Source organism: Labeo rohita, chromosome 8 (genome assembly GCF_022985175.1).
Source record: "Labeo rohita strain BAU-BD-2019 chromosome 8, IGBB_LRoh.1.0, whole genome shotgun sequence".
In the NCBI taxonomy this organism is placed as follows: domain Eukaryota; kingdom Metazoa; phylum Chordata; class Actinopteri; order Cypriniformes; family Cyprinidae; genus Labeo; species Labeo rohita.
The window spans coordinates 29,413,547-29,701,904 of NC_066876.1; the positions used below are offsets into that span (position 1 = coordinate 29,413,547).

Consider the following 288,358-nt stretch of genomic DNA (forward strand, 5'->3'; position numbering starts at 1 on the left):
CGCGAGTTGTGCATTACATAACACCCTCCAAATCGCAGAGCCTCAGAGACTTCTGGAGATATGAGATCTGCTGAGTTATGGGGCAAACATTACTTTATTTTGATTCATAACACTTCTAATCATCACTCACACGAGTCTCAAAGGTGACTGCTGCATTAAACGGGTGGGTGGAGGCATTTAGATCAATATGGAAAGTCATATCCACCAACATTTCTTGTGTAAACAGACTTTTGACCTTATATTTAATGCTGTTTCAGAGTTTTGGGTCAGTAAGTTTAAATATTTTTAAAAGACGTCTCTTATGCTCACCAAGGCTGCACTTATTTGATCAAAAATACGGTAATAATGGTGAAAAATATCACCATTCGAAATAACTGTTTTCTATTTGAATATATTTCAAAATGCAATTTAGAAGCTGAATTTTTAGCAGCCATTATTCTAGTCTTCAAATGATCCTTCAGAAATCATTCTAATTTAATGATCTGGTGTGCAAGAAACATTTCTTATTGCAATAAATATTGAAAACAGTTGTTAAATATATTTTTTCAGGAAACCGTGATGCATTTTTTTCAGGTTTCTTTGATGAACGGAAAGTTCAAAAGAACAGCATTTATTTGAAATGCAATTTTTTCCTTTACAAATACTGGCCATGGTCCGTCTGATGCAAATTAAGTGCAACAATGGCAAGAGCAGACTGAAATAGCCAGTTCCAAGGTATCAGGTTGATACACCAAAAACATTTGACCAAGATCTAATGACTGCAATGTGAAATGCTCAGTTACCAAAAAGTAAACTCAATATTCATGACCAGATTTTGCAAATACAGTTGTGTAATCTGAGTAACTTTATGGTACATTATATGTACTTCTTGTTATTAGATGATCAACAGAAAAGTCCTCATTTTACTTCTAAATCAAAAAGTGATGCTTTAAAAACCCATGGGAATTTCCAGAGGGACCCCATTGTGTGGAAATGCTAATTTCTAGGATTCTAGGATTAAAAACCGGACTGTACAATTATCATATTGGGATATCTTTGTGTACTGCAAATATTGTTGGCTCTTATAATAAATTGCCTCTTATATGCCTCATTTGTAATTTGCTCTGGATAAAAGCATCTGCTAAATGTATAAATGTAAATGGGATGCATTGCATCATACACTAGCAGTTTGGAATAATTAAAATGTTTAATGTTTTTGAAAGAAGGCTCTAACTATTATTTAATCAAAAATAAATTACTGTTCAAAAACAGTAATATTGTGGAATATTATTACAACATAGTGTTTTCTATTTTAATATATTTTAAAATCTTAATTTTCAGCACCATTAATCCAGTCTTCAGTGTTACATGATCCTTCAGAAATCATTCTAATATTTTTTCCTGCTCAAGAATATATGTGTTACTTAATTGATCAAAAGTGACAGTAAAGACATTTACAATATAATTTTAAAAAATGCTGTTCTTTTAAACTTTCTATTCATCAAAGAATCCTGTTTCCACAAAAGTATTAAAGAAAGAAAAAGTTCACCAAAAATGTAACATTTTGTCATTAATTACTCACCCTCATGTTGTTCCAAACCTGTAAGACCTTCGTTCATCTTTGGAACACAAATTAAGATATTTCTGATGAAATCCGACAGCTTTCTTACCCTGTATAGACAGAAACACAACTGAACCGTTCAAAGCCCAGAAAGGTACACTATAAAAAAGGCTGTAAAAATGCTATAGTAAAAACTTTTTAATTGGTTAACTCCTACTACATACGATGAAAAACTGTATTGGACATTACATCTAATTTTACCGTAGTATACCATTTTTTGGAAGTAGGAAAAGAATGATTAATTTACAGTGAATAACCATAAACTTACATTTCCAGAATTCACTGTGTTACATTTCATATTTGATGTTTTTTTGTTAAAATAGCTATTTATTCTTAATATTCTCTTATCAGTTGTGTACATTAAGGGTGTATGTTACATCTAACATACACCCTGTATATGTTAATATTTAAAAGCTGCTCGTAATGAATTTGCAATGATTTCAGTAGGTCCATAGGTTGGTATATTAGTATTATATAGTATATTAGTGTTATATCAGTTAATGAAATTACGGTATTTAAATGTAAATTTTAGTTAAATCTGTAAAACCTAAAATTTGGTACCACAGCTGCCAGATTTCTTACCATAAATGTTACGTTTTTTGTTTTGTTTTGTTTTGTTTTATTTGTTTGTTTGTTTGTTTTGTTTTTAACAATGTGAAGGACATCGCTAAAATGTTTCAAACATAATTTTAAGAAGCTACGGAAATTTTGAGCTACTTTTTGTGCTCCAAAAAAGCAAAAATAATGACTTTATTTAACTATTTCTTCTCTTCCATGTCAGTTTTTGATGCATGCATTGAAGTAGGGCTGTGCAATACGCAGTGTTGGGGAAAGTTACTTTTAAAAGTAATGCATTACAATATTGAGGTACTCCCTAAAAAAGTAACTAATTATGTTACTTAGTTACTTTTTATGGAAAGTAATGCGTTACTTTACTTTTGCGTTACTTTTTAAATCTGGGCAGGGCTTGATTCTTTGTTTTCAATATAAAAAGTTCTGTTTTTGGCAAATGTAAAAGCCTTTTCACACCAAAAGCCTCAGGCTTTGAGTTACACTCACAGGACACTGCACTTATTCACAATCACAAAAGTACATTGTTTGCTTTAAAGTCTTGCCGGTTAAACACTTCATACGCGTGCTGTTCCGACATGCGCATTTCCAGTGCGTACCCCTGAAACGCGTGCATACTAAAATCCTGTCAAATAGCGCCTAACAACTGAATAACTGAAGTTATGTATCACGTCTGATTGCGCTAATACTCAAAACACACATGGTTTACATATAAACACAGTCGCTTATGTCTAAAGTGTAAGTAAACGGATGCGTGGCTGTATATGAGATGCAGATCTTAGAGTGCCAGTACTAAACGTGCTGCTGCTTGTCATTCAATTTCTTAATGCTACTGGTAAATACACCTACTGTACCTGAAAATTAAAGCACTGTTTGTTTTATTTGTATTATGTTTATTTATAATGTGTATCTTATGTGTATGTGTTCTTAATTTTTAATAACAAAGATGAAATAATGACAAAACATTTTTTCATCTTCGCTCACTTTGGCCTAAATATCTGCCATTCTTTTTTATTTTATAGTTTGTTACCTTGAAAGTCTTTGTTTTTAAAATTGGGAAATTAGTTTGGGTGTACTGCAAAATAGTAAAACCAAAAGAATCCTGATAAAATCATCAGCAAAAAGTCGTGATATAATATTTTTGCCATATCGCCCACCCCCACATTGAAGACTGATACAGAAGAGAAGAAACTGTTGAATAAAGTCGTTATTTTTGTTTTCTTAGTGCACACAAATTAAGGTTGAACTACTGATGTCACATGGATTATTTTAATGATGTCCTTAGTACCCTTTCTTGCATTTGAACGTGGTAGCTGTGTCTACGCAGGGTCAGAAAGCTCTTAGATTTCATCAAAAACATCTTAATTTGTTCAAAGACGAATGAAGGTATTACGGGTATAAAATGTCATGAGGGTGAGTACTTAATGACAGAATTTTCATTTTTCGGTGAACTCTCTCTTCATGCAGCCCAAATGGTTTTCAAAATATTTCCCAGTTATAATACTACAATTTTCATAATAATTTTGAATGACTGTTTAAATGCATTTTTGATCACATAAAATTCAGCCTTTGAACCTCCTTCTAATAATCGGTTTATGCATCGCAATGCATATAGTCATGTTGTTATATTGCGAGACAGGATACCCAGCGCTACTACTTTCCGAAAGTTTGCATGTGTCAACCAATCAGAATGTACCTGCAAATTTCAGCCAGCTCTTGTCAAAAACCAGGACTCCACCCTTAAACTCCCGTACGTTCCCAAGCGCGAGCGAGAACACGGTCACGTGGAACAGGACGACTCTGACTTTTTGACCTTCTGTTCGGGCTGTGCAAAGAACAGAGGATGTTATTCTGTTAATGGTCCAGCTTCTTAATGTTCTGTTCCTTCAGACATGTTCGGTGACTACTCAAAGGCAACAATCAAACCATTATCCCTCCATCTGCAGATAAGAGACAAACAGAGCGAGACACACACACAGGTGGAGAGTGAGAGAGAACGTGGGTTGAGCTGTCAGTCACTGATTAGCTACTGGATGGGAACCGGGAGGAAATAAGGACAGAGAGACCGGGAGAGAGAGAGAGAAGCATCAATGACCTTTCAGCGGCAGCTTTTACTCTTCCACTGAGAAAGAGAGAGCTCACTCCATCCATTATTGAATTCCTGAATCAGCTTCCCTGAATAATGGCACTCCGGTTGAAAGGATCTAGAAGTAGGTTCACTTCTTCTGTCTCTCCCTCGCTCTTTTTTATCCCCCCGGCGCGCTTCCTTTCCATCCCTCTCAGCACGCTTGAGACTGAAAATGCCACGAGTGCCTCTGGCTATTCCTAATCACAGAAAATCACTCACCTCTGTCTTTGTCACCGTGACCCGAGCGCTGTCACGGGCTTTGGGTGGCAGCTCTTCCGTGAGCCGCTGTGATCAATATTTCAGCCGCAGACCGAGGCCTTCTGCATGGGAGAGCCGTTCCTGCCTCCTGACGGATGGGAGCTCCGGGGGCCGTGGAGCGCGGGGGATGCGGGAGAGGTAATATTTAGACAGATCACAATGGTCCACCTGCAAATAGGGTTGTGGATGGGAGCAAACCAAGCGGAAAGACAGAGAGATGGAGAGTGACAGGAAGTAGAAACGAGGCTTGGGGGGGAAAAAGTAGGACTGGAATCTAAAATCAAGCAGCTGTGTTATGTTGTTAACATGGTCACAAATAAAGGATGCACAGAGTGCCTTATTGTGATTATCAAACGGAATAAATGATGACATACCACACTCTAAAAAATGCTGGGTTCAGCTCATTGGGTCATTTTATTGGGTTGTTTTTTAATATTTTTTACCCAGGTGCTGGGTTGTTTTTCTGTAACTAAGCTGCTGGTCATTTTTATTGATGGGTTATTTTTTTTCCTACCCAACCACTGTGTAAAGCCCGTCTCTGATGAAACAACCCAGCTGCTGAGTTACAGCCAGAGTGCAGGCATTTTGAGTCCTCTACAGGAGAGAGCGGTTCTCAACGCCGCTGATTTAGTGCACTTCTTCAGCCAAATAAAGGTTTGTACACATTTTATTTCATTTATAAATTCTTTACTGGGCTTAAATTTGTATTATTTTACACATAAGGACGAGATGTCAGTCAGCTGCATCACTTCGCATGATGGAAATGCCTTTTGCCTTCCATAAAATAAATGAATTTTATTCGTTATAGTACTGAGTTTAATTTAATTTGATGTTAAAATATGTTCTCTAATGTCAGTACTGTTTGTTTATGGGCAGGTTTTGGAGTCAGCCATGGCATTTTTCAACTAATGTTATGAAATGCGAACAGCAGCCCTTCACCGGTGAGAATTAGCGCTATTTCTGTAAAAAGTGATTACAGATAACGGTTGAATACACTAAAATTAAAATGCTACTTTTAAATGTTACATTTTTAATGTCTAAAATGCTTGTTAAACAAGTTTAAATGTATGTAATATTGTAAAATATGCTGTATTCACCCAAATAAATTCATTTGTCTTGCATTTTGTCCATGTGTTCTTGCTTAATAATAAATGTTCAACTTTTGATTATTGCTGTTGCCTGTAGTAATTCTGTGTTTTTTTTTTTTTTTTATAAGATCCAGTCCAATGTCCAATGTAAGAAGTTTCACCGGAAAAAATATGAACAAGTAACATGTCTGCCAGTTTTGTTCTGCCCAATTAAAAAAAAGGGTTTACAATAAATTGTTCTACCAGTGGTGATTAAATCTAAGGATTGTAAAGTTAGCTCAGATCACATCAATAAAAATTTGTCGATAAATATTTTTAGTCGTAAGAGCCTACAATAATGTGGTTTGACCAGTGTGGCACTGTAGTGCAAGACTGTAATTCAGCCATCCTGGATGAGAAGGAAAAGACGGCGACACAGCGCTTCAGAGCAGTGTTGCCAAGTCTGCGGTTTCTCCACAGAACTGGGCTACTTTAGCACTGTTGCTGTGGGTTGTTTTTCATGTCCGTGGATTAAAGCAACCCCAATAATGTGACATTTAGCCCCTGAAATGCAAATTTTACCAGGAGAACCCTGCCAAAAATGTGTATTTTACCCCCTGGAAGGCGATTTTTACCGGGGGACCCCCTCTAAAACTAGCATGTTTTGGGCTAGTTTTTAGTGGCAATTGGGCGGGTTTTGTTGTGAAAACCTGGCAACCCTGCTTCAGAGCAAACACAGCTAAACCTGAAGCTGCATGTTTGGATGAATATGTAAATATATACTACGCACTTACTCTCAATAATGAAATAAACACAGCAAAAACTGACAGCGGAATGAAAGTACAGAACAAACATTTACAGATAATTTACTCATCCTTTTGTCATCCAAGATGTTAATATCTTTCTTTCTTCAGTCTTACAGAAATTGGTTTTTGAGGCAAACATTTCAGGATTTTTCAATTTTTCAGGATACTTCAATGATTTTTCAGGATACTTCAATGGTGCCTGCAAGTTTGAACTTCCAAAATGCAGTTTAAATGCAGCTTCAAATGACTCTAAATGATCCCAGCAGAGGAAGAAGGGTCTTATCTAGAGAAATCATTGGTTATTTTCTAAAGACATTGATAATTTATATACTTTTTAACCTCAAATGCTCGTCTCGTATAGCTCTGCGCGAATGCTGTGTATTCCGGTGCAAGACAGTTAGGGTATGTCGGAAAAATCTCACATCTCATTTTCTCCTCCAACTTCAAAAATCGTCCTACATCACTGCAGAAGTACCGACTCAGAGTTTACAAAGTGAACATGCAAGGAGGGTCAAACACCCTTTACAAAAAAAAAAAAAAAAAGGACCATTTTGAATTTAAAAACAAAGCATGTCACATTTAATTATATATTACTTTATGCAATAGATAGCCTTAAATCAAGCAGCTTTACAGTATTAAACATAAAAAACCAGAGTCAGTGTCGCTTTCAGTTAGAATTACAACTTGATTTTCTGTTATAAAGCAGCTCTTTAGTGTGGAGCTAGCTAATGATAAAATCTCTTTATTTGTGATGAAGAAAATTATTTCATTAAAGTGATAGTTTGGTTTGCAGAGATCAAAAGTTAATCTAGCTCAGGACTGTTTTGATTATCATAACTCTTTAAGGTATTATAAGAGAGATTATGTTGTGAATAAAATAAACAAAAAATAAAACATCTTATCACTTACCTTTATTTTGTTTTTATCCATATGACTTACAAAAAGAGATGTTAGGCAGAATATGTCATTCAGTTGCTTTTTCATATAGCTCATTCTCTGTCTGTCATCTCATTGTGTGTGTCAAATATTTGTATATTAATTGTATAATAACTGTAACTGCATAATAGGATTTCCAAAAGCACCTTTATTTATTGGTTAGAATATACATAACTCAATATTTTAACTAGTTTCAAAAGTTGAATAATCAAAGTCTACTGTTTAATCGAATTGATTAAGTGTTCTAGTAATCATTAGATATAATTGATTATGAAAATAATTATTTGTTGCAGCAGCACTCTACAGTCTTATCTCTAATTGTCATACCACTCAAATGTCATTGAAATAAATTCTTTTAGCCTTAAAAGCAATTTAATGTTTCTTATAACTCGTTCTCTTTGAAATACAAATCTTTTGTAAGTAGAGTGTAATCCCACATATCTGTAACCAGATGCACTTTTAAAACTGAAATGTAATCTAATTTCAGTCACTTACATGTGTTTTTTTTTACCATCATGTCATTTTTAAGACTCTCTTCTCAAAATGGCAAGTTTAATTAATCCAGCAGCTGTAAGACGCTACAAATGATCTGACACCTGTCTGGGGCTGTATCCGAAATCGCATAGTTCCTTACTATACAGTAGGTGAAAAAAAGTATGTGACAAAAGCAGTAAGGCCGAATTCAAAGTACCTGAATGACCTACTACTGTACTTCAGGTTTGACAATTACAACATGGAGTATGTAGTATGTCTAGATTACATTAATACTACAAACATTCATACTACATAGACTCTTTTTGCCGTCACTTACTTAAAAAAAAGCACCTACTCGTAAGAGTATGTGATTGCGGATGCAGCCGAGTGATGACTTAGCAACCAAAAAACTACAATATTAATTAGATATTTATTACACTCTACCAAAATGCTGGGTTAAAAACAACCCAGTGCTCTGTCAAATATGGACAAACCCAGCAATTGGGTTGTTTTGACCCAACCCAACTCAACTATTGCTTAAAAATGACTATTTCTGGCATAAAATTAACCCAAAATTAACATGTATTAATATGTTCAATAAATTAATATGTATTAATTAGCTGAATAAATAATAATTTTATATGTAATAATACTGTAATAAAAATGCTTATTAATAAATGTTCACCTTTTGAATATTGCTGATGCCTCTAGTAATTGTGTGTCTGAATTTTAATTTGTAAACTATTTTGGGTTTATTTTAACTCGTATAGTAATTTAAGCAACATTATATTTAAATCATTAAATCAATCATTTAACCCAACTGCTGGGTCAAAATAACCAATCGCTGGGTTTGTTCATACTTTTTCTAAAGGTCTGACTAATCTGTAAAAGTTACTGAAAAAGAAAAATATTTTTTCTCTTTAGTATCTAGCTCTTTGTGTGTTTTATCATGTTCTTGTTCTTTGTGATGTAAGAGACATAAAAGTAGCAACACTATATAGGACTTCAAATTTTCAGAACTTCTATTTTATTTTATTTTATTTTATTTTATTTTATTTATTTTATATTTTCTACTACCCCAGTACACTATAAAGAAAAAAAGAAAATAATTTCTTAATTAAATAATTATATTTCAGGCCCTTTATATATATATATATATATATATATATATATATATTTATTCGGTACTCATGCCATAGGATAGGTCATAAGTCAGCTGGTTAATATCAAACACAAACACACACACACACACACACACACACATAAAAAAAAGCCCATCAGGGTGATCAAGTATCATCCTGAAGAAGTTTATTTAAAAAAAAAAAAAAAAAAAAAAATATTATCCTGTCCTGCATACAAAATACATAAATTATAAATTCCTTGATATACATCTCCTAAAATAACTATACGTTACTGCACTGAGAAAAATTGGCGCAGCAACAAAATTAAATATTTAGACTGTATTATAAATCTGAAAAGGTTTTTTCTTTCTCTCATTCAAATATGTTGGAAAATCTTATGTTGTTGTAAATAGCAGTGAGGGTAATGATGCACATTAATAATAAATGCAATTATTTATTGAGCATGTGTGTTTTTTTTTCTTTTATTCTACCCTTTTATAAAATGAATAAACCATTCAAGGCTGTGCACAGAGTGTTTTTACCACAGCTAAACGGTTAACGCCTAAAAATCACAGCCTTAGCCGTAGCTTGTTGCGTTATTCAGTGAGTGTGTGCGTTTGGTTGCGTGCCGTTACCTTCGATACTCTCCAACACAGAGCCCCCTAAAGCAGAAAGCTGCTGACATGTAAAGGCCAAACATTTCACATAATTCAAAATGACTCATTTAAAAATCTTCCCTCGTCATTTCTCACGAGGACAGCGTACCGCAGAGGCCCAAAACACTTTCCCTGTCAGTCCGTCAGGGGACTCTCTCTCAGTTCACTCTCTCCACGGACCGACTTGTCACCCAATATCGGAGTGTCTGTGAAATCACCTTTTGTCCTTCGGTTTCTTTCCCGCGCAAGCGTCCTGACGTTTGACAGGGCGGCTAAAAATAAGCACCGAGTTGCACAATTAGCCGGTGCAGCGTCTCGTAATTCCCTCCGAAATTCGCAGCATCCAGGAGTGCCCGTCAACACCTTGGACGTAGCGGTCAAATTGAATAATAAATGTTTAATGGCGGTCCGGTCGCAGTCAGTCAACAGTCAACAGACTGTGGCTGTGGGCAGGGAGACGACGAGGTCATTAACCCTGCCATTTGCTTAACAAGCGCTAATTACAGCTGACATTTCCACAGGGCGCTTCCGAGCGTCAGCTGCCTGGACTCATCAAGAGGACACGGTCATTCTTCACATGCACACTCGTCTCGCACACACAATAATGCAATTAAAACGGAGTACCAACAGTTTAATAGAATCCAAAAATCAAATATACAGCAGAAAAACTCCCACGTTTCCTCTTCTCTTTAAGGCTAGAAGCAGCGTGGACTACAAAAGCACTGATTAAGCAAGAAGAAACCAATGACTCGAGGAATTTGGCATTTTAGGCAGAGAGGAAAACACTAATAAAAGAGGTCTGGCAACAGGACGCACCGTGAAGCTGCTACAGAGACTCATTTGCATTGCAAACCGTGAGCACAATCATGACGCTATGAGCCGCATAAACCACAGCACTGTTCTTTCACATCGACATTATCATAAAACTGCAAAAAATTACTCTCTCCACAAGTAGAATGACCAATACAGGGAGAAGCACCATTTCTATTTGCAGACCCCAGGCAAATATTTGATCCTAAAATTATAGAGAACATTTTGAATAAATCAAAAAAACAACCAAAGCATATCTTTCAAACACAGGCCCAAAGGATGGAGCGGATAAACGAGAGGAGAAACGATGCCAAGCGGGGAGCCCAAAATGAGAGAAAGCAGGAAATCCCAGGACAAGTCACTGGAAGGAGACAAATAACTTGAGACGTAGAGGACGTGTCTATAAATAGACATGGCGGCCGTACCGGCAGGGCGCTCACTTTTTCTTTTCTTTCTTTAAAAAAAAAAAAAAAAAAAAACAAAAACAAAGGAAAAAACATCAACCACAGCTGACTCGCTCAAAATCAAAAGGGCAGAACAGAGTAAAAAACAAAACAACATGAATAAGATTCACAATATGATAATACTCATTGTTTGTACCATATGCAGATCAAAAACCTGTGGTTTAATGTGCATTTGCGAAAACAAGGTACGTATGCACACGTAGGCAATACAATCAGATGCGTTTGAGAAATCAAGACTTTTTAAAACATTCAGGATGAAAGATGCCCAGAAGAGTTCAAGTCAACATGAAACGGCATTTGCAACCAGTTTAAGCGGAACAGAAGATTCCAGAACAAAATTCAAGGTTGGACTTTTATTTCATCGATTAGGAATTGAGAGAGAATGAATGGATTGTAAAGGACTGTTCTCCTGAAACACCATCGGATCTGACACTCCTGCAGAATCTTATCCTCCTTCCTCAAAGACATTCTGCTGGCTGAGACTGATTTATGGGTGTTCTAATAGAAACGATTGAAATTGCTTTTATGGTGTACTCGTCCATTCAAAAACTTTTTTTTTTAGGAAATTAATACTTTTATGCAGCTAGAAGGCAATAAATTGATCAAAAGTCACAGTAAAGACTTTATGATGTATATAAAAAAAATCTATATTGAATAAATGCTGTTCTTTCTATTCATTACGTTTCCATTTTTTAAAAAAAAATAAGGAATGTTTCTTGAGCAAATCAGAATATTAGAATGATTTCTGAAGGATCATGTGACACTGATGACTGGAGTAATGATGCTGAAAATTCAGCTTTGCATCACAGGAATAAATTACATTTTTAAATATATTCAAATAGAAAACAGTCATTTTAAATTGTAATAATATTTCACAATTTTACTATATTTTGGATCAAATAAATGCAGCCTTGATAAGAATAAGAGAGCTATTTCAAAAACGTTTAAAAAAAAAAATCTTACCCAGCCCAAGCTTTTGAATTGTAGTATATTTGAGGAGTTTATATGAAAAAAACTCTTAAACAGTTCCAAAAAATACGTTTTTGTGTTTTTATTGTGTTTTACTGTGTTAGCAGTATTTCTTATTTTTGTTATTTTTAAAAATAAAAATAACCCAACAGCAGTTTGACACATTAATTGGAATGCACAATAAACACATTACCTGTTTTTTCAAATTCACTCTTTATTTATTCTTAAACTTTTTTTCTATTTTAAATTAAATATCACATTAAATTGCTCAATCTGAAAATGGTTTAACTAATTATCTCCCTTCCAATTAGGCTTTGGTTAAGAAATTAACAGCTTGGCACAGCATTAGAGCAGACATTGGATGTTTGCATATAAATATGTTTTCACAGTGTGTGAACACAACCACCCTACAATGATAAAAATCCATTCACTCATTTTTCTTTTATTCTACCAGTCTCAATTATCAAGCCGTTTTGATTTTCAGAGCAGTATGATGAGATATTGCTCAAGCTCCACCCACGACCGTTGACTGACCGTCCTGTATTAGCATATTCCCGCCCTCAACAAGTTGTATGCCGTCCAACATTTTCTCGTGCTCGAGTAGCTATAGTGACAACAGTGTCTCATAAGCAATGCAGGTGTTTTGTAGTTGGATGTAAAAACAAATAGATTATTTTAATTTTCACTAAAACACCAAAAACAGAAGAGAGGGGGCGGGGTGAGCAGAGCTCATTATCATTTAAAGAGACATGCACCGAAACAGGCCGCTGTGAACAGAGCCGTTTTTTGACAAGATAAAATGGGTGAGGGATTTCAACCAAAGTATGTTACAGACTTTTCACGAAGACCCTAAAGAATCTTACGAACTTGTGGAAAATGGACATTGGATGTGCACTTTAACTGATTATAAAACACTAATGCAAGATATAACGTTACGCTTTTGATCAGGCGTTGAGAAAGGGGGATAAGTCTGCACAAAACCCACATTTTAAGAGGTTGACATTGAGAATGAAGGTCAAGTTCATTCTCAAGAGCAATTTACTGGTTAACATGATCTATTAGACTAAGCGACATCAGCAAAAAAGTTGTTTCAGAGACAGATTACGAAAGCCAACTGTGACTCTGGACCACAAAACCAGTCATAAGGGTCAGTTTTTTGAAACTGAGATTTATACATCGATCCCATCGATGTATGGTTTAGGATATGACAATATTTGGCCGGGCTGCAACTATTTGAATATTGGGAATCTGAAGGTGCAAAAAATTCATAATATTGAGAAAATCACCTTTAAAGTTGTCTAAATGAAGTTCTTAGCAATGCATATTACCTATCAAAAATTATGGTGGGAAATCTACAAAATATCTTCATGTAACATGATCTTTACTTAATATCCTAATGATTTTTGGCATAAAAGATAAATTGATAATTTTGACCCATACAATGTATTGTTGGCTATTGCTACAAATATACCCGTACTACTTAAGACTGGTTTTGTGGTCCAGGGTCAATCTCTTGCACATAATAAAACCAGCAATGTGCATTTATAAAGCAAATGCCGCCTATTTTGATTTCATGTCGACTTGAACAAGATTCATTAATACAATCAATTCAGACATTCACAACATTCAAAAGACTAAAACTGTGTGCTAATCTGTAAGTTCACTCGACGCGTCTCATGAATAATTACTGCTCCGTCACCTCACCAGGGTCAGCCATATCAACCCTCGACAATAAGTCAACCCTTCATTAGCGCACGTTAAAAAGGTGACGAGCAAACTAATTATCTCTGGAGTGAATATGAGCTCATTAAATTATGCAAAGACATAAAGACATACACCGACAGGAAAAAAAAAATACATTCCAGTCCACTTCAAAAAAAAAAAAGAGTGCAGCACCGCAAACACTTCATCAAAAATAGATTTGTAACAGCGAGACCGTATGGCGCAGGTGGTTTCAAATGTCACTGACGGATGAATAAGGACAGCGAGCTGACAAAACGTACATTATTCAAGCGTTTAACATCAGCAAACTCCACAGCGCTGAACTTGAAGTTCAACGGCGTCACTTTTAACTGATTCTGACACCTCCGTCTAATCAATACACTCCGCTTGCTTCAATAATTAAAGCAGAAAGACACTTATTTAATTTATTATTCAGATTATCCATGCAGGGTTTTGGTCCAAGTTATACGAAATGATTAGAGGCTTTAATGAAAACATTCGCTTTACACGCCGATTTAGAAAGATCACGTTCGGGAAGATTCAGAAGGTGAACAATTAATCACCAATCAAAACGTATCAGCCTGCAGTTAACCCTCTTGTTGTGTTTGGGTCAAATTGACCCGGTGAAGGTTTTCTTTTTCACGAAAATACTAGTTAATGTTATCACATTGGACTCAAAGTTGCTGACTTTGTTCACACAGGGTATAAGTACTTCTTTTAATTTTTTTTTGCATTTTTGTTATTTTTTGCGGGTTTTATTTCACCTAGTCACACTTGTAGTGTTCCGGTCAAAAATGACCAGACTTCAAACAACTGTTTATAAATCTCTCATTATGCTATATTATCACCAAATATTTGATTAATTCTTTTTGTCAACTTGTTTTTTTCATTTAGGACTGGTTTTGTGTTTCTATTTGCATCTGATTAATCGTAGGCCTCTTTTGAGTGAAAACAGTGCAAAACTGTATTAAAATTAAATAATTTGCTTAAAGTTTTTATTTAATAATGTGAAAATTATTCATAATATTTTTTTTATTTCAGTCAAAAGACGAGGTACCTACTTTTCGATAAATGAGACCTACGATTAATCAGATGCAAATAATAACACAAAACCAGTCCTAAATGAAAGAAAACAAGTTGACAAAAAGAATGAATCCAATATTTAGTGCTAATTTAGCATAATGAGAGATTTATAAGCAATTGTTTGGAGTCTGGTCATTTTTGACCGGGAACATCAGAGGTGTGACAGGAATCCGAACACAACCAGAGGGTTAATAAATACACCGAAAGGTGAAACGAGGGTTCAAAGGGAAAAGGGAGATAATCAGATCATCTACATCTGATTAGCATAAACATCTGCATAATTCGGTTGCCCTGGGAGATCCGACGGATGTGCGAATGCCTTTTCACAGTGGTTTGAGATTTCATCTGCCGTTCTCCGGCAGTATTTAAGATTATGATTTGCGCCGCGTCGGTCCACGCTCCAGTGAAAACCAAAACCCTTCAGTCCGTCTCTAAGTCAGTAGTTTGCTTTCAACAGGACTCCAGTCTCACAGGCTGACCTCATATCACTCTGATTCATTCTCTATAATGTCACACTAATATTTCACCGCAGTTTTTGCTGAAACGACACCTCAGTAGTAGTCGAACGCTAATACTAAAGCTCTAAAAGTACTCATTTTCTAAGAAACAATTGTGCAAGAGCTTTATAATTATGCATACAAAGCCACTGTTTAAGAACTGTTAAAATTCACAGTCTAATGATTCTAAAAAACATAAAAACCCCAAAACGCAACGCTCAGGCGGTTGCATATTGATTCTTCGAATCCGTAACGCTCTTAAGAAAAGACCCTTTACGGCTGCCGTAGTTTCATGTATTGCAAGGCTTCAATAACGCAGAGTGATTACGGATGGGAATCGACCCGTGTACCTGCGTGCGGTACAATCGATGTGGCAATGAGCAAAGGGGCCGAGGAGATCACATTATGGTCTAATAACAAAACACGAGAACGTCGGCGAGGGAGAACACAAAAAATGAAGATCTGCCACATGATGGTTTCTCCACATCTGAGGTAACAAATAAAGGGAAGTCTAGAATGCCACGTCCTTCTGTTTTTAGTTTGATACGCTCACATAAGAGCTTTCTTTTCCTCGGCATCTCACTGTCAGATATCTTCTGAAGTCATCTGCAGGCAAATTGAACTGTCAGCCATCAAGATCTCTGGGAGGTTTTTTCCGAAATATCCGTTTTGTCTGCGGTTGCCTACGCCGTCTCGTTCTTGATCGTGAATTGTAACAGACGATGACACAAATTTGACGTCACTGGAGAAAATTAGCGCGCTCTATCGTCGCCGTGTCAGATTAAACCGAGCGAAGAAGTGCCGTTTGGACTGATCCCGTTGTTAGGTCAGATCATCGTCTGGCTTTCGCAGGGTCCGTTTGCGGGTTCTCATCTCTTGTAGTGGCTTGGAGCGTCAGCGAACATGTATTTGAGTCTGTAGGCCTCTGCCAGGAGTAAACCCACCTCTTCGTTGCCCCAGTGTATTGTGGGAAGGTTCTGCAGGAGCATTAGCAGGCTCTGGAAAGACATAAAAACAAATTTCATCAAACTGGATCTTTTATAGAGCTCCGCCAATATGCTACTACCAACTTTCCATCTCCAAAAAACTGACTATTATCTGTTCTGTGAAATGCATTTTTACTATTCGCAACTGGAAATGCTTGTAATCATGGTATGATTACAATGTTAGGATAATGTGATTCATGATTGGAGCTGCTCTTAGAGCTCTGCGTGTGTAAGTGTGTGGGTTTTCCACCACCTACAGATGCTATAAGTGCACGAGAGCAGATCTATCATAATCAGCTTCACTCTGTGTAAGATCAGATCTCGGGTTCTTCGGTCTGGGAGTTTTAGTGCAGTTGCATGAAGCTGAAAATCATTGATTTTCAAGCTGCTAACCAAAGCGCCTTTGAGCTTCGGGTTAAAAAAATGGTGCTCATCATCAGCCTTTATATGTAATATATATATATATATATATATATATATATATATATATATATATATAGACTGAACAGTCTGCCATTATATCACATGCGTGTGCATGAATACAAACTAACTAGACTAATTAAAGACGTTGAATGCTATTAAAATTTTGTTAAAACCATTACAGTATTAACCTAATTTTACATGACAATGGTTTGTGTGATTTATAAGCACTGTCTGAATTGTGAAAAGCACAGGTGTCTTTGTTCAGTTCTCAAGAACAACAATCCTGTAAACAGAAGCTCATTTATCAGTAAATAATGGAGAAACACATCGGTAGTGGCTAATTTATTTATAAATCGATTCCAGATGGGACATTTGCACACTTTGATAGTAATTAATTTACAGCATACAAAGCTCAACCAGTCTGAATTATAAACTACAAATAAAACCCTCTGTCAACATGCTCTCTTATCAACGGTTAAAGCAGCAGAAGACTGTAGCAACCAACAAAATTAGGAAATTAATTAAGAAATTATAGAAATTAATACTTTTATTTAGCTAGGATGCTTTAAATGATCAAAAGTGATGATAAAGACACATTTACACTAATCAAAGAAACCTAAAAAAAATTCTACCCTACTGTTTTCAACAAAATAATAATAATAATAATAATAATACATGTTTTTTGAGCAGCAAATCAGATTTTTAGATTATAGATTTAGATTTCTGAAAGATCTCATGACTGGAGTAATAATGCTAAATATTCAGCTTTGAAATCACAGAAATAAGTTACATTTTCAAATATATTCAAATTGAAAACAGTTATTTTAAATAGTAAAATTATTTCAGCATTTTACTGTTTTTGCTGTACGTTGAATCATTTAAAATGCAGGCTTGGTGAGAAGAAAGAAAAAAATGTTTAAAAAAAAAAAAAACTAAAATTCTTACTGTTCAAAAACTTTTGACTGGTAGTGTTGAAAATTACAATATTACAATAAGTATATTAAGTATATTAATAATAATATAATAATAAAATACTATGAATTTGTTACTTATATAATATTATTTAAAATCAAATAAGAAAATCTGTGATCATGTAAAAACTACATAATAGTACTATAAGACTAAAAATATTTATTTTCTAACAGAAATAGAAGTTCTTATTGGTGTTGTTATCATTACTGTTATATAGTTTATAATATAATATATAATAAAATAAAAGTAAATTTTTATAAGTGATCATGTGAATGAGATTACCAGTTCGTAGATGTTTCGTAATGTTTCGTAAATGTTTAAAGAGTTAGTTCACCCTAAAATGAAATTCTGTTATTAATTAGTCACCCTCATGTTGTTTCAAACCTGTAAGACCTTCGTTCAAATTGTAACACAAATTAAGATATTTCTGATGAAATCTGAGAGCTTTCTAACCCTGCATAGACAACAATGCAACTACCACATTCGAGGCCCAGAAAGGTAGTAAGAACAAGGTTAAAATAGTCCATGTGACATCAGTGGTTCAACTGTAATGTTATGAAGCTACAAGAAAACTTTGTGTGTGCAAACAAAACAAAAATAACTTTCTTCAACAATTTTTTTCTTTTCAGTGTCAGTTTCTGGGCCTTGCACGTGTCAGTTACATTGCTGTCTATGCAGGGTCAGAAAGCTCTTGGATTCCATGAAAAATATCTTAAATTGTGTTCAGAAGATGAACGAAGGTGTCACGGGTTTGGAACGACATGAGGGTGAGTAACTAACGACAAAATTTTCATTTTTGGGTGAACCATCACTTTAAATGCGATTATTTTTAACCCATTGACAGCCCGAGTATAAACACATGCTCAAATGGCTGTTCATCATACCCATCTCTACTCGACTTGACAAAGAGGCAAATAATAAACGAGAGAATCAGAGATGGAGCGAGGCATGGAGATCCTTCGAAAGAGTGTGAAAGAGCCAGAATGAGGGGCAAATAACAGAACGTTCTCGTTTCGCGGGCGCTGAGGTGTGGTGAATCCACTGGCCTGTGAAATTCGGTTACAGCAGAGGCTGCTCCACTGGAGGGCCAATTACTCCGATAGACTCGGGGTAAGTGACGGACGGGACGCTTTCCAGTGATGCATGCATGTGTGGGAAGCGCAGACGGTCACATGTAAACGACACACGCTTCTTCACGGAGCCCGGCGGCCGTGACACACGAGACACGCGGGAGATTGTCGGTACCTGAAAGTCCACCATGGAGAGGATCTCTTTGCGCCATTTGATGAGGAAGGCGGCGCACACGTAGAGGTGGAAATGGGAGAATCCCTCTGACTCCGCCTGAAGATCAAGAGCAGACACAGAGCAGAACACACATGCTTGCATTAGTAAGTAGTCATTAAGCAGATGATTATCCAAAGTGACATACAGCACACTTATTAGAGACTCAACCCCTGGGTTAAGTGCCTTTCTCAAAGGGCAAAATAATGATCGCTTCAGGTTTGCTCCTTGCAGGGATTGAACCAGCAACCTTCCAAATACCAGTTTTAAGCTTTAAAGCAATAGTTTGCCCAAAATGAAAAATTCTGCCATCATTTATTCACTCCTGTGTTGCTCTAAACCCATAGAAGCATATGTGACCCTGGACCATAAAACCAGTCATAAGTAACACAGGTATATTTGTAGCAATAGCCAACAATACATTGTATGGGTTGAAATCATTAGGATATTAAAGGAGAAGTCCACTTTCAGAACAACAATTTACAAATAATTTACTGACCCCCTTGTCTTCCACGATGTTCATGTCTTTATTTCTTCAGTCGTAAAGAAATTGTTTTTTGAGGGAAACATTTCAGCATTTTTCTCCATATAATGGACTGATATGGTGCCCCGATTTTGAACTTCCAAAATGCAGTTTAAATGCGGCTTCAAACGATCCTAAATGCGGTTGTAAACGATCCCAGCCGAGAAAGAAGGGTCTTATCTAGCATAACGATCGGTTATTTTAATAAAAATAACACAATTTATTAGGGGTGTGACGAGATGAGACACAAGACTGGGTTCATGAGAACGAGATTTTTTTTCTTAAGAAATCCTCAATGATGAAATGTATAGGGAAAATAGTCTTTAATTCAACTGAAAAAGACAAAATGCAAAAAATGTAAGTGCATTTTAAACATTATGAAATTAAACTTCCATTTTAATGAATTATATACAGTAATAAACAACATTTAAACAAGAGCTTCACGATTCTGGATAAATTGAGAATCCCAGTTATTTTTAATAAATTGGAGACCATGATTCTCTCACGATTCTGCAGAAAAAAAGATTAGAAAACTAAATTAAATAACGTAATTTACTACTGGTCCTGACAAAATGGTCATTGCTTAAGTTTTTTAAAAACATATATTAATTTAAACAACAACAACAAAAAACATTCAATGAAGGAGTCAGTGTCTCATTTCCAGTGTTGGGAAGTGACTAGTTAGATGTAATGGAATTATGTAATTTAATTACAAAATAAATGTAACTGTAATTAGTTACAGTTACTGAGAAAAATGTGTAATTAAATTACAGTTACTTTTGAAAATGTTAATGATTACAAAGAGGGTTACATCAGAATTTTTTTTTTTTACACACACCCACATACAGATTTAATTGACTTCTTTCATAAATTGCATTGACTGCTCTAAAATGAGACACCAATGTTTCAGGAGTTTAGGAAACAGAATAGAACACATGCTTGTTTTGATAACTGTTTTATTTTGGTTTATGCATATACTTTATTTTTTAGGATTAATTGGTTTTTCCAAGGCATTGTTAGATGCCAGTGTTTCCTATCATAACTATGCAAACATTTGATTTTTAAACCAGTATCATAGCTATTAAACTTTCTTGTTATGATTTTAAATCTGTATTTAACCTCAGTATAATCTCAAAGTATATAAGAGGTGTTAAGTCTGGATTTGTGGTGTCAGCTCTGTGGAATGCTTGATTCTGATTGGTCAGTCGTGATATTCTGGTAAAAGCTAATAACACAGACTCATCCATGCACTTAAGTCGGCGCTATACGCTTGATAGCTTTTCTTGGTAGAAGCTTTGCGTTTGGTTAGCTAATAAAATACTAAAACTCCTTGTTTTGGAAGTGGACTTCTTTAAGTAAAGATCATGTTCTATAAAGATATTTTGTTCCATAAATATATCAAAACTTAATTTCTGATTAGTAATATGCATTGCTAAGAACTTAGATTCACCCTCAGATTCCAGATATTCAAATATTTGTATTTCTGCCAAATATTGTCCTATCCTAACAAATCATACAACAATGGAAAGCTTATTTATTCAGATTTCAGATGATGTATGAATCTAAATTTAAATATATATATATATATATCTCGACCCATATGACTGGATTTGTGGTCCAGGATCACATATATGGTTGGGCTCCTTTTAAGGCTTCATAACTGAACTAACTCTCTTCATAAGTTAACATTTCTTCCCCTCACCATAGACATCTTTGGCTTGCTGATAATTAAGGCCAGATTTATTTATTTATTTATTTATTTTATTTATTTATTTTTATTTATTTTTTTTTTACATTTTCACACATTTGTTTTCCTTACAATAGCAGTTAATGAAAAAAAAGACAAAGTGTTATAAAAGTATGTACCATATGTTCATATGTGCTATATTTGTATTATCTTCAATTAATACCATAACTTAATGGACTTTTAGAGAAAAAGACTGAAATGTAAGTCATTATTAACCATGTTTTGAGAACCAATATCATCAAATCTGGTCATTTTTGAATGCTGACATGAACATAAAACAGATTTGAGAGCTACAAAAGAAAGAAATGAGATATATATATATAATATATATATATATATATATATATATATATATATATATATATGCAAATACAATAAATACAATACAATACAATACAATACAATATCTCTCTCTCTCTCTACATATATATATCTCGAAGTACTGAAATAAAAATAGAAATATATATATTTTTAAACAAAATTTACAAATTACTAAATATTAAAAGGAAACTTTACATCTTAAAAATATTTAGCAATAAGATTAATAATAATAATAGTAAAATACTATTAACTTTTCTTTAAAATGATTAGCAATAATAAGAAGAAGAATAATAAAATACTATGAATTTGCTACCTATATATGATTATTATTATTTAAAATAAGAAATTCTGTGATCATGTGAAAAATCTTACAATATCAGAATAAAAATATTTCTCCTATATATATTTCTTAAAACAAATAAAAGTACATTTCTAAAAGTGGTGTGTGTTTATGTATAGGTGAAGTCACAGTACTTAAATTACTAAAAGTGAAAAGAAAAAAAAATAATAATAAAGCTAAATAAAAATATTTAAACTGATAAAAATGACAAAAGCACATAAAATTACTAAAACTTAATATAAAATTTTTATGAAAATATGAAACAATATAAAAAGATAAAACAAAGCCAATACAGAATAGCTCCTTTTTTTAACATAATTCTTGTTTGCAACATCTTACAGATATTGTTTTTCCATTATGTGGCAAAATATTTATTGTATTTGCATCTTTCTTTATATATTTTTTTAGTTCGAAATATAAAGAAAGAAAGAAAAAGAATGAATGAATATTAATAAACACTATAATATTACATAAATAATACTAAAAGAACACTGTTTCTGCCACAAAGGTGACACATGACTTCAAAAGAACTGACATATAGCACATGAGTCATATCAGCCACTTATGATGCTTTTTTTTTTTTTTTGCCTTTTTGGACAATGATAAACATTGTCAATATGAATGGCTGCTGTATAGCCATAATCTTCAAGAAGATTTTTTTTTGCCTTTATTGGTTAGAAAAGCAGAGCGAGCACAAAGACATTATGAGGGAGGGGATCAAAGGTATCAGGTCACGACGCGGGCTGGATTTGAACCCATCTTCGAATAAAAGCTGGGATATATATTTTGATTTTGTGGGCTTTGCCATGGCTCCGACGACTGCACATTTCTATAGCCAGAAATAAAAACAAAGGTTTGCTTCTATCATGAGTAATAAGAGTTTAAAAACAACACATATTATTCGTTAAATTATTCAGCTACAGTCGAGCGCCTCCACACAGAGCTCCTAATGTAGTTTTACCATCTATCTAATTTATTGGATTGGGAATTAGGTCGTGTTAGTTATTCCCAACGTATCTACAGAAGACACCACCCAATCCGCCTCTCCGCTCCTCATTCGTCCTCCGCTCTCTCCCTCTACTTGTGTTGAGTGTGTACAGTGTGGTACATTCAGCCACTTGAGAGGCAGCGAGCGGTTATAAATAGCTTTGTTTACTTTGTTTCTGTTGGTCCCTCTTGAAGTGAGAAAAGAGAGGGGAAAGGAGGAGAATGAGGAAGGAGGAAAAAGTTGGATTTTATGAAATCACAAAGAAATTGCAGCAAGCTAGAAGTTCAGTTTAGCGCTTCTCAAATGATGAGATGTGTTGGTCCAGAAGTGTTTCTTGCTTAAAGTGTAACGAGTCGCCGGGTTCAAATTTCACTCTTGACAATTAATCTTTCTGAAAGTAGCAACTTAATTAAAAATGCCAGTAGATATACTGTGCATCAGGAACTAGAGCTCCTTTATACTGTGTGAAAATAGTGACATCGTTAATATGTTTCTAGAAGGCAAAAATTAAAATCTTATCTGGAAAATAATTACGTAGTGGTTAACTGTGCATCTTATCTTAGATATAAGTTGTACACATACACATTAAAGGTCCTTGCAGACTGAGTCCCAAATTTTCATCTGTGTTTTTCCATATTCACTATGAGAGTCACTGTGGCCCAGAACCGTCAAAACACCTCTCAAAATGCTTGCTACGAATGCGAACAACAACGTGAGGTTGCATTTATTTTTGCAAAAATTTCAGGTGAGAATTTCGGAATTTTGTGAGCCAGCAAGATTAAAAAAAAAAAAATAAAATACAGTAATATATTTATCATATATTACAAATTTAATGTAAATACAAGAAAATATTGTAAAATATATTTTTATATTTCAAAATGCTTACTACGAACGCAAAAAAAACAGAAAATTGAAACCCGATCTGAATTTTTATATGACAGACAAAGTTTCAGAGGCAGTGTGTAAACGTGAATAACACAACGTGAGGTCGTATTTATTTTTTAACGTGTGAAAATTTCAGATGAGAATTTCTGACTCGGCGTGCAAGGACCTTAACATTTAATAGTCTGCAGACAGAAAGATTTTAAAAAAATACAGTTAAATATACAGTAATATATTTATTATATATATATATATATATATATATATATATATATATATATAAAAACTTACTGTAAACACAAGAAAATATTGTAAAATATATTTTTATATCTCAAAATGCTTGCTACGAATGCGAAGAAAATAGAACCCGATCTGAATTTTTATATGACGGACGAACTTTCTGAGGCAGTGTGTAAACGTGAATGACGTAACGCGAGGTCGTATTTTTTATTTTTTTTTACGTGAAAATTTCGGACAAGAATTTCAGACTCCGTGTTCAAGGTCCTTAAATATTTAACAGTTTACAGTCAGCAAAATGTAAAAATAAAAACCAAAATTGACACAGAAAATTGAACCCGATTAAAAAAAATTTATGATGGACGAAAGTTTTGGAGGAAGTGTGTAAATGTGAATGACACAACGTGAGATTGTATTCAATGTTTAACGCTCGAAAATTTCGGACGAGAATTTACAAATGTACTGTAAATACAAGAAAATATTGTAAAATATATTTTTTATATTTCAAAATGCTTGTTATGAATGTGAAAAACTGAGAAAATAGAACCTGATCTGAATTTTTATATGTGGGACGAACTTTCAAGGGGGCAGTGAGGAAACGTGATTGACACAATGTGAGGTTGTATTCGTGTGAAAATGTCAGACTACAGATGCGAAAAACAGAAAATTGAACCCGATCTGAATTTGAATCTGAAAGGACCTTGACATTCAACATATATATATATATATATATATATATATATATATAGATATATATATATATATATATATAGATATATATATATATATATATAAATTGACCGTATATACAAAAAATATTGTAAAATATTTTTATATTTATTATATTTAAAACAAGTTTTCTATTTGAACATATTTTAAAATATAATTTTTCTTCTGATGCAAATTTGAATTTTCAGCATCATTACTCCCATCTTTAATGTCACATGACCCTTCAGAAATTATTTTAATATATTGATTTGCTGCTCAAGAAACATTTCTTATTACTATTAATGTTGAAAATGTCATTTTTTTTTGTTATCAAATTTTTTCAGGATTTTTTGATAAATAGAAAGTTTGTAAATAGCATTTATTTGAAATCTTTTTTACATTATAAATGTATTTTGTCATTTGTGATTTAATGTATCTTTGCGGAATAAAGCTATTCATTCTTTCAATTAATCATTAAATCAATCAAAAAAAATGATCAAATATATATATATATATAAAAAAAAAATCTTACGGAATAACTGAACTGAATGACACTTTGCTGGTTAGTATAAAGTTTCTTCCTTTTCAGTCTAACAGTGGACCAAGTATCCTACAAGTACCGTAGTACTGACATGTATGACATTATCACTGCACTATAGTACTGAGAGAGTACTTGTTGGTAAGGAATAAGAAAAAGACAGAAAGGACTGCTAAAGAGACAGAGAGAAGACATAAGGAGCCTTAGGAGGTTTGAAAACTAAGCAAACAAAAGCAGAAGAAAGAAGCGTTCATGATTAAGTCCTCTTTGCAAGGAACGCATCCGACGCGGGGTTATTCACAGCCAAGCGTTTCCTCCTCCACCTCTCGACAGAGCCCATCTCACTAATGGAGGAGACGTGAGATGCAGATGCTTCAGAACATCAGTCAGACATTAACATGACTTTCCTTTTTGTCTTCACAGCTCTTCCTCTCTCTCCTTCTTCATTTCTTTCAGCCACATCTCTTTCTTTCTGGCCTGGACTCTTTGTGCACCTCTAATTGATCTTGAGGAGCGAGTCTTTGTGCCAAACGTGCAATTACAGGAGGGACCTGATAAAGGAGCCCAGGAGAAGTTGAGGCTCTTTTCTCTGCCTTTTTTGGACAAAACGCCCTCATCTAATCAACTCGCTCTGGTCCGCCGAACATGCAACATGTGTCTGCTCACTGGATAATGCCAATGAATGTATTCATTAACAATTAATCAGGAACATATTATTCAGTGCTATCAGAAAAGCCCAAAGTGTCATTTGAACAATGGAAGTTTAATACAAAACGACAATAATAAGGGCTGTAATTAATGCTAGATGGCAACATGAAATCAAATCACGCTTCATCAGTCCATGTTAACATAATGGAAGCTTGTTATGACATCATAATGGCTGAGCTCATGAATATTAATTGCATCATGCAGATGTTGATACATAACCTGGACTGCCCACTCATGGAATCTCATTAATATTCATGAGCCAGTTCTGTGCAGATACTCTCAAGTTTTACTGTATAGGCACTCCTTGCCAATGCAGCGTCGAGCTACTTTATATTATTCATGACCTTTTACCATCTGGTTTAACATTTTAAAAACAAATCTATTCTAAGACAAAACTCCAAGGTATATTGATATGGAGATCAGGTTTATAGTATTTGGTCTTCTAGGAGTCAAACTGTAAAGTCAAAAATTTAACACCACATAAAATATGAAAAACTGAAGCATGCAAGAACACGTAGGTAGTGAAAAAGATAATATACACTACTGGTAAAAAGTACGGAATAATTAAGATGTAATGTTTTTGAATTAATCCTCTTACGTTCACCAAGGCTGCATTTATTCAATCTAAAGTACAGTAAAACAGACTCAAAAAACTAAAAAAAAAAAAAAAAAAAAAAAAAGTTTTAATATCCTATGATAGCAAAGCTGCATTTTTAGTAGCAATAATCAAGTAATAATACAGTTCTTTAAATACACATTTAATTGAGCAAGTGTGATATAAATGTAAAAAATATAAATATAAGAAAATTTTTTTTATAAAAGGTACAAAAAGATTCCTATAACAGTAATATTGTGAAATATTATTGCAATTTCTAATATTGGTTTCCTATTTTAATATACTTTAAAATAGAATTTATTTCTGTGATGCAAAGCTGAATTTTTAGCATCATTACTCCTGTCTTCAGTGTCACATGATCCTTCAGAAATCAGTCTAAAATGCTGATTTCTTCTCAGCGTTGAAACAGTTGTGCTGCTTAATATTTTATGGGAACATGTGATACTTTTTTCAGGATTGTCTTATAAATAAAAAGTGAAAAAGAACAGCATTTATTCAAAATAGAAGTCTTTACTATCACTTTTTATCAATTTAACACATCCTTTTTACTGACCCCAAACTTTTAAATATTGATAATAAATCAGCATATTAAAATGACGATCATGTGACACTGAAGACTGCAATAATGATGCTGAAAATTCGCTTTAATCACAAGAATAAATTACATTATAAAATATATTTAAATAGACAACCACTATTTTAAATTGCAATAATATTTCACAATATTAATATTTTTTTTCAGTATTTTTAAATCAAATAATTGCAGCTTTGATGAGCACGAGAAACTTCTTTAAAAAACACTAAAAATCATACTGACCCTAAACTTTTGAACAGCAGTCTAATTATATGTGTAATTTCCCAATGAGTTTAAATGTATTTTGAATGTCCAGGATTCAGGCCCTTTCTAAGGACTTGTTCTGAAGTCTAATTTTTTTATTAAAAAATTTATCTGCATGTCTCACTTTGATTTATCATTAAATTTGCATACACTAGTGTGTTGAGGAGGCAGGGCAGGTCACAAGAGACAGTTTAAGCTTGGTTTAACCTTGAAAACATACAACATGGCTCAGTTTCTCTGTGTGTGTGAAGCTGGCCTCACTGACACACTTCCCGCCTCTACCTCAGCGAGGTGGGCGAATGCCACCTTTCCTGCTCGCCCTGACCCTGACCCTGCTGTGAAAAACGCCTGAGGAAATAAAGAGCAAAAAAAAAAGCTGGAACTGAGGAAGAAAAACAGATGGAAAATAACTGGAGGAAAACTGTGCTTGTCAAGCAGAGCCTTAAGGTACATTCAGTAATTTTTTTCTTTAAGAAAAATGTGTTAAAATATAGTAAATGTGTTTTATATGTTGCTTATGAAAGGCTGATGATCCAAAATGGCCATCGATGATGTCTGGCAACATCACTGGTTCAAAACGAACAGAAGCAAATGTGTGCGTGCATAATGGTTCACCGCTCGCCATTTCCCTTCTCGGATTGCACTTGTCACCTGACAGCTATTCCCCTTCATCCAATAAAACCCACTTTGTGGGAACGGATCCACGTCAAAACGCCACGCATGAGAGATGGAGCGTTAGATAGACGGAGGCAGATGTAAAGGACAAAGAAATGAGCAAGGAGATATATCAAAAGGAAGTCTGAGAGAGGACATGCAGACGGGACACGAAAGGAAATCAGTGGAAGGAAACTCTTCAAAAGAATATTAATGAATGACAGGAATACGAGCACCTTTTGCCATTTTAACAAGGAAAAAAATGTGTGAGCAGCACCGTCTTCAAGGACGTGTCACCCATAACCTCTCAAGTGTTTCAACAATTATTCAAACATCAGCTGTCGTTCATGGGAGTCTGCATTCTTACTGTAAACCATGTGATGGGAGATGACACAGGGGTGTAAAAAAGGCATCAGTTATGGCATTTAATAATCAATTATAATTACCATAACAAAATTAAAATATACTAAATAAAATAAATAATAAATAAATAAATAAGGCCTTACTGAAAATTATTTTCTAACAACATTATGATTATGATTATTATTATTATTATTAATAATAATAATATTACTATTATTATTACTACTACTGTTTTTATTCATGTACTAATAAACTATTTCAACCCTTATAAACATTATACGTTTTTTTAATTGAAACTTTTTTTTTAATAAAAAAAAAAATTGCAATGGTTCATCCAATGCGACAATACTCTGAATGTAAAATGTGGTATAAATATTTTAATGTGCATAAAATTATATATATAACATCAACATGATATATAGAAGGATAATTAAACAAATAAATATTATTATTAAAATAATAAAAATAAACAGTATTAATAGTATTAATAAAAAAAACAGTATTAATAATTTCATTGTTATTATTATTATTATTATTATTATTATTATTATTATTATTATTATTATTGTTGTTGTTGTTGATAAAATCACATTTCTCTATATATGTAATATACATTATTTTTATAATATGATTATTATTATTATTATTATTATTAATCAGAAGCTACAGAATAACAACATCAATAATAATATAATAATCACAAAATATAGAATAATTACAATATGATAATAGTATTCATAATTTTATTAATATTATAATTTGTATTACTATTTTATTATTATTGTTGTTGTTGATATTAAATCACATTTCTATGTATTTTATAAATATTTACATATAAAATATATATAATAGTATAGCATAAATATGAATAAAAATAATAATCATATCTTTCTTCTTTTTAATTCACAGTTAATCAACTCAAGTATGTATTGTAATAATAATTAACATTCATTAGGTGGTATAATGATTGTTTTCCAAAAAGTTGGGGGAAAGCAAACTAACAAGATTTTTTATTTTTTATTTTTTTTTTTTTTGTAGCAACAACAATTACTACATCCCTGCTTCATTACAGCCAAACAGTGTAGTCAGCATATTTTTAAAAATGATTATGAAGTGTAGCAAAGTCACCGAATTGAAAAACAAATTATAAGCACAATTAATTACACTCCCACTAGAGGTTTAAGTTCTGGGCTGGTGACCAAAAGGTTGCAGGTTTAAACATTTCAATGAACCAGCACCAGTGTTCTGGATCAAGACACTCAACCCCAGGCCACTCTGAATAAAATTATCAGATAAACGACACAGCAGCACATGTGAAGGCTTTTGTTTTGCTGGTGTCGGTGCAGCAGTACCTGGTAGGTGTCCCACAGGCGAATGGTACAGCGCAGCGGCAGCTCCCGCATCAGCAGATTATTCATCCAGCGGAAAGCAAACTGCAGATACTCCACCTCACACTTCTGAAAGTGCACGTGGACATCCTCTGTGGGCGTAGAGAAGAAAGCGCAGGGGGGTTATATCTATTTGCTGGTAGTTACAGCAAAGCGCTGCACTGGGAGTAGCTTTTGTAAACCATGTACGGACCCCCATTGTTTAAAGAAGCACTCCGGCCCTGAACTAAGATCACTGGCTATTGTTGAATTCTCCCCACACCTGTTTCACTGAATTAACATTATAGACCCCTAACGTGTGTGTAATTATATTCGATTGAATGGATAGAGAGGGGGGGGGGAGAGGTTGGGGTGAAAAAGGAAAGTAGGCCTGGTGCTTAGCTCATTGAGAGAGGGATTTTTCTGATAAGCTCTCGTTCGGCCTTTGAACAGAATAAGAATGGCTTTCGAAGCGGCTGTATTGACTAGACTCCTGATAGATATTGATGGAGAAAATGTGACGGGTCTCTGAAAGTACTGAGAAGCGAAGGCGGACCTATCAGAAGGCAAATGGAAACTCTTACTGTCACGAATAAAAGCAAAAATATCATTTAAAAAAAAAAAGCGTTTCAATAATGAATGATCTTCAAGATGTTACATAAGGGTTGCATCATAATGGATTCAACTAATGGCGTGAGTCATTGGTGTGAGAATTGAACATTATCAGAAATTCACTTCTTTCGCAATTCCGCTTCTTTAAAAAAAAAAAAAGCAACAAAAAGAGGTTTGTTCATGATGGTTCTGATTGCAGTATACAAAATAAAGTATAAAATATTTGCAAACAATTTCGTGCATCACAAAATGGAAAGCACTGTCATTTTTTATGAAAAATACCTTTTTTGTTTGGTCCGACAAGAAAAAAAAAATTACATGTTGCTCTTTGTGAATGAGGACAGACATGTACCACTTATTAATTGTGTTTTTTATTTATACAATTAAAATGTATTTAAAATTAAAAGTAAATAAAACATGTAAATAATGTTATATATAATTGTATATTCTACTTACTGATTTTCACTTAACATTTAAGATGACCAAGGCTGCATTTAATTGATTAAAAATACAGAAAAAAAAATGTAATATTGTGAAATTCAAATTAGCTGTTTTATATTTTAATATTCGTTAAAATAGAATTTATTCCTCTGATACAAAGCTGAATTTTCAGTGTCATTACTCCAGTTTCCAGTGTCAAATAACCCCTTAGAAATCATTCTAATATGCTGATTTATTATCAGTGTTGGAAACAGTTGCGTTGCTTTTCAGGATTTCTTGATGAATAAAACTTTAAACAATGTACACAACATTCAAAGTTTGGGGTCAGTAACCTTTTTTTTCTTTCTTTCTTTGAAATAAATTAATACTTTTATTTAGCAAGGATGTGTTAAAGTGATAGCAAAAACTTAAATTTTGAATAAAGGCTGTTCTTTTTAACTTTTTATTCATCAAAGAATCCTGAAAAAAAGTATCACATTACAAAAAAATATTAAGCAGCACAACTTTTTCCAACATTAATTATAAATCAGCATATTAGAATGATTTAAGGATCATGTGACACTGAAGGCTGGAGTAATGATCCTGAAAATTCAGCTTTGCATCACAGTAATAAATTATATTTTAAAGTATATTAAAATAGAACAATGTTATTTTTAATTGCAATAATATTTCACAATATTACTGTTTATTTCTCTGTTTTTGATCAAATAAGTGGAACTCTGATGAGCACAAGATACTCCTTTAAAAAACATTAAAAATCACACTGATCCCAAACTCTGAACAGCACTGTAAATAATTTTATTGCATTTTATTATATTTAAATAAAATAATCTGAGAAAGAAATTATAATCTGTGCAGTAGGGAAAAAAAAATTCGGACAGCATCACAATTATCTTAGTCTTATTATTTTAGTTAATGGTTTATAAATAGAAGCATAAATGAATAGTATTAGCTCTACTGTTAATTTCCTTAACAAATAATTTTCGTCAGAATTTTAGTCAACAACTTATTTTTTTTTACCAAAGAAAATGAGATGATAAAGAAACAAAAACTTGTTTTGAATGACAAAAACTATGACAAAATTCTATTGACATTTTCATCAACAAATAAAAACGAGAAGAAAATGTTATGGAGGGACGATTTGGGAAGAGATTCAGAACGAATCTTCTGCATGGTTAGGAAGTTGGATGCATACACTTGAACTGTATCATAGCCTATTGATCTATCCGGCTGCATATATTTGCTGCACATCTCATGAAACTTCCCAAAATGACAATATCTGGGAGTAAGAGAAGAGCAAATATATGGATAAATTTGATGACGCAAAAAAGAGAACTCAACTCGGTCCAGTTTTCTGAACGCACACACCAAAGCAGCACCTCTCACACAGCACACAAGTACTCTTTTGCATCATAGGTACAAATAAATACATACAAAATGATGTTGAATTGACTGTGTTGGACAAGTATTCATTTAAACACAATTGGTTACTTCTTAGGTGAACGTAAACAGTTGGGAGAACATCAGACGTGTATCAGTATACTGCATCCATGCATTTCATTTTAAAGGGACAGCAGCCTAATTTAGCTGCTACTGTCTGTGGCATTGATGTTAATCAAGCAACAAAAGAAAGACAGCAAATAACTCACTGCTCTTGACTGAATCACTTTAGTAGACCTAATAAAGATTAATCTAATGTATTTATTTAAATAAATATGTCCGCTTTAAAGAATGATGAATGTGGTAAACATGTTATTAAAAATAATGCATAATTAGCCTATAACCATTGGCATTTCATTCCAAAGAAGACCATGTTCTTGTTTCTTTATGAGAAGTGTTTTTTGTTTTTTTTTAACCTAAATGCTGGGTTCAGCCTGTTGGGTCATTTTATTGGGTTATTTTTAATATTTTTTACACAAGTGCTGGGTTATTATTATTATTATTATTTTTTTTTTTTAACCAAAATGCAGGGTTCAACTTGTTGGGTCATTTTATTGGGTTATTTTTAATATTTTTTACCCAGGTGCTGGGTAGTTTTTCTGTCTTTTTTAATGCTTGGTTATTTTTTCCTACCCAACTGCTGGGTTGAGCCCATCTCTGACAATACAACCTAGCTGCTGAGTTATAGAGCGTGGGCTTTTTTGAGTCCTCTATAGGAGAGACTGGTTCTCAGCACTGCCGATTTGCAGATTTGTATACATTTTATTTCATTTAGGAAGTCTTTGCTTTGCTGTAAATTGTATTATTTTACACAATGCAACATAAGGACAAGATATCTGGCAGCTGCGTCAACAGCGGTTGTTTCGCAGAATGGAAACGCCTTTTGCTTTGCATAAAATAAATAGATTTTATTCGTTAAAGTACTGAGTTTAATCTTAAAATATGTTCTCTAATGTCAGTACTGTTTGTTTATGGACAGTTTTTTGAGTCAGTCACGGCATTTTTCAGCTACGAGTCTGAAGTTCGCAGTTAACCCGGCAAACAGCAGCCCTTCTCCGGCTCAGATTTCGGCAACACAGCGGCATGAGAATTATCGCTAAAAAGTGATAACAGAGAACGGTTGAATACACAACAATTAAAAATCTACTTTTAAATGCTACATTTTTATGTCTAATATGCTTAAACGAGTTTAAACGCATATAATATTGTAAACTATGTTGTATTCACCCAAATTAATTCAATTTGTCTTGTGTTTGTCCATGTGTTTTTGCTTAATAATGAATGTTCATCTTTTGATTATTGCTGTTGCTGTAATTCTGTGTGTTTTTTATAAGTTCCAGTCCCATTTAAACCAGCAATATAATAACTTTAAACAATAATTGACTTAAATAAAATAACCCAGCATGTAAAAACATTTAACCCGGCTGCGTCAAAATAACCCAGCATGTGTTCTGTCCAATATTTACCCAGCGCTGGTTTGCCAAATAACCCAAGTTGGGTTGTTTTTAAAGGGGTCATCGGATGCCCATTTTCCACAAGTTGATATGATTCTTTAGGGTCTTAATGAAAAGTCTCTAATATACTTTGATTAAAAATTCTCAATGGTTGTGTAAAACAACACCCTTTTTACCTTGTCAAAATCAGCTCTGCAAAAATCATTATACTCACTTCAGCTGTAGATGAAGCTGGATCACGAATGATTTGCGCGAACATAGACGCGTTTATGTAGATCGGGAGGTGTATTCCCTTTACAAACAAACGTAATCCACTGCATCTTCAGCGGCTCAGATGTCGGGAGTAAATGACGACCACTACGTTCATTATTACATCCAGCAACACAACACCTTAAATCGCTCAATCTGAGATATTCTTGTCTAACTTACATCCCTGCTCCGGCATCGAAACAATGGAGGTCTGACTGTGACAGCTGATCTGAGGTAAAACGCTCATGTCAATCAACTATCGTGGGAGTGGCCTCTGTCGGTGTGACGCCAAAACAACAGGCATCTGAGAATGGCTCGAATTAAAAAAGGGCATATTATTTTTACAGATTAATTAAAAACCACTGCATGGATTTTTATCATTATAGGGTAGATTTGTACATACACTGCCAACACACATTAATGTTTAAACAACATGTAAAAGTGAAGTTTGCATCCGATGACCCCTTTAACCCAGCATTTTATAGAGTGCATGTTATGTCTCACATCAGTTAAATCAGTGTCTCTCATGATAAAACCTTAATACCAAACTTATACTGTATAATGAGAGTCAAAACTTTTCATCAAAGTACCTAAAACTAAAACAGTACCCGTTCTTGTCTTAGGAAATTTGAGAACTTTTTTTTTTTTTTCCAAAATGTTGACTAATAAATGCATTAAATCTACTATAGATATTTTTTTATTTATATTTGATATATCGAAATTTGCTGTCAAAATTAGCACGGATTCATTCTTGAAATTCAGCTTTGCATCACAGCAATACATTACTTCTTAAAATATATTAAAATAGTTTGTTAAAATACTTGTCATATTATTAACCCATAACCGTCACTTTATTATATTATAATTAAATCTAATCATGACAAACTATATATATATACATAGTTGAAAAGGTCTAAGATTCCCAAATAGATATTTTACTACTGTTTTTTGTTACATTACATTATTACATTATTTAATTACATGTTTAATTATTTATCTAATGTGCACCTTAAAAAAAAATCTACATCATAACAGGAGGCTTTAATTTGATAGCAATTTTGGATTAAAAACTATTTTGTAAAATATTTATTTTATATAAAAAGAAAAAAAAAAAAATAGTACACCACATTTTTTTAACAGTAAAATCAAACTTCCATAACTTCATTTTTTAAATGATTTCACTCAATCTGCTGATTGTCTCCGTTAAAAAGAGACCAACTTTAGGCCTGTATTCAAAAGCGTTGATGAATTATAACAATTTAAGTTTGGACAGTGCACTTTCACGTCCACGTTCAAAAATGGGGGGTGACAGTTAAGGGGTTAAAATAGCAGTCATAATATTTCATAATATTGCTGTTTGTATTGTATTTTTCATTAAATAAATTCATCCTTTGCAAGCATAAAAGACTTCATGCAAAAAAAAAAAAAAAAAAAAAAAAAAGTATATATATATTTTTGGATATCTTTGTAATCATTTTTGCAATAAGTGTATCATTTTACAGTTATTTTTCTACTAATTTTTATGGTTTATTAAAATAACTAATAGCCATCAAGCACATTCAATATCAGCCTTAAGGACTGCTAAATATACTCAGTAACGTGATAAATTATGTTGCATAACATGTTAAACAGAGAAGGCGAACGGTTAACATCGATTTAGAACCAGTGTGTTATTATTCACACATGACTACTTAAGCATAGCTGAGCTTATTTATCAAGCTAAATGGCGGTCATTTTTAAGTCGTTTCAACATAAAAAGAAAAAAAAGGCACCATTTAGTACATCAACAAGATGCTCGGCAGTGTATTTTTCTGACTAGTCTTCTGAAAGTGCGATTTGTTTTCCCTTTCGCTCAGTCCACTCCATTCGTCTCTCCTCTCAGCTCACTTCCATTTGCCTTCACACCCTAATCGCAGGGGCTTATGGGGAATTGATTTCTCTCCCATGCTCCCCGGTGAGACTGTGGGGTCTGCTATTGCTCACGGTGCTCGCGGATGCTGATGGATGGGAAAAGAGGCGCGCGGCGGCTCTCACCGAGAGTTTCAGTGTGGGCTGTTCAGCTTATCACACCAAACACTCCAAACAGGGGAGAAGGCGTCCAGATGGTATAAACACTCTCAAGGAAGGGAAAAAGAAAAAAAACAGAGGCGTACTAGTGGCATAATGGAAACGTGTGATTCCAAGAAACCGAAACGGCCAACACCATGGGAAAACAAGTCTTTTCCGAGGCGACGAAGAAGATCGCACCCTGGCAGAAAAACAACTCCTTGTTGTTTTGAACATTTCGCACTGCTATTTATGGCTCGTGACAACTAGTTCACATCATTCTGGAGGGCAAAGGGCAAAATAGATGGGATCGTTTGTGGGACTCCACACTCTGCCATTTCGTTCTGGCAGTTATGACGTGTTATTTGTGCTGAAGCTTCTGAGGGTATTAAAAAAAACCTGACTTGTCGCAAAAAGCGGCACACGGTCGGGCCCAAAGTAGCTTTGACGACTGCGTTTGAACTATTCATAGAAACCTGTCAAAACTTTTATGCTCCTCAATAGAGCAACAGCCACAACAACTGACAAAAGAAATAAATATATCTATGAGTAAGGCTTTGTTAAAACGTCAAAAACAAAGCACAAAAACAATGTAAGCCCTCATGCAGCTTCAGAGGTAACCTGCTTAGGGATCAGGACCAAGTACCCCACTTTTTAAATAACCGTTTCACTCAAATTTGATAATTATTTACTCATTCTGATTGGAGCTCAAAATGAGAAAATTGAAAGAATGTTCATGCTGCTCTTTTCTCAGAATGAAAGCATACAGTGACCAGGAGCTGTTCAATTCCAAATGGGAATTTAATTTTTTATTTTTATTAACATTTGAAATTTTAAATATTTAAATTTAAATCTAATTTAGTTTCCCAGTATTTAGTATTTCTGAGATTGAGAGTAAGCAAATTATTAAAATTCTTATTTTCCCACATTAGATTTTTTTTTTAACATTTACATGAATTTTTTTTTTACATTCGAAAAATTAAATATTTTAATTTTAAATCTTTAAATTTAAATCTAATTTAGTAGTTCTGAGATTTTTTGACAGTGAGAAAATTATCAAAATTCTTATTTTCCCACATCAGATTTTTTTTTCATTTAAATTTTAACATTTGAAAATAAATATTGTAATTTTAAATATTTACATTTAAATCTTATTTAGTCTGCCAATATTTAGTAGTTCTGAGATTTTTTGACAGTGAGCAAATTATCAAAATTCTTATTTTCCCACATTTAATTTTTTTTTTACATTTACATTTTAATTTTTTTACATTTGAAATTAAATATTTTAATTTATTTTATTTTTTTTACGTTTACATTTTTAAAATTTGAAATTTAATATTTTAATTTTAAATATTTACATTTAAATCTAATTTAGTTTCTTAGTATTTAGTAGTTCTGAGATTTTTTGACAGTGAGGAAATGATCAAAATTCTTATTACCCCACATCTGATTTTTTTCTTTTAAATTTTAACATTTGAAATTAAATATTTTAATTTTCAATATTTCAATTTAAATCTAATTTAGTTTTCAGTATTTAGTAGTTCTGAGATTTTTTGACAGTGAGCAAATTATCAAGATTCTTATTTTCCCACATTTAATTTTTTTTTTACATTTACATTTTTTTAATTTTTTTACATTTTAAATTAAATATTTTAATTTTAAATATTTAAAATTTAATCTAATTTAATTTGTCAGTATTTAGTAGTTCTGAGATTTTTTTGAGTGAGCAAATCATCAAAATTCTTATTTTCCCACATTTTATTTTATTTTTTTTACATTAACTTTACATTTACATTTTATTTTTACATTTTAAATTAAATATTTTAATTATAAATATTTAAATTTCAACCTAATTTAGTCTGTCAGTATTTAGTAGTTCACAGATTTTCTGAGATTCAGAATTCTTATTTTCCCACAAACAATTTCTTTAATCCTATGCAGCGTGAATGGAATCTTACCATCTATTCTGCTAACAAGTTCTTCCAGCGCCTTCACTTTAATCTGAATCCCAGGCTGGGCAAATGTGTAGTTGTCCTGATAGAGAAAAACAAAGGCAGAATTTAGAACATGGAATAATTATTGTGTCAACTCACTATAGCTCTTTCACGTGACTTACGTAAGAGTTGAAATCGCTCAATACAAGCATTACACGCCACTTTGAGCTACACATGAAAAGTACTGCAATTAGGGCAATTTGTATTTATTTTTTATGTGGTAATTGTTAAAACTAAACCTGTAAAAATGCTTTTAAGAGCCATCAAATATATAAATAAATAAAAACAAACAAAAAAGACTACTTGCAAAAAAACAAAAAGAAAAAAAAACGTTGGCTGCATGTTGAAAGGTTAAAAAAAACAGATGAAAAATCAAATAAAATATCATAAACTAAAAACAACAAGAAGGGTAAAATTAAATAGTCAGGATTCATAAACTGCTTGTGCAAAAATAAAAAATAAAAATTAAAAATTAAGGAAGAGGTCAAATTAAATAGTTAGGATTTATAAACTGCTTGTGCAAAAAAATAAAAAATAAAAAAAATAAAATAAAATAAAATAAAATAAAATAAAATGGTAACGACAAAAGTGAAATATCTTAGAAAAGGGTTTAGAAACTGCTTGTGCTAAAAACGTGAAAATACAAATAAAAGAAGACAAAGTAAGGGTAATATAAAATAAAATAAAATAAAAAACAGTAATAACAAGAGTGAAATTAAATAGTTAGGATTCATAACTTTGTGCAAAAAAAAAAAAATAAATAAATTAATTAAATTAATAAAATAAATAAAATAAAACAGTAATGACAAGGGTAAAATAAAATAAAGAAGAAAATAGTAACAAGTGTAAAAGTAAATTAGTAAATTAGGATTTATAAGCTTGTCAAAACAAAAATAAAATAAAATAAAATAAGAAGCTGCTGAACGACACACCTAATACATGGCTTGGTAGCAGGTGATTAACTCTAGCAACTGTAGGAGCAACAGCATCACATTTATCGCTATTTGGTAACTAATGTTCTTCCATCTCTCTATCTGTGTTCTCATCCCTTGTGGGTCATTAAGGGCCAGTGGCCGTCTGCTGTGCCACGGCTCGTGTTTTAGCCCAGGGGGACGACTTGCATGGGAAGACACATTCTGTGTTCTGATCCGTGTGCGTGTTCTGCCCTTCAGCTCAGCTCCACTCAGCCCAGCCAATGAGCACAACGCAGAGCGGCCCACGGGACAACCTGACTGCGGCCTGCATCTGACCCTTGCTCCCGCCTGCAGATGAGTGCCCTCACACGCTCGCCTCACTCTAACAGAGGGCCGTTCTCAAGGGAACACAGCCGAGGATCTGAATCCCCCTAGCTTAAACGTCCTAGCTTCAACTTCCTCTCCAAGTTTTAATGTCTCTCTCCCCTAGGCGGCTAAGTGTCTTATCCCCTGGGGCTTAAGAAAACAAATGACGGTGCCTTTTTTCTGTCTGTCAGAGAGTCTTTTTTTCATTTCATTGTATTCAACTTGTCTCTGGCTTTTGGAGAAGAACAAAAGGACAGGATGACCACTCCAAGGTTTGGTTTTAATAAAAAGACACTCAGGGAACTGCAGGTGGACCAAGAAGGTCTATAATGCCTGGAGAAAGGTATTACCATTATTGTCTTAAAGGTATTTTAACTGAATTTTGTGATGTATAGGATTTGCATTTTGCCCCACCAAAACAAGGCACAAAACAATTATTAAGAAATAAAAATAAGAATTAAAAATAAGAAAAGGTTAGTTCTGGGCAACGATTAATTGTGATTAAACGCATCCAAAATAAAAGTTTTTGTGTCCTGACATAATATATGTGTGTGTGTGTACTGTGTGTATATATGTATATGTATATGTATATATATATATATATATATATATATATATAAATAAATAAATACACACACATACAGTCATGGCACCCTTTCAACTCTCTCAGAAAATTGTTCCAATTCCAAATGTTTTGGTATTCTCGTGCTTATTGCTTTTTACACACACACAAAAAAAAAAAAAAAAAAAAAAAAGAAGAGAAGTCAAGCTTGATAAAATTTCACACAGAACTCAAAAATGGACTTGACATAATTATTAGCACCTTGACAAAACTGTAAGAAATAATTGCTTTTCAAGCATGTAATGCTCCTGTAATTTGTACTTAGACACACCTGTGGCAAGTAAAAAGGGAGAAAAGTTGACTCAACCTTTGTGTTGTGTGTCACACTGAGCATGGAAAAAAGAAAGAAGTGTAAAGAGTTGTCTGTGGATTTGAGAGAAAAAATTGTGGAAAAACATGGACAATCCCATAAGAAGCAAAACTAATGAAAAATTACAACGAAGGATTGTTCGAATGGTGGATAAAAAACGCAGATTAACTTCCAAACAATTCAAGCTGATCTGCAGACACAGGGTACAACAGTGTCAGCTCGCACTGTCCGTCGCCATCTGAATGAAAAGGGACGCTATGATAGGAGACCCAGGAGGACACCACTGCTGACACAAAGGCATAAAAAAAAACAAGACTGGAGTTTGCCAAAACATGGTGGAGGTTCAAAGATGTTTTGTGGTTGCTTTGCTGCCTCTGGCACTGGATGTCTTGACTGTGTGAACGGTATGATGAAATCTGATGATCACCAAAGAATTTTGGGGCGCAACATAGTGGCCAGTGTCAGAAAGCTGCGTCTCCATCAGTAGTCATGGGTCTTCCAACAAGACAATGACCCAAAACACTTCAAAAAGCACTTAGAAATGGTTACAAACAAAGCGCTGGAGAGTTCTGAAAAGGCCAGCAATGAATCCAGATCTGAATCCCATAGAACACCTGTGGAGAGATCTCAAAACAGCAGTTGGGAGAAGGCATCCTTCAAATTTGAATGACCTGGAGCAGTTTGCAAAAGAAGAGTGGTCCAAAATTCCAGTAGAGAGGTGTAAGAAACTCATTCATGGTTACAGGAAGCGATTCAGTTCCGTTATTTTTTCCAAAGGGGGTGCTACCAAATATTAAGTTACAAGTGCCAATAATTTTGTCCAGTGCATTTTTTGGGCTCTTTGTGGAATTGTATCAGATTTGACTTTTCTTTTTAAGTTGAACATAATTTATTATTATTACTATTATTAGAAATGTTTTTAAGGAATAAAAAGGGATAAGAACAAAAGATAGAAAGAAATAAGAAAAATGATGACGCATTCATTTAAAATTTAATTTTACATTTATTTACATAAAATCTATGTATGTTTGTTATACATGTTCATAAAAATAAAAAATTATTATTACTATTATTATTATTATTATTATTATTATGAAAATACTTTTTTTAACTAAAATAAAAACAGTAACAACAATAAAAAAGACTATTATTATTATTATTATTATTAGAAATGTTATTAAGAAATAAAGAGGCATATGAATAAAAGGTAGAAAGAAAAAAAAAGATGATGGCATGAATTAAATTTAATTATACATTTATTTATATATAAATGTATGTATGTTTACATAATTATTTACATTTATACAAAAGTAATAAAAACATAAAATAAAAAAAAAAAGAAAAAAAAAAAAAAAATTTTTTTAAATAAAATAAAATAAGAGAAAGAGACCTGAAAAGAAGAAAAAAATTTGCCAACTTTGAATAAAATAAAAAACAATAACAACAATAAATATTAGTAGTATTAGTAGTAGATGTAGTTAAGAAATAAAAAAGGGATTAAAAAAGATATAAAGAAAGAAAAAAAAACTATGAAGGCATGAATTAAATTTAATTATATATTTACATATATAAATTTATGTATGTTTATATGAAAATTTTCAATAAATATTGAAAGTAACAATAAATAGTTTATTGTTATGAAAAAGAGCAAGAAACAGAAAACATTACCAACAAGGGTGAAATCAAATAGATTTATAAACTGCTTGTGCAATACATAAATAAAACAAATAAAGACAAAATTATTAGAAGAACGGCTACTTTTGAATGCAAATAACTGAAGAGAGCTGTTTATGACATCTCCCTCCCATCTGACCAGTCAAACCTCAAGTGGATAAAATACCTGTATCCCATCCAGCAATTTGCTCATGCACCAAAAGCTGTCGGCTTCGATGTTCCGTTGCGAATCCAGGGGCAAGCTTGCCATTTCGAAATTCTCCACGTCTTCCTCTACAAAAAAGAAGACACACACACACACACACACACATTAAAGTTCGGTCACCAGCAGATCAAACCAACAAAACTCATGCTGCAGGTGTTCTCAGCAGTCTTTGTTTTCTCGCAGGCGACAGCAGCTCTGGTGTGTGACGCGCGTCGTATGCGCAGACACCACAAAGCCATTAGATCATTAGCCAGCAAACTGCATTCTTTATTTAACACATTCATCAACTCACTTTCTCACCCCGCTCCCTCCCTCACAATCGCAGGCTTCCCCTCGCAGCCATGACCTTTTCCGACTCTTAAACAGTATGTGCTAAATGATGCTGATACACACATTATGCCCCAGAGAGCCAGACCTGGCTGGAAGAGACTTCTGTGTGCCACTCCACAACTAATGTAGTCCTCCATCTCTTGATCTCTCTCTCTCGCTCTTTTCTTAATAAGGATGGAGGGATTGGGGAGGGGAAGGAAGGACAAGGAGCTATTTTGATGAAGCACTGAGTAAAGAGAAAAAGGAGGAGAGAGAGAGAGCGCTCTAGGCGTGTTTGCATGCAGCTTGCGCATCGCCAAAGCAATTCAGTCAATCACGCGACTGTTACTGCGGTACATGAGAGCTGAAATATAGATAAGAAGAAGGTCAGATCCAAGGTCGAAGACACAATGAAGAATACATGCTCTCGAACGATCGTAGATACTCAACTGAAGACCACGTGCTGAAGACCAATCGCTGCTGAGTTTGTCTGTGGTTAGAGACAAAATCAAACTGACTGTAAACAGTAAACTACTAAATGTTTAAAAGTTTTTCTGAAATACTCACTCAACATTTGACCAAATATCCAAGGCATTTCAACAAAAACTTTTATTTTAAAAACACAGTTAAAGCTGGTGGCAATATGACTATAACTGGATATTGGCATGTAGATGTCTTCAAGCCAGGACTTCGGTCAAACATATGAAGTTTGGTGCAGACTGAACATGGTATGTTTGAGTTAGTGTAAAACATACCTGTTATATCATGTTGCCAACAGGTGGCGCTATGATTATAACTGAATATTGGCCTTTAGATGTGCTCAGGCCAGGACTCTAACCAAACATGTGAAGTTTGGTGCAGATTGGACATTGAATGTTTAAGTTAGTGTAAAACAAGTCACTTCCTGTTGCCAGCAGGTGACGCTATGATTATGACAGAAGATTAAGTATTTAGGCCGCCATGGACACGCCCTTCAACGAAAACTCCAGATCTTTGCAATTTAACATCGCAAAGGCCTTTAGATTAGACTGACTAAATATAATGTTGATGCCATTAAATCTCTGAGGAGTTTGCCAGAATTATACAACTTCCTGTTTCGTGGCGAAACATCAAAGTTTGACAGGCCACCACGGACATTCCCTTCGACAAAGACTCAAGATCTTTGCAATTTAACGTCACAAAGAGCTTTAGATTACACTGGCCAAATTTGGTGTTCATCTGTTTAAATCTCTAGGAGGAGTTCGTTTAAATACAACACCTGAAAATGGCAAAAAATGTCACAAAACTTGCAGAGAAAATTCAAAATAACACCCTTCCTGTTGAGTTTCGAACTTCGTACCAAGGTATTGGTGTGTTACATGTGTCTACCGAATTTCGTATGTGTACGTGAAACATAGCTCAAGGGGCTCATGGGGCTATCGAGCCATTGTGCCACACCCACTTCTGAAACCCATATCAATTTAATGTAATTTTTCACCACTTTTGGCTTGTATGAAAATTATAGCATAATTTAGGCCCTCAGAAATGCGATTCATTTTGGAGAAGAAGAAGAAACTGAGCAATTACAATAGGGATCTTGCACCATCGGTGCTCAGACCCTAATTTTGGAGGGTTACGGCCGAAATTAGAAATTAGCAGGAGGTGTAGAGGCCCTTGCTTTGAATGATTTCAGCGGCCGTAGGACATCACTAGCTTCTCAGACTCTAGTTTCTTCCAGTCTCTTTCATAGTTCGGTGACTGTAGTGGGTTTCTTTGCCATAACTTTGTCACCAAGTATTTTAGATCAGGACTCAGGCCCGGCATTTCATTGTTTCAGTGTTTTTAGCTTCAAGGAACTGCTTTACCTGTTTTGCGGTGTGACGGGTGCATTATCTTGGCTGATTTGGAGATGCTTGGAGGGAAGGAACTGCATGTTGCTGAAGGAGGTTCTAATAAACATTTGCATTCACCTCCCATGTATCTGTATAAGAGACCCAATCCTGCTGCAGAAAACATCCCCCAAATCATGACACTTCCTCCTCCACCTTTCACTGACTTCTTCACACACATAGGATTCAGTCTGACGCCGAACAAAATGTTTCCCATCAGACCCAAATAAATTAAACTAAAGTAAACTTTGGAGCAGTTCTCTTCTCTCCACACAGCGTGCTCCTTAGCAAAGGTGAGCTTAGCCTTTTGACTCTTTCTGCTGATGAGAGGCTTGGTCACTGCAGAGTGTGCTTTGAGTCTGTCTTCTCTTAAACATCCTGAGACAGATCCAGACCCTGTTCAGCACTGAACTGGCAAGCAATTCCAGCTGCAATGCTGAACCGATTCCCCTCTGAGAGTCTCAGCATTATCCTGGCTTCGCGTACATTTGTCTTAACCTTCTCTTGCAGCGCCTGAAAGGGTCATCCCTTTGGCTTTTATCTGGACAACAGTCATGGGCTTTCTATCATCACTATCTTGCAATCTCAGTAAAAATTGGAGGAATGCTGCCAGCTAAATAGGGTTTGTCATATAATTAAGGAAATTTGCACCAGGTATCAGATTAACACCAATAACTTGTAATAAACTTAAATAAACTGCCCTTCTACTCCTCTTAGGATAAAACTGGACTAAGCTGTGACTTTGAAATTTGGGAAATTATAGGTTGTTCTCTAATTTTAATCTTCGCTATATGTATGCTACGATTCAAAATTTGGGGGCAGTACGTTTAAACAAATTAATACTTTTATTTTGCAAGGATGCATTAAATTGGTCAAAAGTGACTGAAAAAAAATGTTTCAAAAGATTTATATTTGAAATTAATGCTGTTCACGGTTTCCACAAAAGTATCAAGCAGCATAGCTGTTTACAACATTGCTAAAAATAAGAAATGTTTCTTGAGCAGTAAATAAGCATATAATGAGGACTTCTGAAAGATGTGACACTGAATAATGAATACTACATGTTTGCTGAAAATTCAGCTTTGCATCACTTTGGAATAAATTACATTTTAAATATATTAAAATAAAAAAAATTAAATTATAATAATACTTCATAATATTAATGCTTAACTATAGTTTTGATCAAATAAATTATGGTGAGCATAAGAAACTTCAAAAACACCTCATAAATCTTACCTAGTAATTTTTGAATGGTAGCATACTTTTGGGATTTTTTTTTTTTTTCAGAAAAAAGTAAGTCATACAGGTTTGGAATAGCATTAAGTTGAATGTTTGCTGATTTTTTTTTTTTTTTTTAATTTGTAATTTATCTCTTTATATATATGTATATTTTTTAATGTAAGTGTGTAATTTTAGTAGCATCACCAAATGAAACAGCAAGACAACATTAACTAGCTGGATAACAAAGATAAGGATGCAAATTAAAAATAATTTGTTGCAACCTGTTTTAATACCCAAAAACACCTTGAATAGATTGTAAAAACCAATTATTATAAAAATTAAATATATTATTTGGGACAAAACAACATGCTGTTAAAAATGTTAAATTAAATCCAGAAGTTAATCACAAAGTCTGTTAATTAAGAAAACCTTCAATTAATTTTTACAAACAATTTACACAGGAATTTGTATTTAATAAATGCATTCCACAAAAGTTAATCTGACTGGTAGCAGGTAAAAACCGGCAAAAACCTCTCTGCTCAAACTCTGAGCAAACTGTCAGTAAACCTCTGCATTGCAGCAGGAAGAACAGCTGATGTGGGGCCGAGTGAGAGCCCGGATGGGATTCAAGTAAAAAAAGACGGATGGAGAACGACAGGAAAGAGCTGGCAGGGGGAAAAAAGCTGGAAAAGCAAAGTAAATAGCCCTCTTTGACCACAAATGAAGCATGCAGTGCCCTGCCGGTCATGGGCCGGGCCATATGTCACTGGCCGCAGCACTGGAGAGATTCCTGATCCATTTAGCTCTCCACATTTCCACATCACTCCAAAGCTTCGGACACACACACACACACAGAGCTGCTGCATAAAGCGGCTTTACAGAATGCAGGAGAAATCCTGTTTGTGGCACAAAGGAAGGCTTTGCCACCCTGTTCTCTGACCCTGTGGAGAAAAAGGAGGTTATTGTGCCTTGTGTGACTATGAGCGACCTGAGAGATCGTTCAATAATCATGAGTGAAGTCTGCAAGTCGTGAAACAAATCACTACTCATTCAGGTCGCTCCTCCGCGTCTCAGGTTGAGCATTAAATGATCCGTATTATAGAGCTTAGACTCTAAAAGTGGATTGGATGAGCCATGTTCAAAGCCGTTTATAAAATATGCCGACAAGCGCACACCTGGTGACCGCACATCAATTGAATTCTTTATGAAAGGAATAGTTCACCAAAAAACACATGATTTTCGCATTCCAGACTCGTATGACTTTGTTTCTTTGGTGAAAAACAACAAGAGTAATTTGAGTTGAACTGGTTGCTACGTTCCTTGCAATTGCAATAAATAGGGACTGGAGCTTTCAAGCTTCAAAAAGTGATGTTAATATGACTCATGCACTTTATTTAAAAATCTTTCAAGCCATATAACATTTTTGTTTGACAAATAGACCGTAATAATGAACTGAATCTTGGCATTCGCCCTACAGTAGCTCTACTTGGCATGTTCATTAGGAGAAGTAGCCATGTCTGATTCGTAAGCAATTAGATTGATGAATCAGTTGATTCAGTTCACAAAACTGGTCTGAGTGAGTCATTCTCACATCACAAATTCAGACCAATCAGGTTTTTGCGCTCAACCCAATGATTTAATGATCCGGTCGCAACCACTGGAGGAAAAGATCTCATGAAGCTATCAAACGATTTGGAATATACTGCACAAGCCGCATGGACTACTTTATGGAGTATGGAGTAAGTAATAATATGGTTCTAATCTATGGATCTAATCTCTGTTTGATATTGGCTAAACAACATTTAATTCAAATGTCTACTTACTCTTTAATATATGGCCACTTCTTTATCATAAAAATGCTATTGTGAATTCACAATAACACTATGCTTTATTATAATTTTTAAATGGTTTTAATAAGTCGTGTAGACTTAGAAAACAGTCTTATAATGCTTTTTATGGATTCTCATCCTTGGAATGCACCACTTCCGGTATTTTGCTGGTTAATCGACACAGGCAGAATGCAAGCAAGGATTTTTTTTTTTTTTATAATGGAGTACTCAAATTTAATCGAGGAATCGTTACAGCCCTATATGAGTTTTTTTTTTTTTTTTTAAATCAATCTATTTTTTTGTTGAAAATTTTCAAGTCACAAAAGCTGTGCATTAGTGATTATACCCTCTTGCAGCTTATTGCTCAGATTCAACACTGAGTCAGTTCATTTAAGTTAAAAAAAATTAGTTTAAAAAAAAATGGAACCACAATCACAAAATCAAAAATGCTCATCTTGCACTAGTTCTGCGATGCGCATGTTCATGCATTACGTAATCATGTTGGAAAAGTTACACGCAGTTACTTCTTTGTCTATGTACTCTGAACTCATCTCATTTTCTCCTTCAACTTCAAAAACGTCCAACAATGTTGTTTTATCTTTTTTTGTAAAGGGCGTTTGACTTTCTTTGCACATTTGTTTTGTGAGTGTAGGCTGTCACTAACGATTATTTTGATCATCGAGTAATCAGTAAATTATTCTGACAATTAATCTAATAATTTGATAATTTAGGTAGGGTTGTTTTTTTTTTTTTTGGAAAGGGCATTTGAATTTCTTCGCACATTTGCTTTGTTAATTCAGGGCTGTTTTTTTTTTTTTTTTGGTAATCGAGTAATCGGTCAATTATTCTAACGATTAATCGAGTAATTGGATAATTTAGGTAGGGCATGGTTAAAAACTACATCCCATTTTCTCATCCAACTTCAAAATCGTCCAACATCATTTTATCTTTTTTTTGTAAAGGGCGTTTGACTTTCTTTGCATGTTCGCTTTGAGTTTATGGCTGTCACTAACAAGATTTTTGGTAACTGAGTAATTGGTTGATCATTCTGACGATTAATTGAGTAATTGGATAATTTAGGTAGGGTAGGGTAAAAAATGCATCCCATTTTCTCTTCCAACTTCAAAATCGCCCAACATCAGGGCGTTTGACTTTTTGCACATTTGTTTTGTGAGTTTAGGCTGTCACTAACGATTATTTGATAATCAAGTAATCGGTCAATTATTCTGACGATTAATCAAGTAATTTGATAATTTAGGTAGGACTGTTGTACCTTTTCTTTTTTGCAAAGGGCATTTGAATTCCTTTGCACGTTCGCTTTGTGAGTTTATGGCTGTCACTAACGATTTTTTTGGTAATCAAGTAATCGGTCAATTATTCTGACGATTAATCGAGTAATTGGATAATTTAGGTAGGGTATGGTTAAAAACTCCATCCCATTTTCTCTTCCAACTTCAAAACCTTTTTTTGTAAAGGGTGTTTGACTTCCCTTGCACGTTCGCTTTGTGAGTTTATGGCTGTCACTAACGATTTTTTTTTTTTTTTTGGGTAACTGAGTAATCGGTTGATTATTCTGACGATTAATCAGATAATTTAGGTATAGTAGGGTGAAAAACTCCATCCCATTTTCTCTTCCAACTTCAAAACTGTTCAACATCGTTGTTTTACCTTTTTTTGAAAAGGGCATTTGACTTTCTTTGCACGTTCGTTTTGTTAGTTTAGGACTGTCACTAATGATTATTATGGTAATCGAGTAATTGGATAATTTTTTGTGCTAATAAAATGTAAATGATAACACTTTTTCTGACTAAACACTGGGTCACTACTTCCTCCCACATTCTGATCTTTCCAACATGATTACGAAATGTGTGAGGTCGAGCTAATGCAAAACGATCATTTGCGGTTAAAAATTATAGAAATTGTAATTGAATTTTTTTTTTTTTTGCCAGACAAGACCCTTATTCCTCGACTGTTATCACTTAGAGCCCTTTGAAGCTACACTGAAATTGCAATTTGGCCCTTCAACCCATTGGCTCCCATTGAAGTCCCATGGAAGACTTCAATGGAAGTTTTCAACTGAAGAAAGAAAGACATGAACATCTTGGATGGCATAGGGGTGAGCAAATTATCAGGAAATTTTTACTCTGGAAGCGAACTAATCCTTTAACACACTGATTTAATGATCCAGTCGCAACCACTAAATGATTCAGTTAATAACATTGAAAGTTCAGCCTCACAAAGCTATTAAATGACTTGGAATATAGTGCACAAGCCGTATGGACTACTTCTATGATGCTTTTTTTTAACTTAAAAAGCTCCAGACACCAATTGCATGGAAAAGAGCTACTGATTCGTTTTTCACTCATTCAGTGACAGAAGACAGTAATTCATACAGGTTTGAACTGAGTAAATTACATATTCATTTTTGAATGAACAATTCCTTTACATAGTCATGTTGTTTGACAACTATAAACAGCCCAGTGTAAAAAATAAACTATATTACTGTTATTTTATAAATAATTAAAATTTTTGTTGAACACTTTCAAGCCAAAAAAAGCTGTGCATTTAGAATTTTATCCTTTTGCCGCTTATTGCTCAACAACACCGGCACCAAACCACAAACTGTTCTCCCCCAGACCATCCATCTAATACTAAAACTGCACCACGACGGCGCAAATAACAGTCCATAAAACCAGGAAGGCAATAAATAATAAGGTGAGAATATCACACACCCTCTTCAGTAATAAAAAACCAACGTGTGTGTGAGGGAGACTTGAGAGACGGAGACAGGGCATTGATGCTTTACAGAGGAGATTTCCCCGCTGTCCTCTTTGTCTGTCAGGGTAAATGTGATGATTTACCCTTTGAGAATATTCTCTCTCTCTCTCGGCCACGTCTCTCTCTCCACTTCAAATTCTTCAGCGCATCAATACCAACACTTTAAACCGAAGGGCGCCGTGACTCTCCTTCCTGCCGGCTACTCTTTAAAACGCTACTCGCTGATATTGAGCTAAATGCGAAGCGCCAATAGTCTCCTATGCCGTCTCTCTCGGAGGACGGTCTCAGCAGAAAGTTAAAAAGCTCGCAGAGGAGCCCTAGAAAGCCAGTGAGGCGTGCTGGCCAAGAGAAACAGCGCAGCGAAAGTTGGCAAAACGCTGCGTATGAGAGCAGGCGAAGACGTTAGAGCCCGTGTTCGCCCCACGGCCTCGACGACGGGGGTGAAACCCGCATCAGAGGGAGGGCGCTAACCTCGCTCTTTTATCTCCCGCTGGCAGCATGTTGGGATCATGAAGTTCGTTCAGATGTATCGATTGGCGGGTCGAGCCCCCCACCGTGTGCTCGGCACCCTCGCAAGCCTCTGTAAACACTTAAATCCAGCCGATCAATGCGGCTCATTCAACCTGCGGCATTGAGTCGCCCGCGCACACACGCGGTGAATCCCAAACGCGCACACACACACACGTATTCACACAGCCCGCAAACAAATTAGAGATAGAAAGGCCCTGCAGAATGACACGAAAGCCCCGGTATGAAAAATCTGCTTTTTGCTAAATGAGCTTTGTGAAGAAACAGAGGGATGAGGAAAAGACAGAGAGAGTGGTGGGCGAGGTAGACAGCCAGGGAGAGAGAGACAGACAGGAGAGAAAAAGAGAAATCGATTGGTGATCCAGGTAATCTGTGGGTATGTCCTGGTGTTTGCACTGGTGACATTGCAGCAGCGGCACACCGGAGAGATCAATGAGCCTCCTATTGTTCTTCTGTAATCCTTAACTATCCATAAGTAATTAACCTTCACATGAGAGGACAGGAAATAAATAAGGAAGGGAGGGGAAGGCTGCAGGGTGGAGGGAGAATAGCAATGAGGACGAGAGCTGGAGAGTCCATTTCCCTCCCTGTCTGTCTCTCTCTGTCTGTCTTCATCTCTCCCTCTACCTATCTGTCTATCTATCTATCTATAGACTAAGAGATAGAACGTCAGAGCGATAGATGATAGAACGAGTGACAGAATCGATAGAACGATGCATAGAACAATAGAACAATATGATAGATAGAACGATATATTGACAGAATGATAAAATGACAGAATGATTAATAGATAGACAGATAGATAGACAGACAGATAGATAGATAGATAGATAGATAGACAGACAGATAGATAGAGTGAACAACAGATAAGAATAATAATGATAGATCGATAAAAGCTAGATAGAACGATAGATAGACAGAATTATATAGAATGACAGAACGATAGATAGAACAATAGAATGTCAGACAGATAGAACTATAGATAGAAGGAAAGACAGAACGATAGATAGAATGATAGATAGATAGATAGGACGAAAGATAGACAGACAGGCAGATGGACAGAATGATAGAAAGAACAACAGAATGTCAGACGGATAGAACGATAGATAGAATTAATGACAGAATGATAGCTAGATAGATAGATAGATAGATAGACAGACAAACAGACAGAACGACAGATGGACAGAACGATAGAAAGAACGATAGAATGTCAGACAGATAGAACGATAGATAGAATGAATGACAGAACGATAGAACGACAGAACAATAGAACGATAGATAGAACGATAGATAGATAGATAGATAGATAGATAGATAGACAGACAGACAGACAGATAGAAAGATAGATAGATGGACAGAACGATAGAAAGAACGATAGAATGTCAGACAGATAGAACGTTAGATAGAATGAATGACAGAACGATAGAACGATAGATAGATAGATAGATAGATAGACAGACAGACAGACAGACAGATAGATGGACAAAACGATAGAAAGAACGATAGGTAAAATGACAGACAGAGAGAACGATAGATAAAATGATAGACAGAACGACAGATAGAACAATAGATAGAACGATAGAACGATAGATAGAATGAATGACAGAACAATAGAACGATAGAACGACAGACAGACAGACAGATGGACAGAACGATAGAAAGAACGATAGATAAAATGACAGACAGAGAGAACGATAGATAAAATAATAGAATGATAGACAGAACGACAGATAGAACAATAGATAGAACGACAGAACGATAGATAGAATGACAGAACGATAAATAGAACAACAAATAGAATGATAGAGAGAATGATAGAATGACCAACAGAATGACAGAACGATAGATAGAACAGAACGATAGATAGAACGATAGACAGAATGACAGAACGATAGAACGATAGAATGACAGACAGATAGAACAATAGAATGATAGACAGACAGAGAGAACGATAGATATAATGATAAAATGATAGACAGAGCCACAGATAGAACAACAGATAGATAGAACGATAGATAGAGAATGATACGATAGAATGACAGAGAGAGAGAGAGGGAGAATGATGAGACAAAGATAGAGAAAACAATATAATGATAGAGAGAACAATAAATAAAGAAAATGACAGATACATAGACAGTACCACAAAACAACAGAAAGACAGACAGAAATACAGATAGATGATATAACAATAGAAAGAACAAAACATCTATAAACAGCGAGATAGAACTAGATAGAATGATGTAACAATATCTTTCTGTCTCCCTCTCTCTCCATCTGTCTCCTCCATCTCTCCCTCCATCCATCACACTATCCGTCTCTCTTTCTGACCGTCTGCCCGTCTTCTTCCCATCTCCCTTTGTTTCTGTCTGTCACTCTTTCCATCTGTCTCCCTCTTTCACCATTTGTCTCTCACTCTCCCACTGTCTATCTTTCAGAGTTTCTTTCGAAGATAATTGATATTCTGTATTTTTGTGTCTGACATTTTCACAGGATATTGTCAGTTTGTTTACATTTACACAACCATTTTCCAGCATCATCTGTCAGATACGGGCCTGTCTGCCTCTGACTCTTTGGCATATCATACACGTCAATGCGCTATTAGCAGAGCAAACACAACTGATGTGCTCAACCAAAAGGACATATTCAAAAAGGTGAAAAATCATTCAAGCGGACCTGCTGATCCATGTGGAAAGTTATTAGACACTCACCCACGAATTCAGAGAGGAAGACCACAAAAAAGGGAGTGACCAGGTCATTAATGCCCTGCACGTATCCACTAGCGGGATGACGGATGGCCCAGATGAACAGAATACGCTCAAACACCTGAAAAACAAGACAGTCCCTCTTACTGATGAACAAAAATGATTCATTTCTCATAACAACTGTGATTGCTGTGCAGACTTTTGGTAAATGCTGTAGTTGAATTCACTCTTGACAGACCAACAGGTCCACTCATTCGGATGCTTGGATTTCCAAACGCAGCTGCATTTCAAGTGCTCTGTTCCTTGTGGTTTATAGGTTACAATGTTGCACGCTCCTCTATAAGTTAAAAACACCACAGCACCCCCTGCTGGTAAACATTCAATGACACAAAGCTCAGTTAAACTAACGCATGCTGATTGCAAGACCTGAACACTGGTAAAATAAAATAAAATAATAAAATAATAAAACAAAAAAATGGAATAAAATAAAATAATTAAAATAGAATGAAATAAAATAAAATAAAAAAAATAAAATAAAATAAAATAAAACAAAACAACAAAAGAGAACAGAATAGAATAGAATAAAACAAAATAATTACAATAAAATAAATTACAATAAAATAGTAAACTGCTACACAAATAAAATAAAATTACAATAAATTAAATTAAAATAGAATAGAATAGAATAGAATAGAATAAAATAAGGAAAATAAAATAGAATAAAATAATAAATAAAAAAATAATAGAATAAAATTAAATTAAAATAGAATAAAATAAAATAATTAAAATAAAATAATTACAATAAAATTAATTAAAATAAAATAGTAAACTGCTTCACAAATAAAATAAAATTACAATAAATTAAATTAAAATAGAATAGAATAAAATAATAGAATAAAATAAAATTAAAATAGAATAAAATAAAATAAATAAAATAAAATAAAATAATTACAATAAAATAAAATAGAATCAAATAAAATAAAATAATTACAATAAAATAAAATAGAATCAAATAAAATAATTACAATAAAATAAATTCAAATAAAATAGCAAACTGCTTCACAATAAAATAGAACACAATAAAATAAAACACAATAAAATAAAATAAATAAAATAAAATAATAAAACAAAATAAAATAAAATAAAATAAAATAAAATAATCTGCAAACACTTGAAAACAATAAAACATTAATTTTGTTAAATAAAATTATATGACATTTTATTAGGTAAAACAGAATATAATACTGCTCCTACTTCACTCCAAAATAAAAGAAATACAAATAACATTTTGCATCAAGTTATTATTTCCATGAGAACTGGAAGAAAAATGTGCTTAAAAGTTATTGTTTAAATGCACTGCAACAATGACATTTTTTGCATTACGGTAATGGTTTATTGTCATTTATGTCAGTTTAGAAAAAAAACTAACATTATATTACACTAATTAGAATCTATTTAGTAAGAAAAAGACACTGAGGAAAATGGAAATGGAAACTCAAAACACTCTGATGTATAATGTTAATGATAATTTGGGGCAAAATGTGCTCATCCCTAAAAGCAAAGACTATGAATATAAACAAAAAGAATACTAAGCTCTTTTCTTGCAATATTTCAAGAATATGTCTCAATCATATTTCACCCCAAAGTTAAAAGAAAGACAAATTATTATATATTTATATTTTAAAGTATATTTACTGAATAACCACTGGGAAAAACCTGAAGTTCAAAAAGAATGGCAATGATAATTTGTGACAAAATTTGCTTGTCTTGCAAATAACTGTCACAATGCAAAAAAATAAATGAAAATAAAAAATAATAATGACAATAATGACAATAATATGATAAATTATTTAAAAATTATAAATAATACATTTATAAAAAATAATAATAATAAAAACTAAATAATAAAATAAAATATAATAAAAATTCAAAATGAATGGTAATGAAAATTTGTGACAAAATGTGTTTGTCTTGCAAACAACTGTCACGATGCAAAAAAAATGAAATAAAAAAATAATATTTCAAAATGCTAAATAATACATTTATAAAAAATAATAAAAAATTAAAATAAAAATATATAATAAAAAATGTGTTTGGTAATGATAATTTGCAACAAAATGTGTTTGTCTTGCAAACAACTGTCACAAAGTCAATGTAAAAAAACAATTTAAAATAAAATTATAAAAAGAAAAATTTTAAAATATATAATAAAAATTCAAAATGAATGGTACTGATAATTTGTGACAAATGTGCTTTTCTAGCAAACAACTGTCACAATGCAAAAAAAAAAATCTAAAAATAAAAATAACAATTTTAAACAAATAATAAAATTATAAAACAAAATAAAATAAAATATACAATAAAAATTCTAAATGAATGGTAATAATTTGTGACAAAATGTGCTTGTCTTGCAAACAACTGACACAATGTAAAAAAATAAAAAAATTATATAAAATAAATAATAAAATGATTAAAAATGTAATAATAATAAAATAAAATAAAGTATATAATAATAACTGTATATATAAAATAGTCCTAAAAGTCACCTTTTTTTATTTTCTTTTGATTTCAGGGTGGAAAGTGACCTGGATATGATTGTGTGTGTGATTCACTCTCTTATCTGTTAGATTACATTAAGTGTGTAGTGCCTGCTGTGTGAGATCAGACGTCTGTATGACGCCGGTGGGTCTGTCACAGGTGCGCTGTGCAACGAGTCTCAGGTGTTTGTGCCTCAGAACATCACCTACCTCCTGCACCAGCGGCTGCTGGAACAAAGGAATCAAAGGATTCGTCCTCGGGATATCGATGTGAATCTATGGAAAAAGACACACAGGTGTATACAGGTAAGCTCAGCCGCACACCCACACAAACACAAACCAGTTACCAAATCAGTGTGTCAGGAAACACAGGTGACCGGGGGAAAAAAAAATAAGAGATTAAATCAATACAGCCCAAGAGCACTAAATTGAGTTACATGTGCCTTTTCCCTTCCAGTAAATGGAGGAAACCCATCAGGGCCCGAACTGCACACGCTATCGATCTAATTTCGTAACAAGCCACACACAAAACCTGCATGAATTCGCTTGGAAAGCGGACAGCGCAGCGTCCAGCCGCACATGCAGGTGGCGACCCTTCTGTTTCATCCGGTTCTCTTTTATTTTCTTCCCTCTCTCTATTCCTACTTCCATCATATGTTTGACAAAATGGCTTTATAGTAATGCGGGTCACTGGAAGGCCACCGAAGTGTGGTTCGCTCGTATTCACCACCATTCCTCGCCCTCTCAGACTGTGACCACACTAAAAGGTCATTTAGTGTTTCTGCCCAGACAGCCAGGGGCCAGTCCGACGGTTCTGTATGACCATATAAATCCTTTTAAAGGTCTGTGTCCGATTTGTATTGCAGTAGACGAAATGAGGGGCCGGGAGCCAGCAAGCCCCGAGGAACCGGACAAGAGAGGAAAGAAGGCAGCGCATAGCAATCGACTACCAGTCCTGCACCATTAACCTGAGTTTTACAGCCCATAAGAATATTGATCCCGGCCCCCTTTTTCCACATTAATAACACTCTGGACAAAATCTGGGTGTATTACTACTATAGCCTTCTAGAAGCAGGTGTAACCTTGACTGACTCACTGCAGAGATGATGAGGTTCCTTCAACGGAGTGGCGTCTGGTGTAGCCTAGTGGTTAAGAGGGACGGTTCATCGAAAAATCATCCTTAAATCAAAAATCTAAAACTTTCAAAGAAAAGATGCAGATAACTTGTGAACTACATGACAGGTCTTCTGAGGTCATAAGATAAGTCTCTGTATCACTGATTCACTTGAACTACAGGTGTCTTTGCAGTGATGCCATAAAAGAAGATCCCCAAAAGAACCATTTTGAAGAACATTCTAAAAATCTACAGAACCTTTTTCAACTATAAAGAACCTTTTCTGCATTTGAAAGGTTCCATGGATGTTCAAGGTTCTTCATAGAACCATTAATACCAATAAAGAACCTTTATTTTTAAGAGTGTAGAGAATCACGTCAGTTAGATTCATCAAAGAATCATCCTCTAGGATGAAATCTATTAAAGTATTATACACAAGACCCATGGGCTTGTATGTTTAAAGGTTGTTGGTTCAAACTCCACAAGAATTGATATATGATTTATAACCATTGTTCCTCTGAGCAAAACACTTAACCTCAGGTTGCTCCAGAGGGATTGTTCTTAATGAATTGAAGCGTCTGCTAAATCACAAATTAGAAGTAATTATCAGTAGATATGTGACAGTCTAGACAACTGTTTAAATGTTTTTTTTCTGTAATGAATACTTTTATTTAGCAAGGATGCATTAAATTGATCAAAAGTCGCATTTTTAATGTTGAATTTATAAATGCTGTTCTTTTGAATTTCTATTCAGAGATACAATGGCATCCTAGTGGCAAAAAAACTAAACTAAAATTACAAGAATAAAGTCAAAATGTTTCGATAATAAAGTTGAAATGGTTGCGATAATAAAGTCAAAATGTTTGCGATAATAAAGACGAAATGTTTTAAGAATAAAGTTAAAAATGTTTCAAGAATAAAGTCAAAATGTTCTGAGAATAAAGTAGAAATGTTTTGAGAATGAAGTCGAAATTATAAGAATTACATCGCAGCAATTAATGTTATAATATTTTGAGAGTATAGCCTGTGCATGCAAATGGCCCGGACTGGGAGCACTGGGAGAAGTTGCCAGGAAATCCAAATGTATTAAAATGTGTGTGGGATTATTAGCAGAAATCATACCATGTGTTATACTCGTAGAGACAGTATTTGAGGAAATAATATGTCACGTCTTCAATTGCATTCATTAGGTCTATTTGTAGTGCGCCAGCCACCCAATAATAGCAATAAGCTTTGTGCTTTTGGTAGTTTTTTTTTATATAAAACATATATCAAAATATGTCAGTTTTATAACAAAATATAAATCATGTGTCTTGCAATAATGTGTTTTTCACGCTCATGGCATGACAGATCAAGTAAATCATGTGCAGGACAGTATTCATGTGAATCAATCATCTTTTTAAGAACAATGAGACAATCGTTCCATTAAATTATACTGTTTTCTTTGTTAAAATTCCACCACCTACTTGGCAAAAACGTCTGTGGTGTCCAATATTTCATTCCTCACATGAATTTATTTAAAAACAACAAAACGTTCTAACAGTTGAAGTGGACTCCAACTCGTTAACAAGTTATATTTTTCTATATTTTCTGAGGTATATACGTGACTATTCACAAGCTGTTTTATACACAGTATAATACAGTAAATGATTAGAAATAATATTTAACGTCTTCCATTCATTGTTTGTAGTGTGCCAGCCACCCAGTAATCACAATAATTGTGTGCTTTGTTGCTTTTAATATAACACAGCTCAGCTTTCAAATTCTGTCAGTTTTATTACAAAATACAAATAGTGTTTTGCCTCTTTATTTTACGTTTATAGCACAATATAAACATGAAGGAACATCAGAAGGAATGAATATATATATCTCAAATATACTCTCAAAATATTATAACTTTAATCTCGTAATGCTATGAATTAATTCTCATAATTTTTACTTTATTCCTGAAATATTTGTACTTTTTCTCGAAGCACATTTTGACTTTATTCTCGAAACACATTTCGACTTTAACATGGCACTAAAACGACATCATACAAAAAACAAAAATAAAACAAAACAAAAAAAAAAAAAAAAAAAAAAAAAAAAAAACACAAAAATGTTTTCAACACTGATAATTATAAGAAATGTTTTTGATGACCAAAATGATTAGAATGATTTCTGAAGGATAAAGTGACACTGAACACTGGAGTAATGATGCTGAAAATTTAGCTTTGCATCACAGTAATAAAAAATTACAAATATATTGAAACAGAAAACTTGTTTTAAACTGTAATAATATAATCACAGTATTTTACCAATTAAATGCAGCCTTGGTAAGCATAAGAAATGTACAAACCACAAACTTTTAACTTAATTTTTTTTTTGCTTTTTGTTGTTGTTGTTTTTACAGGGTTTTTCAAAATTAACCAGTCTGTCTTAAAGTTAAGCATGTTTACTAGGATGCATGAACACTGTAGTGCAGCCCTTTAATAGCAAAACAGACAGATATGCAACAAATAATACTTGGAAAGACAATCTCTAATCTTGCAAACAATCTTATGAGATCCTTTCCACTGAAATTCCCCCATGCACTATCTGTTTTCATGCCATAACAGACAGCAGATTTGCATATTATGATCTTATCCAAGTAACTCAACCTGGATTTAAACAAATATCCTGGGTTGCTTGCAACAATGTCTACTGGTGGCATGTGTGACATGCTGTCCATTCCCAGGTGAAAAAAGAGCACTATTTTCTCACACTCATTTTGTACTTTAATATGCTAAAAATGATCCTTTAGTACTTTTTAAGATAATCGTAAGAACTTTTAACTGTACTTAAATGTGCTATTTTGGGACACCATGAATATGAACTAAAATGTGCTTTTAACATACTATCTCTGTATTAAAAAAAATTTACTTAGTTACCACTTGAACCCACTAGTGTATGAAAGATGGGTTCAGGTATACTACAGGTGATAACTAAACACATGAGATATTTATATAACACATTACATATAATGTACACAATAAACTCTAAAACCTAACATTACCTAACATTACCTAACATTACGAAATATTTAAATCACTGAATGCTTTGAATATTTAAACACTCTTCAAACAACTGTAATGGAAAACTGTTAAATATTTGAATCTTAATTATGGAACACTGTTTCAAGTATTCTGTTACTCCTCAGGCCTGCTTTCTAATCAAGACTTGTGGACTGATGAAGGTGCTCTCTTGAAAACTGTGTAGAAAGGATCAGAAAGGAACTAGTCGATTTCAGCCAATTTCATCCCCTTTACAAGCCCAGAAGCAGGCCGGGTTGAGTTTTACCTGTCTGTATGTGTCTCTGTGATTCTCATCTGTTCTGGAGTGGTAATACTGCTCGATGAAGCCAAAATACTCCTCTCTCTTCCTCTGGAGAACCAGATCCCTTCGTTCTCTATTGGCTGGAAGATAGCCCTGAGAGAAAGCACATGGAAAGAAGAAAATGCAAATTTAATAGCGTTCAGAAACGAACTGTTGTACACCCACTTTCTCCATGTCTTCCAAATCTATCTTGCCCTGTAACCAAAATATAACCTATAAATAATGCAAACTAAAGATATTAAAAACAGCGATATGTAAATTAAGTTCAATACTGTAGTGTTGTACAAAAAAAAGGTTGTATAAAAAGCTTTTAATCTTTTTTTTAATCTACAGTTTAGATAATTTCGTCTACATCGTGCAGAAATCAGATGTTTAGTAAACTCCTTTCAGCATGTGAGCTGAATGATTTTATGCGTTTGGCTTTTTTGTGCTGCTCATACAAATGACACTTTTCAAAAGGCTTAAGAGAAGCAAATCAGACAAGTTGCATTTCATTAAAGGGAAGCAAATGCTTCCCTACCAAAGTGCTTTAATGAAAAATAAAGTGCATTATCATTTAGATCCTAGGGTGGTTCAGACATATCTGGATGCTTTTTTAAAACACTGCTAGGCATTTGCTAGGATGTTATGGGTAGCTGCTTACTGTCAAAATATACAAAATCATAGAGGCAGTAAAAAGTCACTTATGCTTATTTGATCAAAATACAATAAAACATAATAATATTGTGTATAATAATATGTTTTCAAGTTTAATGTATTTTAAAATGCAATTTATTCCTAAGATGACAAAGTTGAATTTTCAGCAGCCATTTCTTCAGTTTTCAGTGTCACGTGATCCTTCAGAAATCATTCTTATATGAAACATCTCATTATTGTCAATGCAGTTTCACTGCTTAATATTTTTGTGGAAGCCGTGATGATGTATTTTTGAATTCTTTGATGAATAGAATGTTCAGAAGAATTGCATTGATTTGGAATCTTTTGTAACAATGTATCTTCTTTAGTTCTTATTGTCACTTTTGATCTATTTATTGAGCTGTAGCATTTTGTTCCTACTTCAATGCAAGTCTATGGGTTTTTCACCCATTATATTGCCCATTAGGGCAAAACATTGCCTGTTATATTGTCCACCGAGAAAACTTTGCAAATCAGATTGTATGAAAAACAGAATGAGCAATTACAATAGTGACGCTTGCCTTAGCAAACACCACTAAAAAACACACTTGAAAATACAGAACACACACCTCAGATCTCAAAGTCAAGAAAAAAAATCCACAACTCTGGGAGAAACTTCTAATCATGTAGCTACAAAACTAACACACAGGCCGGATGCAATTGCGCTAGTACATACTTAGTAGCTACAGATGATTCCCTAAAGAGCAGACAACAAGTGCAGGCTATTTGTAGAGCAGACGTGGAGGCGTGGAACTGTCAGTTAGATGGTTGTCATGACTCTCCATCATGTTTCAGAAAATGGTGTTTTTAAAAGTGCCTTCCCTCCCATTGTTTCTCAACTCTTGTTTTAATGAGCACACACAGAGTTTCAGAGCGCTCAAACACATAAATGATAACGTACATTCAGAATCAGACTGCAGCTCACGTCTGTTGCTTCAGGCGAATAATAAGTGCACAAACTCCACTCGTTTGGATTCGCACCATCATCGGCCCTTCAAAACTTTAATAACGGCTATTAAATTTCATGCTGAAAATCGAAATGATCTTAAAACGGTTTTCCAATGCGATTCAGAGAAGGTCTTGGCAAGGTTTGCGTGCTGTAAATCCAGGATCGAAGTTGGAAAAGTACAGTAAACGTGATGTGGACCAACAAAAACAAAACGCAAGAGTTGCTCTTTACAATCACAATTTGAATATGAAAAGCAGAGACAAAACACTTGTTTTTGGCACATTAGCATTCGCTCAGCACTCGTCTTCCTCTGTAACTTTATACATATGGAACTATTCCGTCTAATCCCCCAGCAAACATTGCATGAAGCAGTAAATACTTGGAGGAGCTGGGTCGGGGTGGGGATTTGCTTGTACAGCTTAGCCCAGAGGTGTGTGTTATTGACTGTGTAAGCATGCGCCAGAAACTCAAATGAGGCTTGTAAAGCATTCTCTGAACATCCGCACACATACAGCCACAACGCGGCGGCCCGCTCTACCCCTCCTACGGTGACAGGCACAATTCTGCTGACATTAAGTGCTCAGCAAGACCGATATTGCAAAACAAATCAATAAGGCACATTAAACGAAAATGGCGTGGAAGTTTTATACCCTCTGAAAAGCATAGAAACTGACTGTGCACCTTATGCAGAACTAAACTGCTTGCGAGTGTGTGATGCTGGCTTACAGTAGATTTTAAAAATATATATATAGCTGCAAGCAGCAATTACCGGGGTTCATGCGCTTTAAGGCATTCAAGCACATATGCAAAAAGACATTGTTTAGCAAGCTTGTAACCACCTAAATCAACTATTTAAAAAAAAGCATTTTTGGCAAATCCAGGTCATTTATCATAGAAATATTATGTGTTTTTTAACATTTATGACTGTTATAGCACCAGCTGTGGTCCGAACTTTGCATGCTTATTTAGAATTACCTGTCGCATGTGCTCAGCAGGTTTTGTTTTACATTTTCCTTTAGGCTTTGTAGGATTTTGGGTAAATTTTGACAGGCCCTTTTTCTGAACGACCCTGTTATAGCTTCCCGAATAAATAAATTGCAACATTTTTTTGATAATGTACTGTACTGTTCTTCCCCAGATTGAGTGAAAAACCTAGAACTAGTTGGCAATGCAGAGGTTCTAGAGGCAAAGTTGTCCAGAATGAGGGGTTCCATCATGTGATATGAATATCGTATGTATGTGTGAACAACCAGCACAACGTACAATCGTTTACGCAATCGAAAAATGTGATATTGCCCCCCAATGGCCGATTTCTTTCAAATTTCTCACAGACTTTTGGGGTCGTGAGTCAAACCAGTCTCACCAGGTTTCGTTCCGATCTACCTCCGTTAACCTTGTGTAACGGGTGCGCAAACTTCATCGGTAATGGGGTTACAGGCATTTTACTAAAAGTGGCCCTGCCTTATTAAAAAAAAAAAAAAAAAAAAAGATGAAACCGGTGCCCGAACGAGGGTACGCACCTGTACACCACAGAAGCACTTTTATACTTTAACCCTTAGTGTACCATGAATTTTTCTGCTGTTCCGGCAGCACTTCTCACATGCTACCCCGTGCCCTCCCAATTTCCCCTAGCCCACGGCCCGAACACGATTTCCCTAGCGCATCAGGAGTACCGGCAGTTTTGTATTTCCACTTCCTATTCACCTAGTGACTAAAAAGACTATAATTTGGCTTATTTTGAGTGAGATTCAAACATGCAGTTACATTTACACCAATTATGTTAGCTAGATAGTTAATTTATAGAAGCAGCACTTCTGCATTTATAAAGTTAGATATAGCACAGCTAATTTTATATACATTACCTTAAATGTTGAGAATGTTCATGTGAAGTATTATGAAGACGCTTAAATAAATATCTTCATAAAGCATTATTGAATACATTTACTTTCCCTAGTGCTTGCTGCAGTGTAGGAATAGTGGGTTACACAAGTTTGTATAGTTAAATGTGTTGTACACGCAACTGGCTTTCAATAAAGAAAAGTGATTTGAGTAATGGGGGGCCTGTGCCCCAGTAGAGCTTTAGGTCTAGCAACGCCCCTGGTTTCAGCGCTACGCTCTTGAATTCCAAAAAAGACAAATAAATTATTGTTTATTACATATAATGTATTGTTTATTTTCTATTATTCACTCAATTGATAATAAATGAGCACGTCACACGCGAGTGGTTAATCACGTGCGCCGATATGCAGTCAGAAATCATCGTCTAATCTAACGTTTGGTAATATTTCTATTCAAAAATTGTGATTTCTTGATTTCTAAAAAATAATCGTGGCAAAGCATGAATCGATAAAAAAAAAAAAAAAAAATAGCCCAGCCCTAGTAGAAAGTAAGTGTCATTAAAAGAGTACATCACTAAAATAATCCATGTGACATCAGTGGTTCAAACTTAATTTCATGAAGCTACGAGAATACTTTTCGTCCACAAAGAAAACAAAAATTTATTGCAATTTCTTTCATTTCTGTTGTGAACGCACAGCAGAGACTGATGTGGTTCATAAGAAATTGTTGAATAAAGTCGTTTCTTTTGTTTTCTTTGTGCACAAAAAGTATCCTCACAGCATCATATTATGGTTGAACCACTGATGTCACATGGACTATTTTAACAATGTCTTTACTACCTTTCTGTGCCTTGAATGTATCATTTGTGTTGCTGTCTATGCAGAGTCAGAAAGCTCTTGGATTTCATCAGAAATATCCTAATTTGTGTTCTGAAGATGAAGGTCTTACAGGTTTGGAATGACATGAGGGTGAGTAATTAATAAGGCTGTGACGGTTGCAATGACAACCACCGGCGGTACTGCATGTGATGTCACACAATCTATAACAAGCATAAAATACAGTGTTTCTAAAACAATTATTCTGTTTAGTGTTCCCGCCGGCAACATCAGCGAGCGCAAGTGCCTTCGCAGCTACTGGAAGAGATCCACGTTCATACGCACACAATAGGCTAAAGCTAAAGCGTCGGAGGGAAATAAGGACATACTTGAATGAATTATTAATAAACTAGTGTTTTCTGAGCCAGTGTCACAAAGATGACGATCTCGACTCGCCATCTGCTCATTGGATGCGACTTTAGAGGGAAATGCTTCTCTACAGATTTTATAACGAAAGAGTTTTTGTTTTCAATTTGAATTTTTTAGTTTTAAAGTAGTATAGTAATAATTTCTATAGATATATTTATCTGTAAGGCAAGTATTCGCTGACTTTCGTTTAACTTTTGTGCAGCGCTCCTGTTCAACACAGAGACATCAGAAAGCGCATCTTGTTTGTTTTCTTTATTTTTACAAAAGCACAACATTTTGTTAATATTGTGAGTGCACGCAAATAATATTACACTCTTTACAGTTCCGGATGATATATTACACTTACCTTTATGAGCAAAGATTATGGTGCATTTACATTTTTTGCAAGTGATTGCGCTGTCCTGCAAAGCGCATTTAGCTTCCCCTCTCCAACAAACGACTGTATGCACATAATAACGTGCATTTATCTAAGTTAAACGTTTAAAATAACATTGTGATATGCTTGAAGATTTTATTTTATGCAAGTCGTGATGATTTGAGAAGGCAAAATTGATCAAACATAGGCTGTGATCAACTCACTGCCTGCCTTTGGCCGCTTGATCGTTACGTTACAATCTTAATTTCGTTAGGGCAAAAATCTTAATTTAACAAACAAAAATGTTCCAAACACATTTCTAATTTAAGAAATACAACCACATTCCTATTAAATTTTGATGAGCCGTCAGACAAGGGTTGGGCGAGGTTGTTACTAATTTATGCAACAAATGTTTGTTAATATTTACCGTTCTTATTTTGGCTAGTTTCTTATTTAAATGTATAATGTCTTTGATGTTTACTTTAGTGTTTTGTAGGCTAAAAAAACATGCATGTTTGTTGTTTCAAAATTATATATCAACACGTGCCACCAACGGTAGTTGGTCCATTACCACCGCGGTGAAAAAAATCTGCCACCATCACAGCCCTAGTAATTAATCACAGAATTTTCATTTTTGGGTCAAATATTACTTTAATAATAATTATATATGAAGTATTAGAAGGCATTAAAACCATGGCCTAGTGGTTATATCGTTGTGCTTGTGAACGATGTAAGTTCAAATACATCTCACAGTCCTTTTCTTCCCTCTTTTCCACTTTTATTGTACACTCACTGCTGTTTGTTCGAATAAAATGCCAGGATGGAAATTAAATAAACAATACTGGTAAATACTTACCGATAAGAGTCTCCAGGTGACTGGCCGAACCTCACGAGGGATTCCTGACCAGCTATGTTTCCGTAACTCCTCTGTGTGAACAAAACACAGTGTAAAGTTAATTTAAAATGACAAATACTTCAACAGCACAACTGCGGTGTTGTTTCACAGCTACAGAGGAGAACAGCTGCTTTTAATACTCAAGAGGACAGGGGCAGAATTAAAATATATGGACCAAACAACAGAACACAGCCTTAATCAACAGTTAAAACATGCATTAAGAGTTCGTTCATATGCTGTGATAGAAAACCATGCATTAAATCAACAGTCGTCAGCCTTCACAGAACCGGTGACACTCTAACTTATAGTTCAATCAACATAATCAATACACAATTATTTTTAATTAGCAAACACATTCAGAGTTTTCACAACCATGCCACCTTGAATTATGGTAACTTCAATAAGACAGCAAGCCATAACTGCAGATTGATTTTAAAAGTAATGGCTGGGAAGTTCACGATTCACAGGTGAAGGAGCAATGGCTTGGGATGTCAGAGTGATGTTTGGAGAGCACATTTTAAAAACTGCTTAAAAGCATCTGTTGTGGACTGCTATCATGTTTTTCTAAGGTGCCCATGTGAACAATGCAAGTTCAAACTTGGTTTTCATTACCTGACAATTTTATTTTTCTCCTAATGCAGTACAGCAATCATTTTCTTTCAGTATTTGTCTCGTTTGAGTAAAATTTCAAAACATCCTTACAAAAAGATACATTTACTTGAAGGAAAATTGCATAAGCTATTAAGACTCGTTTTCAGAACATATCCTTTTTCCATATCCATATCCAAGTTTCTATTTCTTTTCACATTGGCTGTTTCTTGTTTGAAGTATAAATCTCAAATTATGATAGATTTATGCTTAAAAGAAGAGAAAATATTTGCTGACGGGTCAGAAAAAGAAACGTACATATCATCAAGAAGGAATTTAACAATACATTATGAATTAGGTTTGTAACTTACAGTTTTGCTTCTCAAGTGAAATATTGTGTTTAAAGTATGTTTGACTGGAAAACAAGATACAAAAACTGATTAAGAAAATGATTTTGGCAGCTTATTTCCCCTGAGGAGGCAAGGGAGACAGTGTCTCAACAAATTGGATGAGAAAAAAAATATATATCATATTTATTCAAATACGACATTAAAAAAAAAGCATATAAATCACTTGTTTTCCTAAAGAAACACTCTCCAACAGCAACACCAGCAGGTAAAGTTACAAGGGGAGTCCACGTCTCTCTCGCCTCCCCTGAGCCCACCGAGTTTTAACAGACCCCCTAAAACATGTGGTGAGTTTGCTGGGGAGTAACTGAGAATGAATGGGGGAAAACTGTGTGAGAGGAGGCATTGCCTCCATCGTAATATGATCGGATATGACTGGTTATGTTAGGCTGTGATTAGTTAATCTGATAAATCCCGGCTCGTGTACGTTTGCGAATCAGTCAGAATAAACAATATAATGGCATTTATGGGAAGACTAATTTTATAAGAGTTAGTTAACAACTCGCACACTTAGATATAACCACTCTGTCAAGTCAAAATCAAACTTCAAATGGCCAGAAAACATGATCTCTGGGTTTTTTTGTGAGCAATCAGCTTGTTAATTGATAAATTAAATAAAGGTACATCTCCGTGTCTGTGACCAATGTTTACCGAGATTTGATGATTGATAATCAGAAAATACAGCTGAAGTCAAAAGTTTACATACACTTTACAGAATCTACAAAATGTTAATTATTTAACCAAAATAAGAGGGATCATATAAAATGCACGTTATTTTTTAAGATATTTAAGATATTTTACATAAAAGATATTTACATATAGTCCACAAGAGAAAAAAAAGTTGAATTTATAACAATGACCCTGTTCAAAACTTTACATACACTTGATTCTTAATACTGTGTTATTACTTGAATGAATAAACCACAGCTGTTTTTGTTTAGTGATAGTTGTTCACGAGTCCCTTGTTTGTCCGGAACAGTTAAACTGCCTGCTGTTCTTCAGCAAAATCCATCAGGTCCCACAATTCTTTTGGTTTTTCACCATTTTTGTGAATTGGAACTCTTTCCAACAATGACTGTATGACATTGAGATCCATCTTTTTACACTGAGGACAACTGAGGGACTCATATGCAACTGTTACAGTAGGTTCAAATGCTCACTGATGCTCCAGAAGAAAACACAATGCATTAAGAGTTGGGGGTGAAAACTTTTTGAATTTGAAGATCAGGGTAAATTTAACTTAGTATCTTCTATAGCTTCTGAAGGGCAGTACTACATAAAAAAAAAAAAAAACACACACATTTAAACAAAATCAGTTTCATAATTTTCATTCTGTTCAAAAGTTTTCACCCCCTGGCTCTGAATGCATTGTTTTTCCTTCTGAAGCATCAGTGAGTGTTTGAACCTTCTGTAATAGTTGCATATGAGTCCCTCAGTTGTCCTCAGGGTGAAAAGACGGATCTCAAAATCATACAGTCATCGTTGGAAAGAGTTCAAATACACAAAAATGCTGAAAAACCAAAGAATTTGTGGGACCTAAAGGATTTTTCTGAAGAACAGCGGGCAGTTTAACTGTTCAGGACAAACAAGGGACTCATGAACAATCATTACTTAAAAACACACACACACACACACACACACACACACACACACACACACACACACACACACGGATCATTCAGGTAACAACAGAAAAACACTGCTTTACTTTAGAGATTTAGGAGCTACTAAATTGAAATACTTTGGACAAATGAAAACATAATTAAAATGTCACAAAGAAAAACTATTTTCCAGGACCAATTAGCAAATCCGCAAAGAAGTATGGTAATTGTTCTTTTTTAAACTACAATACGATTTCTTCAGAAAACTTGTCCTCGCTATGATATGTGTACCTATGCGGCTGCCAGGGCATTCTGTGTGGTTGCTAGGCGGTTTCATACCAGCACCAAGCCAAAATAGCCCCAAGGCTCCAATCACTTGCAAAAGCAGATGTCTGCTTAACAAGCAAAGTATCAGTAAACAAAACAGGAAGAGTTACACGCTAAACTGCGAGTGATGGTAATTATGATTCCTGTCTTTGCTGTAACGACTATAAAAGTCTATTGTATTGTACTTTCAAGTCTTACAATAAAGAGCAAAAATAACTGTTGTCATGGCAACCATAGTGAATTTTAACCATTCTTTCTCTGTTTCTTTTATTTTTTATTAAATGGAGCTTTTCAACTCCACCACTCTCAATTACTTATTTTGTCATTGTTATGAAGTAAACATTACGTTGCAGGCGGAAGCCATTAGACCAGATATCATCGATCTGCCCAGGTGCTGAAGCCTAAACCACTTTTTAAGGATTGTTTTTGCGAACTCCCGCCAAGCCCTCTGGGTCATCGTGATCAGCGAATGTAAAAACGGCTTTTCACAACGTCTATGAAAACTTAAAGGCTTGCTGAGAAACATCTGGCGAGATCGCTCCCGGGTCGTTTTTGAGTTAGAACAAACACGAAAGCGATATCCAAGCGCTCCTGAAATACTAATGGTATTGGACACCTGCCAACCGTCACATGATAGCAAAATGATGAAAGATCTCAGAAGCTATTATGAACTCCGAATAGTGTGCAGGGAAGCCCCTCCAACTATATCACAAGCACATTTTTCATAAGCCGCTGTGAAAGAAGTGCATAAGCATGATTTTCCCCTCCAATGACTGATGGTTCTCATTCCCCCGTGATTTCCGCCTGTCGCTCAGAAAGCTCCGAGCCTGTGGAGGCTGAAACTTAGTTATAAAGCAAAGATGAGCGAGTCTCTTTGATAGGATCATTATAGCATCGCGGCACAAATGAGCGAAGGCGCACGCAGAACTTGTTTTTGTTCCGCCAGCTCGCAGGTGCACTCGAAGAGACGATTGGTTGGAGAACGTGGGGAGAACAGAAGGGCCTCTCAGCGTGAATTCAGGAAGACTAGGATAACATCATGGACGGTTTTCATCCATTCTGCCATCCCACACTGTCTCACCTGGCAGAGACATTCAGCTAAAGGCGGAAAAACAGGCGAGAGAATGAGGTGTGAACACATGTGAGGGTTTAGCGGCTTTCTGTTTCGAGATGGTCCCTGATGGATGGGTTTTAATATCTTACACAAGTAACCCGCAAGTGGCCACTTTTATAATTCTGCTGAAAACAGACCTTATCCCTTGTTTTCCTTTTAATGCTATCACAAATCTCTAATTGTTTGTTTTCAGACTTACCCAGGTCTGTGTTGGGACTGGCAAGTAGCTGCTTGAATTTATCCAATCGAGTCTTCTCTCTCACCGTCATGGGTGGAGCTCCTGAGGCGTTTTGGTCCGAAATGCGGGCAACTAATGGAATGACGGGACGTACGGGAAGTGACTGCTGTTTCTGCAGGGTATTGCGAGCTAAACAAAACAGAAAAATACAAATATTAAGCATTTATATTAAAATATAATTTATACAAATATATATACAAACACAAACACACTACTAAATCATGTTAAAACTGTTTTTTACTGTTTTTTTATTTAATCTTTTTTTTTCAATCAAAATATCTTTTTAAGTTGGTCAATATTTTGTCATGTCATATTAAATTATTTTAGTTCATTTTAGGGATTTCAGTCAAGAATTCTCAAAACATGGCAAACAAAAATTTAAAATGCAACAATCTGGACAATTAAGTCTGTTTTTTTGTTGTTGCTGTTGTTTTTTTTACTTACATTCTTTTTTCCTCAATCAAAATATCATTTAAATGTGGTCAATATTTTGTCATGTCATATTAAATTATTTTAGTCCATTTTATTTTGTTGACAGGAATTTTCTTTTGTTGACAAGAATGACTCTTCCCATGGTCTCATTCATGAAACATGAGCAACATACATTTAAATGCAACAATTTGGACAATATTTTCATGTCATATTAAGTAATTTAGTCCATTTTATTTATTTATTTATTTATTTATTTTTAGGCATTTCAGTCGAAAATTCTCAAAACATTAGCAACATAAATTTAAATGCAACAATTTGTACAATATTTTCATGTTGTATTAAGTAATTTAGTCCATTTTATTTATTTATTTATTTATTTATTTTTTATTTTTTGAAGGTATTTCAGTCAAAATTTCTCAAAACATGAGCAACAAAAATTTTAATGCAACAATTTGGACAATAAAGTCTTTTTTTTTTTTTAATTATGACACACTTTTTTTTGTTTTTTTTACCCATGATCAGTATTAATTTTTACTTTTTTTTTTTTTTTTTTTACTGTTTTTACTTAATCTTTTTTTTTTCTTTTTAAACAAAATATCTTTTAAATTTGGTCAATATTTGGTCATGTCATATTAATACATTTTAGTCCAATTTATTTACTTTTTTTCCCAGATATTTTAGTCAAATAGACAAATAACATTTGCTTTTGCTGACAAGAATGACTCTTCCCACGGTCTCATCCATGAAACATAAGCAACACAAAACAATTTGGATAATATTTTCATGTCATATTAATTAATGTAGTCAATTTTATTTTATTTATTTATTTATTTTTTTTAAGTCAAAAATTCTTGAAACATGAGCAACAAAAAATTAAATGCAACAATTTGGACAATAAAGTATTTTTATTATCATTATTATTATTATTATTATTATTATTATTATTATTATGACACCTTTTTTTTAAATCAAAATATCTTTTAAATTTGGTCAATATTTAGTCATGTCATATTAATTCATTTTAGTCCAATTTATTTCATTTTTTTCCCCAGATATTTCAGTCAAATAGACAAATAACATTTGCTGACAAGAATGACTCTTCCCACGGTCTCATCCATGAAACATAAGCAACACCAGTGTTTCCCCTATCATTATATTAGGGGGCACCCCCGGCCCCCCTTGAAGGTCAAGTTCATTTTATTTTCAATATAGCGCCAGATTACAACAGAAGTCATTTAAGGTTACCTTTCCTATACAGGTCTATAACAGCTCAAAAAGTCACACAACTGTACTAACCATGTGACAAACAAAAACTAGATAATGACATGACTTATCAGATTAAAAATAGGTGGAAAACCCCCACATCTGATACACCTTGGTTTCAAACGTATTTTACAGCTTCTTACAATGATGCAGGTTAACACAACAGCTACCAGCATACCTGCATTAACATTCAGCTGGGCGTCGCTACAGGACTTTACCACCCTGCCATTGGCTGGTCCGCTTTCGACGTCCAGTCGATCTTGATTGGGGTTTGTGCTGATTGGCTCTTGTCTGTCCAACAGACGGGGCAGTGGCTCTGTATGCTCTGGGGCTTTGATGAGCTTGAGGCAGGGCGTTTGAGGCATGGATCGTGATTGGACAGGTGAAGATGAGGGCTGTTTGAGACTAAACATACCGTCATCCTCTTCATCATCAATGTCCCATGCATCATTGGTGCTCCGAGCAAATTCATGGAAAGTGGAAGGTTTTTTGGATTTGGTGTTCACACTACTAGCCTTTGGAGTATCTTTTAATCTGTAGGGAAACAAATAAAGAGCTTTTTTGAAATTGCACACACTGTATAATATATGGTAACTGGTTACAGTTAGAAAGGATAATGCCAGACAAAAATGCAAGACACAAAAAAAAAAAAATCAAAAGTGGCAAAAGGTTTATGCAAATCTCGCTCTCAAACATGTTCAGATGGATTCAGACCACAACTGAAAGGCAGAAAACATGAATGAAGAGTAAAGGCACAAATAAATGAAAAACAAATGGTTGATTTGCACGCAGAGAGTCGACAGCTAGCAGCTGCACTTACGGACGGTGTCTCCGTGGGTCCAGAGGAGGGTGCTGTGCTCCATATACTGGCTGTAAGCTAAGAGAAACAAAAGCTGATGTGTGCTTTAAAGAGAGTCAGAAACAGGACTGGGTGATCCTAAATATTTTCAGCTTTATCATTTGACAATATCTGATATGCATCTCAATGTTTACAATCTCATACTGTTCCAAAACCGCATGAATTCACTTCTACGGAATAATAAGATAAAATTCTAAGGAATATCCCGGCCACTTTTCCATGAAATGAAAGGTTGACTGCGAACAACAACCTTTAGAATGAGATAAAAGACACCATAAAAGTATAACAAAGCTTTAAATCAGAAATGCTATCAAAATATTTCTTTGCCCTCAAACTTCTGAGTCACAAGACAAGGATGGAGGGATAGTGAAACGAGGTTAATGACACAGCTGTGTTTATGACAGAATGCATTCCACATGATCTAACCCATGCAACAGTTTCAGATAGTACATTACATAGACGACCATTCATACAAGTTGGGAAAAGGTTTTTATGTGGAAAGAAATTGTATTTTTATTCACAAGGATTCATTAAATTGATCAAAAGTGACAGTAAGGACAATTACAAAATAAATAAATAAATAAATAAATTACATTACATTTGATTTTAAATTGTAATAATAGTTGACAATATTTTATTTATTTGTTTGTTTGTTTGCTGTATTTTTGATTTAAAAAATTCAGCTTTGGTAAGCATTAGAGACTTTTTGTTTAGGGTTAAGTTTATACCTGAGTGGTCAAGACCATTAAGGAAACAGATTATTAATCACAGCAGTCACACAGAAATGGAATGTCAAGTTAAATACATTGTATTACGATACACAGAGAGTGCTAGGTTGTAAAAAAAAAACAAAAAAAAAAAAAAAAAAAAGAAAAAAATTATAATTGTGACTTGATTTTCTCAAAATTGCGTGATACAAACTCACATTTTTGGCTTTTTTTTCCTCAGAATTGAGAGAGATAAACCAGCAATTTTGAGAAAATGAAGTAAGAATTGCAACACATAAACTCGCAATTCTGACTTTTTTCTCAGAATTGTGAGATATAAATTCGTAATTCTGACTTTTTTTCTCAGAATTGTCATACAATTTCACAAGAAGAATGTGAAGAAGAAAAATGATATATAAACTTGCAATTCTGACTTTTTTCCTTAAAATTGTGAGATATAAACTCGTAGGTCAGACTTTTTTCTCAGAATTGTCATACAAACTTGCAATTCGGACTTTTTTTCTCAGAATTGCGCAATACAAACTCGCAATTCTGTTTGTTTTTTTTTTAAATTGCGTGATACAAACTTGCAATTCGGTTTTTTTTTAATTGTGTGATACGAACTTGCAATTCCTACTTTTTTCTCAAAATTATGAGATATAAACTTGCAATTCTGACTTTTTTTCTCAAAATTGCGCAATACAAACTCGCAATTGTTTTTTTGTTTTTTTAATTGTGTGATACGAACTTGCAATTCCTACTTTTTTCTCAGAATTATGAGATACAAACTTACAATTATGACTTTTTCTAATAATTGTGAGATATAAACTTGCAATCCTGAGAAATAAAGTAAGAATTACAAGACGCAAGATGCAATTCTGACTTTTTTTCTCAGAATTATGAGATATAAATTTCAATTCTGGCTTTTTTTTCTGAATTGCACAATACAAATTATTTTTTTTCTCAGAATTATGATATATAAACTTGCGATTCTGACTTTTTTCCCCAGAATTGAGATATAAACTCGCAATTCTGAGAAATTAAGTTAGAATTGCATGATATAAATTTGCAGTTTCAAGTTATGAAGTCAGAATTGCAAAGTTTTTCTCAGAATCGCAATAAAACTTGCAATTGCGAGTTATTAGGAACTACGAGGAACTTGTTCCTTTACTTCTATCACAATTGTGACTTTATAACACGGAACTGCAAGTTATTAAGTCAGAATTGTGAAATATAAACACTTGCAATTCTAAGAACATATCAGTCTTTTTCCCTTTAAAATTTGACTTTTTAATTTGTAATTGCAAGTTTATATCGCACAATCCTGAGAAAAGTCATAATTGTGAGATATAAATAAGATTTTTTTTTTATAAATATAACTTTATAACTTGCAATTGCAAGTTTCAGAACTGCAACAAAAGTCAGAACAAAAGTCAGAACTGCAAGTCAAAAAGTTGCAAAAAACTTTTTTTTTTATTCAGTGTCGGAAATTAGCTTCTATATATTTTGGACGTGCAATGCATAAATAAAAGTTGCATACTATAAACTGATTATATAATACATGCTGCAGAAACCATAAGAATAGAATTGCATTACGCTATTCTGAAACATAGCCTTGAGAAATAAGTAACAACCAAATAAAAGTTGCATTAAAATTATTGTGACATTCATATTGCTGCTTAACTGTATACTGCAGATATACTCTGAATATTCAATATATCCCCCGGCCCCAGTCAGAAACACACAGCGAGAAACAAATATCTGGAGATGCAAAGATAGTTTAAAACAATTCCTGAACAGGAGCATAGACCTGCTAGTGTTTGGTGATAACAAAAAAATACATCTCAAATTAAAAGCCAAGCACACTGCTGGGTCCTCCACACTACCACAACATATAAAAATAAATCTCTACAATATTAGAGGCTATTGTGAATTACTGTGCAATATCCTACATAATGGTGAGACAAGTCCAAACACTGCAGTGCTAAGCAGAATTTTTACGGGCAACACAGGACCATAGGTGTGGTCATATTGTTGAAAGGAAAATTAACATTATGGCTGTTATTAGACTCTATTCGGTTGAAATCAACACAATGCTGCATGCATTATGTGCAAATGGGACCACAGAATAATTGGCAAAAGCACAAGGCAGCTAAAATACGGCTCATCAATTTTCATGCAGGTAGAAAACAAAAGGTAAATTACTTCCAGATATGTAAGCAAGCTGCTCGCATTTGCATTAAATATTGGGCTGGGAGCGAGAAGTGTGTTTGCGTATGCGAGCAGTCTGCCAGAGGGCAGTCTTATCTTAAACATGTGCTGTTCCTTCTGCTATATACACACACACACACACACAGAAGGTCTTTCCACATTATAATCTACATACAAACGCAGGAAAACTATCAATGTAATTAATAATTTCCCTTTAGAATTTCATTAACATGCCATTAAAGTGACTTAAACAAGTATATAATTAGGATATCAACTAACATGATTCACGCTCTGAGAGTGAACACCTTTTTGTGTGTCTTTTTACAACCGTAGTTATTTTCACTAGGATGACACTGAGGTTGTCTAGAAGCATCCAGTATCACTTTTGCATGCTCTGCCCCTTCTGTTGAATGAGATAAATAGTTGGAAAGTGGCCACACCTCTCATCCACTCATGTTACAGGAGGATCACACCCACTGCGCGTTCTCCAACTGCTGCCGATTCACCTGAACAAGCAACTCAAACAGTCTGGAATCACAACCACGCCCAAACTATAACGGCTGCTTCAGCTCAACCTGTTCATCTTTTACATTAAAGAGGGGAATTTCCCATCTGATTCTAACATCATCTTCATTGTGCTCTGTCCATAAAACAGCAATTCTCTAGGTATGAGACCATGAAAACTTTCACAAAAAAAACTAATAAAGAACTGTTCCCAAAAATAACAGAAACGTTTGTCAACGGATAAGCTATTAAGGTTTAGGAATGTGTCATTGATTTAAAAACAAAACAAAAGATTATGAGACTAACATGACCATATTTGTGACCACGTATCAGAAAACCAGTCATAAGGGTAATTTTTTTTTAAATTGAAATTTATACATCATCTGAAAGCTGAATAAATAAGCTTTCCACTGATGTATGGGTATGTTAGGATGTGTTAGGATATGACAACATTTGGCCGAGATATTTTATAACTATTTGAAAATCTAGAATCTGAGGGTGCAACAACAAAAAAAAATCTAAATATTGAGAAAATCGTTTTTAAAGTTGTCCAAATGAAGCTCTGAGCAATGCATATTGCTAATCAAAAATTAAGTTGATATATTTATGGTTGGAAATTTACAAAATATCTTCCTGGAACATGATCTTTACTCAATATCCTAATGATTTTGATAATTTTGACCCATACAATGTATTTTTGCCTATTGCTACAAATACACCCATGCTACTTATAACTGATTTTGTGGTCCAGGGTCACATTTATGCATTTATTTATTTACTTATGTATTTATTTATTTATAACTGCATTAAAGTTATAAAAGATCAGTGTCAGTACTTTTTTATTTAATTGACACTTTTATTCAGCAAGGAGACATTAATTTGATTAAAAAAATAAGTAAAGACAATTATAATGTACATAAGATTTCTATTTCAAATAAATGCTGTTTTGTTTTGTTTTACTTTACATTCATCAAATCCTGAAAAATAATAAAATAAAATAAATTAAACGAAAAATGTTTCTTAAGCACACAGACTTTTAGGTTAGACGCCATATTGAATTTAACAGATGAAAACAAGGGTGTGAGAGATAGACTTTACAATATCATGCACTGTTAAGGTGCAATAGATTGTGCAATAGATTAACAGATTATGTAAAAGATTGTGTAAACTTTTAAAACTGTTTTGTAAAGTTTTTGTCTGCTGAATTTTTTTTCAGAAAGATATTTCATCACCTGAATGTTCACATTTTAACATTAAAATATTAAAACTACATATTACAATTAAAATGCACAGACTTTGAAAATTGAAATAGCATATCACAATATAACAGATATAATTAAACTGAGCACCAGATCAGCATAATATAATTATTTCTGAAGAATAATGTGACACTGAAGACCGAAAAGCTTACTGTATTTTAAAATAGGCTAAAAAATAAAAAAAAAAAAAGAGTTATTTTAAACTGTAATAATAACTGCTCTTGACATTATTTTTTGATCAAATAAATGCAGACTTGAAAATATTTTTTCAAAAACATAAGTTATTACTGACACCATGCTTTTGAATGGTAGCAATTGTCAGTGTGCAATAAATAAATAAATATGATTCGCTTTAAGCATAACACAGATTGTATGTATACAACCTGGATTTAAAAAAGGGCAAGAGAGACTGAACAAGATCTAGGAGTAAAAAAAGAACATAATCTAAGACTAAAGTCAAAGGCAAGTGAACAATATCAAACCTAAAGGCAATCAGATAATATCAGATAATACTGAGATAACAAAATGATCTGAAACGTCAACTATAATGATGAAATCTTCCGTTAATGCAACTCAGGCCATCTTACAAAGAAAGAATATGTTTATACGTTTTAAAGACTAAAATTAAACTAGTGGACAAAAACACATAAAACACTTTATTTTAACATGGTTGGAAATCAATATTCCCCCATAAAAAGTAATAAAACGGCCCTGAAAATCAACTCATGTGCCAATATTACCTCATACAGAAAAAAGTGAATTTCTCTGACTGCCATACACCCACAAAAGCATCTTCCACATTGAGTGCATGAGAGTTCCTCTTTTGCAACATTATGCAAGGCCATTATAAAATCTGATCTACAGGAAACTGTCCAGTCATCACAAGCTTGCGTTCGCACAGTCAGATGAACTGATTCTATCTGTGACCATGAAAATCCACACAACCCGCAGTGAAGCACACTCAGCAAACTCTGTCCAGGCTAAACAAAAGGCCCAGCAAGGACAAACGGACCCAACCGACATGCCTGCTTTAAGAGGTTCAATTATGATTTAGTTAAACATCGTTTAGAAAACAACCAGAACAATGCATATGCAGGCAGTTGTTGGTACTTCCTTTACAAAAAAAAAAAAAATACCATGGCAAGCACTGATTAGTACACAGACAGCATTGCACAGGCTAGTTAGTAGTACAGTTATTATTAATACTGTAACATAACAAATTATGAGGTTGTGCAGTGTAAGAAGCTTTCTGTTTTTGATTATTAATAGCAGTTAAAACCCCAAGTTACCACAGTTTTATCGAAATAAAATAAGTTATTTCATTCATAAGTATGTTTACCATGAACTTCCGCTACCATATGGCCACAAGTGGAGACCACAACAGCGGTTCCATAATATGTACAAATAATCTTAATTTTGATCGTTACAACGTGGGCAAAATACAACACACGCCCAGGATAACCAGCACGCTGTCAAAACAGACAGCTCACTATGTTTTGACACACACCCATGGTGTCTAGTAAACAAAGCAGCTGGTCAGAGTCGATACATTAATATTAAACAACCTCTGAGTACAAAAACACACTTAAAACTACTTCAAAGAGGAAATAAATGATTAAACTCACCTCCCAGGAACCTTTGGGTTTCTCCTCCAGAAATGAATCCTGTTGTCGGTGGCCATGGCGAGAGGACGCCCAATTTCATTCTCAAACAACCAGGAAAGCGAACCCCACGCCGTCAACCGACAAGTGCAGATATCCAACAGCGAAAACGATATTATTAGTTGTACTGCCGCATGTGTCTTACTTTGTTTTGATTAGTTACTGTGGGTATTTTGCCAGCACAGAATATGCCTACAGCGGTTCTGGATGGACGTCGCCATCTTGGAGGTGCGTGACGTCGCGCTGTGATTGGTTGAAATGACGAACAGGTGCATGGGAGCGGACCAATGGGGTTTGAGTTTTATTAGACGAAGACGTGTATGTTCTTTACAACACTTACATTCTTTGTAACCACGTTTACTATAATGTACAGTATACGGCGGAACAGAGGACAGCAGGGCAACACAGAAGATACATAAATAGAATTATTATTGCATGAGTGGTGCATTAAAAAAAAAAGAAGTGTTTCGAATCTGCACTCCAAAAAGTTTCACAAAATCCTGCTACTAACTTTCCAGAGTTTCGCATAACCCCTATTTCTTATTATTCCAAATTATTATTCTCATTAGATTGCTGCAATAAAGATATGATAAATCGTTGTTTGGTAACATAGTTCATAAATCAAAAGCAGTACAACAAATAACGCCATGATGAATAAATAAATCACAAATTATGTCATTATTTATTTTTCCACATTAAATAATTGCTATTCATTATTTTTAACCATTACAGTATGCGTCATAATGCATTGATCAAAATGTCATTGCGCAGTTCCTCACTGTGAACACTAGATGGAAGTAGTCACCCATAAATCTATAGCGCTCTGCCTAGATCTGAGTGAAATACTTGCTAGTAACAGTTTTCTCTACTGTACCTAAGCCTGTCAGTTTTGCAGTAATCATATTTTACTGAAATTATTATCAGCCGAATTATTATTAGGTTTTTGCAGACTTTTGCGACGACTGATTGCACACTGTAGCATACATAACTTTCGACATTAAACGATAATTATTTGCTGTTTAAATTACTTTATTACTTTATTATGTTTTATTATATTATATTAAACCTGATGTTATTAAAGCTTTATCCCTCTGTTAAATCACGAAAATGGCACGAATTCCTGTGCACTTATAAGAAAGGCCATAGTTGAAGCAGTAACTTTTTTTTTAATGGACATTCTTCAAAATTGGTGCAAACTGCTGTCCCACAACCAAAAAAAAAAAAAACATTTAAAAAGCACTGGAGTATTCAAATCTTAGATGTTTACCAAGATCATGTTATTATCTATTGAAACCCACAATAATATTTAAAATATAAGCAAGCTTAATATATATATATATATATATATAATCATCATTTAGTGGGAACTTGCAGTTGGGAGGTGGCTGGCCAGAACCCTAACCCTCAAATTTCAACTTATGAAAATTATATTGAAATCACTTTTGCATTTTATCCCATTGCTGTTGTGTTTAAAAATATCTTTTTGATTTTTAAAAAAGTGAATCTTAAAAAAACTATTCTATATTTTATTTTGTTTAAAAAAAAAAAAAAAAAAAAAAGTGTTCCGTACTTTCATGTCATGACCAAAACATTTGGTGGAGATTCGGTAGTGACGTTTTTGTTTTTTTGGGTGTTATCTCAAAATCGTCACTATCAAAACAGTCACTACCAAAACATTTGGTGAAGATTCGGTAGTGACATCTTTGAGGTTTTTTTTGGGTGTTATCCCATAAAACAGTCACGGCCGAAACGTTTGGTGAAGTTTTGGTAGTGACATCTTTGTTTTTTTCCGGTGTTATCCCATAAAATTGTCACTACCAAAACAGTCTTGACCAAAACATTTGGTGAAGTTTTGGTAGTGACATCTTTGGGGTTTTTTTGGGTGTTGTCCCATAAAATTCTCACTACCAAAACAGTCACGACCAGAACATTTGTTGAATTTTCAGTAGTGACATCTTTGGGGGGTTTTTGTGTTTTCCCATAAAATTGTCACTACCAAAACAGTCACGACCAAAACATTTGGTAAAGTTTTGGTAGTGACATCTTTGTTTTTTTCAGGTGTTATGCCATAAAACAGTTACTACCGAAACATTTGGTGAATTTTCGGTAGTGACACCATTGTTGTTGTTTTTTCGGGGATGTGGGGGGAGTGTTATCCCATAAAACAGTCACAGCCGAAACATTTGGTGATGTTTTGGTAGTGACATCTTTGGGGTTTTTTTTGGGTGTTATCCCATAAAACTGCCACTACCGAAACAGTCACAGCCGAAACATAAATTGTCTCTACCAAAACATTTGGTGAAATTGCGGTAGTGACATCTTTTTGTTTTTGGTGAATTTTTGGTAGATGACAGCATTTTGTTGTTTTTGGGGGGATGGAGGGGTGTGACTACCATGACAGTCGAGACTGAATCATTTGGTGAAGTTTCGGTAGTGACATCTTTGTATTTTTTTGTGTGTTCCCATAAAATTGTCACTATCAACAGTCATTGTTTCTGTAGTGAAAATAGGAAACACATACACTTTGTTTGGGGGGGGGGGGTATGCAAATTTTTTGTATTTTAGTATGTCATATTATTCTGTAATGTAATGTGGTCGCTACCAAAACATTACTGTTACTACTAAAAATGTGCAGTCACTACCGAAACATGGGATGTTTTGACAAAAATAAAGTATATTTAATTATCAACTGAGATGTTATGTTATTTGGTTCAGTGTATATTCAGACTAATGAATCCTTAAGTCTGAAATCAGTATGATCAACTTCTTGCTATTTACTAAGAAAAACTGGATTTAAAATACAACAAAATTGTAATTGTTATTATTTTACCTCTGATTTACCTTTAATAAAATAGAAAAATATATATTTACAAGGAAGATGTAAGCCAAGGTCAGTATGACCCTTCTTTTTTAATTATATATTAATGTGTTTCGGTAGTGACAAATTTAGGAAGAGGACAAATATTCCAAAATGTTCTGAAAATACAATATGAGAATTAACTGCACAAATGTGTACCTTGGATATTAAACAATTTGCATACATACAAGACATTATTTCCAACTCTGACTTTGAACCAATTCTGTAGGACGGCCCATATATTAATCATAATCTATTTTCTTATAATTACGTATTGTATGTGTAGTATTGTAAAGTATACTGTTATGACTTTATGACACATTAATAGATTGAGAACTGCATGCAGTATTAAGTGTTCCTATTACTACAATGATTAATAAAAAAGGTTAAACATAACAACAGCTGCACATGCATGAACCAAAAAGTAAATATGCTTAAGGCAAAGCAATTACACAAACATCCTTAGTGGAAAGTTGGAAATGATACTTCCTGTGAACTATAGATGGTAAATAAAGCGCTGCACGTGATTCCTAGAACCTGTGGCCTCAAATAGCTTTCACTATTGTTATCCTACAAGGGAAAGAAAAGAGAAGAACTTCCTCAGCATTCATACAATAACATTACTCTCAACACAGCGGGTTTATCAGGGTTCATTTACAAAAAGCTGATAGGGAAGTATTACGTTTGTGTTTGTAATGGATGTGGGAATGAGCGCTAAACGGTGTGAAGGAGTTCACTCCCCGCCTGTGTTTGTGTTCGAGACCCTCCCGCTTGAAGAATCGCCCCCTCATTAAAGCGCTTCCTTTGAGTTCATTGAGAGCAGAGGACACACACGCCATGCATGAAACAAACAGACGAAAGGTCACGTTGCCCGCGTCCTTCAGGAAGCTGTGGCATCTGTGGAATGCTGCTTTATTTTCCTCCTAATTCCCCCGTGTTTGGGCTTTTTGTCGAGTGAGTGCAAATGCGTGTGTGTGCTGTTGGGTCTTCAGCGCCACACACTCCCAGAGACGGGTTATCGAGTGCACGCACCGGTCGGTTCTGTCTCATTGGTCAGCAGACTGAGACAGGAAGACTTGAAAGACAATATCCTGCTTCAGCAGCATGTATGTCACTCTTCTCCGAAGGGAAATTATAAGGAAAAAGTCCACATAAGCACTTCAAAGCCCGTCCGAGGAGAAGGCTCAGAGGCTGCTCTTTCATAAACTTAATTGAGGTATAAAGAAATAAAAGATGCAAATGAGACGATTGTTGACGTAGTGAGATTATTGAGCTATAAAATGACTGTGGGCACCACATTGACCTACAAAGATTAAACATATTTATATATTTTTTACATGTTCATGCTTTGTCAAAAATGAGTTATGACTGAAATCATGTACATGATGGGTTTGACTCAGCTCTGCTCTTTAGAGAAAAATTAGAGAATTAGAGAATTAGAGAAAAGCTGAGTGAAAACTGATGTCAAATCAAAAAATATTTTCCTCAGTTTCAGTATTAGTACAGCCAATGTGTTTTGCAAATGCACATTTTTGAGAAATTAGAGTTCATCCTTTCTTTTTCTTTTTTGCAAATATTAAGTATTCTGACATATCTGAGAGAGACAGTGTTACTTTAGTATTATTTATACACACTTTTACAGTATTTATTATTATTTTGAATTTGTACTTTTTATATTTTCAGTTTTCATTGCTTTTGTCATTTTAATTAATTAATTTATTTAAATACAGCTTTACATAATTTTCAACTTACAACTTATTTCAGTTGCCAAGGCAATATTTTTAATTTACAATTTCCAAGTTTTTAGGTTTTCCATTTAATATTTGTTTAAATTGTTTTATTTTTAGCTTTTTTTCCAATTAATTTTAATATAGTTTGTTTCAGTTAACATCTACATTTTAATTCTAATTTAAGTTTTAGTAAAATAATTATGCACTTTTGTCATTTTAATGTTTTAGTTTTTTAAAAAATATTTCTATATAGTTTAAATTAATTTTTATTTCAGTTTCAGTTTGTTGTTTAGTGCTTAAATTTAACTTATTTATTTCAATTAGTTGCCAAGTGTATTTAAATTTTATTTCAGCTTTATTTTAACAGAGAGAAGAGAGGGGCGGGGCGAGCAGAGCTCATTAACATTTAAAGCAACCTCGACCAGAACAGGGTGATTTTTGCAGAGCTGATTTTTACAAGGTACAAAGGGTGTTGTTTTACACTACCATTGAGAATTTTTAACCAAAGTATATGCTAGACTTTTCATTAAGACCCTAAAGAATCATATCAACTTGTGGAAAATGGGCATCCGATGACCCCTTTAAGTACTTCAGCGTGAACTTAAGTTAGTTGCCAAGGCAATAATTCTAATTTCAATTTACATTTTTTTTTTTTTTTTTTGTTTTTTAATATTTGTATTTAAATTTTATTTTAGCTTTATTTTAATTTAATTTTAATTTTAATAGTTTGTTTTAATAACATTTTCATTTTAGTTTAAGTTTTAGCAAAATAATTGTTTTTGTCATTTTTATAAGTTCTAGTATAAAAAAAGTAAAAAATTATATAGCTTTAATTAGTTTTTATTTCAGTTTTAGTTCGTCATTTTAGTACTTCAAATGGCAATATTTTAAATATTTCATTTGTGTGTTTAGTTTTTTTTTTGTTTGTTTTTTTGTTTTTTTACTTTATTTCAGCTTCATTTCAATTACTAAAAATTATTTTTAATAATTTTAGATTTTATTTAGCAATAGCCACATGTGACATTACTAAGTATTTAATTTTTAATTTTTAATTTTTACAGTATTGCATTATTTTTTTATTTCAGTTTTAGTTTTAGTTGTTTTAGTACTTCAGACTAACTTATTTCAGTTAGTTGGCAAGGCAATATTTCTAATTTTCATTAAAAAAATTGTTTTTAACTAATATTTAATTTTATTTAGGCTTTATTTAAATTACTGAAAATTATTTGTAAAAATTTTAGAGTATTTTTTTTAACTACAGCCACATGTGAGAACGTAAACGTGAATGCACCTGAATAAATGCATCTGACACCTGCATAAATGTTAATGTAACAACTCTTAAGGAGATTTAATTTATGATATTTCTTCTACGGGCATTTACATTCCACATAATAAATGCAAGCTAATACATTATTGCATTTCAGTGTGTTCTTTCATCCAGTCCTTGGAACTGATTCAGAACTGAGGTACATATATATGAAATCCAATTATTGCACGTCTGCAGTCAATATAAAACCTTCACTGTGCTCATTTGTTCAGCTGAATGAAATGATCTCAACTAAAGCAGATTCTTTTCTCCTCAATGAGTACCATCTTGTTTCGCCCCAAGGCCTGCCTGACACACTGCTATCGCCTTCCAGAAGGAGTGTGAACACAATAGCTCCATGCCAAGGACATGTAGTCTCCGTCTGCGCCACCCACAGACTGAGGAGAGAATTAGTCATTGACTCCATTCGCCTCTAAGGGTGTGTGTGTGTGTGTGTATGTACTTGTTTTTGCTACATTGTGGGGACCAAATGTCCCCACAAGGATAGTAAAACCTGAAATTTTTGACATTGTGGGGACCGGCCTTACTATTATTAAAAATAGTAAATGATGTTTATCTGAAAGTGTAACGATGCAAAGATGTTTTCTGTGAGGGCTAGGTTTAGGGTTAGGGTTGGGTTAGGGCATAGACAATATCGTTTGGTCAGTATAAAATCTATAGAAGTCTATGGAAAGTCCACACAATTCACAAAAACAAACATGTGTGTGTGTGTGTGTGTGTGTGTGTGTGTGTGTCGCAGCTTAAGACTGAACCCCGCTCACAAGTTATACAAGAGGCCTGGTTGAGACTGGCACCGCCGGCGGATGCAAGCGGTAGGTCAGAGTGGAAGTGCAGGAAGTGGGTCATGGAAGAGAGGAAGTAGGTCACAACGGCAGAGCACTGACTGGAAGAGCAGAGGAACTGAGGAAAAACCGAAGCACCCTCCACCTCCTCTTCTGAGATGTGCTATATTTAAAGCAATCATATGAGTGAATGAATCAAAAAAAAAACTGGGGTCATTACTTCCCATCGGAAGGAGGAACACAAATGAGAACAATTTAATGTGTTAGTTGTTTCAGCTCACAGTGATGAGATTAAACACAGAACAAAGTGAGGTGTCCTACTTTTCAGATTTTTTGAGAGGAAAAACCATACAACTTACCAACCCCAAACTTCTGAATGGTAGTGCACATTATATACATTTTATATATACATAAATTACTTTTTTTTTAACTTAATATTTTTGATTTAATAATGATATTTTTAATTTAATCTAATTTAATCTAATTAAAAAAAGCAAGCAAAGGGTAGATCACAAATATTTTATATTTGCCAACACTTACTTTTGCCAAAACTTTTTTTAATTAAAAAAAGAATGATTAATAAAATAAATAAATTAAGTAAAATATAAATCACAAATATTTTAGGTTACTAAAATTGTCTTAAACTTTGCTCAGTTAAACATTTTAGTATGTCAACAGCTATCTTACTTAAGGAATCTTAAAAGAACTATCATTTTACATACATAAACTACTGTTCAGTAGTCAGCAAGATTTGCCAACAAATAAGAGACTTCTTTCAAAAGAAAAAAAAAATACTCACCCTAACTTTTGAATGTTAGTGCACATTATATACATTTTATATTTAAGCTATTTGTTTATTTAATAAATAAATAAATGTTTTTACTTATTTATTTATTTGTTTGTTTGTTTGTCTGTTTGTAATATATTTTATATAGTATTTATTTATTAGTAGTGTAAGTACATTTGTTTATTTTATAAAGTTAATTTATTTATATTTTTACTACATATTTCTATATAATTAAAATTTAGATTTGCCAACACAGGAATAAATTACATTTTAAAATATATTAAGACAGTTACTTTAAATTTTAATACCATTTTACAATAATGCCGTTTTTACTGGATTTTTGATCAAATAAATGCAGCTTTGGTAAAAAGAAAAATAAATAAATAAATAAATTACTGACTGACCCCAAACTTTAAATGGTAATGCAAATTATATACATTTTATAATTAAATAAATAAATACAGTTTTATTTTTTTTATTCATTTATTTATTCATTTAGTAGTAGTGTAAGTACATTTGTTTATTTTATAAAATTATTTTTAATTGTACTACTAATTGCTATATAATTAATATTTAGATTTGCCAACACAGGAATAAATTATATTTTAAAATATACTAAAATAGAAAACAGTTACTTTAAATTGTAATAATTTTATAATTTTGCCGTTTTACTGTATTTTTGATCAAATAATTGCAGCTTTGGTGAAAATAAGACACTTCTTTAAAAAAAAAAAAAATAACTGATGCCAAACATGGTTGTGCAAATTATATACATTTTATAATTAAACATTTTTTATTTATTTAATAAATAAATAAATAAATAAAATACATGTATTTCATTTTTATTTTTTTAATTAATTAATTAATTAATTAAGTAACTTATTTATTTATTAGTAGTGTAAGTACATTTGTTTTTGTTTTGTTTGTTTATTTTTTTGTTGTTTTGTTTTATTAAATTATTTTAAAATTGTACTGCTTACTTCTATATAATATTTACATCTGCCGACACAGGAATAAATACTATATTACAGTATATTAAAATAGAAAACAGCTACTTTAAATTTTAATAACATTTTACAATATTGTAGTTTTTACTGTATTTTCTGTAAAAATAAGAGATTTCTTTAAAAAAAAAAAAAAAAACGTACTGACTTGACTGAAAAAAACAGCTTACTGTATGGAGTGCCAAATTACTCAAAATTAAATAATTAAATAAATGTTGAAATATATAAATAAATCATTAAATGCATAATTTAATTATTGAAAGCATAAATAAATGTATAAATATTTTTTTATTTAAATGTTTATTTATATAAATATATTTTTATTTAATTAGTTATTATTTATTTAATTATTTAAATATTTATTTATGCATTTATTTATTCACGCATTTATTTCTGCATTTATTTATTGCCTCCACATTTCATTTTGAGGTTTGCGGTTGTCGGCACGTCACTCAACAATAACGGGCGTCATCTTTCCAGCTCAATTTCTTTGGTCTTTCTAGTTCAGGCGACTTTTTCATGTTTTTCGCATCATGAGCTATAGCTGATCGAGGATTGTACAGTAAAAGATTTGTCGTTGACTCTTGCGGATACAGTGACATGGCATCTGACGCACGAAAGCCGTTAGCACATGCCACAATGCTCAGTGGCACAACCGCTGACACTTCCGGTTTCAATAATTAAATTATCCATTTAACAATTTATTTATATATTTCAACATTTATTTAATTGTTTAATTTTGAGTAATTTGACCCTCCATATACTGACCCCAAACTTTTGAATTATATACATTTTATAAATAAACATCCTTTAAAACAAACAAACAAACAAATATGGTTTAATTATTTTTAAAATGCATTTATTTGTTTATTAGTAGTGTAATGAATTTATTTTATTAAATTCATTGATTTTTAATTGTACTACTTATTTCTATATAATTAATATTTAGATTTGCCAACACAGGAATAAAATCTATTTTAAAATATACTAAAATAGAAAACAGGTATAACATTTTGTAATATTGCAGTTCTGATCAAATAAATGCAGTTTCTGTGAATATAACAGACTTCTGAAAAAAAAAAAAAAACTTACAGACCCCAAACATATAAATGTTGCAAATTATAAACATTTTATATTTAAACATTCATTTTTATTTATTTTTAAATATTTATTTATTTATTAGTGTAAGTAAATGTGTTTATTTTATTTAAAATATATATATATATATATATATATATATATGTGTGTGTGTGTGTGTATGTATACATACATATATATATATATATATATATATATATATATATGTATGTATATATATATATATATTTAATTGTACTACTTCATTCTATATAATTAATATTTAGTAGATAAACAAAAGTAATAAATGAATTATTATTATTATTATTATTATTATTATTGACATACAATTTTGGAATATAAAATGCATTTATTTCTCTTTAATTTTAATTTAATTATTTTAAATAATGCGTCTTTGTGTATGCACACACATACATGTACATCTGTGTGTGTGTGTTGCGTGTGCACTGCCCTCTGGCCAGTCCAGTGTAAAAATCCCATTGTATTGCTACAAAGCTAGGTCAAAAGAGTTGAGTTACCTCACTCTGTACAGTCAACATGTTCTAAAGGTGTTGACAAAAATCATTCCCGGCAGGGTGATTTATGTTGTGGTTTATGGTGTAACCCTCATCAGAAGTAAGTTTGGATGAGCACATTGTGCAAGTGTGTAAATCTTTCAGGCAGCATGTGGAAACACACCCACCCATCACACAAAGAGAACACGACGATCTGATGCTTATTAGCGTGTTCGGTTTAGTCACGACTCCTGCATCGTTTGCTCAAAGACCCATGCGGGCTAAAGTCCACAGCAGTGTTGCCAAATATCCCGCTGTTTACTTTCATAAAGGATGTCGTTTGATCATGCCATTTATTGCAGCTGCATGATCACAACTGCCCTTATTCATCACAGTTCACGCGCTTATCATGGTGGGTCTTAAATAATATCATAATGGTTTAAGGGTGACTGTGATTCAGTGCCACACACGCTCCTCGTGGGGTTGAAGATGTTCTAGTGTTGCAACACAATACGATAGGAAGGACAAATTGTGCCCTAGTGCCCTTTGCCTCATAGTGCCAGTAAGGGATGTGTGGCCTCATTATGGCTTCTTTAAAGCAGCTCTGTTGCAACAGTGGCAGAGCTCATAACATCTCATCACGTGATGCTCGGACCTGAGTGTTTACATAAGTACTTTGTTATCCATGAACCCACATGGCCTACATGGACAGTGACTCAGAATACTATTTGGATACTACTAGTCTTTTTGAATGTCACTGACTGCATTTTATACATTCAAATGATTGTGTGCATGTGTGTATTACATCTGATTCTATGATTTTTCGAAGTTGTAAGGATGGAGTACAGTTTACAAGAACATGCTATTTCAGATTTAATTTGATGTGTTACTTGCTGTTTCTTTGTAATTATTTGTTAATTATTTACCAATTTCTGAGTGAAATGGTTTTAAAGTCGATCCTACATCTTTTTTTTTAATACACCAGAATATGTTTTTGTTGTAGCTTTGTTTAAAACAAGTTTTTTTTTTTTTTTCATTGGCAGAGCAAAAACATAACTTACAATACTGTAATACTGCTTTAATATGTACATATACCTTATACAATAGTGATAAGGTCCAAATTGAGTTATGAACAACAATGGGTACAATAATCTATTATATGCTAAATGGATTTTGCTCAGCTCTGATCAGATTTTGAGAAAAACGAATGAAAACTGATGCCATTTATTTATTTTTAATTTGAGTATTTTGGCATATCTGAAAGAGACAGTACTATTTTAGTATTATTTAGTATTAAAACTTTTACAGTTTTTAGTATTTTTCGATTAGTTTATATATTAGTGGAGTCAATCGATTAAAAAAAAAACTAATCGCACATTTTTTATAATTAATCGTGATTAACTATACAATTTCTAATTATACTTTTATATTGTAATAATTTCACATTCAATTTTCAAATGAATGTAGAAACAACATAAAGGAACTATATTTTTGATATTTGTTTTATGACTGAAGGCAGATATGACTGATACTAACTGATGTATCTACAAATTTTTTCCTAATTTCACCATTGACTATAGTCATTTAACATTACAGTATAATTAAGAGCTTTTAATTTAACATTTATTAAACTTTTAAGTGAACTTAAAACAATTTTCACATAAAAAACATTAAAATAACTGTCATAACTTTGTGCCCTTCAGCAAGAAAATATAGCCAAATTTAATAAAATCATCAAACTCTAAACTCTAAATTAAATAAAAGATAAACCTTAAAACTACAGAAGTTTTTGATTTCCTCTTTTTTTAATTTTGTTCTTTGATTAACAAACTTCACAGCAGCTGGTTATTAGGATATTTTGGCTGCTGTTACTTTAAAAGCTGCAGCTGCTGAATTTGACACGGATCTGACACTGCTTTAAATGTGACTTAAATATTTAACACTTACATGCACAGTTTTAAGGCAACTTTTGTCGCCTTTTTTGTAACTTCATGACTTGACTGACAACATAACTACGACTTAAGCTGCGTTCACACTAGCAGCGACTTCTGAAAGGGGCTTAACTACACACTCAAGCCCCGTTCACACTACAAGCGACAGGCAGCGACAAAGCGACACAATCCCATTCATTTCAATGGAAAGCTGGCGATTTCCGGCGACAAGAGCGACATCGAGCTACAGCGACTGTCGCGCTCGTTTGACTATATATATATATATATATATATATATATAGCTTTAAATTTTCATTATAGTTTTAGTTACATTTTTAAGTACTGTAGCTAATTTCAGTTAGTTGCCAAGGCAATATTTCTCATTTCCATTTAAGGTTTTAGATTTTTCATCTAATATTTGTATTTAATTTTACTTCAGCTTTATTTCAATTACAGAAATGTATTTATTTATTTATTTATTTTAATTTTCGTTTACATTTTATAACGTATAGTAAAATAATAATGCACTTTTGTCATTTTCATAGGTTTTACTTTTTAAAAAATATTTCTATATATAGCTTTAATTAATTTTTATTTCAGTTTTAGTTTTAGTCCTTCAAATTGAACTTAGTTATTACAGATAGTTGCCTAAATAATATTTCTAATTTCCATCTAAGTTTTTATATTTTTCACCTAATATTTGTATTTTCATTTTATTTCAGCTTTATTTTAATTGCTGAAAATAATTTTAATACTTTGTTTAGTTAACACTTACATTTTAATTTTGGTTTAAGTTTTAGTAAAATAATAAATGCACTTTTGGCATTTTTATAAGCTTTAGTTTTTTAAAAAAATATATATATATATTTTAATTAATTTTCATTGCAGTTTTAGTTTTAGCCATTTCAGTGCTTCAAATAGAATATTTCTCATTTTTTATTAGTTTTTTATTATTTGTATTTTATACATCATTATTCATTCATAAAGTGTTTTTAGCTAATATTTATGTTTTATTTCAGCTTTATTTCAATTACTGAAATGTATTTGTAATTATTTAACATTTAATTTAACAGTAGCCACATGTGAGATTACTCCAGTATTTTTTTTATCAGGATACGTGCAAAAAGTCTTAGTTTGCTCTACATTTAATCTAAAAAAAAAAAAATGAAATATCAACAGTTTATTTATTTTCAATTATGTTTTTAGGCAAAAAAAGCAGTAACATTAAATGCAAAAATTACAAATATATGATCTTTTTCCCAAAGAAAATACAGTTTCTAAGTGAAACTTGTGTCAAGTTTAATTCAGTGTGCTACTTGCATTTCTTTGTAAATATTCATTAATTTTTCAAGCAATTTCTGAGTAAAAACCGTTTCAAAGTTCAAGGTATCCACATGCTACGCCGTTGTAATCTGAACATCATGTGAACTCACTCAACTTCACTATGTTCACACATCAGTACACAAGATGTTTAAGACATAAACAAGAGCCACGTTTCCTAGAAACATTAGTGTTATCATGTACCCAAAACCTTGAAGAACTGCTGATGCATCACAAAGCTGCTATTAATCCCTTATTTTGTGAAAATGTAAAGCGCGGCATGTGGTGTGAGCCTTGTGCATTAAAGCACTTAGTGTGTAATTTGTATAATAAAGCCACCTATGATGTGGGAGGGAGACATGAGACGGAGCCAAAAAGAGGAAGAAGGTGCAAGTGTTCACTTGTCCATATCTGACTGATCACAAACTGAGGAATGAGGAAGTAATGCAATGCTTTACGGGAAACCTGCTGGGAGGGGCTGATGGGAAGGCATGGTATGTAGGAGGTCTTACAACAGATGTGCAAAAGGAAACTGTTTGTGTTTGTAAACTTTGCTTGTGTTATTCTTTCTGTTGCATTATGAACTCTGTTGTGAAACCACTAGGACATTTCTGACGTGTTTGAAATTCTAAAACGTTTTGCAATATTTACACCATTGTTGGATGACAGGTCTAATTTCCAAGTATCACATATAATTAAAAATTATAATAATAATGATAATAATTAACATTGGTCTTATCAGCACTAAATAACTTATTAAATACATCAATAAATTATTTATTTCATCAAATTACTGTTTAATTGTAGTACGTATTTAATATTTACAAATATTAGTATAAATAGAATACAAATTTAATAACTTATTATTATTATTATTATTAAGATTAATAATGATAATAAACAACATGGGTGTTATCAGTTCTAAAAACAATAAATAAATAAATAACTTTTTAACTGTAGTATCTATTTAATATTTACAAATATTTGTATAAACAGAAAACTAATTTAATAACTAAATTATTATTATTATTATTGCATATTCACATCTGAGGTCAAAGAATAGTAATGAAAAAACAATACTGATGTTATCAGAGCTAAAAACCTCAATAAATAATTTATGTCATTAAATTACTAATTGTATTATGTATTTAATATTTACAAATATGAGTATTAATAGAATACAAATTTAATAAATGAATTATTATTACATATTCACTTCTGATGTCAAGGAATAATAATGATCATAAATAACACGGGTGTTATCAGTGCTAAATAAATAAATTACTTCTCAAGTGTGGCATGTATTTAATATTTACAAAAATTAATACAAATACAAAACAAATTTAATAAATAAATTATTATTATTGTTATTATTATTATTATTCACTTCTGAGGTCCATAAATAACAATGATGATAAATAACATTGGTGTTATCAATGCTAAAAACCTCAATAAATAATTTATTTATTTAATTAAATTACTTTTTAATTGTAGTATGTATAAATAGAATGCAATTTTAAAAATGAATTATTACATACATATTCACTTCTGAGGTCAATAAATAAATAAATAAATAAAAACTTTTAATTGAGGTATGTATTTAATATTTACAAATATTAGTATAAATAGAAAACAAATTTAATAACTAAATTATTATTACTATTATTGTTGCATATTCACTTCTGAGGTCAAAGAATAATAATGATAATAATAATAATAAACAACACTGGTGTTATCAGTGCTAAAAACTTCAATAAATAATTTAAAAAAATATTTTGTATAAATAGAATAGAAATTGAATAAAAGAATTATTATTATTATTATTATTATTATGGCATATTCACTTCTGAGGCCAAAGAAGAGGCCTTGGTGCACACTGTATTTGTGCTGAAATATTTAATTTAATGAAATGAATCATTTCAAAATTTATTTAAAGTTACTAATTTAATATAATTTACAATTATAATGTAATATTATTTAATACGGTTTAATGATTCATTTAAATAAAGTTAATTTCCTAATTAAAGTTTATAATTTAATATAATTAAAATACAATTATATAATTAAATATAATTTAAAATATTTAAATATTTACACGTCATTGGCTTTATATATTTTTTAAATGTTGTTTGAAAGATTTTAGTTAAGATCTTGTTATTAAAACTGACATGATGTAATTTCTTTTTTTAAAAAAAGGGGAAAATGCAATGTTTACTTTGTTAAATAAAATTAAATAAAATAATGAAATAAATAACAAAAGTTGCACTTTATGACTTGTAGTAGTGCCAAAATGTTAATAAATAAAAATACTGAATGGGAGAAAAATGGACTTAAAATTAGAATATTTTGAAAGTTGGAAAATCATTTTCATCTGGCAGGCAAAAATGGTAAGTTTGATCTCCTATGAGGTATTGTGCACATCTGTAGCATAAACATTGCGAGATGAGTTATGCACTGTAGTTTAATACTTAGGAAAAGGATTTATGCAAATCTCTTATCCCGAGTACGAGAAATAATTGTCGAGATAGACGAGAACTTCAGTAATACTCCCAAATGTCAAATTCCCATTCATTCCAATGCATATCTCCAGTTTGCACAGATTCCACCCACCACAAGTCATTCTCCACCATGGGAACTGACTCCAGTGGAGTTCTCAAGTCACTCAAACTCCAGTGAGTAATTTCTGTTGGGGAGGAGGACACACACAGAACCGTCCTCATAACTGCACAAGCTCGTCCCGGCCCTCATATTTGTCCAAACTTGACTGCCGCCACACAGGTATTTACCAAAGGATGAATCACAAGGGGTTTGTCAACAGCCGCGTGTTTGCAGTTGCAGGTCGGGATATCGATTCCTGCGCCCTCCCAGCGTAGATGGACAGGAATGCTGCCGAGGTTTGTTCTCGGGCCCGTGACCTTTAGCTCAAACGGCTGATCCGCGATCAGCGCGCTGCACTTCATTGCTGAGAGTCGAGTGAGTCACAGAGAAAGGAATGCTGGGTAGTCAAAGGAACCCCCTCGCAAAAGCTTGGGAGAAACTACTTTAACAGGTAGAAACAGATTCTGATGAGAAAACGAGTCTGGGTCGTTCTCAGAGGCACATTCCAATCTGAGCAGCTCCAAAGTGTCCTGGAAACACAGGAAGAGCAGCCTGGAAGCAAACACTGATCGCGCTCCCACAGTTCTTTAAAAACCAAACACACACACACGCACTTCTTTAGAAGCTCACTGTGAATGCTAATGTGATGAATGACATTTATCGCCATAATTAAAAATACAACAGCCTTTTAAAATAGACTATAATTAAATTTCAGTGTAATATAGAATAAGAAAAACATTTAAACAGGTGCCTCAACAATGCCAAGGTGTTGCTTTCCAGATCGTAGGATGTGCTAATTGTTTTTATCTTGCAATTTGAATTTAAAATGTTTACATTTCTAACAGTAGGACTTCTATGGCAAACGGCTTCTGTTTCTTTCCCGTGCTCCTCCCCAAACGTCTGTTTTGGGAGTGTGTTAAGATTAATAAACGGATACAAAATTCCAAGAAAAGGGTGGATTTCTTTCTGGCACCAATGGATGCGCATGCACAGCTATCTACTGTATTTGCGACAGTTGTTTATTTATCATAGTAAATTAGTGTCATTTAACTTAAAAGGGGCTTAAAAGTCCCAAAAATACACAAAACTACCTACAGTTGCTTTAAGTAAATGAAAACATAAAGAAACAATTATAAAACAAAAACTAATATAACAGGAAAAATGAAACTGAACTTAAAGGGTACATTATTTTTTATAACTGTAACTAAAATTATGTTTTTAGTTTTTGATAGTCTGCATTTTAACAAGACAAAAGACGTTCTGGGTGGTTTCTAGTAGTGTTACCAATGTTAAGTTAAAGAAAAATAAATAAACAAAGAAATACCCAATATAAAATAAAAATTAATTAAATTGGAAAACTGAAACTGAACTAAAATACATTTTTGTAGCTATAACTAAAATAAAATCTTTTAGTTATTTAAGGTCAGCATTTTAAAAGACAAAAATATACTTTTTAAAATGACTTGAAAATCCAACTTTATTTATTTATTTATTTATTTATTTATTTATTTATTTATTTATTTATTTATTTATTTATTTATTTATTTATGTGCCGCTGTTTTTGTTCATTTAAGATTTATACATTTTAGTGGCGTTATTCATTCAAACAAACAAACAAACTGTTATAAAAATGAATATATCAGGAAATAACGTTACAGAAACATAAATAAATAAATAAATAAATTCCACTATAAAATAAAAACTAATATAACAGGAAAATTGAAAATGAACTAAAATACATCTTCATAGCTATAACTAAAATAACATTTTACTTTTTTAAAGTCAGCATTTTGGAAGACAATGAATTGAAAATGCACATTTATTTATTTATTTATTTAATTGTTTGTTTGTTTATGTGTTGCTGTTTTTATTTATTTAATACATTTTAATGGTGTTATTGTTAAATATCACCGATAATAAGTTAATTAATTCATTAATTATTAATTAGTTAAATAAACAGTTATAAAACCTAATGTATCAGGATGTAAAGTAAAAAAAAATAAAAATAAATTAATTAATAAATAAACACTACAAAATAAAAACTGATATACACTATTAGGAAAACTGAAATTGATTATAGCTATTTTCATAGCTATAACTACAATAAAATAATGTATTCGTTTTTTAGTCAGCATTTCAGAAGACAAAAAGATGACGAAATGCAAATTAATTAATTAATTAAGCAAACACGGATTGCGCTCCCGCAGTTGTTTACACACACTGTGAATGCTAATGTGATGAATGACATTTATCACCACTATTAAAAATAAAACAGCCTTTTAAAATAGACTATAATTCAATTTCAGCATAATATAGAATAAATAAGTTTCTAGCAGTTATTGTAATGGTTTTTATCTTGAAATTTGAATTTGAATACCTACAGCTGCTTTAAGTAAATGAAAACATAAATAAACAATTACAAAACAAAAACTAATATAACAGGAAAAATGAAACTGAACTTAAAAAAATACCTTATTTTTTATAACTATTTTTTAATTTTTTATAGTCTGCATTTTAAGAAGACATGCAGTTGCTGGGATGTTCTGGGTGGTTTCTAGTAGTGTTATTGTTAAGTTAAAGAAAAATAAATGAATACAATTTTAATAAAAAAAAATTATATCACTGCTAAATAAATAAAATATGTGCATACATAAATTAAAGAAACTGTTATAAAAACTAATATATCAGGATACAAAGTTAAAGAAACAAAAAATAAAATTAAAATAAATAAATACAAATAAACTCACTATAAAATTTTAACTAATATAATAGAAAAACTGTTTTTTATTTATTTGTGTTTGTTTTTATTTGTTTAAGGTTTTTTAATACATTTTAGTGGTGTTATTGTTAAATGATATCACTGGTAAATAAATAAATAAAGTTATAAAAACTAATATATCAGGATATAAAGTTAAAGAAAAATAAATAAATAAATAAATAAATAAAACCCTCTATGAAATAAAACTAACATAATAGGAAAACTGAAACTGAACTAAAATACATTTTCATAGCTATAAATAAAATAAAATGTTTTATTCTTTTTTTTTTAGCATTTTAGAAGACAAAAAATACTCTTTAAAATGACCTTTATTTATTTACTTATTTATCTGTTTCTGTTTATTTATTTATTTGAATTTTAGTGGTGTTATTGGTAAATGATATCACTAGTAATACATAAATATATAAATTAATTAATTAAACAAACAGTTATAAAAATTAATATATCAGGATAATCCCTAAATGAATAAATGAATTAATAAAAACACTAATAAATCCCACTATAAAATAAAAACTAATATATCAGGATAATAAATAAATAAATGAATAAATAAATAAATAAATAAATAAATCCCACTATAGAATAAAAACTAATATAACAGGAAAACTGAAATTTAACTAAAATCATTTTCATAGCTATAACTAAAATAAAATAGTGTATTAGTTTTATTCCAAGTCAGCATTTCAGAAAACAAAAATACACTTTTTAAAATGACCTGAAAATGCAACTTTATTTATTTATTTATTCAGCATTTTAGAAGACATGATACTTTTTAAAATTACGAAAATGCAAAATAATTAATTAATGTGTTGCTGTTTTTTATTTAGTTAGTTTTTATACATTTGTAGTAGTGTTATTGTTACATGATATCACTGGTTAATTAATTAATTAAGTAATATAAACACAATTATAAAAACCAATAGAACAGGTAAACAAATAAACTCATTTTCTTAAATATACCTAAAAGTGATAAACTTAGCAAGACAAAAATGAGGAAATATATATATTTTTAATAAAAGTTTTAATAAAAATGTTTGCTTGTTTTTACTTCTGTTTTTTTTTTTTTTATTCAAAACTATAATAAACCCAGTTGCTATGTGGTTTCTTACCGTCCCAAATCAAAAGAGATGAGTCAAAAGAGAATATCTCTCAAGCCAAACAAGAGCTGCTCATGCAAACCTTAACAGCACAAAAGTTTAATATATGTGCTATGCAGGTGTTGCTTTGCAGTTTCTAGTCTTGGTAGTTTCTAAGTGGTTGCTTACTGCCTAAAATAACGAATCCCAAGTCTCTATGATATTTCAGAGTCTAGATATGACTCCTGTCCCTCTATAAATGCAAGTTTATGCATTTTTATTAATACTTCAGGGTTAATGGTTTTGTTTAAATCCATTTTGTAACAGCAAAAGTACTTTTACTTAACAAAAGCCACTAATGATACAGAGAATGTCATGTTGCTTTAGGACTGCAGCTTTTGTGCAGACAATTATGCGTTATTATTGTTCAGTTGAATATGGGATTATGGATCCAGCTGGGCACGTGAGCAAACAGCCTATCACACATATGCACGTGAAGCAAACAGGGTTTAATCAGACGTAGGGCACAATGACCTTGTCGAATCATTGTGCCCATGTGGCAGAAACTCTGACTCAATGGGACTAATTATCCAGGTGTACGGCATGTGAGCCAAACACAGACACACCTGCAGGTGCGGGAGAGAGATCTGAAACAGTCTGGGCCGTTTCTAAACGCAACGGTGTGGTCTTATTAATATTCTCACTCTCAATTTCCTCTCGCCCGAGTGTTTCAGTGTTGTTCAGACTGTGTGTATGTGTGTGTGGGAAGATTACTCAACAGATCCGGTTCTTTGAGAGCGAGGAGAGTGTGTTTTGAGCCAGCTGGGTTTCTCTTTCCATTTCCCAGCAGCATGAAAGCGCGCGATGAGAAAGAGAGGGAGTGAACAGAATAGCAACTAGAACTCTTAACCCCAGCGAAGGAAAGTTCAGGGTCAGCTGAGATAATGTGCTTGATTATGACGATAATGCATGTTTTCAAATGCTCAGCTCAAACGATGGAAAATGCTGACCGATATTTTGTTGCAAGAAATTCTTTAAAAAATTTATTTACACACATTTTGTATTTCCCACAGGCTTTAAATAACACTGTTGTTTTTCTTCCTGATCTGACCTGTATATGACAGCAGCTTAATTTATTCAGGTCAATTCGGTTTCTTTAAACGCTTGACTAATAAAACCAGTTTGCTTATATATTTTAGGTTACCTGACACATTTTCAGACTTCTGTAAATTTTAATTTTAATTTCTACGCTGTAAAAAAACAATCTGTTGATTCAACTTAAAATAATTTGTTACCCGGCTGCCTTAAAATTTTAAGTTCAGTCAACTCAAAAAAGTTTAATCAACTTGAAATGTTAAGTTTTACTAAGTGACAACTTAGATATTTGAGTTCATTCAACTTAAAATTTTAAGGCAGCTAGGTAACAAGCCCAGCTTTTAAGTTTAACAAAACAAATTGTTCAGTCAACTCAAATATCTAAGTTTTCACTTAGTACAACCTAACATTTTAACTTGACTAAACTTATTTGAGTTGACTGAACTTAAAATTTTAAGTCTGCAGGATAACTAATTATTTTGACTAAACAAATAGTTTTTTACAGTGTATGTTCAAGTTTAAAGTGTCTAAATTTATAAGCAAGAGAAACCTGAATTTTGAACTGCTGGTGGCGCTATAGAGTTCTTTCTAGAGACCCTAAAACTGGACAGATTGCTATTCAGAATGACATATAAAGCCCGATGTATACTTCATTATTGTACAACTGAACACGTAGCCCAGGGGTGCTCAAACTCGGTCCTGAAGGGTCGGGGTCCCGCAGAGTTAAGCTCCAACCCTACACACCTGAACCAGCTAATCAATCTCTTACTAGACATTCTAGAAACTTCCTGGGGTGTATTGAGGCTAGACGGATCTAAGTACACCGACCCTCCAGGACTGAGTTTGGCCACCCCTGACATAGCCTTTCGGAATATGGTCCATTTTAGGTGTACATAAATGCAGGCAGTTGACACACAAGCTCTAGAGAGCTTCATCTTTGTCCTGCATCTACTCTATTTTTCTCCAGAAGTCATGACTGATTAAAACATCTTACTCTTTAAAACTAAAGTTGCTGCTATCTCCACTCTTTCACATAAGCTGTCTATTGTTGTTGTTGCAGTCTCTGTTATTTTGTTGTTGTTCCGCCTTTTCAGTTTCGATTTCTGCTGTGAAACAAGACCCCAAAAGACAAGCCTGCAACCTTTAAACCCAAAGTATACTTCACTTTTTACACACACCCATGTGTCAGTGTACAGTGCATGTCATGAATTTCCTCAGTAGATTACGTGTTGACACACAAGCTCTAGAGAGCTTCATCTTTGTCCTGCATCTACTCTATTTTTCTCCAGAAGTTATGACTGATTAAAACATCTTTGTACTCTTTAAAACTAAAGTTGCTGCTATCTCCACTCTTTCACATAAGCTGTCTATTGTTGTTGTTGCAGTGTCTGCTATTTTGTTGTTGTTGTTCCGTCTTTTCAGTTTCAATTTCTGCTGTGAAACAAGAGCCCAGAATGCAAGCCTGCAACCTTTAAACCCAAAGTATACTTCACTTTTTACACATACCCAAGTGTCAGCGTACAGTGCATGTCTCGATTTCATCAGTAGAATAGTACGCGTGTACTGTACGTGCACCACACGATTTTTGTAATGCACATGAGCATTGAATTTATTTTGCAGTAATCAGTTGTTTCACAAGGTGGCAACACTGTCTTGGGCCGTTGTTTCACAGTAGAAACAAAGTATTCTTTGTTTTTGTATGCCTACGCTAGCATATGCATAAAGTCGAACATGTAGCCTCAAGCCCAAAGTATACTTCGTTTTTGTACATATTAGGGATATATAGCGTATATATTTTATTTCACGGTTCGATGCTATCATTTTGATCAATTCGGTATTTTATATGCTGCTGTTCCGAAGTTCACCTGTGGGCGACAAAAATTTCCCAGAAAGCTTCCCAAATTGCTGCGAAACAAAATGCGACAACAGAATAACACGATGGATTATCAAACGGATGAAACTCCATCAACCCGCTCAAAACAACAGTAGAAGTAAAATCTGGCATTATTTTGCATGCATAACAGATGATAAAGGTGAACAAGCTCACCTTACTGCACCTGTATGCAAGCATTGCTATAAATCATGTGCAAATCATACGCTTTTTCTTTGGCTGAGTCTGAAATCTGAAAACAATCAGAGAGAGATAATAACATGATTTGGAATACTTTGACTGTTAGAATAACACTTCACAGTAAAGCAACCTTTGTTAAAATTCATTCAAAATTCAACAGTATTATAGCACTCTTACAGGTCAATAATTAGTTTTAAATGATAAATGAACTAATATGTTTAGTATGTTAACAGTATTTACTATATTGTTTTTAATTCACTTATCTTTTGAGGCTGGTTATTTGTCACCTATGAAATTGATTTAGTATCGATACAGAGGTATCACATTCTGGTATCGTACCAAAGCCAAAATTATGGTATCGAGCCATCCATAGTGCGTATATGCTAGCGTATGCATACAGTCAAACGCATAGCCTTTCAAAGTTTACACCATCAGATGTTGTGCGCGGACAGTCGACACATGCACTCCACAAAGCTTCATCCATGCCTAGTGTCTGCTCTATTTTTCCCCATAGGTTATGACCAATTACAAAACTCTTTTAAGCCAAAGCTGAGCTGTCTCATACCCTCTGTCTTACAAGTGCTTGTCAATGTGAGTGTCTACTTGTTGCAGTCTCTGCTATTTTGTTGTTGCTCCGTCTCTTTTGTTTCAATTTCTACTGTGAAACAACAGCTTGGGACAGTGTTGCCACCCTGTCAAACAACTGATTTTTCCAAAATAACTTTAACGCGCATGTGCGACCTGTGCGTACAGTACACACGTACTATTCTGATGACGAAGTTCACGTCACAAGCGCTGTATACTGTCCCTTACGTACCCGTAAAATGTGAAGTATACTTTGCGCTTTAGGAGGTATCATGATAAATCAATTTGTGAAACGATTATGCGATTTTCCAAATGCATCGTAATTATCTCTTGAATCGATTCTGAACTTTTTAACAGCAGATGGCACTGCGTGCTTTAGAAACAGCCATACTCTGATTGCTTCCAGTTCCTTACATACACACCACTTGAACTTAAAATAATCATTCATAAAGCTCGAAAAGGTTAAAGCGAATTACAAGAGTCGTTGTTTCATCTCTTTAGTTTCAATTTCTACTGTGAAACAACGGCAAATTGTTTTCAAAACAATTTCACTGCGCATGTGTGGCCTACATGTACAAAGTATGCATGCTTACAAAAATTGGGTGGTGCGCATACAGTATGCATACTATTCGGATGACGAATACACACACTGTACCTGACCCTTACGTACGTGTAAAAACTGAAATAGACTTTGGGCTCCAAATTTCTGCGTTTTCCTACAAATGGTTCTATGGACTGCCATAGACTGCCATAATAATAAGAATAAAAAGAGTAAGAAGAAACATAATGAATGCTAGACTCACTAAAAATAAAGTAAAATAAAATAAATCAAATAAATGTCCATCACATATGCGGATATCTAAACGTTTTTTAAATTCTTTTCATTAACATTTACATATAAAATCGCATATTACCAATAAAACAGCTAAAACAGTCTGATAGTAGTCTGGAACAACATGTTATCAGCAATAAAAACAGCTAGCTAGTTTAACTAATTACCTTTAAAAAGTCCATAGATATCACCATTATTTAATAAGACTATTAACACGTTCTTCGACAACCGGAAGCGATTAGACCTGTTTCCCAGGTTTGGTCAGGTGACGTTCAACATATACCCTATTTTTGCCATTCCATTTGCCCTGACAACAAAAGAAAAAAAAATACTAAGAGATTAAGTATGTTGGTCAAAGTTGATTTGCACTCAGATTCTATTAGTCAGAGATCTCTGCGAGGAAGAAAAAAAAACATTCTTTCAAGACCAAGTCAGCTGAGCTGATATCCATGTTCATTTCACCTCTATACACTTACTCATGTCATTTGTGTCTATTTTTACTTCTCCTTAGAAATCTCAGAATAAACATCTGAAACAAAGTTCATACATATACATCTGAGCAATAAAAGAGCATCTTCTGAACAATAAAATATTCCTCTGGGTGTATTGTGAAAACGATAAAAATATAAATGTCATTATAAATCCTGTCCTGTTTAAAAATAGGACAGTTGTTGCATATAAATTCTATAAATAATACACCACAGGTCAAACATGAAACACTGACGGTGGCACAATATGTTTATTTGAGGATTTGTCAAGAGAGGAGATTTTCGGCTCGGATTTGCAAATATTCAGATAATGTACAGAGCATTTGCTCGGAAACTTGTGCGTGTTTGTACTGTTTTGTGGCGATTATGCAACAGCAGCAGGGATGATTCAGCAGTCAAATGTTCGCTCATAGATTCCAGCCATGCAAATTCTCGCCAGCTATTTGACTCTCATTTTAAAACCAGTTTGCATGCTAGACTCTCGCCTCCATCCTTTGACTGCCATTCATTAAACTTACAAACTGAGGAACTAAGCCTTCCCACAGTCACACTGGGAGTTTCACTCTCACAACAGGTTCCTTTTAGTTCCAAACAGGGTTTTACAGACTGATGCCATAGAAGAACCTTTTCTGAAGCCAACATGAAATTATTCAAAAAAACCTCTTTCAACAGCGTGAGAACTTTGAAGCATATCGTCCTCTGAAATGAATTTCCTTATCAGCTAAGCCACAAAGACCACTTAAAGGAATAGTTAACTCAAAATTTTAAAATCATTAAATCATTGACTTACCATCACGTTGTTCTCTGTGAAACACAAAAGGAGAAATATTAATGAATGTTCAAGCAACTTTTTTCAACATTTCCAACAGTTGCCGTTTCTGTCAAGCTCTAAAACAGTGTTTTCAACTGTGTTTCTCAAAAATGAGTGTACAGTCAAAGAAACAACACCAACAACAAAAAACGTAATAGACTGTTTTCACGTTACGTCATTATTTAGCCATTGTGGCTGCACTGAATGTAAACAATGCTACTGAACCGAATGGAACTCGTGCATGGGCTTGGCGAAAAACTAAAGTAATTCACTATGTCGGGATAAGAAATAAAAGGTCATCTTGTGCATTCACATTCCAAAATGTCATTTGTGTGGAAATATTACGTTATTAATATATTTAGTCTGTAAAAGTCTGCTTACAGAGGCCAGAGACACTGAAGATGAACGTAAAGAGGAGAAAAAACTGCAGCAGGCAGATCAATCTCACTGTTCACGATGCACAAAATACTGGAAGAAACTCCTAAATAATGATTAATGTTAATGTAAATGTAAAATAATATTGTTTTCGTTTCATTTAGCATCTGTATAATGCATTATAAAGGAGTGCTAATAAACATAGCGCAGCTTTGTGTACAGCAGTAATCAAGGAAACACTATCGCTGCTTAGTGTTGAGCCCTGTATTAACTTTAGTTTGTCAAAATATAACGCTCTTCCCTATTTACTAAGTCCTATGATTTAGCAGCTTTCCCCGTGGTTTGGACATCATAAATTAGTAGAACAACGTCTTTAGTAGTACAATAAACCGTGCAATCCATGTCGCTGTTTACATCTGAGTATTGCCACAATGGCCACGCATCCGGGTAACTGACCAGAACGTGCCGTCGTTGCCAATCCTTTTTTTCTGATGCGAGACTTTTATTTTGAAATATGTGCGTGAAAGCTGTTTGGAATGATATTTAATAGCCTTACCTTATCCCCCTATTTCTTCCTGTAATAGTGGGTGTGGCCATTTGTAAATTTTATGGGTCCGCCCCTGCTGAAAAAAACAATAGAACCATCACAGAAAATTCTAATGGTTTCCACTACAAATGCCTTTACAAACATTACAAACCATTAACTTTTAACCATTAAAACCATTAAAAGGTTTACTGTAGTGTGTAATTCCATTAGGATTTATTGGTTTTAACAAGCCACCAACAGAAGGTGACCAATTACCAGTAACGGCCAACGGGGTCCTTTACAGTTTCCATTAAAACCAATACAAGTCCCATTAAAAGGAAGTAAAACCATTACAAATTTTGTGATGGTGTCTATTTTGTGAGGACGGCTTTCGGTCTCATCCGCATCCAGCTATTTGTAGCTGTACAAAACAGCTTGTTTTGCTGCTTGCAAATTGGTGTGCCTTTCCATAGTATTTTAATGTATTATCTTAATTATGAGAACACTGGTTTGTAGTACAAACAGTTTTACTGTTTAATAAACGTTGTTATTCTTCTCGTTATTTTCCTATAGGGGCTAATGAACCAGAAGTCTCACCCATACTTCCGTGTTAAAGAAAAAGGTGGATAGGTTGTTTATTCATTAGAATTAGTCATATTCTTACAATTTATGTGTATGTTAAGTAAAGGGGGATGGTACTTGTGTGTGAGAAATTAAAAGTGGTTCACATGACTTGTGTGTCATAGAAGGTAGTAGAGATTATTTTTGTAGGCCAAAACACAGAAACGAGTTACCATTTTAGCGCTTCTTCTTCCATCGTCCTGCAATCAATGGGTTTTTTTGGTTAAATGCCTGAAATAACACCTGTGTTGAACACAAGCTCAAGACACAAATTTTACTCTCCGACATAAAATACATGCAGTAATACCCCTTTTTGATATTTTAAAGCATTTAATTGTCTTGAAAAAGCCATTGCTAACAAAGATTAGAGGAAAATGAGTTGTGAGAAACTTAATGAAAGTGTGGTTTATAACCTATGTTTCGCTTTTTACTTCCGGTGATAGTATATGGGCTTCAAAATGTAAAAAAAATGTTCATTTGTGAAGTTTATCATGATAAACAAAACATGTAAACTACTGAATATGTTGTTCTGCTAATTTATGCTGTCTGAACCACGGAAAGAAACGTGTGGAAGCTGCTAAATCATATAGAGAAGGACTTAGTAAGCAGGAAAGGGTTGACAAACTAAAGTTAATAGGTGGTAAAGATACACGCAAGCAGTATTAATTAAGATATTAGCCTAATATTTTACCTACCTGACTGGGAATTATAAAAACAAACATGAATGTTGTAAAGATTTTTGCCATGGAAATCCTGGTTCAGTTTGGGCAACTACAAGCGTCTTTTGTTTCTCACGCCGTTTTTGCACTCTTCTCCTTGATTTGTTATAACTTTTGCCAGTGTATAGTACTCCAAATGTTTCTCCTGGTCCGACCGATTAGTACAGCCCAAAAAATGATAATAATTGACAATTTTCAGCTGCAAAAATCAGTAAAATATGCTAAAAAATTCTGTTCGGTTCAGTGGCATTGTTTACCAATATGGCCGACTGATGACGTGAAAAAACTCAATTGGGTTTTTGTTGAAGGAACCATTGTGATGTGAACTACTAGGTTAGCCTACAAAAATATAATCTTGCCTTCTGAAGTCGTATCTTTTTGTTAGGAACAGACCAAGTCAATGACGTGAAACCTGCTGTTGGCACATGATTTTTGAATGTGATTATGGATTTGAATAAGATTTGAGAGCTGCAGAAGATGGTTGAACCTAATGTTCGTTGAACAACTATTGAAGAACGTTCATTTTAAGCATGTACATTGCTAAAACATATCGAATAATAGCTTGTTTTCCACCAATGTGGATACTTTGGCTGGTCATTTGTCAAAGCTCAAGCCCGGATGTGTGAATGAATCAGGTGTTGTTTCCCTTTTAAATCAGCCCATGTCAGGCTTAGTTGCATACAGACACAGATGCCGACTGATCAGGTGCGTCTCGGGTCATACGCGTGCATTGTAACTCATTTAGAACTGCAGTGCAAACACCGCAGAGGTTTTTGTGAGAGGATTAATGAAAGGCTTAACAAGAACGTTCCCTGCTTGTGCTGTGTGTACGTCCTCATAGGGAGGGCAGCAGTTACAGGCCCACGAAAGGATCAGGTCAGGACGCCCCATGCTGGGGGCCATGCTGTCCTGGGTTGCACAGTGCATAAGAGGAGAAATGAACAAATCAGCCATATTTTGCTGGCGAGATTTACCTTAAACATCCTGGACACAATATGAAACTGCTCACGGGCAGAGAATTTGAGGTTATAGGTCTGTTTAACCTTTATGGCTTGCAACATTTGTTTCCAGAGATACAATTTCCTTCATAGATTGTTTTTTAATGATTACATATAAATATTTCAAGACAGACCTACCTGAGTGTTCAAACTGACATGCACAGTTTTCTGTCTTGACATATTTTCTATTGAGGGTGGCATATAATGGGATTGTGGGATTGGACTTTTTTTTAAATAGCCAATAGGCTTTAGTTTACGTGAACCATGATTTTTTGCTATTTGCTGTTGATAAACGGAATCAGGTGGTTAGAGAGAGCATTTTATTGGGTAAATATTTGTATACGCCCCTGAGGGTGAGATAGGTCATCAGTATTTTTGGCTTGTTTTCCTAGAAGACTGTAAATATTTAAACCGTTTATCAGCTTTTAGGAGTATACAAGCATATAAATGACTTTAAAGCTATAAACGTGAACTAAAACGCTACACATGTCTAATATTGATGTAATGGAGTCTATATGTTATTTAATATAATGTATGTTTATATATACAGTTGAGGTCAAAAGTTTACATACACCTCGCAGGATCTGCAAAATATTAATTATTTTACCAAGGTAAGAGGGATCATACAAAATGCATGTTATTTTTTATTTATTACTGACCTGAATAAAATATTTCACATAAAAGACGTTTACATATAGTCCACAGGAGAAAATAAAAATTTAATTTATAAAAATGGCAAAGTTCAAAAGTTTACATACACTTGATTCTTAGTACTGTGTTGCCTGAATGATCCACACCTGTGTTTTTTTGTTTAGTGATAGTTGTTCATGAATCCCTTGTTTATCCAAAACAGTTAAACTGCCCGCTGTTCTTCAGAAAAATCCTTTAGGTCCCACAAATTCTTTGGTTTTTCAGCATTTTTGTGTATCTGAAACCTTTCCAGCAATGACTGTATGATTTTGAGATCCAACCTTTCATAGAGGACAACCGAGGGACTCATATGCAACTATTACAGAAGGTTCAAATGCTCACTGATGCTTCAGAAAGAAACACGATGCATTAAGAGAATTTGAAGATCAGGGTAAATATAACTTATTTTGTCTTCTGGGAAACATGTAATCTTCTGAAGGGCAGTACTAAATGAAAAAAATTATGATATTTAGGCAAAATAAGAAAACATTTACACATCTTTATTCTATTCAAAAGTTTTCACCCCCGGCTCTTAATGCATCATTTTTCCTTCTGGAGCATCAGTGAGCGTTTGAACCTTCTGTAATAGTTGTATATGAGTCCCTCAGTTGTCCTCAGTGTGAAAAAATGGATCTCAAAATCATACAGTCATCGTTGGAAGAGGTTCAAATATACAAAAATGCTAAAAAACAAAAGCATTTTTGGGGCCTGACGGATTTTTCTGAAGAACAGCGGGCAGTTTAACTGTTCAGGACAAACAAGGGACTCATGAACAACTATCACTAAACAAAAAAACAGCTGTGGATCATTCAGGTAACAACACAGTATTAAGAATCAAGTGTATGTAAACTTTTGAATGGGTCAATTTTTATATATTCAACTATTATTTTCTCTCGTGGACTATATGTAAACGTCTTTTATGTGAAATGTTTGTTTTTTAAGACACTTTACATAATAATTAAGTTTATGATATAGTGATTCATGTCAGAGCTGGTTGTTTTGGTTCATGGCACAGAGGTTTTACATTTCTTTGAAATGCTTATGGAAAAAATACCGCTGGAACCGAGGCTGCCGAGCAAGTGGGTGTTCACCATCAGGCTTTACGAGTCATTGAACTTCTCAGAAAAGGCATCTTTGTAATGCCATTTAAGGTTTACCTGCCGCCATCTATAAAAACACAGATAAAGTATGAGCTGTCAGCTATCCGGTTCAGGAGTCCAGCATTAAGAAGAACCCCTGTGGTCCTAATCACCTCAGATTAAAGATACACTATCAATATAAAACGATAAGAGCGTTATTAAAGTTGGTTAAATAGATTTACAGCTAATGCCGTTGCAATCTGTCCATCTCTACTTCTCAAATGACATCTGCTGATTGTCTGTTTAAGAGTTTAGAAGACCACCAACTGATATTGCTGTAGTGAACCGAAAGCAAAGCAAACCCGTGAAACCAGAATGAATGTTAAAAAAATATTTATTGACAACTGTGTAAAAAAATAGCTTTCTAAACATAATTTACATTGCTAAATCAGAAAAACAAAATCTGAGTTGCAATCATGCCTACTAAAGGTGAAAAAGAAACCTTGTAAAATCACTCGTTCCTCAAACATTCAATGAGGTCACTTCCTCCAACATATGCACAGCAGACAGTATAAATTAGGTGACAAACACGACTTCAGACTGGTATGGTTTACCATCAGCAGTACTCCATGCATCGAGAAACACAAGTGCTTTCGAGGATTATTTACAACATATGTACACATATCGTTCTCAAAAAAGGCTTTAAATATGGTAAAAATACATTTAAATAATTTGTGGGCCCTTCGGTGGTGGAATGAGAAAAACTTTGCAGAAAATTGCTTCTCTATAAATAAATAAATAAATACTTCCACGTCCATCTCGTGTGTTTTTTTTAAGACACTCCAATAAATATCATGTACACATAAGTCTCGTCATGGAATTGAGTCATCTGACCGCGCTATTTACAATATAAACAAAAATAATATGCAGAAAATGTAGTCTTTTACGTCGTAGTTGCATTGCTTTGTGCATCTGTGACAATAAGTGGTAGTTGTTGAGGGTTACTCAGTACAAAGGAAGAGGAAAAAAGAAACAGCGGTTTGAAAGAGTGAGGTAAGACTTTTCATTCTGCAGAGGTTTGTGAGGTCGATTTGGTTACTCTCTCTGACTTATTAGAGTAAGACCGACAGTTACCTGCCAGGGGCAGGTAAAGTGGAAGCAAGAAGGTAAAAAAAGACATCTGGTTAAGGAGTAGAGTGTTACAGTGGCTATTACTCAATTCAAGTATTTCCAAAAAAACAAACAAAAACAAAAACCCTTGATCTTGCACAGAAGGCACTAAAATTATTAAGCTCGGCTGATCTGCTTCCTAAAGGAACAGCCCTGACGGTGCACCATAGACGGTCATAGCAGATCGGCCCTCATCACAGACCGCAGCATCGGGCATCCCCGAGCTCCTCCCTACACTGGCTGAGATGGGCTTCTCTACCCATGCCCGACAGCAGTGTTGACAGTCATTTGGTTACTACGAGCCAGACTGACGGGACCCTGAGCCACAGGGGGGGCAGGAGACGAGAGATAACAGATCTCACTAAAAGGTGGACCTCTCCCTTTTTTCGCCTAGCCTAGAACTCCCACCTAGCAGCAATGCTCAAAACAAAAGAAAAACATGTGTTGTTGTTGTTGTTTTTTTTTTTGCACTGCTCAGTCCGCAGGTCCCCTGGGTTGTAATGGAAAAGTCTCTACGAATGCATTCAGATACAGTCATTTGCACACTGGCTGATGCTCGTGGCTGATGCTGTGCAGTCTGATCTCAGTGTTGTCCGTAGGGGGCGCCGTGCTCTGCATCCAAGGGTGGTTGATGATGTCCTCAAAAAGACGGGCGATCTGCGGGGCGGAGGGCCAGGCACCACTTGATAAGCTGCTGGCACTCTGTAAAACAAAAGGATGTGTGATTATAGCCCTGCAATAAAGTCATAAACCTCCTAGAAGGTGGCGTTGTGTGATCTGCGAGTCTCACCTGTGGAGATTCTCCGTCTGAACAGCACCTGTCCGCGCACGATCTCTTCGTCCTGCTCGAATGGGATGTCCCCACACACCATGTCGTACAGCAGGATGCCCAGAGACCACACGGTTGCCGATCTACCATGGTAGCGATGAAATTTGATCCATTCCGGTGGACTGTAAACACGTGTACCTGAAGAGAGAACAAAAAACAAAAAAAAATGCATTTAAACTCATGCAACACCGAAAGACAAAAACGCAATTAAACTGCATTTTATTGTCCTTCCTGCCTACATCAAACACTGTAGTAAAAGGTGCGGCAGGAAAAAGGTGCGTCGTGTTTGAGCATTATTGTCGTGGCGCAACATTAATGTGCAGAGTCATGTGCTTGGGAGCGTGAGGGCGGGAGCACGCATGTAGAGAAACTGGTTGCCATGTGACTTGTGTTTACAAACTTTGAGTTGTAATAATTCCGGTTCCCACCGGCGGGGGCGCCAAATCTACAACCAAGCGAAATGCTTTTTCCCTAAAGGAACATTACAAAAAAAATAAACAAATCATCACGCCGAGCGATTTATTAAGCTTGACATGGGTAGTCAACGATGAAAGGGGGTCATAATACACATTTATCAACCGATTAATGCCAGGTATGTTTGCTTCACTCACTCGTTTTAAAACGTAAAAACACCACCTTGAAATATAAATACACACCCTTCAAGAGCTTGACAGGATTTCTAAACCTTACAACCATCTAATTCCAATGTTCAAATGCATTTAAAAATACATCTAGCCTACAATTTTGGTTTGTTTATATACTTATCCACTCACAAAGCCAAACTAATATTTACAGATTTGTTTAAAAATAAACATTTATATTCAAGACAATTTTCCATGAGGCCAGACAACCACGTATTTTCGTTTTCCCCGATCCCGCCACGTTTTTCGTGACCGTGGGAACCCCAGCTTGAAGGTCATGCAAATGGCTCTTACCGTCGAAATCGGTGTAAACGGTGTCTTTCAGTAATGCCCCCGATCCGAAGTCGATGAGCTTCAGATCGCCGGTTCGTAGGTCGATGAGAATATTCTCGTCCTTGATGTCACGGTGAACGACGCCGTTGTTGTGGCAATGACGCACCGCTTCCAGAACCTGGCGGAAAAAGTTCCTGGCGAGCTCCTCCGGTAACGCGCCCTTCTCCGTGATGAAATCAAACAAGTCTTTGACGGTCTCCGGTCTTTCCATGACGATAATGAAGCTGTCCGGTCGATCGAACCAGTCCAGCATCTTGATAACGCCACGGAATCCAGTGCCGACCTTCTTCAACAGGACGATCTCCATAGGGACGCGAACGCCATTGGGCTGGAAAACGGAGGACGCGTTCGTTTTAGTGACGCTGCCATATACGATATTTTAAACACAAATATTTATATAATCCATTTGAATTTAAATACTCACCAGCTCTCCCCATTCAGTCACACGTTCTCTTGCAACGTGTTTGATGGCAACCTGGAAATCATAAATATAAACGCATTATTAAACAGTGAAGTGTTATTATAAATTCATTATTTGCATAGACGTTATACACACACGTTTTAAACATTCACGCTTACGTAAACAAAAATCATCCATTCAGGAACCTACCGGCGCGCCATCGGCGATCCTCAAACCCGCATACACTGTCCCGAAACCGCCGCTTCCCAGCACGGAGCCGACCTGATACAGTTTCTCGAACGGCTCTTTCTCCTTAACTGTCGATAAAACAGGCGATAGATTCATAAGAATTGATAGAAGACATCAAATTATATAATAATTGGAAATCTGACGCGCTATTCCCAACACTCAGTCTGCTGACGTGAACAAGCCCAAGATCACACACACACACACACACACACACACACACACACACACACACACAGCAAGACACGCGATCACGAGAACAACCGTCCTCTAACCTTGAAGCTGGATTTTCGCCGGCATGTCCACGGTGGAAATGTGAGCAAATGTGTTGAATTTCGACAGAAGCATTTTATAATCCGAAATGCGAGTTGTTCTTGAGGGTTATTCCAATGTTGAGGTCGAAATCCGTCGTGTAGAGCTGGACGCAGGGAAGGTCTACTTGAGGGATCCGGTCTAGAAGCCTGTAGAAATCCCTTCTCATCGAGGCTCGATGGGTTTTGATTCTCAAGACGAACTTTTAACGATCGCGGAAGGGTATTCCAGTTTAGAACACGAAATTAAATAAACAGACGATTAATATATGTCGAAGATAAATATTATTGTCTGAGGTGCGCGACAGACACAAACACCCGGCTTTCTAAATCGTGAGGGAGGGGCAAGAGCCGTTATATACCAGTAGTAAAAGGGAGGGGAACTGCGTAGACGTCAACAGAGGCGCCGCCCACAAACACGAATCAGCCAATGAGTAATACGGCTGCCTCTGCAGAAAAAGGTCAATCAAATATGAAAATAAAGGAAAACGTAGACGTGGCGGGAATCAAAACGCGCCAAACAGTCGAGGCTTTTTTTTTTGAGGGCGTTGAGCCGGCGTGGGGCAGACAGGGAGTATGATACACATGGCTGAGTGTATATAACAAAAGCCCCGTTGCAGATTCCGAGTATTAATTCAGAGAAGTATGAACAAAAATAGATGCATGCTTCATCCATACAATCTCGTAAACGGACTGAAATAACGCATGACGATTAAGCATGTACACTACCCGTCAAAAGTTTTTGAACAGTAAGTTTTTTTTTTTTTTTTTTTTTTTTTTTTTTTTTTTTTTTTTAAAGAAGTCTCTTCTGCTCACCAAGCTTGGATTTGATCCAAAGTGCAGCAAAACCAGTAACATTTTGAAATGTTTTTACTATTTAAAATAACTGCTTTCTATTTAAATATATATTTTAAAATGTAATTTAGCATCATTACTCCAATCATGATTCCTCAGAAATCATTCTAATATTCTGATTTGCTGCTCAAAAACATTTTATTATTATTATTATTATGTTAAAAACAGTTGACAGTGTTCAGAGGAGCAGCATTTCTCTGAAATAGAAATCTTTTGTAACACTGTAAATGTCTTTATCATCACTTCTGAGCAATTTAAAGCATCCTTGCTAAATGAAAGTATTAATTTATATCATTTTTTTCCCCCCAAAAAGAAAAAATATATATACTGACTCCAAGCTTTTGAATCGTGTATAATGTTACATTCATCAAATAATCCAGGAAAAAGTGTGCTCAACTGTTTAAATATTAATAATAATAATAAATGTTTCTTGAGCAGCAAATCAGCATATTAGAATGATTTCTGAAGGACCATGTGACCAAAAATCTCACTGTCCAAAATCTTTTACCTGGTAGTATATATATATATATATAAATTATGTATAGATAAATAGATGATAGAAATTACCTTTAGTACAGTAACAGTGTAATAGTCACTGTGCAACTTTAAAGTTTTCCTTGTATTTTGCATTCAAGGAAAACAATCTTTTCACACAGTTATAGCTGAAGACACAACAATACATGTAACAAAGTTCTGCAGTGCTATGCAACCCACGTTTTCCTTCTCTGTACATAAAAATGCATCATCATCCCACTGGACAGCTCTTTTGTTTTTGTTTAAGTCATGTGAAGTGGGTCTACAAAGTATATGAAGACCGCATGCACTGCATTACCTCATTAATCTCAAATTAGCGCGCAAAGTTTTTTCTCTCCCATTGGCGGGCAGCAGGCTTTATTTAAATAGAGAACAATGCCGGTCGCTATGGAAATGAGGCGCATACCAGGCATTCTTTCAAATTGGGTGGCCGGTTTTAAACTCAGCGGCAGGATGTGGGAAACTTGAGATAAAAGACTCTCAGACCCATCCCCCATGTCTCTTGTCCTCTCTTTCCCGCGCAGATTATTGTTTGAAAGGCACTTGCCCTCCCTGTCCTCTGTATATTCCCCGCCCTTTGGACATACACAAAAAACTGATGTAAACCTATATTAGGGAGGTTTCCCACCTGATTATATAGTTAAGTAGTAAAGACCAAGTGTAAATGCCCTCAAAGACCCATCTGAGACATATAGTAATTTGATCACTCAGACTCCCTCAGGAGGTGAAATGCATACAAAGACGCAACTCGGCCAAGTGTAAATGCATCTGCTTGTTCAGGCTGCATATGTAAACTTCACTCCTCCCAAACAAAACAGCATCAGTATACAGAAGTTTGGGACACGTGGATGTAACACATAGATGGAGAAACTAAAAAACGCAAAACATTTACTGCCATATGGGCTGAAGAGGGCGTTTAACAGAATTTTGCTGCCCGGCATTAGCATCATCACGGAAGTGAACTCTGTTATATTTGCAAATAGCGTGGGAAACTTGTATTTATAGCCATTCTACCGAGACACATTTACGTGGCCAAGTGTAAATAGCATGTGCATAACCAATTAGATAGCAAATGATCAAAACACGCAAAGTGACTAAGTATCCAGCTTATCTTTAATGTATAACATGCAGCCGTTTTTGAACAAGCTGCTCAAAATGCTCATTATGCTGCTTGATATTACCAACTGGTATTTCTTGTCACATTATTTTAATATTGTCATAATTAGAGACACTGGTTTGTCATGCAATCCATCTACTGCACTTTGCTATTCATCTAGTTGTTTACCTATTGCAGCTACTTAATTGGAAGCCTTGTAAAGAAACTAGCTTACTTCTGCATTGAAATATAAGGTGGATATTGGCTTCAAATAGATAAAAATGTAAGAATGTCACTGCATTTGTGACGAGCGACCAACATCAAACATTTTTAAAATGTATGTTATGCATTATGCATTTTATACTACCAGTCAAAAGTTTTTTTGTCTGCATTTATTTGATCCAAAGTACAGCAAAAATAGTAAATGTGTAATGTGAAACAGTAAACAGTAATGTGAAATATTTTTGCTATTTAAAATAACTGTTTTCTATTTGAATATATTTTAAAATTTATTTATTTATTATTTTCATCATCATCATCACTCCAGTCTTCAGTGTCACATGATCCTTCAGAAATCATTTTAATATGCTGATTTGCTGCTTAATAAACATTTTTTGTTATTATTATTATTATTATTATCATCAACATTTCAAACAGTTGAGTACATATTTTAGGATTCTTTGATGAATAGAAAGATCCAAAGATCAGCATTTATCCAAAATAAAAAGCTTTATACTATACCATTCAAAAGCTTGTACAAGTCAGTACAATTTTTTTTTCTACTTAGCTGTATTTAGCATGATAATAATGAAGGAAAAAAATAATAGAAAACAGTTATTTTAAATAGTAAACATTAGGGCTGGCAAACGATTAATTGTGATATATAATTGTATATAATTGTATATATTTAGGAGAAATATGTTATTTATGAACAATATATATATATATATATATATATTCTATAAAAATTATAACGAATACATATACTTGTTAATATTTCTTAAATATATACATGAATGTGCTTGTAATTATATATACATAATTACACATATATTAGGCAAACTCAAACTTTTATCTTGCATGCGATTAATCGCTTGCCAGCCCTATTAAAAATGTAAATGTTTTACTGTTTTTGCTGTACTTTGGATCAAATAAATGCATATGTTTTAAAGTGTAACATCAGTCTCCAAATAAGACTTAGTACTGTTAGATAAAAAACTTAAAATCAACAAAAATTAGAAATGTTGCCGTAGCTACTAACTGTAAATAAATAAATAATACAACTGAAATAAAAATAGAAATAATAAATAAATAAACAAAAAATAGTAAAATATATAATCTAAAATAAAAACGAAAAAAACAATTATTCAAAATATTAAGTAAAACTTTTAAAATCAAAGTAACACTGCTCCAAAATACTTGCTATAGTGTCAATCTTTTTTTCAAATGATCTTGTGTTTAGTTTTTAAAACAGCTCTGTTCCATAAAACTTCACTCAGGTTTTCTCTTCCGTTAGCACTGTGACAAGTTTTTGCTTCTCAAAAAAGCCAGTGAGTCATAAATTTGCAGATTAATGTGTGTGATTCATAAGTTGGCTTTTGTGCTTGTGTGGTGTTTCTTTTTTTTTTACCCAGAATCCTGTTTTTGTGCAGTTCAATCACAATGCTGGCGCTGCGTTTTGATGACTCAGAGATCTAAACTCTCTTCTAGATGAAGATATGCACGACTCCCCTGGAGAGCAAAAATGAAAAATAGTCAGAAATGCCTCACTTTAGAAAGAGAACCACAGAAATGAAATCAAATGCATAAATAAATAGAACTTCAAGGACTGATGGCTAACCGAACGCCGTTTGATTACTATCATTCAGGCAGCAAATTAGAGTGCTTTATGCATGTCAGAATAGCGCCTTTTTCTTCGCATCCACATTAAGTCGTGTACATCATCTTCTTACAATGCACCGCTAGCCCCCAGCGGGACTTGCTCTGGCTGATTTAATAGAGCTGGTTTAACGGCCGCGGCCCGCTATAATGAGTCACCTTCTCCGTGCACTTCAGTGCTGATTATGGGCCGCGCTTAGGTAAGAGCGAGAGGCGCTCTGAAATGGAGACGCAGTGGGGGTCTATGTAATATAAAGCTGTATGAAGGTATGACAGCACTGACGTCTATGGCTGCCTGCTCAGCAGAGGAGAGAGTGACAGCCGCCCGGTGCCCCGGCTCATCTGACACCAACAGTGCTTGCGCTTTTATTAGCCCACGATGATAAAGACGACTCAAGTGCTAGTTTGAAACTTCAGACTCCATTCCAGAATGCAAACCCCCCTCTCCATCTCTGCTGATTGGAGGAAGGGGAACTATGGGAAAAACCATGAGTGGACTTCAAAGCCATGTGGGAAAGGCTACTGACGAGCAGGGGTTTACACAGGGTCAACTTTCATGTCGGTAAAAACACAGGGTCAGAGGTCACCGACATACCTGTTCAGCATTCCACAGCCCTCCTTCAGGAAATGGCCCTCGCTTGTCTCAATTTGGGAGGCCTCCTGAAAGCAGAGCACAGAGTGCCAGGATTAAATCATTGTCTCTGTCAGGGCATGAGCACCGGAGATGGGTGAGTAAATGAGATGCTTTTGCTTCTGAAATGTTTGTTCGGATTGTTTGGTCTTGGCTTGATCCTGTAGGCAAATAACGCCAGCCAACAGCAAAAGATAACGGATATGAGTCATTCCATATCAAAATGAACATGCTGAATCATTGGAAGGGTTTAAATATGCAGCTAATACTGAAAGCACAGCTGTCAGTCTTCTCCACAGGAAAGAAAAATGACAAATCACTTTAATAATTGTTTCTTCTAGACAGCAATGGGATTAAATGGAGAATTTGGATCAAGTTTCCTGCTCCTCTGATTTTTAATTAATTAATTAATTTGTTTGTTTGTTCAACTCATTGATATCTCAAACTATGATTTGACAAAACATTAAAAAAAACATGAACTTAAATTTTTTTTTTATTAAAGTTTCCCTAAGATATGCTATTCTGATTAATTTATGAAAAAAAAATATATATATATATATCTAAAGAAATGAATACGTTTATCCAACAAGGATGCATTAAGTTAATCATAAAGTAAAGACTTTTACATTGTTTCTTCTAGACACCAGTGGGATTAAATAGAGAATTTATATCAAATTTTTATCCTTTCTAAACAAAAATTTTTAAATGGCGAAATCATTTATTTCTCAAACTATGATTTGCCAAAACATTAAAATAACATGAACTCTTATATTTTTTCATTATAATTTCCCTAGGCTATGCAATTTTGATTAATTTATGAAATCTTATATATATATATATATATATATATATATATATATATATATACACACACACACTTTTTTTTTTAATTAAGAAAATAATACATTTATATTTAGCATAGATGCATTAAATGAATCACAAGTAACAAAAAAATAAATTCTATTCTATTCTCAAATTCTATTTTAAATAAATTCAGTTTAATTTTAACAATTTTAACAAAAAATCTGTGAAACACAATTATCACAGTTTTCACAAAAACATTAAGCAGCACAACTGTTTGCAACACTGATAAATGTTTCTTGCAGCAAATTGGTATAACAAGCTTCTTTCAAGAATATATATTAAAAAAAAACAAAAAAAAAACTTTTTAACGGTAGTTTTTAACATTTGCTGTATGTCAGCTATTAATATTTTCAGGGAATACCCAAAGAAATCTTTGAGAAATAATGACTTTCCCCCCTTTTCTGCAGCCTGTCAATCAAACTGATAGCCCCACCCCAAGCGTCAAACCATTGGCTGAGACAATGTTACTGTGTCTCAAACAGACTGATGTTTTGATAGCGCCACAGAGACAGTGTTTACACTTTTTGGGGAAGTCACCCTGCCAATGGCTTACCTAGATTCCCTCATCGTAAAGCGAAAGTATTTTGACAGTCTACAGAAATCACCTCTATTAAAGTGACCCTATTATGGATTTGAAAATTACCTAAAAATTCATGCAGCTCTAAGTAAATGAAAACATCCTGCAAAGTTTTAAATCTGAAAGTACACCATGTATAAAGTTAATCTCTTAAAAGAAAGAGTAAATTTTGAGTCATTTAAACAAGTCTTTTTAAAATGATGTCAACATGAAACATTAGCATTGCCTAGCAATTAGTATTACATTAGCATAGCACATACCATGGCTGTTTGGGTGTTTAATGTAATGGTGATGGGCGTTCCGTTTCCGACAGGCGCTGCATGCAGTAAACCAATCACAACAGAGTGGGTCATCGGACCAATCACTGCAGATTAGCATCATGCAAAGGAGTGGTTTGGACAAATGATTCCTTGAGCAAATCGTTTGGGAGTTCGTTGAGCAAAGACAATGAAAGTGTTTTTTTGACCTTGCATGCATGTCAACCTGTTGAATACCTCTCATAATCCATAATATGGGCACTTCAAATAAATTCAGTTTAATTTCAACATAAAATCCCTGTAAAAATGTATCACAAAATATTAAGCAGCACAACTGTTTGCAACATTGATAAAGTAGTGTTTCTTGCAGCAAATTGGTATATTAGAATGATTTCTGAAGGATCATGTGAGACTGAAGGCTGGAATGACACTGAATATTCAGCATTGCCACCACTGGAATAAATTACATTTTAAATATTGATAATGGTGTTTTTATTTTTTTATTTTTTTAATCAAATAAATGCAGCTTTGGTGTGCACAAGAGGCTTCTTTCAAGAATATATATAAAAAATATCTTACCCCGCAATCTTTTGAACGGTAGCTTCTAACACTTACTGTATGTCAGCTATTAATATTTTGTCTATTTTCAGGGAATTCCTCAAAGAAATAATGACTTTCCCTCCTTTTCTGCAGCCTGTCAATCGAACCGATAGCCCCGCCCCAAACTTCAAACTGAGTCAATGTTGCTGTGTCAGGCTGGTCTTAAACAAACAGATTAATGTTTTGATAGCGCCACAGAGACGGTGTTTACACTTTTCAGGGAAGTCACCCTGTGAATGCCTTTCTTAGATTCCCTCATCATAAAGCGAAAGTATTTTGATAGTCCACAGAAATCACCTCTATTAAAGTGCCCCTATTTTGGTTTGAAAATTACCTAAAAATTCATGCAGTTCTAAGTAAATGAAAACATCCTGCAAAGTTTTAAATCTGAAAGTGCACCATGTATAACGCCTTCAAGCCTTAAAGGATTTGTTTACTTCCAGAACAAAAATGTCCCTATAATTTACTCACACCCATGTCATCCACCATGTTTGTCTTCCTTTCTTCAGTCATAAAGAAATTAAGGTTTTTGAAGAAAACATTCCAGGACATTTTTTTTTTTTTGGCATTTTGCCTTTACTATGGGCAGGACAGATCAGAAAGGACAGGAAATGAAGCGGGAGAGAGATGGGGGCGGGATCGGGAAAGGTTCTCGAGTCGGGATTCGAACACGGGACGCCCGGAGCACAACAGTGCTATATGTCGGCGTGCTTCCCATAAGGCTAACGACGCTGACACATTCCAGGATTTTTCTCCATATAGTGGACTTCAATGGGGGTCAATGGGTTGAAGGTCCAAATTGCAGTTTTAATGCAGTTTCAAAGGGCTCTACACGATCCCAGCTGAGGAACAAGGGTCTTATTTAACAAAACTTAATTTTCTTAAAAAAAATGATATACTTTTTAACCACAAATATTGCTCTAGCTGTACATCTGTGAACTTCAACTTCAAAATCGTCTGACATTGTTGTTCTACCTATTTTGTAAAGGCTGTTTGACTTTCTTTGCATGTTCACTTTGTAAACACTGGGTCGGTACTTCCTCCTACGTCACGTGTGACCTTTCCAATGTGGCTACATAATACGTGAGGTCAAACTAGTGCAAGAAAGGCGTTTGTGGTTAAATAGTATTCCTCAGCTGGGATCATCGTGTAGAGCCCTTTAAAGCTGCGATGAAACTGCAATTTGGACCTTCAGACCATTTCCCACCACTGACGTCCACTATAAGGAGAATGTTTTCCTCAAAAACCTTAATTTCTTTTTTGACTGAAGAAAGAAAGACATGAACATCTTGGATGACATAGTCTATAAATTCACACTTTATTCATCACATTATCAGCACAATAGAACATATGAAATAGTTGTTGTCAAAGTCAGGAATGTCACTCTGTTTTGTGTCCCAGACAGTGTCCTATCAGTTAAGCACTCGTACACAAGCGCTGGATGGCAGGCTGTCCTGGCCTGCCTCCTGTTTCAGCAGATCTGATGATAGCCCCTCACTACTGTAATGCTTTTAGAGGTCGCAGAGCGGCAAATTACCTTCTGGAATGCGATTCAGTTCGGGATGGCTAGGAATTTGCTGAAGCAGTACTAGCGTATGTCACTTCTCAGTTCAGGCTGAAAGAGCGTAGGTGCATTTGTCTGCATCCATTAATACAGCAGTCACATTTAGCTTTAAACAGCTTTAACTTTAGCATAAGCACCCATCTGATATATCATCATCATCATCATCATCACATGGATATCTCCATGTGTTTTTCCTCCTCTGGGTTCCATGTGACCCATCGCCTGTGTTTGTTTTTGTTTTCATCTCATTTTTAGTCAGGGGGATTTTTCCGAGTCATTTCCTTGTGATGATCGTGGCCCAGCTGAATCAAAACACAGACGTTGATCCGTCACCATTACTCAACAGTAACCTCATGGTAAAACCCCACACGGGTTGGGGGAGAGATGTACACTTCCTTCTTGATTTGCATCATGAATGAATCCAACTGTCTAACTGCCTTGCTAAGCAACGGCCAATCACTGTGTCTGGCAACAGGAAGCTCTGTGACCTCATCGTAGACAATCACAGTTTCAGCTCCCAAATGGAAAAACAGATGTAGAGCCTGAACTAAATTCATGGTCACTGTTTTTCCCTTTGCCCTGATTAAGTGATGCAATTTTAGAGTGTTTTGGAGGTTTGGGCTGTTTTGACAAAGAGGAAAGCAAAACAATGATCTATTATTTTCCATTCAGACCCTAGAGTGGTTACTTTGTCTGAAATTAACTATTTTTTTAAAGGCCTCTGGAACTGGTTTTCTGGGTCATTTTTGTCTTTTATGTTGGCATATGATGTTTTAAACATAAAAAGAAAAGAAAACAAAACAAACTAATGCTAATACTAAACTATGCTAATTTAAAACTGAATCAAGTTAGAAACATACACTGCTGTTCAGAAGATTTAATTATTTTTTTTAAAACAGTTTTTTGTGCTCATCTAGATTGCATTTAATTAATGAAAAAATACAGTAAAACAGCAAAACTGCGAAATATTACTACAATTTAAAACAAATGATTTCTGTTTTACTATCTTTTAAAATGCAATTTATTCCTGTGATCAAAGCTACATTTTCAGCATCATTACTCCAGTCTTCAGAGTCACATGATCCTTCAGAAATCATTCTAATATGTTGATTCGCTGCTCGAAACACATTTATCATCATCAATGTTGTAAACATTGCTGATTGATATTTTTGTGGATTTTCTTCATATTCATTGTTTGATGAATAGAAAGTTTAAAAGAACAGCACTTATTCTAAATAAACATATTTTGTAAAATTATAACCCTTTACTGTCACCTCTCAAATTTTTTTTACTGAACCCAAGTTTTTAAATGGTGGGGCATCTACGCATAAATCTACAACAGCGTTTTGGTGGCACGTTAAAAAATACAAAAAAAATCTAGGATTATGAGATTAAAGTTGTACCATTTTGAGAATAAAGTCAAAATTATGAGAATAAAATTGAAATTATGAGAATAAAGTCGAAACTGCAAAAATAAAGTTGAAATGTTTTGAGAATAAAGTAAAAATTACGAGAATAACGTATTGTGAGAATAAAGTCGAAGTGTTTGAAGAATAAAATTGAAATGTTGAGAGAATAAAGTTGAAATGTTTTGAGAAAAAACACGAAATTACGAGAATAATGTAACAATTACAAGAATAAAGTTGAATTTAGAGAATAAATTCAAAATGTTTCGAGAATGAAGTTGACATTTTGAGAATAAAGTTTAAACGTTTCGAGAATAAAGTCGAAATTACGAGAATAAAAGCAAAATGTTTAGAGAATAATGTTGCAATTATGAGAATAAAATCTAAATATTGACAATAAAGTCGAAATTATGAAAATAAAGTAGAAATATTTTGAGAATAAAATCGAAATTACAAGAATAAAAGCTAAATGCTTCAAAAATAATGTTACAATTATGAGAATAAAATTGAAATATTTAAACAATAAAGTCGTAATTATGAAAGTAGAAATATTTCGAGAATAAAGTAGAAATTCCAAGAATGAAGTCTAAGTGTTAAGAGTGAAGTTGAAATATTTTGAGAATAAACTCGAATTTATGAGAATAGAGCTGAAATGTTGAGAATAAAGTTGAAATGTTTCGAGAATAGTCGAAATACGAGAATAAAGTCGAAGTGTTTTGAGATTAAAGTCGAAATTACAAGAATAAAGTTGACATTTGGAAAATAAAGTCAAAATGTTTCGAGAATAAAGTCGAAATTACGAGAATAAAGTTAGAATGTTTCGAGAATAAAGTTAAAACGTTTCAAAAATAAAGTCGAAATTATGAGAATAAAGTTGAAATGTTTCGAGATTGAACTCGAAATTACAAGAATAAAGTTAAAATTTAGAAAATAAAGTTGAAATGTTTCGAGAATAAAGTCGAAATTATGAGAATTAAATCGTAGCAATTAAATTAATAATACTTTGAGAGTATAGCCTGCGCATACGACTTTAATCTTGCAATCTTTTTTTTTGTAACATGGCACTAAAACGCCGTCATATAAATCATACCACAAACTCTCTATACTACATTTTAATTGGTTAGTGGCTATGTTAGATTAAACAGCTCTATGCTGTTTGATGTCAATAGATTTTGACGTAATCATTGTTTTAGAGTCTTTTGTTCCAAGCAACAGCTCTGACTAAATCTTAAAATAACTAGACAGGCCTTGAATAGATTATGTAAGATCTCCACTCTTAGGTAACAGACGAATTCACCACAAGAGGCAATTGTGTCGCTTTTGGTGACAAAAATGTTCATTCCCAACCCTGGTTTATGTGGAAAACATTTTAGTTTGACTTTTACGCTAACTCTTAAATGATTAAACCAGATCCTCAGGGTTGCATTAATAATAATGCAAAGTTCTATTCACTAGTTGCTGTTCTCCCTCTGACTCAACGTGCCGCCCACCATTCGCATCCTCAGCCACATGCCTACAAGGACTGCTCGAGTCTTCATCATCTTTCTAGGCATGTGCAGCATGTGTAGTCCTTAGGTGTTGCCTTTAAGGAGGGTGTGAAATGTTTGTCAATCAAAGGGTGTTCCCCTCATCGTCAAAGTTCCTTGTAGTAAAATCCGACTGTTGACTGGTGCTTCTCCAGGACAGAAGTTACACCCAGCAGTCAAATATACATCAGAGCAGCAGACGTCAATGAAAACAGTGCGAGCCGTATGCACAAGGCTTAAGAAAACTCCTATTGATCCTGGGAGGGAAGATGCGGCTCTTGGTGTTGGAGATGTTAGCGATACAAATCTTTTATTCGAAGATACAAGGCTTCAAGATGCATGATTGATCAGGCCGGCGTGCCGCACTGAAGATATTGATTAGGACCAGCGGGAGCCATATGCCATTCCCTAGGGATTTTCAGTTCCTTAGGGCCGTATTGACAATGCTTTCTCTGTTGTATATGAGTGAATAAGGAAAAAGGAAGCACATACTGGGGGTAATGAAGCATTGATGCTTAAATACTGATGCAGGGTCGAAAGAATAAAGGCCTGTTCACACCAAGAGCCGAAAAGCAAAACAAATCATGCATAAAGGGAGTGAAACCAAAACTGCTGCATTCATAAAACTCATATTTAAGTATAACAACTATGTTTTTTTCTTTGTGTGAGCAGTTCTTAAAGGGACAGATCACCTAAAAAATACAAATTCTGTCATTTTTTACTCACCCTCATGTTTTTCCAAACCCGTTCGACCTTATAAATGAAAGCCAGTGTCGTCCAATGTTGTTTGGACCTCTGTGTTCATCAGAATATCTTCTTTTGTGTTCTGCAAAAGAGAAAAAAAATCATAGCGGTTTAGAACAACATGAGGGTGAACTGTCGCTTTAAGATGAGAAAGTCTAGCAAGTGAACAGTCAAAACAGTTGCTTTAGCCAATTTTTTTTCACAGTCCCAGGATCGCATGTGTATGACTGTTCTTACAGTTCAGAAGTTGTCATCTGATGACTAGTGTGAGATGAAATGTGGTGTGACACAGATGCTAATGCTGTCAGTGTCAGAGGAGTAATGTTCGGAGTCGGGCTAAAGTTTATGGCAGGGTCATTAAGATGAAACAGGCACGGGCCCACACGCCAGCCTGACACACTGGGCAAGTCACCGGAGAGCTTAACTTACAGATATCCGCCTCTGTTCCAAGCTTGTGGAAGGAGCACAGAGAGTTTCAGCACATTAGCAGAATGCATGTTTTGCACGTATTGGTGGTTCTCAGTCGTGTTTCACTGTGTCAACAGATGTTTCTGCTAGAATAGTTTATGAGAAATACAGACAGATACATCGTCAATTTATTATTAGAGTAAATGAATGTAATAAGATTAAATTAACCTATATACCTTGCGAGAATTTGATGAGAAATGTTTGACCTCATGTTGAAATCTAAGCACAAATCTGAACTCAAACGCAGTCTGAAACATTGCTGAGGTCTCTTCTGAAACTCTGGATGAGAAATATCTGACTGGCATCCCTCACTGAAAATCATATAAATCAAAAAATAAGTAAATGTCACAGAAATTTAAATTAAAACCATTAATGGACTTTAAAATGAATACAATTTATTAATTGTATAAGGAATGCAATTTAAAAAAAAAAAGCTTAAAACCGATAATTTGCAAGAGTCATGGGAAATAAAATAAAAAATTTAATTTACAATAAAATCAGTTAAATCAGTAAAGTCACAGAAATTAGAAAATGCAATTAAAATCTGTAAAAGTCTAAAATCAGGCCATTTTAAAAATATGCTTTTTAAATGTAATTTACAAATATAAAATCTACAAAATTCACAGAAATCAAAATCATGCAATTAAAAAAATGTATTTTAAAAATTAAATTCTGTAAAATTCATGGTACATTTTTTTCTATTCATTGTTTGAAGAACAGAAAGTAAAAACTGCACCTATTCTAAATAACTTTACTGTCACTTGATAAATTTAATATCTTTGCTAAATAAAAGCATTAGTTTACTTGAAAATTCATTTTAAAAATAATTAGAATCTGTATAAGTCAACAATCATGCAAATATAAAATCTGCTAAATTCACAGAAAAATTATGCATTTTTTTTTTTAAATTACATGAATACATTCTGTAAAATTCATTGCTTGATGAATATAAAGAAAAACAGCACTTATTCTTAATAAAAATATTTTGTAACATAACTTTACTATCACTTTTGATCAGTTGTCTTTGCTAAATAAAAGCATATTTTTTTTCTAAAACAGATCTTAAAAATAAGAATCTGTAGAAATCTACAGTCATGCAATTAAAAAAAAAAGTTTTTAAATGTAATTTACAAATATAAAATATGCAAAATTCACTGAAATAAAAATCAGGCAATTAATGTATACATTCTGTAAAATTCATGGCACATTTTGTCTATTCACTGTTTGAATAAAAAGTAAAAAAAAAAAAAAATCTTTTGTAATATAACTTCACTGTCTCTTTTGATCAGTTTAATGTCTTTGCTAATTAAAAGCATTAATTTTCTCTAAAAATGGATTTTGAAAATAAGAATCTGTAAAAGTCTACAGTCATGCAATTAAAAATATGCTTTTTAAATGTAATTTACAAATATAAAATCCACAAAATTCAGAGAAATTAAAATCCATGCAGACATTAAAATAATGGAAATAATTTATTTGAAAATAAATACATTATGTAAATTTCATGGAAATATAAAAATTAACAGTTAATCCAATTTGTAAGAATTATGGAAATTTAAAATAATGGAATTTAAAATTGATAAAATCTCAGCGATTTTCACATTATAACCAGAAATTATAAACTGACTGCACTACAGCATTGTACTTGAAATCCCTCTTTCTCAGTGCAGCTTCTTAAAAAATAATTGCTAAAATGATCAAGCAATCATAAACACATGGAAAAGCTCAGGAATAATGGAGAAGTCAAAAATTAATTGGTCCCAAGATATGGGAATCTTAATGTAAAATTTCTGAGAAAAACAAAACAAAACACTACAACAAAATCTGAGCAGCAGGAGATTAATTTCATTTTCATTTAATATGACTGCTGGCCAGCGGAAACAACTGAGATTATAAATAGAGATCTCATTTGTGATTTTTCTTTTCCTTGTCCTCTCTTGACACCGTCTCCAAGTGCCTGTCCATTCAAACGGGATATAAACAGAGCCAGCACGTTGTTCTAACAATAGCAGGTCTAATTACATACACAAACACGGATTTAGAAGTTCCCCTTTTTCCTGTTATCCACCAATCTCCTTTCCCTCCCGCCCACTCACTGTCCTACGTAACTGTGCAACCTTTTGGAAAACAGAAGCGCTTAGAACGGAACAAAGACGTAGGAGCGCTGGAAATTAAGCCCTGTCCGTGTTTACATTCATGACTGTGGACGTCAGCACGAGGACGGGCCACACGGAGTGTGATGCATCAACGCAGATGAGAGCTTCTGTTGACTTATAAGTGGCATGGAGGATGCACATTAATGGAGGGTGGTGATAGGGGGGTTAACTGTGGTGGAAACAAACACATTGTTTATGGGACCTTGACATTGACTGCGATGGAGATAGAGAAATCCGATCTGTTAGCACACGTCATGGCTGATCTCTGCTGGTTCTGTCTTTACTCATCTGATCCGGCCGGAACGTCTCAATCATCTCTGTTGTGCCGCTGACCTCACCGCTGAACATCACAGAGAGCAAACACACGGTGGCTCATTCAAAACGCCGGCAACAAATCATGCGGCTTGCTAAAAAGCGTAATATTACTTTTCTAGGAGATCAGGCTTAGCTTTCAGCTTTGCTGTTTGCTGAAACGGATATGAAAAAAAAAATCACAGTGTTTTACACTGAATCTCAGGATCAGCATATCATAGAGACAATGACTTTTGACTTAAGTTATTATGTAACACCCTCACAATGCCATAGCAACCACTCAGAACACTTCAACAAACACCTAGCAATGCCCTGCAAACCATTCAAAACACCTTCACAAAATCTAGCCACCATCCAGAACACTCTAGGAACATCATACTTACCATTCAGAATACCCAAGATTTAGAAAACCTTGACAACCACTTCACACTCTAGTAACACCATAAATACCATTTGGAATACCTTAGAAACAATGCAGATCCCCTAGCAATGGCCTACAGACCATTCTGAACACTTTAGCAATGCCCTACATTCCATTTGGAACACCTCAAACAGTGTAGATCATACAGAACAAGCTAACAACATTCTACATACCAATAAAAAACACACTACAAACCATTCAGAACACCCTAGCAACACCCGAAAACCACTGTGAACACGTTAGCAACCACCTCACACCTTCTAGCAATGCACTACAACCTCACACAAAAGCAATGCCTTGCAAACCATTCCGAACACCTTGGCAACACCCTACATCCTACATACCATTCAGTACACCCTAGTAACAATGTACAAATCATTTTGAACACCATTCCAACCAGCATATACCCTAGCAACACCCTTCACAACACCTTACCAACCCCCTCACACCCTGGCAACATCCTAAAACCATTTAGATCACCTTACCAACCACTTCACACCCTAGCAACAACCTACAAACCATTTTGAACACCTTACCGACCATCTCAAACCCTAGCAACGCTCTAAAAACCATTCAGAACACCCTTCTAACCAGCTCAGGCCCTAACAACACTCTAAAATCATTCACAACACCTTACCAACCACGTCACACCCTGACAACACCCTACAAACCATTCTGAACATCACTGCAACCACTTAAAACCCTAACAACACACTGCAAACTGCATGCATTTGGAACACCTTAGCAACATCCTGTGTAACTTCAGAATACCTTCGCTGCTATGCAGATCACCCAGTGCCTTGAATACCACTGAAAACACCTTAGTCACCACCTCACACCCCTAGCCCTTTTAAAGGTGAAGCATTCAAAACATGTTAGTTATGGATTACCAATACTAGGAAAGATTTCATGCCAACTCCAAAACTGCAGGTGCACATAAAAATTCAGAAATGCAAAGATTCTGTTCTACATATTACATTAAGAATAGAGCACATATTTTCACCAACAGTACGTTGTTCCAGTCTAGTTCTTATGCAATCAATGTCATTATATCACTTCAGTACACTTTTCAAGTCTTTTTATTGTTGACACTTGAGCTAGGTGTGCGATTTTGGTGTGTGTGAGATCTTCAAACCAATCACAGGTTGAAATTACCTTTGGAAACTCTTTTATGCAAATCAACCTCCCTAAAGACATTGTATAATTCCTGAACTGCTTTCTGAATTTGGGAGGGGAGGGTTTTCTGATGACTGTGGAATGGTTTTGTGCAAGTTTTACCGCAGGTTCTTGCGCGCAGTGCATTGAAGGTCTGTGAAACAGCTGCTTGAGTGAAAGGGGGAGTGTGGCCTTGCTCTGGGGCAAGTTCTTATCGTGTATGAACTTTCTGTCTCTTCCACGCTCGCAGCAAGTTTGATCAGATTCCACATTCCAACACATTCTGAGGAGGAGAGAGAAAAGTATTTAGCACTGGAAAGGATTATTCAATTATTGATAATTCATGCTCCTTTAATGCAAGCACTGTTAGCGCTACTAAATAATTACTCTGATTGATGATGATAATGTCTGTCTGTTACAGTCATGTATCACAGCCTAAAGTCTAAACAGATGTGACTGATCGCCAGTGTGTTAAAGAGGTGAGAACACGGAGCGATCATTTACATACTCACTCAAGCGACGCAGAGGTGAAACAGACAGATGTTTGGATTTGGCTCCGGGGATCCCTCAGATGCATCTCCCCCGATTCAGACCAACACACTAAAGCTGTGTAACAGCAAAACACTGGGCTCATCATTACTAAACTTTCTGCCGATCTTTTTACATAAGCTGTATTGAAACTAAAATGACCAAAATGGCCAAAAACACTATAAAAGTTACATAAGTAGTCTATGCAGTTTCTGAAGGCATTTAGTAGCTCTGTAAAAAAAAACAGACCAAAATTTGAATCATTATTCACAGAAAGAAATTTCCAGATCACAACTATGAGCTTACATATGACCTGTCCACATTTACATATCAATTTAGTTTTCAGCACCTTGGAAGTGGTTGTGAAGCAGTCAGCTGATCATAGCAGACCTCATTTACATACAAACTTATAATAGCCAAAACAGCCTGTTTAATTTTAAGAATTAGAAATAGTAAAATTGTAACTTAAAATAGGATGAAAAACACTCCCAGTTAAAAGTTTTTGAACAGTAAGATTTTTAAATGTTACATTTTAAAATATATTCAAATAGAAAGCAGTTATTTTAAATAGCAAACATATTGCAAAATTTTACTGTTTCTGTTGTACTTTGGATCAAATAAATGCAGGCTTGGTGAGCAGAAGAGACTTCTTTAACCCTTGTGCGGTTTTCATTGTGGGTTGTACACTTAAGGTGTTTGGGGTCTGTAGAGACCCCACGCAACAAAACTTAATTTTGTAACAAAATAATAGTTTTTTTCTAAAACAAAATTCATTTTTCTGTTCATTAATGTTTTTACTACATTTGTGTCAGTTTTGGAGGATTTATTATGATTTTTTAAATTTATATAAATTAATAAATAAATATTTTTTTTAATAGGTTTTTATACAAAAACAGCTTTTTGTGTAAAATTCACTTTATGAAAGACCCACATTTTTAACTTTCATTCATGGTATAACCTGGATCATTTGACATAGTTTGGTGTAAGATTTTTGCTCATCATTTGAAAAATGCCGGTTTAAAAATAAAAAATTATCATTTTTACCAGTAGATGGCTGCAGAGCTCCACTGTTTACTATGTGCTATTTGACTAACTAAAAGACATCTTTTTACAAGTTTTTCAGTGGGAAAGGAAAGGATGTGACGTGTGGCCAAGTATAGTGACCCATACTGAGAATTTGTGTTCTGCATTTAGCCCATCCAAGTGCACACACACAGTAGTGAGTAGTGAACAAACACCCGGAGCAGTGGGCAGCCATATTGCTATCGCTGCAGCGCCCGGGGAGCAGTTGGGGGATCGGTGGCTTGCTCAAGGGTCTCACTCAGTCGTGGTAGTGAGGGTGGAGAGAGCGCTGGTTATTCACTCCCCCCACCTTCAATCCCTGCCGGATCAGGGACTCGAACCTGCAGTGTTTCGGTTGCAAGCCCGATTCCCCAACCATTAGGCCACGTCTTTTTTTTTTTTTTTTTTTTTTTTTTTTTTTTTTTTGATTTTGATTTTGATTTTGATTTGAATTTTTGGATTTTATCTACAAATGAAATCACAATTATACAAATAAAAATTACTTTTTGTCAAAGTAATGGATGAATTGATAAATTTTGAATGGATGAATTTTGAATCGACATTTTGTTGGTTTGATTCTAATCATAATGTAACTATTGAAAAACTGATTTTTTTTTCAGTCTAAAAATATTAAACTTTGACAAAAAGTAAATTTTTATTGTTATAATTGTGATTTCATTATATGTAGATATCAATCCAACTGAAAAAAATTTAAAAAGATATCTTTTTGTTGGTCAAATAGTAAATAGAGGGCAGCCATACTGCTATCACTGTGGCGCCCGGGGAGCAGTTGGGGGCCTTGCTCAAGGGTCTCACCTCAGTCATGGTATTGAGGGTGGAGAGAGCACTGGTTATTCACTGCCCCCACCTTCAATCCCTGCCGGATCAGGGACTCAAACCCGCAACGATTCAATTGCAGGCCCGATTCCCTAACCATTAGGCCACGTCTTTTTTTTTCTTTTTTTTTTTTTTTTTTTTTTTTTTTTTGATTTTTGGATTTTATTTACATATTATGAAATCACAAATATAAAAATAAAAATTACTTTTTGTCAAAGTAATGGATGAACTGATACATTTTGAATGGATGTATTTTGAATCAACATTTTGTTGGTTTGATTCTAATCATAAAATCATAAAAACTGTTTTTTTTAGTACAAAAAAATTAAACTTTGACAAAAAGTAATTTTTATTGTTATAATTGTGATTTTATTATATGTAGATATCAATCCAACTGAAAAAACTTGTAAAAAGATATCTTTAGTTGGTCAAATAGCAAATTGTAAATAGTGGAGCTCTGCAGCCATCTACTGGTAAAAATGATATTTTTTTATTTTTAAAGCGGCATTTTCCAAATGATGGGCAAAAATCTTACACCAAACCATGTCAAATTATCCATGTTATCCCCATGAATGAAAGTTCAAAATGTGGGTCTTTTATAAAGTGAATTGTACACAAAAAGCTGTTTTTGTATAAAAACCTAATAAAAAAATATGTATTTATTAATTTATATAAATTTTAAAAAATATAATAAATCCTCCAAAAATGGAACAAATATAGTAAAAACATTAATAAATAAGAAAATAATATTTGTTTAAAAAAAAAACTATTACTTTGTTAGAAAATTAAATTTTGTTGCATGGGGTCGCTAGAGACCCCAAAGATCTTGAATGTGACTTTTTTTTTTACACTAATATAAAATCAAGATATCACTCCAATTTTTTTTTTATTTGTAGATCTAGATAGTGCTGACAGCTGTACCAAGTCTCATGTCATTTCGACAAAGAGAACATTTTTTTAAAAATTAAGCGAAAGTCATTTGCGGGTCAAAATGACCCCGAAGACCGCACAAAAACTTACTGTTCAAAAACTTTTGACTGGTAGTGTACTTTTAAGAAATACTTATTTTTTCAGCAAGGATGCATTAAATAGGTCAAATACATATTCTTTTGATATTTCCACATTAAAAATTAAGCTCAACTGTTTTCAGTAATTTTTTTGAGCAGCAAATCAGCATATTAGAATGATTTCTGAAGGATCATGTGACACTGAGGACTGGAGTAATGATGCTGAAAATTCAGCCTAACATCACATCAATAAATTACATTTTAATATATATTTAAATATAAATATTTCACAATATTACTGTTTTAATGCATTTTTCATCAAATAAATGCAGCCTTCGAGATATATATATAGTAGCATACATATTCAATGTATTACTTTATGCTTAATTACAAGTGAAACACAGGTTTACACAGAAACACTGCAACTGTAAATATACTTTATATATACTATAATATACTACATATTTAGTCTCGCAGCTATTCTCTATGTTAACATATGTTTCACTTAGGAGTAAGCATAAAGCAACTGAATGAGTTGCAGAAAGCTTGAGTAAGCAGTGACATTTAAAACAGCACAGAGGAGGCACTTTAAAATTAGCACACACACGCATTACATACTATGTGTGTGTGTGTGTGTATGGGGACCTGAACCTGTACACATTCACACACATATCTTTCTTCAGCCACAGGACTGTTTTAACCACCAGGGTGTTATCTAGTTCAAGTTCACAGTGCTCCTTGTTCTCTCTTTTGACATGCAGGTGAATAACTATTCAGTCACACAATTGTTATGTGTCACGCCACAGCCCCCCACCCCCAGTCCCATAGAAAGACCCAGAGTTTGGCATGATACAAAGGGTACATGAACACCAGAAACACTTTGTGCTTCTGTCTTATATGGTCTTACATTAGTGATGGAAGAAAATTTTCAGGCCGCTCCAAGTATGGAGGGAACAGCGTGTCCACCGAGTTGATAGGAGGCAAGAACAAGCCATCAAAGTCCACTGTTCACGACACAGAACAGACATCTGGAATTTGTGCTTGAGAAAAGACCTGGGTGGAATCTGATGACATTTATACACATTCTGTGCTTATTTGGAATGATATCTGTAGATTCTGTGCAATGGATTTCAACATAGTAAAATGTGTTAAAGCAGTGTACTGCATACCTTGTAAATGACAGGTGTTCGAATTCTTTGAGAGCAAGCTTGCACAACATCAGTCAAGAAGTGACATGATTCAGCGAAATCACTGAAGGCAACCGGCATTGCACTTAGGGTGTGTTTACACTTGACAGATTGGGTTTGATTAAAACAAACGCCGATGAGGTTGCTTTATTAAAGTGGTTCATTTGAATATGTAAGGTCTGTCACTGATATGTAAGGTCAATCTCAGGCCGCTTCCAAATGCACTCTTGGTGTGCTTCAATTGAAATATGAACACAACATGGACCGAAGACTTCCAAATGAACCAAAGGGATGTATTGTCACAAGATGCGACCCTAAAGACGAGAATGCTCAAGCATACCTGGTTCTTCACCTTATAGGAGCTGTTTTCCAATACAGACTTGAATAGGCACCAGTACAATATGAACGCTAAGCAAAACAGGACTATTTTCCTGTGCTAACCCTTACTAAAACAATATTGCAGTTGGTTGTCCATCAAAATATCAAAGTTAATACAGTTAAAGTAGAAGTGCACTTCCAAAACAAAGGTTCACATATAATGTACTCACCCCCTTGTCATCCAAGATGTTCATGTCTTTCTTTCTTCATTCATAAAGAAATTATGTTTTTTGGGAAAAACATTTCAGCATTTTTCTCCATATAATGGACTGATATGGTGCCCCGATTTTGAACTTCCAAAATGCATTTAAAATGCGGTTTCAAACGATCCCAAATGCAGTTGTAAACGATCCAAGCCGAGGAAGAAGGGTCTTATCTATCGGTTATTTTCATAAAAACAATACAATTTATATACTTTTTAATGTCAAACGCTCGTCTTGTCTTACTCTGCCTGCACTGTTTTTTTCCAGTTCATGACAGTTAGGGTATGTCGAAAAACTCCCATCTCATGTTCTCCCTCAACTTCAAAATCATCCTATATCGCTGTTTTACCGTTTTTGTTAAGGACGTTTGAAGATCTTTGCATGTTCACTTTGCAAAGACTGGGTCGGTACTTCTGCAGCGATGTAGGATGATTTTGAAAAGATTTTTAAAGTGGAGGGAGAAAATACGATCTGAGTTTTTCAACATACTCTAACTGTCTTGAGGCAGAATACACAGAGTTTAGGGAGAGCAAGACAGGACGAGCGTTTGAGATTAAAAAGTATTTAAAGACCCCTCTTCCTCGGCTGGGATCGTTTACAACCACATTTGGGATCGTTTGAAGCCGCATTTAAACTGCATTTTGGAAATTCAAAATCGGGGCACCATAGCAGTCCATTATATGGAGAAAAATGCTGAAATGTTTTCCTCAAAACAAAGACAAGGGATGAGTAAATTATATTTGAATCTTTGTTTTTGAAGTGGACTTCTCCTTTAAAAAGGTACTGCTGTGATTACTTAGTAGGGCTGTCACTAACGATGATATTGGTAACCGATTATTCGGGTCGATTATTCTGACGATTATTCGAGTAGTCGGTTAATTATACATTTTTTTGAGGTAATAATTATAGACGTACGCTTGTAATCTTATGGTTTTATTGAACAAAACTGAGAAAATACATAATGTATTATAAACAACAGAACTAATGTACATTATATATTATATCAAATGCCTGCAGCGGGCGCTGACAGCCTGACGATTGTTTTTCCACTTGTTTAATATTGACTAAACAACATTTATTTCAAATGTCCAATTAATCTTTATGACAGAAATGCTATAGCCACTATAATTTCTGAATATGTGGACATCAAAACGTGTAATTGTGTGTTTAAGCTTATTTTGAAATTGCGATGAACAGTTAGCATATTAAGAAAGATAGCAATGATGCATTCTTACAAATCTGATGAAATGGTGCACGTTGTGTTCCCAGATTAATGTTACAATAAACCCAAAGTCACAGCAATATGCAGAGATGAAGTTTGAGATGTTCCCCCACTTGTAAATGATAACTGTTTGGGTGGAGCAGCATTTACTGTGAACAGAGCCGCTCTGAGACTTATTTAATGTTAACATACACGCGTGTAAATAAAGCATATATATTAAACCTGCATCGCAAATATTTATTTGATTGAATCGTAGTGTTTGTGAATTCACAATAGCATTATGCTTTATTATGATTTTTAAATGGGTTTAATGTATCGTGCAGCCTTAGAAAACAATCTAATAATGCATTTCATGGATTCTCATCCATGGAAAGTGCCACTTCCGGTATTTTGTCAGTTACTCAACACGTGCATACTGCAATTGAGGAATTTTTTTTTTTTTTTTATAATTGATTAGGCACCATTGACATTGAAACCAGAAATTAAACAGATTCTGAACACACAGACACTTGGAAGTGATCCATATTGTTAATCCATAACAATGTGGTAACTATAGTATTTCTAAGAAACTATTACAGTTTAATCAATATAATACATGCAACTGGTCATATCATGAATAACAGTGCATGTCATTCCAAAGATCCCTTCTTAATCTTATATCTAATCTCACTGCCATTGCTAAGCTTTTTCATATTTTAACCCTAACCTCATTTTGGTACTGAACGCCCACTATGAGCCAAACTATTCCAGATGTATAAAATGAAGTCCCACCCAACATTTGTCTTGCTGAATATCCATTATTACTTGAAAAGCAAACTTTGCAAATGCCGTGACACTTGTATTTTTTGCAGTTAATAACAAATAAGTATTTTGCTTCTTATCTAAACTTTAAATCTTTAATCAGATACAAACTTCATCCCACAGAAAGTTGTAGCGATGAGTTGTAGCTTGAGAAAAGTCCCTCATAGCCATAAACGCCCCTATCTTTCTCATTTTTTCTTACAGCCCCTGTCAATGGTGGCTTATTCTGTCTTTGATTCATTAAGAAAAGTGTTCATGTTTAAAAGAAGGAAGTCTGGTCGAAACTGACCTTAAAAGAACAAAGAGCCCAGAGTACCTCCAAAAGGAACAGTTAGCTGATTCACGCACCAATCATTTCCCTATCTAATCACTCTCCGCCCTAATGTCTGCGGGGAATGCTTCGTAATGATACAGTGTCTAGAATAAAACCTCCTTAAATCTTCAGCACATCACTCACTGTTACTCACTATTATGGGAAAAGCATGCGTAATCTTTGTACGCATGCCAATGTCATTGCGTTGATTCTTTCATCCCTAAACTTCTCCCTAAACACCCAACAAAAACACTTGACAAGCACAGTTTTGTCCTAGGTCAGTGCATTTCCTATTATATAACTGTTACCTCACAGCCATGAACCAAGTTTTGCTACTTGCTGGTTGGTTGCAGGGGGAGGGTCTTATTCTAGAACGCATCTGATTGGGTGAAAATCTGTGTAGTGCAGGATGAGTCATCAAGATTTTCACTCCGTTCTCCTGGAAGATAAAGAAAATGTATGAAATGTTCATTTTAATGTGTACATCTGTTAAAAGTTAATTTTGTCACTTGGAAACATTAGATGCAGTAGATGACATAACATAAAAAATAAAATAAAAAGCTCTCAATTTGATTAAATTGTACTTTGCATTAAGTTTTTTTCAATAATTATACAATTTTTTTTTTATTTCTTATAAAGCACTAAATTCTATGGAAGCCCGTTTCCGCCCCTAAATAAAAAATGGTAATTGGAACTTTTCATCTCACAATTCAGACTTTTTTTTTCAGAACTGCGTGATACAAACTCGCAATTCTGACTTCTTTTCTCAGAATTCTGAGACATTAAAGTCTGAGAAATAAAGTCACAATTCTGAGAAATAAAGATTATTTCTCGCAATTGCGAGAAAAAAGTCAGAACTGGAAGATACAAACTTGCAATTGCGAGTTATAAACAAACTTGTAATTCAGACTTTTCTCAGAATCGGGGCAGCTGTGGCCTAATGGTTAGGGAGTCGGGCTTGTAACCGAAAGGCTGCGGGTTCGAGTCCCAGTCCGGCAGGGATTGAAGGTAGGGGGAGTCCCTGGGCGCCGCAGCGATAGCAATATGGCTGCCTACTGCTCTCTGTGTGTCTTCTTTTCCTTTAAAGAATTGTGAGTTTATCTCACAATTGTGACTTTTTCTCACAGTTACGAGTTTATATCTTGCAAATCTGACTTCTTTTCTCAGAATTGCATGATATAAACTTGCAATTGCGAGGTTAAGTAAGAAATGCAAAACATTTGCAATTCTGAGAAATAAAGTCAGAATTGCGAGAGATAAACTCACAATTCAGACTTTTTTTTCTCAGAATTGTGAGTATATATCTCACAATTGTGGGGTTAAGTCAGAACTGCGAGACAAACTCCCAATTCTGAGAAATAAAGTCAGAATTGCAAGATATAAACTCACAATTCAGACGTTTTTCTCAGAATTTTGAGTTTACATCTCGCAATTGTGACTTTTTTCCTCAGAATTGTGAGTTTGTGAGTATCAATTCTGACTTTATAACACACATTTGCGAGTTAAGTCAGAACTGCGAGACAAACTCTTTTATTCCCCCTCAAAATTGAACTCATAACTTGCAACTGCAAGTTTATATCACTCAATTCAGAGGGAAAAGTCAGAACGGCAAGTTTGTATCATGCTATTCTGAATGGTTGAACCTCCTGCAGAAACCTGTACTTATTTATCTCTGTGAGGAGTTGTATTTAGACACAGAAAGATACAGAAAGATATCTTATCACTCCTTTAAGCCTGTTGCAGCAGGTTTGTCTTACATAAACTTGCAGTGGGGAGGACAGGTGACAGGGAAGTGAACCTCAGAGGTTCTGCTATGCCCTGTGGGGTTTCTAGCACAAAGCACAAGTTCCCAGCAATGCTGGTACATTAGCAGTCCCCAGCGCTTGCCCTGCAACCTGAGGCCCAGCAGACCTGGAACAAGCTACTGTTACCATGACATTCTGTTGCACCTATTACGGGATTGGGAAGAGTGGCACAGTGCGGGCTAACTCCGACCAACTCCGTCATGCCTGCATGCAATCACACCGCACCGTTCACTGTGATAATGATGAAACTAAATAATAGAAGGCATTTGCAAAATGACATTGAGGTTTCTTGTTATGCATTCCATTCAAAGTTTTTGCCCTTGCATAATAAAAAATAAAACAATACCACTTTATAGAACAGAAAGCAGACTGAAAAAGGGAAGAACGTAGTTCCCTTTCCTGGGGAATGCAGTTGAGATAAGTGAACTGGAATTCAGTGTGGGTTAGAGCTGTGTCACAGTGACATACTAACTGAGGAGCTCATTCACAGCGAGTGGCGTTTCAACCGGGGGAAGTGACTCTATTTATGAGCAGGGAGAGGGGAAACTTCCCTGACTCTGTAAACAGCAATGACTGTTAAACAGCTGCGAGGTGCACTTAGCAACAAACGCAGGTTTTATCGTGCTCAAAGACACCTGCGCCGGTCAGAGTTATATTAAAAGGCCATTACGGGGTTAGATGCTGGGATGAGTCATCTGGGTCAATATGGATAGTAAACACACGCACGCACACATATCGTGTACCTCTCACGGTTACTCCCTGCTGTAGATACACCAAAACAAACACAAGGGTTTCCAGTCGCATAAGCGTCTATCAGATGACAGCACCTGTGAATTCAGAGTTTTTGCATTACACTAATGAGAAACTATTTTTTTTATACCAGAAAAAAAGTCAGAAAGAGTTTGTAATGTTTTTGAAAGCAGTTTCTTATGGTCACCATTTATTTGACCAGCAACACAGTAAAACATTATGAAATATTATTACAATTTAAAATAACTGTTTTCTATTTAAATATATTTTAAAATGTAATTTATTCCTGTGATGCAAAACTGAATTTTCAGCACCACTACTTCAGCCTTCAATGTCACATGATCCTTCAGAAATCATTCGAATATGCTGATCTGGAGCTCAAGAAGCATGTTTTTTTATGGTGATATATATATATATATATATAAATATAATGTAAAAATGATAAATATAATGGTAGGGTAACATTAATGATAATTTCAGAGGAGTGTGTAATTTTTAAAAATATAATTTGTATAATCATTTGTATTTGTATGTTACAACGCCAGAAAGAGAGAAAACAATGTTATATATCAAATCCTAAACCAATATTTTTATAAAACAAGCCGGGTAGATTACTTACAAACTGTAATCAATTACTGAAACTGTAGTAGTAATGTAATCTAAGTTACTAATTTAAGGTAACATATTCTGACTACTTTTTAGATTACTTTTACTAGATTTTTATTATTTTTTGTTTTTTTTTTGTTTTTCAAACATGTTTTAAACTTATCATAAAAGTACCACAAAACAAAGAGAAAGAAAATGTATCCCATTTCCGCTATGTAATCTAGGTTACTAATTTTAGGTAATGTATTCTGATTACTTTTTAGATTACTTTTTTTTTTTTTTTTTTTTTTTAAACTTGGTACTAAAAGTCATAAAATTATGATATTTCAAGTAAATATTTCGTGGGCTAGGGGTTTGGCTGACAAAAACTTTTGGGTATTTTATTTTATAATATTTTTGTATGAACAAATATTAATGCACATGGCATTACATGTCCAAAAGATTATTTAGGTTTAAATATTTTTGTCCAGACTTCGAAAATCGACTGAATGTCACTAGATATGATGACGACAGTGTTTTATAATTATACAGTTGGGTAGTAACTGATTACATGTAATCTGGATTACGTAATCAGATTTCAAAATTAAGAACTTAGATTACATTTAAAATACTCATAATCAGACTAAAAATATAGTCTAAAATAGCCTACTGCTTAAATACACTCAGAATGTCTTCCAGTTTTGTGGACATTCACATGACGATCTGTCATTATTCAGGTGTCGACACCTGGCATTTGACCACTGGATTTACGAAAATAATTTCAACATTGCATCATCTACTAATGAACACATTGATTTTTATTTGAATTATCACTCTGTGGGTTATTTAACCATGTATTTCTATGTCTTTGGAAGGCTTTTACATGTAATCTAGATTACATGTAATCAGTTACTACCCAGTTCTGAGAACAAGCTATGTTGCATAATGTGATCATGCTCTTTTGTTGTTGTTATTGTATAAAAAGTGCAGCTTTGGCAACCTGATGAAATCTCATTTTGTGTTCCACAGAAAGTGTCAAATGAGGTGAGTCACATGATGTGGGTAGATGACGACAGAAACTTCAGTTTAAAGCAAAACATCTGCAGAAGAAATGCATGACTTGATGAAACTAATCAAATCCCGACATTTCTGCAAACATGCAAATTAAGATATATATCTAAGTTTACAAAATCAAGTTGAAGTTAAAATCTGATGGGGAATGGATGATTAATGAGCATGAAACTGCAGCCCATTTATGTGGCATTCTGAAGAATTCATGGTGGGGTTGTGAGAAATTTGCTAAATTTGCATAATGAGAATGTGGGGGAAAAGCGACTCCGTAAGTGTGAGAGACATGCATGAGAACGCGTGTACGCGGCTTCTGACGCTTGGCGTCCTTCATCTGATAACAGACTTCACCCGTGGGCTCTGCTCCACCCCAAACAACTATTTTACTACTCACGGTTTCATTAAAGACAGAAAAGATGCTCACATGGATTAAAAAAAAAAACATGTGTACAGACACACAACAGCGATCACATGCTGATGCATGTAAAAATGACAGAACATAATGAAATTCCACACCTGAGAACTTAAACATCAAAACTCATCTGTCACCACAGGCATGCAAGCTAATGAAAACATTGCGAGTCAATAAGATCTTCAGATATGAGTCATTAGTGCTTTTCCAAAATTTTAGCTGCAAACATAAGCAGCCGCCTCGTAAGTCCCACATATGGGATCGGTTTAGTCGCATGATGCTGAGCTAATGCTGCGTTCCTTTAATAGGCACAACACAAAATATTACAAACATTTCTCATCGGTTGTTTTCAGAACAAAACTGTTTCAGTTCAAGGTTTACATGTGACACTATTTCGAAGATTCCACTTCCAAGGATACTAAGGATTTTGTTTATGGTTTATTCAATTGTTCTGGGACATTCCGATGCCAAAAAGACAAAAAACAAACAAAAAAAAGTTTGAGTCACACCTGGAGGTGGGGTGTGGTGAATAGATGTTTCAGGGCGTTTACGAGACTTTCAGCGGGAACGAGAGCAAGTTGTACCAAAATGAAAGTTTGACACACGCTAGTACAGATCCCTCAGGGCGGGGAGAGGTGTTGCACAGGTTGGGTTGTAAATGCCAGATCAGAATATAAACTAAATGTGTTGCACAATGCACCGCAGAACAGATCCTAGTGCCAATGAAAATACTGGAGCCACATAGTAGGTCACGCCTGTGACGTATGTAGGTTAAGGGATTGTGCGCTGTGACGCACTGGCAATTGGCTCATTAACTACAATCGTACAGATTCTTGCCGTGATATACAGGAAAAGGGATCAAAAAGGTTGTTGAATTGTAACTGGCATAAGAAATCAGCATGCCTAGAAAGCTACTGTAAAATTAATGACCAACCCCGGCAGGTGGCGGCTGAAATAAAATAAATTACAATACATTCAAATTGAAGACAAAATAATTCACATTAACCACAAAATATTCATTCGTTTTATATTGTTTCAAATAAGATTTTGAATATATATTTAAAAACTTATCTACAGTTGTATTATTATAAATGTTGTAATTAATAATATTATATTTTACATATAATTTATTTTGCATTACACTAAGGAAAAGACTTAAATATATACACAATTTTTTATCAAAATTTGATCAAAAGTACAGTAAAATCTGAAATATAATGAACTAACTTGTGATGGCAACGCCAAATTTTTAGCAGTCATTACTCCAGTCTTCAAATAAAAAAAAAAAAATACAAAAATAAAAATACAGTAAAATATTATAAACATAATTCACTTAAAAAAGAACTGTTTTCTATTTTAATACATTGTAAAATGTAATTTATGATTGTAAAGCTGAATTTTTAGCAGCCATTACTTCAGTCTAGTGTCACAAAATAAAACAAAGTACAGTAAAATAGTATAAATATAATCAACTAATAAAACAACAGTTTTCAATTTGAATATATTGTAAAATGTAATGGCAAAATGTGATGGCAATATTTAGCAGTCATTACTACCATCTTCAGTGTCACAAAATAAAGAAAGAAAAAATACAGTAAAATACAATAAACATAATTAACTTATAAAATAACTTATCTATTTTAATACATTGTAAAATGTAATTTATGATTGCAAAGCTGAATTTTCAGCAGCCGTTACTCCAGTCTTCAGTGTCACATGATAAATAAAAAAATAAATAAATAAAATAAAAATACAGTAAAATATTAAAAATATAATTAACTAATAGAAGAACAGAAGAACTAATAGAATAACTTATCTATTTTAACATATTGTAAAATGTAATTTATGATTGCAAAGCTGAATTTTCAGCAGCCATTACTTAAGTCTTTAGTGTCACAAAATAAAACAAAGTACAGCCATTACCAGCCATTACTCTGGTCTTCAGTGTCACATGATAAAAAAATAAAAAAATAAAAATACAGTAAAATATTATAAATATAATGAACTAATAAAACGACAGTTTTCAATTTGAATATATTGTAAAATCAAATTCATGATGGGAAAGCTGAATTTTTCAATGTCACATGATAAACAAAAATAAAAGAAAAACACAGTAAAATATTATAAATATAATGAACTAATAAAACCACTGTTTTCTATTTGAATATATTGTAAAATGAAATTTATGATGACAGAGCTGAATTTTCAGCAGCATTACTCCAGTCTTCCGTGTCACATGATAAAATAAAAATAATAATGTTTACATAATATAATATAATATAATATAATAGGGGAGACCAGGGGCCAGTTGCATAAACTTAGCCTCAATGTTAAAACAGAGTCTTAACTACTAGTCTGACCAACTAGCAGTTAACCAAAGGATAATCATTCTTATTTTTTGGATTCAACTTAGACCAATTGAAATTTCTCTGCAACTAAATTTATGACCAGTCTTGAAGAAAAAATATCTGACTAACTTTTTAAGACTAATCCAAACCTTTTATGCAACATCTAAACCAGGTTTAGATGTCTAAGTATGTCCAAAATCTAAAAATAAAAAATAAACACATTGACATTTTGTGACAACATGCCCCAACAGTGGTCACTGAATAAGCCACACTGTATTGGATTAAGTTAAACTTTAAATTGAAACAGTAAAACAATAATTAAAGACAAAACAATTACTAAAATAACAAAAGGTAAAAAATACTGTAATAAATTCTTCAAACTGATATCATAAAAACAACCCTCAAGTTAAATTTAACCTAAAAAGATATATTTAGAAAACAGATATACATTGTTGCAACATAGAAACATTCCTCAGTCTTATAATTAGTAACGCACACTATTACAGTTCGCTAGTATAATCACATGTGTGCTGTGTATAAAATATCAACAAAGCACTCTGTGACCTCCCGCCATTTTTACTGGCTCATAACCAGTAAAAATTCTGCATAACTGAACCAGCATGTAAACATAAGCCGTGTCTGCGGTAACAAAGCCAAAGAGACACACGCACTCAGAGTTCTGTTTACATCCGAGCACCTCAACTACTCACTCAACAGCCCAGCCAACACTTACAGAGAAATTCAGTGGAAGTCACGGCCCACTGCTTATCTCTCACTGCTTCGCTCACTTTCGCTCTTTCTGTGTGCCTCGACTTCTAGGGAAGCGAGAAAGCGTTATGAAATAAGACGGGGGCTGGGAGTGAGATCTAACGGCGCTGTATCTCTACTTTACTGACCATGCGGCTTCAGGCGGCTGCTACCTGTGCAGCATTTCAATGGAAATGCATGGGGCCTCAGTTATCATCTGTTGAAAGGATTACACGCTCGACACAGTCTGCTGCAAAACAGCTCGGGACTGCTGTCATTCAGAGGAAGACCTCAAAAACATTTTCCCGTCGATCAGTAGTGCAACGGCCAAGGTTACTGATAACACAGAGTAACATTCTTGGAAAACGTCAAAACCCCTATTACAATATACTATATTTACACAGGCTAAACTAACAACCTTCCTTCACCTCTACTTGTCCTCTCTTTTTAATGGCTCTGTAGTGCAATGGTAACCGCCCACTTTTTCACTGGCTGTCGTATTTTTTTCCATTCATTTTCTCCATTGAGATTTAAAAGAAAAAAGTCCTACATTTAAAATAATAATAATAATAATAATAATCTTATTCATTAATTGTAGGGTTTTATTAATTTATTTTCATATGCTTAATTTTCATATACTTCATATCAAAATGTTTCGTCAAGACAATATATGCACACATATAAGGCTATATATACATATATTATATATATCATATTTGACATACATACATATATATGCATGTATCATATATACACACACACACACACACACACATACATATACATATATACATTATATATATATATATATATATATATGTGTGTGTGTGTGTGTGTGTGTGTGTGTATTACCTACCTTTCTCATGAAACACAGTAAATGATATGATTATGAAAGCCCATTTCTGTCACTGAATAAAAAAAAAAAAATAAAGGTTACTGCGAATTTTTATCTCGCGATCTCAGAATTGTGATACATGCTTGCAGTTCTAAGAAATGATTTCACAATTGCATTATATAAACTTGTAACTGCGAGTTATAAAGTCAGAATTCCAAGACATAAACTTGCAATGCTAAGAAATAATGATTATTATTAAAGATATAAGCTCGCAATTCAGACTTTTTTCTCAGAATTGTGAGTATATATATATAAGTCAAAACTCTCAAAAAAGAGACAATAAAGAGACAAATAAAGTCAGAATTGTGTGACACAAACTTGCAATTCTGGCTTTTTTTTCTCAGAACTGTGAAAACTCCTAAAGAAATAAAGTCAGAATTGAGAGACAGAAACTTGCAATTTTGACTTTTTTCTCGCAAATGTGAGTTTATATCTCACAATTCAGACTTTTCTCAGAATTGTGAAATTATATCGCAGTTGTGGCTTTCTCACAGTTGCGAGTTTATATCTTGCAATTCTGAGGAAAAAAAAGTCAGAATGGCAAGATATGAACGCGCAACTGTGAGAAAAAAGTCAGAATTGCAAGATACAAACTTGCAATAGTGAGTTATAAAGTCAGAATTGCGAGATATAAACTTGCAAATGTGACTCTTCTCAGAATTGCGTAATATAAACTCGCAATTGCAAGGTTAAGTCAGAACTGCGAGACAAACTCGCAATTCTGGCTTTTTTTCTCAGAATTGTGATAACTCACAATTGCGAGCAATAAAGTCAGAATTGTGCGATATATTTTGACTTTTTCTCACAAATGCGAGTTTGTATCTCATAATTCAGACCTTTTTTCCTCATAAAGTCCAATTTTGAGGGGAAAAAAAGACTGATATTTTCTCAGAATTGCGAGTTTATATCTCACAGTTCTGACTTAACTTGCAATTGCATGTTATATGTATTGCATGTAGATATAAACTCACAATTCTACCTTTTTATTTCTTTATTTCTCAGAATTGCAAGGTTATTTCTCAGTATTGCGAATTTATGTCTTGCAATTCTGACTTTATAACTTGCAATGGCGAGTTTACATTTGAATTCTGAGAAAAATCGTGAGATAAATTTCTTTTTTGTTTTTAATTTTTAATCATTGGCGACAATGGGCTTCCATACACGATAGTTTAAAACAATAGTACTAAATAAAAATAGTTTATTCATTACAATTATTAGAACATATACACAGAACATATATTTTAATTTTATTTTAAAACTTTAAGTTTTTAAGGTTTTTAAAGTCCCTTACACTCACAGAGGCTGCATTTATTTGATTAAAACAAATAAAGTAAATCAAACAATATTGTGAAATATTATTAATTAATTTTCACTATTATTACCCCAGTCTTCAGTGTCACATGACCCTTTAGAAATCATTGTAATATCTTTAATGCTTCTCAAGACATTGTTATCGTAAAAATACGATAATTTTAATGTTTTGGTTGCGGATATTAACAGAACAGAAAATAAAAGAAAAAAATAAATATATGTCCTTAGAATTTTTTTAGTATGTATATATATATATATATATATATAAATTATTTTTATTAATAAAAAAGTTTTTTATTGCTTAATAAAAAAGTGATTTCTCTAAAACTAAACTAAAATAAAATAAGATATAAAATAAAATCTTACTGACTCCAAATTCTTCAATGGAAGTGTGCAAATAAACAAGTAGGTTGAGACTAATCAGATTTAATTAGATAGTAATGCCAATTTTAGGATTTTAGGCAGTGTAAATGTAAAAAGTGTAGTGTAAACCCCAATTATTTAAAATTGAGGATTCTACAGCAATCACACCAATTAACAAACCTGGAGTTCGATGTAAGTCTGTCTTGGCTAAAAAACAGTCTATTTCTCTATGGAGAAAATGAGTGTCTCTAGAACCCCACTGCTACACTACAGTCTTGTTTCTCACCTCTCCTCACACTCTATTACTCTCAAATGCCGTCAGCACAGAGGCACAGCAGTGGCAGACGTGAGTTCTTAGAAACCATTGGTAGGTGATCCATTATAAGCGGGAATCACGGGCTGGAACCGCTAACATTCTTTCTGAAAAAGATCACTTTTCCCATGGTGTCCTTCACCGCTTATTTCTCCTCACCCTCCCTCCCTCGCTCTCTCCAAACCTTCTTTTGACCCTGCACAGCTGCCTCTACAACCAAACTCCAGATAAGTTTTTCTCCTCTAGGAAATATGCAGTCTGAGTCACTGTCTCTGAATTCCAAGGTTTGGTGGAGCAGGACACACGCCAGGCTCTGGTTTTGGGTGTTGCCCAAGTACATTATCGTAAGGGACTAATTAGCGGGTTTGGGTCATTCCTGCTATGCAGTACATTTCCATCTCACAATTTTAATATATTGGATGCAATATTAAACTTAATCTTAAAGAAGGAAATCATTTTAGCTTTCTTTTATCCTAATAAAGAGAACATTTTTGAGACATTACGGAGTTCAAAAGAAAACAGGAATTACCCACTTTAGTCATTTGAAAAACAAATGCGGGATAGGCAAATTGGAACGCTTATATTTAACCGCTGCATCTTTTGACCTAATGCACACAAATTTAATCATCATCGAGGTGAGCTGTTTCTATTCGTAGGACAACAAAACAATTACCGCACATTGTGACTGAAAACAAAGGGTCTACATAAATAGGCCAAATCAAGTTATTTATAGATGGAGAATTGAGAGCCATTTTGGGGTTTTCCGCTTTTATTAAAAAAAAAAATAGTCTGACATGTGCATCTGCTTACATTCAAACAGACTAGGAATACAAGAAGGGGTTATTAAAATGTGGCATGCATATGCAAAGAACCAATTACATTTATTACATTCATTACATTTATTAAATGCATTAAACATTCATATACACAGTTAAAAATTTACCATTCAAAAGTTTGGGCTTAGTAAGATTTTTATAAAAACGTTCCTCTGCTGACCTGCATTTATTTAAATGTAAAATTATTTAAAATGACTGTTTTCAGTTTGAATATATTTTAATGTAATTTATTCCTGTGATGCAACGCTGAATTTTCAGCATCAACTAGGCACTAGAATATTAAGCAGCACAACTGTTTTTAGTACTGATAATAAATGTTTCTTGACTATCAAATTAGCATATTAAATGATTTCTGAAGGATCATGTGACACTGAAGACTGAAGTAATGATTCATTACTATAATAATATTCTAGTGCCTAGTTAGCCTAGTTCAAAAATAACTGATTTAGTATGAACAATGATTTTTGAAGCAATGTAAAAGTCTGTACTGTCATAAATTTATTGCATCCTTGCTGAGTAAAAACACCTTTCAAAAAAAAAAAAAAAAAAAAGAACCTAAAACTTAAAGGAGAAGTCCACTTCCAGAACAAAAATTTACATATAATGTACTCACCCCCTTGTCATCCAAGATGTTCATGTCTTTCTTTCTTCAGCCATAAATTATGTTTTTTTCTGCATTTTTCTCCATATAATGAACTGATATGGTGCCCTGATTTTGAACTTCCAAAAAGTAGTTTAAAGTGAACATGCAAAGAAGATCAAACACTCTTAACAAAAAAAAAAAGGTAAAACAGTGATATAAGACGATTCTGAAGTTAAGGGAGAACATGAGATGGGAGTTTTTCGACATTCCATTGATATTAAAAAAGTATGTAAATTGTATTATTTTTATGAAAATAACCGATCATTTTGCTAGATAAGACCCTTCTTTCTTGGTTGGGATCATTTACAACCGCATCTGGGATCATTTGGAGCTGCATTTAAACTGCATTTTAGAAGTTCAAAATCGGGGCACCATATCAGTTCATTATATAGAGAAAAAAATCCTGAGATGTTTTCATGAAGATATTCATGTCTTGGATGAACATCAAAAAAAAAAAAAAATTTATATACTTTATATACTTTAAACACAAATGCTCGTCTTGCACTAGCTCGATCTCACACATTACATAATTACACGCCATGTACCAACACAGTGTTTACAAAGTGCAAATAATAATAAAAAAAAAAAAAAAACACAACATGTAAAACAATGATGTTGGACGATTTTGAAGTTTAAGGAAAAAAATGAGATTAAGTTTTTCACCCTACCCTACCTTTTCGAACCGAAGTACACAGACGAAGAACTAACCGCATGTGACTTTTCCAAAGAGATTACACAACGCATTAAGTCATAGATGCACATTGCAGAGCTAGTGCAAGATGTGCATTTGTAGTTGAAAAGTACATTTTTTTTTTTTTTTTTTTGTAGAAAATGGTCAATCATTTTGCTAGATAAGACCCTTATTCCTCAGTTGGGATCGTGTAGAGCCTTTTGAAGCTGCACTGAAACTGCAAATTGGACCTTCAACCTGCTGATCCCCATTGAGCGCGTTTACATGCATGTTCTTAAGCCGATTATGCTTAATAAGCCGAAAAAGCACATGGTCATGTAAATGCGGTAACCGTTTTCTTTTTATTAATGTCTTAAACTACGTAAGCATAAACTGGTCGGCACAGGCAGTTTTTTGCCTCTTACCCCGATTTTGCTCGGCATGTAAACGCAATAACCCGCTTTCAGTCGGCTTATTGAAGTGCGCATGTGCAATATGTGACATGAACGCATCTTTAGTGCAGATTTAAGCACATCTGGACAGAGCAAATTTTTAGGTAAAGAAAGAAGGAAATATATCACAAGAGCAGACTCTTTCATAACTCAGAAAACGATAAAAGTGTTTTCATCTCGTGCAGCAGAAGTAGAAGTGGTTCAGTCAAAACGCTGCATTTATAACTGCATGAGAGGATAAGTTTTGCGCTTGTTACAAGCTTTATATAACATCACAACTGACCAAAATATGGAATAATTGGCGTCAGATACACAAATAATTATACTTTGATGTCACTAAAGGTAAATAAACTGATTTATTAATAAAGTTAGCTTTCTTGTGTTGTCAGGTTACTGACAACAACGCATGTAAACGGGGAAACCTGGTTATTTTAATAAGCTGATATTTGTGAGTTATCATCTTACTGGTGTGCATGTAAACATGCTCATTGAAGTCCACTATATGTAGAGAAATCCTGGAATTTTTTCCTCAAAAACTATTTCTTTTCAACTGAAGAAAGACATTAACATCTTGAATGACATGGGGGTAAGTAAATTATCAGGAAATGATGGCATGTGTGCACTGATGGGCAGATATCAGATACATACCTGATATAGACTCACATATGAAACTAGTCCACATTAGATGCACACATACAACAAGATCCAATCTATGCCACAAATCTATAGAGAGAAAAAAAATTGGGTGACAGTGTAAATGTGGTTATTGTAGACATTTCCTTCAGCTGTGGTTCTCACATTCAATATCACATGGTGAACTAACCCAGCTCCAAAACAATAAACAAACATGAATTAAAATAATAAACGCGTCCTTAAAATTACCCAAATGCATTTAGTTATTATTATTTATATACACTGCCCTCCAAAAGTTTGGAAACACCCCTGGCAAAATGTGGTTTTGGATGATATCAGCATAAATCCTTATAATTTTTTGGTGCAAATACATTAAAGTAACTTGACATTATCATTGAAAACCAGCAATAATCATTTTCATTTGATTACATAATAATGGCAATATATACATTGCCAGCTGTGACGCCTGGTTACTGGTTTAAACTTGGCCCAGGTTTTTAAAAGATTTTTGGGTCAGCACACCTTAATAGCTTCAACAATTGATTGCCAATTAAGTTCAGAATACAGTGAATTTAGGCCCAGATTATGCAGAGCTGTAAAAGCCGCTAATGGTGGATATTTTGATGAATCAAAAATTTTTCTATGTATAAACTCTTTATGTAATAAAATATGTGTTTGTAGTTTGTGTTGTCCCTTATCAGTGCAAAATTATCAAGGATTCATGCCAATATTGTCCAAAACTCTACTTTTCTAGGGCGTTTCCAAACTTTTGGAGGGCAGTGTATATGTTAAGCCAAATACTTCTCCATAAAAACACATGGCTGTCAGTGCAAATAACATTTATCCATGTTAGAAGTAAACATGCATGTAAATCTTCATTTCCCCCCTCTAAAATGTACAATGCTTGATTTTTCACAGCAACAAAAGTGTAAAATGATGCACACTCACATAACAGTGAGTATTTTTTATGCTCTTCAAAAATAAATGCATGTCACACAACATGTTCATGTCACATCTGCCACCAAGCGACTGATGAATCTGAAGGAAATTCCACTCGCTCACACTAACAAAACAGTGTGACTCACCATCTCCATCATCAACAACAACATTACGGGAAGGGTTTTCCCCCCTTACTAAAAGTCTATTTATTTCATCTTAACTATGCATGTTATTTGCATTTACCGTATCCTATATCCCAGTGGGCCTGTACACCTGAAATACAGAGGATTTGTATAAGTAGCAGTTTCAACCATTACTTTCAATGCTGTGTTTCATATGGAGGGTCAGGAAGTGGGCCAAGCAGCATCAAGCTTTCGAGTCACCTGAAATAGCTTCTTATTGGCTTCCCTGTGGTCTCTTCACTGGGATTGTGTCTTGATCTTTAGCTGCCAAAGTGCTCTCTGGAAAGATCCATGCTGTGCATCCGCTGGGTATTTAAGAGCCTCTCGCTCTCTCTCTCACACACACTTTCACTCGCTTTCTCCATCTCTAAATGCATTACTGATATATCAACATCTCTATCACCGCAAGGAAAGAGGTCGACTCATCATCGGCAGAGAGGTTTTCAGAAGGCATGTCCTCAGCTCGGGGTTATCATGTCAGTCCAAACCACACTGCAGCACCCAACCTCATCCTGTTTCTCACACATCGAAGAGCAGTTCACCACACATTTCATAACTGCAAACACTTTCAAAACAAAAACACCAGCAACAGCGAGTTTCAGGTTGAGCCATTAGCAGCTTTTGATGGTGTGCAAGTGTCAAATAGTCAACAAGACAAACAACCTGTTTACTGAGGAGACACCGAAGAATCTGGGTGGGATTTAAAGGGATAGTTCACCCAAAAATGTAAATTCTGTCATTAATTATTCACCTTCATGTCGTTTCAAACCTGTAAGAGCTTTGTTCATTTTCGGAACACATATTAAGATATTTTTGATGAAACCCGAGAGCTTTGTGACCCTGCATAGACAGCAACGCAATCCCACATTCAAGGCCCAGAAAGTATGCAGGGCAGAGACTGACACGGAAGAGAAGAAATTGTTGAATAAATTTGTTATTTTTGTTTTCTTTGCACACAAAAAGCATTTGTGTAGCTTCAGAAAATTAAGGTTGAACCACTGATGTCACATGGACTATTTTAACAATGTTCCTACTAACTTTCTGAGCCTTGAATGTGGTAGTTGCGTTGCTGTCTATGCAGGGTCAGAAAGCTCTCGAATTTCATCAAAAATATCTTAATTTGTGTTCTGAAGATGAAAGAAGGTCTTACTAGTTTGGAAAGACATGAGAGTGAGTAAGCAATGACAGATTTTTCATTTTTGGGTGAACTATCCCTTTAAGAACCTGATACACTCACAGAGAAGAAAGAAATTTGCTTAGGGGCCGTTCGCACAGAATGCGTTTTTCCATTCCATTACACTACTTTTCCATTGTCTTTCTATGTAAATGCACTAGACGGCTGTGTTTGACCATTGTCCTTGTGTCTCTAAAAATGTGGTGCGCAAGATTTAAAAAAAAAAAAAAAAAACTCTATTCCACTACCCATGTCTCGTTTTTAAAGGCAAAAATGCTTTCCCTGTGAATGGCCCTTTAGAAGTCAAAAGAAGACTAAAAAATAAGGGTTCTTTATTGGCATCGACAGTTCCATGATAAACCTTGAACATCCATGGAACCTTTCAAATGCAGAAAAGGTTCTTTACAATCGAAAAAGGTTCTTTAGATTTTAAAATCTGAAGTTTGTAATAATTGAGCAGTGGCCACAGTGGAACGGGAAAAAAGGGGTCTTCGGATGCATTTTTTTTAGATTAAAACTTCTTTTAACTTGAACGCCGTGATTTTACAGCGCAATTTTGTCAAGTACAAGATGCTGCAAAATACGTAAGATGTGAGCACAGTGGTCAAACGTGTCCATCTAGTGTGTGTGTTTACATGAAAAGCAATAGAAAAGCATGAAAGCCCACAAAAGCCCATATCTCACCTCTGTTTATCTCTCTGCACTGGCTACCGGTTGCAGCTTGCATCAAGTTCAAGACACTGAGGCTTGCATACAGAACAGCCACGGGTTCCTTTTACTTTCACTCACTCTTATGAATCTACATCCTCGCTGGTGCAATGACCTTCCCAACTCCATCCGGTACGCTAAATCCCTGGCTGACATGGGTGAGAAAACAACAATTAAGAAAGCTAATCTAACCGACTGCTAACTGATCTAGGTAACTGACATTAAAGGAGTAGTTCACTTCCAGAACAAAAACAATTATAGATATGTACTCACCCCCTTGTCATCCAAGATGTTCATGTCTGTCTTTAAAGAAATTATGTTTTTTGAGGAAAACATTTCAGGATTTCTCTCCATATAATGGACTTCTATGTTGCCCCTGAGTTTGAACTTCCAAAATGCAGTTTAAATGCAGCTTCAAAGGTCTCTAAATGATCCCAGCCGAGGAAGAAGGGTCTTATCTAATGAAACAATCTGTTATTTTCTAATTAAAAAAAAAAATAATAAATTAAATACTATACAATTTCTATACTTTTTAACCCCAAACACCCATCTTGTGTAAGTCTGCTTGACTTTCTCGTTCAAGACAGTTAGGGTATGTCAAAAAACAAATTTTTTCCTCTAATTTCAAAATCATCCTACATCACTGTTTTACCTTTTATTTGTAAAGGGCGTCTGACCTTCTCTGCATGTTCACTTTGTAACCACTAAGTCGGTACTTCTGCACTGATGTAGGATGATTTTGAAGTTGGAGGAGAAAATGACATGGGAGTTTTTCAACATACCCTAACCGTCATGAACCGGAAAACACAGAGTTTCTGTTTACACAGAATGCATTTTTCCATTCCATTGCACTACTTTTCTATTGTTTTTCTATGTAAATGCAGCAGACGGCCGTGTTTGACCATTGTGCTTGTGTCTCTAAAAACACAGTGTGCAAGATTTTGTAAAAAACAAGTCTAGAGACTGATTTCCCATTCCACTGCCCATGTCTCGTTTTTCAAAACAAAAACGCTTTCTCTGTGGCCTTTTAGAAGAGTTCAAGCAGACTTAGACAAGACGAGCTGCACTGAAACTGCATTTTGGAAGTTCAAACTCGGGGGCACCATAGAAGTCCATTATATGGAGAGAAATCCTGAAATGTTTTCCTCTAAAACAATTTCTCTGCACCTGAAGAAAGAAAGACATGAACATCTTGGATGACAAGAGAGTACATTATCTGTAAATTTTTGTTTTGGAAGTGTACTACTCCTTTAATTAAAGGGTGCAGTAAGCGATTTCTGAGAAACGCCAGTAATATTTAAAAATCATTAAAACAAATACACCCATACTCAAAAGGATCACACTTTATCTTGATAGCTCCGCTCTCAAATTCACAATCATGCTATGTATCATGAATGGACACGCCCCTTACTGGTGATTGGCTAGAAGTGTTTTGTCATTTTCAGAAAACACTTCCTGCACCTTTAAGTCATGTTTATCCAGCACTTGATACAACATTTTGCTTGAAACAAGCAGCTATTCAGTCATGAAAAAGCAATGTCAATTCCAATTAGAATCACAACTTCAATTTCTACTATAAAGCAGCTCTCTTTGTTTTCATGTTTTTACTCTCATCTGACCTCAGTGAACTGAACAGAAGAAATTTACCAGAGCACAACTACCTATTATAGACAGTAGTCTCATCCTCAGACGTCAGGCAGATAAAACACATTGGGAGTTTCAAAGTTGTTATATGATTTGTTGAAAACTAATTTTGGGAGATGTGCGTCACATTCTTTAATGGTCCACCTGAAAACAAAGCTGTTGTGACGCTAAACCCTCTTATGGAAGAAGAAAGCCGCCTTGTTTACAACTGCGACAATGATCTCTTATCAGGATCAACTAAATGCTGGATTCTCAAAGGTATGTGACATTCATGGCATGGAATCTTGACGACTGACATTATCTTGAATGAATTATTGGTTGCACTCTGGTCTATTATTGTAGGAACTTTATATTTTAATGCCCTAAACATGATGCTGACCAAAATGGACTACATGCTGGCCGGACGGCCTTTTAGGCGGTCCTTGGCCAATGAAAGCTGCAATGAAGTCCAGACCTTCTGCTGTCAGTTTAGAAGGTCTGGCTACTTGAGAGAACCTATTATGTAATCATCACTGACCAGCAGTTGTTCAGTTTGTTCTTTGATTTCACTTGAAGTACACTGGGTCCTTTACACTCTTAAAAATAAAGCTTCCAAAAGGGGATTTTCCAAAGAACCGTTCAGCGAACAGCTTTTAAAAGAACCATTTTCCCCCTTCTAATTTCTTGTACACTTTAAAGAACCTTTAAAGGGGTCATCGGATGCAAAGTTCACTTTTACATGTTGTCTGAACATTAATGTGTGTTGGCAGTGTATGTACACATCTACCCTATAATGATAAAAATCCATGCAGTGGAAAACAGCGGTAACAGTCCGACCTCCATTGTTTCGATGCTGAAGCAGGGATGTAAGTTAGACAAGAATATCTCTGATTGAGCGATTGAGGTGTTGTTTTGCTGGATGTAATAATGAATGTAGTGGTCGTCATTTAATCCCGACATCTGAGCAGGGAATGCACCTCCCGATCTTCATATATCCATCTACAGTCGCACAAATCGTTCGTGATCCAGCATCACTTACGGCAGAAGTGAGTTTTTTAAGGGTTTTTTAATTAATCTTTGCGATCGCCTTTCCTAATAACGTGCTAATTAGCAAGTTTAGCGGCTAAACGCGGCTAAAGTAAACAGGCTCGTCTCTCCACAGAGAGAAGAGAGGGGCGGGGCGAGCAGAGCTCATTTCCATTTAAAGCAGCCTCGACCAGAACAGGATGATTTTTGCAGAGCTGATTTTGGCAAGGTAAAAAGGGTGTTGTTTTACACTACCATTGAGAATTTTTACCACAGTATACTATAGACTTTTCATTAAGACCCTAAAGAATCATATCAACTTGTGGAAAATGGGCATCCGATGACCCCTTTAAAAAGGTTGCATGGATGTTAAAGAATCTTCATGGAACCATCAAAGCCAGTAAAGAACCTTTAGTTTTAAGAGTGTCCATTCCACATGACAGAGTGAAGAATGTTACTCATCATCTGATTTCCTGTATTCCTGATTAGCGCATCATTACGCACAAGGGCCAATATTTATCATATCGCAGTCAGAATGATTCCTAAGGGGCTTAAATCACAGCAGAGAAGCTGAGGGAAATGTTATTGATGAGCTTGTAAAAGCAGCCTGACCTGGAGCTAAGGTGAATGCGAACGAACTGCAGACTCCTGCGATTTTATTGGCAAACGCCTGGAATGTGCTCAGGGCAAGCGGCCAGGCCGCATTAACAGACGGACTGCTGACTTCCCAGAATACCACCACTCTGCAAGTCCATTCCGGAAACGGCTCTCGCTCTATATGTGTGCAGGGGATGAATTAAGTGCCGTGATGTGGTTTTCCCTCTATCACTCACTCATCCTTCAAAAGCCTAGATATCTATCCTTCCCCCCAGAGCTTTGAGAGTTTTGATGCTAGATTTGTAGTGCTCTTAGAGGAGGAAAAGAGCCCCCAGCGCTCTAATGGGCCGGAGCAAACCACGCGCCACATTCTCAACGTCCACCCCAAACCTCATGTTGCATCTGAAGAAATGAAATACTAGCAGTAGCATAAGTGAAAGCAAATGGAAATTGTATATATTAGAGTGCATATTAGATGACATGAACTCAATGCCCGCAGTCTACGTATTTCTGGGGAAGAAAAAAAAAAAAGTCTGGTATTTTCTCAAAGCCAACTCATCAAGTAACTGTCAATAACACACACATATATATATATATATATACAGAGAGAGAGAGAGAGAGAGAGATTTGTCACTGTTCAATCTCCAGTGCCATGAAAAATAAAATACTTCACTTAAGTAATAATACTTTTTAAAAAACAATGGCAATATGTTATATTTTAAAATGGCATATTTTAAGTTGGCTCAACAAATTGTGTTTTATTTTTTGTATATTTTGAAATATATTCAAAATTATATAAATTAACACACTGTCACATGCTCCTATTTGTGATTTGTATTGCTGCTATCAATCACAAAGAGATGCGATAAAACAAAGGGAATTACATTAGAAATTATTAAGTAATATCTGGATTAATTTGGTTCATTGTAGGCTATATAGTTGCCAAAACATTTTTTATTATGCGATGAAACATCCAGAATTTAAAATTTGCCTGCGATGATGTTGAGCAGACACAACAAATCAAACTGTATTTATAATAATTATTTATTTATTTATTTATTATATATTTTTTTACTGTTAGAAAATTAAAAAAAATTGTAGGTCTGCCATTATTTCGAAAACTGTCATAACGAGTTTCTCAGTAGTTTTTATTTTTTTATTTATTTATTTTTATGAAATGCTTCAGAATCATATTTATTATGACAAGCGCTATTTGAATAAATCTAAATTGAAAGTCTTTTCTGGTTTATACACGTAGCATTAATAAAAGCTAGAAAAGATAATAATTCCAAATAATACTCATTAGTTTTGGTACAACAATATAAAAGCTAATTATTTAATTTAGGAAACAGTATGTTGATCACACTTATATTTGGCCTTCCTTGGCATCGCTTTGAAAGCTCCAGATTTAAATGAATATTTTTGGGCCTGACAGCTGGAAAAACGTCCCGCCTAATTTGGATGCAAGCGGACGGAAACGTTGAGAGGATTTGGCTGGGATGCTTGATTAGAAAATACGGAGTCTGAGGTTTGGGCCTTCAGGCGCTTACATTATGGAGGAGGTATGTGCAGGTGGCGGAGCTCAGCCAAATGGACTCACAGAGATTTGTTCCCCAGCGACTGACTCTGCGGCAGACAGAAGGAACGGGATGAGCTGTACGGCCCCTGCCTGCCACACGCAGATACTCAGCTGCCCCCCTTTCACAACTCGCCTGTGATTCAGCGCAGGAGTGAGACACTGTCTGGTGGTTTAGGACTGCGTCTGCTCCTCATGACACGCTCACGCGTTCTGCCAGGCGGGGAGGAAAAAGAAGAAAAACAGTGATGAGACACATGATGAATGTAGGACAGGAAGGCCACAGCCAGACAGAGTCTTAGACAGCCATAAACCACTTTTGCAAATGCAGAGATTTGTTGTGTGTAGGCGAGAGACCACAAACGTTTTGCATGCAAACACGTTGAAGATGTTCGGTTTCGTAAAAGACTTCAATCCTGACCCAGACTTTAAACCTTTGCGCATTACATATTATGCTCTCCGTCTCGCCGCGTTGGCAACATCCGACCAAATGGACGCTGTAATTAAAAACATGCGGCGGTAGGGAGGACTTGTCTGTGCAGATTGGGAAAAGGACAGCAAGTTTAAGCTCATCCAGAGCTTTGGATCCGGGCCCGGTGTAACAGAACGCCCGGATATGAAGGTAACAGCGTCTACACAGGCTTTCTTGCGATGCTCTACCTCCCGTGAACTCCACACTCGCACATTTGTGGGAGAATTGGCAGCTGTCTGAGAGACGGTCTGCCTTTGTAAAACGCTGCGACGCACATTCCACTAGGTCTGTGGTCAGACAGTTGTTTTTATCAGTATTTAGGGGATGAATGGTAGAGGACGGGGTTGTTTGGGTGCCTGGATTTGCCGGATCTGTAAATAGGGGAGGGTTGAGACATCAGGCACCCAGCTAACGCTTCTGACAGCCTCGGTCCGTCTGACATCACAGGCAGAGGCGCCACTGACATCGAGGGTGGTGAAATCTGGCAGAAGAGAAAATAACTCAAATTACTTTCATTCTAGACTTCATTGTTTCTGGCAAAACAAATATTTGCGGTGCGCTGAGCAAGCACGACAGCAAGCTCCTGGCTATTTTTATGCACAAGATGCACAGAATGTTACATAAAAATAAGCTGGCACTGTCAAAATTGCATTTTGAGAGAATAAAATGCATCAAGTCACATTTTACTATCACATTAATGTAAAATACTAGTAAATAAAATGTTTACAAACATTTCATGAAAAGCGAAAATGAAACCACTACTGTGTGGGAAAAGTGTTCTACAAACAAACAATGGCTTTTCGCATGTTTTGCATGCTTCATGTTAATTGCATTAAGTTGTTTTGGTATACAAGTCGCAGCATGTTACAGATGATAAAAAAGCAACGTAGATTCCTGGAAAATACAGTAAGCAGTGGTCACAGTCCAAAACAACATCATTTCAGTTGACTTCAGAGTTTGATGCAATTTTAATGCAATCTCCCTCTGTAGTCTCTTGCAAAACAAATATTTGTGGTGTGCTAAGTGCTTTCTAAGTGGCTTAGAAAGCAAGATATTTGCTATTTTTGTGTATCCTACACACTAACTAGTGATCACAATAAAAAACAATATTACTTCAGCGCATTTTTAATACAATTTTGAGGTAATTATTTTTTATTCTTTGATTTACTGTCAGGAAACTGACAATATAACGACAGACAAGACAAAGCAGTGTACTTCTGTTATAAAGCAAAGTCTTAGCTTTCAAATTTGGTCATTTTGTAAGACATTCAAACAATTCATACCATTTCGTGGCTTTTTAAAGTGTCGTGAAAGATTGCTGCAACATCCAAGTTCAAGAGGCAGCTGAACCGATCATCTTTTCATAATTACTTAAAACACGAGCTAAACATGACTAGACTTTATTAGGAATTTTTCTCAACTGCGGAAAGACGTTAATACATACCAAAAATGGCGGAATCGGCGTCATGATTGGTCAGGTCATAATATATAATATATAATATATAATTATATATAATAATATATAACTACTAATCAAGCTTCCTGTGAAAGGTCAGTTGACTGCAGCTCGATCTTTGTATATTGTTTATATATTTATTTTTGTTGTTATAATCTGTATTGAGTTGTAAATGTGTGTATTTATAGTTATGTATGTTCAATTTGAAAAAAAAAAAATTTAGATAAAAAAAAAGACTGCAGCTTGGCAGATTCAGCATTATGATTGGTCAGATGACCTGTCAATCAAGCTTTCTGGGGCGGGTCAATTGACTGCAGCTCTCAAATCTCATATTTTCATTCAAAATTAGTTTGTGTTTTATGTTTTCATGTGTATTACTGTAGTCTTAACTGTACTTTGACAGTGTTCATTGAAGTTTAATTTAAAAAAAAGAAAAGAAATATACAGGGGTTGGACAGTGAAACTGAAACACCTGGGTTTAGACCACAATTAGTATGCCGTTTGGCCTCCTTTTGCAGCCAATACAGCATTATTTCATCTTGGGAATGACAAATACAAGTCCTGCACAGTAGCCAGAAGGATTTTGAGCCATTCCTTTCGCAGAACAGTGGCCAGGTCACTATGTGATGTTGGTGTATGAAAACATTTCCTGACTCGCTCCTCCAAAACACCCCAAAGTGGCTCAGTAATATTCAGATCTGGTGACTGTGCAGGCCATGGGAGATGTTTAACTTGACTTTCATGTTCATCAAATCACTCTTGTCACCAGTCTTGCTGTGTGTATTGGTGCATTATCATCCTAATACACGGCACCACCTTCAGGGTACAATGTTTGAGCTACTGGGTGCACAAAGTCAACCTTCACACTCTGCTCTTATTGGTGGAATGTGCGATCAGTAAAGACTGGCCACCAGGCTGCATAAATATAGCCATGAAACCTCCAACACTATATTGGCCAGTGTTTCAGTTTCATTGTCCAACCCCTGTATATATGTTCATACAAAATATGCAATAATGCCATAAAGATTTATCAAAAATACACTCAGACTACCCTATAAACCTGCCAAAACACCCACGAAGCAACATATAAACCACCCCAAAAAACCTTGTATAACACTTAGCAACCACCAGAACACCCTAAAAACCGCTGATATCTGTGCTAGCAAGCACCTTTCTGTTGTGAGTATGTAGTTAACTAGTGCTGACAGTCTAAAACAACATTATTTCAAACCACTTCAAATAATATTTTGATGTGTTTGATGTATTATAATCATAATCTCTAACTGATCATGGCGGGGTGACTCTCCTAAGCCGAACAGTATCTGAACTTCAGTTACCTCTGAGGTAATAGCAACACCACAGGATTTAATGCGCTGCTATCCTCTCTAGAGTTCCAACCAAAATAGCACTCAAGCAAATGGGTATTGCTTACAACGTTAACCCTTACGCTTACAGTGTCAGAGCTCAAAACAGATCAGACGAAACATGGTTGTCTCCTGTTCTCAAACAGCTAATTATCTTTGTGCATCTCCTTTCAATTCGCAGGCGCTGGCAGTAGGCCACGCACAGAGCGCAAGACTTACAGTGACCCATTTTCTGCTAACCTCAATTTCCTGCGCAAAAACCTGCACTGATGCAGACATTCCTTTTTTCAGGAGGTCACGGAGTACTGATTAAGCTGGGAATAGTTTGATGAAATGATTGTGTTGTGTAATATCACTTAACCTGGAATTGATGCGACCTGTTGAGAGACGAACAAACCACAAATAATGACAACGAAACCAAAAAAAATACAAACCCAAATAAGCAAGTGTAAACAAAACTTGAAACTGAGTAAAATACCATGAGACAAACATCATGAGGTTTGTGACCTACTTCCCTATGACATTCAAAAACTAATCAGTTTCTTCTTTTATATATATAAAATTATATATAGTAATAAAATATCATGAAATATACATTATTAAAATATATTTTTAATTATATATATATATGTATATATATATATATATATATATATATATATATATATATATATATATATATATATATATATATATATTATAGTTATATATTTAATAAACAATGTATATACAGTCATGTGAAAAAGTTAGGACACCCTACTGAATTTCATGGTTTTCTGTATCAGAACATAATATCTATATATATCTATATCTATATCTATATCTATATCTATATCTATATATATATATATATGTATAAAATATTATTGTTATATATTTAATAAACTATGTATATACAGTCATGTGAAAAAGTTAGGACACCCTGTTGAATTGAATGTTTTCTGTATCAGGACATAATAAAAAATTACGGGGTCCTTGGCAGGTCTTAAAATTTTGAAAATAAATCCTCAGATAAACATCATCACATGACATATCACACAGTGTCATTTATTTAAGAAAAATACAGCCAAGAGGGAAAGGCCATGTGTGACAAAGTTAGGACACCCTATGAGTCAACTGCCTGTAGATCCACTTTTAGCAGCAATAACTTGAAGCATTCATTTTCTGTGTGACTTTTTATCACATTGTTCTGGAGGTTTTTTTGACCACTCTTCTTTTCAACGTTGCTCCAGTTTATTGAGGTTTGTGGGCATTTGCTTATGCACAGCTCTCACCACAGCATTTGAGTCAGGATGAGCTCTGGACTATTACAACACCTTGATTTTTACTTTTCAGCCATTCTGTTGTAGATTTTCTGGTGTGCTTGGGATCATTGTCCTATTGCATGACCCAATTTTGATCCAACTTTAGATATTGGATAGATGTCCTCGCATTTGACTCTAGAATACTTTGATATACAGAGGAGTTCACGGCCAACTCAATGACTGTGAGGTGCCCAGGACTTGTGGCTACAAAACAAGCCCAATATGATCAGCCCTCCTCCAGCATGCTTGTGTTTTGGTATGAGGTGTTTGTACCACTCCTGAAAGGAGAGGTGTCTGTTTTAAGTGTCTCACTTGTGAATCAAGGTCAGATTGTTTGGAAATGGCCGTATTACTCTTCTCAGATTGATGGCAGCAACAATTGCTTCTCTAAGATGATTGCTGATGTCTTACCTCCTTGGCATTGTGTTAACACACACCTGAAGGCTCCAGACCAGCAAACTGCCAAAGCTTATACTTTTATAGAGGCGCTCAGACTTGCTGATGATCAGTTAATCAAAGGTATTTGATTAGCAGTGCCTGACTGTTATTTACCCTCTTAATTCCAGTGTTAACAGTAAGGGTGTCCTAACTTTGTCACACATGGATTTTCCCTTTTGGCTTTATTTTTGTTCAGTAAATAATGACACGGTGCAGTTTGTCATGTGTTGTTGTTCATCTGAGGTTTTATTTTCGAAATGTTAAGACCAGCCAAGGACCATTTTTTTTTAATGATGTCCTGATACGGAAAACCATGGAATTCAGTGGGGTGTCCTAACTTTTTCACATGACATATATATATATAAATTACTATAAATTATATACATGATTATAAAAAAATTTAAGTTTTATTTTTATTACATACATACATACATATATATGCTATATATTATATTATGCAAATTCTATACATAATTTAAAAACCTAATATATATACTATTATTAAAATACATAATTTAGATTTATATATATAATATATAACAATATTCTATTACATTTTTCTTATATGTTTTATATCATACAAATTATATATATAATATATAATACATACATGCATAATATATATATATATATATATATATATAAAAATCTAAATCTATACAGTATATAATTATATATTAATATTAACACTGTTAATATTATTTTTTAATATTTATATTATTACAGCTATTTTACAGCATGCACATAATATAATGTAGATGTTTTTATAATACTATATATTTTATTTTATAATAATTATTTTTTATAATTGTATATATATTTTTTTGTATTTATTAACTTTAATATTTATACATAAACACATATTTAGCATGAATGTGAGATCTCATCAGTGAAACTAATTACTCGTGGCCCCTCCCCCAATGCACAATTATCTACATATAGCGCCCTCCCCCCACTACACACACACTCACGCCGTGTCCGCGCCGCTGCGTGAATCATATAAGGCTCTTTGCATGGATCCTGGCAGCTGCCACCTGCTTTGGCACTCATAAAGCAAATCTCACAGATTCACAAAAATTCCATTAAAATTCCTCCAAAAGCATATACAGTCCCCTTTAAGAGCACCATGCGTGTCAAATTAATTGACGCCCCTCATTTTGTTCCCTTTAACTCTTGCCAAATGAAAGCAATCACACTGAGCTCATTGTGACGCCTGCGGTCTCACTTCATGTTCTTCATATTCTGACCTTTCAGCTCTATACTGCATACTGCTACAAGAAGCCACAACGTGATCGCCGCATACAGAAACCTTCAGGCTCCTCTGAGAGAAGGATTTTCTGACCAGAGCACAGAGAGAGAGAGAGAAAGAGAGGAGAAGTAAAATGCTGCCAGGGCCGAACGTTTGATTCAGACATTGCTGAGTCCCAGCCCCCATCCTGAGCTCAGTCCGCAGGTCTCATATGGGCACCATTTGGCTGTCTGAATGTGCAGCTATTCTGCACAGCAGGTTCTCGTGAAACACTCTACCTGCTGTCGAGATTTTATGCATGCCGTTAGGAACACGGCGTTCCGTGCACATATATAGTCACGGCTTCAAATTTCCTTTTTGATATAAAAATGTTCTGTATTTACAATAGCCCATATTTTACTGTCAAAAGGTGCAGATTACGCAGATAAACTTCTGGGTTCAGTCGAAGGACATGTTGTAATATTACATGATTGCATCCCTTTAATCTTTTTAAAAAATGATGATCACATAAAAATAAATTACATTGTTTATTCCATAAAGGGGTTATGTAATCCCTTGGTAGTATTTGCTCTGAAAGACCAGCTGTGTCACTGTTAACAAGAGCTGCTCTGGTCATACATACATTAGATATGATATATTTTTATATTTCATGTATATAGTGTGCTTTGCAGTAATGTACCGTATTACTGATTTATGGTGCACCTTTGTTCAATATGAGTCCAGAATATGTCCAGAATTTGGTTTGAGACCTATATCGTGAGAGAGTGTGTTATCACTGACATGCTTTTATATGCAGGCACTGCTATTTATATGTAGAATAATATACATTACTGTTCAAAAGACTGTGGTCTATTTATAATTTAGAATAATTTAATTATTTAATTTAATTTAATTTAATTTTTATGATTTTCTTTCATTTTTTTTTTCTTTTTTTAATTATTTTATTTTTTATTTAACTTTTTTATTTTCGATTATTTTATTTTATTAAATTAAATTTATTTATGAAATTAATACTCATTTAGCACAGAAGTTTTAAACTGATCAAAAGTGACAGCAAAGGCTTTTATACTGCTACAAAAAAATATATTTCAAGGAAATTATGATATTTTATTTTTATCAAATATTACTGGAAAAAATAATGCATCATGGTTTTCACAATTTTTTTTAAAAAGCTCAACTGTTTTTAACATAAATTAAAAGAAATGTTTCTTGAACACTAAATCAGCATGTTAGAAGACTTTCTGAAGGATCATGTGACCATGACAACTGTAGTTTTCGATAAATAAATAAATAAACAAGCAGATAAATAAGTAAATGAATAAATAAATAAATAAATAAATAAATAAATAAATAAGTTATTTGCACTACCAATCAAAAAAGTGGAATAAGATTTTTTTTATTATTATTATTATTATATATATTTTTATATTTTATATTTTATTTTTTTTTTTTTTTTTTTAGGGATATGTTTTATTTTTTATTTAAGACAAGGATACTTTTATGAAGCAAGAAAGTATTCTATCACCAAAAAATAATTGTTGAAGATTTCTTCTGAACTTCTTATTCGTCAAATATTAAAAAAAATGTATCAAAGTTTTGCTAAAATATTAATCTGCACAACTGTTTTCATTATTAATAATAAGACATATATAAATAAATAAGCTATATACACTACCAGTTAAAAGTGTGGAGTGAGTAAGATTTTTATTTTATTTTATGTTATTTTATTTTTATTATTATTTTTTTTTTTTAAAAGACATGTTTTCTTTTTATTTAAGGCATGAATACTTTTATGGAGCAAGAATGCATTAAATCGATCAAAACTGACCAAAAAAAAACAAACTAATAAATTGTTGTAAGATTTCTTTTGAACTTCTTATTCATCAAAGAATATTGAAAAAATGTATCACAGTTTCTGCAAAAATATTAACATGCACAACAGTTTTCATTATTAATAATAAGACATAAATAAATAAATGAATACATAAATAAATAAATAAATAAACAAACAAATAAATAAGCTATATACATTACCAGTCAAAAGCGTGGAGTAAGATTTTTCTAATTTAATTTAATTTAAAGACGTTTATTTTACTTTTATAGAGCAAGAATGCATTAAAATGATTAAAATGACAAAAAAAATTGTTGTAAGATTTTTTTTGAACTTCTTATTCATCAAAGAATACTGAAAAAAAAAAAAGTATCTCAGTTTCCGCAAAAATATTAGGCTGCATAACTATTTTTATTATTAATAAGACATAAATAAATAAATAAATAAATAAATAAATAATCAAGTAAGCTATATGCACTACCAGTCAGACGTGTGGAGTAAGATTTTTATTTTGTTTTGTTTTGTTTTGTTTTATTTATTATTCATCATTATTAGTAAGACATTTATTTTCGTATAAACTGGCTTTTTCATCACAAGAATAAATTGTATTTTATAATATATGTTCAAAAATACATCTGTAATTTAAAGGAAATAATCAATATTAGTATTTTTCAGGAGTTTGTTCAAAACACTAAATATGAATAGGTTCTTACTGATTTATTTATTTTGGTGCATGAACTTGTTGAGCTGGACTATGCTATAACTTATCTAAATAATCGGACTTATGATTTATTTATTTGCCAAATAAAAATATCAACCCAGCAACCCGACGGAAACACCCTTGCAGCCACCTTGAATCATGGCGATGACTTTTACACATGCAAGCACCATTCACATTGTCTTCAGACAATGTGCAGTGCAACAATAAATGGCCCTAGTATTAAAACATGCCCTCATTAACCCAGTTACACAAACCCAGCAGCACCGATCTACGATCAACTTCCTCTATAACCAAATCACACGGTCAATCTCTGCAAGGAAAAACTGTCCTGAAACCACAGGCACGGAACAACCGGTCTTCTCACCTTAAAAGACCGGCTGTTGCACTCAGTGGCCGATCTATCTGACAGACATCCTCCTCCTCCCACGCCAGTTCTGTTCTGCTCAGTTCTGGCACGGCGCACCTCTAATCAGGGTTAAATTAAGCGTCAGCTCTGCTGTGCCGTGTACCAGCCACTTCGAGCATCCTCAGCTCTCCTGAGACTCAATGGAAGCTTAAAGTGAAATGCAGGCAAGTTTGTTGGCAGATTATGACCCTATACCATCTGCAACCCTTTGAGATCAAAGCATGCCACTGATGAATAATGCATGGCAGTGCTTGTGCAACCTATAAGAATACAATAAACGGCTCCAACGCACCACATGCCACTAGAAATACATCCTGGTTGTGTTTTCATAGCAGTACCTTAGGCACACGATAATAGATAGAGAAATCTGCAAGAAATTACAAATTTCATGCAAAGTTAATGCAGTCCAGCACAGTTTGACAGATAAAATCCATGCAACATTTGCATACGAGTCCACCTGACTGGTCCATAACAGTAGTACATTTAAATTCTTACACAACAAAGCTAATTACGTCTGCTAAATATGGCTTTTAACTTCCTGCGTCCTATCTATGAGCTTCCCATGATTGAGGAAAATAAATAATAATATGTAATTATTTAAATACATTAAATATTTCAATGAAAATACATATTTTACATATTAAAATGAAGCTATGCACACAAAACAGTAATTATTAGATTATTTTCATAGATTATTACATAAATGCATTCTTGTATGTGCAAGAACTGATAAAATGCCACATTGTATAAAAAGCATCTGCCAAATGTAGATGCCAAATTTATTTGAAAAAAAGTACTTTATAATACAGTATCTCATATATTGTAACTATAGCGTCCAGACTGCTCTCTATAAATTGACATATTATTTTCGTAGAATTAATTAAGATAATTTTACCCCATATATTTAATATTTTAACTAAACTATTATATATATATATATATATATATAAAATCTTTTTTTACTATTATTATTATTTTTAACAACCTTTGTTAAAAGGTTGTAAACTACTTTGAAAAATAAAATATATATACATACATAATGCATAGAAATGACAGTATGGGAGTTTCTTGTTTATACATAAAAAACACGTATAAATGTATACTTTGAACTTTATAATACTGTATTTCATATATTGTTATTATACAATCCAAACTGCTCTCTATATATTAACATCAAATATTTTATCCAATATTTAATGATTTATAATAATGTTGATTATTATATTTAAAATATGTAATTATTTAATTTTTGTTTGTAATTAAAAAATATAAATATATTTTGCCCTATATATATATATATATATATATATATATTAAATAGTTCTTAAACACTTTGGAAAATAATCTGTTTTATTTTTTAAACAACCATCTAAACAAATATATATTTTAATATTCTAATATTAAAATATTCTAATTATTAAATATTTTGTTTTATTTTTTATCAACCTTCCAAACAACTTTTAGAAATAAAATACATTTTTAAAAAAATATTCTAATGTTTCAATATTTTGTAAAAGAATCTGTTTTATTTTTTAACAACCTTCCAAACAACTAGAAATAAAATACGATATACATATTAGAATGGGAGTTTCTTGTCACGTAAAGGCCTCTTTTCTGCAAATGTCATTTTAAACGCTTCAGTCGCAAACTGATTTCTTAACTGTTTTTATTAAACAAAATTCACAATTCTTGCATGGATTTCATCTGTCAAACTGTGCTGGATTGCATTAACACTGCATGAAATTTGCCACCTGACTAGTCCATAACATCTTGTTTCATGCACAGTATATGCAGCAGCTCACTCTCGTGCATGATCGTGCACAGATGGCAGGTTGCATGTGAGGCGGCAGTAGTGCAAGCATTGTTAAATAAAACAGATCAGACATGCATTCATACACACTGGCAACAAAACAAATGCACCATGACTACCAAAAGTCACCTGACGCAGTTTCCTGGAAATAGTGTGTGAGCGAGCGTACGGCTGTTGTATTGACGAGAGCTCAGTTGCCATTATCTCTCCAGGGACACTTTCTGGAACCGTTTCTCTAATTAGACATGCGTCGTCATTAAAACCCTTAACACGATCCATATAGCCATACTACAGCACAATCTGGCCTTAAAAACCAAGAGAATTTGCAACCGAGTGGATATTATGTTGGATATATAAGACTTGATACATGCAAGCATCTGCCAAATGCATAACTGTATTTGAAAAAGAAAAGTCCAAATATTTTAATTTAGTTCATGAAATTTGTTAAAGCACTTTGTAATGCTGTGTTATAGTATAGCTATATTATAGTATCCAAACTGCTCTCTAGATATTGACATTGGCATCGGCTAATGCAAAACCCATATTGGTCAACCACTACCAGCTGCAAAGTTTGACTTGGAAACTGACTCTCATAATTCTGGTAAATACAGGGAAGGATTTATGGATGCTTTTGTCAGTTGTGCTAACAGGTTCTGGCTTTTGCTTGCACAAAATGATGAGTTGTTCTAGAGTTGGTTCAGGGTGGTCCTCAACACTCAAGCGTCTGTGAAGCTGTGAAGACAAAATAATCTGTTCAACAGAATCAATTGTGCTGATTTAAAATCCAAAATTGTTACAATGACTCCCGCATTCTAAAATGACAATTCCAGCATTCTAAAAACAACAAAAACATTCCACTCTGCTCTCCACCTGCAATCAGAAATGGAGAACTATAGTTTTTTCCTGAGCTTGTAGTTCATTTTTGCTGATTCTTGTTGACTGCTCCCGAAATGTTCGTCATTTTGAAACTTCTGTCACACTAAATTAGCCACAATTAGCTTTTTTACTAAAACCCCATCATGCAAAGGCACTGTTATTTTATTGTGACTGAGGCAATCAGAAATAAGGCAGCACATCATCTCAGAGCTGTCAAACACAAAAGCAGCAAAATAGCATTCTTACACAACAACCTACTTATGATGCCAAATGTGGCTTTTTAACTTCACACCCTCAACTTCCTGTTTCCCATATATGGGCTTCCTATTTTTAAGCAAAATAACAGGAAGAAACAATGGAGTCTCCATAGTGACACTTGCATAATCAGAAAAAAAAAAGTACAAATATTACATAAAATATACAAAAATAATTGAATAAAGATTATTTTACCAATATTTTTATTATTGATATATATTTTTTAAGTAAAAAAGCACAATATTAGTATGGTTTTTTTATTATTTATAACAAAAATTTACCCTGTTAACCCCTGAGCGTCTAACTTTTAGAAAACTAGATACTGTATACACAAATGGGAAATGATAACATTTGATAACACTGATGAATGACCACATTAATTTGTGTTCGAGTTTTTTGTTCATACATAAATGCCAAAACATTTTCTCCAACTATTTAATCTTTTTTTTTTTAATATAGCAAAGTCCTTTCAAAATGAGATCTGTGTGAGCGACATGGGTTTTGATACACACACATACACAGACACACACACACACAATCAAGGCATCTGTAAATTGTTTTAAATTTTTTATAGATATAACTTCATTTTAAATACGTAAAATATTGTAAATAAATTTTGTTATAAAATAATAAATTTGCATACAATTATTTAAAAAAAATATTATATATATATATATATAATCGTTGTTATAAAATATTTTAAATATAACTTCTTTAAATATTGTAAGTAAATTTAGTAGTAAAATCATACATTTGTGTAAAATTGCATTAAAAAATCATAAAAATGTTTTAATGAGATTATTTTACCCCATATTTGTATTTATGTATGCATTTTTTATTTTGTAAAAACAAACACAAACCAACAAAACACACACTCACACACACACATGTTGTGTTTCCATGTTTTATGGGGACATTCTATAGGTGTAATGGTTTTTATACTGTACAAACCGTATTTTCTATTGTCGTACACCTAAACCTAGCCATCACAGGAGACTGTGCACACTTTTACTTTCTCAAAAAAACTCATTCTGCATGATTTATAAGCCTCTTTCCTCATGGGGACCTAAAAGATTTGGTCTCCATAACGTGATAAATACCAGGTACACGCACACACACACACACACACACAAAAACTAACCATGTTAACCCCCTGAACATCTAACCTTTATAAAATTAGAAGTTATAACATGGGAGTTTCTTGTCCATACATAAGTCTTTTTTCATGCAAATGTCTTTCTAATCACTTTAATCACAATTCACGTATTAAACTAAACACTTTATTTTAAGGTGTCCTTGTTACACGTTACATGTACTTACTATTATAATACCACTTAATTATGTGTAATCACATGCAAGTAACCCTAAGCTAAACCCTAATCCTAACCCTAACCATATAGCAATTATTATTATTATAATTATTATTACTATTATTAGTATTTTAATGTATAATTACACTGTAACAAGGACACCTTAAAATAAAGTCAAACCAAATAAAGTCATCATTTGAATAGAAACTATCAGGACTATTTCAGGACTCTTAATTCAGTGATAGCTTTAGTGAAATAAGTATATTTTCTGCATGCATTCTGTAAAAAAAAACAAAAAAACAAAAAAAAAAAACTCTAAGGCTCTCTGGGGTCTGCAATATGCATAGTTTGCAAACATGGCAGCCCAATCATGAAGGACCCGTTATATGCTTCCAGTTGATTTGCATGTGCAGACGGGGCAAACCCTGCTCTGCATCATCATGAGAAGGGGATGCGAAGTGACAGCGATGAAATTCTGCAGCCAGTTGCCCCGGGATGCATAAGAGCGTAATGCAGAAACAGCTTGGCGCCAGTGGCGAGTGCAATCATCACGGCATGCGGCGAGAGCCGAGCAAGAACATAGCTGCCCTTCGTCGTGCCTCGGTCCCTCCGGGACGCTAACGTTATGCTCACCTGACGGATTTTCACTCGGTAACGGTGACCACTGTCATGCTCTATTCCCATTAAATTACATGTCTGCTGCCAGACGGATGAACTGCGCTCAAATCCCAACCCCCTTAACGGCTGTGACCGTTGTCAAAATGCTGCCACAGCGCGTCAGGTCCCCTGCTCAATGAATAATGAAGTACTTCACTGCCTGATGCTGCTGTCAGCAACTGTAAGAGGACTTCAGGTGATTCTTAGAAAGGGTCATGCAATCTGCAATGTGCTTTTTTATGTGTAAAAAGCATGGACTTTCGCAAGAGCATTAGCAGAGTCATGTCATTGAGCAATGTCATGTCACTGCAGAAAGGTCATGCAGTTCATAATTCTACTTTTTTTTTTTGTTGTTGAAATGCTGAAACATGCATGTGTGCTTTATTTTCTAGTGCAAAACTAGGAGGTGTGAATCATTTTAAGGAACTGTTCAATCTTAAATGAAAAATGTCAAATGTACAGTATACTAACCCTTGTGTTGATTCAACCCTGTATCTTATTCTTTCATTTGTGAAGCATCAAAATATACATTTGAGAGATTGTCCAAATTTGTTTTCCATACAGTAAACTTATTGGGGATTTATTCAGTCAAGATCCTAAAGCTTTAAACTGAAGAACTGAATTCCAGTTCGATCTACTTGACAAATCTGAGTTCTGACTTTTGTTCTCTGAATTCTAAATTTTGATCTTGCAATTTTTTTTTTTTAATCCCATTTTATCTTTTTTGAGTTTCTAAATTCTGAGTTTATATCTCGCAATTTTTGTCTCCAATCAACCAATAAGTAAATAAATAAATAGTGATATACAAACTTATAATTACAAGCTCTGAACTCAGAATTGTCAAATATAAACTTGGTGGGGAGAAAAATTCTAATTTGGAATTCAGAAGAAAAAAGTGAGATAAAAAGTTGCAATTATCTTTTTTATTTATTATTTATTTATTTATTTTTTGCCACAGGTTTACGTCTTATAAATTTGAGTTTAATTTAGACTTTCCTTTCCTCTGAATTCTAAATGTTCATCTTTGCAACTGTTTTATCTTTTATATATATATATATATATATATATATATATATGCATATATATATATTATTGGCAATTACCTTTTTTATTTATTTATTTTTTTAAACAAGATTACAACTTATAAATCTAAGTTTAATTCAGATTTTTTTCCTCTGAATTTGAAATTTTCATCTTCAATTTTTTTTTTTTTTTTTTACATTTTGCAATTCTGAGTTTATATCTCACTTTTTGTTTCTCCAATAAATAAATAAATTAATATAAACTTGGCAGGGAGAAAAATTTTAATGTAGAATTCACAAGAAAAAAGTGAGATAAAAAGTCACAATTACCTATTTTTATTGGCAGTTTTTATTGGCAATTTTATTTCATTTATTTATTCATGTATTTTTTAAAGTTTTAAGTTTACGTCTTGTAAATCGGATTTTAATTCAGAATTTTATCTATTTTTTCATATTTTACAATTTTGAGTCTATATCTCATTATTCTTTTACATTTAATTAAATTAAGAATTCAGAGGGAAAAAAGTTGTGAGATAAAAAGTCACAATTTTTTATTAATTAAGTTTAATTCTGACTTTTCCCCCTCTGTATTCCAAATTTACCTCTTGCAACTGTTTTTAATGTATCTTTTTGTATGTATATTTTTATAATTTGCAATTCTAAATTCATATCTCGCAATTCTGAGTATATATCTTGTGATTTTCTCACTCCAAATAAAATAAAATAAAATAAATCTCCTGAATTGCTATATACAAACTCATAATTACAAGCTCTTAACTCAGAATCTCTAAAATGTAAACTTAAAAAAAAAAAAAAAAACCTTTTTATCTTTTTAAAATATTATTTCATGGTGAAAACATGCTTCCACGGTTGAATGTCTTTTAATATAAACAGAGTAAATTCCTCCTCCTGTTATTCTGATTCAAATCCCAAATTAGATGTGTCTATTTAAAACCACCTTTTTTTATAAGTACCAACTCATGCATTGACAGGGATGCTTGTAATATAGTGCATGAATCATACGGACTGATTTTACAGTCGTTTTATACTGAGTGTCCTTGTAGAGGCTCGGCAGCATGAATCACCATCACTTTTTGAATGGAAAAGGCAGCCTGGTCATTTTTTATCATCTTGCATGGCAAAAAGAAAACAGTACAGGGTTAGATGATGGTGTGCAAACACCATTCAATTTTGTCAAACTATCTGAAGCCACATGCTTTCAAAATGAATGGAAAAAAGATGTGTTTTGCTGAACACAAAAAACTGTAAATAGGCCAATGAAACATCCATCAGCGAAATTCTCAACATTCTTTTCCAATCAAGGCATCTGTTACTAAGCAAATACAGGACAACACCATTTTTGTGGTCAACCTTCTGGATGTGTTTTGAAATGGAGGTCAAGGGGGTGCAGAATGAGAGATGGAGATGAGGAATGTTTCACGCCCATGTGAAGAAGCTGATGGGGCTTGGGTTTCTTGAAGATCTTCATACTGAGGGAGGTGTTTGCGTACGGATGTGGGAATGGGGCTGGTGTGTGCGAGGCAGAGATTCACGAGCACAGAAGCGTTGATAATGATAATTAATCTCACAAAGGACTTGATTCATGGGCTATTGTGCTCTAGTTAGTAACATGTTTCGCTGGGGAAGTTCAACTCCTAATTGCTCAATTATTTCAAACACGAGGTTAGATGATTTCAAGCAACTTAGGTTGAAGGACGATCCAATGCTCTGATCCAAAACCTAGTGAGCTGCCTACTGTACAGAGATGGCAGCTATGCTATCAGTTCATTAAAAAAACTGTAAACCAGCACTGCACTCCCATGATGCAATGCAGAATGTAGGGGTCGATCTATACGTGTTTTTCAGGGCAGATGCTGATACTGATTATTACAGATCAAGTAGACCGATAACCGATATTGTGAACCGATACATATGTTCTGGTGTAAAAATGAAAATTAACGTCAAAATAACACGATACATGAATAACAAGGGTTCTGACAAAAACTTTCTTTAAATGCTTTTGAATAATTTTATCAGCAAATCGGTTTTGAAAATGACCAATACCGATAACAATAAAAATGCTTGATATCGGCGCTGATAATCGGTCGACCCCTAGCAGCAAGATCAATAAAAAAAAAAACATATATATCAAATATATCAATAGAATATAAATATAAGTTAAAATTAAATCCAAGACAGAGGGCAAGACAAAAGATAAGTAAAAATTATTTTAGAATTCTAAATTTAAAAACAAAATCTAAAATATACATTCAGTGTTTTCTTTAAAAAAGTATGTTCTTAATTTCATAGCAAACATTATCAATAAACTATCAATAAAAATAAAACGGCATTTTATTAAGTAAAACAATTAATTTGGAATGTGAAATTAAATATTATTATTATTAATAATAATAATAATATTAATTATTATTATTATTATTATTATTACATTGAAATAAATTATTATTTCATTATAAATAAAATATAAAATTATTTTTTAAATTATTTTATTTAAAATTTTAAAAAATATTTTATATTTCATTTCAAATCAAAAATTAAATTAAAATATAAAAAATCAAACTTTATTAAATAAAACAATCAATTTGGAATGTTTTTATAATACTAATATACATTATTTGATTTGTTATTTCATTTCAAATCAAAAATTAAAATATCAATACAATATAAATATTAGTTAAAATAAATTAAGATAGCGGGGAAGAAAAAAGATAATGAAAAAATATTTTATTCATCTTTTTTTATTATATTTAATTTCATAGCATAAAACTTATAAGCAAAAACAATAAAATATCAATAAAAAAGCAATTTATTAAATAAAACAATACATTTGGAATGTTATAAAATAAGAATAATAATAATTATTATTATTTTATAACATTATATTTTATAACAAATATACATTTTATGAGCAAACCCATAAAGCATTGCAGTTAAAAATACATGTAAAATGGAGGGAAAGAAAAATAGAATAACAAAAATTATTTCATTAAAATAAATGATTATTTCATTATAAATAAAATATATAAATTACTTTATTAGTGATAACTTGATATTTATAAAATTAGATGGCATTTTTTTTCAAATCAAATATTTAAATGTAAAACAAATGATTTACAGTTTTACAGAATAATATAAAAATAATAATAATACTTTAGAAGTACCTTTAAAAATGCTATTTTATTTATTTATTTTATTAAAGCATCACATTGTTGTCAGCAGCATGGTAATGTCAAACTCGAGTGTCTAACAGTCTCAATGCAGGCAACATGTGGCAAAGTTTCTGCAGTTTAAATGTTTTCTCAGCACACACTTTTTCCAAAGTCACCCAGAAAAAAGAGAAGGTTTGCACATTTCTTTCTGTTCTGGACAAACAGCCACAACGATCCCACAAAGTGCTTGTCTAAAGAGGTGCGATGTTTTAGTGGGAACACGAAGAAAAGAACAGGATGATAAATAAGCTCATTCTAATGAAGCGCGATGTTCTGATGAATCTGGAAAGTTTTCTTGTTCCCAAACTCTGCCGTCTGTCACAGACAGAAAGAACACGGAGAACCACCGCTGGATTTACACAGAGATAAAATTCGGTCTCTGCTCTTTTTTGTTCCTAATTGAATGAGAGAGAGAGAGAGAGAGAGACTATTTGAGAGAGAAAACCACAGAGAGAGAGAGAGAGAGAGACAGAGAGACAGAGCAGCAGGGAAGCAACAATAACAGAATATGAAGAAGCTTTAACAAGCATCCTGCTGTTATACATTAATATTCAAGCTCTGTCATTTTCTTTTCTTTAATTATGAGAATTTATGAAGACTGCGAGAATCATGTGACCTTGGCAGCCAGTTAGCAAGCTAAAACTACAGATTATCAAATGATAAACTAGATTTTTACATTTTAGGAACAAGTGAGTGGTGCAGTTTTACCGTCTATGATATACTGTTAGTTTTTTTCTTTCTTAAATATTAAACTTTATTTTTCTAAATTCTGTTTTCACTTTAATTGTGTTTTTATTTTTTTTTATTTTTTTTTATTTAGTTTGAGTTATTTTACTAAATACTTCATATTTTACTGCCTTGACAACCAGCTGTTAATCATTTTTTATATTGTATTCTATTTCAGATGATGCTTAACAAAATTTTATATTTCTATAAATTTTATAACCAAAACTACAGGTTATCAAATGATATCTGTATTAAACTAAATTTTTACATTTTATGAAAAAGTGAAAATTATTACTATTTTTTAACATTAGACTTTATTTTTCCAACTTCTGTTTTCACTTTAATTTTAGCTAAAGTTTTAGTAACTTTGTTTAGTAATTTCGTGGTAATTTTGTAAAAAAATATGTCTATGTTTTTATTCATTTTTATATTGTTTTATTTTTTTTTTATAATTTATTTTTAGTTATTTTACTAAATAACAATAAGAAGTTTTTTTTTTGTTTTTTTTTAAATTTGTAAAAAAGACTATTTAGACTATTTTTTTCTCAGTTCTAGTTTTAGTACTTTTGCTTAGGAATTTTGTTGTAATTTATTTATTTATTTATTTATTTTTTAAATGTCTATGTTTTTATTATTTTTTAGGTAACAAAATGTTATATTTCTATATATTTTATAGCTAAAACTGCAGATTATCAAATGCTATCTGTATTAAACTAAATGTTTAGATTTTATTAAAAAAGTGGTGCAGTTTTATAATCTGTAATTTTGTGATACTATTCATTTTTTTATATTAGACTATTTTTCCAGTTTCTGTTTTCACTTTAATTTTCTTGTAATTTACTAAAAAAAAAAATAAGATTTTTTTTTAAATATTAGACTATTTTTTTCTAATTTCTGTTTTCACTTTAGTTTTAGTTAAAGTTTTAGTCATTTTGTTTAGGAATTTTGTTGTAATTCATTATCATCATCATCATCATCCTCATCATCATCATTATTATTATTATTATTTGAATATGTCTGTTTTTATACATTTTTAGGTAACAAAATTTTTATAAATTTCTATAAATGTTATAGCTAAAACTACAGGTTATCAAATGATATCTGTATTAAACTAGATTTTTACATTTTATAAAAAAAAACAGAACGGCACAGTTTTACTATCAAACTAGATTTTTTTATATTAGATATTAGACTTTATTTTTCTTATTTTGTTTTTTATTTTCTTTACATTTTTAAACAATTTTAGACATCTTTTTCTAATTTCTGTTTTAGGATTTTTGTTTAGGAATTTTGTTATTTTGTCATAATGATATCTGTATTAAACTTGATTTTTACTTTTTGTGAAAAAGCGAGTGGTGCCGTTTTACTCTCATACTATTAGTTTTTTTTTTTAAAATATTACACTTAATTTTTCTAATTTCTTTTTTCACTTTAATTCACTTTAAATTTTTTTAAAAATTGTTACGTAATTTTGTTGTAATTTATGTATTTTTTATGTTTTTATAAATAAAAACTATTATTATTATTATTATTATTAATGTTATATTTATGATTTTAACTTTAGCTTAATTTTTCAACGGGCCATTATATCAGCCACCAGATGACAAATCTCTTATGACAGCAGTAACACACCTTTACTGAACAATTTAAGCTATTATTCTTGACTATACAAAAAAATACTTATGCAATAATGTGTAATACTTATGAATAAGTATGAGAAGTAGCAAAGATCACAAACAAAGCACCACTAATTATCAAATAAGTATCAGCGTAATATCTGCCTCTTCAGACGTCAGACGCAAAAACCAAAATAAACTTCAATAATTGCACATGGGTGGGTCAAAAAACGCAAACAGTCTCCGCCTGAGTTTATATAAGGACAAAGACGTCTAACATGGAGTTCCTCCAGAATCAAACTGTTCAGGTGAGGATTACCCACACACACCCAAACTCAGCCCAGCATCTAATGGTGGATATTTATGGGTAAATAAGCAAACCAATTATGGCAAAAAAGCTGCTTCTGTGAAATATCTTTTTTGTTCTCACACTGCAGCACCTGTCATGACATCCAGTTCATCTGGTCTGCTTTCATGGGTCTCAGCTCCATGTTTTCCAGGCGCTGTGTGAGAGGATATCAGACGCTGATTGGCCCAGTGTGAGAGCAGCAGAAACACAGATCATCATTAACTCAGGCTCATCTGGGGTCAGCCGAGGTGCAGCCCTTGTTACTTTCTGCGGAAAGGAGTTATTTCTTCATTTCTTGCTCAATACTCAAGGTCAGGTCGTTCGCAATAGATTTACAACGACTGTAAATTTCTTAACTGATGCAACTGATGAAGATCATTTTCCCAGAAAAGGGATGTTTCTAAGAAACTTTTCTGCTTTTGAGAAACATTTGGGGTCAGCAAGGTTTTTTAAGTAATACATAATAGTTACAAAAGATTTCTATTTTAAAATTCTTTTTGTTCTTTTAAACCTCCTATTCAAGGAATCCCGGAAAAAATGCAGAATTGTCTATAGAAAAATATTAAGAAGCAAAATTGTTTTTAACACTGATAAGAAGAAATGTTTCTTGAGCACTGAATCAGCACATAGAATATTAGAAAATAAAAAAGTTATTTTAAATTGTAATAATAATTCACAATATTATATATTATGTAAATATGCAACAAATATGAAAAAATAAAAAATAAAAATAAGAAATATAACAAAAAAGCTTAAAACCTTATATAAAATACATAAAAATATTATTAAAAATAAAACGAAAAACAGTAAATTCAAAATAAAAAAAAAAAGTCATAGAACCTAAAATAAAATAAAATATAAAACAATTATTTTAAATTGTAATAATATTTCACAGTATTACATATTACATAAATATATAAAAATATGACAAAATAAAATAAAATAAGAAACATAACAAAAATAACTACTGGTTAAATCTTTACATAAAATAATAGAAAAATAATATATAATAACAATTCAGAAAAATAATATTAAAAATAAAATGAAAAACAGAAAAAAAAAATCACAATTTCTATTTCAAGCATTAATTCTAAAATGTTTAAAACAAAAACATTATAGAATCTAAACTAAAATAAAAATACAAAAATAATTATGGGTAAAGCCTTATATAAAATCCATAAAAATAATCTTAAAATAAAATGAAAAACAGAAAATAAATTTCGTAAGTTTTATTTTAATCATTAATTCTAAAATGTATAAAACAAAAACATTATAGAACCTAAAATTAAAAAAAAAAAAAAAAAAAATATATATATATATATATATATATATATATATATATATATATATATATATATATATATATATATATATATATATATAACAAAATAATTATTGGTTAAAGCCTTATGTAAAACCCATAAAAATAATATTAAAAAATAAAATGTGAAATTTAATTTATAAAATGTGTAAAACAAAAAAGTCATAGAATCTTAAATAAAATAAAACATAAAACAGTTATTTTAAATTGTAATAATATTTCACAATATTACATATTATATAAATATATAAAAACATATATAAATATATAAAAAAATATGAAAAAACAAAATAAGAAATATAAAAATAATTATTGGTTAAAGCCTAATATAACATTTATAAAAATAAAATGAAAAACAGGAAATAAATTTCACAATTTCTATTTCAATCATTAATTCTAAAATGTATAAAACAAAAATGTTAAATAATCTAAAATAAAATATAAACAAACTTTATTATTTATAAAGCCTTGTATAAAATTGATAAAAAAATTACACAAAAAGTAATATACACAAAAAGTTCTTGTGCAGCCTTGTGAGCATAAGCAGCTTCTTTCACACCCCACATTTTTGAACTGTAGTGTATTTATTTTTACACATCGTTTAACACAGTGTTTTTAGAATATATTTCTATGCTCTATTTCTGAATGTCCCCGATGAGCTGTTTTCGTGTGTTGTTTGTTGACAATGGTGTCATGAGAGCAGAGGTGACGGGTTGTGTTGGCTGTTTTGAAGCGAATGCATGCGGTTTGGTGTGAAGTCACACACTCCGTCTGAGTGGATCCCAGTGAATCACAGCTGCTGTCTGGACATGTTTATCTTACCTCACACCTTCCACAGCTGATATGTCACTCCTGGCCTTCAATCAAGTGGCCAATAGGTCTCATAGATCATCAGTCTCGAGCTCGATGAGGCCTAACCGTACGCCAAACCCTCCGAATCCAGATCTGAAAATCACCACATCATTTGTTCAGTCTTACTCTATGTTTGTTTTTCTATATCTGTATGATTTGCTTTCTTCTGTGGAACATAAAAGAGGATTTTTTTGAAAGCTGGATGCTATTGACTTTCATTGTATGGTAAAAAAAAATCAAAACTTTTCCAAAACATCATCTTTTGTGCTACACTGAAGCAAGCAAGTCACACAAGTTTGGAACGACATAAGGGTGACTAAATGACATAATTTTATTTTTCCGGTGAACCATGCCACGTTAGCTAGTTCTCAGCAGCAAAACTCACACACAAACACGCACTCCATCACGCATCCTGCACACGTAAGGACCTTCCTATTTTATAAAGCCATCATAATTATAGCCTCACCTTAGACTAACCTTAGGCCTCCACCTCTAAAGCCTTAAAGTCAACATGATATCAGGATTGACCCGGGTGACCTTCTTAAGAATTGCTCCTGGCCTTATTGAGTCTTATGATTCATCAGTGCACGTCATTCTGCAGCTCTTTAACATGAAGAGTTCTTCACTGACATTGGTGGTTCCATGAAGAACCTTTAAAATCCATGGAATCTTTCCACTGGACAAAAGGTTCTTTAGAATTATGAAATGTTCTAAACACTAAAAAAAGGTTCTTTTAAAAAGTATTTACTGAAAATTGTTCTTTTATGGCATCACTGCAAAAAAAGAAACCTTATGGAACCTTTATTTGTATGAGTGTGTTTGCTTTCCTGCTGATTTACATGGATCCAATCAAATAATATTCAATATAATTTTTCAACTAAATCACAATGGATACAAAGTCAAATGGACAGAAGTCCAATGGATAAAATATCCAAGCCTACATTATTTCCCAGTGATTAACCTGTCTCGCCCTAAATGCATCATATTATGCAATTAAATAACTATTTAGTCATTATTTAGTCACCTGGATGACTCTTTTAATAAGAAATATAAGTGATTGCTTCTGAAGTCATTTAAAAGCTTTGTGTGGGCAACAGAATAAAATTTACATTCTCTACTGGATATTAGAAATATTGGATAATTATTTCTTAAGTCAAGTTACCTTATATTTACATACTTTAATGTTTAAAATGTAATCATTTAATAATTCATGTATTAACTGGCATTCAAAAGTTTGGGATCAGGATGTTTTTTAAAAACAGTTTCTTCTGCTCATCAAGGCTGTAGCTATTTGATCAAAAATACAGAAAAAAAGATTAATATTGTGAAATATTATTGCAATTTAAAATAACAGTTTTCTATGTTAATACATTTTAAAATATAATTTATCCTTGTGATACAAAGCTGAATTTTCAGGATCATTACTTCAGTCTTCAGTGTCACATGATCCACAGAAATCAGTCTAATATGCTGATTTATTATCAGTGTTGGAAACTTGTACTGATTAATTTTTTTGGACCTGTGATACTTTTTTCAGGACTCTTTGATGAATAAGAAGTTAAAAAGAACAGCATTTTTGTAACAATATTCACTACTGTTCAAAAATCTGGGGTCAGTAATCTATATTTTTATTCAGCAAAGATGTGTTAAAGTGATAAAAAGTGACAGTAAAGACAGTAAAGAGTATATTGTTACATTGTTATTCTTTTTTTTTTAATAAATGCTTTTTTCAAAAAAGAATCCTAAAAAATGTATCACAGGTTCCAAAAAAAAAAAAAAAAAAAAAGAAAAAATTCATAATAATCATCATATGATTTCTGAAGGATCATGTGACACTGAAAACTGGAGTAATGATGCTGAAAATTCAGCTTTGCATCACAGGAATAAATTCTATTTTAAAGCATATTAAAATAGAAAACTGTTATTTTAAACTGTAATAATATTTCACAATATTACAGTTTTTTCTGTATTTTTGATCAAATAAACAGCCTTGGCGAGCACAAGAGACTTCTTTAAAAAACAATACAATAGCTTACTGATCACAAACTTTTAAATGGCAGAGTATATTATAAAAAATATATAAAGTGTGATTTATGAATAAAAATAATCTTCCATCTAAAATCTAAAAATATATAGGAATTTTTTATTTAAAAAAAAAATAATTACAGTGTAAAATTACAGTGAAATAATTACAATAAATTACAATAAATAATTACAGTGGAGATCAAAATGAGAGAGAAGTTATAATAACAGGAGTAGAAGGGCAGTTTTTTTTTTTAAGTATATTTCATAGATTAATTGTATTCTGAAGCACAACTACAATGAAAAAAAAAAGTTCAATGAGATATTTGAAAAAGAACTCTCATCAAAATTAGAGAACACTTACAGATACCTCCAAGTTATTGGTGTTAATTTCACACCTGGTGCTAATTTTCTTAATTATTTGACAAACCCTATTTAACTGGAAGCATTACTCTAATTTTCCCTGAGATTGCAAGTTGGCGGGTCAGTCCTCGTTGACTGAAACCATGCGACAGGAGGTTGTCCAGATAAAGGTTAAAGGGATGACCCTTTCAGCCACTGCAATTTTTCAAATATTGCAGGTTAATAACAAGGAAAAGGCAAATGCACGAGAAGACAGGATAATGCAGACTCTCAATGGGGAATCAGTTCAGCACTGCAGCTGGAATTGCTCACCTGTTCAGTCATTCAAAACAAGGGCCTCTACACTTCCTACTAATTTCTGACAGCTGTAACCCTCCAAAATAGTAGTTGCAATCTTCTTTCGTGTTACAGTGGTTACTGTTGACTCTTTTTGATCACTGTGTTCTCCACCACACAAAAGTTTTTGTTGAAATGCTTTGGATATTTAGTCAAACATGTTAGTAGAACAGTGGTATACCCATAGCTAATATTCCTTCAAATTTTAAGCGATGAAAATGAACAATATTTACGGAAAAAAATCAAGTATTTAATTGTTTTCTAATCTCGATCTTCATCCGTGATACCTAAATTCACCTGTATCATTTTAGTCATATGGAATATACAGTTGAGGTCAAAAGTTTACATACACCTTGCAGAACCTGCAAAATGTTGATTATTTAATTTTTAAGAGGGATCATGCAAAATGCATGTTATTTTTTATTTAGTACTGACCTGAATAAGGTATTTCACATAAAAGACGTTTACATATAGTTAAATTTATAAAAATGACCCCTTCCTAAAGTTTACATACACTTGATTCTTAATACTGTGTTATTCCCTGAATGATCCACAGCTGTTTTTTTTTTTTTTTTTTAGTGATAGTTGTTCACGAGCCCCTTGTTTGTTCTGAAGAGTTAAAGAGTTGAAGAGTTTCCAACAATGACTGTATGATTTTGAGATCCATCTTTTTACAGTGAGGACAACTGAGGGACTCATATGCAACTATTACAGAAGGTTCAAATGCTCACTGATGCTTCAGAAGGAAAAACGATGCGTTAAGTTTTGGAATTTGAAGATAAGGGTAAATTCAACTTATTTTGTTCTCTGGGAAACATGTAAGTATCTTCTGTAGTGTCTGAAGGGCAGAACTAAATGAAAAAAATGTGATATTTAGGCAAAAATAAGAAAAATGTACACATCTTCATTCGGTTCAAAAGTTTTCACCCCCCGACTCTTAATGCATAATTTTTCCTTTTGAAGCATCAATGAGCATTTGAACCACCATTAATAGTTAAATATAAGTCCATCTGTTGTCCTGTGTGAAAATCATACAGTCAACATCATACAGTCATTGCTGGAAAAGGTTCAAAAATGCTGAAAAACCAAATAATTTGTGGGACCTAAAGGACATTTTTGAAGAACAGTGAGCAGGACAAACAAGGGAGTCATGAACAACTATCACTAAACAAAAAAACACAGCTGTGGATCATCCAGGCAACAACTCAGTATTAAGAATTAAGTATATGTAAACTTTTGAACAGGGTGATTTTTATAAATTCAACTATTATTTTCTCTTGTGGACTATATGTAAACATATTTTGTGTAAAATATCTTATTCAGGCGAGTACTAAATAAAAAATAAAATGCATTTTGTATAATCCCTCTGGTGTATGTAAACTTTTGACCTCAACTGCATGTAAGAGTCATATGAACTACCTTTAAGGTGCTTATTTTGACATTTTGTGGTTGAACTATGAAAAGACGGAATTTCCGTTTAGTGGTGAACTCTCCATGTAATTGCCGCTTCATGTTTGGGACTCCATTGCATGTCGTACGGCGCTTCACATGTAACCGAACACGTAAGGACCTTTCCGTGATAATTATCACCCCTCCCCCCCTTCGGAGATCAGAGCACGAGGTGAGGATGGGGCCGTGGCGTCGTTTCCACGGCAACCCCGCCAAAGCCATTTGCAGAGGCAGCGGCTCGATCAGCTAATTGAAGCAATCACAGAAGAAACCCGGCCGCTGTGCCAGATCATCTAACCGTACCCTTCCCCCATCAGCGCAACCCCCTTCCCCCATCTTATTCACAATTCAATCAGCCTCCATAATCCATCAGGAACTCCGACTAATTCACCCAGCGTGGGTTTTTCTCAGTCATTATAGAGGAGCTGATTGGAACAGGTCTTCCACGGGGCTTGAAACCTCAGCAGTGCGTGTACGGGAGAACGAGGGGAGAGACGTTTTGCTCTGAACCCACTGGGCGCTTCAATATTTATAGAGGATGTCAGAGTGAAAGTGAAAAGAGAGAGATAGAAAAGAGAGGCTCGGTTTCAAGGCCCAGTGAGATGCCTCCTGAAGTCCACTGTCCACTGTGTGATTTTTAATGTTTTTAATGTCTTGTCAGATTATATGATATGACCCAAGTGAGATCTTAGGTAAAAGCCTCAGCAGACTGAGCAACATCAGTGGTCTTATGTCAGACTGTATAGCATATACTCTGGATGCGTTAGGAGTTACATTACTAATCGTGTCACACTTACATCTTCACTGAAGTTGTCTCGCACAAACATCTCACAATAATCTTGGCAATATTTTGCCTGGAAAAGAAGTGAACTGCTCATTCTTTACAAAAAAATGGAAAAGTAATAAAAATGCAAATGTTGCTTGGGCAGTTTAAGTTGAAGTAGGCCTGCTAACATTACTAAAACCAAAACGGTGGAGAGAGAAAAAAAAAAACTAAAACTAATATAAATATATATAAAAAGCAAATAAATAAAAAATGACAAAAGCACCAAACTAAACTACCAAAAAAACATACAAAAATTATTAAAAAAAAAAAAAAAAAAAAAAAAAAAAAATAAGGCTATAATAGTAATAAATAAAAAAATAATATTATAACTAAAACTATTTTTAAAAAAGTTAATTAAATGAATATATGTACACTACCGTTCAAAAGTTTGGGGTCAGTAAGACTTGTAATAGTCTTTAAAGAAGTCTCTTATGATCATCAAGGCTGCATTTATTTGATTAAAAATATAGAAAAAAAAAAAAGTAATATTGCAAAATGTTTTTACAATATAAAATAATGTTTTTTATTTTAACATACTTTAAAATAGAATTTATTCCTGTGATGAAAATCTGAATTTTTATCAGCTGTTACTCCAGTCTTAAGTGTCACATGATCCTTCAGAAATCATTCTAATATGCAGATTTATTATTGATCATTCTAATGTTGGATAATATCAACAGTTGTGCTGCCAAATATTTTTTGGAACCTGTGATTTTTTTTTTTTTTTTTCAGGATTCTTTCATGAATAACAAGTTTAAAAAGTACAGTGTTTATTCAAAATATAAATATTTTATAACAATGGAAATTATTTATTAATAACTTTTAATAAACTTTTAATTATTAACTTAATACATCCTTGGTGAATAAAAGTATTAATTTCTTAAAAAAAAAAAAAAAAAAAAAAGAAACAATAAAAATGTACTGACCCTAAACTTTTGAACGGTAGTGTATATGAATAAATATACATTTTAAATATATATATATATATATATATATATATATATATATATATATATAGAAAACATAAACAAAAATGTGAAATGTTGCTTTGGCAGTTTAAGTTGAAGTAGACATACTAACATTACTATGTAAATAAATAAATAAATACATAAATAAAATAAATAAAGCACCTAACAAATTTACTAAAAAAGAAAATAAAAATAAATATTTATACAAACCACAAATAAAATATTTAAATAAATATAAATAAAATACCAAAAAATATATGTATTTATGTATTTATATATATATATATATATATATATATATATATATATATATATATAATAAATCAACAAAAATGAAATGTTGCCTTGGTAGTTTAAGGTGTAGCAGGCTTACTAAATAAAAAATATTAAAAATAAATATGACAAAAATGTGAAATGTTGCTTTGGCAGTTTAAGTTGAAGTACACATACTAACATTACTGTAATAATATTACTATGGAAATAAATTAATAACCAACTAACTAACTAAATAGATAGATAGATTGACAGATAGATAGATAAATAACTAAATGAATAAATGAATAAATAAAGCACCTAACAAAATTACCAAAAAAAAAAAACAAACAAAAAATATAACAATAAAAATATTATCATAGTAAATAATAAATACTATAACAACTAAAACTATTTAGAAAATTGTCTATTAAAACACAGCTGAGACAAAATATAACAAAATAAATAATATATCTAAAAAATATAAATAAAATATAAATAAATATATATTTTAAATATAAAATGTAAAAAGTTAAATGTTACCTTGGCAGTTTAAGTTGAAGTAAGCCTATTAACATTACTAAAACTAAAACAGAAACACAAAAATAAATCGCTGAATAGAGCTAAATAGAAATATTACAAAATTATTAAAAAAAGACAAAAGCACCGAACAAAATTACTTAAAAAATTAAAATATAAAATAAAAATACTATAACAGTAACTAATAAATAGTACAATAGCTAAAACTATTAAAATAATTTGAGCTGAAGTAGGCCTATTAACATTACTAAAACTGAAATAAAAAATAAAGAAATAGCAATATTTAAAAAAATAAATAAAATAAAAAACAACAAAAAAAAACACCCAACAAAATCACTCAAAGTCAAAAATATAAAATAAAAATACTATAATAATAAATACATTAATAGTAACACTGCAGATAAGTCAGTATCTACATAGACAATCTAGTATCTCTTTCTCTCTTAAAACGACTTCAGACACACCAACAATTGCTAACTTTGTTTAAGGTTAAGACTGGTGCATTGGTGAACATGTCACACCAAAGAATCAAACACAGCTAATTCTACACTATGACAAAAGAAATCCTATTTCATTCATAAAATTTGTCAAAACTCATGGCAAAATTTGACATTGTGTAACAGAAATACAACCACATTAGTGATTGACTGCATATATACAGATGGCCTTATAGCTGAGTTAAGTATTAGCATATTGCAAAAAGCATGACATTATATGCATAAGAATACATGCACTTGCAAATATCAGGTAAAAGTCCATTAAACCATTTTTCTCAATAATTGTGGGTACTGCATGAAGTCATATACCATTGTACCACAATACATACCATAATACTAAGCTTGTTGCAACACATTCTGGGATTGCTTTCTCTGTGAAGGATACATTAGAATCATCCAAAAGACGCAATTTTAGAAAACATTATAATTAAGCTTTTTTAAGACATTTTGGAAGAGTCATGAGCATGTATATGAAGCTTCACAATGCTGCCTGCTGTACGTAGGCATTCAGTAGGTTATGGAACAGAGCCACAGAGAGAGAGAAAGAGAGAAAGTGAATGTGAGGGTTTACAGTACTGTAAGTTCACATGACAAGATGTAGAGGAACCGACAGCTTGTGGGAGCATTATTAAAGGGTTTGCAGTGCATCTGTGTGCACGCTTATTACTACGTACGGTCTGTAGCATGTGGTTTTGTGTGTGTATGCATGCATGCTAAATGCATTCTGAGTGTAATTACTGTGAGAGCGTGCATGTCAGCAGGAGTCCCAGTGATTTTGCTGGTCTGTAAATACTCACGCTTTCAGAGGATGGCTACTTTCAAGCTGAAATGCTTCTTACCACACATTCTTCCTAGGAAAATCATTCTGTCCATATGACTTGCAACAGAGAATAGCAAAAGAAGAAAAAATATTGCATTCCAATTACAAATGCATTTCAATACTGGACTATATACATATGAAAATAAATGTATAAGAAAGAAAATAAAGTAAGAATAAAGCAACACTGATCATATAATGATCAGTGTTGGTCTAATCACTGACTAAAAAAAATTCTAAACACTATTTTACAAAAATGGCAGTATATACATTTATAATAGCAGTTTTATTTGTTATATAAAATGACAAATCAAATATATAAAAATATTATTAGAGCATCTAACAATAATCTAAAATAAAAAAACTATTTTAGTAAATAATAAATGCTACAATGGAGGTGAGATAAAATATAACAAAAAATATGTATATAAATAAACAAATTATATATATATATATATATATATAATAGTAAATAATAAAAAACTACAATAACTAAAACTATTAAAAGAATTAATTAATTATTGTTGATTAAAACAGGTAAGATAAAAATATTACTAGCAGTTTTACTGGGTATATAAAAATAAAAAAATCAAATGTATAAAAATTACTATTATATTTTAAAAAAAAAAGCTAAAGAAAATGAATATAAATAAAATATAAATAAATATAAATGGTAAATATATTTAAAAATGCAGTTTAAAGCTGGGGTGTTTCTAGGATTTTAAAACATCCGGGGCTGGTGCCAAAACATCAGGGGCTAGTGGTAGTTGGTGGGAGCTCACATCAAGCTCACATAAGATTTTGTTAGACACAAGTGGTTGAACCTGGATCCTTCTAGGTGGGTCCGGGGGCATTAAACTGGGTGTTAAAGACCTTGTCACACTATTAACAATAGTAAATAGTAATCACTGCAAATAACATATCAAAGTATTATAACAAAATTATAACATTACAAAAATATGTTGGACAAATAAAATAATACATTTGAAAATGTATTTATAACTGTAACAAATATATAGTTGCATGCAAAAATAGGGCCCTATTTTTTTTTTCCCAAATTCCGTTTTATTTTATTTTATTTTTTTCAAATTCTGTTTTCTGTTTTCATTTTTCTGGTCTTCTTTTTAATGGTTAAATTTAATTGTATTAATCAAAATGTAATTAATCATGTGTAATTAATTAAAACCATGAACCTTATACAAATTACCGTCAATTTATCAAAAGTTAAGAAAAATTACATGTTTAGGACCCTATGAAATGTTTAATTTTTTTCTCACTTTACATTTTATTGTTATCAAATATGTTTTAGCATGTCTGTTTATTGAACGCATAAAAACAACTTTAATTTCTTTTTACAATAGCCTTATGAAATTCTGTGTTGTGTATTTTTCTGTTTTTTTAAGGTATAAAATATTGATTTAATTGATCTTTTAATGAAAATTGTATTTTATTTTTGGCAAATAAATGGGATTTACTATTAAAATGTAAAACATGGAAGAAATATTGTGTGAAAAAAAATGTATACATTTTTATTAATTAATAGTAGTAGTAGTAGTAGTAGACATGTACATTATACTGAATGATTAATAAAGTTAAACCAAACTTTTATTTTGACAGGTTGACGACTTGCTGTGAATACCTTTAAATTTCTGTGTATATATTTGACACTTGTTTTATTCAAATGGAACAGTGAAATGCTCATGAAGTGACTCTCAGAGCAGTTCTGGAGATGTTGTTAATGTATTTATGCCCTCATTTAGTGAAACGGCAGATGCTGAAATGACTGCGCGTGTCAGTATTACATGTATAGAAAATGAAACTGCGCATCCGCGCTGTTCATTCATAAAAAGACACGCAGAACATGCAGGATTCATATTTAAATAGTCTTTTGCGGCATAATATTTACAGATACCAGTCTGCGACTTTAAGTTTAATGACCAACTTTTGATTCAATTATTCAAACTTTGTCAAATTCCGTGGAAATCATAGGGTCATACAAAAAAACATTCGGGGCTGGAGTAAAAACTTTCGGGGCTTGAGCCTCGAATGATTAGCCCTAGCGACGCCCCTGGTTTAAAGTATGCCTTTTAACATTACTACAACTAAAACGGAAATAAAAATAAAGCTAAATAGAAATATATATATATATATATATATATATATATATATAAAAAACTAAAAAATAATGACAAAAGCATATAATAGTAAATAATAAATACTACAATAGAGTTGAGATAAAATATAACAAAAATATTTAATAAATATTAAATTAAATATCTTTATTTAAATATATATAAATATATAATAGTAAATAAAAAATACAATAACTAAAACTATTAAAACAATTAACTATTTTTGATTAAAATACAGTTAAGAATATAATATTAGCCGTTTTATTGGGTATATAAAAATAAAAAAATCAAAAAAAATAAATAAAACTGTTTTCTATTTTAATACGTTTTAAAAATAATTTATTCCTGTGACTGTAAAGCGATCCTTTAGAAATCATTTTAATGCTGTTTTACTACTAGTTATTATTGGTAGAAAGTTCAAGGAATAGCTTTTATTTAAAGTAGAAATATTTTGTAATATTATAAACGCCTTTACTCTCACTTTTGATTAATTTAATGCGTCCTTGCTGCATAAATCTATTAATTGTTATGTAAAAAGTATATTTACATGCAAAAATATATATAAAATCTATACCATATACACTATTAAAAATACAATAAATAATAAAAAAATTATTGCCAATGCATTACAAGAAATATAAAACAGAAAAAAATTGTATTAACGAAATTTTCTGTTGCAGATTATGAAACATACTAGAAACTTATGATTGGCTGAGAGTCTTCTCAGCCAATCTGGCCTTCATGCAAGATTGTAAAGCTTCTTTGTAGCATGTTAGGCTTCCTCATTTTCCTTCTCCTTTCCGCCCCACAGGTATTCAGCCGAAAGAACTGGACAGGTTGACTCGAGCTGTGCTGTTGTTATCTAGTGCTTGCACATGTCTGCATGTGGACAAAACCCATCAGTGTAACCACTGGAGCGGCAGCCATCTTATCACAAACAGAACCGGCGCTGTTAGGACTCGTTCTTCCCCCTGTTCCCGCACCGAACCCCAGCGTTCACGTTAAACACGTATGACTGAAGCGTCTCGGCTCTTGACACCTCTCTTAAGGTCTGAGATTACAGGACTGGGAATTAGACATCATCCTTCAGATGAGACTATCAGCCCCTGACACACCGTACATGTTCAGCACGGCATGATAATCTCTCTGCGTGTGTTAACATGACATTAAAGCAATTGTGCTTTATTAATCCCTGATAAATCCTTATTAATCTTAATCTAATTTCAAAATCCCAAAGTTCCAAATGCTCCATCTTCTGTTAACGCTGCTTAGACAAGGGAATTCTTTTTTTTTTTTATGTTTTATGCCCATACACGGTAGGATTTAAATGTGGTAAAATAGCATTATCAAATCACTTGAAATCACTGACAAACGGGAAGGACATAACATAGAGGTTTGCGAATGATATGTGCTCAAATTTTGAGGAAACTTGCAGAACGCTATGTGGAACTATGCAGGCAAATATTCTGTTCATGTTTATTGTAAATATTGCAATTATATACATTATTGTACAGTAATGGAGAAGCTGTTAACTTCCCCAGCTCCAAGTTGTAAATTAAAGCAGAAATGTAGCCAAACTACCCTTCAAACAAAGGGGTATATATTTATCTAAATAAAATTATATATTAGAATATATTTTTAAAATATATAATATAATATAATATAATATAATATAATATAATATAATATAATATAATATATTTTCAGTACTTATTTGGCACAAAATCAAGGATTTCAAAATTATATATTAGAATGTATTTTTTTTAAATATAGAATAGAATAGAATAGAATAGAATAGAATAGAATAGAATAGAATAGAATAGAATAGAATAGAAATGTGCAATATTTATTTGGCACAAAATCAAGGATGTCAAAATAATAAATAAGAATGTAGTTTAAAAAAATATAATATAATATAATATAATGTAATATAATATAATGTAATATAATATAATATATTGGCACAAAATCAAGGATTTCAAAATTATATATTAGAATGTATTTTTTTTAAATATATAATATAATACAATACAATACAATACAATACAATACAACATAACATAACATAACATAACAACATAACATAACATAACATAACATAATATAATATAATATAATATAATATAATATAATATAATATAATATAATATAATATAAATGTGCAATATTTATTTGGCACAAAATCAAGGATGTCAAATTGATAAATTAGAATGTAGTTTAAAAAAATATAATACAATATAATATAATATAATATGATATTGCAGAATTTATTTGGCACACAAAATCAAAGATTTTAAAATTATATATTAGAATGTAGTTAGTTTTAAAATATATAATGTAATAATAATATAATATAATATAATATAATATAATATAAGACAAATTTGCAATATTTATCTGGCACAAAATTAGAAATTAGAATGTAGTTTTAATATAATATAATATAATATAATATAATATAATATAATATAATATAATATAATATAATATAATATAATATAATATAATATAATATAATATAATATAATATAATGTGACCCCCACATGAGGTTAAGGTCACAGGAAAATTGATTTGTACATATTGTATTTATTATTTGCATGTTTATTTCTATGTATTTATATACTTTTATTGTTATGAGTGTGTATTTCAAAGAGAACAAAGTTGCATTTTCTAAATACTGAGTGGCAGTTGAGAGAAGAGTTGCCATGGCGACTTCAGTCAACAAAGAAGGCTGCTTGACTAAAGGCAAACTCTTGTCTCTCTCTTTCTTTACTACAAAAAAAAAGGTTAGTAAAATGATCAAATGTCAAGAAAAAAACTATAATTACATTACTTACATTGAAGTGGTCAAGTTTATGAGTAACTGTACATAAAATAAGCATTTTAATATATTTATTGATGGGTTGTTTTTATGTTAAAGTTATCAACTGTCAGTGTGTGTGTACAAAAATACAGTATAACAGATACTGTTGTTACTTACGTATGTTACTTACCTATGTTACTTACCTGAATCCAGTCTGCTGTGTGAGTTGTGTAAAGCTGTGATAGAAGTTTGTTACCTCGTTTAACCATTTATTTGTTGCTACTGTGTGCTTGTATAGACTGATACATGTTTTTCCTATGTGGAATACTATGGGTTAAAGTTTCATGAATTTATTTTGATTAAAGTCAACAAAGAAGGCTGCTTGACTAAAGGCAAACTCTTGTCTCTCTCTTTCTTTACTACAAAAAAAAAAAAGACATTTCTCATCTGTTGAGTAGACTTCCAGGGCGGGGTCTGCAACAATAATATAACATAATATAATATAATATAAAATAATAACTAAAAAAAAGAGACTGAAAATGTATGTTGAAAACAGCGACTGCTGCAGCATTTACCTAATATTTAATATTCCAAAATTATTTGTAATATTACATATTACAAAAGAAAAAAGTAAAATGAATGGTTCACTGAATCTTTTTTCTAAAGAAGTTAATTGAAAATAGCCATTTAAATTAAATGATTCATCACTGAAGACTGTTGCACCACAATATAACAAATACATCGTTTTTGATGTGATTGTTGTAATTAAATATAATATCTCAGTTAATATCTTTCATTTTAAAATAGCAGTATTTACCTGTTATAAAAACAATTATCATTAAAAACTAAATCATTATCGATATAATCAAAAGTTAAATATATAAATAGGTCAAAAACAGGGATTGACTGCATCCAACCTAATATTTCCATACAAAAAAATAAAAATAAATTACCATGTAGGGACTGAATGAATCACTGAATCTTTTTTCTGAAGTTCATTTTCAAGTTCATTGAAAGTGTTGCACCACACTATCACAAATGCATTGCTATTTATGTGATCATTGCAATTAAATACAATATAGCAGTTCATATCTGTCTATCAGTTAATAATTTTACCTTGCACAAAACAATAAAGATCTCAATTAGGGTAAAAAAAAAAAAAAAATTAATGCCATAGATGAACCGTTTTTGGTTGCCCAAAGAACCTTTCAGCGAACAGTTCTTAAAAGAATCATTTTTTCTTAGTGAGAAGAATAAACTAAAGAATGCTTTTCGTTATTAAAATCACTTCTAAACGATGCTTAAAACCGTTGCACCACAAATGCATTGCTTTTTATGTGTATTTATCTAGTTCTTTCCCACAATCCTTTGCTGTGAAGCAAATTCTAAATGAATGATAAAGCGGTGCGACCGGCAGAGCGGTAACACACGTACAGCCGAGGTTTATGAGCAAGGTGAAATGTGATATGAAGCCACGACATTTTCCTTGCAGAAACTCCCCATCTGCTCAATAATTCACACACCGTCTGCCCAATCGGCCTCCCACAAGCCATCAGTGCCAGACGCGGTGACAGACACCAGAACAGAAGCGCTGAAATACAGGAAGTGCTGCGGACCGGGGGCGGGGTCAGAGGCCGTCACTCAAGGCATCTTCATGACGTGCGGTCCCAGCATAGCCCACTCTGACATGCTCTTCAGCTCTATATATAGACGTGCTCTGCTTCTGTCCACCTGCTAGGGGGTCTAAAAATAGCAGGCTGCTCATTTTCCTTCGCTCCAGCTCCACACTGGGCCGGCCGATCAACTTTCAAACCGCAGTACGAGGGGGGCGGAGATGGAAGGATGGATACTGATATCCTTGTAGTTGTACATGTCTTTCACACATGTCCTGCAGCAATGTGGCTTACGTGGGTACACTATTAACCGTCATAACCTCCCTCAGGCTGTTCACTGTAAATCACATTTTATAAAACGGATACTTCTGGCTTTAAAATCTGATTGAATGAGCCTTGTTCATTGTAAGTCATGGTATGAACGTCTGTCATGCGTTTTGTTGAGGAAAGGTGTGGTATTAATATTATAAGCAATTATATTGGCAAATTTTGGATGAAAAAAAATAAAAAATACTATAGACTTACTATAGACCCAAAGATGTGGCATGATATGGCAGATAACAGCTAAAATTAAATTTTTCTGAAAATAAAAACAGATGAAATTCACCAACATTTTTAGTATTTAGTATATATATTTGCATAAATCATATGCACAAATATTAAAATTTTAGCCTATGCTAATAAGCCAGTAATGTCATCTTATGGCAGATAACCGATAAAATTATATTTAAAAAAAAACTTAACAAATAAAATTCACATTTTTTTTTTAGTATTTAATATATACATTTGAGTAAATTATATGCACAAATATAAAAAAATAGTGTATACGGATAAGCCAGTAATGTCATGTCATGGTACATAACTGATAAAATGAAATTTTCCAAAAATTAAAAACCAAAAATTTAAAATATATTAAAAAAAAAAAAAAAAAAAAAAAAAAATAGTGTTTACTATACACATTTACGTAACATATGCACAAATATTACAATTCTGGCCGATACTGATATGCCAGTAATGTCATGTTATGGCACATAACCAATAAAATTTAATTTTTCAAAAAAAAAAAAAAAAAAAAAAAAAAAGACAAAATTCACTTTTTTTTATTTAGTATATATATTTGTGTAAATTATATACATGATTATTGAAATTCTGGCCTATGCTGATAAGCCAGTAATGTCATGTTATGCCAGATAACAATACTTCTTTTTATTTATTTTTTTTATAAAAAAACTATAAAAATTCATTTTTTTTCCATTTAGTATATATATTTATGTAATTACTAATTACGTAATTTACATAATATGCATGAACATTGAAATTCTTACATTTGTAAGAAAATAACAAATTATATGCATGAATATTACAATTCTGGCCTATACTGATAAGCTAATAATGTCATGTTATGGCAGATAACCGATAAGTAATATTATTTTTTTTTTTTTATTAAAAACCAATAAAATTTACTATTTTTTTGTTTTGTTTTTAATATATACATTTACATAATTTATATGCATTAATATTACAATTCTGGCCTATACCGATAAGCTAGTAACGTCATGTTGTGGCAGATAACCGATATAATTTAATTTTAAAAAATTACAAACCCAATAAAAGTCACTATTTGTGTGTGTGTTTGTTTAGTATATACATCTGCGTAAATTATATGCACAAATATTACAATTCTGGCCTATACTTGAGAAGCCAATTATGTCATGTTACAGCAGATAATCAGTAAAATTATTATTTTTTTTATTGAAAACCAATAAAATTTACACACAAAAAAATAGTATTTAATATATACATTTGCGTAAATTGTATGTATGATTATTACAATTTTAGCTTACACTGAGAAGCCAATAATGTCATGTTATGGGAGACAAACTGATATAAAGTTTTTCAAAAATTTAAAAATTCACTATTTTTTTTTAGTATTTAGTATATATATTTGTGCAAATTATATGCATAAAATTCTGGCCTGTACTGAGGACCCAGTAATGACGTTATGGCTGATAACCGATAAAATTACATTTTTCAAAAATTACAAACCGATAAGTCACTAAAATTGTTTAGTATGTAGTGTACATTAATATTTGTGTAAATTAACAGGGATGCACTGATATTAAATTCTGGCCAATATTGATAAGTCATTAATTATTGTCATGTTACGGCAACCTAATAAAATTACATTTTTCAAAAATTACAAACCGATAAGTGTCACTAAAATAGTTTAGTATTTAGTATATATATATTTGCATAAATTATATGCATGATTATTACAATTCTGGCCTTTACTGATAATGAAATGCCAATAATGAAATGTTACGGCAGATAACCGTTCAAATTATATATATATATATATATATATATATATATATATATATATATATATATATATATGTATATGTATATATATATATATATATATATATATATATATATATATATATATATATATATATATATATATATATATATATATATATATATATATATGTATGTATATATATATAGATAGATATAGATAGATATAGATAGATAGATAGATATTGCATTGTTATTTACACTGCTTTAGATTTTTGTATGTTTTAATTTAAGTGAATGAAAAAAATAAGAAAGCTGAATGAGCGTGCATGATTAAGTATCCAGTATAGACTAATAATAACAAATTATTTAAAAAATCTTACATCAGTTGATAATTGACATGGTGCCATTATTTTGTATATCCCTACTCGAAGCCATTCAGAAACACATGGCCACTACATAAGAAAAAAGTAGAAACTGTGAAAATCAAAGTGAACTTCACTGTATTTTGTCATATTGCTAATGCAGGAATTTGTAAGCGATTTGAGACCATGCAGTACAGTTATTTTACCATGGTAAAAATCAATGTAGCTTTTTGATTTATTCTTGCATTAAGATGGAATGCATGATTTTAAATGAATATTCATTAAACCAGGTCAAAGGTCATTGAAAATGCACAAATAAGCATGGCAAGCGATGACAGATTTAGTTAACAGGAGTGAGAATTGTTGACTTTGTCCTCACAGCATAATGAAACTCAATTCAGTGGAATGTGTGAATAACAGACTGGCTTCCTTGTCCAGCTGCTCTCTGCTCGTTTCTGTGTTTGCCTATATGGAAGTGTTGCATAAGCAGGTGAGACAGGATAAAGAGTAAAATTACAGAACATTCCCCCGTCCCTAAGGAGGTACATTTCCTTCTTCCTGATCTCCGTGTTCGGTCCAGTGCTCGTAAGCAGTAACAGGAAGTCAACAGACGGTCAAGCGTTCCATTTCAACAGGAAAAAATACCTATAAAAGATGTCATGACATTGGCACCACATAGTAAACGGCCACTGACCATGAACTGAAACCCTCTGAAAAACACACAAGCTAAAAATACACGCGCGTTAAAAATATGCCCAGAGTTTACCGTAAACGCAAAGCAGCATTTTCCACATGAGACGCATTGCTTGTCAGGATCTGGTGGATGAAAGAAATACTGTCCACAAAGAAATGTCTTTTTTCCTTCTATTCATTCTTGAAATAACATTTCAGATTCTGGTTTTTAGATTACTTTCCCCAAGTTCTATAGTTACCAAAAAAAAAAAAAAAAAAAAAAAAAGTTTTCAGTGAAAAGGCAAAAATGACAAATCTGTGAATAATCTGAATCAAAACAAAACAAAAACAAATAAGCATATATATGTATATGTATATATATATACAGATAGATAGATATGATTAAAATTGTCTTATACACACATTGTAAGCAAAAATGCCATTTTAATATTTTAATAGCATTTCTGAACACATTTGACAGAACTGATAAGAAGATTTCTGCTCATGGTTCAAAGGCATTCATTATTTAAAAATATTTTATATATTATATATATGATACTATACACACACATATTTACACAAAGCAAAATTGGCAAAAAAATAAAAAAATAAATAAAAATACTACACAAGTCAGAATTTTAAGAAATTTCTGTCTTTTATTTTAGCATTTTAATGTAGCACAAAAACAAAATAAAATAATCATAATAAATAAGTATGTAAATAAATAAATAAAACAAATTCAGTTACTAAATCTAGGCATATTTTAATTTTCTCGATCTTACATATTCAATTAAAATTAAATAAAAAATAAAAAGACAAAATATTGGACAACTCCGACTACAATGTGAAATAACAATAATAATAATAATAATAATAATAATAATAATAACAAATAAACATAGTTATTAAATCTAGGCATAGTTTAAGTTTCTCTATACATTATATATTAAATTAAAATATAAGAGATAAAATATTGGACAATTCTGAGTTTTGGTCACTACATGATTAGCATTTATGTTATTTTATAATTTTATGATGCTACTATTATTCTAAAATTTGAATAATAATAATAATTATAATAATAATAATAATAATAAAGAAAAATAAACTTAGTTAATAAATCTATGCATATTTTAAATTTCTCAATATTATATATTAAATTAAAATGCTAAAAATAATAAATAATAAATAATTAAATGCTAAAAATTGGACAATTCTGATTTTGCAGTAATTTTGCCATTTTTGGTCACTACATGATTAGCATTTATGTTATTGAATCATTTTTATGATGTTACTATTATTCTAACATTTGGTATAATAATAATTAATAATAATAATAATAACAATAATAATAATAATAATAATGATAATAATAATAATAATAATAATAATAATAATAATACCACGTTTAAAATAACAAACGTAGTTATTAAATCTAGGCATATTTTAAATTTCTCTATATGTTACATATTATATTAAAATGCCAAAAATATAAAATATTGGACAATTCTGATTTGTGTAGTTATTCTACCATTTTTGGTCACTACATGTTTAGCATTTATGTTATTACATAATTTATATGATTCTATAATAATAATAATAATAATAATAATAATAATAATAATAATAATTATTATTATTATTATCATTTGTAATGGTAAATTAAGTGCCCAAACGTTTTAGTGGAAATATGTATTATATAATTTAAAACCAGACCCCATTTATTGCATCATTACATTGAGAATAATATATCGGTGTATTATTGTAGTGATTTGCGTTTAAGAGACATCACTTGGCCTTTATCATTGCTGCAGGCTAATTTAATCTCACGCAATCGAGTTCCTGTTTGGTAGTACTTCACATCTGATACATACGAAGACAATGCTTTTCAACATCTGCTTAGGAGCACATGGATAATTTGAAGCATTTATCAAAACTGAAGACGCTGTCATGCCTCACCAGCTTGGGGCGTTTAACATAGGTAGAGGTTACTTTACGCGTCACTAAAACACATTAACCACGTTTGACAGACAGGAAGAGGTGCATTATGGATCGAATGGGATTCAAATGAATAAACCAGTAGCAGGAAGCGCTGGTTACATTAAGATGTGTTCAGGACACACAGAGCTTTTAATACAGCATGGAAAAGAATCAATATCACTGCTTCCTGGAGCAGGATCCAGCAATTCACTGGATGAGAGAAATCTGATGCTTCCGTTCGGCTTCCCTGGGGCACTAACATACAGATCACACGCAGCATGGATGTAGTGTGGTTTAAGTGGGTTACAGTGGGATACAGTATCTAAATCAGGATGTAATACAGCAAAAGAACAATTACAAAGAGCAACATTTCAGTTTAGCTTACAGTGTTTCAGAATTGTGCCTCTTAATTTAGCAAAAATAAAGCTGACGTCTATTTATCAAATGATAATAAATGATCAAATGATATATATATATATATATATATATATACATAACATAATAGTATAACATAATTATGTTTTATTTTAGATTTTAGCATTTTAATTTAGCAAAATAAGTTATGTATTGATGAAATTTAGACATAATTTAGATTTTTCTACATTATATACAATAAACTAAATAAATTAGGCCAACACAGCAATTATTATTTTATCTAAACATATATAATTAAATACGTATATAAAAAAAAATCAATTACAAAAAAAAATGATAAAATAAAATAAATAAATAAATAAATAAATAAATAATAATAATACAATTTTCTGTTTTCTTTTAATTTAGCAAAATAAAAGTTAAAATGTATTGATCCAATATAGTCATAATTTATATTTTTTTCTATATTATATATAATAAATTAAATAAATTAGGCCAAAAAAGGAATTATTATTTTATGTATAATTAAATAGGTATATAAAAAAACAACTACAAAAAAAAACTAAATACATTTAAATAATATAATATAACAACATAAATAATATAATATAATATAATATAATATAATATAATATAATATAATATAATATAATTATCTGTTTTATTTTAGATTTTAGCATTTTAATTTAGCTAAATAAAGGTTAAATGTATTAATTAAATTTAGGCAAAATTTATATTTTTTCTACATTACTTACAATAAATTAAATAACAACACAACACAACAATTATTATATTATATATACATATATAAGTAAATGTGTATATAGGAAATCAATTACAAAAAAATAAAAATATATAAATTAAGGAAATAACATAACTGTAATATTTTTTATGTTTTATTTTAGATTTTAACATTTTCATTTAGCAAAATAAAAGTTAAAATGTATTTATCAAATTTAAGTATAATTTATATTTTTTTCTACATTATATATAAAACATTTAAAAAGTAGGTCTATACAAAATATTTTATATATATACATATATAGTTAAGTACAAAAAATACATTTTAAGGAGATAATATATTAGTTGGTATTTTATATGTACATATATATCTAAACATGCATATAAGAAATAAGAATATTAAGAAAATAATTGTAATAATTTATCCATTTCATTTTAGATTTTAGCATTTTAATTTAACAAGTTAAAATGCATGTATCAAATTTAGACATAATTTACATTTTATCCACATTATATATAATAAATTAGGCCTGGACAATTTTTATACATTTTATATATACATATATAAAAAAATATGTAAGAAATCTATTACAAACAAAAATAAATTAACAGAAATTATTTTATAAGGAAATAATAAAATAATAATTTTATACCCATCTATTTCATTTTAGATTAGCATTTTTTTTTTAGCAAAATAAAAGATAAAATGTATTGACCAAATTTAAGCATAATTTATCTTTTTCTAAATTATATATAATAAATGTAATATATTAGGCCTACACAGCAATTATTTAAAAAAATAAATAAATTAAGGAAATAATATAATTGCAATATTTTATCTGTTTTATTTTAGATTTTAGCATTTTAATTTAGCAAAATAACTGTTGAAATGTGAATATATATATATATATATATATATATATATATATATATATATATACACACACACACACACACACACACACACATTACGGGGTGTAACGATATTCTGGAATATTTAATTAATTTATTAATTTATTTATAGCTTTATTCTTCCCATTCTGACTGTGAGAAAGCAGGAATAGAATATTTGAGGAAGCAAATGCTTCCCATAAACAAGACCCGACCTTCTGCTTTCAGCACAATAGCAGAATAACAAAAGCATTGACACAAGCTACACTCATTGACTAAATATGCTTTGGGTACAATGCTGAATGAAGGATCATTCAATTCTACATGGACAGCATCTCACAGCACCTCGCTGCCTATTAATACAGGCAATAATTTAAACGTAAAAATGAAAGAGAAATGCCTTGAATATAAGTAGATAAGTATTTGCATATTTGAGATCGAGGGTGTGGTTTTCATAAGAGGGTGTGGTCTATTTCAGTGGCCTATTCTGAAGATGATTTCATAATGGCCAATCGCCAGTGGTCAAGCCTAGACAGATCAATATAAACAATTTTACAGATAAAGAAACCATTTCTTAAACCCTCTGACCTGCATTTCTGTTAAGCATTGCTCGTTTTTACAAAACTGAAGGATGAAAATGATCCACAGATGCTGTTCAAACACATTATGTTGAAAATAACCTGGAATGTTACTTCAAGAGAACAAAACCCAAACTCAATCCCCAGTTGCCAAAAGCAACACAGACACATTGTCCGACTGACAACCGCTGAACACGTGCCAGCAAAGAACAACAAAGCAGCGGTAAAGCCTGAAGCGTGGCCTCTCTCAAACAGTGTAATACGAGGATAAGAAAACCCCATAAACCCCACAGACAAAAACATTAGAGAGGTTGGGACGGCCTCTGTCTGCGGACACGATGCCCCCAGCGCACCGCCAGGCTTTAAACGGCATTCGCTCAGGCTTCAAAGCATAGATATGCCATGACATCAGTGCAGCTGGTCTGGGCTGCTGAACAGGGTGCATTCTGGACTATTTGGCCATTAATAGGCAGCAGCTGAGATGATGATGTCTTCTGAGCGCTGGACTGAGAGAAACAGCTGCCGGGCCGAATGACAGACAGGGGCAGCCTGACCGGGAGTAATAACACACGACACAACCGTCACGTTCAGGTCGTTCACTTTAAAGGAATGTTCTGGGTTCAGTGTAACTTGGGCGGGATCTGTGACATGCTGATGATTACCACATTAGCTCATCAGTTTCGAAAACTTGTGTCTGCAGCAGTGTTATGAAACGAAAACTAAAATGAAAATACAATCATTAACCGAAATAAAAATTAAAACTAACACGACTGGAGAAAACCGAATTAAAATATATTTCACAACTCCAATTCTAACTAAATGGTCAGTTTTAGACTGAGGTTAGATTTAAAGATTTACTAAAGAAAAAAAACTTTTATAACAAAAAAAAAAAAAAAAAGAATTCTCTGGAAAAACTAAGAATAATAAAGTGAAAACTAACAAAAATGACACAAACCATAATGAAATAAGATAAAATAAAATAAAATAAAATAAAAATGCAATGATTAAATAAATTAAAAAAAAAAAGTGCAATGAAAAATATTCTAATAGAAATAAATAAATTAAAAATATTAAAGCAAAATAAGATAAAAAATAATGCAATGATTAAATAAATAATTAAATAAAAATTAAAAATAAATATGCAATAAAATAATATAATAAAATAAAAATAAAACAATATTAAAACAAATTAAATAATAATATTAATAAGAATAATATTAAAATAATAGTTAAAAATGATAACTAAAATTTAAATATACAAGTGCAATGAAAAATAAATACATGAAATAAAATAACGATTAAATAAGTAATTAAAAATGAAAAATAAAAATGCAATCAATAAATAAAAATTAAATAGAAATGAAAAATGAAAATGCTATGAAAAATAACATAATACAAATAAAATAAATAAAAAATATTAAAACAAAATAAACCAAAAATAATAATAAATAATTAAATAAAAAATAAAAATAAAAATGCTCTGAAAAATACTATAAATTAATTAATATATTAATTAATTAATTAAAACTAAATTAAACCGAATATAATAATAACAAAATAATATAAATACATAAATTAAATAAATAAAATGATGATTATTAAACAAATAATAAAATAAAATAAAAATGCAATGATTAAATAAATAATTAAATAAAATTCTTAATTAATAATTAAATAATAAAAAATGCAATGAAAAATAATACAAATAAAAAAAATTACAATACAACAAATTATAATAATTCATAATAATAATAATAATAATAATAATATTATTATTATTATTATTATTATTATTAAACAAATAAATTAAGGACAAAAATGCAGTTAAAAATATAATAATAAAAATAAATACAATTTAAATACAATCAATAAAATAAATAAAAAATAATAAATTAAAATAAAAAATGATGATGATGATTAAATAATTAAATATCAAAATGCAATGACAAATATAAAATAAAATAAAATAAAATAAAATAAAATAAAATAAAATAAAATAAAATAAAATAAAATAATAAATACAAATCTGAAACCCTTCAAAATACCCCATAGTCTTCTATTGTAAAGGCAAATGTGACTTTGTCTGCTATTGCAAATGATTGTCTTTGGTAATGAACAGCATCTGTGCACTTAACGTGAACCCAGAGCATTCAGATCTTAAAATGGATGTATTTATTTACAGTCCAGTCAGCTGCACAGATGTCAGAGGTTTACTAGATCTGTATTGCGCTTTTAACAACAGTTTTCACTCTAATGGTTGGAAAACATGCGCACACATAAATACTCAGAAGCACGAGCTGTAAATACAGGCTCTCTGTGTTATTCTGGGTTGATGGAATATTGTTAATGGACTGGAACGCAAAGACTATTTGGAAAAGGCACATAAAAATTGATTTTTAATAGGTTTTTATGACATGCCCATGAAACATCGGTGCCGTCGAGTGACGCTATTTCAATACATTTCACGTCACACCTGATCTGAAGCCCTGTGAAGGGGAAAGAGGAATTGAACAGGGCCACAGGGAAGAGACGAATAACTGAGCATTACGATTGGATAACGTCAATTAATGAATATTTGATTTTTTCGTTTTCATTAACACCTTTGCTACTGATGACTGCTTTCCAATTGCTGCTGTTTAATAAGAGGCTGATAAAGCACAGAGGAAATGGAAATGAATTGACAATTTCTATTCCGAACACCCACTATGAAACGGCTCGTGAAAAACAACCAGGCTCAACCAGGCTAAAAATGCCACAGCTGACACAGTCAGAGCTCCAGGCCTCAGATGGTAAGGCCATGCACCATCTGAGACAAACTGCTCTCCAAAATGTTCAGTTCCAATCTGATTGGCCGGCTTTATGCTTTCTAGGTTTCATCTGCAAAGCAGCAAGTTGTGTCTATAAGGTAGTATGTCTTCTTCTGTAAACTCCACTGCAGAAGACATGGAACCACACAAACATCAAATGTAACACATAATATATTAATAAATATATAAAATACATTTACTGGCTATAAATACTTCTTACTGGCAATAAAACAATTTCATATTATTGGCTTATTTATATGTATATTGTGTATAACACTTATTAATATATCTATACAAATACGTTTATATACAAAGAAATTGCTGTCCATAAATATTTCTTACTGGCAACAAAACTGTATTTACAATTTATGTCTATGTCACACTCACAAAAACACAAATTATTATAAATTATTAATTTGAACAACTTTTAGGAACATTTACTGCCCATAAATAAATAAATAAATAAATTTTAAATTAATATATTTCATATATTTAATTTTACTTTTAATATTTCGTTTTTGATTTGTTTTTAATATATTTTTAATTATTTGTTTACACACACACACACACACACACACAGCAATGTTAATATTTATTTTAACATTTACTGCCCATAAATACATACATAAATAATTTTCTGTACATTATATTGATACATTTAATTTTACTTTTAATATTTCAATTTATTTTTTAATGTATTTTTAATTATTTCTTTACACACACACAAATTATTATTAATCATCCATTTCGATGTTTATTTTAAGAACATTTACTTATTAAGAACATTTACAAACTACATACAATTTCTGTACATTTTATTAATATATTTTTTAAAACTTTTTTACATTTTTAATAAACTTTAAATTATTTGTTCACACACACACACACACACAATTTTAACATGTTTATATTAAGAACATTTACTGCCCATAAATAAATAAACAAACAAATAACATTTCTGCACATTTTATTAATATATTTATTTTTACTTTTAACATTTTCATTTATTTTTAAAGTATTTCTACTGTATTTTTAATGCTTTTTTAATTATTTGTTTACACACACACAATTTATTATTACCTGTTTTAATATATTTATTTTAACTTAAATTTTCATTTATTTTTAATGTATTTTGTTTACACACACAAATTATTAATTATCAATGTCAAATTATTTAAATAATATTTAAATATAATTTATCAAACAGACAAACACACATAGAATTTCTCTCAATTAATTAATATATTTTACTTATTTTACTATTTTTAATGCATTTTTAATTAGTTTTTTACACACATTGCCAATAAATAAATAAATGCGTACAATTTCTGTACATTTTATTTAAAAATGTAAACTTTTTATTTTTAATATATTTTTAATTATTTGTTTACACACACACACACACAAATTATTAATAATCGTCAATTTTAACGTTTATTTTAAGAACATTTACTGCCTATTAATAAATAAATAATTAAATAACATTTCTGTAAATACTGTTAATATATTTATTTTAACTTATTTTTAATGTATTTTTAATTATTTGTTTATACACACACATACACACATATAAATATATACTACGTTTTTCAAAACAGTTTTCAAATAATGCAAAGTGGCAAGTATATATACATGAAATTAACCCATGATTTATGTTATGCACTTCCTTATAAACTTTCCAAGTGAAGAGTTTTTAGTCCGGCCTCTTTTGCAGCCAGTTCTCACTGCCAATACTCAAAAGCTAGCGACTGTATTTGACAAGCAATAAATGTTGCTAAGCAGACACATATATGTGTGATCATTGATTTCCCATTGAAAAGATGATTGCATGGCATAGCTGCACTTTACCACTGTCATCTATCATCTCAACCGTAGGACAGCAAAACCCACTATTTATATTGTCATATCATTACCTCTACAACACACAGCACCCCACAAAACCTCACACAGGCCCAAGTCCATCTTAACAGAGCAGGACACGAGTATCATCTATATGTTAAGGTCATCTCTGAACACAATCACACTTCCTGTCCTCCCCCACAGCCTCCAGCAGACTTCGAGTATCCCTCATCCTCAGAGAACGGGCCTCCACAGCATCCATCCACCACGACCGCAGTCACGAGAGAGCCGAGCAAGTGGCCACTCAGCTTCCTGTGAGCTATTAATACTAAGTGACCTCTCTGCCCCCCTCTCGTTCACACGCACACATATGCACACACACGTGTCCTCAGAGGTTCGCTAAAGCCAATCGATATCTCTCCAGAACACGCTGAATGCACTACCTGCCGCAGAGGTCACGAGTCAGGCCACAAGGTCTGATCCAAACATCCTGTTCAGTGCCACAAAGTCACAACATAGAAATAAATGCACTGAGGTTTTACATACAGCCAAGTAGGTCAGGGTTTCTTAACGTGTGAGTCTTGACCCAGATTGGGAATTGAAGTGATGTAGCCCACTGATGAGGCTTTTCATCATTCTTCTCCCTTGTTTGATCATGGTATGATCCGAAACGTGCTGCAACTTTTCAAATGAGACGTATATAATGCAATTAAGGCCAAGCACACAAATTTTGCTTATATAGGTCATACAAGGTTTCTGTCACAAAGATGAACTGAAACTCAGCAAATAGAGGCTACGTTACGTGTCGCACAGGTTTTTTTCCCTTGTCTATCAATTAACTAAATTAAATATATTTTAGGTATTTATTCCTTGTATGTATATATGTACTTATTAAAGAATTTATTAAATTTATAAAATTTATTTTTTAATTTGATATAATATTTAGTATTTTCACATGTAGGTGTAAAAATGTAAATGTGTACTACTGTCTGTTTAAAATAAATGAAAAGAAACCTAGCATAGTAGATTTGTTTCTTTCCTGTTGTACCGAAATCGTATCGAACCGTGACCCTCGATCCGAGGTACGTACCGAACTGTGACATCTGTGTACTGTTACTCCCCTAATTTTTAAGCATTGTAGTTTAAAAGCAAGTGATTTTAAACCGTTAAAATGCAATCAAGCAACGAGAGAAAATTACTTTCACTATATGTGTGTGCTGTCAGAGAGTTATTTTTGCCCCTTTTATAGCCCTTGAACACTTAAATACAAACACATGTATGGGTCAAAATGGCCATCTTTGTGAGTATGCTTGTAAACACAGTAATTTAGGTCTTAAGTGAAGCAAACAGCATGACAGCAGTCATTCATGTTAATCAAACAACAAAACAGAAAATCTCGTACTGCTCTTGACTAAATCACTTTTGTAACTTTAATAAGATGTTATGTATATATATATATATATATATATATATAAAGCTATGTTTTAATACATTTGATTAGTTTATGTATGTATGTAGCACTTATTTGTTCTACTGTAGTTTTTTTGTCTTATTGCTTGTAATTAGTTTTTTATTCTTATTAATCGCTGACTGTATTAATTTCTTCAGTGAGCTTGAGTTTTTTTTTATGATATAGACACTGGTGTCACTGGTATCAAAATCTTTGATATCATTAAGACCTTATTTAAAGCAAAAATAACAATATTGTGATTAGGGCTAGAGCTGTAATCGGCCTTAAAAGTCAGGCCCGACAGTGCCCGAGCCCGACAAGTACATTTTGACTGACTTGAGCTTTTTAAAAGCCCGAACCCGTTTACAGCCCAAAATTATTCAAATGTGCAAAACACACAGTTCTTTTGCCTTTTGTCAAGAATGAGTCATTTATACATGTTTTAACATAATTTATTCATGACTAACTTAGGCTATAGGCCACTTGGAAGTTGGAACAAATAAATAAAATAAGTCCAATGTAACATTGTTACATCTCAGCACTCTAAATAGGCCTAGGCATACACTAGGCCAACGTGCCAATAAAAATTAGTCTTTCTTAACAAATTAAATTAAGATACATTCTAAATTAAGATGGGTATTTGGCAATAACGAAATTAAGATAAAGGCTTGGCGGGATTTGCTTCGCTACTTCTCTTCACAATCCGGCCTCAACGCGACGGTGAATAGCAGGTGAAATTTAATAAAGGAATAATGCCAACATTAGCCTATATACTCTGTCTACATTATACATTTAAGACTCAATTAATATTTAGTTATAATTTGAAAAACCTTTACTGACCAAGATTAGGCTACATGTTTTTGTGGAGGAAATTTATTGAATCCGCAGTAGATGGCCTCAGCATGGTCCTGCGCTCACTGATGGTGCGTCCAGCAGCACTGAACACCCTTTCACTTTAAATTTTGCCAAAACGTAATCACCAGAGGCAAGCCTCCGTTTCACCTCCTCAACATCCATTTTCGCATCTTTCTCGCACTAATCGAAACGCATCATAGGATCGCTCATCTACCACGCAAACCCGAGCGCAAACCCGAGCGCAAGCCCTAAGCCCTAGATCTTCAGCTCTAATTAGGGCTGCCCCCTAACAGTCAACTAACCATTAGTCATGTTTACTTTGTTTTATTCAAGTGTGTAAGCTGAATAGTTGCACACTTACTGCATGACAGATGGAGTAAAATACTCCGTCATTTTTGGTCATACAGATAAGAATAATACATCTTTCGAATCTGTATGACTATGTTTATTTGTGTGCACTCACAATAACAACAAAACACTGCTCTTTTGTAAAATAATGAAAGCAAACACAATCCATTTTCTGCTACCTCGTTTTCTGAACTTGAGCAAGTCCAAAAAATGTATTGAAACTCTTGTGAATACTTGCCTTACAGACTTAAAAAACATACCTACAGACAGCAAAATGTCTACTTCCAAAATGAACCAATTCAAATGGAAAACAAATATCCTCCGATTATGCAATCTGTATGAAACATGGTTTATTAATAAACATGCAATTAGTCAACTAATGCTTAAAATGAACAACTACTAAAAATCTTTGGTCGAGGGCAGCCCTAGCTGTGATATATATTGTTGGCGTGAAATAAAATCACTCATATCGTGATATACAATTTTGCTAATTTTTACGATGAAAATTAAAATACTGTACCTTTATAAAAATACTGTACGTTTATAAAATGAAAATTTTAAAAATGTATGATATTTAGCTGCATTAACTTCATTGCACATACTTCACACATGACGTTCTACTCATAGCTGAATTATGTGTTTCCAACTTGCAAGCTGAGAATGTTCCAAGAAATACGACTTGCGTCATGTGACTGCTGTATTTTCTGGTTTTATTTTATTGTTTGGGGTGTCATTACAAGTGCATAATTATTTTATTGTTTGGGTCACGTTAAAAACACATTAATACACTTAATACACAATCTAATATAAACGTGATTTCTTTCACAGCTAAATAAATTAAAATAAACTTATGTTAAATTATATTTTTTACATAAACGTATGTGTATTTCACAGTTTAAGCGCAACAAGACATGAAAGAGGACTACTAATAGTTTAGTGCTCACATACTGCGCCAGAGCCGCTTTCTGGATACGTACTTCGGATATGTGCTCTCAGAAAACCCTATATCAAAAAATTAAACTGATATGGCTTTAAAAATGAACGATTTTAGTGCAATATACATGATAATCAAATCCAAACAGATGTTTTTTGGCAGAGTATCTGAGTTGCAAGCTATAAAGGCACAGCCGACTCTGGAAAAGGGGACGGGGAGCAGCAGCTCATCTGCATTTAAAGAGACATGCATGAAATCAGCGTGTTTCTGCTTCCACTCAAAATTAGTCTTGAATGACAGCAGAAGGTCTGGGAACCTTGGCCGCATTGAATGGCCAAGGACCACGTTTCGCTTTGTACCACATCATGTTTAGGGATGTGGGAATGTCCCCATTTCCGTCTCCCGGAAAACCTGCAGAATTCAACCAATCCGGTGACGACTTCGAAAATTCCTGAAGTGTTTCCAATTTTGTGTGCCATATGCATCAGATTGTTCAGCCAACTGTCTGTAGGCATGACGTCTGATGCGGAGATTACTCAAAACAGGCATTTTCAAGATAATATAATAAATTATCTGTAGAGCGTTTTGAGCTGAAACTTCACAGACACATTCCGGGGACACCTGAAATTATATTACATATTACAAAAATGAGTATAATAGGTCTCTTTAAGGAGGTTCAGATATTTGTATTGGAAAACAAAACAAAATTAAAGCTGCAAACAGCATGGAAAAGGCCCTCACACCCGGGCTCAACGCCAACCTGTGGCTTTAGAAAAACAGCGAATGGTAAGCAATATGCGTTTAAAGTGGTAAATAAAGAAGGAATATGTCAAAGTCATTTATATATGCCAAACTACCTGCTGCCAGCTGGTGGCGCTATGACTATAACTGAATATTGGCATGTAGATATGTTCAGGCCAGGACTTTCATTAAACATATTAAGTTTGGTGCAGATTGAACATGGTATGTTTGAGTTAGTTAGTGTAGTGACATATCCTGTTGCCAATAGGTGGCGCTATGATTATAACTGAATATTTAGATGTCTTCAGGCCAGGAATCTTACCAAACGTTAAGTTTGGCACAGATTGAACAATGCATGTTTAAGTGTAAAACAAGACATTTTTGTTGCCAGCAGGTTGTGCTGTGATTATAACTGAATATTGGCCTTTAGATGTGTTCAGGCCAGAACTCTATTATCGAACAGGCGAAGTCTGGGGCAGATGAGACATTGTACGGCTAAGTTATAACAGCTTCCTTTTCCATGGTGAAACACTGAAGTTTGTCACGCCGCCACGGACACGCCCTTCAACGAAAACTCAAGATCTTCGCAATTTAACATCGCAAAAGCCTTTAGCGTAGACTGATCAAATATAATATCGATGTCATTAAATCTCTATGCGGAGTTCATTACAGCCTAAAACATGTCAATTCCTGTTACCAGCAGGTGGTGCTATGACTATAATTGAATATGAGCATGGCCATGTGTTTAGGACAGGACTCTTATCAAACATGTGAATTTTAGTGCAGATCAGACATTGTATGTCTGAATTATAACAACTTCTTTTTTCATGGTGAAACATCAAAGTTTGTCAGTAATCAGTAGTCAGTAGTTTGCAATTTAATGTCACAAAGGGCTTTAGATTAGACTGACCAAATTTGGTGATGGTCTGGCTAAATCTCTAGGTGGAGTTTGTTTAAATACAATGCCTAAAAATACCAAAACGGCACAAAACTTGAAGAGAAAACTCAAAATAACAGACTTCCTGTTGGGTTTTGAACTTTGTACCGAAGGACTTTTTTGTACGTATTGGTTTGGTACATGTGTCTACCGAATTTTGTATATGTATGTGAAACACAGCTCGAGGGGTATGTCGTTGAAATTTTATAGGTGGCGCTATTGAGCCATTTTGCCACACCCACTTTTGAATCCCATATCAGATATAAATTTTCATCACTTTTGGCGTGTGCAAAGTTTCATGAGTTTTCAAGCATGTTTAGGCCCTCAAAAATGTGATTCATTTTGAAGAAAAAGAATATGAGCAACTCCAATAGTGCTCGGCCCTAAATACAGAGGAAGATATTCATTATTTTGTTTGATTTGAATTTACGTTCGATTTAAGTGCTTTCAAAGGCCTTAATTTGTGGAAGAGTGAATTAAGACTTGCAGAAACCCTAACAGAATAGGAAATCTCAAGAACCACTGTGCAGCTACTGTAAATGCAACTAATAAAGAGCTCCTGGCAGCGAACCCTTAAGATTATGTGCTTTTTGGAGAGCAGACAGAGGAAGTCAAAACCCTGTCATGGAAGATCACTGACGAATGCAAGTCGTGCTTAAGCTTTGCGTTTGTGAACTCAGGCTCTGGCACGGTACGCGAACGTAAGCGCAGGAACGCAGCTCCCTGACGTGAACAACCGCTCCCTGCTGCTCTCCACATAACAAGGCACTGCAGCGTACCTTAATATGTGTGAGGAAGCGCGTCCACATGATCAGAATCTCAGCATGAATGAATACGGAGAAAAAACATGTGCACAAGAAATCACAATCACGTAGCCTTGAGTCTTTTGTGAGGGTGATGCTGTGGAGAGGAACACGATGTAAAAGATGCTGCCGTCACGAGCGCGTGATGCTCCTCTAGAACGGGAGGAGGACAGCAGCGGCACAGAACAGCCTTCTGGTCATTTCTGTGCCAGTGCAGAGGGGGGTGGGCGGCACTGCAGAGGAGCAAAAGGACTGATTATAAAACCTGTCTATGTCACAGAAAAAAAACAACGCAGTTCCTCTTGGGCAGCGCTGAGCCCGTGACGCAGATACGGAGAGTTCTAGACTCCTGTGTGACGCATACGCCAGCCTAAATACAGGTTAACGCGCTGCAGTCTGATTCATGAGCGCGTGAGTGTGTGTATGAGAGTGAGAGTACATCCAGACAGCCAATCAGAAAGGAAGAGTCTACTATCATCAGCATGACTCAAAACAACAACATTGCCGTCTGCCCATATTTGGGCATGTTCTGATTCTGTTCTCTATGGCAATAAAAAAGTACAGTGTGTAATATTTATATATAGAGTCCCAAAACCTTATTGAATAATGAGTTAATATTGTATTAAAGTTATATAATAAATATTTTAAATGAATAAAACCACGTTAAATGTAATTACTTCAACATGGTGGGAAAATCATCACATGCACATTTGAATGAACGAATATATAAATAGCAGTTTTATTTATGTTAAGAATACATACTTAGATATCGAAGTACATAGTTGTTAGACTTCACACTATCAATCAACCCCAAAAAAGAAAATGGCAAAATAAAATAAAAAATATATATAGAAATAAAATAAGATAAAATAAAATAAAAATAAATAAAAGTGCATGCATACATACAAAAGCTGCCATATTTAGGAGTCAAAGGGTTTAACCCTGAAAAAACAAAAGAAGCAAAAAAAAAAAAAAAATAATAATTTTTTAAAAAAGGTAAAAAATTAAATAAATGTACCAGATGAAGGGGCCAATACGTTATGAGTCCCACAACCTTATTGAGATAATGAGTTAATATTGTATTACTATTAAAGTTATATGGTAAATATTTTAAACTAATAAAGTAAATTAAATGCAAATTAATTACTTCAGCATGGTGGTAAAAAAATCACGTGCACATCTGAATGAACTTGAATTGAATTAAATTTGAATGAATATACATATGCATTTGTTAGTCTTTTCACTAATAATCATATAAAATAAAATGAAATAAAATAAAATAGTTCATGCATACATACAAAAAGTGCCATAGCTGGGAGTGAGTTATATTTTTTTTTCTGGCTAAAATAAAATAAAATAAAATAAAATAAAACATAGTTCATGCATACATAAAGTGCCATATCTGGGAGTGAAAGTTTTTTTTTTTTCTGGCTCAAAAAATAAAACAAAACAAAACAAAACAAAACAAAACAAAACAAAACAAAATAAAATAAAATAAAATAAAATAAAAACAAAACAAAATAAAACAAAATAAATAAAAAAAAGCAAATAAAATAAAATAAAATAAACAATTAAGAGCCAAGCATTCCTTTCATTTATTTTTTATTAATAACTACCTTTTTTTTTTTGTTTTTTTTTTGGCACATTTGCAAATAATAATTTGTTAGACCTTGTAATGTTTAACCCTGGTAAACAAAAGCAGCAAAAAAATAAAATAAGTGTACCAGATGAGGGGGCCATGGGGATATGTCATAGGCACTTATCAAATAAAATATAAAAAAAATAATAATAATAATAATAATTCAATAAATAAAAACTTCGAAAAAAAAAAAAAAAAAGTTAAAAAAACAGATTTTGTATTATTTAATACACTGAAATAATACACTACTATTGCAATATTTTGAGATTGACCTTAATGTTATGTGATAAATGCACATTATAAAATTCAAGTTAAAAGTCTATTCTTCTTATCCTTAAACCTATAATGTGTTTAAAACTTAAACACAAAATGTATCCACATCTATGATCGCACTGAACCTTAACTATAGTAAAATCACATGACTACACAGCCTCTCGTGACTTACTGCTCGATATTTTCCCCAGTAAACCAATCCAACACAGGGCTGGTTATGAATGTGCAGCAATCAGAGCTTAAAGACTCACGACACCGCTGGCCAACGACAATCATGCAGATTAGGTGAACTGCTGGCCTGGCTGCCGTCACTGATACGATCACATGTGATAGATGTCAACCCCCTGACCCCATCTTTCTGTCAGAGAAACCCACGTCACCAGTTACATACGCACACGCTATGACACATTCTGACACTGAGCCCCTCTGGGTCACTAATTATCCCCGTGACCTCCAACCCCAAGCTGGATACAGTCCACCATCTTCACATTGCACTGAAGTAATCTAAATAATTTGATTCTATATGATAGAAATCAACACGACAGTTTACTTTCTAATAAACATTGTTGAGCTTATGCAAGCATTTTTGTTTTCAGGCAGTTTAGTCAAAAGTAAAAAAGCAGCGCTCTGATATACAACATTCAAGTTATATAAAATACACTACCAGCAGAAAGATTTTGAACAGTTAGATTTTTAGTGTTTTTAAAGAAGTTCACCAAGCCTCATTTATTTGATTCGAAGTACAGCAAAAACAGCTACATTTTGAAATATTTTTGCTATTTAAAATAAAGGTTTTCTATTTGAATATATTTTAAAATGTAATTTATTCCTGTGATTTCAAAGCTGAATTTTTAGCATCATTACTCAAGTCACATGATCCTTCAGAAATTCTAATATTCTGATTTGCTGCTCCAAAAAAAAAAAGAAAAAAGAAAACAAAAACAAAAAAAAAAACATGTTTTTATTATTAGGTTGAAAACAGATGACTAGAATTTTTTCAGGTTTCTTTGATGAACAGAAAGATCCAAAGATCAGCAGATCAGCATTTTTTGTATTATAGATTATAGAAATTAATTCTTTTATTTAGCAACGATGCTTGAAATCAATCAAAAGTGAAAATAAAGACATTTATAATGTTATAAAAGATTTTTATTTCAGATAAACACTGTTCTTCTGAACCTTCTATTCATCAAAGAAACCTGAAAAATTCTACTCAGCTGTTTACAACATAATAATAATAAAAATGTTTTTTTTGAGCAGCAAATCAGAATATTAGAATGATTTCTGAAGGATCATGTGTCTGAAATGATGTTACAAATTCAGCTTTAAAGGGGTCATCGGATGCCCATTTTCCACAATGCAAAAAATTTCCATGCAAAACCAGCTAAAAGCCATCTCGGTCAAAAATGAGAGCATTCACTAAGCATCATTATCTCGACACATATTATATGTCCATCAAATAATTTTTCTTCAAACTCGCTAAAATACCAGCCTCAGCCCAATCAGAAGTACTGGTACTTACATAGAAACCTATACATCTGAGCCTGATAAAAATTTGTTTTTTTTTAAAGAAAGACGTCAGATGGATTTAGCTGGTTGGATCTGAACTCTTCATATGATTCTTTAGGGTCTTAATAAAAAGTCTTTAATATACTTTGGTTAAAAAAAATTCTCAATGGTTGTGTAAAACAACACCCTTTTTACCTTGACAAAATCAGCTCTGCAAAAATCATCCTGTTCTGGTCGAGGTTGCTTTAAATGTTAATGAGCTCTGCTTGCCCCGCCCCCTCTTCTCTCAGTGGAGTGATGAGCCTGTTTACTTTAGCTGCATTTAGCTGCTAAACTTGCTAACTAGCACATTATTAGGAAAGGTGATCGCAAAGATTCATAAAAAAAACCTTATACTCACTTCTGACTGGTAGTGTATATGCACACACACAAACGCACATAAACACACATATATAGAGAGGTTAAGGACGTTTTTACTGTAAAAAATGTAGCAGAGGAACATTACTATATAAATTTCTTCATATTTACATTTACAGTTCTTCACACATTGCCTGCTTGAAAATTTGGGGACATTCTCGAATCATTATTAGGGATAGGGAATAATTAGAATCATTATCTGGATAAAATACTAAGCTACATATTCATGTATTCTGCAATATCTGGGTATTCATGTAGCTGATATGTGGTATAACATACAGACAGATGGTCAAAATAAACCCTGTGAGGGTGATCCAGGCCCTGACTCAGAGCAGAGAGTGTTACATGTCTGTAATGTATAATCTCGCTTACATATATGTATTTCGATATCTCTCTCCTTACATGCCACCACACCCCTATCCGTACACACACATAGATCTACTAGCTGCAGCCATCCAAGGTCTACACTTCAAACGCAGGCTGCTATTGGATGCTGGGTGGGGCCTGCTGCAGTGGCGAACAGGAGGGGGAGGGGAGGGTCGTGTGGGCTTCCCCATATGAGCGGGAGCCATGCGGCGGGTCTCCCCTCCTCCCACACGCAACCACGACCCATGAAAATCAGCCCTCCGTCGCACACATCTGCCATAATAGAAACATCCGTAGTGCTTCACTCACTTCACATCTCACATTAGCCAAGAAGCTGCAAGCTACACTAACGACAAATCGGGGATATGCGCCATTTTCTGTCAAATCAGCCCAATTCCCATTGTGGGATGAAGCAAGGAAGGAAGGAAGGTAGGAAAGGAAGATGGATAGAAGAAAGGAAGCAACAATTAAAAAAAGAATGAATAATATGAAATAAAAATACAAAAATGAAAAATAAAAAACAAAAAGAAAAAATAATTACCATATGTAGGGGAGAATGGGTTTACTTCATCAAACAATGAAAAATACATGAATAAATAAATTAAATTTATTATTAAAATTAATTAAATTAAATTAAATTAAATTAAAATGAAATATAAGAAAAAAATTAAAGAATAAAACTGAAATAAATAAATATGTATAAGTCAGTAAATAAAATTAAGTTCCAGATGTATGGGACAGTGAGTTTTTCAGGCACTAACCAAATCATTAAAATGAATAAAATAAAATGAAAAATAAATAACAAAAATGAAATAAAATGAAATTTTTAAAAAAGAAATAAAATGACAAATACATTTTAAAATGAAACAAACATAAACAAAAAATTAAACAAAAAGGATACAATAAAAAATACAAAAAAGAAAAATAAATAAAAAGACCAACAAACAAATGTACATAAATATAATAAAATAATACGTAAGTACCAGATCTCTTTTTTTTTAGGTACTTACCAAATAATTTAAAAAAATCAATGAAATAAAATGGAAAAATAAATAAATAAATAAATAAATTAGTTAAACAAAAATATATTAAAAATAAAATGAAAAATAAAAAAATAATTAAAAATGTAAAAATAAAAAAAACAAATCAATAATAAATATATAAATCAATAATAAATATCAATCAATTTTTTTCAATATTTATTATTGAAGAAAATATTTTTTCAAATAATATTTATGTGAATTTTAATGAAATTTATTTGAATAATAATGAAACAAATAAATGTACTAAAATCAAATAATAAAAAAAAGAATAAAAATTAAAGTATAAAAATGAAATAAATAAATAAATAAATAAATAAATAAATAAATAGATGTAGGTTTTTCAAGCACTTGATAAAATAAAATAAAATAAAATAAAATAAAATAAAATAAAATAAAATAAAATAAAATAAAATAAAATAAAATAAAATAATACATGCATACAAACACACACGCATAAAGTTGTAAGTGACCAGGGAATTTTCAGGCATTTGACTAAATAATTAAATAAATAAATAAATATTTACAAGACAAGAATTATTGTATAATTTTTGTATAACGCTTAACCCTATAATACAATGAGCAATAAATAAATAAAAACACAAACTAACAAACAAAGCACACAGGTCATATGTACCATTTTCTGTCAAATTAGCCCAACTCCCTTGTGGGATGAAGTTCCCACTGCGTTAAAAATAGCAGAGTGATTCGGTAGACCTCAACCAGTTATGTATAGTTATGTTTGCGTGTAAAACGACCTGGGCACCGACAGCTGTTACCCGCGAGCGCTAGCTAGTGTTACAGCACACTGCGCTCTTACTCAGCGTGCTCCACTTTAGAGGGAGACCTTACACCTTAGTGTAATGACAGCTGCCAGGGAACACTCTCAGGAGAGCGCTGCGTGTGTGTTTGGAGGGGTGATGGGTTCACGTAACACATCTATTTCACACTTGATCATGCTAGTTGTACGTAAGCAGTCCAGCGACGGCTGTCAAACGCAGGGAATTCCTGCAGGCTTAAACGCAAAATGACATTCGAGGCCGTTAATCTCGACATATCGAACACTCATTATTCAAATGCGACAGGAGGTGTTGCCATGGCGAGCCGGGTTGACGTGGGACTGTCAATCACACCGTCCCGTCCTGCGATATCAGCAGTAGCGCCAGAGATGACATTTGGTGGGGGAAGGTAGAGGAAAACGGGCATGCGGGACGGAAAAAAGGGGGGCAGTTAGGTGGAGAAAAAGGACTGTTCTATTATACATGATCCACACTGGTCTAAAGCAAACACTATTACACAGCTAACATTATCTCTGCCATGCTAAAGTGGATCATGGAGTTTATTCCAAACAGATGTGAGTGATGTTAAAGAGGTGAGGATAAGGCACGATAATTGCCTCACAAATGGATAGCAGTTAAGATGAAGTGGACAAATGTTTGGAATCGCTTATATTCGCTGAGACAGCTAGTGTCCACCTCATCTGACACTCCCACACACATAAATATAGAAGAAACCTGTGAATAAATCAGCATGCACATCTCTAGCTATCTTCCCTTAATCTAAATAAACATGCAACACTGCTCAAACTAAACTTAAGATACTGTTTTAACATTCAATTGCTTACAGGACCCATAGCTTCTCTCTGAAGTTAAAGTTATGAATGTTTATTTTAAAGACTGTTTTGCTTTTTATGCATTTTGCAGTGCTTTTATTCAGCATGGATGCGATTAATCAATCAAAAGTGACAGAAACTTTGCTTTATTTTGAGCTTTATTTTTAATTTAAAAAATACTGAAAAATGTTTTCACGTAAAGCAAATAAGCATATTAGAATGATTTCTATGATCATGTGAATTTTCAGGCCGCTGAAAATTCAGCTTTGCATCACAGGAATAAATTACATTTTAAAATATATTAAAGTAGAAAACAGTTCATTTAAATTGTAATAATATTTTAGAATATTATTGTCATTATTGTATGTTTGATTATTTGATCTTTGATTTTACTTTTGAGGAGTAGTGTGCTCACCAAGCCCGCATTTATTTGATCCAAAGTGCAGCAAAAACAGTAAAAATTCTGAAATATTTTTACTATTTAAAATAAAAAGTTTTCTATTTGAATATATTTTAAAATGTAATTTATTCCTTTGATTTCAAAGCTGAATTTTTAGCATCGTTACTCCAGTCACATGATCCTTCAGAAATCATTCTAATATTCTGATTTGCTGCTCAAAAAAAAAACAAAAAAAAAAACATTTACTACTATGTTGAAAACAGCTAAGTAGATTTTTTTTAGGTTTCTTTGAAAAAGAAAGTAATAATAATAATGTTTCTTGAACCGCAAATCAGCATATTAGAACGACTTCTGAAGGATCATGTGACACTCAACACGAGTACTGATGAACTTAGCTTTGCATCAGAAATAAATTACATTTTAAAATATATTCAAATAGAAAGTAGCTATTTTGAACAGTAAACATTTCACAATATTACTGTTTTTGCTGTATTTTGGATCAAATAAATGCAGTCTTGGTGAGCAGAAGAGACTTTTTTAAAAAAAACATTAAAAATCTTTGACTGGTAGTGTATATATAGTTGAAAATGAAATGGCCACTTTACATGTAAAATACTTTTGGCTGGTCTGCTAAGATACAGTCAGCAGGTTTTCTGTCAGGTCTATTTTTCACTAAATACATTTTTGCAAATCCTGCATTACAGTGAGACAGATTGATAATCTAAGCTGAAATGTAAAATAATCAGTGACCATAAAAATAAAAAGAAAGCAGTCAGATTCTAACATTGTGATCCCTCAGACAAACATAATACTCATTACCATACCTCAACTGGACAGGCCAAGTTTCTGATCAATGAATAGGCATTGTTGGTACTTAAAGGGATAGTTCACCCAAAAATGAAAATTCTGTTATTACTTACTTACCTTCATGTTGTTCCAAACCTGTAACACCTTAATTCACCTTCAGAACACAAATTAAGATATTTTTAATGAAATCCAAGAGGTTTCTGAACCTGCATAGACAGCAATGCAACCACCACGTTCAAGGCCCAGAAAGGCAGTAAGAATAATGTTAAAATAGTCCATTTAACATCAGTGGTTCAATCGTAATTTTATAAGGCTACGAGAATACATTTTGTGCACAAAGAAAACAAAAATAACAACTTTATTTAACAATTTCTTCTATGCAGGGTCAGAAAGCTCTCGGATTTCATCAAAAATAAAGTCATAAGTGTAAACCAGAAAAATAAAGTCGTCAAGTTTGGAACAAAGTCACAGCAAGTACTTAAAGGAGTCCACTTCCAAAACAAAGATTTACAGGTAATGTACTCACCCGTTTATCATCCAAGACGCTCTTGTCTTTCTTTCTTCAGTTGTAAAGAAATTATGTTTTTTGAGGAAAACATTTCTGCATTTTTCTCCATATAATGGACTGATATGGTGAACTTTGAACTTCCAAAATGCAGTTTAAATGCAGCTTCAAACGATCCCAAATGTGGTTGTAAACAATCCCAGCCGAGGAAGAAGGGTCTTATCCAGCGAAACAATTGGTTATTTTCATTTAAAAAATACAATTCAAATACTTTTTAATCCGACCCAGTCTTTGCAAAGTGAACATGCAAAGATGATTAAACACCCTTAACAAAAAAAGGTAAAACAGCGATATAGGGCGATTTTGAAGTTGAGGGAGAACATGAGATGGGAGTTTTTCGTCATGACCCAGAACAAAAACAGTCCAGGCAGAGTAAGACTAGACGAGCGTTTGACATTAAAAACTATATAAATTGTATAATTTTTATGAAAATAACCGATCGTTACGCTAGATCAGACCCTTCTTTCTCATTTAAACTGCATTTCGGAAGTTCAAAATCCAAGAAATCGAGAAAAATGAAATGTTTTCCTCAAAAAACAATTTCCTTATGACTGAAGAAAGAAAGACATGAACATCTTGGATGACAAGGGGGTGAGTATATGTGAATCTTCGTTTTGGAAGTGGACTTCTCCTTTAATGACAGAATTGTAATTTTTGGGTGAACTATCCCTTTAAACATGGACAGTCATACATTGCTACAATTGTGCTATTATAAAACTGCACTTTGGCTGCACAGACTATTACATAAAAGCTTTAGCATTGTTGTAGCAACCACACATACAGTCTGGCCCAACATTTATCTCATTGAATATACTGTTTAATTTGGAAATGCATCAAATTACAGAAGTAAAATGGGTTGCAAATAGAAATTCACGTTGACTTTGACCTCTAAAACTGCATGCTTTTCTACTACAATCAACTTTCTGAATATCTCAACAGATAAACCTAATTCCTCTAGAGGTGACTCATTTAAATGCCGTTTTGTCACAGTAACACCAGTGACTAATGTTTTCCAGAAACATGCAGTTCTGACTAACACAACGGACTTCCAATAACAATAACACGCTAGCACCAGCTGCTCAGTTCCTCGATATCAAAGTGTAAACCAGGAAAGTGTTTTCCACATCTCTTCCAACTCCATTCATGGCCAGTCTTCCAGGCGATGTCATTATTTCACACTGAAAACAGACTAAGAATAACACGGCTAACAAGAGAACTGAAAGCATCCTTATATGGCCAAAGAGAACAGGGCTTTACACCAGGCCCGACATTAGACCTCTCAGCACGGGGGGCCCGTGCGCCAGAACGACTCAAATCAGTGACCGCGAGCCCGTGACTGGGAGAATGCGACGCTGGAATGCGAAGATCGGGAACTCAGCGTGAGGGACACGTGAAGCTTTCTGTCTTAGATAAGATCATGTGTGACTCCCGGGCGTCCTGTGATTCCATTGTGAGGTCGGATGATTACAGAAGGGCTATCACAAAAACGCTGGAGTCACATGCTGATTATTTCCGCAAATACTGATTTAGAAAGCACGGCTCTGTCTACGTCAATGCTGGATATGGTTACTTAGCAAGTGTCGACAGCTTCTAAAATGTTAGTGTGAAGCCAGAGAGATTTAGCGAACGCAGATTTAAATGTCAAATATGCGTTGAAGCAGGGTTTTCAACCTTTACAGACCCACTAAGGACCTCAGCAAACACTGAAATACAGATAGAAAAGAATTCAGTTTTCATTTAAAACATTCTAAAATGCTTCTCTCTTAATAAAAACACTATTGCTGGTTGACCAGTCAGGTTGGTTCTATTTTAGAACCTTGTTCTGAAATTCTAAGAATAGTGGATTTAATAAGACATGCATTTTGATTTCACTTATTGATTCATTACTATTAACTAATTATTAATTATTATTAATTAGAAGGTGTGGACACAATCACCCTACAATGATACAAATCCATTCATTCCTTTTTTAATCTCCAAAAAAACCTAAACAGTCTCAATTATCAAGCGTTTTGATTTTCTGAACAATATGACATCATACTGCTCAGGCGCCACCCACAACCGCTGACAGACTGTCCTGTATTAGCATATTTCCTCCCTCAGCCAGCGACAACAATGTCTCTTAGGCAACGCAAGTGTTCGGAGTCCTCATTTTCTCCCGACATCAGAGCCACTGAGGACGCAGTGGATTGGATTTGTTTTTTACTGTAACGCACCACAGAACACACAAAAAAACGGAAGAGAGGGGTGGGGTGAGATGCTCATTATCATTTAAAGAGACATGTACCAAAATGGGTACATGTGAACAGAGCTGTTTTTGACAAGGTAAAAAAGGTGTTTTTTACACAAACACTGAGGAATTTTAACCAAAGTATGTTGCAGACATTTCATGAAGACTCTAAAGAATTTTTAAGGATTTTAGTTAATACAGGATTCGTATAGATACTGTAAAACGAAATTCCATGACTTTCAAGGACTTGCCAAGCACTATTTTGATTTTCAAAGACCTCAATCAGAGATCTCAATTATTGAACAATGTCTTCTATTCCAAATTATAAAAGAAGAGAAATATACTAATAAAAATGGTAAAAATTAAGAGAAGCAAATGCGAAGTATTACTACTAAAATATTACAAAGTATACTACACTTTTACTGTAGTAAAACAGTATTTGTGAAAAAGGTATTTGTATTTGTGCATACTTTTTTGTTTTTATAACTGTACTGCCTTAATGTTTTGATGTTTTCTATTGAGAAACTAAGAAAAAAAAAAGATTTGTGCAATCACTCCAAAATCCTTATCTGAAAAGAAATGATTCACGAACCTGCACTGAACACCCGATCTGAATCAAATGATTCACAAACCATTATTCCAGATCAGGACTTCGCGATCAGAATTTCGCATATCGCAATTAGTTTGATTTAGATTGGGACTTCAAATTGTGTATCGCAAAACATTGGGTTTTTCGACCATTCAATTTGTGAAATGATTCAAAATGATTCAAGAACCTGTTCCAAACTAAATAAAATGACATGCAATGCACATTTTTAAATCTCGATCTAAAACAAATAATTCACAATTTGCAATCCGATTGGAGCGCTTTAAAACATTTTGTGAACCATTTTGTGATGCAATGGTATAACTGACTCAGAGTTTCGAAAAACTCAATCAATCAATCATTACGTCCTTTTTTTTTAAAAAATCATTACAAGTGATATCGAAATTCGAAAATGAATGGCTCTTTTAATTTGATCTGTTTTTTGCTAGTGAGACCTAAACTCACATTTGTGAGAAATTAAGTCAGAATATTGAGTTTCTCTCGCAATTCTGACTTTATTTCTTGCAACTGCAAGTTTCTATCTTACCATTCTGACTTTATAACTCGCAATTGTGTTTATATCCCACATTTCTGAGAAAAAAGTCAGAACTGTGAGATGTAAACTTACATTTGTGAGAAATTAAGTCAGAACTGACTTTTTCCTCACAATTCTGACTTTATTTCTCACAATTGTGAGTTTATATCCCACTATTCTGACTTTATAACTCGCAATTGTGTTTATATCATATATTTCTGAGAAAAAAGTCAGAACTGTGAGATATAAACTCGCATTTGTGAGAAAAAGTCTGAACTGCGAGATCTAAAAACATTTGAATTTGAAACTCAGAGTCAGAATTGACTGCAATTCTGACTTTGTGTTTATATCATGCAATTCTGAGAAAAAAACCCCTCAGAACTGTAAAATGTAAATTTGCTTTTGTGAGAAAAGTCAGTTGTAAACTTGCAAACTTCCTCATAGTTCTCAAATCAACATCCTTACTCAAGTCAAGTTGAATTCAAATATGGTACATTAAAATGTGTCATCACAAGTTGACATCACTGGTTCTTATTGTTCTCATCATTGCTAGCATATGTCTTTAGCAGACTTGCAAGATGTTGCCCAGTATTCAGAAAAAGTCAGAACTCTGAAATATAAACTCGCATTTGTGGCAAAAACAGTCAATTGTGAGATAAAAACTTGCATTTGTGAGAAATAAAGTCAGAACTGTGAGTTTATATCCCACTAATCCGACTTTATATTAATTCTGTTTATATCACGCAATTCTGAGAAAAAAAAAGTCACAACTGCGAGATCTAAACTCACATTTGTGAGAAATTAAGTCAGAACTGTTAGTTTTTTTCACGCAATTGCGAGTTTATATCCTGCTTTTCTGACTTTATAACTCGCAATTGTGTTTATATCATGCAATTCTGAGAAAAAAAAACTCAGAACTGTGAGATGTAAACTTGCATTTGTGAGAAAAAAAGTCAGAATTGTGAGATGTAAATTTGCAAACTTCCTCATAGTTCTCAAATCAACATCCTTACTCAAGTCAAGTTGAATTCAAATATGGTACATTAAAATGTGTCATCACAGGTTGACATCACTGGTTCTCATTGTTCTCATTATTGCTAGCATATGTCTTTAGCAGACTTGCAAGATGTTGCCCCGTATGTTGAACTAACTCCGTTGTAACTAATGAACTAACCATTACATGCATAAGTCCCATCAATACTACACCAAAATCATGGAAAATGCCAGAAAACTGTCACTGTTTGGAACTGATTCATCTCATTAGATCTTCACCAGATCTGTGCTCAATCCCAAACATTTTATATTTCATGGTGACAACAAGGCAGTCCCGCTGCCACCAACTATCAAAGTGACATTACCATGAACGTCAGTGTCACCTCGTACTGATAGTGCAAATATTCAGATGAGATGTAATCCAATGCCTGGAATGTAAACATCTGCATGTTCTCCTGCTTTGTCAGCGGCAGGGCGGACCGGAACATTCCGATCTAATTTGTGTCGAGACGCTGTACCCAAACGGAAGGTTTGTTAGCGCCCGAATGAGGCTAATCCTGCACTGACAGACCTCCGAAGGTGTCATCTCTCAGTTTCCATAGTAACGGGACTCCCAACACCTGCCTGGGTGTCTCCGGCGCAACACGGGCCACCCCTACGGATCACGTGACAGGAGTTTCTCATTTGCTGCGGTCCGCGTGATCTCCCAGCACGACACTTCGGATTCACCGCAGCCTCTGCTCCTGTAATCACAGAACACAGCTGCCAAAACAATTACAGCTGTGCCAGGAGACCCCAATGTAAATATCAGGACCTGTTGAAAAGGATGAAATATAGAATGCTCGACCGTATAATGAGGCATAATTTGTAGTGATAACCGTTTTTGAAGCTCTCACTGTGCATCTTATTCAAACTGAAAGCAGTGTTTCGTTTTGATCTCTGTTTGTAAATAGTTTTGGTGATGAAGAGAAACAGAGTAAATTACACTGTACTGTAAAATAGTTTCAAAGAATATGATGAATTTTTCTGGTCATATTGTGCAGTACGTTTTCTTAATACTTTGAATAACTTTTATTTTTATATTTTCAGATTTAATCTTAATTTTAGTTGCAGGTCTGCACTATCCTTTTTTAGATATTTATCAAGTCATAATCGCAGATGACATTTATCCCTGGTTATGATTTTATAAATACCTCAAAATACACATTTTTAGAGCATCTGTGAGGAAAAAAAGTGTGAATTGCGAGACCTAAACTTGCATTTGCTAAAAAAAGGTCAGAATTGCAATTCTGACTTTAATTCTCCCGACTGTGAGTTTGTATCACACAATTCTGAGAAAAAAGTCAGAACTGTGAGATATAAACTCGCATTTGTAAGAAAAAAGTCAGAGTTGCGAGATGCAAACTCACATTTGTGAGAAAAAAGTCAGAATTGTGAGTTTTTATATTGCTATTCTTACTTCATAACTTGCAATTGTGAGTTTATATCACACAATTCTGAGAAAAAAAAACTTGAAATTATGAGAAAAAAGTCAGACTTGCAATATCTAAACTTGAGATTAAACTAAACTAAAGATTTGTGAGAAAAAAAAAAAAAAAAAAAAAAAAAAAATCAACAGAGATCTAAACTCGCATTTGTAAGAAAAAAAGTCAGAATTGTGAGTTCTTATGTCGCTATTCTTATTATATAACTCGCAATTGTGAGAGAAAAGTCAGAACTGTGAGATGTAAATTTGCATTTGTAAGAAAAGTCAGAATTGCGAGATCTAAACTCGCATTCTTGAGAAAAAAGTCAGTTGCGAGATGCAAACTTGCATTTGAGAGAAAATGTGAGAATTGTTAGATACAAACTTGCACTTGTGAGAAAAAAAGTCAGAATTGAGAGTTTTTATGTTGCTATTCTTACTTTATAACTTGCAATTGTGAGTAAAAAAAGTCAGAACTGAGAGATCTAAACACATTTGTAAGAAATAAAAAAGTCAGAATTGTGATGTGCAATTCTGGCTTTATTTTTCGCAATTGCAAGTTTATATCACGCATTTCTGAGAAAAAAAGTTAGAACTGAGAGATGTAAACCTCTGTGAGAGAAAAGTCAGAACTGTCAGAAAGTCAGAACTGTGAGAAGTCAGAATCGTGAGTTTTTATTTCGCTATTCTTCTTATATAACTCGCAATTGTGAGAGAAAAGTCAGCACTGTGAGATGTAAACTTGCATTTGTAAGAAAAAAGTCAGAATTGCGAGATACAAACTCGTATTTGCGAGAAAAGTCAGAATTGTGAGATCTAAACTCGCATTTGTGAAAAAAAGTAAAATTGCGAGATACAAACTCGCATTTGTTGATTTAAAAAGACAGGCAGGACGCTGTGAACAGAGCTGTTTTTGACAAGGCAAAAGAGTGTTGTTTTTCAAGACCACTGAGGAATTTTAACCAAAGATTGTTGCGGGCATTTCATGAAGACCCTAAAGAATCTTAAAAAACTTATGAAAAATGAGCATCCGACTGTTGCCTTTAAAGATACTTTCTCTAAGAACCTTCTTTAAAAAAGTCAGAATTGCGAAATACAAACTCGTATTTGTGAAAGAAAAAGTCACTGCAAGTTTATATCTTGCAATTTTGAGTTTATATCATGCAATTCTAAAAAAAAGTCAGAATTGTGAGATAAAAGTCACAATTACCTTTTTTATTTTTTAAATCAGTGGCAGAAATGGGCTTCCATAGTTATGCTTTTCCATAGTTTTTTACATTTTTGTTTAGCTTTATTTTGATTTAGTTTTAGTCATTTTAGTACTTCAACTTAGGCATTTTATTTCAGTGAGTTCCATTTCTAATTTTAATTAAATTTTTATTTAATATTTTGTTACAGCTTGGTCAATTACAATTTTTAAGGGTTTTAGTTAACGCTACCAACACTTATACTTTAGGATTTTCTAAGTTTCATATAAGTATAATTACAAGAAGTTTAGTTTATCACTTTCTCACCCTCACGTTGTTCCAAACCCAAACTATTTTTTACCACTCTTTTCCTAACAAAACTTTTAAAATGACCTATAATGTGTTTTAAACTTAAATGGTTTAAGCCATTTTCTGTCATTTTACTTTTACCCTCCATATTTTTTTTTACATTAAATATAAATGACAAGCCAGGATATTCCACAATCTCCCTTTCATTTCCATAGAGAAAATTCAGTCATATAGATTTTCAACAAATTAAGGCTGAAAAATAATGACAGAATTTTCATTTAAGTGTTAAAAACCCTTCACTGGGGTTTGCATCTGTAACTCTCTTGACACTCGTATTAGAAACAACCTTCATTATACAATTATCTCCTTCCCTCATTCCCACTGCCCATAACAACACAAGAAGCTGCTGTCGGGGATAATATCCCCTCGTCGCCCCTCCCTGATGAGCGTTAATGCATTAAACAGTCCCGCTTCATCCAGCTGCTACTGTGCGTTACACCTGCGCTCGGACGTGCTGTAAATTTCCCGCTCAATATAATGACTCCAGGTCTAGCGCCACGCCATCATCTGTAATCTAATTAGGATTAATGACACGGCCGATGATGGATCCCCGGCTCTCACAGCCTGAACCGGCCCATTGCTGCTGATCTGCGTTAAGATGAGGCAGAAAACAGACATTTACAGACGTTTACAGAGGCATTTTGTGGCCCATGACTTGTCATGACAGTTGTGAAACTGATAAGTCAGTGAGGTTTGGTCACGGTGGACTCTGAACAGGTGGAGCGGTGCAGGTGTGGGCTAACAAATCTGTATTGTTTTGTCGAGTACGACAGGCCCAAGCAGGTGGAAGTGTGTCAGACAGCAAAAGGTGAAGAGGAGCAAAGGATCCTGGGAAGATGAACAGGTGTTAAGTGACAGAAAGAGAGCTAGAGGAGGTCACAGGACAATGACGCTGGAGGGGACAAATGTTAAATTGATGTCGCTTCCCGGATGTGCAATAGTGCGAGACTAATGTAGAAACAAGATGAGAGAAAATGAAACCTAATGAACAAATTTTAGATATATTATGTCCACAGGCTAAAGCGCTATCCCAAATTCTAGTAAGCTGACTTGCGGTGTACTGCCTACATAGGCAGCTTCCTTTTAAAACAGCATGCTAACTGAAATGGAATCTTATAAACAGCTAATCTGTAACATTTTACATTTAATAAAAAAAAAAAAAAAAAAAAAAAACTCCATACAGCACAAAAACAAAAGTAAAATATATATTTCAATAAATATATAATTACTTATAATTAATTATAGTTATTATATAACTATATACTTATATTATTATTACTACTATTATTATTATTATTATAATATTTATTATTCAGCATACACACACACACACATATATATATATACTATACTATTATATAACTATGTAAATAGTATTTATTAACAAAACTAAAAAGTGTATAAATATATACATGTATAAGTACAACAGTATTGCTATATATATATATATATATATATGTGTGTGTGTGTGTGTGTGTGTGTGTGTGTATGTATATATATATATATATATATTTATTTACTACATTATTATATATATATATATATATATATATATAAAACTACATTATTACAATATATTATGAAACATTAAATGTTATTACTAATAATTGTATTTAAATATTTATTATTAAACACACACACACACACATATATATATATACACACACACATACATACACTATATAATTAGTATTTAATAATAAAATAAAACAAACATTATACATATATAAATATTAATACTAGAGTATTACAATAAATTATTATTATAGAATTATTAGTATTACATATACATACATACATACATACATACATATATGTATATATATATATATATATATATATATATATATATATATATATATATATACACATACATATATATATACAAATATTATATTATATTATATTATATATATATGTGTGTGTGTGTGTGTGTGTGTATAATTAGGGTTGGGTATCGTTTGGGGTTTTTCCGATACCAGTGCCAAATCGATACTTTTAAAATGGTACCGGTGCCAAAACGGTGCCTGAACCGATACTTTTTAAAAAGCCACAAAATGGTGGATAACACAAGAATATATTTTTATTGGACAAAAAAGTTCTTTAAATTGAACATTGTAATAAAAGTTTAAAGTATACATTAATATTTAAGTAAAAACAAAACACAACAACAATAAAACCTAAGCCACCTAACCCAACTACACTAATTTAACAGCTTCAAATTTCAGCAATTCTTTTGCAGAAATATGACCATTTGTGACGCGATCATGGGAACACCCATGGAAATTCGAAAAATAGGTCGAATGTCACTTTTTTTTTTGGTCAAGATTAGGTTTTCATTAAATTAGTATTCTATAACATCTTGTCTATCATCTCTGAAAATCTCTCTTCGAAATTAACTTGTTTAGTGCAGAAAAATAGCCATTTATTGCAGCAAGCAGAAATGACTGTGTCTTTCTCTTATGTTATGAACGTGCTGCTGAGGTGCTTTCCCTTAACACCACAAAAACAGTTAACCTATCAAAATAAACCACCTAACATATTTAGTAAAGGCGTATCAATTCTCCGCCAGTCCTGTGTAAACTACAGCAAGCAAACTTATTTATTATTTATTTATTTAATATCGTGAGATGGCGGAGCACAACAACGCCATCTAAAGTACTGCAGCTGCTCACTTAACCGATCTTACTCGTCTCAATCTGCTCAATCTTGGTGGTGTCTGTGCCCTAAACCATGTTATAACGGACTATTTCATAATATTATAATGATGCAGTATAGTGCTCCTAACTTGACAGACAGCTCTCGTTAAACTCCTAAAGTGGAAGTGAAGGCCGTCTCACTTTAAAGTCGTTTTTCTCAAAATTCCATTCCTGAAAATCATTGCTTTCAGCCAACCTAAGATGGTAACATTGGAAAGGGCTTGAATCCAGCTTTCATATGGTGTCAAAACCTAAAAAAGGTAAAATGTTGGGTTTTCCTAGATCGCATCACATATTTGCCTTCTCTGGCAAAATACGACACCTCTCCTGATAGTGCCAGCTGATGTCCGCAAACTGTCAAACACGGTGCATCCCTCTGCTTTCAAGTTTATTCCATGTAGCATCAAATGTTTCATTAGGTTTGACGTGTTTTCCCATTTACACGCAACTATCACGCGAATCATTTCTTGTGAAATATAGCAACACTTTAGAACGTTTAGTTAGACGCATTTAATGTAGCTAGCTAAGCTAACGGCAAATGACCTGCTGCAGTCAGAGCAAGTGTAACGATAGTTGCTGCATTCACGCGCTTCTCGGATGGTCTCATTTCCCGATGATTTGTGCTTTTAATTCGAAATGTGAAAATGGACAGTAACTACAAAGATGTCTTGGATTTGTATCATCAAAGCTTTCCAACGTTCACGTGAGTTTTTTCATTCAGGAAATACATTTTCTGATCATTCTGACACCCCATTAATGCAGTATTTAAATTTAACTAGCGATCATGCATGTTGATGAATCAATGCTTCTTACATCCGTGTCATAGCACCAGAAGACAAATATTTCAATCGACAGTTCAGGCATTTAAGTGGCACCGAAATGAGGCAACGAAATTCGCATTCTGATTCGGTCCGGTACATACCGGTCATATAGGTACGGCACCGGGTTTTGGTACCCAACTCTATATATAATATATATAAACTGTATATAACTATAAAAGTTGTATTTTTTGCTATACTAAAACAAAAAAATATATATATAAATTAAATTAAACACAAATTTTATATAACATGAAATATGATTAATTATTATTAGTATTATTAATATTTAATTTAGATTTATTATTCCGCTTATAACTTCTAACTTTGTATAACTATTATATATAACTTTATATAAAGTATTTTTTGCTATAATAAATATATATTTATACATATATAAACACACTGTGTATCTATATATAACATTTATTAATAATCTAAAAGTAAAAAGTGTATAAATATATAAATACATTAATACTACAGTATTACAATATATTATCATTTATATAATTATTAGTATTACATATAACTATAAATCCTAAAATAATATAATATAATAATATAATATAATATATATAATAATATAATAAATATACATATATACATATATATATATATATATATATATATCCTAAAAACGTACTATTAAAGGAATAAGATGGCTTAAGAAATTACAACTTGTTTTCATGTTTGAGAACTTTGTTTTGTCTTAGTAAGTTACTAAATTTAGTTAAAATATAAACTTAATTCAAGCTATATTCAAGTCGTAAAATCTTATACAATACCCTAAGCAAATATTTGACTGGAAAACAAGACACCAATACTAATAAATCAAATTATTTTTGCCATATTTGATCAGGCTTTTGCATCAGTAGTGTGTCTAAGAAGGCTTGAAATGCCATTTACACAGGCAAGTACTGGAGCAAAGCCTATGTAATCATCAATAAACAGACCGTTTGTCATGATATATTAAATCAGTTATGCGACAGCAAACTTTCTAAACCCGTCCATCCTTTCATGCACACTTACGCACACAAGCTCAAGCGCACGAGTGCACACGTCACATGGCTTATTTAGTAAAGGTTAAGCATGAGGGAAATGGTAAATTGATGAGGGTGACGCTATGAATACTGTAGCCCGCAGGTCTTTTGTAAACCCGGTGGCCTTTCTCCAATTCCTTTGAATCACAACCGAAGGCCTTTTACTCTTGAGCACATGACCGCCCACTCCCCACGGGACGATACGGCACATGTGTAAGCGGTGATACCCTGCAGCCTGTCAAACACACTCACTTACTCACAACAGATCGCATGCATGTGATTGCAACGCGCGTGTGTGTTGTTTAGCAGCCGCTCTGTTCTCTCATATGTTCGACGGTGACATTCCCATGTGAGGATTTCTCATTAGTCAAATTCTGATAATCTACAACACTGCTCTAATTGTAAAGGAAATCACATGCCACACAGATCTCTGTTTTGAACTGGGACATTTCTGTACGGCGCTGATATGAAATATGAGATGAGATCTATTTTCACAAGTCCCTTGTGACACGATTTTTGACATTGGGGCGGCCCACTGACAGTTTGGTGGAAATCCCAAGACAACCCGCAACCTTTAAATGTGTCGCCTTTAATGAAGGATCTATTCAGATCCAGAGCCTCAAAAACATTTTCGAAAACCAAACCTCAAAAACATGACTGATATGTACTGAGCTAAAGGGTTCAATGGGGACGGCCATAGTTAACAATAACAGGAACAGGATCCCTTCCCCCGAAATACAGAAACACACACACAGCAGCTCATTATTGCTCTGGGATCAGTTTGGGAAGTGCATGGGGACAAGGAGCAAAAATCATTAGTGTTCTCTTTATGAGCACACATGCAACGGATGTGAGGATGCCTCAAGAAAAAGAGAAAAATTAGATGAAACAAACATGCATTCTTGTCATAATCACAAAAAAATATATGAGGACTAGAAAAATGTCAGTAATTTTGATGCTAAAACAATGTGAAAATGCTGCAGTGAATGTTAGTAAATTGAGTAAACTGTTAGTTATGGTTTAAAAGTATTTTAAGCCATTAAAATATTACCTTACAATACATAATTTTATGGCTATGCATTGTTAAAATTCTTGTTTTACAAGTCCCCTTATAATTTACAGACGTTTGCAGAAGTCTCTATGTGACTACGTTGACATTTAAACAGTTAAATGTCATATTTATGCTAGTTATGTACCGTAGGTTATGTCAGGGTGCTTAATCAAAAGATTTGTTTTATATGACAACACGACAAGCACGTCATTATTTACTTTCTTTTATGACCTTATAAACCTGTATGACGACTTTCGTGGAATACAAAAGGTGATGTTTCAATATTTCATTTCTTATTTTTTTTTCCATGAATGTGAACAGGGACTGAAGCTGCCAAAATCCAAAAACAGTTAAAAAAAAAAAAAAAAAAAAAAAAAAAAAATCATAATAATAATAATTTAATAACTAAGCACAATAACTTAAATAACTTTAATAACTTAAAGCACAATAACTTGAGCACAATATTCCAAAGAAATGTAATAGGCATTTGTTTGTGTTGACTATAATAAAATGTATTTTTTTAAATTCAAATTCCAAAAAAAATTCAACAAAAGAAAGTTCATTAATAATATTTAAAAAAAAAAAAAAAATTTGAAAAAAGAAATAAAAATAAATAATATTAAACAAACAAATAATTTAAAAAATTAAAAAAAGAAAAAAGAAAGAAATTCTTATTTATATAACAAAACATTTCAGAGAATAAATGTTGAACTAATTTTCTAAACAAATAAATTCTTGTGTTATAATAATAATAAACAAATCACTGAAAGAAAGAAAGAATTAAATTTTCAAAAAATAAATATTAAACAAACAAATCATTGACAGAAAGAAAGAAAGAAAGAAAATAATATTAAACAAATTGACAAACAAATGAAAGAAAGAAAAGAATATATTAAACAAATCACTGACAGAAAGAAAGAAAAAAGAAAGAACAATATTAAACAAGTCATTGACAGTCAAAAAGAAAGAAAAAGAAAGAAAGAAAAAGAAAATAACATTAAACAAATTGACGAACAAATGAAAGAAAGAAAAGAAAATATTAAACAAATCACGGACAGAAAGAAAGAAAAAGAAAGTAAAAAAAGAAAGAAAGCAAGAATAATATTAAAAGTCATTGACAGTCAGAAAGAATGAAAAAAGAGAAAATAATATTAAACAAATTGACGAATGAACGAATAAATGAAAGAAAGAAAAATAATATTAAATCACGGACAGAAAGAAAGAAAAAAGAAAGAAAGAACAATATTAAACAAGTCATTGACAGTCAAAAAGAAAGAAAGAAAGAAAAAGAAAGAAAGAAAATAATATTAAACAAATTGACAAACAAATGAAAAAGAAGAAAAGAAAATATTAAACAAATCACTGACAGAAAGAAAGAAAAAGAAAGTAAAAAAAAGAAAGAAAGCAAGAATAATATTAAAAGTCATTGTCAGTCAGAAAGAATGAAAAAAAGAGAAAATAATATTAAACAAATTGACGAATGAACGAATAAATGAAAGAAAGAAAATAATATTAAAAGTCATTGGCAGTCAGAAAGAAAGAAAAAAAAGAAAGAAAATAATATTACATTGACGAACAAACGAAAGAACGAAAGAAAGAAAAAGAAAAGAAAGAAAGAAAGAAAGAAAGAAAGAAAGAAAGAAAGAAAGAAAGAAAGAAAGAAAGAAAAAGAAAGAGAAAGAAAGAAATTACATTAAAAAAATGGTTCTTTTTTAAAAGTTGTTAATCTTGATAACCATACACTGTAGAAACAGACACTTTGGTATTTTCATACTGGTATGGCTGTAATGAGAATAAAAGTAATATTAAGTCACTGAAATATGAGTCATGTGACCAATGACACCAATTCCCTCTTAAAACATTCCATTAAAACTGAATGAACTACTTTTTTCCCTTAATGTGCCCAATTAAATACTAATATGTTTTATGTTAAAGAATATGCCATGGAAGTGAAGCAATAAATAGGTTTCATTAAAGTCAATTTATCGGGATTCAAAAAAATGTAAATGTCTTGAATTACTGGGGCACCAACAAGAAGCTCATTAGACAGCAGAAAGTGATAAATTGTGGAATTGAAAAATAATGAGGGAAGATATTGTGCAGTGATGCATGGGAGAATCGCCACAGGGGACCGTAAAGGAGATCGCATGTGAAGACGAAGACAGAGGGAGAAAGGAGGAGGTAGCCGCCACGGTCTCATCCCCGGCCCATCCTTTGCCCTCTGAAAGACCCTGGCATTGTCAGGTGCTGATTTAAACTATTGTGAAGGGAGCCAGTGGCCCTCCACTATGGGTTAAGCACTTCAGATACACATTGTTACAAGTTAATGTGACCAGTTAAGTGATGTATGACCCCGAATACTCACTCCCTTTCTTCCTCTGTCTTTTCAGTCTCACTCTCTGATCTCTCGCCGCACAATATGCTGTTCAGACCTTTAAATAGGCTTTTTAAGAGAGTTCTTCAAAAGGTCTGGCTCCACAAATAGGATTGCTGCTGAGGAAGTGGCATTTGGGAATGCAGATAAGCCTATATGATGAGGAGAATGAAAAGTATCTATAAAACATGTTTTACAGATTAAGTACAATGCACATGTTTGTTAGCATTTTTCTTGTCTCATGCAAAAAATGTGATGTGGTAATTCTATGTTAGCATTAGATGGTAATACCATGTTACTTTGATGTGTACAATGGCAACTGCTGTATTAATATATCAAAGGTATTTTCATATTACTCCAAAGTACTTCAAAGAAAACTATGGTGTTAGAAAGCAAACCAGAAATACAGGCAAATCCCACTGGCATGATGCTAAAGGTGGTTGCAATGATGTTGCTAGGGTGTTCTAGATGGTTTCTAGGTCATTGCTAAGATAATCTAAGTGGTTTCAGGGCTTTACTGGTGCTTTAGGTGGTTACTCAGGTGTTCCAGATGGTTTCTAGGGTGTAGCTAGGGTATTCTGGATGGTCCCAGGGCATTGCTAGGATGTTCTAGATAGTTTCTAGGGTGTTACTAGGACAGGCATGGGCAAACTTGGTCCTGGAGGGCCTGCAGAGTCCCTTGGTGCCTGCAGAGTTTAGCTCAAACCCTGATTAAACACATCTGAATCAGTGTCTTCAGGATTACTAGAAGGCTACAGGCAGGTGAGTTTTGAGTTTAGGGTTGGAGCTAAAGTCTGCAGAGACACCGGCCCACCAGGACTGAGTTTGCCCATGCCTGTACTAGGATATTCTGGGTGGTCCTAAGGCTTTTTTAGGGTGCTATAGGTGGCTGCTCAGATGTTTTAGATGGTTTCTAGAGTGTAGTTAGGGTATTCTGGGTGGTACTAAGGCTTTTTTTTAGGGTTTTCCAGGTGGTTGCTTAGGTGTTTTAGATGGTTTCTAGGGTGGTACAAGAATATTGGGTGTGATCCTAAGGCTTTTAAGGGCATTCTAGGTGGCTTCTCGGATGTTTTAGATGGATTCTAGGGTGTTGCTAAGGTATTCTGGATGGTTCTAGGACATTTTTCTAAAGTTCTATGTGTTTTCTCAGGTGTTCCAGATGGTTTCTAGGGTGTTACAAGAATATTGGGGTGGTCCTAAGGCTTTTTAGGGCATTCTAGGTGGTTGCTCAGGTGTCTTATATGGTTTCTAGAGTGTAGTTAGGGTATTCTGGGTGGTCCTAAGAGCACTGAAGCGTGTTCTAGGTTGTTGCCCAAGTGTTTTAGATGGTTTCTAGGGTGTAACTATGGTGTTTTGGGTGGCCCTAAGACTATTGTAGGGTGTTCTAAGTGGTTGCTCTGGTGTTCTAGATGGTTTCTAGAGTGTTGCTAGAGTATTCTGGGTGGTTCTAGGGCATTGTTAGGGTGTTCTAGATGGTTTCTCAGGTATTCTATATGGTCTCTAGGGTGTTACTATGGTATTCAGGATGGTCCTCTGGCTTTTTTAAAGTGTTCTAGGTGGTTGCTCAGGTGTTATAGATGGTTTCTAGGGTGTTAATACGTGTGGTAATAGGGCATTGCTGGGGTATTACATAGTTGCTAGGGTGTTCTGGATGGTTTCTAGGGTGTTGCTACGGTATTCTGTGTGGTTGCTTTGGCATTGTTAAGGCCTGGGTATACTGCACTTTCCACGTTCCATTCTGTTACGTCTAAATTATGCAATGCTGATGGTGCATGGATGCAGACGGTCGAAGTATACTTTGGCCTTTAGGGTGTTCTAGGTGGTTGCTTAGTTGTTTTAAATGGTTTCTAGGGTGTTGCTATTGTATACTGGGCGGTTGTTTTGGTGTTGCTAGGGTGTTCTGTGCAGCTTTGTGGTTGTTAGGGTGTTCTAGATTGTTTCTAGGGTGTTCCTAGCGTATGCTGGGTGGAATGGCATTGCTAGGGTGTTGCTAGGTTGCTCTATGTAGTTTCTACATAGTTGCTAGGGTGTTCTAGATGTTAGGGTGGTTTAAAGAAGTCTACTTCCAAAACAAAGATTCACATATCATGTACTCACCCCCCTTGTCATCCAAGATGTTCATGTCTTTCTTTCTTCAGTCATTAAGAAATTACGTTTTTTGAGGAAAACATTTCTGCATTTTTCTCCATCTAATGGACTGCTATGGTGCCCCGAGTTTGAACTTTCAAAATGCAGTTTAAATGCGGATTCAAACGATCCCAAATGCGGCTGTAAATGATCCCAGCCGAGGAAGAAGGGTCTTATCTACCGAAACGATCTGTTATTTTCATTAAAAAAAAAATACAATTTAAATACTTTTTGAATCTCAAACGCTCGTCTTGTCTTGCTCTGCCTGAACTCTGTGTATTCTGACTCAAAACAGTTAGGGTATGTCGAAAAACTCCAATTGTATTTTCTCCCTCAACTTAAAAAATCATTTCAGAATCATCCTACATCGCTGCAGAAGTTCCGACCCAGTCTTTGCAAAGTGAACATGCAAAGGGGGTTAAACACCCTTAACGAAAAATGTAAAACAGCGATACAGGACGATTGTGAAGTTGAGGGAGAACATGAGATTGGAGTTTTTCAACATACCCTAACTGAAAAAAACATATATATATATAAATTGTATTATTTTTATTAAAATAATAAACCAATCGTTACGCTACATAAGACACTTCTTCCTTGACTGGGATCGTTTACAACTGCATTTGGGATTGTTTGAAGCTGCATTTAAACTGCATTTTGGAAGTTCAAAATCAGGGCACCATATCCGTCCATTATATGGAGAAAAATGCTAAAATGTTTTCCTCAAAAAACAAAATTTATTTACGACTAAAGAAAGAAAGGCATGAACATCTTGGATGACAAGGGGGTGAGTACATTATATGTGAATCTTTGTTTTGGAAGTGGACTTCTCCTTTAATACCTAACACCTTATGTTTAGGTGTTTGTTCAAATCACTAACCTTAAATATAAAGTAAAAAACTATCTACTATATTTTCTCTGAAACATACACACATACACTCATTCCGATCAATGAACTCTCTGTCATCATGACCACCCTCATTCCACAGGTCCGCATTGAAGGGCAATGACCGGGAAACAGCACTGAAGAGTGTGTGTGTGTGTTCAGGGGGTGTTGGCGGGAATTCTCAGAAAGCGAAGCCTGTGAGAACCAGACCTCCCCATCATCCCACCTCCCATCATGCTCTGCTCCCTCTCGCTGCATGGAGACAGACAATGCTGGCAGGCGGTTTGGCCTCCTTCAAAACTGAAGGTCTTTTCGCTGTTTGGAGGCTGAAATGAAGCATATTTGTCCTTATCAGATGCCAAGTTTAGCTGACATTCTTTCCAGTAACATTATTTTAGCAACAATATGGTTAAGCAATATCAGAAATTGTATATTTCTTTGGACACTGTACCACATTGTGTCTGTGTTAAAACATTCATTCCACAGTATCATTTAAATCAATAAATGTACTATTGAACTCTAATTAATATGGCATCTCCTTGAAACCACAACGTAAGAAGATTTCAAAACATCTGTCATTTTATTTCTTCGCAGTTCCATTCCATATGTTAATGACAGCATTTTCCGCTAACTGGTTGCTGTGGTACATTTATGAGAAGGTGTTTGTTACATGCTAATCAGAGAGATAATTCTACATTTTGCTATTGTAATAGCAACGTAAGCAGTCAACAGAGCAGAGAGATTACAAGGCAGATTTCTCCTCCCATCACAACGAAAATAACTTAGTCATTATGACTAAATCAGGATGCACGACACCACCATCTCATCCGTAATTAATGAGCCCGCAAGATCAGCACCGTAAACAACAGAGTTTGTAGCAACAAGAGACTCAAGAGGGGGAAGGAAGCCATTACAGATCCAAAACACAGTGTAGTGTTCATATATATCTCTCTGGATATAAGTGCTATAGCTGAGTGCTGTCTACAGCTGCATGATCTCTGCTGGTCCAGCTCTCTAATGAGACCAGATTCAATAAAAGACACTTAGAGGTCTACGGCCGGAAGAGACAATGCAAATAGAGTTTATTCTCAGCCTGGATGTCTGGTTTTCTTGGAAAGCAGAGATGAAGCAATTGGGGCTGTGATGTTTATTTGATTTAGGGCCCCTCTTGTTCTCTTCACCCACTCCCAAACAGAATAAGAGAGAGATACATGTCTGTCTGCAAAGAAAAGCAGATGAAAAGAGCTGATTGAGTTTGGAAAAAAAGCACTTTATCTGCTAATACACTGATTATATATATGGATGAAATATATTTACAGCACTTTTATGATTTCGCAGTCTTTCTAACAACTCAGAAGCGCCGTTTCTTTAAAACCAAACAAAGCGCGTATGATCTTTATATCTCACGATTTCACAGAACCAATTCCCCATTCAGTTTTTTCAAAAGCATCTGGAATTCCACAAGGCCTGACATGCATTATCAAATTCAGTTTTTCATCTTCTTTACAAGTCTTCATTTCATTCTCCCGCTCCGCTATTCAAATCACAATGCATTAGCGAGCAGCGGCTGTAAGAATGTGCTGATATCCTTTGATAGCTGCCCCCTGTCATCCCGCTCCCTCCGGTTTTCTTCCCTGCTTTTGTGTCTCTGTGAACTTGGCCTCTTTGGAGGCCCACACAAAAGCATCCTGAGGAGCGAGGGTCCCGCGCCACACACAGAACGCAACCCACCGACTCAGTGTGAGACCAAAACTCACCGAACGCTCTGCACTCATTCACTTGCACAAATACGTCACACACTAAATGAACGCCAGTTTTTTTCATTAGACTGCACAGATGCTTTGCATCAGTTGAACTCGATGCCCCCAGAAGGACAGTGGCGCCAATAAACTCCCTTGAACTGCTTTATTAAAGGTAAACTAATTTAGGAATGGATTTGGATATGCCTAAAATGATTTGTGCAATTAAATTAAAGTTGTATTTTCAAGCTGTGTGCACTATTGTAATGGGTGTGTAGAGCTGTGGTTAATATCATAATTAAAGACGCCAAAACATGGTAGATATCTTCTTTCTCAAATAATATGTAGTACTAGCAGATAACAGTGCAACCAGTTCTCTCTAAATTTGTCCAAAAAGTCCAACTTGATCCAGACTTAGCTATTTTGCTGGTCTTAGTTGGTCATTTTATCAGGTGCTAGAAGGGTTTTACACAGTTTTTTAGCAGAACAGAATGGGAGAACCAACCCTAAATCTAAACTAACTAAAATTAAGCTGCAAAAAACGGTCAGAAATCATAGTATGGACATTAGACATACTTAGACATATTTAGACAGACAGGACAGACAGGATGGATAGATGGACAGATGGACAGATGGATAGATAGACAGATGGATAGATAGATAGATAGATAGATAGATAGATAGAACAAGAGAATGATAGATAAATGATAGAAAATTATAGAAAAAAATGATAGAGAATGACAGATAAACGATAGATAGAACGACAGAACAACAGAACGATAGATAGATAGATGACAGAATGAGAGAATTACAGATAAATGATAGATTGAACAATACAAAAAATGACAGAAAGAACGAAAGAGCAATAGACAGAATGGCAGAACGATAGATAGTACGATAGATAGATAGACATAAATAGAACAAGAGAACAACATAAACAGAACGATAGAATGATAGAAAATTATTAAAAAAAATTATAGAGCAATAGATCGATAGAATGATAGAACGATAAAACAACAGAACGATAGATAGATAGATAGGATAAGAGATTGACAGATAAACGATAGATAGATAGATGATAGATAGATAGAATGAGAGAATGACAGATAAAAGATAGAATGATAGAAAGAACTGAAAGAATGAAAGAGCAACAGATAGAATGACAGAACGATAGAACGATAGATAGATAGAACAAGAGAATGATAGATAAACAGAATGATAGAATGATACAAAATGATAGAAAAAAATGATAGAGAATGACAGATAAACGATAGAGCGACAGAACAACAGAACGATAGATAGATAGATGACAGAATGAGAGAATTACAGATAAATGATAGATAGAACAATAGAAAGAATGATAGAAAGAACTAAAGAGCAATAGACAGAATGACAGAATGACAGATAGTACGATAGATAGATGGACATAAATAGAACAAGAGAACAATAGATAAACAGAACGATAGAATGATAGAAAATTATTTAAAAAATGATAGAGCAACAGATCAATAGAATGATAGAACGATAAAACAACAGAATGACAGATGATAGATAGATAGATAGATAGGATAAGAGATTGACAGATAAATGATAGATAGAATGATAGAACAATAGATAGATAGATGATAGATAGATAGAATGAGAGAATGACAGATAAACAATAGAACGATAGAAAGAACAATTGAAAGGACGAAAGAGCAACAGATAAAATGACAGAACGATAGATAGATGATAGATAGATAGATAGATAGATAGAAACAACAGATAGATGGATAGATGATAGAATGAGAGAACAACAGATCGATAGAGCGATAGACAGAACAACAGATAGATAGACATAGATAGACAGAAAGAATAGATAGATACATAGATAGATAGATAGAACGAAAGATAGACAAAATGACAGAGAACGATAGAAAAAATGATAGAATGACTGATAGAATGACAAAATGCTAAAACGACAGAATGAACAATAGATAGATAGATAGATAGACAAAATGACAGAGAGAACGACAGAAAAAATGACTGAACAACAGATAGAACGATAGATGCCTGGACATCTGGATAGAGAGATGACAGATAGAAGAGAATGACAGATAGAACGACAGAACAACCTCTATAGATAGATGTGAATAAACACTAAAAAAATATTCAAATATGTTAAATATTGTTATCAGCATTTTAAACAGTGCTTAGGGCATTTTTCCGAGCTTCGGATGGAACAAAACACAACCAAGCAGTCATAAACAAAGGCTAAACTCTTATGAAAACTTCCTACTTTGTTTCCTTGGCTCAGACCCCATTCATCCCACCCACAATGGCCTGCTGGAATTCCTAATGGGTGGGTGGTGAACTCAAGGGGAGGGTTGTGGGGAGGTTAGAAGGGGGTCCCAGCAGCATTCCTCCACAGAGATCCCAGCCAACGGATCTAGATTAGAGAGGAGGAGACAAGAGGAGGGGGAAGTTCAGATTTGGGCTGGGCTTTGCTAGCTTCTTCCCATGAACCTCGTGGACATGGTACACCAAAGACAGCGCGCTCACACACACTGCGAAACACAGACCCGTCAAAACCAATTATGGGTGACTGGGGCGTCCAAAGAGACCATGGACATAGGATGAAATTGGGGTCAGAAAAAGAGTTCAGAGAGGCCGTTCCTGGAACCAATAGGTTACAGAGCACCTCCTGTAGCTTTTTGTCCTCCTCAATCCATGTTTGTCTTTAAGACGCCTTTCCATTAAGAACAAATGTGTCATGAAGAATCATTTCTAGGTTAAAGAAAATGGAGGGGGATGGATTTAATTTTATCTTGAACGGACTGTCATTTTTCAATTTATGTTCTACGCTTCTATCTTCTGATCATCCTGAACTGGCTTTATTTTATGCATTATCTTGCTTGTTTCAAGGTGATTTACTAAAGAAATAAATACATGAACATAAAAATATTGCTTTCAGTCAACGGGGAAATAAAGTCAAAATAATGTGTGAAGAAAGAGATCAAGTTGCATGAGACAACAGTCAGCTGACCCTTCGTTAAGCTCTGCTAACCTTAGCATTACGAATAACTTTTAAATTCCATTTATTTTTTGAATTTGAATTTAATGTACAAATAGAAAATATTTGCAATTCAAATCAATGTGTTAAACAATAAGGTTTTTACTGTTTTTTAATTCTCTACTGTTCACCACACACTTATTTGATCCAAAATACAGCAAAATCAGTAATATTGTGAAATATATTTACTATTTAAAAGAACCGTTTTCTATTTGAATATATTTTTAAATGTAATTTATTCCTGTGATCAAAGCTAAATTTTCAGCATCATTACTCACATGATTCTTCAGACATCAATTTAATATGCTGACTTGCTGCTCAAGAAACTTTTTTTTTATTATTGGCATTACCAATATTTCAACATTTTCTTACAGGATTCTTTGATGAATAGAAAGATCCAAAGGTCAGCATTTATCTGAAATAAAAAGCTTTTGTAACATCATACACTATACCATTCAAAAGCTTGGAGTCAGCGTACATTATAAAAATTAATACTTTTATTTAGCAAGGATGCTTTAAATTGATCAAAAGTGATGATAAGGACATTTAGAATGTTACAAAGATTTATTTTTCAGATAAATGTTGTTCTTTTGAACTTTCTATTTATCAAAGAAACCTAAAAAAAATTCTACTCTGCTGTTTTATAATAATTACAATAATAAATATTTTTTGAGCAGCAAATCAGAATATTAGAATGATTTCTGAAGGATCATGTGACACTGAAGACTGGAGTAATGATGCTGAAAATGTAGCTTTGAAAACAGGAATAAATGACATTTTAAAATATATTCAAATAGAAAACAGTTATTTAAATAGTAAAAATACTTCATTTTATCAAATAAATACAGGGTTGGTAAGCAGAAGAAACTTCTTTAAAAAAACATTAAAAAAAAAAAAAAAAAACTTACTGTTCAAAAATGTTTGACTGGTAGTGCAGATCAGAGTAAGTGTTTTAAAAGGGTCATCGGATGCCCACTTTCCACAAGTTGATATGATTCTTTAGGGTCTTAATGAAAGTCTATAATATACTTAGGTTAAAAATTCTCAATGGTAGTGTAAAACAACACCCTTTTTACCTTGCCAAAATCAGCTCTGCAAAAACCATCCTGTTCTGGTCGAGGCTGCTTTAAAAGTTAATGAGCTCTGCTCGCCCCGCCCCCTCTTCTCTCTGTGGAGTGACGAGCCTGTTTACTTTAGCTGCATTTAGCCGTTAAACTTGCTAACTAGCAGGTTATTAGAAAGGTGATTACAGAGATTCATAAAAAAAAAAAAAAAAAAAGGATTCATACAACGCTACAGAGATTCATTAAAAAAAAAAAAAAAAAAAAAAAAAAAAAACCTTATACTCACTTCTGCTGTAGGTGAAGCTGGATCACGAATGATTTGCACGAACATAGACACATTTATGTAGATCGGGAGATGCATTCCCTTCCCAAACAAATGTAATCTACCGCATCTTCAGTGGCTCAGATGTCGGGAGTAAATGACAACCACTATGTTCATTATTACATCCAGCAACACAACACCTCAATCGCTCAATCAGAGATATTCTTGTGTAACTTACATCCCTGCTCTGGCATCAAAACAATGGAGGTTGGACTGTTACAGCTGATCTGAGGTAAGACGCTCATGTCAATCAACTATTGTGTGATGCCACGAAATGCGTCTATGTTCATGCAAATCATTCGTGATCCAGCTTCACCTACAGCAGAAGTGAGTATAAGGTTGTTGTTTTTTTTTATATGAATCTCTGTAGCGTTGTATGAATCTTTTTTTTTTTTTTTATGAATCTCTGTAATCACCTTTCTAAAAAATGTTTTTTAAAGAAGTCTCTTCTGCTTACCAACCCTGCGTTTATTTGATCCAAAGTACAGCAAAAACAGTAAAATTTTGAAATATTTTTACTATTTAAAATAACTGTTTTCTATTTGAATATATTTTAAAATGTCATTTATTCCTGTTTTCAAAGCTACATTTTCAGCATCATCCACTCACAATCCACCCTGTCAGGTGGATTGATGAGGTCAGTATTTTTATTTTTTTGCACACAAAAAGTATTCTCGTAGCTTCATAACATTACGGTTGAACCACTGATGTCACATGGACTATTTTATCGATGTGCTTACTACCTTTCTGGGCTTTGAACATGTCAGTTGCATTGTTGTCTATGCAGGGTCAGAAAGCACTCGAAAAACATTTTCATCAATAATTTGTGATATGAAAAAACGAGGGTGGGTAATTAAGACAGAATTTTTATTTCTGGGAGAACTATTCCTTTAATTGAAAGAAAGCCGATTCTTTAATTCCGAACAACGCTGACGTTGTTCACAACAGAATGCTGTCACTGTCCAATCAGAATCAAGTATTCCAGAGAGCCACATAATCAAGTGAGATCTGATGAGGTAATAAAAGATAGCACATACCAACTGAGACGAGATATGAAAGGAACTCGGAAAGGAAACCGACACCTTGAAAAAGGTTTGACCTTCCTCATGAACCCTAACATGGGCAAAGCCAAAGGGCTTCTTAAAGGGCAAGAGGTATTGAAACATCAACCACCATTACAGTCATGACATCTTAAGAAAGATATTCATAGATGTCTAAAAAAAAAACATCATCATCTGATTGGCTGAATGATTGCAAGATGTGTTGTTGTAATTATTGTAACATAGCCTTATAAGGTAACGTGTAAACGTTATAAACAATACTAACATGAAACAATGCAAGGATTAAAGACCTCACTTCCTTCTCACCGGCGTTCTTTTCAGCATAGAACAAGTGAAACAAAAAAATCTTTGTAGCTACACACTGAATGACAAATTCAGAGCGCTTTGAGATGGAGCCAGATTCACACGACCTGTGCTGCATTTGTTTGCCAAGGAGGCACAGAGTTCATTCGCTCTACGGCGCCATCTCTCGATCGGCTGAGGGACAGAAGGGCCTGTTTCTCAGAACTTCCACAACAAGAATAACATGCTTGGAATCACTGGCAACAAACAGCCTGTTTTTTCCAAATTACAGAGTGTTTTGTTCATGTGATGATCACAGAATGATTATAGTACTTGTCGGTCAATGAATTATCCCCCGGCTTATGATGACTAACCACAGCGGTCATGTGGGCTACACATCATACTGCATCACCAATGGCTGCTTGAAGATCCACAGAGAAAATGTTATAAAGCAGTGTTTTTCATATGGCAGGTTGCAGACAGCAGGGAAAATAATAGCAAATGTCAATCATAAAATGCAACTAACCATATAATTGTGCTTTGGGAACATTTCTAATAGTAAGGAATGTATCTTGAGCAGCAAATCAGCATATTACAATGATTTTTGAAGGATCATGTGACACTGAAGACTAGAGTAATGATGATGAAAAGTCACCTTTGTGTCACAGGATTAAAATATAGCTGCAAGCAGTGATTACGGGGTTCAAGCGCTTTAAGGCATTTAAACACTTATGAAAAAAGACATTATTTAGCAAGCCTGTAACCACTTAAACCAATGATTTAAAAAGCATTTTTGGCAAATCCAGGTAATTTACCATAGAAATATTGTGGGTTTTTTTATTGGTTAGGACCGTTATAGTATCAGCTGTGATCCGATCCCCTTTGCATACTTCTTTAGAATCGCCTGTCGCATATGCTCAGCAGGTTTTGTGAAGTTTTGAGTTTTCTTTCAGGCTTTATAGGACTATGGGTAAATTTGGACAGGCCCCTTTTCTAAACTACCACGTTACAGCTTCCCAAAGGGTAAATTTCAACATTTTTTTGATAATTATTGGCCTAGAGAGTCCAGAGAATTGTACTTAAGTGTTTTTTTTTCCAGACTGAGTGGAAAAACCTAGGTTCGCAAAAGTATTTTTTTTTACATCTTCTCAATCATTTAACAAACAATTTGATTGACAGCGATGGTTCTACATCCTAGATGGTTCTAGATGTCCTGAATGAAGAGTTCTATCGAATGACACAAACATTGTGCGTATGTGCGAAAAACCACGGATTGTACAATCGTTTACGCCATTGAAAAATGCGATATGGCCGATTTCTTTCAAATTTATCTCAGACCTTTGGGACCGTAAGTCGTAAGTCGGCCCAGTGAGTTTTGTTCCAAAAGTATGAAGTGATTTTAAAGAAGTGTCTGTATAAAAACCAACTGATTTCAAATGTATAATCTGATTCGCATCCTGAAGCAAAGCCAGTTGAGAATCAGTGCTGTAACATACTTGAAGTGATTATAAAATGCCTGAATGGTGACGGATACTATTTCCAAATATAACACACTGATGCAGTTACTCAAGAGGCTCTGTCCGCTTAAACGTGTGTGGGAGTGGGAGGCTGGGTTAGGTAAGGTGATGGTGGTAGTTTTGATGTATTATATCCCAGAATGCTCTATCTCTTCCAGCACAGTGCAGGGTTTGGGTGGCAGCCAGACTCCTCTGTTACTATGGGAACCATTTACTCCAGTCTGGCATCACAAGAGCATTTCAGCCCTTTACTACAGGATGAAACAATCAATACAAAAAAATATGTCTGACTGAAGCAGACAGCCGTGTGTATAATAGTGACTTTTCCAAATATGGTCAATGGTCCGTCATCACAGATGCCCACAACCCCCATAAATTCCATAAAGAAAATGCTGTCAAGTAGTTCTCGGAACAAACAGAGTCATCTATTGGACAGGATGGAAATGAGAATTCCCGGGTAATTCCACAGAATCTGTCGTGTGTCAGCAGAGGGATATTACACTTTCAAAACAACAGGGGCTATGGACCATGATGTACTGCAGAGCACAGGAGGGTGGACATAAACATTACTAGAAAAATAGGAAATTATCGGGAAAGGGCGCTGACATTGAACGGGAAGTCCATGTGGTCATGAGGCTTGAAATGGGATGAGTAATCATTAGACTAAGGGAATTATTAGAGCCAGGAAGAGTGTTGTGTAAATTTAAAGGCCAAGCTGCTTTATTATTAGTTTCATAAGATGTGTTTTAGCGGTCATATAGCGCTCCCTGCTGGCAATATCTGCTACAGTTCAATATGTCAGAAAAACTAAAATGATAAATTACTAAAATAAATAAACAAGACACTATATTTGCTTTAGTCTTGTTTGCAGATACACTGCCATTCAAATGTTTGAGATCAGTACGATTTTTAATGTTTTTTTCTTCTGCTCATCAAGGGTGCATTTATTTGATCAAAAATCCAGAAAAATATTATTTCAGTGTAAAATAACTGTTTTCTATGAAAACATTTGAAAAATTAATAAAGTAATTTAGAAAAGTAATTTAAGTTACAGTAATTAATTCCTGTGATACAAAGTTGAGTTTTGTCAGCATGATTACTCCAGTCTTCAGTGTCACATGATCCTTCAGAAATCATATTAATATGCTGATTTATTATCAATGTTGAAAACAGTTGTGCTGCTTAATATATTTGGTGCAACCTGTGCAACCTTTTTTCAGGATTCTTTAATAAAAAAGCACAAAAAAAAGTTTTGTAACAATAAAAATTACCATTTAACATTTCGTGGTCAGTACATTTGTATTCTTTTTTTTTCTTAAAGAAATTAATACTTTTATTCATCAAGGATGTGTTAAATTGATAAAAAGTGATAGTAAACTTACATAGACCTACATCAATAGAAAAGACGTTGTTCTTTTTAACTTTTTATTCATCAGAGAATCCTGAAAAAAGAATCACAGGTTGCAAAAAAAATATTTATAATACATTTATAATAAAAGTAATAAATCAGCATATTAGAATGATTTCTGAAGGATCATGCGACACTGAAGACTGCAGTAATTCAGCTTTGCATCACAGGAATAAATTATATTATAAAAGATATTAAAATAGAAAACCATTATTTTAAACTGTAATAATATTTCATCAAGTAAATTGCAGCCTTGGTGAGCATAAGAAAATTATATAAAAAAAGATTAAAAATCTTACTGATCCCTAACTTTTTAAAGGCAGTGTAAATCCAACACAAAGAACACAAGTTTATTTGCTTAAATTTCTTGTTAAGCATAAATTAATATATTTAAAGATTTTTCTAAAAATGCAATTTTTACATAATCATAAAATGTTTAAAAATCAATTATTATTATCATTAAGTGAATTCATTTATCTCTTTATTTATGTTTTAATGATGTAATAAAATGTATTTTGGCAGCTGACATTTTTATGACAAACAATAAATAATCCAAAATGGATAGTTCACCCATAAAATGTCAAATAAAAAGATAAAATAAATTACTCACCATCATGTTTTTCCAAATGCATGTGCTGTTATGTTCTTTAAGGAGAGAAGATATTTCTGAAGGATCTGCTGAGCTCCTAAAACAACAAAGAAACAGCATTAAAACTATATAAATGTAGTTCATATGTCTCTAGTGCTGTATTTCAAGTTTTGTGGCAGCTTTGTGTAAAGAACAAACCAAGTTTTTAATTCGTGGGTGAGTAAATAATGACCGAAAATTAATTTGGGGCTAAAGAAAACTAAATCAAAAATTAAACCAACTAACATAAAAACTTCACATATGAATACACACAAATCAAAATATAATGCCATCTCTCTCTTAATGAGCATAAAGCACACGTGACCCTGGACCACAAAACAGTCATAAGTATCACGGGTATATTTGTAGCAATAGCCAACAATACATTATATGGGTTAAAATGATCGATTTTTCTTTTATGCCAAAAATCATTAGGATATTAAGCAAAGATAATGTTCCATGAAGATATTTTGTAAATTTCCTACTGTAACTATATCAAAACTTAATTTTTGATTAGTAATATGCATTGCTAAGAACTTCATTTGGACAAGTTTAAAGGTGATTTTCTCAATATTTAGATTTTTTTTTTGCCCCCTCAGATTCCAGATTTTCAAATAGTTGTCCTATCCTAACAAACCATACATCATTGGAAAGCTTATTCAGATGCTTTCAGATAATGTATAAATTTTAATTTTTAAAAAATGGACCCTTATGACTGGTTTTGTGGTCCAGGGTCACACATTATATTAACAAAACTGTGCTAGCAAAACCAAGGGTTTGATTCAGAGAACACATACTGCATACAGACTATACTGTACATTGTATACCTTGTATGCACTGCAAATAATAAATGAATAAATGCAAACTGTTGTGGAATAAAATCTTAACAGGAAATGGATTGACTGGAAAGGTTTAAGCAATCACAGCCAAACAAATCAGAACATTGAGTGCAGCCCAAATGATGTTGTAAACTGTTGGCAATAACAAGAGAATTCACTCATCCAATGTCGTCCCTGTTTGACATTTCCGACCTCACCTCTTATTTTTCATCCGTTGGTGTAAACACAGCCCGCTGAGACTTTCTATTGTTTGTGAAATATGTGGAACTGAAGTCTAGGTGGAGTCAGTGGGGGTCTTTTCCAGTAAGAGGCCGGTAAACTTCTTCTTTCTGGTAAAATGAAACTTTCAAATTTCACTTTCCCGACATCGCTTTCACTGAATGGGCTTCCTCATTTTGAAATGTCAGCATTGGTGATGCCTGGCCTAGAAGGGGGAGGAAGAGAGGAGGCCTAAAATAGTGCATTGTTTTTATTCTTCCCCCACCATCTAAGACAGGTTTCCTGAGGCAGAGTGGCATAAACATAAAAAAATAACATGATTCAAGATATAACATGGATGATGTGGCCTAATAATGAATGGCCTGTGCTGGTAACCTTAAAAGTTGTTAAAGTCCCCTGTAGTCAAATTTTTTGTGCTGATAATCCTATTGGTATATTTTGCATGCTAATAACAGGAATCTACTGATGTAGCAAAAAAAAAGAAAAAAGGTCTGTTTCAAACCGCATTTCTGGGACAGCGATTGGGAAACTACAGTTTTAAGAAGAAAACACTCAGCAATGGTGTTGATTAATGGACTGGCACACTGTTTGTCTAAAAGCATATTAAAAACTCCACATAGACAAAGAAACAACATAAAAATCTTGATTTTCACAACAAGGGGACTTCCCTAAGCTTCATTCATTAACCATCACTGACCAAAACACTTCAGGTGATTTTGCGGCAGCTGTTACTGTAAAAACAGTAGGGAGGCTCAATCCTGTTCCTGGAGATTTACCTTGCTGCCTTTTTGCTGTAGTACACCTGCTGTTCCATTTTATGGTGGTTGGCAAAGCAACATAAGGTGCATTTCTGCCTCCTGCTGGACTGGATGGAGAAAAACCTCTGTTTGGATCATGTAGATCTGTAGGAAAAAAAGAAAGAAAATCCTTACATAGAGCTAAAGTCTGTCCTCGCTGCAGCCTGTAGCGCGATGACGTAGCTGGATCAGATCCAACACGTATTGGATGTCTGACGCGTATGCGCAGTATTGGGGCTGTCAATGAAACTAGTATTTAACGTAAATTAAACTGTAATTACGAGATATACGTGCGTTTCATAGGCTTACACCAGGAGTGCTCAATCCTGCTCCTGGAGATCTACCTTCCTGCAGAGTTCAGCTCCAACCCTGATCGAACACACCTGAACCAACTAATTAGGATCTGAAGGAGCACTTGATAATTACAGACAGGTGTGTTTGGTCAGGGTTGTAACTAAGTAGGAAGGTAGATCTCCAGGAGCAGGATTGAGCACCCCTGGCTTACACAAATAATATTGTGATTTTAAACTAGTAAGTGTATCCAAAATTTATTTAAGCAACAATGGTGTAGTTTTGAATGAAAGAGTTTTAGGATGTAAGTTATGTTTATTTTTTATCCGTTTGATTTGTTTTGGAAATAAAAACTGCTAATTACAATTTTGTTTGTTCTTTATGAAAAAATGGGTGTATTTTTTCCTCTGATAGTCTTATAGCTCTGTCAATAATTTGTTTATGAATCAAATATTATTTTCCGTTCACACTCTCTGTGCTGTGACAAAGTATAAAAGTTATAGGCCTACTAAAATATGTGGACATCTTTTTTATACTGTATAAAAATGGAAAGGAAAACAATCCTGTCAGTCGGGGTTCCTTTAACCTATAACGTTAGTCTTGTTATAAAGGGTTATACCGGGTTTTTATAGTTAATCCCATGTCCAACAAATAAATGCAAACACGGTCGGGGACATGGCATATTATCACAAAGATTACAATTTCTATTTTTCGTGTTATATGCAAGTGAAATCCCTGGAGATAGATCGACCTAATGGCTACAGACATAGACCATCCATTCCGTTATGACAGCGCTCACTCTCTTTCTCTCTCTTTTGTAGTTTTCTATACAAAACATTTCTTTGACCTGACTGAGGTGTTATTAGTGAGGTTAAGTCTTAATATAAATTTAATGGTTGTTGTTTTTTTATTATTATTGAAAATGTTTGTAATAGCTATATTAGAACATAAAATCCAAACAAAATGTAGCAGCATTAATCTAATATCCCCAATTAAATTTAAATAAACATGACGGATATAATCAAAAAGACATTTAGGCTAACTCTGTCAGAGTGATCTATATCTTAATAATTAGCTATTTGCAGTGCAACGTCTGCATATCAATCATGTTACAGTGCTTGTTGTATCCTTATAATAATGGATACAACACTGATATGTGCATCCTGTAACACTGTTTACACTGTAATATAGGTCATCACGTGTTGTAATGTAGGTTAAAAACCCTTGATACATGTACTGCGTTAGACTTTATTTAGAACAAGTCGTTAGACCATGTCGCTGTGGATAAAAGTGTCTGCAAAATGATTAAAAGTAAACAAAAATACGAATTTACTCAAGACCTACTACAGCGCATGCGCGTATAACATCCAGTACATATTGGATCTGATCCAGCTGCATCATCGTGCTACAGGCTGCAGCGAGGACCTCTGGGGTAAAATTATTGCTAGGGACAGTTTAGTAGTGTCTGGATATTGGTAGGGACATGTCATAGTGTCCCTACTAAATTCTATGCCCTTGAAAATTATATCAAGTGATGTCTGACTTTGGAAACTAGAGTTCTCTCCTTAAATATGAAGAGGGCAAGCAACAGATTAATGAGTTAATCCAAATTTCACCAAAAGGCTTATGAACATGATTATAATCAGTCAGACGTTGAAGTGAGTTGATGTTTTTGTCACTCTTCTGAGTTAGATGTCATTCACTTGTTTTGGCAATGTACCCACACTGAGAAATTTTGGTCCGATTTTTTATAGTTCATCCAATCTCATGTTCTGTTTGAAAGATTTTTTATTATTATTTTGTTTGACTACTCAAAAATATATGGGTAAAAATAACTTAATTTTTGTTTTCTGATAAATTTCACATACATAAACAAAACTCTGGGTCTAAACTAGTCTTTTCTTTAATTAAAGTTGATCTTGACAATTATATGGAAACTATCCAAAGTTCTATTAATCCTAAAGCAGTGAAAACTGCAGCTCTATATTCAAACTTGTGTCCTCTAAGGTAAAGACAAGAAAAAACACAAATTAACCATGGTTTTGCTTACCATAGTTTAACCATGGTACTTGTGGTAAAAAATGGTTACTACAATTTTACTATAGTAAAACTGTGGTTATTTTTTTCTTAAGGGATTTGTATTTGTGTATACAGTACTTTCTTTTTTGGTGTTTTGTACTGCACTGTAAAAAATAAAAAACACAATTTGTTGAGTCAGCTTAAAATAATTTGTTACCCTGCTGCCTTAAAATTTTAAGTTCAGTCAACTAAAATAAGTTTAGTCAACTTGAAATGTTAAGTTGCACTAAGTAACAACTTAGATATTTGTGTTTGCTAAACTTAACAGATGGGTAAGTAACCCAGCTGCCTTAAAATTTTAAGTTGATTCAACTCAAATATCCAAGTTGTCACTTAGTATAATTTAACATTTCAAGTTGAATAAACTTTTTTGAGTTGACTGAACTTAAAATTTTAATGCAGGTTACAAATTATTTTAAGCTGACTCAACAAATTGTTTTTTACAGTGTGTTTAATAATGAAAAAAAGAAATTTCAAAAAAGAAACGTGAAAAAAAAAAGATCTAAATCAAAAGATTCAGGAACCTGCACCAAAGTCCGAATCTGAATCAAATGGCTCCCAATTCACGACATATCATTTTAGATCAGGACCAGGATGCAAATCAGTAATCATTCAATTCACAAAATGATTCGCGATCCGCGTTCCGTAGTCCTGTTATGAACAATAGGGTACAATGGGGTTAAAGGCGTCTTTGTTATTATTATTCTCTAAACTAGATGGCACAAAAACATGGCGTAGCACTTTCCAAAACATTTGATTTTCAAGATAGGTTCTGTGCTTACTTGATCTAATATTGGATGTTTTTTAAAATGTTGTAGATTTAGGTAGCAAATGAGAATAGCTAAAATTCTTGAATATATCTTGAGACAAAGGTCTTGTTAATGATTTTCAGTTTTAAGATAATTAAAACAAAAGAATGCATGTATGTAAAAGTATGGTATTTGGGGTAAAAAGCACCCCTGCTGTTTTGGCTAAAAGGCACAGTAATTAACATGATAATTAATAGAAGGCTGACGTTTCCATTTGTTAACACTGTTAGATTCAGATGATAAATACTATATATTACGTCTGGTGTCCATCTTTGAGATAATCACCTTTTTAGGATGAAAAACCATCATATTTAAAAACACGCTATTAATCATATCATATAATAAAATATAATTAGTTGTTACTACTGTAAATCTATATTAAATTACTTTGGGATCTCCTTTAATGCTATCAGAATCTTTACTTTTTAAAATGATTTTGTTTCTGTACTTTAAAATATGTTGTATATTAACATATTTTGATGACAGTATATTTATTGAACAAAAATTAGTTATTTTCTCAAAGTAAGCAGAAAACAGTACAAACTTTGCTAAAGTGATTGTTTTGAATAAGTATTAACTTTGACATTGTTTTTTTTTTAAATATTTAAATATTTTAGCTAAAGTATATTTATCAATAATGTGTGCCTTTTACCCCATGCTGGTGAGTCTTTTACCCTAGTGTGTGGGGTAAAAGACCCCCCTTGCCACCCCATACATTCATAAGATTTTTAAACAGAATAAATGACTTACATTATTTATTTTCACACACAAATCTGTTACTCCATAAATGTTCAATACAAACATATATATTTTTCTGCAACCATACTAGTGGAAAAGCACATTTTTTCTTGTGCCGAATCATTTCATTTGCGAAATGATTCGGGAACCCGATCCAAAGTTCCAATCAGAATCAAAAGATTCACGAACCCACTCCAAAGTTCCGATCTGCATCAAAAGATCTGTGAACTCACTCCAAAGTTCCGTTCTAAATCAAACAATTCACTGACCCGCTGCAAAATTTCAATCTGAATCAAAAGATTCACAAACCCGCTCCGAAGTCTCTATCTGAATCAAATGATTCGCGATACGCAAAGTTCCAATATGAATCAAATGATTTGATTCACAATACGCAATTCGTTTGGAAAGCTTCGGAACAGTGAATCATTTTGCGACACAATTGTTTGATTCAGATTTTTGAAAAGCCCCGTTTCACCCTATATTTTTAAAAACATTACAAGTGACGTCGAAAATGAATGGTTCTTTTAATCTGGTGTTTGCTAATTAATCACTTGAACTGAATGATCTAAGTCACGAGTTTTAATGAATCGGAGCGGTTGGCATTATGATGGAGTTTGTAGCTTAATTCACCATAGGCCTATTTTAAATAGTTTGACCATCTGCAGTTCAGTTGGTGACAGTGACTACTAAATTTTATCCCCTTGCATAGAGCAAAGAAAGAACACAACTAAAACAAAAACATCTAAAAACTTAAAAGCTTTTCAGACCTGTTGACTTGAAATACCTTAACATCTTTAACATCACATACTTTAACCTTCACAGATAAAATATTTGAAATAGTAAAACGTCTGCAGCTTTTGACATCACACAGTGAAGAAAAAAACTGTGTAGAAACAATTTTCACTAAGAAATTGCTAGTAAATTTTACAAATAATTACAAGTAACACACTGAGTTAAAACAATAAAAAGTAGCAAAATTAAATATTTTTTGCAAAATATTTTCCAATAATCTTTAATATACAATTTTATTTTTAAATTATTTATTTACATTTTTAAAAATTATTAATTATTTTTAAATGTATTTATTTGTATATTTTAATTTAATTATGAATGTGGGATTGTTTTCCCCAAACCCTGGTGATAAATCTTATATCAGCCTGTAAACCCCCCTAGACATGCTCTTAGTGGGTCTCTAAACCAAGACCCTAATATATTATTTAATTCATATTCTCATGTTCTACCACCAGATGACACTGTTGTTGTTTGTACTGCATTTAAAGCTGTTGTTCTCAAAACGTCAACACAGGCAGCTAGAAATGATGGATGCATAATATTAGCATAACTGTGCTTTTTCCCCAATCCATGCAGCCTATAAAAAGTACCTGTGAAAGCGTAAAGCTATATGGCTTGTATATAATTCTCTAAATAGAAATACATGAAACACCTAATGGGCTTGACCTTTAATGATCATTTTCACAGATCATTAACTTGTTTTATATGATATAGTGAAAGCTGATACAAACTTAAATCTATTTTCCGGTCACTCATGGCTCTCCAGAGGGTCCGGTCACAAGACACGACCAGCACATTTTCAGCTAAATATAAAACTAACTAAAGATCACCAATACCTCTAAGACTAATGATTACTACTATTATCCATTCACATGACTGATGGAGGATTGCTTACTATGTACTATGGACTTTCACAGTTAGTTAAGATTAAGTTAAGATATTGCAGATTTCATATAAAACAATCTAATTTGTAAAGACCTGTGAAACATACCTAAAAGAAAAATCTGTTTTATTTGCCCAAATATGAAAAACATATTCACAGATACTGTTGATTTATCATTAGACTAATTACTATTAAATTACCTAATTTAAGTTCATTTTCATTTTTTTTTTTTTTTTGACAGAAAAATGCAAAGTTAATTGCGCAGCCAAATTCTAAAGGTAACTTAGTGCTGTAACTTCACACTCTCACAGTGTCACTGGAAAGGCTGTGACTATCAGGACATCTTAAAGTCATCCAAACCATCATGAGCAAATATTTGAGCAAACGCAGCTTTTACTGCTGAAGACACACTGTTCAGATTAATAATGTGAGCTGTCCTTTTGTACTCCTGTTGTCATCGCACATGGATCTTCACACTTCATTACCCACACTCATAACATTCACAGGACGCCCGCTATAAATATTCAGCAGAGCTGCGGGAGTCACTTATGGATCAAATGGTCAGGGGACTGTCATCAGGTATCAGATATCAAGTTCTTTTGAATCCTACACTGTTTTTAAAAATAAAAAATACAATATCTCAGTGCAGCTCAAAAAGACAATAGAACAGCCAATTCAGTCCAAATGAAATAAATGAAAACTACTTTAAGAGATCATCTTTGGTTTGTTTTGAGGATGAATATTGCTTAGAACATTCAAATGAAAATGTGTGTGTATATATAGTTGAATTATGGATTTGTTTAAAATGCATATAAAATATAAAATGCATATACATTTTTACATATAAAAAAAAACACAGCAAGAATTATTTAGAAATCATTCTAATATAGTGATTTATTATCAATGCTAGAACCAGTTGTGCTGCTTTAATATTTCTTAGAACATGTGATTCTTTTTTTTTTTTTTTTTTATCTTGGTTGAATAAAACGTTAAAAAGAACAGCATTTATTCAATATAAAAATCTTTTCTAACAATACAAGTCTGTGCTATTGACCACCTTAGTGAAAAATAAATATACTCAAATGTATTTAAAATACATTCATTTCATGCTAACTATTAGGGGTGGGAATCTTCAGGTATTCAGCTATCTGATCCGATTCCGATTCTGGGAGTCACGATCCGATTCCAAAACGATTCTTGATCTACATTTTTCCCCAAATAATTCTTTACAACCTTACATTTTAAACAAAATTGCAGTTTCTTTGCTTTTTGTTTATAGTTGGAATCTCTGTATGTCAGTACTGCCATCTTAAAAGTAGGGGTGTGAATTTTCACTGGTTTCATGATTCAATTCAATTACAATTTTCATTATCAAGTCAGTATCACTCAGAATCAGAATCAATCAACAAGCTCAGAATCAATTTTGAAATATTCAGAATCGATTCAGAACCGTTGAAGAGAGAATCGCGATGCATCGGAGAATCGATTTTTTTCTCCCACCCCTACTAAGTATACTACAAATACATTTACATATTATGTCCTTAATAAAAAAAACCCTGTAATTGGACTTTTAATATACTAAACTGGTATATTTAAAGTCTGCTAAATTAGAACAACTAATTGTGCAGAAGTAGTGCTGAAGTCCAACTAAAGAAATACTATATTTGATTGTTCTAAAGTGGAACTATTGCAAGTATACTTTAAATATTTTGCATTTAAAGACTAAACATTAAAGATCACACAATCTTCATCAATAATAACATTAAAACATATTTTAGGCTAAATATTAAGAAACGTGCATTGTGCACAAGTAGTACTCCCAAATAACATTGAATTACAATCTTTTAAGTAATTTTTATATTAGTAAGTCTCAAGCGATATGTCAGTAAATATGTTAACTACTTAGCATAAAATAAATGCATTTTAAATCTAATTACTTTTTTACTAGAGCACACATGATCAAAACACCATTGAGGCCATAAATGATGCAATAAACATTACTCAAACAACATGAAATCTAACCTAAAATAAAGTTAAACAACAACATCAAAAATAATAAGAAAAAAAATATTTAAATTTAAACATGACTAGTAAAAAAGTAATATGCATTTATTTTATACAAAGTATAGTTCAAGTCTATTAACATAATTACTGACATATCACTCAAGACTTACTGATAAAAAAAAAAAAAAAAAAAAAAAAAAAAAACTGTAATTAAATTTTATTTGGAGTACTACTTGTGCACAATGCACATTTCTTAATATTAAGCCTAAAATATATTTTAATGTCACTATTGATGAGGATTGTATGATCTTTAAATAAATGTTTAAATTGTCCTAAAGTATACTTTCAATAGTTCCACTTTAGCACAATCAAAAATACTTAAAGTGGATTAAGTACAAAATTAGTTGTTCCAATTGAGCAGACTTTAAATATACCAGTTTATTATACTAAAAGTACAATTGAAGGGTATTTTTTATTAAGTACATGTACTTGTATTTGTAGTATACTTAGCATGAAAAAAGTATATTTATTTTTCACTGCGGGGATACATCATGTAGGGACTTCTGAAACATCTTTTGACTGTTTCTCACTGTACATTTGTGTCTTTTCCTTCTAAAATTGTACTGTAAAAGAGAATGCATTGTCTTTAAATATAATACAGGTTTTATTGTAGCATTTTACCATTCTTTTCCTGTTTAAATTGCACACAGTGCAATATTCTTTATGTAACAGCCATCATATGAATGCACAGAAGCCTGCAGGAGGAATCACAGGGCACAGAGGGTGAACATTAACACACATTGTTTGGCTCACATTACTGCCTCTTTGTTTGTTCTGATGACTAGCGGCAGATCGACATTCCCTGACTGTTTTAGAAGTGAGAGCTGCTGTCTGTACTATCACACCATGCCTGGGTTTGATTTAAAGCCCTCTCTCATACTCTCTGGAAGACAACACTCTGCTGCCATGCTCTTTGTTGACAAAACACTTCGTATCTTGCCCACTACACACTGGGCTGGTGGATTTCGTGTCTGTCTGATTCTAAGTGCGAGGCAGATAGGAAGATATGGGAAGTTTCAGACATTCTTGTCACCTTCATGGCTTTGCGTAATCCTGCTGCTACAACTCTACATCATAGTCAGCATTCTCCCGCTGGGCTTGGCAGCGAGGGGCTCGTGCCTCACAATTCTCGACACTTAACACTGGAGAGAATCTCTTTCCTCCAGACGCTCCTTATATCAGGTCATGTGGTGTTCAATGTCTGCGACTGAATGTTCAATTCCGATCTGTAGTTGATTTCCTTCCACGTTTCCAGCTACTAATTATGACCCTAGATCACAATGATGTAACACTAATTTCCATAGTCTTTACTGATACCTAATTAGGGAAATGAGGTCACACCTAGTTTTACTGCCTAGAATTTCAAAATGTGTTTGAGAAGCTGTTTTTCAGCACATTCTTCTCTATAAACCTTTTTTTTTTTTTACCATGGTTAACCATTTGATCTGGTTTCTATTACCTAATCATGGAATCCAGTCATAAAAATAGAATTCGCTGTATAGCGCAGAATGTCAAAGAATTTACCCAATCGGGATGAATAAATCAAAAGTGGGTCAGTATACTTAAATCAAAACGCGATCTAGACTGTGAATATTATGCTGCAAAAATACTATTCAAATATGAATCCTGCACATTCTGCATTTAATGTTAAAATTAAGAATAACAAGGGCTCTGACAAAACTTTCTTTAAACGCTTTTAAATTAGTTTATCAGCAAATCTGTTTTGAAAAAAACTGATACCGATAACCATAAAAATGCCTAATATCAGTGCCGACAATCGACCAGACCAATAATTGGTCGACCTACAAACTAATCGAAGCATTATTTGGTTATGTTGTGCTGTACTTCTAAATCTTTGATATCCTCCAGCTGGATGGAATCATAATCTGAATCAGAAAAAAAATTGTAAATTAATTTAGCTGAATACTGTTATTTAAAATAATTTGTGAAATTAATAAAATTGAAATTATTTTATAGACATTATGAGGAATTTAATTAAGAACACTGTTGTAAGAGATTTGAATACATTTTTTTTTTTTTTTTTTTTGTAAAACAGCTACTTCTGTTTTTTAAAACTCTATTCATTGACTACAAACTAGGGGTCGACCAATATGGGTTTTTCAGGGCTGATGCCGGTACCGATTATTACAGGTCAAGTAGACCGATAACCAATATTTTGAACCAATATGTACTGTATGACTGGTGTAGAAATTAAAATGAATGCCAAAATTAAAAATAACAAGGGCTCTGACAAAAACTTTCTTGAATTGCTTTTAAATTATTTTATCGGCAAATCAGTTTTGAAAATGACTGATACCGATAACCATAAAAATGCTTAATATCTGCACAATAATCAACCAAGCCGATAATCGGTCAACCTAAAAACTAACCTAAAAATCATTTTTTTTGGTTGTGTTGTGCTGTTTTTTAAATCTTTGACATCCTCCAACTAGATGGAATCATAGTCTGAACCTAAAAAAATCTGAAAAAAAAAAAAAGGATAGAATTTAAATTCATTTAGCTGAATACTGATAATTACAGGAAATACTTTTGAAATTAATACAATTGAGATTATTTTGATTTCGCAAAACCGTTATTTCTGTGTTGTTGTTTTTTTTTTTTTTTTTTTTGGTCTTCATTGACTACAAACTAGAGAGCCACCAATATATTTAAAAAAAAAAAAAAATTCAAATCTCAAAATCTCCAGAATGTTTTTTTTTTTTTTTTTTTTTTTTTTTTTTTTACTTTCAGCAACTAGTGCCAATTTCTCCAGACAGTAAACCGACGGAAAAGTGTGTAGTGTACTCCAGCCTTCAGACTCTCAATGCAAGAACGATGGTAAACGTTTGTAAGGTGAAGGCCACTGGGCACATATCATAACCACAATCGCATGTGGTGACGATATCAAAACCACCTCGTTCATTAGTGTCATATTCATCCATGCTTTACAGTCCAACTCGAAATCCAGCTAAAGCTCCGTATCAAAGAACGTTTGCCAGGGAGAGTAATTAGCCTGTAAGAATAGCACCTATTGAATCCACCGCTTCTAAAAGTGTGCTCCACAGAGACCTCCTGCCCCCTAATTCATCACCGGAGAGGACAGACGGACAGGTGCTCTCACACACATGCGCACGCAGAAAAGCGTCTGGCATTTGAAATTATATCTTACGAGGCTTTCGGCACCTACTACACTGTTCTGGATCAAAACATATCTCCTCTAAAATAAACCTTCTTGTCCTAACCTACTCACTGGCATAAAGAACTCAGGTCGGTCATACACAGGTCGCACATTGAAAGAATTTACACTTGCACTGGTTTTAGAATTAAACATGATGTCTGGCATGCATTTTTATGTTCCTGTCTATTTTAAGCACTAAGACGATTGTTTAAAGCAATGCTATTTAATGTACTTAGTGTAAGTGCAACCTAAAAGAATATTCCAGATTCAGTACAAGTTAAAGGGACAGTTCACCCAAAAATTAAAATACTACTGTGATCATTCACTCACCCTCAAGTGGTTCCAAACATGGAGTGAGTTACTTCTGTTGAGCACAAAAGATGATATTTTAAATAGAGATGCACCGATGTATTGGTGCAACAATCGGTATCGGCCGATAAACGCAATTTTTTCACTATCGGCCATTGGCCGATTGTTCAAAGTTAGCCGATTATCCGGGCGGCAGAAAAACGTGTCAGACTGCAAATCATACTGTGAGTGAAAAAGTCTTTGTGGAATAAAGCATTAACAATTAAAAATAAGGACATCAAAGCATTAAGCTAATTTAGAAAAATGTTTGAAGCATTTTTTGTTTGTTAAACATAAGCTTTTTTTTGTTTTGCTTTGTTTAGTTTTTTTAAGTAATGACCAAGCGGCCATCGGAAGACTGATCATAGTCTGTTTGATCAATTTTGCCTTTTCAAATCATCAGGAGTCCTGACTTGATTTGCCTAATCCTAACCCCACCCCTAATCCTAACCCCTCCCCCACACCTAACGCTAAACCTACCAATACTAGGGGGGTAGTAATCTGGCGGGGGTCAGAATTTGGTTCGCTCGCTGCTGCTGCTGACAGAGACAGTGAAAGTGAAAGCGAAAATTAAGTCTTGTGTTGTTTCCACCAGCGCAGATTCGTTGTTAATTGAAAAGTACAAGAACAATAAAACATTATACAAACTAACTTATATAATGTTAATTAACATAAACGAATAAGGCATGGCATATAGGCTACACCAGAACATTTAGCAATTACTGAGGAAATAAATAAAGAACATTTAAAGAAAGCCTCCAAAGCATAATGTGAGATAAACAGCAAGGACAAAATCAACATGTTCACCTTCTCTGGTTCTTTTATTTTACTTTCGCATGAAAACCAAATCCTCCATGCCATCCGCCATCGTTTCCTCAGTATTCGTGTCATTTTGCTGCTCCTGCTGACACAGCGATTATAAACCAGGCTCTGCTCCCAAAGAGCTCGCACTGAAAGCTCACCGTCTTTACGTGATCAGAGAAACCTGACTCCGGCCGCACTGAGCTGTGGTTCTGCACCACGCACTTTATGTATCAAGCAGCGCACACCGTGCACTGGCACAAATGCAACCATGTACAATTTTAACTTGCACATTCTCAAAAAACTGTTGCAAATGCAACCATTTTGGTCGCAGTCTAGAGCCCTGCAAATGATAGGGTTCCCTGTGTAGTTAACAGCATCGGTTAGAACAGATTTTTTTTCATTAAGAAAACCAAACTATCAGTATCGGCATTGGTATCAGCCGTTATCATTCAAAATAATCGGCTATCGGTATCGGCAGCGAAATTCAGTATCAGTGCATCTCTAATTTTAAAGAATGTTGGTAAATAAACAGTTGCTGGTAGCTACTGACTTCCACAGCACGGAGAAAAACATTATGGAAGCCAATTGCTACGGTCAACTGTTTGGTTACCAACATTTTTCAAAATATCTTCTGTTGTGTTTCTTTAGGGTCAATCAACAGCATTTATGGCATAATATTGATTATCACAATTTAAAAAAAAATAGTGAAGTTGAGCCACTTACAGTGGAAATGAATAGGACCAATCCGTAAACATTAATATACTCACCGTCATTCACTTTTTATGTAGTTATTTGTAATTTTACAACTTAGCTGCCACAACAGCGGAACATTATAAACTATGAAACCCTAAATAACTTTATAAAATAGAGATTTAAACCACTTTAAACATTTTTGCCAAAAAAATAAGTTGCGTTTATAAATCAAATTAAATTAAATTAATGAAAAAGCTTAGTTTAACGTCTGTTCTTTTAAATCCCCCAAATGCTTGCAGTATTAAACCAAATACATACCATGAAGACCATTTAAAAAAAAATAATCTAAAAATGAAGATTTAAACAATAATGGAGTAGCTAGAGTAACATCTATTCTTTTAAATCTCCAAATGCTCACCCTAATAAACCATAAAAATGTCATAAAGACCATAAAAAATAGAATAACATTATATACAAACAGAAATAGAATTTAAACGGCCAGAAATTCTTTTGCCAGACAAAAAGTAATGGAGTTGCTTTTATAAATTAAATTAAATTAAGATTCTTGTAAATCCTTCAAATTCTTGCCCTATTAAACCATAAAAATACCATAAAGACCAAAAAATGAGGATTTAAACAGCTTTAAACATTTTTGCCAGAATAAAATAATGGAGTTGCTTTAATTAATTCAATTAAAAATTTAATTAAATTAAATAACTAAGCTAAGCTTAACGTCTATTCTTTTAAATTCTCCAAAGGCTTGCCCTCACCATTACCTCTATCTATCTATCCATCTATCTTTCTTTCTTTCTTTCTTTCTTTCTTTTGGTAGTTAGTTTTAAGAAACTGGGGGCAAGTTGAATTTTTTTTTTTATGAATTGTTTTTAAATTATCTTTGGTAATCAACATTGCTAAAAATGCTTTTGAAGGAACATGTATATAAACCCAAAGTGTCCAAATAAAATAAAACAATATTAGCATCTACAAATGAAAAACATTTGATGATTTTCCAAAGCAGAATAGCTTTCTCAACTATGGTGGTTTAATTTAGAATACAAATGCGAGTACAAATGCGGAATGAGTCACACAAATCACAGTGGCATACAGTCAGAACTCGATATGTAATATGATTATAGTGTTTAAGTGAATCTATTCTTTGACAGCAGGTGGTAAGTAACCCATGATCCACTCACGTTTTTAAATTTGAACAATATTAACTATTAAGCCCTAAACAACCATAAAAATAGGGAATTAAACAGCTTTAAACATTTTCACCAGAAAAAAAAAATAATGGCGTTGTTATTAAATGAAATTAAAAATTCTTTAAAAATAAAAAGGCTAAGCTTAATGTCTATTCTTTTAAAGGAGAACTCCACTTCCAGAACAACAATTTACAAATAATTTACTCACCCCCCTTGTCATCCAAGATGTTCATGTCTTTCGGTCTTCAGTCGTAAAGAAATTAAGTTTTTTGAGGAAAACATTTCAGGATTTTTCTTCATATAATGGACTTCATTGGTGCCCCCTATTTTGAACTTCCAAAATGTAGTTTAAATGCGGCTTCAAAGGGCTCTAAACGATCCCAGGAAGAAGGGTCTTATCTAGTGAAACGATCGGTCATTTTTTATTTTCTTTTCAAAAAATAAAAATTTGTATACTTTTTAAGCACAAAAGCTTGTGTAGCACAGGCTCTGAGATGCGCGTTCACGACACTACTATTGTAGTAGTGAATCACGTACTATTGAATCACGTCGAATGGTCACACGGAACTACAGACCCAGTGTTTACGACCCAGTGTTTAAGCGAAGTAAACACCAGCAATGAACTTAGACTTGATTCGTAGTAGTGATGGGAAGTTCGGATCATATTACCGACTCGGACCTTTGAGTCTCATTCAGAAAAATGACCGAAACAAACGAATCCGAGTCATTTCGTTCATTTTACCAAAATATAACTAAAATGTTGTGTGTTACTTCCCTAACACATCTACTGCTTACACAAACGTTGATCACACTACAAACAAGACAAAACTATAATGCTATAAGAAACAGAAAAGATTAATTCATTGTTTACCTGGGTCTTTAGTCTATGATTAGCTCACCTCACCTCTTATCTGAGTTTTCGGGTTTGAGTCGTTCGTTCATCACGTAACAGCCCATAAGATGAACGACTCAAAAAACCCAAAGACTCGAAACAGGTGAACTAATTCCAGTACAGAACCTAATAGGATGTTGCACATGCGCGACTGAACGAATCACTCCCCAAGACGACTCGTTCTTCCCGAGTCACATTAAAGATCTGTTCAAAACGAACTAATCATTCAAGAACACGCATTCCAGAGCTTGTGCTACACAAGCTTTTGTGCTTAAAAAGAATACAATTTTTTATTTTTCGAAAAAAATGACCAATCGTTTCGCTAGATAAGACCCTTCCTTGGCTGGGATCATTTAGAGCCTTTTGAACCTGCATTTAAACTACATTTTGGAAGTTCAAAATCGGGGGCACAATTAAAGTCCATTATATGAAGAAAAATCCTGAAATGTTTTCCTCAAAAAACATAATTTCTTTCTTATTTACGACTGAAGACATAAAGACATGAACATCTTGGATGACAAGAGGGTGAGTAAATTATTTGTAAATTGTTGTTCTGGAAGTAGACTTCTCCTTTAAATCCTCCAAATACTTGCCCTATTATAAGTGACTCATCGTTACTTCAGTTTATTTAGTTCTTTTTGGTTAGTTAGTTAGCTAGTTAGTTATTTAGTTGCTTGGTTTAAAAAAATGGGGCAAGTTTACATTATTATTATTTTTATTACTGATTTTTCAATGATTTTTGGTAATCACCATACAATATAATATAATATAATTATCTTTGGTAATCAACATTGCCAAAATGCTTTTGAAGGAACTTAACATATTAAATCCATTACTTGCCCAAATACAATAAAAGAATATGTACATCTACAAATGAATAGCATTTGATGATCTTCATAAGCAGAATAGCTTTCTCAACTACGGCTGCTTAATTTACAATATAAATGCGAGTACAAATGCCGAACGAGTCACACAAATCACAGTGGCATACAGTCTAGAACTCGATATGTAATCTGATTATAGTGTTCAAGCGAATCTATTCTGTGAGAGCAGGTGGTAAGAAACCCATGATCCACTCACGTTATTCACACTGGTGGGAAACAAAATCACTCTAAATCACTCCCACACTGCAGTGTGATCGCTCTCAAATCCAGTCAGCAATTTTCACCCTAAATGAGCATTCCTGTGGTGATGAACTAAGATTATCTCACGGAAACCATTATAGTAATTTTTAGCAATGCTTTTGTTTTTCTTCTTAATTTGCTAAGCGCATTCTAGGTCACTGAAGACGAGTAGCATGTTGTGATGCATATTTGGGATAGTATGAAATATGTAGCAGCAGGGTTTGGCTGAGCGTCTGACCACACTGAACTGTAATTCCATTGGCCTCTTGGGAAAACACACTGGCGCCCTCAACGCTGTCCCAGTGTGTAAGAGATCATGACCGCCATGACACAACTAAGTGTCAAAGTAGACTCTAATGTGACTGATTATGTAAAAACCAATGACCTTTCTGCTTATGGTCTTGAATCAATGATGAAATAGGTTTGAAAGTCTGGATCTAGGACACAACTGCTGGTTGTGAGCTGGTTTAGGCTGGTCGATGGTCCTAAGCAACTGTTTAGAGCCTGTTTAGAACCAGCTAATAATCAGCTTATAACCAGCTCAGGACCAACTAAGGATCAGCTTAAACCAACTCAAAGCAGCTGCCATGCTTAAAAACATACCTAAAAGTATTTGCGTTTTTTTTTTTTTTTTTTTCAACAAGGAAGGTCAAGGAAATATACAGGAAGGAAAAAATTCAACAAATAAGTGATAAAGCAGTGATGAAGGTATGCTTTCAAGAGCACTTTTAAATGAATTGACAAAATAGAAAAACATTGTAAAAAATGAATTTTGTGAAGTTATAAATAAAACTAAGATTTCTGAATTGCATTTTACAAGAAAACACAATTTTAGTTTTTCTACTTCAAAATTTCATTTTATGAATGTCATTTTATGATAATGCAATGTGTTATTTGTTGTTTCTTTGCAGTTGTGAAATTTGCTAGCAATTTCTGAGTGAAAATCATTTCTACACTGATTTTTTAGTGTATAGTAAAAAAATTATTAAATTTAAGGCAAAAATCTTTTTTGTAAAACAGTGTCAAACTAGACCCAATGACATTCCTGGAAATATGTAGGAAAAGGAAAAAAAATAAATAAACGATAAAGTAATGATGAAGGTATGCTAAAATGTTTCCAAGAGCACATTTAAATGTACTGACAAAAAGAAAAAAAAAAAAAACAGTTAATAAAAAATAAACCCCTTCAACCTATATTGGTAAAAAAAAAAAAAAAAAAAACATACAATAATTTTTGTAAATAAAATTAAGAGTTGTAAATAAAAAGTTATATTGTAAAACTAAGATACTAAATAAAAGTTGTAAATAAAACTAAGATACTAATTTCATGTTTAATGCAATGTGCTATTTGTTGTTTCTTTGCAATTGTGAAATTTTCTATCATTTCTGAGTGAAAATAGTTTCTAGACTGATTTTTTTTTAGAATAAAGTAAAAAAAAAAATCCTTAAATTTAACCTGAAAATATTGATAATTATAGAAAATAATCTGCGAAATTATTTTATAGACATAAGAAATTTCAACTTTGCCAGAGATTTGAATACATTTTTACATTTTTAAATAAAAACCAATGACATTCCTGGAGATTTGTAGGAAAAGACAAAAAAAATAAATAAATAAATAAAGTTTTAATTAAACTCAATTCCATTATAAAAAAATGATTTTTGAAGTGCATTTTACAAGAAAATACAATTTCTGTTTTACTACTACAAAATGTCATGTTTAATGCAATGTGTTATTTGTTGTTTCTCTGCAATTGTGAAATTTTCTACCAATTTCTGAGTGAAAATTATTTCTATACTGATTTTTTTTTATGTACTAAAATAAAGCATCCTTAAATTTAAGGCAAAATCTAAAAAAAAAAAAAAAAAAAAAAAAAAAATCTAAAAGAAAAAAAGAATTTAAATGAATTTAGTTGAAGAATGATAATCACAGAAAATCATTTGTGAAATTAATAAAATTATTTTACATAATGAGGAATTTCATAAAAAATGTTGTTGTAGGAGATTTAAATACATATTTTAATTTTTTGTAAACTCTATTCTATCTCTATTCATTGACTACAAACTAGGGGTCGACCGGTATGTGTTTTTCAGGGCTGATGCTGATATCGATTATTACAGATTAAGTAAACAGATAACCAATATTTTGAACCATTATATACTGTATGACTGGCACAAAAATTTAAATTAATGTCAAAATTAAGAATAACAAGTGCTCTGACAAAGTCCTTCTTTAAATGCTTTTAAATTATTTCAGTTTTATATACAGTTTTGAAAATGACCAATAACCAGAAAAACTGTTAATATCGGCACTGATAATTGACCAGGTCAATAGTCGGTCAACCTACAAACTAAACAAAGCATTTTTTGGTTGTGTTGCTCTGTTCTTATAAATCTTTGATATCCTCCAACTGGATGGAATCATATTCTGAAGCTAAAAACTGATATTCTGAACCAATATATACTGCATGTCTGACAATTTTTTTTTTTATTAACATCAAAATTAAGAACAAAGGCAACTTTCTTTAAATGCTTTAAAATTATTTCATTGGCAAATCAGTTTTGAAAATTACGATAACTATAAAAATGCCAATAACTGGTCTACCCCTATAAACTAGTCAAAGTATTTTTGGTTGTGCTGTGTGGTTCTTATAAATAACACTCTGTCTGTTTGTAAAAAAGCACTGCTGAACGGCGATAAGAATAGAATCTGATGGTGCTGTGGGAGTATGTCACCTTCGATCAGAATGATAAACTGTTCTTTAAAAAGATAGACAAAGTGCATACGTGCATAAATGCACATATGCAACCATATTCCTAATACAAAATCGTACGTTTCAGGTGTCTGATTATTAACTACTCTTTTATCTAAAAATCCAGTTCTGAAATTATGAATCCAGTGCTTTTAGAAAATCTAGGCCAACTTAGTTTGCCACTGAATGTAAATAAACATAATCAGGGATATATGATATGACATCTCAGCTTTATGTGTCTGAATTATGTGAGTGAACATGTGTTTACGTGTGCGGCCCATGCGGGTGGAGTCAACACCACAGAAACGTAACTCTTCCCAGAGTGGGTGCTTCGTCCATATAAAGCGTTCCAGGAGCTCAAAGCCCTTGTAGAACAGGAGTCCTCACTCCCAGTGCTCTGCATCGGCTTTGGCTGCAGCACTGCTGCTATCGCTGCGCGTCTGGACGCCCTGATCCTTTGCACAGCTGCAGAGAGGTGAGAGAAGGGCAGAGACAAAGAGAGACATTATGACACAGCTAACAATGGCAATGAACAATCCTGTTCATTATTGTGCATGCATTTTTTTGCTAGTCTGCATTTACAATTTTATGCATGCAGCAAAATAAAACATTTGCACTGTTTTTAGGCACAAACAGTGATTTGTAACGAAATTTAAAATGGAGTTGAAGACATTTAACGATACTGATGAAAAAATACATTTTTGTTGGCTGTAAATAGTACTTATTTTGAAATGTTTAAGTAGAGCAATTAAAATGGTTTCTGCAAAAAGCTGCACAAACATTGTGCGAGTAATTTTCTGTAGGTATGTTTTTGTTAAGTAGAAATAATAGGTAACAACTTTTGAAAAAGTTTAAAATAATAAAAGCAAAAAAATTAATAGCATCACACATGGAATCATGTTCATACGCAATGGAACTTGTAAAAACCTGCTCAAACTAACAAGTTGAAAAGGAAGGAAGAGCTCATAGCCGCACATACCACACTAATTAACTGACATGCCTCACATACATTGTATTCATTTTCCTGACGCAGCTGATCTTGTACACACATTTTGTATGCACACAGAGTATCAGAGCACAGAAAGCACAGGAGCTTTACAAGAGCTGGAATGTATGTAGTGAGTGTTTGGACGCTGAGGAGGAATCTGTTGATTGTTCAGTGATGAGTGATGAGGACAAACAGAAAGTGTGTGTGTAATATACAATCATTTCACAAGCTATGTTTATATTTATTAAATTAATTATTTCCAAATGATGTTTTGTAAAAATAATGTTTTGGTACTAGGGTCAATTGCATATGTGACTTTTTCTATAAGAAAACTGAAAGTGGTTTACATTTCCAGTTTTATAGGTTTCTGATTTGCTGAACAATATATAGCGGTTTAAATATGTGAAATATGTATTTTTAAAATAAATGATATATGTATTAATTTTATATAAATATATTTATATAACATCATATTTTTAAACTATTAATTAATATATTTGATATGCAGCACAGATTTTGGAGATGCTTTACATATGTTAATGTTATACTTAGTTTACATGTAAATACACTATAATACTTACACTGAAATAAATACACTACCAGTCAAAAGATTTTTAATGGTTTTTAAAGAGTTCCCTTCTGCCTGCATTTTTTTTTATTCAAAATACAGCAAAAGCAGTAATATTGTGAAATATTTTTACTATTTAAAATAACTGCTTTCATTTTGAATATATTTTAAAATGTAATTTATTCCTGTGATCAAAGATAAATTTTCAGCATCATTACTCCAGTCTTCAGTGTCACATGATTCTTTAGAAATCATTCTAACATGATGATTTGCGGTTCAAGAAACATTTTTTTAATATTATGATGATTAATATTTAAAACAGTTGAGTAATTTTCTTTTTCAGGATTCTTTGATGAATAGAAAGATCAGCATTTATCTGAAATAAAAAGTTTTTGTAACATTATACACAATACCATTCAAAAGATTTGAGTCAGTATAATTTTTTATTAACAATTATTTTTTTTAAAAACTATAGAAAATTAATGCTTTTATTTAGCAAGGATGCTTTCAATTAATTAAAAGTGACGATAAAGACATTTATAATGTCACAAAAGATTTCTATTTCAGACAAATGCTGTTCTTCTGAACTTTCTAAACATCAAAGGAACCTGAAAAAAAAATCTACTCAGCATGCAGCTACTTAACATAATAATCTAAAACTTTTTTGAGCAGTAATTCAGAATATTAGAATGATGTATCTGGAAAAGAATCATGTAACTGGAGTAATGATGCTTAAAAAAACGGGAAATCACAAGAATAAATTACATTTTTAAATAGAAAACTTTTATTTTAAATAGTAAAAACATTTCAACATTTTACTGTTTCTGTTTTACTTTGGATCAAATAAATGTAGGCTTGGTGAGCAGAAGAGACTTCTTTAAAAAAAATAAATAAATACAAATTAAAAATGACTGCTAAGTGTATGCATACATTCTAACATGACAACATTAATGTAAGTGTCCTTTTTTAGGAAAGTATTGAAAGGCATTGTCTTGTGAACATTTGCACACTCTAAAGTGAACACAGTTTGCTGATTATTCTTTCCTTTCTTTCCCAGGACAGACAAGGCAATGATTGAACTGGGCTCAGTGGAGGAGGGCAGCAGTCTAATAGACGAGCTGATGGAGTTGACATCTCAAAACTTATGTCAGCTCGAGATTAAAGAGCACTTTAACATCATTAAAGAGATCGGCCGTGGCAAGTACGGCCGTGTGCTGCTGGTCACCCACCGCTGCAAGGGTATGTCACCCAGACAAATACGTCTTAGTCTTAGGAAGACACTCATTTTGTTTTTTAAAAGCAAGTCTATCAGGTTTCACAAATGTTCTGAAACAATATACACAGTAAGTGACTATGTTCAGCAATTTCTACTTTTTATTTATAAACACTTTTTTTACATCATACATTAAAACAACTAAGCCTTTGGAGGTCTTGTATTACCCCGAAAGGATTATTTTAAGATAATGACTGGTTGAATATTATAATTATTCACTGTTATAATCATTACATTGTCCAAATATTAAATATCAGATCATTTTACCTGTATATTTTTGAAGCTTCTGATAGTCCACAGTCCATTTCAGTGTTCAAAACAACTGGGCTGGACAACTTTAGTCACAAAACGGAACACTGTTGCAGTAACATTAATAATGTAGCCCTCTCAAGTCGGTGAAGGTTTTTTCACTACAGTGGATAACTGGGATGCAATATATGAAAAAAAATCATGAAAGCAGCCGGTCAGTTGTCCGTTTGAGATGGACGACGACGGCTATATCAGTAACATTATGTTCCTCTAACCACTAAATGCCGCGATTGACCAATCAGAATGAAGTACTCCAGATAGTCGAATAATAAGTGATTGTTTGCTATTGCTGTTGCTGTTAGCATTTATCTTATTTTATTAATACTTACGTACTCGACACCTTTATGGACCTTTCTTACATTTCCGGGTTTCTCTTAGCGGAAGTCGTCATAGTTGGGTAAAATCCGAGAGCAGAGAATGGGAGATGCTTCCCTAATTGGGTCAATAATAATATTATTTTAGTTTCTCAGTTGTTAAATTCTGATGGTTACTTGTATTCTTATTCAGAGTTTCTGAATAAATATAATATTCCTGTAACTCCTCGAGAATTTGCCATTGTAAGGGACGCCATTCCTACTGGGGCCATAACTCTTCTTAAGGACTCTGCAAGACTCCAGTTTTCTTTGTCAATGATTCATCCTCTTGATACAGTGATTGGGAAAATTTTCTTTTTATCGACCTCTTCCGGTCGGAACAAAAGAATAAGACAACTGTTTCAAGATGAGATAACTTCTCTTCCATATATTGTGTCCCACTGGAATGGCCTATACGAAAACATTCCATGGAAAAAAGTGTGGACTCTGTCATCTAAGTATTTAATAACTAATAAGGTAAAGGATGTTTCTTATAAATTACTTCATCTTTTTTACCCCACTAAGCTTTATATAAAAAAAAAAAATGTTTCCAGATATTGATTCTTTATGCTCATGTTGTGGAGCTGAAGATGAATCTAGGTCTCATCTTTTTTGGGAATGTACATATATTAACTTATTTTGGAAGGATTTTTGCATTTTTGTACATTCCTTTTCTTCACAAAGTTTTGTTTTGTTATATAAATATGTTTTATTTGGTTGTCATAGCTTTTCTAAAGAAGACAAGGACCAATATTATTTGACAAACTTATTTTTCTTGCTAAATTTTTTACAAATGTAAGTGTCAAGGTGCTAAGCCCTACTTTCCTGTTTTCTGTAAGGACATTAAATCCTACCTGGACACTCTTCTTACATCCAGCAATTCCAAAGCCCTTAAAACTGTCTCATTATGTCATTCTCATAATATTTTCCTGATTTTGTAACCTGTATTTGTATTCTCAATTGTACACCCAATATCACCCCTGGCATTGGATTTTTGTTTTGTACGTTCCCTACAACATTAATAAAAAAAAAAAAAAGTAAAAAAAAAATGTGAGAGTACCACAAATATATTTTTTTGCATTCCCATTCACTCAAATAACAAAAGAAAAACTCAACGACAGTGTTGTCACGACTTTCATTCACAGGAAAAAAATATATAGAGACTGATATTGGCAGTCAGAATATCAGTGTCAAAACAATGTCAAATTTACCATCCCTCCCATAGACGCGGCATTAGAAACACCATCGCATTAGCGATGTTTTCTGTATCTTAATAATATCTTAATAAAAGGTGATATAGTATAAAGAATAGTGTTATAAATGTACATACATTTAAAAAAAAAAAAAAAAAAAAAAAAAAATCAAAATATGAAAAAAAATGCAAGGATTTATGATGACGATGACCGTTAAAACGCGTCATCACAGTCTTGTGAAAAGGGTCCATTGTGAAAGAATCTCACAGGTTTCTTTTAAGCTGCTGAGGAAATGTAACGTCAGTGTTATTTCATTAAGGAAAGAAAAACTCTTACCCACAGTAGGCGCTCCTCTCCTTTTCACGGTTGATTTTATACCAAGACAAATGAATATCGTTTAATATGAATACCAGATGACCAACTACATTTGTGAGCCATATACAACAGAGTTTGCTTAGTGGAATTTGTCTCCCACAGTATAAACACAAAAAAACTTTGTCATACTTATTACCATAAATGTGACCCTGGACCACAAAACCAGTCATAAGGGTCAATTTGTCCAAATTGAGATTTATAAATCATCTGAAAGCTGAATAAATAAGCTTTCCATTGATGTATGGTTTGCTATAATAGACCAATATTTGGCCAGGATACAACTATTTGAAAATCTGGAATTTGAGGGTGCAAAAAAAATCAAAATATTGAGAAAATCACTTTTAAAGTTGTCAAAAGAAGTTCTTAGCAATGCATATTACTAATCAAAAATTAAGTTTTGATATATTTACAGTAGGAATCTTCATGGAACATGATCTTTACTTAATGTCCTAATGATTTTTGGCTATTGCTACAAATAAACCCCAGCGACTTAAGACTGGTTTTGTGGTCCAGGGTCACAAATGGGAGCCGCGTCTTCACACGCAAATCTCGCGTAGGACCACCCATTCCGCGATGACGTAATTTTTGCAGCACGTACGCGATCTTTCGGACACATCAATGTAATTTTGAGAAAAATACTTAACATTTCACATACAAAAATAACCTAAAGTAGACTAAGTCATAGTAAAAATATTTCTAGCGGTTAATTCTGATGTTACCATTTGGCATTTCACACATTTTTAGGTCACCTGACAAAAGATTATCACATTATAGTTAATTTGTAAAGGTGTACCAAAAGCATGGGGAAAGAGCGAGACAGATTTATAAACCATAACTATCAAACAGATGGCATTACTATGGTTCTTTGTATGTAATAATAGTACCATGTATTCTTTAAGAATGTAAACAGGCCTACTGTCGCACATGAACGTGGGAATCATTCATTACTGAGGTATGTGTGTCAGTATTGCAAGGAACACTTTGACCAGCTCAGAAATGAGATAATGCTATTTAAATGAAACACTACCTCCCCTTTTACACTCCCACACATCGTAATGCCAAGATATCATCCGAACAGCTGTGAAAATACTTTCCACTACAAACTCAAGACTGTACGTCATGTTATGTGTCTCTAGAGCACCTTTTAGGAAGGCCTAATGTCCTCTGATCTTGTTTCTTTTCCACTTCTGATTGTGTCACAGGGACTCCAATGGCTCTGAAAGTGCTGCCCAAGGCCTCGACTAAACTGCAGGGTTTCCTGAGAGAATACTGCATCTCCTTGCATCTGTCTTGCCACCCCTGCATCGTGGGATTGTTTGGAATCGCATTCCAGTCCAACGAGCACTATGGATTCGCCCAGGAGCTTGTCACAGGACGGGACCTGTTCGCCATCATCCAGCCACGGGTGGGTCTTCAAACATCATGAGATCTTTCCTTTATTCACAATCACATGTAGTTATGCTAAAGCACTGCAGATTCACATATGAAGAGCCTTTCTTCAACTATATGCGCACTAGGTTGGTTTTTTTAAAGGGATAGTTGACCCAAAAATTCAATTCTGTCATTAATTACTCACCCTCATGTCGTTCCAACACTGTAAGATCTTTATTCATCTTCAGAACACAAATTAAGATATTAGCTTTCCGACTCTGCATAGCAACGTGACTATCACGTTCAAGGCCCAGAAAGGTAGCAAGGACATTGTTAAAACAGTTCATGTAACATCAGTAATGTTATGAAGCTACGAGAATAGTTTTTGTGTGCAAAGAAAACAAAAATAACGACTTATTCAACAATTTCCTCTCTTCCATGTCAGCTTTTGACATGCGTCCACAAGACTACCCCGACGCATGTGTGTGGTGCAGTCGTGGACGTGCGTCGAAGACATATTTTTGTTTTCTTTGCGCGCAAAAAGCTTCATAACATTACGGTTGAACCACTGTCGTCACATGGACTATTTTAATGATGTGTACTACCTTTCTGGGCCTTGAACATGGTAGTTACGTTGCTGTCTATGCAGGGTCAAACATCTCTTGAATTTCATCAGAAATATCTTCATTTGTTCTCCAAAGATGTCTTACAGGTTTGGAACGTCACAAAGGCGAGTAATTAATTACAGAATTTTTCCCTTTAATCTTTGATTATGCATTATTTCCAGTTAAGTTATAATTTTGTCAAATGATGCAAAAAGTACAATAGTGTTTTTTATTGATGCATACTGAAGCCCAAAGAGGCCCATTTCATACATGGGTCAAAGACAAGACATCACATTTTGGTGTCTGCAAATTAAGTTTGCAAAAGGGATTTTATATACATAATATAGCATAATAAATGCAAGTGTTTACTTTGACACTTCAAATAACATTTGTGAAAATAAAATGTCAAAATATGGGTGAAATGTTCCGTCGTCATCCAATCAATATACTTATTCTGACCTTTTTTTTTTTTTTTTTTAAACAATTGCTGCTGAGAAATGGGTAAAACCTAGTTGTTTAAAGAGTAGTGGCAAAGACTGGTAAAAATTTAAAATGACAATTAAATTAGTTTTCAGGGCTGCACTGCGATCTTTAAAGAGTCTTTTAATGTCATCTAATGACGAAAATAAGATTTTTTTGTTTGTTTGTTTGTTTGTTTAATGAACTACTGTTACACTGAATGATATAGAAAGCCAATTTCTGCCCCAAATAAAAAATGTAAATAAATGTTAATTTGATTTAAAAATTTTATTGTGACTTTCTTTTTCTCAGAATCGTGAGATATAAGCTCACAATTGCGAATTATAAAGTCAGAATTGTGAGTCACAATTCTGAAAAATTTAAAAGGTAACTGCGACTTTTTATCTCTAAGTTCTAAGAATTGCGTTCATATCTCGCAATTCTGACTTTATAATATGCAAATGCAAGTTTAATCCAGAATCGTTAGATATAAATTTACAATTGTGAGAAAAAAAGAATTTCAAGATACAGGGCCAGTTGCATAAAAGGTTAAGACTATTCTTAAAAGTTACTAATCTATTTTTTTTTCTTTAAGACTGGTCAAAATTAATTCAGTTACATAAAAATATAGATATGTCTAAGTTTAATCCCCCCAATTTTTTTGTTTTTGTTTAATGAACTACTGTTACACTGAATGATATGGAAAGCCCATTTCTGCCCCCAAAAATGTGAATAAAAATGTTAATTTGATTTAAAAATTTTATTGCGACTTTCTATTTCTTGTGAGATACAAGCTCACAACTGCAAATTATAAAGTCAGAATTGTGAGATATAAACTTGCTTTTGTCTTTTTTCTCGCAAATGTGAGTTTGTGGGCCAGTTGCATGAACTTATCCTCTTTGTTAAGACAGTGTTTAAGAACTAATCTGACCAACCAGCAGTTAGCCAAGGGGTAATCAGTCTTATTTTTGGGATTAAACTTAGACAAATCTATATTTTTATGTAACTGAATTAATTATGACCAGTCTTAAAGAAAAAAAAAAAAAAAAAAAAAAAAATAGACGAGTAAATTTTAAGAATAGTCTTAACCTTTTATGCAACTTGGCCCTGTATTTTTAAACTCTTTTTATTTCACAATTCGGACCGTTTTTCTCAGATATAATCTCGCGAGATATAAACTTGCAGCTGTGAGTTATAAAGTCCAATTTTGAGGGGACAAAAAAGACTGATATGACTTTTTCCTCACAATTGTAAATTTATATCTCACAATTCTGGATTAAACTTGCAATTGCATATTATAAAGTCAGAATTGCGAGATATAAACTCGCAATTCTTAGAACTGTGAGATAAAAAGTTGCAGTTACCTTTGTAATTTTTTTTATTCAGGGGTGGAAACAAACTTCCATAGAATGACAGGCTATTAGGGGGTGTCTTCGGTAAATCATGTTAAAAATTAACAGGACACATTCTAATGTGGGGAAAAAGTTTAAAGCTGTATTAAATATTGTCAAGGTTTTCAGGTCTTGAGAGAATTGTGTGCCTACACATTACCAGGGTGCCAGTATCAGTATATTGTTGGATCTTTTAAACAGTTGAGGCTATTATTCATATGCATATTACCATATTTATACATTTATTTATTTATTTATATACACAAAGCCAGACATACTTTAAAGCATGTCTGTCTGTCACTCTGTCATTGGCAGGCCACTTCTAAATCAGTGCCCGACACTTGAGAAGGTTACAACTTTATCGTCACAAACACTATAGTGACTCTAGATGTGGTACAGTATATGTTATCCCAAGGGACCAGGATGTCTGCATGCTTATAGAATGATGTTTGACACATGCTGATTAAATGTGTCGCAGAGAAATGATGAGTGATGTACAGATTTTTTTGTGTCAGGATAATAAAAAACAAAAGAGAAAAAATAATATACACAGCCTCTGAGAGCTTTCATAACTGAAGATACTAGTAATGAAATAAGCTACGGTGTCATTTTATGACAAAATGTTTTAAATAAGCCATAATTTGACATGCTGGAATGGTGAACTTGAGATTGGTTGGATTAGATACATACATATTCACTTTTGGGCATTATTAGAAACTAGTGCGAAAGGTGTGTTTAATACAGTATTAAAAGTTCCTGTAGCTGAAGTAGACACTTGTAGAGTATGTGACTAATCAAGTTCCAGATCCAGAATTCTCTCCAGGCCTGCCCTGCACTGCTATGTACTACAGGCCCGTTCACACGCTAGGCATGTTCACATGTTTTTTGTACTTAATAAGAAGCAGGACGTACGCTGGACATATTTCGGTAATGTTCACATGTCCTCTTAGGAAATCTTGGAGGGTGCACTGTGTGAGTAAAAGAGCAGAGCAGCTGTTTTTCCTCTGTCACCACATGAGTCTCTGTTACTTCAGCATATCCAGTGAAACCTTAAGCCAGACACACTGAAGCCTGGAAAGATTTAAAGCGGCAGTAACGCCGCAGGGGCTCCTAAACTCATGCAACCTTATATGTAATTTATCATGCAATGATGTTGTCTTGAGAGTATTTTGTGTCTGTGCATAAGCAAAGTGTCAGTGTCACACTGTTGGATCCAAAATAAATTAGTGAGCATATTGGTCCATTTCTGTTAATAATTATTTGCTAACACACACACACACATACATACATCTATATATATATATATATATATATATACACATACATACACAAATGATCTAAAATATATAAAAATAATATATCAAACTTATATAGATAGATATATAGATTTAAAAAAATATGATTGTTTTATATATTATTACTACAATAATAATAATAATATAGTAATACTACAATACATTTATATATCTAAAATTCTAAAGATAAAATCTAAAAATTATATATCAAACTTTTATAGACAGACAGACAGACAGATTTAAAAACTACTAATATAATCTTTTTATATATATTATTTTCATATATTACAATATATACATTATCTAAAATATATAAAAATATATAAAACTAGATAGATAGATAGAATTAAATCTTAATTCAAATTAAATCTTATTTTTTATATCTTATTTTTATATTTTTACAATATCAATATATTTTATATTTTACAATAAAATATCTAAAATAATATATCAAACTTTTATAGACAGACAGACAGAGATAGATAGATAAAATATATACAAATAATATATCAAACTTAGGTAGATAGGTAAGTAGATAGGTAGATAGATAGGTAGATAGATAGATAGATAGATAGATAGATAGATAGATAGATAGATATAAAATATTATATTAATAAAATATTTATATATTATCTAAAATATCTAAAAAATAATATATTGAACTTTTATAGACAGACAGATTATTAGATTATTAGAAAAGTCCAATTTTGTGTCATTTGTATTATATATTTGAAAAGTATTCTATTTTTATCAAACATATTCAGAGTTTCTAGCAGACTTTTTATCAATTGTTTTAATTTTATTCGTTCTAAAGTTTTTTTAGTAATTTATGTTTTATTTTATTTGCATTTAAGATATTTTGTACTTGCATATTATTATTAAGGTGTGATTAAAGTTTTTGTTAGTTTATTATTATTTTTTTAAATAATATATTACTGAATTATATTTAATATATTATTTAGAATATTAAAACACATCTAAACATCTTACTCAAACATTGTTCTCATACCCATTTTACAGAGGACAAGTTACATATACATATATAAAAGCCTGGAACCTAAACATTGACTGGTATATCGAATATAAAAATGTAATATTAAAAACAGTGTTTTTTGTTATAGAATCTTGTATCGTTTTCATTTCTTAGTCTTTTCATAAATTGATCCTGGTGTCCATACATATTGTAAAATATTCATCCACCATATTTTTTCATCCAGGTGGGCATCCCTGAATGTGCAGTGAAGCGCTGTGCCGTTCAGATCTCTTGTGCTCTAGAGTTCATCCACCAGCGTGGTCTGGTCCACCGTGACATCAAGCCTGAGAACGTTTTGCTGCTGGACACTCAGTGCCGCTGCGTCAAACTGGCCGACTTCGGCCTCACCCAAAGACGAGGAACCTTCATCCGCTTCATATCGGGCACACTGCCGTATATGGCTCCAGAGTTGTGTGCCATGGTCTTGGAGGAAGGTCAGAAGGAGGTGAATGTCCCTCCGCTTTGCGTGGAGCCCACTCTAGACACCTGGGCCTTTGCCGTGCTTCTTTTCTGTATCCTCACGGGCTTCTTCCCCTGGGAGCGCTGCAACGACACCGACGATTTCTACGAGGAGTTTGCAGACTGGCGCAGATCGCCGAAGAAAAACCCAGTACCATCCCAGTGGAAAAGATTCACGCCCGTATGTATGGAGATGTTCAAGAGGATGTTAGCGCTGGATCCCAATGAGAGGTGCTCCATAGGTGAGGTCAAAGGTTATGTGGGTAAGGACTGGGTGCGTGCGAAGGACACCAACGGATGGGTGGGAGTAAATGGAGAGGTCAGCACGTCCACACCGAGTCCCTGCAGAAGCAGCTACAGTGATGAACAGTGATGGTGTTATATGACAAATGAGTAGAATGTGGTGCCAGTTGCAATGCTGAGAGCTGCGTGGTGGAATGAATTTAGATCATTAGAGGTGTTGATCTCTCAAAAAATGAGGAAGACACTCATTTGCGGGATGGATTAAATACAATTTATTCTTCAACAGCAACTGTAGGATGCTATAATTAACAAAAAATCTTTTTATGTAATTCACATTTTAAAAAAAATTATATATATATATATATATATATAACAAAAGCACGTGTTACGGCTGTTGCGATTAAAATGAAATTAAAATGAATGAAAAGTGTCAATTCACGGAATTACATTTAGATTCACTGCGTCTGATTGCTTTTACACGCTGTTTTGTGCAGACTGATCTTATAACCAATCAAACGCGTTTCTGTTGAACTTAGGAATGCATTGGCCAATCAGAGGCACTTAGATTAGTCAGCGCTGAAAACACGCCAATCAGAGACAGATACAATGTAAATAAAAGATGATTTTCATTGCTTCAGTGATTATAATGGGAGTTTTTGCATAATTTGTGCTTGATGTGTGATGTGACGTGCCCAAAATGAAACAATTTTTTTTAATTATTATTTTCTATTTCAATATTAATAATCATTATTACAATATAAAGGGCAATAACCTACAATGATTTTTTGTCATAACATAGCAGCCCTTTGAGCGCCTGTGTTTAATTTAGAAACAATTTTAAACAGTTTATTGTAATTGACAACAGTTTAAATTATTGATTAAAGTAATTGGGTAAATTTAAGTATATGACATTAAAGACAACATTTTTTGATAATAATTAATGATAATAATTTTATAATGATATAGATTGATACGTATATACCACTAGTGCTTTTGTAATGTATATATTTTATAACATTTTGTATTATGGGTTTTTTAATAAAATGTATGGATGCAAAATATCTTATAAAATACAGAAACTGCAAAAAACTTTAAAAGTAATTAATATATAATATTTAAATATATAAAATTGAGACAAAAAAAAATGTTAAAAATAAATATTAAATAAATGTTATTATTACCATATT

At 33.2% G+C, this 288,358-nt stretch overlaps 3 protein-coding genes and 1 long non-coding RNA gene across 7 annotated transcripts in view; 1 reads left to right on the plus strand and 3 right to left on the minus strand.

Annotated features, from left to right (window-relative positions):
* Nucleotides 1-10,232: 10,232 nt before the first annotated feature.
* On the minus strand, nt 10,233-108,415 carry tbc1d22b (TBC1 domain family, member 22B). Of its 3 annotated transcripts, XM_051116491.1 has the most exons (16): nt 108,391-108,415; nt 105,945-106,011; nt 104,993-105,006; nt 79,313-82,775; nt 72,968-73,024; nt 72,326-72,681; nt 70,414-70,581; nt 66,139-66,209; nt 60,185-60,313; nt 55,963-56,028; nt 53,222-53,336; nt 41,942-42,048; nt 37,854-37,929; nt 29,639-29,766; nt 18,788-18,883; nt 10,233-16,159 (listed from the first exon to the last, which is right to left on the minus strand). In XM_051116491.1, exons 4-16 carry the CDS (start codon nt 79,366-79,368, stop codon nt 16,031-16,033), a joined length of 1,554 nt encoding a protein of 517 aa, XP_050972448.1. In that variant the 5' UTR covers nt 79,369-82,775; nt 104,993-105,006; nt 105,945-106,011; nt 108,391-108,415; the 3' UTR covers nt 10,233-16,030. The 3 variants fall into 3 exon arrangements, with proteins under 3 accessions (XP_050972448.1, XP_050972450.1, XP_050972449.1); XM_051116493.1 differs by lacking the exons at nt 72,968-73,024; nt 79,313-82,775; nt 108,391-108,415 and having other exon boundaries at nt 105,945-106,000; XM_051116492.1 differs by lacking the exons at nt 72,968-73,024; nt 104,993-105,006; nt 105,945-106,011; nt 108,391-108,415 and having other exon boundaries at nt 79,313-87,158.
* A 1,982-nt stretch (nt 108,416-110,397) lies between these two features.
* pim1 (Pim-1 proto-oncogene, serine/threonine kinase) lies at nt 110,398-114,293 on the minus strand. Its single transcript, XM_051117296.1, is given in 7 exon segments — nt 110,398-111,836; nt 111,838-111,893; nt 111,982-112,158; nt 112,956-113,322; nt 113,419-113,469; nt 113,605-113,711; nt 113,916-114,293. Coding segments are annotated over 7 exon segments (942 nt in total). The 5' UTR covers nt 113,989-114,293; the 3' UTR covers nt 110,398-111,725.
* A 3,600-nt stretch (nt 114,294-117,893) lies between these two features.
* LOC127170345 (uncharacterized) lies at nt 117,894-132,172 on the minus strand. The gene is made up of 7 exons (XR_007828344.1): nt 131,508-132,172; nt 131,119-131,278; nt 127,128-127,262; nt 126,913-127,037; nt 126,466-126,565; nt 118,910-118,974; nt 117,894-118,167 (listed from the first exon to the last, which is right to left on the minus strand). It is a non-coding gene; the product is annotated as an uncharacterized LOC127170345 (long non-coding RNA).
* Nucleotides 132,173-275,590: 143,418 nt separating this feature from the next.
* The window catches only part of si:dkey-8e10.3 (serine/threonine-protein kinase SBK1), a 13,989-nt gene continuing 1,221 nt past the window's right edge, over nt 275,591-288,358 (plus strand). The window contains exons 1-4 of one of the 2 annotated variants that reach the window (XM_051116610.1): nt 275,591-275,731; nt 277,875-278,051; nt 281,518-281,720; nt 286,654-288,358. The exon at nt 286,654-288,358 is cut by the window's right edge and continues 1,221 nt beyond it. In XM_051116610.1, the coding sequence (XP_050972567.1) occupies nt 277,883-278,051; nt 281,518-281,720; nt 286,654-287,301 (1,020 nt within the window). In that variant the 5' untranslated portion in view covers nt 275,591-275,731; nt 277,875-277,882 and the 3' untranslated portion in view covers nt 287,302-288,358. Of the gene's footprint in view, nt 275,732-277,869; nt 278,052-281,517; nt 281,721-286,653 lie in introns of both variants that reach the window. The other variant, XM_051116609.1, reaches the window with a different exon arrangement.

What these genes read in the sequence shown, in the direction of transcription:
- tbc1d22b (XM_051116491.1), bottom strand. Translation starts at nt 79,368, where the DNA reads ATGGCCACCGACAACAGGATTCATTTCTGGAGGAGAAACCCAAAGGTT. An exon ending in AGCAGCCGCTGGTGCAGGAG is followed by an intron (nt 53,337 to 55,962) that starts GTAGGTGATGTT and finishes CTTGTTTTTCAG; the next exon opens with GTGTTTGAGCGTATTCTGTT. An exon ending in GCCTGTGGGACACCTACCAG is followed by an intron (nt 18,884 to 29,638) that starts GTACTGCTGCAC and finishes CTTGATCTTCAG; the next exon opens with GCGGAGTCAGAGGGATTCTC.